The sequence below is a fragment of the Schistocerca americana genome, chromosome 3 (assembly GCF_021461395.2).
Source record: "Schistocerca americana isolate TAMUIC-IGC-003095 chromosome 3, iqSchAmer2.1, whole genome shotgun sequence".
NCBI classification, from domain to species: Eukaryota; Metazoa; Arthropoda; class Insecta; order Orthoptera; family Acrididae; genus Schistocerca; species Schistocerca americana.
In genome coordinates, this window is record NC_060121.1 from 416093724 (window position 1) to 416382081 (window position 288358).

Genomic DNA, 288358 nt, shown 5'->3' on the forward strand with positions numbered 1-288358 from the left:
CGCGGGACTGCTACGGTCGCAGGTTCGAATCCTGCCTCGGGCATGGATGTGTGTGGTGTCCTTAGGTTAGTTAGGTTTAAGTAGTTCTAAGTTCTAGGGGACTGATGACCACAGAAGTTGAGTCCCATAGTGCTCAGAGCCATTTGAACCATTTTTTTTGAACCTCATTCGAAGCGTGCTGCGTAATGATGAGATGTGAGTAAAAATCTAGTGAGTAGCTACCCGGTTCGCAGCCCATTTTTCAGAAAATGTATGTCTGATCCCCTAACTGACAATCTGTTTGCAAAATAGTTCCTAATTTGAGATATAGTCTTCGTGGGACGTTCAGTGGCTTATAATGTTCTGTGCAAAGTAAAGTGCTTGACTCTCTCTCCCTCTTACTTCCCACCCCTCTCTCTTCCTTCATTCCCCCCTTCCCCTCTCTCTCTTTCTGATCAGCCAGAACATTACGATCACCTCTCTGCCGTGGGGTGAGTACGACATTATTGCAAATTTTTGGAACTGGTAGCAGGTAAACAGAGAATCGATAAATCGAAATTTATGCTGTAATGGACAAAGTTGGTACTTTAAGCATCTGTGTGAGTATGAATCCTGAAGCCAGATGTAGGACCAGTGGACAGTAGTAGTGGACAAAGCTTAGCATGTGGTAACGGGCCAAGCAGGGGATGCCGCTAGATGTTTACCTCCGAGAATCGCAGGCTCCTAGAGCTAGCTGCCGAACACCAGGGGCTGAGCAGACGGCTGATGTTGGCTGCAGGCAATAATTAGCAGCTGGACTCTAAGTCGGCAGTATGGAATGGAGACGGGTACATCAACTTGTATCAGCGCTGAGGTCCGCTGTGGGCAGCGGCAAACAAGCCTTGGGTTCCACGCCAGACCTTGTCTGGTTTGCTGGCTGTGCTTATCTTGGTTATCAGCATGGCTGGCCAAAGGGTTGGCTGCAGTTGTCATCTGAGTGTGCAGCAGTAGAATTGGTAGTCGTTGCCTCCGCCGAAAGCATTTGGGTACTGGAGAGGCAACACAGTGCCGTGGAGTCGGGGAAGCATCGTGGAGTCAGAAGACAGTTGTACTGCAAACTTAAACACGAACTGTGGCCAGCTGCAACGTGGACATCGGTTGTCTGTGGCAGGATGTGGTGTTTTTCCTTTGGACATCCTGAAGATATGGCAACTGTGGGCCACGGATGAAGGGCGGAAGACTATTTCCTATAAGACAATTCTACTGGACAGCATACTTCTGATTTGTCCTTTTAGTATGTGGTAATGGATTCCTTTTGTTTTTTTTTTGTTTTTGAGTCATCAGTCTTCTGACTGATTTGATGCGATCCGCCACGAACTTCTCTCCTGTGTAAACCTCTTCATCTCAGAGTAGCACTTGTCCTCAATTAATTGCTGGATGTATTCCAATCTCCGTCTTCCTCTACAGTTCTTGCCCTCTACAGCTCCCTCTAGTACCATGGAAGACATTCTCTCATGTCTTAACAGATGACCTATCATCCTGTCCCTTCTGTTTGTCAGTGTTACCCACATATTCCTTTCCTCTCCGATTCTGCGCAGAACCTCCTAATTCCTTACCGAATCAGTCCATCTAATTTTCAACATTCGTCTGTAGCATCACATCTCAAACGCTTTGATTCTCTTCTGTTTCGGTTTCCCACAGTCCATGTTTCACTGCCATACAGTGCTGTGCTCCAAACGTACATTCTCAGAAATTTCTTCCTCAAATTAAGGCGTATGTTATATACTAGTAGACTTCTCTTGGGCAGGAATGTCCTTTTTGCCAGTGCTAGTCTACTTTTGATGTCCTCCATGCTCCGTCCGTCATTGGTTATTTTGCTGTCTACGTAGTAGAATCCTTAACTTCATCTACTTCGTGACCATCAATCCTGATGTGGAGTTTCTCGCTATTCTCATTTCTGCTACTTCTCATTACTTTCGTCTTTCTTCAATTTACTCTCAGATCATATCATGTACTCATTAGACTGTTCATTCCATTCAACAGATCATGTAATAATTCTTCACTTTCACTCAGGATAGGAACGTTATCAGCGGATCTTATCATTGATGCCCTTTCACCTTGAATTTTAATTCCATTTCTGAACCTTTCTTTTATTTCCATCATTGCTTCTTCGATGTACAGATTGAACAGTAAGGGCGAAAGACTTCATCCATGTCTTACACTCTTTTTAATCAGAACACTTCGTTCTTGGTCGTCCATTCTTACTATTCCCTCTTGTCCCTTATACATATTGCATATTGGCCGCCTCTCCCTATAGCTTATCCCCATTTTTCTCAGGATTTCGAACATCTTGCACCATTTTACATTGTCGAACGCTTTTTTCAGGTCGACAAAGCCTATGAACGTGTCTTGATTCTTCTTTAGTCTTGCTTCCATTATCAACCGCAACTTCAGAATTGCCTCTCTGTGCCTTTACCTTTCCTGAAGCTAAATTGATCGTCATCTAACACATCCTCAATTTCTTTTACCGGTCTTCTGTATATTATTCTTGTGAGAAATTTGGATGCACGAGCTGTTAAACTGTTTGTACGATAATTCTCTTACTTGTTAGCTCTTGCAGTCTTCGGAATTGTGTGGATGATACTTCTCCGAAAGTCAGGTGGTATGTCGCCAGACTAATCCATTCTACACACCAACGTGAATAGTCGTTTTGTTGCCACTTCCCCCAATGATTTTAGAAATTCTGAGAAATCTTATCTATCCGTTCCGCTTTATTTCATCTTAAGTCCTCCAAAGCTCTCTTAAATTCAGATTCTAATACTAAATCCACTATCTATTCTAAATTCTTCTTCTCTCACATCAGACAAATCTTCTCCCTCATAGAGGCCTTCAATGTACTGTCTCCACCTATGCGCTCTCTCCCCAGCATTTTAACAGTGGAATCACGGATGCAATCTTAATGTTATCACTCTTGCTTTTAATTTCACCGAGGCGTTTTGACTTTCCTCTATGCTGAGTCCGTCCTTCCGACAGTCATTTCTTTTTCGATTTCTTCACATTTTTCATGCAACCGTTTCGTCTTAGTTTCCAAACAATTCCTATTTATTTCATTTTTCAGCGACTTGTATTTGTGAATTCTTTAATTTCCCTGAACATTTTTGTACTTCCTTCTTTCATCGAACAGCTGAAGTATTTCTTCTCTTAGCCATCGTTTCTTCTCAGTTACCTTCTTTGTACCTATGTTTTCTTTCCAATTTCTGTGATTGCCCTTTTCAGAGGTGTTCATTCCTCTTCAACTGTACTTCCTACTGAGATATTCCTCATTGCTGTATCTACAGCCCTAGAGAGCTTCAAGTGTGTCTCGTCACTCCTTAGTACTTCCGTGCCCCACTTCTTCGCTTATTGATTCTTGCTGACTAATGTCTTAAACTTCAACCTACTCTTTCTCATTACAGTCATTGCTCCTGGGTAAGCCTTACAATCCAGTATCTGATTTCAGAATCTCTGTCTGGTCATTTTATAATCTAACTGAAATCTTCCCGTATCACCCGGCCTTTTCCAAGTATACCTCCTCCTCTTGTGATTCTCGAACAGAGTATTCGCTATTACTAGCTGAAATGTGTTACAGAACTTAATTAATCTTTCTCCTCTCTCATTCCTTGTCCCAAGCCCATGTTCTCCTGTAGCCTTTTCTTCTGGTTGTCCCCCTACAACTGCATTCCAGTCCCCCATGACTATTAGATTTTTATCTCTCTTTACGTTCCGTTTTACCCTTTCAGTATCCTCGAATGTTTTCTCTATTTCTTTATCTTCAGCGTTCCTACTCCCGTTATGCCATTTTCTGCTGCTGTTGATATTACCCTACACTCATCTGACCAGAAATCCTTGGCTTCTTTCCATTTCACTTCACTGGCCCCTACTATATCTAGATTGAGCATATGCATTTCACTATTCGTACGTGTGGGCATTATTTTTCGTCAGTCATCACATAGTCACAACACAGTGGAGTCTTGGTATGCCTTGATTAGTAGCATTTTGCCTTGTATAGTTGTGTGATCCAATAGTATCGATATCGTTCTCGAACTGAAAAAGCACAGGGAGATTGTGGTGTGGCATAAATGTGTCTTCGTAATAAGCCTTGTGATTCTATTACCAGTACATGAAGGCTTTTGTTGAACTGTACGGTAGCTTGTGTCTATCCATATAGGTTGTGTTGTGTGTATGTAATGTCTGTCTGTGGTGTTATTGAGGTTTTGGTGCTAGCTGAGCGTCAGGGTAACGCTGGTGTGCTAGGTCCTCCTTGCAAATATTGTTCTGTGCCCCTTGTGAAGCTATCTGTGAGCGAAGGCAATTTTTTAAATGTGTATATATGTATTTCAGGTCAAGTTAGTATTTTATGTTCTTATTGCTCCCTTAGATATCTTATTATTTATCACAGTGCGGCAAGTAATTATTTTTGGTTCTGATATTATTATTCATCTGGTGCTCATTATTTTATAAGTTCGAGTATAACGTTTTGCCTTGTTTGTTCCGCGTGCACTCTGGGATTGTAAATTGTTATTTAATTGATCTACCTTGGTTAAAGGCCCACGTTAGCGCAACCCACCGCCAAACTTCACCAACTCTAAAATTCTGCGCCACAATCTACAGTTCTGTTTATCTGTCCGTCGTCCCGTCTTAGAAAAGAGAATTACGTGCGTATTTTTTACAATCGCTTAGAATCCTTCGTTGCCTCAGTGACCTACAATAACCTTCCGCTAGAGGGAAAGCAATAGATGTTTCTTATAATCTGTATGCAGAATCGTCCTGATGTCTCATTAGCACTGGTGCCTTCCTTTACTGAATAATTTCAGTTGATTTGCCGTTCGATAATCATATTACGATTGTCTACAATGAAACAACTGAATTCGTTCTTTCGGCCTTCTTTGTATTACCTTTCGTTTCTTTGGCAGTGTAATCATTGAATGACTCAATAGACAATTTTGACTTATATCCGCAGAATCCGTCGTTTGAAGGATTCACAACAGTTGCACGAGGTGCAAGGAGGGCTCTAATATTTGCTAACTTTTGGAATATTTAAATCGTGACCTGTAGTGCACCAAGGGCTAGTTGTCACAAAACTGCCCTTTCCCTAAGGTCCTACAAATTTTCGGTTATCAGACTTCGGTATTTAGTCACATTCAGTATTGCAACATCTGATTATGTTCAAAGCAAAAGTTATTGACGAAAAAAAAAGCGCATTCTATGCAGCCAGCTGTGACACTCTGTTCCCGCTGTGCTCTCCCTCGGTGCCTTGCAACAGGCTGGGCCGCTGCCTCCTCCACTTCCACTCTCCCCAGCCTCCCCAACCGGTTCTCACACTTACATTTGGTCATAGCAGACTTGCTGCAAATTAAAACTTGCTACGTTCGTACCAGTACTCCATATCAATCTGAGATCTGAACATAACGCTGAAAGCGTACTCCTGACTTTATGGAAGAATGCGAGTCCACACATTCGTGAATGAGATGAAAAACAAAAGTGTGTGGTATAAATTTTATCACTACAAGTACCAAACTTCACCGTACTCTGTGAAATTCTGTGTGTCATTTTTCCCCATAGTAGGAAACAACAGTTTTCTTCCTATCTGGGTGGAATTTTGGGGTCGCCATGTTAACAATACTTTCAGGAAGACTGTAAAGTTTAACTAGAGGATAATTTGGTCTCTAAAATGAACGGTACAGCGTCAAAAATAAATTTTCAGAAATAAACTTTATTTTTAAGTTTGCGGAAGAAATTCCTCAGTCTTTCTTCAAATATCATTAAAACAAGTAAGTAAAACAATATTACACGGTTTTTCTTCATGAAAAGATTGAAACAGAGTCAGAATATACTGCTTATATGAGTACTAATAGTATTTTTACTTTTACAGACAAATAAGGTAAGTACCGAGTATCTGTAAAGATTCTAAAATGCAGCTTGTGACTAAAATGCTCTGCTTATTTTCTTACTTATTGCAGCCAAGGAACAAAAACATAAGAACAAACAATTTAACTCTAGAATTACAAATATTTGAAATACTATTGAACAAAGGAGTGGACAGAATTGTCTAAGGTGGGATGGGCTCACAGTTCAGTCATTCGAAGAGAGTTTTGGCTTGGCAACTTTTGCACACACACCTTTAGCATTTGAAATATACGCGTGGTGCTTCATTCCTTCTTTTCTTCTTTGCGGGAAACCTGAATTTGACAACGCTTTTTATTTCCAGGTTGGCCAGAGCCCTTACCCAGCGCCAGCAAGGGGAGACTGGCTCCTCTCTGTAGTTTTCAGGGGCCAGCAAGCTCATCTGCTACTCTGAGGATAAAGTCTCACCATAAAATCTTCTTCTCAAAACCTGTGTGGACATTGATCATGGCAAGGTGAAGAATGTTATAAAAGACATGCACGGCTTACCGATGGGAGCCAGCTCGGACACAATAAAATCTAGACATTCGGTCAACTATTGACTCCATTCTTAGTTTCATTACAGAACTTCAAAGTTTCTGGAAGTTACTTCTCAGTATTCTCATTGACGTGACATCCAGCATGAACGTTTCTCAGAATAAGGACTTTGTTCGTTATTCCCTCGGTATACTGTGAGAAGACTGTCTCCCCATTTGTACTAGTGTGTTGCGTACAATCCATCGTCCCCGGAGGAGGGACCTCTTTGAGTGATCTACAAACTAAACTTGTTCCATTTTGTTTTACCTCATTCGCCGGTTTCACGACATTGAAGAAGTTCTCAGAGGTGATGCTACGACCACAGCTGAGGAATGGCTGTGACAATTTCACAACGACATGTTGACCAAGACCCTAGATCGGGACACGAGTTTCATGTTTGCTACGCTGAGGGAATCCGTTCAGGAAATACCGCCTGTCAGCATCACACAAAAGACAATATGTAATCCAATACTTATCAGATTTACTCGGTATGTACTGTATGAGTGGGCACCTTCAGTTGCAAGAATACAGCTGTCCGTCGACAGTCATGTTCTCGCCTGGCTTGCAGCGGGCAATGCAGTTGTCAGGAAATAGATTCCGTATTTCTGAAGGAAGGCAAAATTTATCAGTTTCCTTGAGTTGTCTCCTTGATGACACAGAATCAAACCTAAGATGATAGCATATTTTTGCAAACCTGTTCCTTGACATGGTGCTTTGAAAGAAAGAATAATGTTATTTATGTCTTAAACTATCATAATGCACTCCAACATCTCGTTAATAAAGCCGAGGTACTCCCAGAAACTATTTAGAGTCTTAAAGCAGGTGTTATTGATATCAAATTCCGTTACACTTCGTGTAGGTCAAATATGATACATGTGGTACTTCAGTTGGAACAGTAAATGTTTCGTACTTCCAGGTGGGTTAGGTGGATGAAATTTTGGTGGGTTGTACAACCCCATAAATTATTACAAGTCAGAGGTACGTTTGGTCCTGCGATGATTATGGAGGGGGGGGGGGGGAGGATCTTCACAAACCCACGTGGGTCAAAAATGACCAACATGGTACTTCTAGAGTTTATTACGGAAATAGTACTGAAAAAAATTAGTAATTAATGTTCCAGCTGTGATATCCCTGATTGTGGCAGCCGCTATGACGCAGCTTGATACACGCGAAGTAGCATATGGCCAAAATTGGAGTGAGGTACAAGCGACAGATGGTACAGTATGTACCAGTCCCGTGGGAGAGTCCGCAAATTGTACTGAACCTACTTCTGATTGGTCGGCACATTCGCGTGCTAGGGGCCAAAACGCCTAACTTCCCTTGTTAATCATTTATATACTTTTCATTGTACACTCCTGGAAATGGAAAAAAGAACACATTGACACCGGTGTGTCAGACCCACCATACTTGCTCCGGACACTGCGAGAGGGCTGTACAAGCAATGATCACACGCACGGCACAGCGGACACACCAGGAACCGCGGTGTTGGCCGTCCAATGGCGCTAGCTGCACAGCATTTGTGCACCGCCGCCGTCAGTGTCAGCCAGTTTGCCGTGGCATACGGAGCTCCATCGCAGTCTTTAACACTGGTAGCATGCCGCGACAGCGTGGACGTGAACCGTATGTGCAGTTGACGGACTTTGAGCGAGGGCGTATAGTGGGCATGCGGGAGGCCGGGTGGACGTACCGCCGAATTGCTCAACACGTGAGGCGTGAGGTCTCCACAGTACATCGATGTTGTCGCCAGTGGTCGGCGGAAGGTGCACGTGCCCGTCGACCTGGGACCGGACCGCAGCGACGCACGGATGCACGCCAAGACCGTAGGATCCTACGCAGTGCCGTAGGGGACCGCACCGCCACTTCCCAGCAAATTAGGGACACTGTTGCTCCTGGGGTATCGGCGAGGACCATTCGCAACCGTCTCCACGAAGCTCGGCTACGGTCCCGCACACCGTTAGGCCGTTTTCCGCTCACGCCCCAACATCGTGCAGCCCGCCTCCAGTGGTGTCGCGACAGGCGTGAATGGAGGGACGAATGGAGACGTGTCGTCTTCAGCGATGAGAGTCGCTTCTGCCTTGGTGCCAATGATGGTCGTATGCGTGTTTGGCGCCGTGCAGGTGAGCGCCACAATCAGGACTGCATACGACCGAGGCACACAGGGCCAACACCCGGCATCATGGTGTGGGGAGCGATCTCCTACACTGGCCGTACACCACTGGTGATCGTCGAGGGGACACTGAATAGTGCACGGTACATCCAAACCGTCATCGAACCCATCGTTCTACCATTCCTAGACCGGCAAGGGAACTTGCTGTTCCAACAGGACAATGCACGTCCGCATGTATCCCGTGCCACCCAACGTGCTCTAGAAGGTGTAAGTCAACTACCCTGGCCAGCAAGATCTCCGGATCTGTCACCCATTGAGCATATTTGGGACTGGATGAAGCGTCGTCTCACGCGGTCTGCACGTCCAGCACGAACGCTGGTCCAACTGAGGCGCCAGGTGGAAATGGCATGGCAAGCCGTTCCACAGGACTACATCCAGCATCTCTACGATCGTCTCCATGGGAGAATAGCAGCCTGCATTGCTGCGAAAGGTGGGTATACACTGTACTAGTGCCGACGTTGTGCATGCTCTGTTGCCTGTGTCTATGTGCCTGTGGTTCTGTCAGTGTGATCATGTGATGTATCTGACCCCAGGAATGTGTGAATAAAGTTTCCCCTTCCTGGGACAATGAATTCACGGTGTTCTTATTTCAATTTCCAGGAGTGTATTTAACACAGATTTTAGTACGAAAATCTCTTATGGTTACCCTGCGAGTCTATCGTTTTTGTTTATTAAATTTCACCCGTTTTGATGAACATAAGAGTAACGATATTGCAACCGAAGTGCTTCGGACACCATCGGTTCACTTTTGCGCGCCTGGAGATGAAGTGCTTCGGCTCCGCTAGTCACTCTGTTTCGGGCGGACACGTCGTACTCCGTGTCGGAAGAGGATGGAAAAGTTGCCGTATAATTAAGAAAGCTATGTCGAGTGTTGTAAAAGACAGTGTAAAATGTCTGAATATTTAAATAATAACCAAACAGGATACATTAATGAGAAATGTCGCCTACCATCATTGTCAGTACTACAGATCTTGCCCTCTGTAGATACGGCGACTAACCTGGGCAAGTGGCATCTCATAAAAAAAGCACAATCACGGGTTCAAGTTAACAGCGTAGCAGCCTCCACCGAAGAAGATCCCACGACCGACGAGCTGTCTTCCGCGCTGGGGACACAACTGTAGCAACTGTAGAAGACGACAGGCTGGTGGGCAGAACGGTTGGAGACTCTTACTCAATCTCTCCAGATCTCTCCAGCTTCCAAAGCCGACTTCCAAAGGACACGCATAATTTATACAGCACTCAAGTGAAAGGTAGTTGAGGCAGTTAAGTCTGTTGTTGGTAGTTGTATTGGTGACAGTTCTAGGAAAGTTCACTTACTTGTGATGTCTTCACACCACCAACTTTGGCGAGATGATGTCAGGCAGCTCCCTGCCTCTTCTTATTTCATTCCTCGGCAGTGGTGGCAGGAGATCATGTGCTAATGTGCTACATCACATTGTAAGTATCGCACTAAAATTATGCCATTTCTTTTCGAATCCAAGCTGGAAATCGCTCTAAATTTACGCCATTTCCCTTCGAGTGTGTGTTGGTATGCAAATAAAATGAACGAAAACATTTTTTGCATCGCACACCCCGCCATAGCTAGAAACTGGAATGTTAAATGCTCAAATGATTTCAGTCGCGCTACTGTCCTCTCACGGAAGAGACAGAGCTGTCTATGTTTGACTACATGATTTTCAATTTTCCCCACTGTCTGAATCACTTGTTCCTCCTTATTTATCCGAACTTCTACCTCTCGTCATCTTGTTTCTCTTGCCCCTGTTCTACTCAGTCCATTTTTTTCTGCTTATTGGGCTTGCTCCAGTTGGATCCCAATTTCAAACAAACATATCTCCTGCGTATTCAACAACACTTTCGTCTTTTTTTAATCCTTTCTTGCTTCTTCATGCTGCTTATCCAATATCTCTTTTGTTTCTTTATTCTGTTCACTCATATTTTTCATACATTCGAGTAATACATCTAACTTTTCCTTTTGCTGACGGGTTCTATGGTAATGATGTACTATGTGAGCTCAGTTGAGCATCTCCAGGTGCAGTGAAATTTGATCCAGCACTACTTTTAACATGGAAGCTTTCATGACTCCTACTCGTAACATTTTGTTCAGTCAACACATTCTCACTCACACCTTCACTCTTGATATCTTCTGCCATTCCCCCTTTAGTTTCTACACCAGGAACATCTCATTGCTCACTCATGTCTACACACCGAGCGAGGTGGCGCAGTGGTTAGCACACTGGACTCGCATTCGGGAGGACGACGGTTCAATCCCGTCTCCGGCCATCCTGATTTAGGTTTTCCGTGATTTCCCTAAATCGCTTCAGGCAAATGCCGGGATGGTTCCTTTGAAAGGGCACGGCCGATTTCCTTCCCCATCCTTCCCTAACACGAGCTTGCGCTCCGTCTCTAATGACCTCGTTGTCGACGGGACGTTAAACACTAATATCCTCCTCCTCCTCATGTCTACACTCTCTACTCTTCCAACACCGGTATTTTGAGTTGCAACCCACTTATCTGAACTATTGATCCCAGTGAATGCCCTACATACAGTACTGTGATATTTCTGACTACCTGCACAGAGGAAACTATCAGAATCGCCGTGTTCGAACATTTTACCCTTCTGACCTCTCTGTTTTTCACTAGTCTTATTTTTGTTAAGAGGATGAAGAAAACAGTCAACCTCCTTTAGAATGCGGTATTGAATTACACAAATGCAACACAAACAAAGTAACTGGGAATAAGAGAAAAATAACGCTGTATTGTGACAGCAAGGCCTCAATTCAGCAACATGAAATAAACCATATTGACAAGTAGTGAATCATGACTCTGCATCTATCCCAGATTTATCTTGGTTTGAGTACTAGTGTTTCCAAGAAACAGAAAAATTGAAGTATTACCCGAAAATCATATAACAAGAGTCCCTAACAGAAGTTACGACGACATACTCCTCAGACATGCTTGACAAACTCAGCTGCCCTTTCGTCTTCGATTCCAAGTCAAAACTTATTATTGCGGTCCCACGTTCTCAGGTGCATCTACTTCTTGTATCACAGACTATCAATGCTGCAGCGTTTGGAAAGTGATAGTAAAAGTACTCGCCTCTTGTGAATTATCAGTCACAGTACTGTCATTAACTTTAATTGTTGTGGTATCTTGTACCCTGAATGACTGTTCTGTCTCCTGTTTGACAACACACCGTATAGTTTGAATCATATTGTCTGCATTATTAATCTCTTACAGGATGTGCTTAGTTCTGGACATTTCAATGACTTTCCTTAAAACATGCAGAGTTCTTTGTAGAATGCCAACAACATCAGATCTTCACTTATTCAGGACTCTATATAAATTTCCCTCTTCTTCTTACATGAGATTTTAGTTCTTTTAGTTATCCATAGATTATTTTTTCTTAATGTATAGTTCGGAGTAGGTATTAAAATCCATGGAGAAGAAATAAAAACTTTGAGGTTCGCCGATGACATTGTAATTCGCCGATGACATTGTAATTCTGTCAGAGACAGCAAAGGACTTGGAAGAGCAGCTGAACGGAATGGACAGTGTCTTGAAAGGAGGGTATAAGACGAATATCAACAAAAGCAAAACGAGGATAATGGAATATAGTCAAATTAACTCGGATGATGCTGAGGGAATTAGATTAGGAAATGCGACACTTAAAGTAGTAAAGGAGTTTTGCTATTTGGGGAGCAAAATAACTGATGATGGTCGAAGTAGAGAGGATATAAAATGTAGAATGGCAATGGCAAGGAAAGCGTTTTCGAAGAAGAAAAATTTGTTAACATCTTGCATAGATTTAAATGTCAGGAAGTCGTTTCTGAAAGTATTTGTATGGAGTGTAGCAATATATGGAAGAGAAATGTGGACGATAAATAGTTTAGACAAGAAGAGAATAGAAGCTTCCGAAATGTGGTGCTACAGAAGAATGCTGAAGATTAGATGGGTATATCACATAACTAATGAGGAGGTATTGAATAGAATTGGGGAGAAGAGGAATTTGTGGCACAACTTGACTAGAAGGAGGGATCGGTTGGTAGGACATGTTCTAAGACATCGAGGGAGCACCAATTTAGTATTGGAGGGCAGCGTGGAGGGTAAAAATCGTAGAGGGAGACCAAGAGATGAATACACTAAGCAGATTCAGAAGGATGTAGGCTGCAGTAGGTACTGAGAGATGAAGTAGCTTGCACAGGATAGGGTAGCATGGAGAGCTGCATCAAACCAGTCTCAGGACTGAAGACCACAACAACAACAACAATGCATTCTTTATTTTTTTATTTTACACGTCTTGTTCAGCAGGACAAAATTGAGGAGCAAATCTCCAAGGTCATGGAACACGTCAATACATGAAATTACAACATGAAAGTAATAACAGATAAAATAAAATGTTTATGAACCCAAAAAACGACAAGCCATAAGTTTAAGTAAACGCAATAAACAATATAGCATAAGAATCAGGAAGGAACTCCTCGGCAGAATGGAAGGAGTGACCCATGAGGAAACTCTACAGTTTCGATTTGAAAGCGCGTGGATTACTGATAAGATTTTTGAATTCTTGTGGTAGGTTATTGAAAATGGATGCTGCATTATACTGCACATATTTCTGCATAAGAGTCAAGTCTGGATAATTTTTCACGAAGGCTATTTTGAAATATTTACACAAATTTACTATGGAATAAATTGAATTTGGTAGCAGCATCTGTTTCTTCTTCTTCTTCTTCTTTCGATTTCGGCCATCTTTGGACCACGTTCAACAATTCACTTGCCCGGCTTTTTGATCTTTTTTTCTCTCTTCCCAATATTTCCTCATCATTTTCGAGTGGTTCCTCCTCCGCTCTTCCGACCATTTCCTGTTATTATTCTTTAGTTTCGTTTCTTCTGGAAAACACTTAATTTCGTTCACTATTTGTCTAAACTTTTCCCTGTCCCTGATTGACTCACGGGTGACATTAAAATAGGCCAAATCCTTTTTCACCATCTGTATCCATTTATTGTTGGTTTTTTCGTTCCTGTTACTATGTTCAAACACTTTTCTTGTTAGTCTGTTTCCATCCATCCTCGACAGGTGACCATAAAACGTTAGTCTGCGTTTACGCATTGCCTCACTCACTTTCTCAATAGTTTTGTATATTTCCTTATTACTCTTTAGCTTGTACTCTTCTCCAATCTTTCTCGGTCCTAATATTTTTCTCAAAATTTTCCTTTCTTTCTTTTCCATGTTTTCTATTTCCCCCTTTTTGTTAAGAGTTAGGCACTCCGATGCATACAGGCATTCTGGTCTAATGACAGTTTTATAATGTCTTAATTTAGCTTGAATCGAAATGTTTTTTTTGTTATATATGTCTTTGGTTTTTTGAAAAGCAAATTCCATTTTCCTTGCTCTCGCCTGGTTTGCACTCTTGTCTAAACCATTCACTTGAATTATTTCACCTAAATACTTAAATTTTTCTACTCTCTTAATATTGCCGTATTTAGTAATAAGATTTTTCTTGTTATTTCTATGATTAGACATATACACGGTTTTTTCAAATGAAATCTGCAGTCCAGCTCTGGCCGAAACTGGCAGCATCTGTTTCTATATACGGGGTGGGCAGAAAATGTCTGAAACGCGTGTAGTGATGTTGTAGGGAAAGTTGTAGTGAGACATAAATGTTAAGAAAAAAATTCGATACGTTGCGCCGTTTCCGAGTTATTTAGCATTGAAGTTAGCCAATCAGATCGTCGCGTGCGTGAATTCAAAGTTTCAGCTAACGAGTCAAAGCACTCGTTGGGCAGCACCGCCCCTGGCAGGCCGCTTGAATGTGAGCGCGCGACGCCCCGATTGGCTAAATTCTATGCTAAATAACTCGGAAACGGTGCAACGTATCGCATTTTTTTCTTAACATTTATGTCTCAGTAAAATCTGCCCTACAACATCACGACAAGCGTTTCAGACATTTTCTGACCACCCTGTATACTTCTTTCAATACCACCTCCTTTAACCTACTCTTAAAACAATGTATCCTGCTCTCGTTAGTAAGCCAGCCTTTATGAAACTGTCTCAGAGCTGTAAGATGTTATATTATTTATTTCCACTAATTGTGCATCATGATCAGATAGACCTTTAATAACTGGGAGTACATTAACTGTTTCAGCCAGAGCAGTGCCTAGAAAAAAGTTATGATGTTATCAATCGGGGTCTATTATCTTGCTGCACTCTTGTTGGAAAATGAATTACTGAAATTAGATTGAAACAGTCTAATAATGTTTTTAATTAATATTTCCTGTTGTATCTTTTAAGAAATCGTAATTGAAATATCTTCAAGCTGTTGTTTCTTTTTGTCTAGCAATAAAGCATCTCGACTTCTCGTAAACAACTGAAAATTACCTAGAGAGGTTCAGTGGACTGTTACAATTACAAGAGAAGTATTCTGCAGTAGTAACTCACAAGCACATGCTTCTAGGTTCCGATCTACACAAAAACTGTTTGTTTCAATATTTTTTGCTTTATGTACAACCTTTACAAGTGTAGAAACTCCTCCTGTTTTCATGTTTATTCGAAAATGACGCTGGTCTATAGTCCTTGGTTCTCTGTATCTGTGGCTACATCGTGTTCAGAGAGGCACAGAACATCTGTCTCTTCAGAATTTATCATACCCTTTAGATATACAGGAAACACATCTATCTTGTTCTTCAGCCCCCTAATATTCTGAAGAAACAAATTAATTTTACTTTTTTGGAAACTTTTCACACACAGGGTGAACATTAATAAAACCAACAAACTGCTGGGACGAATGGAGGGAGAAAAGTCCTATGAATGTGTCTGGAAATGGATGGTGTACGTGCAACAATAACAAATGGTCCCGGAACACATCACAGAGCTGCATCGCATCCCCGTCAGAACAGATGTTGAAATTGGCGCCATGGGATAGGGATAGTAGCAGTTGTCATGCAGGACACACATAATCGTACTTTGGCTTACACCATTTTGTCAGGCCACTTGCCTGGAAGCTGTACAAGGGTTCGTCTCTATATCCTCTAGAACTCGGTCCTCCAAATCTGGCGTACCCTCAGTCCACCACCTCCCTGCACGTTCGTCTGTCTCAAAGGACCCATGATCACATAATGCCCGCAAAGGGCTTGAAATGCCGCGTAATGTGATTGGTGACTGTGAAGGTACTTGTTTTGGTATAGCTGTGATGCCTCTCGACCTTTTCCATCTGCTTGGACGTACATAAACACCACCTCGGATTGTTTCCGACGTGAATTCTGGACCATTCTGCTGCTTACGATACGCTGCGTCAATCACATAACCTGCAGCACACCAGGAACACACGGCACATGGTCCGAGGAACTTTCATTCGTGAGCGTCATCTACCGAGGCAACGATTCACTTCCGGACACATATTCGTAGGACCTTTCTTCCTCCATTTCCAGTCGGTCCCTGCAGTTCTTCGGTTTTATTAATGTTCACCCTGTATTATGGACCCCTAATGATCTAATTTATTTCAAGACAGTCTGTCCAAAATGTGACTCAAACTTAAAAAATGTGCTTCACTGACTCCAACAGTAACAAGGATTTTTCCTTGTGTCCCTGAGACCCTCCTTACACTTTCCACAGCTCAACTAATCCGTCCTTCATCCTCCTATTCAGGTGCAGGCCATGATTCATACAGTATATGCCCATTTCCCAATAGGAGCAACAGGTGCAGCACAATGTGAGACTTTGTTTCAGTGAAAAGTTCTCCCGTCAACTCCTTGTGTACGTGGCTGACAGCTGTGTTACCCCAGGGCTGGTTATGGTACAGCAATAACTCCACAAACCCCCACACTAGTGTATGCTGTTGTTGCCGCTATTTTCTCCATGTCAACGCTATAAATCGCTAGCCAGGCTATTTCCTGCTCCTACTACTGTAAGTAGGTGATCTTCTCCATCAAAATATCTGCACAAAGATCGTATATTCCTTGCCACGTGGCTAAACTTGGCACTAGGTTTCGCGAAGTTTGTGACCTGTTATTCCACACTGAGCTTCTCCTGTGGTATTTGGGGTGTACCCTCCTGTGCCTGCTACCTAGCAGAAGGACTCTTTTCTTTCTACTTGAGTTTTCTATCGACCTAGGCGTATAGTTGTTCCTACAAGTCGGCTGCGTTCGGCTTCGCTCAATAACGGGTTGAGGCTCTTCCCCTATTTCAGGTAACAGGTCAAACTGATTGCTGATCGGAATTTGAAACGTGATTTCTGAGGTTTTTTGCTCTTGCTTATTACTTGTCACCTTTTCCTGGTTCCCATTTTCTCTTTCCCGCTTCTGACTCTCTAGTTCAAACTACGAAAATGGTTCAAATGGCTCTGAGCACTATGGGACTTAACATCTTAGGTCATCAGTCCCCTAGAACTTAGAACTACTTAAACCTAACTAACCGAAGGACATCACACAACACCCAGCCATCACGAGGCAGAGAAAATCCCTGACCCCGCCGGGAATCGAACCCGGGAACCCGGGCGTGGGAAGCGAGAACGCTACCGCACGACCACGAGATGCGGGCAAAACTACGCCAGTTCTAATTCTACATCCCTGCCGGTACCTTCCAGAACCTCTCAGACTCTCCTCCTGTACGCCTCGCAGCGGTCCACGCTGCAAAATTTGGTTATTCGTGCTCTTGATAGGCGGTCTCTCTAATGTGACTGGGCAGTATGTAACTTCTTTATATTTGTATAAAGATCTGTTCTTGGAATCATCCAGGAGCGTGATCGAAACTGTCAGCGATAATAAAAGTTTTATAACTACTGGTAGTGGTACAATACGATTTTCGATATTACAGAGTGAGTCGTGATAGAGAAAGGTGCAGCGAACAAGTCACCCTCTGTCTGCAAGACGAACCCAAACTCCACCAGCAGGATTTCGGAGGTTGTTCAGTGACCGTTTCTGGATATTTTTTTGTATAAGGGATACGTGTTTTCAGATGTCTGTTTACAGAGTAATTGCTTTTCGTTTTATTTCTTTCACACATATATTTTTGCAACTGAACTGAAAATACACTATTGGCCATTAAAATTGCTACACCAAGAAGAAATGCAGACGATTAACGGGTATTCATTAGACAAATATATTATACTAGAACTGATATGTGATTACATTTTCACGCAATTTGGGTGCATAGATCCTGAGAAATCAGTACCCAGAACAACCAACTCTGGCCATGATAACGGCCTTGATACGCCTGGGCATTGAGTCAAACAGAGCTTGGATGGCGTGTATAGGTACAGCTGCCCATGCAGCTTCAACACGATACCACAGTTCATCAAGAGTAGTGACTGGCGTATTGTGACGACCCAGTTGCTCGGCCACCATTGACCACACGTTTTCAATTGGTGAGACATCTGGAGAATGTGCTGGCCAGGGCAGCAGTCGAACATTTTCTGTATCCAGATAGCCCCGTACGGGACCTGCAACATGCCGTCGTGCATTATCCTGCTGAAATGTAGGGTTTTACAGGGATCGAATGAAGGGTAGAGCCACGTGTCATAACACATCTGAAATGCAACGTCCACTGTTCAAAGTGCCGTCAATGCGAACAAGAGGTGACCGAGACATGTAACCAATGGCACCCCATACCATCACGCCGGGTGATACGCCAGTATGGCGATGACGAATACACGCTTCCAATGTGCGTTCACCGCGATGTCGCCAAACACGGATGCGACCATCATGATGCTGTAAACAGAACCTGGATTCATCTGAAAAAATGACGTTTTGCCATTCGTGCACGCAGGTTCGTCTTTGAGTACACCATCGCAGACGCTCCTGTTTGTGATGCAGCGTCAAGGGTAACCGCAGCCATGGTCTCCGAGCTGATAGTCCATGCTGCTGCAAACGTCGTCTAACTGTTCGTGCAGATGGTTATTGTCTTGCAAACGTCCCCATCTGTTGACTCAGGGATCGAGACGTGGCTGCACGATCAGTTACAGCCATGCGGATAAGATGCCTGTCATCTCGACTGCTAGTGATACGAGGCCGTTGGGATCCAGCACGGCGTTCCGTATTACCCTCCTGAACTCCCCGATTCCATATTCTGCTAACAGTCAATGGATTTCGACCAATGCGAGCAGCAATGTAGCGATAGGTTAACCGCAATCGCGATAGTTTACAATCCGACCTTTATCAAAGTCGGAAACGCGATGGTACGCATTTCTCCTCTTTACACGAGGCATCACAACAACGTTTCAACAGGCAACGCCGGTCAAGTGCTGTTTGTGTATGAGAAATCGGTTGGAAACTTTCCTCATGTCAGCACGTTGTAGGTGTCGCAACCGGCGCCAACCTTGTGTGATGCTCTGAAAAGCTAATCATTTGCATATCACAGCATCATCTTCCTGTCGGTAAAATTTCGCGTCTGTAGCACGTCACCTTCGTGGTGTAACAATTTTAATGGCTAGTAGTGTATCTGCACAATAGTTCATGATGTGCAACTTGAGCCATGGCGTCTCAAGAACCAGAGATATGTGCTCAGATAACGTGACACTTTCAAGAGTTGAAATATTTAAGTGTCTGGTATTAGTAATACAGAAGCAGATGTAACTCATAGAATAACATGTGACTGTAACAAGTGGCATATGCTTCCAGAAGTTCTGTGCGTTACAAAAATGCCCAGAAAAACCGATGGCATGATGATAGTGAAGTCTGAGCATTTAAAAAGACTCACGAACAGAAGCCCCGTACAACAGAAATGCGCGTTTTGCGAAGAGCGGGAGGAGTTACATTGAAAGACGAAGTAAGCTACGAATCCATAAGAGGTAGTTTTAACGTCGTCCCCATAAAAGAAAGAAGAAACCTCAGAATCCAGGTTGGGACTGTACGGCCACACAGTACCTATAGCATCTATAGAGAGCGATGGGAGAGGAAACCCTCAAACCAGATGGATGGCGATAATTCAAACTGAAATGTGGAAAGATCTGTCCGGCGTACCAGCGCGATGGACGGCGCAGCTCCATTAGGAAAGCTGACACCGAGGAATGGGTAAGGGTGAGGACAAAGAAACTTCCAATGTCTACAGTATGTGCTGTGTCTCTTCGTTTTTAACAAATTCGTTGCATTCAGTCGCAGTGCTTGCTGTTGACAACAGTAAAGCCCAATTTACTCGTCATGCTCTAGCTAGCTTTCAGTGCGGGATTAGCTATGCATTGGGAACGATACGCTGCAGTATGCACATCGTATATGGGTTCGCTGAATGCAACGGGGAAGCTGAGCTAATCCCGCAGAGGCGACAACCACATCACATCGCAGTATTTTGCATCTGAAGCTTTTTTCAATCTACAAATGACTTTTGGACATTCCTCGTGCAGCCAACTGGGGAGTGATTTTTTTTTAACGTTTCAGTGAATAACAACCTGAACCGTTTAAAAAAGGAACAAAACCCGTTACATCCAGTTACTCTGAAATTAAGTCAGTAATATAAGAAACTTAAAATGCATTCATTAATATGAATGAACAGTCGATAGCACGAATCACAAGTGTTCATTTACTGTATTATACTATAAAAACCTTAAAAAATAGCTTTTCCTATGTTCTTATTAGTCTTCCAGCAATGAAATCGTGCAGGAGCTTATATACTTTTATATCTTCAGCCACTATAAGAGATTGAAAGTTTGTTGGTAAAGAATTGCCGGAGAATATCATATGTAGCGTTACGTACGTAGTTTCTTGATATCTTCTGTCCCAGCCAAAGAAAATATAGTTGAAACTTTAGTCACTGTCGCATTCACACAAAGGAGATGTGGGCATATTGAGGTGGAAGAGATGTTGCCGCAGTTTCCCTTGATTGAAGGGGAGTCGTGCCTTTATATCTATTACAGGTTCTGCTGTATCTGCAGTTTATTATTATTATCATTATTAGGCAAGATGGATGAAAATTTTCGTACCATATAGCCCTGATTCTAGTCTTTATGGTATGTAGGAGATCGTCAGATGGCACTGTACCGTATTTCACTGAAACAGTGTACACAGTTTCCCTGGTCAGCGTATCTGTCACTTCACTTCCCTTTATTCCGTACAGCAAAAACAGGCAGTCTAGATTGAAATTAATATTTATTCTGGTAACCGGCTTCAGTCAAACGTGACCTTTTCAAACGCACCAAAATATACCAGTAAACAACTGTTCTGATCAACAGTTGTCGACTTACCAGTCTGATGACTGGTACTGTATGGTACGTATGAAGATGGTCGTGTTTGACTGAAACCAGTTATCAGAATAAATACTAGCTGCTATCGAGACTGACTGTTATTGTAATACTGCTTAAGAACATCGCTGCCGTTTCTATAGAACTCCAAAAATTATTTACCTTTATTCCGCTGGGCACCTTGTTTCACAATATGATGGTAGTCTTATTTACGCCAATTTGTGTTTTTAAAATCTTTATTTTCCACAGTTGCGACAATAGTCATTTCTATGTTATGACTAGTTTCGGACAGTCACGTTCATTTTCAAATCATGGCCTTAGACGTAAGTAGAATCATACAGCTTCCACCAGCGTACGTGTGAGTGACCAAATAAACATTATTCCTTACCATTAACCATTACGTATATACAACATGATAAAGCTCTTATGAGCATGCAAAGTGAATTCTTTCTAACTGAATGCAGCAAACGCAATTTGGTAGCATACTGGATATGTCAGGATTACAGGGATGTATTGCAAGTATTCGATATTTACATAAAAAAGATAAATGCACGCATTTTTCCATGCATCTGTAAAAAAAGTTAAAGAATTTACACCACATAAATAAATTAAACACACACCTACATAAAATAGTATTACACAGAGTTAAGAAAAATATATACAATTATACATACATGTAGTGGGCAGCATAACGTCTTTGCATTATTTACATGGAATTTGCAGAAGAATCTCTTATTTCAGAATTTTGTATACTTGTGTCTAAGAACACACTGGAACAACAGGTTGAGACCAGATGCCATCTTAATTTTTGTTTGAAAGCAGATAGTGTTTATGTTCTTTACACTGCTTGAAAGTTTGTAATAAAATATAGATCCGGCTATTTTAGGTCCTTGGTTACTTAAATTAAGTCTGTTGGGACGCAAGTTGTAGCACTGTGCCCTTGGTGCAGTATGTATGTATATTTTTGTTTGTCAAAGCTGTGAAGTTTATTTTTAAGAACATAATTTCATCCTATATGTACAGAGCAGACACTGTAAGTATCTGTAATTTTTTGAATTTATTTCTTCGGCACTACTTTGGTGACAGGTTCCTAATGCATCTAATCAGTTTTCTTTTCACTCGAGTAATCTACATAGGTGTGTATTAGCTTCACTGCCCCATACAAGTAGGCCTATACAGTAAGAGACGTGTGGATAAATTAGACCATAATACATGTTTAATACAGTGTAATGCTCAACAGTTTGAGATATTTTTCTCATGAGAAATATAGACCCATTTGTGCTAATTTTGAGCGTACTTTACTTGAGCCTTCTCTGTAATAAGAAGTTCAAATACCAGTCTGAATTTTGTTCCGATTTACATTGTTAAAGTGTTTCTCCACCTTTATAAAATGACATTCATGATTTCCTGGTTTCTCCCAAGTATTTTGTTTCATGACTGATCTGCGTATTTCACAGCTCCCTTATGATGAGCGGCTCGTATTTTATGCCCATTTTATGTCGAGTAACTTCAGTCTAACACTTTGTCAAACCTAGAAATTTCAAATATAGAAATTCTGATCTCGTAATGGAATGTAGCAGTTATGTGGCATAAAATTTTTAAAGTGGACAGGCACATTACTGATATGCCTTCAAAATTTAGGGTTAAGCTTTGAAGATGGAGCTCCGAGAATAATGTGAGGCCAATTCACAGCTGGTTATCTAATTTTTGTAGAGGATCTAGTATACTATCTTTTGATTTTATTCTGCATCATACTACCTGTTAGTTGTCTGTGGAAGAGATTCCTTACATGCAGCACAGTATTCAGCTATAAAGTAATTGAATTTCCTCTTGTGGATCTCATTTCACGTTACCTGAGCTACAATAAATATTCTTACCTACGAGGATGAAAGCAATTTCTCAATGAGCAGTTCGTAGCAAATCCCTTTTCATACACAAGGAAAAACTGAAGAATTGTGGTGGCTCTGCAACAAAGCTAGCATTTGCTCACGAACACCAGCAAGAAAATTTATAATAAACAATAATAGAAAAGCCAATAATTTAAACAATGGGTGACTGTATATTTGCAGTTACCCCAACAGTAACAACAAAAGACGATGATGTTTTTGATTTAAGATGTAATATTAAGTTATCAGCTAAAGTATTACCAACGGAGGACCACTGAACGTAGATGGAAGAAGAACACAGCCGTAACTGCCAGAGAAATCGCTCTGACATTCGAGTTACGTTATCCAGACAACATGGGCGTCAGCAGAGACTTATCCAAGGGGGGATAATAATCTAAAATTGTTATTTTTTACGTAACTGTTTCTGTGAGTTTGTAAACGTACCACGCCCCAACAACGATATTTGGTGGAAAGTACTGTGTCTCTGACGAGTAATAGGCATCCACGCAATGGTTTTAACGTAGATTACTTTAATACCCAAATGGTAGGTATATTTCATTAGTATCTGGTGAGTCCACCGTCTTTTATTATTAATACGAATTTGAATGTCACTCTTATTACTGAACGATCTGAATTACACCCTTTTACGGATGAATCCACAAAAAATCCGTCCACAAAAAATATTTTTATTTATAGGCCAAAAATATTAGTTCTTCACCGAAAATTAAAAACCTGAAACAAAAAAAAAAAAAAAAAAAAAAATAGAATGATTGAGAAAATCATGTTGGATAGCAACGTACGTAAGAACCAAGCAAAAAATGTCACATTAATTCTCCGTAATGTGGAGAAACTGGGTAAAAACTTTAAAAACGTTTGTTTGACTAGAAAGCTATTTATAATTTTTTTTTACGACACTACACGTCTGACCGTGAAAGGTGAATTTATTGCATTATTTTCATCCTTTATATTACCTAACGTTGATTAGCATAATTATGATTAGCACAATTACAGTCGAATAAAAAGTGTTTTGATAGTTACGTCTCATCCAGGGCTAGGTAAACCTCTGTTGATACTACCGAGCTCCTCGTCCAGCCCCTGATGTCGACCGGTCACCGTGTATTCCCCTATCACCCGGCGTCATGCGGATGCGGTACTGAAGGGCGTGTGGTCAGCACACTGCTCTCCCGGCCGTGGAGCCGCCACTTCTCATTCAAGTAGCTTCTCAATTGGCATCACGAGTGTAAGTGCATTCTCGTACCAGTTCTACCACCAATAGAAAATCCTTGGCAGTACCAGAAATCGAACCCGGGTCCTTGGCCCTGCAGCCATCTTCACTGATCACTCAGCTATGTAGGCGGACGAAACCTCTCTCTGCCACCCTGAAATTGGCCGATAGAGTCTACTTTTAAACGCCTAGGACTGAGCAAAGGAGATCTAGGTCTTTCCAGTTGGGTGCGTTATATTTCAGCCGTACCAAATTGAGTATCTCAGCAATACAGATAGGCGTACCGTAGGTGCAACCACAACGGAGGTGTATCTGTTGAGAGGCCAGACGAATATTTGGTTCCGGAAGAGCGGCAGCAGCCTTTACAGTAGTTGCAGGGGCAACAGTCTGGATGATAGACTGATCTAACCAAGTAACATCAACCAAAACGGCTTTGCTATGCTGGTACTGCCATCGACTGAAAGCGAAGAGAAACTACGGCCGTAATTTTTCCAGGTCATGCAGCCCTGCCGTATGATCTTAGCGTCCTCTTGTGTAAAATATTTCGGATTAAAATAGTCCTCCCTTTAGATCTCCTGGCGGGGACTACTAAGGAAGACGTCGTCATCAGGAGGAACAAAACTAGCGTTCTGCGGATCGGAGCGTGGAATGTTAGACCGCTTAATCGAGCAAGTATGTTGGAAAATGGACATGTTGTATTTAGATGAAGTGGGAATTAGCGAGGTTCGGTGGCAGGAGGAACAGGATTTCTGGTAGGTGCATAAAGGGTTACCAAAAGAAGGGATCTGTTAATAGGACACATTCTGAGACATTAAGAAATCATCAGTTTAGTATTGGAGGAAAACGTGGGGAGTAAAAATCGTAGAGGGCGATCAAGGGGTGAATACAGTAAGCAGATTCAGAAGGATTTAGGCTGTGGTAGTTATTCAGAGATGATGAGGCTCGAACAGGGTAGGGTAGCATGGAGCAAACCAGTCTTCGGACTGAAGACCACAAGAACACCAACCAATTGGAGTGAAGGGTTCATATATTTATAACTGCACCCCATGGAGTCGAGATGGTGTCAGTTCCTGGAAAGGACATCTTTTCAGCTTTCAGATTTCGCCCATTTGTTCTCGACTAATGCATTTGCGTCTAAGTGAATAAACCTTGAAAGGCGGCCACTTCATAACGAGTCTTTTCATCCCTCCTGAATTTGCAATACGCGTTGCGTTCGTCATTTGCTTGGTCAGGCGGCCGATCAGAGTGTCGACTGCAGAATGCGGAAGCAATGCAGCGCTGCTAGTGTGAGAATGCAGAGATATCTTCTGTGATGCTAAGGTGTTTGAACCCTTGTCAGCTAAGACGCACTTAGTCCGCTCTTCTGTTTGGCTGACCTAGGTTCAGAGGACTGGCCGTCGGTTACAGCATGCCATTTATTCAGACCTGTGTCTAGTGCATAAGATGGAAGCTCTCGAGCGGCACACATGAAAATAATGTAGTGAGAGACATTAGCTATGTGTATTGCCTTTAGCTTCATTTACAAAAGAGTCTTACGGGATTATCGAGTTTGTAATTTCGGGTGCTAAATGTGAACATTTGTTACATTACATGTATGGTTCGGAACCCATTTCAGTGACAGACATTCTAAACCTTAAGTGATTTACATGTAGTTTATGTCATTGTGAATGATGAATTTTCTCCGTGTAGAATACTATTTTTGTCGTGTGGTTTTTGAAGTTCTGTGTAAAGAGCATTTATACGAGTACTATACGTCTGAACGCGACTAGTAGGGCTGAGTTGGGTGCATTTCATTTTGTTTGAAATTGCAGCTTCAGTCAGTTTCATTTGCCTACAATCACTTTTTAGATTGCTTCGCCTTTTCCTGAGTCACAAACTTGTCATGTGGCACCAGCTTGTTCCCTTTAAACTTACCTTTCGTCAGTACTTTTTAGGTTGAGACGATTACACTGACATAGATTTCTCCGAGATCTTCAGGTGGATAGGAACAGACAATTTGCACTTGTTAATATTGAGCAGACGACTGAGCTTTGTAGGTTTTGCACAGTAATGGGAATCTGTTAGTAATGGACTTTTTAGGAAGATTCGGAATCTGTTTAGGAGATCACAGTTGAAAACTCATGTTTAATGTTCAGCAAGACACGACGATTCAAATGATTTTCCCCTATTGTTGCAGTTTAGCTTAAGCTTGCTCTCTGTATCATCACTCTCACTGGATCGCGTTACTCTTTAAAATCGTTTCTTCTACTTGGGTTATATTTCAGGGCATAAATAATTATTTTCAACTTGCATGAATATGTAGGAAAAATTTCACAAGATTGGGGGCAGTTTACAACCTGCAGTGTAGCATGCATGTATTAACAGAATGTAGACTCAGCAAGCCGTCACAGGTGTCTTAAAATTACAAAATTTTCGGCAGTTCACTGTAATTATCGATTATTTCCCACTACTGACCTTTTCGGCTGCTATATGGCAGTTTCAAGTGGCATTGGTCGTCCCTGAACAAATACAATCAAGCTGTCGTTGAGCAGTCATAAAATTTTCAACAAGTAGTCATCTGTACAGTTGATAGGATCACTTATCGTAAGTTTTGTGTTATCTCGCCCATATGATGGTGGCTAGAATGCCTGGTGGCGTTTATTCATGAACTTAATCTGTCACTTGACGATGGTGTAGCAGCTGTAAATGTCAGTAGCGGTAAATAGATATTACAGTCAATTACGGAAACGTTGTCGTTTCAGATATTTTGTACTACTGTGATACCTGCCAGAGGGCAAGTAAACGAGTCTTCCCTGACCACAAGAAATTGTGAACTTCTGATATGATAATGTTGTGCAACGAGAGGAGGGGCGTCCTTGTGGAAATTGGGTATCAGCGTTGACGGAAAAAAAGTCGTGACATCCAGAACGAGTTGTGAAACACAAACAAAAGTTGATAATACGTGTTCCTACATCTGAAAGATGATGTCTATATCAAATTTCGCGCCACTATGAGGATGCAGATCAGGTTTGCTTTAAACAGACTCTGTAACGTTCGTTACCATTAGTTACCTTTGAGACTGGATGTGACACTACCTAGTTGATGTTAATCAAGGATTCGTTTAAGGCGACAAAAACGCCATTATCAACGCTTCACTGTGATGAGAAGATGAATGTTCCTTCTTCGATAATGCAAAAAGACTTGGCAGGAATGTAGTCACTGTAAATGATTGCTACCAGGAGTGGTCACGAAAATGTACTGTCGCAGGAAGACCTGACTCCGGACGGCCATGTGACTCTTCCGAGAGAGAAGACGCTCGTGTTCGGCGAACGGCTCTGGCGCATTGTAGTGCATTTGCAGCAATTTGCTGCTCATTTTTTTAAATGGGACGCTATACTTTTTTTACCACCATTCGAACGCTCTGGAAAAGACGCGTATAGTGATGTAACGCATGTTGCTATTGTGATTCAAACTTTGCTTAAAAGAGAGCGGATGAGGATTTACCTACGTAGCGTAGGCCCTGCATGCTGCATAGAGCACGGCAACTCAACCCGTGGGTCGCGCGAGGCGTGTTTACAGTCTACAGCCGCTTCCGACCGCCTCGACCTTCAATCGTACATTTCCCAGCGTCTTTTAAGCGAAGTTTGAATTACAATAGCAACATGCGTTACATCACTATACGAGTCATTTCCAGGGCGTTCGAATGATGGTAAAAAAGTATAGCATCCCATTTAAAAAACATGTACTTGCCTCATTATCTCGGTCAATATAAACGTTGTGATTATTATGCATGTATCAAAGTATGTGCCCCATAGTCGGCTATGATTCGCCGAACACCGCTTGTCGATACGTGCAATCGCCCCGGGAATAATGCGTGTGTGTGTTTATCGCTAAGGAAACTACTGTAGGCGTGCGTATTCAAATACAGAGATATGTAAACAGGCAGAACACTACGCTGTGGTCCGCAAAGCCTATATAAGACAAAAAGTGTCTGGAGCAATTGTTACATCGGTTACTGCTGCTACAATGGCAGGTCCTGCAAGAACGGGACCATCAACAACTGAAGAGAATCGTTCAACATTACAGAAGTGCAACCTTTCCGAAAATTGCTGCTGGTTTCAGTGCTGGGCCATCAACGAGTGGCAGCATGCGAACCATTCAACGGAACATCATCGATATGGGCTTTCGGAGCCGAAGGCCCAATCGTGTACCCTTGACGACTGCACGACACAAAGCTTTATGTCTCGCCTGGGCCCGTCAACACCGACTTTGGACCGTTGATGACTGGAAACATGTTGCCTGGTCGAACGAATTTCGTTTCAAATTGTGTCGAGAGGATGGATGTGTACGCGTATAGCGACAACCGTTTGAATCCATGGACCCTGCATTTCAGCAGGGGACTGTTAAAGCTGGTGGAGGGTCTGTAATGGTGTGGGGCGTGTGCACTTGTAGTGATATGGGATCCCTGACACGTGTAAATACGACTCTGACAGGTGACATGTACGTAAGCATCCTGTCTGATCGCCTGCATCCATTCATCTCCATTGCGCATTCCAACGCACTTGGGCAATTCCAGCAGGACAATGGGACAACCCACACAGAGTGGCTCCAGGAACACTCTTCTGAGTTGAAGCACTTCCGCTGGCCTCCAAACTCCCCAGACATGAACATTACTGCGCATATCTGGGATGCCTTGCAACGTGCTGTTCGGAAGAGATCTCCACCCCCTCGTACTCCTACGGATTCATGGTGTCAGTTCCTTCCAGCACTACTTCAGGCATTAGTCGAGTCCATGCTGCGGCACTTCTGCGTGCTCGCTGGGGCCTTACACGATATTAGGCAGGTGTACCAGTTTCTTTTGCTCATATACAGGGTGTTCCAGGAGAAATGGTCAATATTCAAAAGCTCAAATGTGTGTGAATTCCTAAGGGACCAAACTGCTTAGGTTCAAAAATGGTTCAAATGGCTCTGAGCACTATGGGACTCAACATCTTAGGTCATAAGTCCCCTAGAACTTAGAACTACTTAAACCTAACTAACCTAAGGACATCACACACACCCATGCCCGAGGCAGGATTCGAACCTGCGACCGTAGCAGTCGCGCGGTTCCGGACTGCGCGCCTAGAACCGCGAGACCACCGCGGCCGGCAAACTGCTTAGGTCATCGGTTCCTAGACTTACACACCACTTAAACTAACTTATGCTAAGAACAACACACACACCCTAGTCCGAGGGAGGACTCGAACCTCCAGCGGGAGGGGCGGTTAATATTCAGAGATATGACAGGAATGTTCATTCGAAACAAAACAAAAAAAAAAAAAAAAAAAAAAAAATGAAGTAAACATGGGCTCTAAAACGCATACCTTAAGAGCTACGATCAATTCTTGGTCTTCGATATTGTGAAACAAATATCTTGTACTGCAAGTTCTTTGCTTTCCATATCTTAGGAAGTGGTATTATGGACCAAAACAAGAAAAATAAATCCAGTAAACATGTGCTTTAAAATGCACACCTTAAGAGATATGAGCACTTGTTCGTCTTCACTACTTTGTAAGACAATTCTTCTTATGAACAAGCGCTCATAAATTTTAAGGTGCGCATTTTAGAGCACGTGTTTACTGGCCTTATTTTTCTTGTTTTTGTCCGTACTACCACTTCCCAAAACATGGAAAGCAAAGAGCTTGCAGTAGAATAGATTTGTTTCACATTATCGAAGATCAAGAATTGTTTATAGCTCTTAAGGTATGAGTTTTAGAGCCCGTGAATACTTGGCTTTTTTATTTCGAATGGTCATTCTTGTCATATCCCTGAATACTAACAATTCCTCCTGGAACACCCTGTGTGTGTGTATGGTGTGTGTCTGTATTGGTTATCAGTCCTCACAAAAGGTTCTCAAACGGCACAGTTCACTTCTGTCCGCTCGCGGACTCTGCACCAGAGTTGGATTTCGTCGGCAGAATGTTACGGGAGTGCACCTTGTTCGCTTAGGGCAGAGGTGGCGCTCGCGCGGCGGCCACGGCAGGCTAAGTGGGTAGAGCAGGGAAGGAGCATCGGCAGGGCCGCACCCCAGCTGAATATTCATGACCAGGGGACAGCAGGGCCGGCAAAAAACTAAAAACAAATCTTATATATCACAAGTCGGTCGTTGCGACAGCGCGGGGCCTATGTTAATATGACCGGTTCTCTTCCACAGAAGAGGCAGCCCTCCGCGAGTACGTGTATAATTTCCACGCAGATATTGTCATACATTAACGAATCTCACTCTGACTCACTTTTTTTTTCTTAAAGGACCCGCGCCGGGCGCAATTTGCATGTCAACCTTAACGCTGACATAACGCGCGCCGCACAATCCCAGAGAGGCTCCGCGTGCCGAATGGCGCTGTGACAAGAGGGGGGAAAAACAAAGGAGGGGAGGAAAAAGCTCGTATCTGAAATGCGACAAAAAGGGAAGGAGCGGGCCGGCGCATAATGGCGGCCGCCAGCCGACAATGCGCCAGAGACAAAGGCGGCAGTGGCCGTGAAAGGAACGGCTACAGTTAGCCGGTCGCCGGTGCATATTCATAGGCGGCGTCGCCGTAGCGCGGGCCTTCGCGCAGCAGACTGGCGCTCCCCGCCGGCCGACGGGACGTCGCACAGCGGCTGCGGGTCGCGGGCCGCGGGAAGCCTCTGCCGTCCAGGGGTCGCGCCTGCGGCTTCCGCCGTCTGCAGCACGCTACGCGTTACGGAGCTCACGCCAGCGACCATTTCTTGTTACTCTCTTCAGGGACCACAAGGCACTGCTTGCTGCTATCTTACGGCAGCTCAAGAAAAGACGTATCATAAACAGGGTGAACATCACCGATAAAATTTCGGTAGTTGTTTAGGGATTTTTCTGAGTATTTTAGTGTAACTACCTGCCTCGAGATGACTGGGTGTTGTGCCGTCTTCATCATCATCATTCATCCCCATTACGGTCGGAGGAAGGCAATGGCAAACCACCTCCGCTAGGACCTTGCCTAGTACGACGGTGCGGGCCTCCCGCATCGTTCCCCTACGCTCTGTCACGGAGTATGGGACTTCATCATAATCATCACTACTACTTATCATTTCCTTTCCTGTTCCACTCGCAAATAGAGCGCGAGAAAAACGACTGTATACAGGGTGGTCCACTAATAATGTCCGGGCCAAATATCTCACGAAATAAGCATCAAACGAAAAAACTACAAAGAACGAAACTCATCTAGCTTGAAGGAGGAAACCAGATGGCGCTATGGTTGGCCCGATAGATGGCGCTGCCATAGGTCAAACGGATATCAACTGAGCTTTTTTAAATAGGAACCCCCATTCTTTTATTACATACTCGTGTAGTACGTAAAGAAATATGAATGTTTTAGTTGCACCACTTTTTTCGCTTTGTAATAGATGTACGTGGTATCACGTAACATTCCGCCACTGCGGACAGTATTTGCTTCGTGATACATTACCCGTTTTAAAATGGACCGTTTACCCGTTGCGGAAAAGGTCGATATCGTGTTGATGTATGGCTGTTGTCATCAAAATGCCCAACGGGCGTGTGCTATGTATGCTGCTCGGTATCCTGGACGACATCATCCAAGTGTCCGGACCGTTCGCCGGACAGTTACGCTATTTAAGGAAACAGAAAGTGTTCAGCCACCTGTGAAACGTTAACCACGACCTGCAACAAATTATGATGCCCAAGTAGGTGTTTTAGCTGCTGTCGCGGTCAACCCGCACATCAGTAGCACACAAATTGCGCGAGAATCGAGAATCTCAAAAATGCCTTTATTGAGAATGCTACATCAACATCGATTGCACCCGTACCATATTTCTATGCACCAGGAATTGCATGGCGACGACTTTAAACGTCGTGAACAGTTCTGCCACTGGGCACAAGAGAAATTACGGACGATGACAGATTTTTTGCACGAGTTCTATTTAGCGACGAAGCGTCATTCACCAACAGCGGTAACGTAAACCGGCATAATACGCACTATTGAGCAACGGAAAATCCACGATGTCTGCGACAAGCGGAACATCAGCGACCTTGGCGGGTTGATGTATGGTGCCGCAATATGGGAGGAAGGATAATTGGCCCCCATTTTATGGATGGCAGTCTAAATGGTGCAATCTATGCTGGTTTCCTACGTAATGTTCTACGGTTGTTACTACATGACGTTTCACTGTATGACAGAATGGCGATGTACTTCCAACATGATGGATGCCCGGCACATAGCTCGCGTGCTGTTGAAGCGGTATTGAATAGCATATTTCATGACAGATGGATTGGTCGTCGAAGCACCATACCATGGCCCGCACATTCACCGGATCTGACGTCCCCGGAAATCTTTCTGTGGGGAAAGTTGAAGTATATTTGGTATCGTGATCCACCGACAACGCCTGACAACATGCGACAGCGCATTGTCAACGCATGGGCGAACATTACGGAAGACGAACTACTCGCTGTTGAGAGGAACGTCGTTACACGTATTGCCAAATGCATAGAGGTTGACGGACATCGTTTTGGGCATTTATTGCACTAATGTGGTATTTACCGGTAATCACGCTGTAACAGCATGCGTTCTCAGAAATGATAAGTTCACAAAGGTACATGTATCACATTGGAACAACCGAAATAAAATATTCAAACGTATCTACGTTCTACATTTTAATTTAAAAAGCCTTACCTGTTACCAACTGTTCGTCTAAAATTGTGAGACATATGTTTGTGACTATTACAGCGCCATCTGTCACAAAGCGAAAAAAGTGGTCCAACTAAAATATTCATATTTCTTTACGTACTACACGAATATGTAAGAGAAAAGTGAGTGTTCCTACTTAAAAAAAACCAGTTGATATCCGTTTGACCTATATCCCACTTCAAGCTAGCCAACTTTGGTTCTTTGTAGTTTTTTCGTTTGACGCTTATTTCGTGAGATATTTGGTCCGGTCACGATCAATGGACCACCTTGTATGCCTCCGTACGAGCCCTAATTTCCTGTCTCTTATCTTCGCAGTCCTTACGCGCAATGGATGTTGGCGACAGTAGAATCGTCCGGTAGTCAGCTTCAAATACCGTTTCCCCAAAATTTTGTGAATAGTGTTTCTCGAGAAGAACGTCACCTTGATTTCTATCTCACCGACTATGGCCGTCCCATCGCCCTCACTCCCACCCTTAAGTACCTTGGCGTCACCCTCGACCGTCGCCTCTCCTGGACTCCCCATCTCCGTACAATCCAAGCCAAGGCACGTTCCCAACTCCATCTCCTCAAGCTCCTTTCCGGCCGGATGTGGGGTCTGGACCCTTCCACAATCCTCCACACCTATAAATCCCTCATCCGCCCTCTCCTTTGTTATGCCCATCCAGCCTGGATCTCCGCCCCCCCTACCTTTTACAAATCCCTCCAAATCCTTGAACGCCATGCTCTCCGCCTCGCCTATCGCATCCGTCTCCCCTCCCCCACGCGGATCCTGTACGATCTCATCCCATTCCCCCACCTCCTCCTTTTCCTTGAAAGGATACGGATCCTGTACACCTCCCGTAAACTTGATCCTCCTCACCCGCTCGTCTCCCCGATCCTCTCCCACCCCCGCCCGCTGCCGCGCCTGTATTCCCACGTCCCACCCGGTCTCCATCTGTCCACCCTCCTTACCCTCTCCCAAGGTGGCTTCCGCCAGCTCCCTCTCCCTGATGATGTCCTCGTCCCCTCCATCTACCCCTCCTATCAACTTTGACCCTGCCCCGCCCCCCACTTCCTGTGTCCTTTCCTTTCAGCACCCTCCCTCCCTTCTCTTCTCTTCCCTTCTTTTTCCATCTCCCCGTCCCCTCCCTTCCCTCTCTTCCCCCAGGCTTCCTCTCCCCCTTCCTCCCTCCCCCCTATCTCCCCTGCCCGTGGCATCTCTGCTCTCCCCTCTCGCTCTCCCACTCCCCTTCCTCCTCCTCCTCTCTTGGCAGGTCCCCGGACTCGCACACGCATAGTGAACTTTTGCGTGCCGGAGATCGTCGCCTTCTGTGTCTCGTGTGTGTGACGTCGTATAGTGTTTTTGGTGTCCGCCGTCCCACTCCTACGTTCACTTGTGCCGTCGGACTCATCAGTGTTTTGTGCGCCGTGCCAACGTGTTTTCAGTGTTGTTATCGTCACATGTGAACGACTCCGTGTTTTTTGTGTCTCTGTGACCTCTCTCTTTTGCCCGTCACTTTGTTCATTGTCATTCACCATTTTTTATACTCTTGTAAAACGCTATGGCTGAAGAGCGGCGTAGTGTGCCGCTGCCAGCCTACCTGAGTTGTACAGGTTTTAAAATAACAATAAAGTAAAAAAAAAAAAAAAAAAAAAAGAACGTCACCTTCCGTTCGGGGATACCCATTTGAGTTCCTGAAGTATCTCCGTTACACTTATGCGTTGTTCGAACCTGCCGTAACAAATCTAGCAGCCCGGATCTGAAGTGCTTCTTTATCTTCCTTCAGTCAGACCTGGTACGGATCCCAAAAATTCGAGCAGTACCCAAGAACAGGTGGCACAAGCGTCCTATATGCGCTCTCCTTTACAGGTGGTCCATTCTTTCTTAAAATTCTCGAAATAAACCGAGGTCTACTATTCGCCTTCCCTACCACTGTTTTCACATGCTCCTTCGATCTCATATCGCTTTGCAACGTTACACCCAGATATTTAAACTACTTGAGTGTGTCTGGAAGGACACTAGTAATTTTCTATCCGAACATTACAGGTTTGATCTTCCTACTCATCAGCATTAACTTACATTTTTCCATATTTAGGGCTAGCTGCCATTCATCATACCAACTGAAAATTTTGTCTAAGTCGTCTAAACTTCGGCATCTTACCGTACACCAAGGCATCATCAGCAAACAACCGCGTATTCCTGTCCGCCCTCCACCAAATCGTTTATGTATATGGATAACAACAGCGGTCCTATCACACTTCGCTGGGGCACTCGTAACAATACTCTTGTCTCTGATGAACACTCGCCGTCAAGGATAACATACTGGGTTCTATTATTTGAGAAGTCTTCGAGCCTCACACATATCTGAGAACTTATTCCATATGTACGTACCTTCGTTAACAGCCTGCAATGTAGCACCGAGTCAAATGCTTTCCGGAAATCTAGAAATATGGAATCTGCCTGTTCTCCTTTATCCATAGTTCTCAATATATCATGTGAGAAAAGGGCAAGTCTGCTATGTAATTGTGATTTACACTTTTTTCTGTTTATCCCCGGTATATTTCTGTGAAAACAGCGAGAAAGCGTGTAAAATGCAATCACCAAAGTTCACAATAAAAGACTAATGCAACATCCCAAATGCTTTAATAAGAAGACAGCCTTAGTTTTAACCTTTGCTTTTAAGAAATCATTCACGTGAGACGATCGTACAGACATACCGCCCTTTGTCTGTCGTACACACTTCCTCAAGGAGGACGTAGAAATTGGCGTCCATGGCATAGAGAAACAATTGAAAGAGTTGAGACTAAATAAGTCAACAGGTCCAGGTCGAATCCAAATTCGGTTTTACAGAGAGTACTCTGCGACAGTGGCCTGCATTTATGAGATAAGTCCCAAGCGAATGGGAAAAATCGCAGGTGACTCCTGTATATAAGAAAGGTAAACGAACTCACCCGCATAATTACAGACTAATATCCTTAACATCGGTTTGTTGCAGAGTTCTCGAACATATTCTGAGTTCGAATATAATAAAGGTCCTTGAGGCAGAAAAGCTTATGTCTACGAATCAGTACGTATTTACAAACATCGCTCGCGTGAAACTCAGTTTGCCCTTTTCTCACACGATATTCTACAAACCATGAATGGAGGGCAACATGCAGGTTCCATATCCCTAGATTTCCGGAAAGCATTTGACACGGTGCCCCACTGCAAACTGTTGTCCGAGGTCCGAGCATACGGTATAGGGCTAGGTTCCCAGATACGTGAGAGGGTAAAAGACTTCTTAAGTGATAGTACCCAGTGCATGGCCCTCGCGGCGAGCGTTGATCAGTGACAAGGGTATAGTCAGAAGTGCCCCAGAGAAACGTGATAGGTCTGCTTTTATTCTCCATACACATAAGACAGGGTGAGAAGCAATTTAGGCTGTTTGCTGATGACGCTATGTTGTACGGGAAGGAGTCTGACTCTGGGAATATACAAGACAACTTAGACAAAATTTCTAGTGGATGTTATGAATGACAGCTTGCTCCAAATGTAGAACATTGTAAGATAATTCCCATAGCTAAAAAACAGTCCTGTAACTTTCGGACGCAGCATTAGTAGGGTGCAGCTTGACACAGTCACTTCGATTAAATACGTTGCAAAGCGATATGAAATGGAATGAGCGCGTCAGGTCGGTAGTAGAGGAGGCCAACATTTTATTGGTACACTTTTGGGAAAGTGTAACTCACCCATGAAGGAGACAGTATATAGAACGCTAGTGCGACCCGTTCTTGAGCACCGTTCTATTCTTTGGGATCCCCGCCACGTCGGATTAAAGGAGGACAGCGAAGCAGTTCAAACGTCGGCTGCTAGATTTGCTACCTGTTGATTTGAGCAGCACGCAGGTGTTACGGAGATCCTTAGTAAACTCAAATGGGAATCCCTGGAGGTAAGACGATGCACTTCACGCAAGATAGCCGTCATTTGAGACTAAATTATAGCTTTGTCCAAATTAAGTATACAACTGCCGAACGATTCTACTGTGGCAACGTACATTTCGTGTAAGGACCATGAAGATAAGATGCGAGAAATTAGGGCTCTTACGGAGGCTTCTAGACACAAAATTATTCCTAAAATTGAAACAAATGAGCCTTCGGTCCCTATTATTTTTAGTCTTATTGACCAGGTTTCAACACTTCTAAGAGTGCCTTCATCAGAATTAAAACAAAATGGCCTATAACATAGTTATAAATTTATAGGGAAAGACATTTTTTTGTATAAAAAGGAAGTACTGACTAACAATAAAAGACAAAGGTAGTGCTTACATGTTACATATAAAATAATTAACAGGCCAGAAGGTCTTTAGTCACAAAATATATAAAAAGAAAAGCGTGAAGGCGAGCCACTATGAGCTGCCTGTACCTGTACAGCCTCAGGTTGCAACCCGTGGCTGTACAGGTACAAGCAGCTCATAGTGGCTCGCCTTCACGCTTCACGCTTCACATTTATATATTTTGTGACTAAAGCCCTTCTGGCCTGTTAATTATTTTATATGTGACATGTAAGTACTGCCTCGGTCATTTATTGTTAGTCAGTACTTCCTTTTTATATAAAAAATGTCTTTTCCTATAAATTTATAACTGTGTTATAGGCCATTTTGTTTTAATTCTGATGAAGGCACTCTTAGAAGTGTTGAAACTTAGTCAATAAGACTAGTGACTGAGGGCTCATTTGTTTCAATTTTAATTTAGAAACGGACACTGAACCAAGCAGCCATGTTTAAAACTTTACTAATTTTTTCCTCGCTGTTTTCGAGCGGAATAAAAGAGGTTCAAAAATGGTTCTGAGCACTATGGGACTTAACTTCTGAGGTCATCAGTCCCCTAGAACTTAGAACTACTTAAACCTAACTAACCTAAGGACATCACACACATCCATGCCCGAGGCAGGATTCGAACCTGCGACCGTAGCGGTCTCGCGGTTCCAGACTGAAGCGCCTAGAAACGCTCGGCCACTTCGGCCGGCGAATTAAAGAGGAAATGACTATAGTCATACAAGGTACCCTCGGCCTTTCACTGTGGTTTGCGGAGTTATGTATGTAGATGTAGACGTAGACATTATGTGGATTACGGATGCATCTCTTACTGTTCACTAAGGCAAAACAGCCTACAGAAACAAGATAAGTGTCACTATAAAGCCATCAGACTTTGTATTGTAGCGCTCAGATTCGCTCCAGTCTGGTGGAAGCAGATAAAATACCATTAGAACAAAGCAGGAAATACTCTGCTCAGAGGAGTTAAGAGAACACAACTTTGGGCGTCCGCTACATTCCATTGAGCAGTAATTCAGGACTGAATATGTTACCAATTTATACCTTTGTTCAAATTAATTACGCAACAAAACATCATTATATCCTCGTTCAGTTACACAACAGGAAATGAAATGCCGGACCGGTATCCAAGACAAAGTGCAATAAATCATTCATCCCGTCGTACTGTGTGCTTTTTGCTCTCAATTTGAAATTGTCAATAACGTGTATTCCCTCCTTGAGCGTTTATCACCGCCTGGCATCTGCGTGGCATGCTCAGTATAAGTCTACGGAAGTCACCCCTTTTGTATCTGTTTCCACTCTTCAATGAGAGCACTTGAGAGTTCTTGGAGAGTATGTGGTGGAATGGGACGGCCACGAACACGTCTGCCAAGCATGTCTCACACATGGGGGATGGGGTTTACGCCGGGAATCACCGCCGGCCACTCCATTACTTCAACGTCAAGGTTTCGCAAGACATCCCTCGTGACATCCGCCACATGAGGCCTGGCATTATAGTGTCCGAGAAGAAATTCAGGACCACCACCATAAGCAGCAGCCACCACATGGTCCAACAGGACCTGTTCGATGTTCTGCCTGGCGGTAATGCGACCACAGACACTGACAAGATCCGTACAGCTGTCAGTACTGATGCCTCCCCACAACATGGCCGAACACTGGCCAGTCTGTCGATTTCCTGGACATTTGGCACTCACGAACCCGGCCATCCGATGCGCCAGAAGATATCTGGACTCGTCTGTGAATACCGGTGACGAAGTTGCCAGTTGTCGTGGAATGGCAGAACTGAAGTGGAGCTGCAAGATGTTTCCATGGCAAGCCGGGTACTCCAGCTGGGCGTCTGGGTCGCAAGGTCCTTTCCCATAACGTGTTAATTACACGTCGCACACGGCGGCTCCAGTGGCCTTTCTGAGGGCGTCTTTCAGTGCTCTGGCGGTAGCCGTACGACGCCGCAACGCAGAAACGGCCGGCTATCGGTCTTCACGTGGACATGTCCCACTCGCCTTGTGTACTGACCCGTCTCCCTGTAGCGTGTCCACAATCTATGGATGACAGATGAAAAGACATTCGCATCTGCAACAACGCGACGGATAGGCCATCCTTCTTGGTTCAAACAGATTGCCCTTGCAACTTGCACTGCATTAAAATGTCTCATTGCATGTAATTGGTTGAATACAACGTCCATAAACGACAACTGCCTTCTCTGTATCTCACTAGAGAGAACTGGAACACTGTTACTCAATTCCTTCTTAAGGGTCATCTGCTGTTGCAATGCGTAACACAGCCGATCGGCGGGCATTTTCCTCCATATAGTCCCGGTCTCTCCCCATGCGATTTCCATATTTTAGGAGCCATAAAGAGAGACATTCGTGGCCGTCACTTTGCTTCGGAAGAAGGAGTGCGCGCCCGGGTACAACCACGTTTCCGTAGGCAACGGCAAATATTGTTCCATGAAGGCACTGACCGTCTTCTCTCAGAGGATGAGAAAGGTATTAACAGTTATGGTGATTACTTTTAAACTACTAAACAGATTACTTACTTCTTTTCATTCGTTTCATTTTCCTTTGACTGCCGCTTGTACTATAACAAATTTTTTGTCTGTTGGTAGCCAGCACACTTTGTTGGTGGATTGCGCCAATTTACTTTGGTTCCTCTACTAGCGCGAGGATTTAACTGTGTAACAGGACTGCTGACATGTAAATAAACATACAGTTAATTACGTAACACTGAGCGAGGTGGCGCAGTGGTTAGCACACTGGACTCGCATTCGGGAGGACGACGGTTCAATCCCGCGTCCGGCCATCCTGATTTAGGTTTTCCGTGATTTCCCTACATCGCTCCAGGCAAATGCTGGGATGGTTCCTCTGAAAGGGCACGGCCGACTTCCTTTCCTGTCCTTCCCTAATCCGATGAGACCGATGACCTCGCTGATTGGTCTCTTCCCCCCAAAAAACCAACCAACCAATTACGTAACTTTGTCTTTGAAGGTCATACTTAAAACTTTATTAATGTCTACATGTATATTCAGTAAACCACTGTGAAGTACATGGCAGAACGTACTTCCCATTGTGCCACTTATTAGGGCTTCTTCCCGACCCGTCCACCAATGGGGCATGCGCCTTGTAATTAGTGTAATCTCAACCTAGCGATGCGTAAGGAAGCGATACGTAGGGTGGGTGTCCCACCTAAATAATTCGTTTCCAAGGAAACGCTATCATGAGAAGTGGATGTGGCTAGGAACCATGTGAAGACGGAAGTGCCGTTAGCGCAAAAAATGAAATAAAACAGAGTAAAATAAAATAAATAAAAGAAAAATTCTGTATTCAACCGTTCAGCCACAGAAATACACTGGGGTCAAAGACTGGCTCAGAACTGAGGGAGCAATTATGGAATTATATCTTTTGCACGTGGTGGTACATATGATCCTTGACCTATGGCACAAACGGGAATCAAAGAAACTGTAGATACTTGGTAAATAAGATGCAACAAAGATTTTAAAAGCTAAGCGATTAGATGAATTACAAAGTGGGGACTGAAGAGTCTAAAGAAGAAGTCCATGCTTATCTTTGTCAGAAGGGACAGACTCGTGGTAGGTGGGTTCAGCCATTAGCCCTTTCTTAGCTACAATATATTTTACACTTCTTTCTAAAACAAAAGATCCAAAAATTGCCCTCCGTCATGATTAATATTACACTTTCACGAACAATAAATTCTTATGTTGTTTGATCTTGAAAATCAGTGACGCATAAGTCCCACAAGCCTAACTTGGTCCATGTTTTCATTTGAAGCTGGGATTTTCAGACATAACTGTTTGTTCGAAGGGGGGACTCAATCAGGATATTAATTATGGGAAATCCTGAGTAAATCAGTACCAAAACACATTTATTACCAAGACGATCGTAGCTCTTAAGGTATGCGTTTTAGAGCCCATGTTTACTTCACTTTTTTGTTTCGAATGAACATTCATGTCATATCTCTGATATTGACCATTCCTCCTGGAACACATTGCATATGAGCAAAAGAAGCCGGTACTCCTGCCTAATATCGTGTACGACCCCAGCAAGCACGCAGGAGTGGCGCAACACGACATGGCATGGACTCGACTAATGTCTGAAGTAGTGCTGGAAGTAATTGACACCATGAATCCGTAAGAGTACGAGGCGGTGGAGATTTCTTCCGAAGCTGTGTTTTTTCCATCGATTTTTCGACTTCGTCGGCCAAGTAAAAATATTTATATTTGATGGCTCGGAATAAAAGTGGTACAACTCCTAGACAATTTAGTTAGGTTCGTCGGAAACAAAGAATCTTGCCAGTCGGTTCAGTAGATTTGAAGTTATCATACCGCGCGATAAAAAAAAAAGCACCATTTTGAGAAAAACGCGTTTGAAGTTTTGACTATATATAAATGCTATGTTATGCAACTTACGTTCAATCTGCTATTCCGGGTCCACAAACTACTCCCTTCTCTTCCTCATAGAGGGCGTTCTGCTCGATCTGGGCCATCCTGCGCTGCTCCAGAGCCGCTCGTACGGCCGGTGAAAAGCGGTTTTCGGCCGCTTGAATCCGCTTGTCGCCCGAAAGCTTGGCGAACTGCGTCGAATAGAGTCCTAGGGTGACGTCCATAGTTGTCATGGTCTTCAGAATTGCTGCATACCCTTCGCTGTAGCTGCTCACTGCCAGGAAAGTCGCAATCTCCACAGTCTTCGCATCAGAATGCAAATGCTTGGGGGCTGACTTCCAAACAAACTCGTTCAAACATTCATTTGAATTTTGTGTGTTTCCTCCCAAGCACCAGTACAATAACTCATCCTCCGAAAGAAAAAAACTGGTGCGTGAAAAAGGCCGATTTCAGGCAGGTGCATGTTTTTGTTCAACCGCGAATAACAAACATTTCCGTTCCGTATTCGGAAAAACCGTTTCAGGGGTGTATTCTAAACACTTTTATTGATCCAAAAATGCAATTTAAAAAAAATCGATTTTTTGAACTAAAAGATAGTAAACCTCCCCTTAACTGGCAGTACTAGTTGGTGAACAATTGATTTAAGAGTTGAAATATACAGCTACTTCGAACTTCATAATTTTCTACGAATTAAATGGTGTGTGTATGTGTGTGTGTGTGTGTCTGGTGTGTAGTCCGAACTCGATATATTACTCCACTTGCTATCCAAACCACTCGGCCTTACACAGCACATGTAACTTGTTATACGTGTAGATATATACAGTTTAGTTGCCAAATTAGCAGACAGGTACATCCACACGTATTTCGGTTAAGAGAAAGATACGTGGAGATCAGACGCTTAATAAGGTTAGATGTTTTTCGGGTAGCAATTTACTTACTTTCACTTCGTTTTCCAATTAGACAAGAGTTAGGCGGTGGGAATGCAGAGGACGCAGACGCGCGGGCTGCTGCCCCCCACAATGGGCCGTACCGAATCGTATCGTCGGCTTTAAGGCAGCCGAGAAGCCACGTTGGCCGGCCTGCGTGGGGAGCCCCGTGCAATTTGTTTCATTCACAGGCCCGGGCGGAGCCGCGGCGCGATTCACTTAGTGCGCGGGGCTGTCGCTAATGGACGCCTGCCGTCTTTCCACTGTGCTTCTCGCACTGCTGTTGCGTGCCGCTCTCTACAAGATCTCGATTAACGAATACCTTCTCCTGGCTTACCCGTCACGAGTACTCTCCACATGTAGAGCAAGACATCGGTATTACTTTTGTGTACACATTAGACTTCATATTTTTGTCTCAGATATATTGTCCCAAAATTAAATTAAAAATAGTGTAACTTATCTACAACTATATATGGTTAAGTTCGTCTGTGAAAAGGGACGCGATAAGCAACCTGAGCTATCAGTAACCGGGATCTAACCTGCATAGCCAGCCGTTGTGACCGAGCGCTTCTAGGCGCTTCAGTCCGGAACTGCGCGACTGCTACGGTCGCAGGTTCGAATCCTGCCTCGGTCATGGATGTGTGTGATATCCTTAGGTTGGTTAGGATTAAGTAGTTCTAAGTTCTAGGGGACTGACGACCTCAGATGTTAAGTCCCAAACTGCTCAGAGCCATTTGAACCAGTTTTTCTAACCTGCATAACACTGTGTGCATGTTGTCTGAGTGTCAGTTTCACTGTCATTTAAGCCTTCAAAAGATCGTTACATGAAAAACTTAAAACTAACATTTGGACAAGCTATCTGACTACGCATTTGAATATGAAAAACTACAGGAACAAATGAACCTGTTTGAAGAAGAATTTACAAGTGATACAGAATGTGGCTTGTGCAACGGAATTTACTGGATTAGAGTACATGACAGGTTGTGGTGTGTCAGTGTCGCTGTTTTGGCCCTAAGTTTTGCACTCACCTCTTTAGATGGACTGCCTTTTTCCATGTGGTTTACAGCAATTCGCAGCAGCATGCAGCAGCAGCGGCTAAAGCTTATTGTTACTAAGAATGAATTTAATAAAAATTAGTGTGCTTGGGTCCTGTTGACTACTTTATAACTTCTGAGAAGGGATTCTATAAGTCTATTTAAAACTTCACAACTCATCATGACCAATAACAGACAATGAAAATTACGTAAGTATCAATAATTGCTGAGTGCCAGATTAACAAATTATTTCAGTTTCAAAGTTACATTAACATTTAATAAGCACAGCATATTTATTAATTAGATGTGGCGAATAATTATTATTATTTGGAGGATAATGATGCTTCTTTAACCGACAAGTAAAACATGGGATTATTGCAAACTCGGACTAACAATCACGAGCCTAAATCTGCAATTGTGCTTTTCGCTATGCTTGCGAATTTTACCTTGAATTCCATTTAGTAAAGCTACCTTAATGTGTGTGAAATCAGGCCTCGAGTGTGGTAAGAACTGCCATCAACGACGTGAGGGCAGCATGAAATTTCTTCTGTCTCCGATCTCTCGACCGACACTACTTAGAATCGTGCACCCCTGTTCCGCCCTCAGATTGTTCTTTCTTCGAAAGAATCGTGTGCAGTTATACCAAGAAGAAAAAGCAAACTTTATGAATTCATGAAAGTGTAGTAAATTTGCATTCAGCCAAAAAAGGTATTCAGTATTAGATCGAAGATAAGTTTTAGTGGAATAAGTTAAATAGCTAATGCCGATCGTTGTCGTCTTAGTGCACCTCAATTTTGCAAATCACAAGGGGCACTCTAGGTGTACCATTTACAAGACTCGAGGAGAGCAAAGAGAAAGGATCGACAATGGATTCAATGCATAAACTATCCCGGATTTCAGCGGTTTTACAAATAAAGCGAATTTCAAATAGCTATGTCGATATTTGGCTCAAGCGATTTAGGGAAACCGCGCAAAACCTTGGTCTGAACGGCTGGACAGAGATTTGAAGCGCCGTCCACCCGACTGCGTGCCCCTTCTCTTAACTGTTGTGCCAACTCTCTCGAGGGTACATAGACAAATCCTTTAACAACACCATTATAAATTTTACTGCCTTCACTGTAGCGCACAGAATATACCTCATTTTATTGTTGCTACAGCACGTTCTCAGGCATACTAACATGATTATTCTGATGAGTTGTCCCAGTTTTGGTTGAATCCTTTCTGTAAACGGTGTGAACTGTCACTGACAAAATGCATGTGATGCTTATCTCTCCATCATTCCGGTCTCTTCAAAGGTTGCCAAAAAGACAACAACTAAGTTTTGTAGTGTAGTTGCAACACTTAACTCTTTTTGAAGTCTTAATTTATCTCTCTCTTAATGAAATCTAATCGTGGCAATTAAATGCGCTTACAGGAGCCGCAGTAATGTTTACTTTGAGCGTAATCCTAATTATGAAGAGTTTGCTAGCCATACGTTCAAATGTTTAATAATTCTATAATTCACTAAATTTACGTACTGAAACATTTATAGCACATAGCGACATAAACCGAAAAGTGTGCTCAAATGTATGACGAGCTGTCTATAAAGTGTGACATCTTATTTCATTACATCCGTAAGTAAACGTTGTCCTGTAAAATATTTAGTGATTAATTGCTTGCTTATTGGTGTGTTAGTGTTCGCTTATGCTCTACTGCAGATTGTTGCTAATTCAAGTGTTGCTGGGATTGAGCTGACTTTAACTCACCAACTTAACTGACTATATTTTTTCCTTTCTTCTGATTCCCATTTTTAAATTTTATTACTTAACTAATATTTATACTTCGTTTACTATTTCTCATTACTTTTCTTTTTTTCGTATATCCTTAATCAAACTAGTAACTAAGTAGTCTGCCTAGTTCATTTTGTCGTTCGAAAATATCTATGTTTTCAGTCAAATGCATGTCAAATATTTGCTGACCTTCGCTGCACTTTGCCACAAACTGTTCCTCTATAGCTCAATAACAGAAAGAGCAGATACGATACGGCTTTCAATTGCTATGTAAGAGTAATTATAGACATCACTACGATTTGTCACCCTGAATATTTACGGGTGTAGGTGTGATCACGTTGCTTCACTGGCTAAACAGTTAGCGGAGTACCTCTCGTAACCAGATTCGTGGCGGTCCACCAGACTCAAAGTAGGTGAGCGTTCAAGTCCACACTAAATTCGGTTCCATTCACCTTACAAGCATCGTAATTATTTTTTATGTGCAATAACAGGTATTATTATTACTGGTTCTGTAGGCAAACAACCAGTTTTCAAATACCCTGTTCTTCAGTGTGGAAATCAGCGGGACTAATTTTCATATACCTGTTCCATTGCCAACGCGGGAAACCCGTGAAGATTAGGTCAAAGAAGAAGTATAGGCAAAACAAGAAATGTGGCAATATCCTCCGCAGTGATTACCAGAAATAGCAGCGCATGTTGCGCAGTCATTCCTATGCATAGTTCAGTCCGTTCATTCATGAGGTCGATACAGGGAATGTCTCGCCGTAGCCAGCGAGGCACACACCTTATACTCCAAGAGAACAAATGCAATGTGCGCGGTCTAGGGCGCCTTGCCACGGCTCACGCGGCTGCCCCCGGCCGAGGTTAGAGTCGTCCCTCGGGCATGTGTGTGCGTGTGTTGTCCTTAGCGTAAGTTTGTTTAAGTTAGATTAACTAGTGTGTAAGCCTAGGGACCGATGACCTCAGCAGTTTGGTCCCATGGGAACTAACCACAAACTTAAAAAAAAATAGAGAGAAAAACCAAAAGCAATCTAAGGAATCCTTACAAGTTTACCGCTCACGACGTAAACACCGAGATGCCGCAGGACGCTGTTTCCCACCACCGACGAAACTCAAGCAATTCTTACAGCCAGTATCGAAGGCCTCATTTAGGCAAAAACGTCTGCTCTCTACAATTGCGAGCCACCCGAGGGATAGTAAACGCTTTGTGACAATTGACATTTGACCACTGAGACGACCGCAAATACGCTTCCTTCACTTTTTTTGATAATTTGGCCATAACGCTTGAATTCTATCTGGCTTTAAATTAACTTCCCTTTCTTTATTCTATATAAGCACTTTTCCTGTAGTGCCATTGCATTTGTAACAGAAACAAAGAGTTGATAAAATCGGAAGTTTGACCAAGGACGTGGGTGCAGTGCAGTTATATTGATGTCAATTTCCTTGCAGAAAAATATGTATTTAATAATAATTTTACTTACTATGTAAGTTGTTAATAGCGTTTCATCTTGTCAGTGTAGGTGTACACAAGAGCAGGCGCGAGGGCTAGCCATCAGCTTGTGGTTCAGTTCTTAGTTTCTCAGCCAATGACGTCACGTACAACACAATAGAACTGATGCGAGGGTGGCATTGTTGATTTCGGTAGTTCGCAATTTTTGCTGCATGTTTTGAGTGGTTATCATTTTAGTTGATCTGTGACATTCGTGATGCTGTACAGGTCATGATTTGAGAAATACGTCGTCGTTTTTACGATGAGACCAGTTTGAGATAAGATTTGTCTGGAAGAGAAAGAATTCAGTCGTGATTGCAATAAAAGTGGATTTATTAGTTCATCATTTGCGACGTGTTTCGCCTGTATTGAAAGTCATCTCAGACAACCGAACCATTGGTAAATAATCGTCTCATGAAATGAGGAGTCAAACGCATAAAATTACGCCCAGGAAAGGTGTACCTTGTGAAGGTCTGCAGTAATGGAGTAACATACCACAAGCCAATAATGGCAATAAAAGAGAACTCTTTTATGGTAAGATTATTACTGGTTCTGTCAACAGCATAATAAAATCATCATATGGAGACGACGCCCCTTAAACACAAAACATGGCCTGTTTGCATCTGTCACATACGCGCAACCTTTCGTGTTAGCACTGGCTTGGCTAGTTTTCGTAAGGTCAGACCAGTGCGAGCGCGTAAAGTGCCACTTAATGGCCTTGGTGGATGGTCCCAGAAAATAAACTTGTAACCGGTACTGTTAATTTCTTTTCCGGTTTCTGCTTATTGTTGTTGTTTACATGTTTACCATACCCGTGGAGATGATACCATAAAAAAAGGAGCAACAGAGTTTGATGCAGGGCATTTATTTATAGTTTATTAAACTTTGTACATATGGAACAAGTAGACGAAAATGAAGAGTTTTTTAAGGAACAAAATAGAACAAGAAGTTACCAGACTAGATATAATGAGGGACATCGTCATCCTGGTCAGGAATCCAAGCCTCTTCGCGGTTCAGCAAGTTCTTCATAACAGCGTGAACCAACTCGCTTGGCGGAGGAAAGGATTTCGTACAACGTTCACGAAGAGAGTCCGCCGCATTTTCTTGAAGAATATAAGGTTCCGGGACCTTACTTCCCACACCTTTCTTCGCCTAGTACGCATTCGTATTTCTCGCATTTTCTTTTTTTATCCTTTCTCCTTCGGAGATACCGAAAATCGTCTACTTCTTCAAAAGTCTCTTGTCAAAGTATAATATTTAGCCACCCTGCTAGTCAACGTAGTAGGAATAGTCTATCTATTTCAATATATCATTCCTACGTCTCTCAGCACACAAACTTTCTCAACCAGGTGAGTATTTAAGTCCGCAGATGTTCCAAGAAGCATTTCGCTATCACACACCTGCTTGATATTATATTTCATACAAAATGTTTGGTAATGCTGTGTCTTTAGTTGCTTCAAGCCGAGTTTGTTTTCGAGGCCAGTGTCCAGAGGAACGATGGAACCATGATCAATCCCACGGCAAAAACAAAGTTCTTGAATGCCGAGAAACAGCCGTTGAAGCGTATCAGATGACGATTTTCGTCGAACTATTAGATGAAACTCTATCTGCAAGTGGGACTTGGCAACTTAAAACATTTCGTATTGCAACACAACAAAAATCTATCAATAATAAGTTAATACCAAGGTTCAATGCGTATACTTACCCTTTCTTCTCTGAACGTTGAATATTTGGTAGTTTATACGATGTTTTGTATATGAACTTCTTTGTCTCAGAGCTTCCAATTCCTATTATCGAAACGAAAACAAATAATTTTATCCATTGCTGCCAGTGATGCTTCCGTGACTGTATTATTTTCGTAAAGTAAAAAAGCAAACTGCGTTCAGTCACAAATCGTTATTTTTATTTCTTCTGGCGAAACATTTCGAGCTCAGGACTACAAGTATTCGCATACGGCGTCGAGTGGCTAAGACATGCAATCATTTTATTTTTGCTGGTTATACGTGTGTTTCCACGAATACAAATTCGAAATAGCTAACTCTGAGTTTTCAACAATTGCGTCAGTAGTTACGCAAGGCTTTGGCAAAGTGACAGAAAAACAATCTCACAAAGTATCGAATACACAGGTTAGTGGAGAGACGTTACTCTATTTTCCAAATATATGGTTCACGTTAATTGCATCTGTGTGTCAGCAGGAACACATCCATAATTTTTATTTTGTGTGTTTAAAATGTTTGTAAGGTTACGGAAAAGTGGCATAGATTTACTTTCAGTTTTTCAGTCAGTAGTTCTAGATTATTTTATTGGGAATGCAGACACATTTCGAATTTTTTCGTGAGACATTCATTTCGACAGACTTGAAGTCCGTGCAGCACCATGAGTTCTGTTTTTACGTCAATAAATATACGAAAGGTTTCGCACTGTGCTTCACCTGTCGTAGGCTGCCATACGTTTATAATACTGTTTTTTGTGAAATCCCCTCTCACTTTTCCGTGCGTAATATGTAAAAACGTTGGGAATACGTGCGTGTGTATATACTTTAAAATACGCATGCGGTCTCAGCGTCTTCTGCGGTATCCATACTACCATGTGAAATCGGACGATTCAAGCCTCTAATATTTATGAGAGCCACGCATGAAACCCAGTAATATAAACATTTACCGAGCTAGGCCGCGCAGAGGTTAGATCTCGCGTTTGGGAGGATTACGGTTCAAATCCGTGTCCGACCATCCTGATTTAGGTTCTCCGTGATCCCCCAAATCGCTCTTTGCAAAGGCCGGGATACTTCCTTTGCAAGGGCACGGCCGATTTCCGTCCCCATCCTTGAAACAGTGCGAGCCTGTGCTCTGTCTCTAATGAGGTAGTTATCGACGGTACGTTAAACCCTAATTTTCCTTCCTTCCTTTCTTTAATAACGTCTCACTGTTTTCGGTTTGTTGATGTCTGGATTTGGTGGTCAACCTGTTGCCCCGTACAGGCCTCGCATCCGGTGTAAGCAGTCCCGGAAGGTTTTCCTCCGTTTCTGGTGTACAATTTGCCATTTACAGCTCTCCGTTAGTTCTTCAGCCACCGTCTCCGCGTCTGCCACGCTGCCCATCGTTTTCAACCAACGACCTGCAAAATAATAGAAAAAAGTCAAATTACCTTTATAGCATCGTGTATTTTGCGCTATGACTCATGCAAGGAAAAAAAAAGAAGCCACGACAAATCTTGAGAGGGTCTGGGGAAACGAAGAGTACGGGTAAGGATATACGCCTGTGGCGGAGGCGACGTGTGGGCGGCAATGTCGATGAGAGTCGTAAATAAGGCGAAAATGCGGAGAAGCCCGGCCGGGTGCGGACATCTCGGCCCTGCTGCTGATGAATATTTGCTCCCCGCGCAACTCTTGGCAAGTCTTAATTAAAAGCAGGCGGCCCTGAGGGGGAGCGTCTTCCCTTTCCTCCCCTCCCCTCCCTTCCCCACTCCTTCCCTTCGCCAAACTTTTTTTCCTTGCAAATTTATGGAGCGGCCCGGCTGTCCCGTCCCGACCCGGAGTTGCCGTATTAACATTGCCTCCCGGAAGTGAGAATCACGCAGCCAATACAGTGGGCTGTTACCAAAGTGTTGGGCACACTTCGTCGTATTTTCTTTCTTAACTCAACATCGTCGGCCCTATCGCGAACTGTGCTGGACATTACGACACGGTTAAAGAAATTCAGTTTTTTGCAGGATGTCCTTTGACAGTGAAAGTAACGCGGATTAAGTTTCTTCTTCCACCGTTTTCTTTTTGAACAGAGCAAGTTACATAAACTAATTTAATTTATTTATTTCATTTTATTCAGTGCCATACAATATTTATTTATTTTGTTTAGATATTTATTGGTAAGATCAGATTAGGGCCTTGAAATGGTACAAATGGCTCTAAGCACTAATGGACTTAACATCTGAGGTCATCAGTCCCCTAGTCTTAGAACTACTTAAAACTAACTAACCTAAGGACATCACACACATCCATGCCCGAAACAGGATTCGAACCTGCGAACATAGCAGTAGCGCGGTTCCGGACTCAAGCGCCTAGAACCACTCAGCCGCAGCGGCCGGCGATTAGGGTCTTCAGTCCTACTTTAACTCAGATCAGAATTATACGGTATTCTTTTTTTTTACACCACAGCATACTCTGTAACCTCCCAACAGAATACTATTCCGTAACCTTGCAATAATAACGTGACTAACCTCCCAATAAAAAATGTGACTCATGTATAATCTTTCAATAATTAACTGACTGTGAATCTAAACTGGTAAATTTGGACGTAAGCAGTGCTGCGTCATGGTCCTGAAAGATCATTCTGAATATTTTGAAAATTCTTACCTCAAATAAGTCGCCGGATAACGCGTATATATCTGCTCCTATAAGAAATTTTTCTGGCACAGCCGAGTGTAATGCTGGCCGCTAGATTTCTCATGTATAAAAAGAAACAACTGATTTTTCTTTACGATAATCGGGATGACCATGGATTGCAGAAATTAGTAAATTCTTTAAATTCAGATGAATGATTGTCAAAAGTTAATTTTATAAGAAAGATTATTATTAAAAGATTTTTTAAAAACATTTACATGGGACTTGATTAAGAACGGTACAAATTTAGTTCTAAAAAATTAGATATGCGCGCGGCTGCTTTTACCTTATGCTACATCGCTCAGGCAAGACCGGCCCAACCGCCCGACTGCGAACTACTGCTTACTGCTACTGACACTGCTCTTACTGCAGCCAACACTGCTCTCTGGTCTGAGATTCTCTTATAGCTTACATATCGCAAGCAGCGCATGAGCAATCCATCGAAATTATATCTGCTCGAGTGCGCTAGCAATAAATTCCTTAGTCATGGACCTCGTACAACTTACATTGAAGTGACAGAAGTTATGCGATGGCGATATGCACATACACGGTTGACGGTAGTATCACGTACACCAGACATAAGAGAGCAGTGCATTGGCGGAGCTGTTATCTGTACTCGGGTGATACATTTGAAAAGATGACAGGCGTGATTACGGCCGCACGACGTGAACTGACAGGCAATGAACGCTGAATATTAGGTGGAGCTAGACGCTTGGAACTTTGCATTTCGAAAATAGTTAGGATATTCGATATTCCGAGATCGACAAAGTCAACAATGTGCCGAGAATACCAAATCTCAGGCGTTACCTCTCACCATGGACAACGGAGTGGTCGACCGCCTTCACTTAACGACTGAGAGCAGCGGCGTTTGCGGATAAATGACAGTGCTAACAGACAAGCTGAAATCACTGTGGGACGTACGACGAATGTAACAGTTAGGACAGGGTGGCGAAATGTAGTGTTAATGGGATATGGCAGCAGACGACCGAAGCGAGTGCCTTTACTAACAGCACGACATCGCCCGCAGTGCCTCTCCTGGACTGTAACCGTATCGGTTGGATTCTAGACGACTGTAAAACCGTGGATTGGTCAGATGAGTCCCACTTTCAGTAGGTAAGAACTGATGGTAAGGTTCGGGTGTGGCGTAGACCCCACGAAGCCATGGGCCCAAGTTGTCAACAAGGCACTGTGAAAGCTGGTAGTGGCTCCATAATGCTGTGGCCTGTATTTATACGGAATGGACCGGATCCTCTAGTACAACTGAATGGATGAATGACTGGAAATGTTTACGTTTGGTTTTGGCTCCATAATGGTGTGGGCTGTGTTTACATGGAATGGCCTGGTTTCTCTAGTACAACGGAACCTATCAATGATTGGAAATGTTTAAAGTCCGCTACTTGGAGGCCATTTGCAGCCATTCATCGACTTCATGTTCCCAAACACGATGGAATTTTTATGGATGACAAGGCGCCAATGCGATTGATTTTAAGAACATTCTGTACAGTTAGAGCGAATGATCGCCCGACGTGAATCCCACTGAACATACACCAGAGGTAATCGAGAGGTCAGCTCGTGCCCAAAATCCTACACCGGCAACACTTCCGCAATTATGGACGGCTGTATAGGTAGCAAGGCTTAGTATTTTTGCAGGGCTTTCCAACGACTTGTCGCGTCCGTGCCACGTCGAGCTGCTACGCTGCGCCGAGCAAAAGGAAGTCCGACACGATGTTAGGAGCGATCCCGTGACTTAAGTCACCTCAGTGTAAATAACATCATTAATGGTAAAATGCTCATCTCTTCAGCGGAGTGATCAGCGCGTTTGACCGCCGTACAAACGACCTGGGTTCAGTTCCCGTTACGACCAGGAATTTTTCCTTGATGGGAGGATTGGACTTTGTCCACTCAGCTTCGTGATGCCAACTGAGGAGCTACTTGAGTGACAAGCAGCGGCTCCAAAGTCCGGAAAGTCGGCAGAAAGGCCGAGAGAGTGGTACGCTGACACCACGACCCAGCGTGCCGCACTGGATGACGCCATTGGCAGAGGATGACACGGCGGTCGGTCAGCGTCGCGCGGTCCCTTTGGGTTTGATCACGCAGTTAGTTAGACATTTAATTAATCGTGATTGTTAACAATAACGGTACGAAAAGAAGCGAAAAGATGATTTTAAAGTCTTCTCACCCTTTCGCCTCTAGCCAGCCCTATAATAGAAATTTAATAGGTTTCATTTTCCATTTTGAAATAGTGTCGTTCAATTTAGAAAGGCATGCCGAAAAGTAATGCCTCAGAATTTTTAATGTGAAAGCTGTTAAAGCTTTTTAAACAAAACAAACTTTATTAATATTTTACATATTTATTGTTTTTCTCTACATATTTGCAGCGCTCTGCCGCTACAGTGCTTTAAATTATAGCGTTTTCCAAGGCTGTGCTGTGAGAGGTTAATTTTCAATAGACTAGCAAGAGACTTTGGGAAAAGACAAGCTCTAACAGCAGTGGAGAGTAACCATGTCGTTGAGTGAGAAAACAACGTTTCTAATTCGAAAACTTTGTCTACACGTGAAGCGTCCTCTCTTTCAGCTCGATAATGCCAGATCACACACTAGTGCTGAGACACCTGCAACAATCCGACGCCTTGATTTCACCGTCATCGATTACCCTCCATACACTACTGACTTGGCCCCATCCAATTTTCATCCGCTTCCAAAACATAAAGAACACCTTCGAGGGCTTCACTTTGATAGTAACGGAGCGGCGCAAGCAGAGATGTGTTTGCCTCCGTCAACAAATCACTGGTGGTATCAATAAGCCTGTCTCTCGTTGTGAGAAATGTGTCGTCGTTACGGTGGCTATGTTGAGAAATAAATATGTAGACTTGAAGAATGAGGATGTAGAATGTTAATTTCGTTTGTTTTATTTCAAAAATTTGAAGAGTTTTCACATAAAAAATTCGAAGGCCTCTTTCCGACACACACTCGTACGTTTGCTGCAGTCTTTCTCTGAAATTACAAAAGTTAAGGTTTTTGCAAACGTGAAAAATTTTTCCTTGGTACAATATGGTCATGTACCTAGGAGCAAATATTCTATTCAAATTTAAGTATCTTGAAATCGAAAAAATCTTGTCAATACTATATTTAATACTCTTTGTGTTACATTAAAATACTCTACTACATACTAATAATCAATAAGTGAAATCGAATTAAGAAGAAGTATTATGAAAAACTGGTTGAAAATTGAAAACACTTTGAAGCAGAAGCTATTTCTATTTTCAAGGAAAGGAAAATTATTATGACGTTAAAGAAACTCAATCTATTTGTATACATCACATGTTCCATAGTAAAGGATAATTCGTTCAATAGTACAAGATGGTGCAGGACCGACGGAGTACGAGTTAACAGTTCATACGTTATCTAACTAGTTTAAAAAATATGCAGAGTTTTACTGAGCATAGAACACTGTAACTGAAGAATTTACAATATCTTCCAAAAAGAATTAGTATGTTATACGTCACTTAAATGCAAAGAACTCGCAATATTTACAATCGCTGCTCAAAACGTTACCTCATGTCTCAGGAAAAAAGTAGAAAATTCCAGAAACTGCTTATGGTGGTTTCTAGTGCGCATTCCTTCCTGTGATTCTAAAATCAGTCTAACGCAAGGTGTAACAGAAGTACATAGTCCTTTTCTTTCTTGAAGCCGATCACAGGATTGTACTCGGGTCATTCAGTCTGAAGCACTATGCATTAAATTTCGTCATTCTTTCCCATAAATTAGATCATTTTGTGTTTTACTGGAAGTCGTGTACAAACACTTTGATCTGTGTGATTACTTCAATTCTCGACTTACGCCCCACGTGTATCTTGGAAGTCAAATGGCTCATATTCTGTGCTTAATTGATTTGAAGTCAATATAACTCTTTTAACTGCATTTGTGGTTACTTATTTCTACTTTTTTAAGTTGTTTATTGTATATTTACGCGTGTTTCTGGTACAGCTTTTGTGTGAAGTGACCTTGTAGTCACATACTGAAATTATTGCAAATGTTGAAGTAATTTGGGTTTTATATAATTTTCCCAGATTTACATTGATAAATTCACTGTTCTCTACACGCAAAATTTCAGGTGTTTTGGCCTCTATTGCTGAATGCAGAATTGCTGCGGCAGATTTTCTGTGGTGTGCATTAATATTCTAGCATAGCGCATTGCATTGATGTGCTCAGTATTCCTAATAGTTCTTGTTGGTTCAGTTCTTTCGAATCACGTCAGTATTCAAATAACTTTCAGAAGTATTATCAGTAATTAGTCAACCCAAATCTAAGTCCAGTGATTACAAACAGGGGCCAAACCCTCATTGCATAGTGTTCAAACAGAAGTTCGTCAGTAATACACTATTGTAATTTTCAAACGGTCTTCCGAGTAAGTTTCGACAACGATCGATGTTCAGTTGTACAGACTATGCCTACCTGTTGTTAGTTGCGCGCCATTTGGTTAGTGTGAGCTAATAAGTCACTTTCTTATTAGTTTTCAAAATCAGTTTGCGTTACGAAATTGTTTATTGGTTCATGAATTTATGTACAACTATCCATAGTTTTACAGATACTACTTGTACTTGCCGACTCTTAATAAAGTAGCCCACTTGGCACTTGAGCGACCCTTGTGGACAGCAGTTGCGTGAACCAGGAGCAGTGTTGCTACATAAACCATGTTAGCGGCACATGTCTGTTCGGTAGTAGTCATTTCTGTGTTGTCTCTATGCGATGCTTCTGAGGCGAAATGGCACTGTGGAAGAATACGGTGCCTCACAGCACGTGACAGTACAGATCTTATGAGTGCTAACGGCCGTCTCTGGCGGGGAGCGTGATACTATCTACGTAAGTAGGCTGATTAGGTTTTTATGTTGGTAACGCCACGTAGCGCTTTGTATGAAAATCAGTCTGTGGCTGGATGGACTCATTGTTGGAATATTCGCTTGTGTAGTGTTGGGCAGTTGGATGTGAACAGCGCGAAGCGTTGAGCAGTTGGAGGTGAGCCGCCAGCAGTGGTGGATGTGGAGAGAGAGATGCCAGAGTTTTGAGAGGTTGCTATGAGCGGACGATCTGGTCGTGTGTCCGCCAGAAAAAGGAAATTTGTAAAGGTGGAGATCATGAATTAATATATATATGATGGCTTTTGAACAGTATTAAGGTAAATACATTGTTTTTTCTCTATCAAAATCTTTCATTTGCTAACTATGCCTGTCAGTCAGTTAGTGCCTCCAGTAGTTAGAATCTTTTATTTAACTGGCAGTAGTGGCGCTCGCTGTATTGCAGTAGTCAGACTAACGAAGATTTTTGTGAGGTAAGTGATTCATAAAAGGTATTGGTTATTGTTAATCAGGGCATGGTTTTTTGTAGGGATTATTGAAAGTCAGATTGCGTTGTGCTAAAAATATTATATGTCAGTTTAGTGATGATCAGAATAAGTAAAGAGAAAAGTGTTTGAGTACGTTGAGTTTTGCTCAGCTGTTTGAAAATCAAATAACGTAGAAGTTTACCAACACAGTCATTCATAATTTTTCTAAGGGATCATTTCAACTATAGTGTCGGAAAAAAAGTTAGTACACCTCGAAAGAAGGCGTCTGTTTTGATCCGATGACGGCATTTGCCAGCTGGGGGATAGTAAATGTACTGATAATCGTTTCAACGTCTTATACCAGTAAATAGCGTAGTGGCATCGCTACCAGAACGCCATCTGTGTTTACCTCTTAATAGGGAATGCTCACAGCTAGAAGGCGCATTGTGGTGTAAAGGTGTGAAGCAAGCAAGCAACTGTGCAATGGAGATACACCAGTGCTTCTTACAGCCAAATGAGCTAATTTGAGAAGGGTCGACTGTGGCCTTCCGAGTGGCGGGACGGTCCTTTCGGAGAATTCCCACACAAGATGGACGTGCTGCTTCATTTGTGCAGCGATGCTGGTATCAGCAGTCAACTGAACATTCTCTCATCCATAGACGAAGTTCTGGAAGCCCAAGCAGCGCAGACGTCCGCCAGGACCGTCTTATTGTAAGGGCATACAGCTACCACAGCACAGGTAAGAGGTCTTCTGAGCCCAGACGTGTCAACACGAACTGTTGCGAACCGCTTGTTAGCAGTGGGACTACAGGTACATTTCTAGCCCGTCTTCCACTCACGCCAAGCATCGACGTGCACGGCTTGACTGATACCGTCAAAGGCTGACTTGGGAGATGGAATGGAACGACGTGGTCTTCAGCTATCAAAGCAGATTCTGCCAGCACACAAGTGACGGTCGTTTGCGCGTACGACGCCGACCTGGTCAACGCTGTAACGTAGATCGCATTCATCAAAGACGCACTGGCCCAACCACAGACCTTATGGTATGCGGGGCGATAAATCTCATACACCTTTGGTGTTTCTGGAGGGGACGCTAATCAGCGCTAGGAACGTGCAGAATGTTGTAATGCTCGTTCTTTTGCTGTTACTGCAACAAGAAAGTGATGTGTTGTTCCAACAGGATAATGCTCGGCCAAATGACTCTGAGCACTATGGGACTTAACATCTGAGGTTATCAGTCCCCTAGAACTTAGAACTACTTAAATCTAACTAAGCTAAGGACAGCACATACATCCTTGCCCGCGGCAGGCTTCGAACCTGCGACCGTAGCGGTCGCCCGGTTCCAGACTGTAGCGCCTAGAACCGCTCGGCCACATCGGCCGGCAATGCTCGGCCACACTTGCGGTCTGCAAGTGGTGCAGCAACTTCCCTGACCAGTTAGTCCACGAACCCACGCGAATTGTAAATGGTTGCGAAAACACACTTGACCTCTCAGCCACAAACAATCTAGAGCTAATAGAGAGCATTATGACTGATACAGGGATTAGTGATCACAAGGTCGTTGTAGCTAGGCTCAATACCGTTTCTTCCAAATCCACCAGAAACAAACGCAAAATAATTTTATTCAAAAAAGTGGATAAAGGGTCACTAGAAGCCTTCCTAAGAGACAATCTCCACTCCTTCCGAACTGACTATGCAAATGTAGACGAGATGTGGCTCAAATTCAAAGATACAGTAGCAACAGCAATTGAGAGATTGACACCTCATAAATTGGTAAGAGGTGGAACTGATCCCCCATGGTACACAAAACAGGTCCGAACGCTGTTGCAGAGGCAACGGAAAAAGCATGCGAAGTTCAGAAGAACGCGAAATCCCGAAGATTGGCTAAAATTTACAGACGCGCGAAATTTGGCACGGACTTCAATGCGAGATGCCTTTAATAGATTCCACAACGAAGCATTGTCTCGAAATTTGGTAGAAAATCCGAAGAAATTCTGGTCGTATGTAAAGTACTCAAGCGGCAAGACGCAGTCAATACCTTCGCTCCGCAGTGCCGATGGTACTGTTACCGACGACTGTGCCGCTAAAGCGGAGTTATTGTACACAGTTTTCCGAAATTCCTTCACCAGGGAAGACGAATGGAATATTCCAGCATTTGAAACACGAACAGCTGCTAGCATGAGTTTCTTAGAAGTAGATACCTTAGGGGTTGCGAAGCAACTCAAATCGCTTGATACGGGCAAGTCTTCAGGTCCAGATTAGGTTCCTTTCAGATTACGCTGATACAATAGCTCCCTACTTAGCAATCATATACAACCGCTCGCTCACCGATAGATCTGTACCTACAGGTCGCACCAGTGTTTAAGAAGGGTAGTAGGAGTAATCCATCGAACTACAGACCTATATCATTGACGTCGGTTTGCAGTAGGGTTTTGGAGCATATACTGTATTCAAACATTATGAATCACCTCGAAGGGAACGATCTATTGATACGTAATCAGCATGGTTTCAGAAAACAACGTTCTTGTGCACGAAGTAATGTCCGCTATCACAGGGGATCTCAAGTTGATTCCGTATTTCTAGATTTCCGGAAAGCTTTTGACACCGTTCCTCACAAGCGACATCTAATCAAGCTGCGGGCCTATGGGGTATCGTCTCAGTTGTGCGACTGGATTCGTGGTTTCCTGTCAGGAAGGTCGCAGTTCGTAGTAATAGACGGCAAATCATCGAGTAAAACTGAAGTGATATCAGTTGTTCTCCAGGGAAGCGTCCTGGGACCTCTGCTGTTCCTGATCTATATAAATGACCTGGGTGACAATCTGAGCAGTTCTCTTAGGTTGTTCACAGATGATGCTGTAATTTACCGTCTAGTAAGGTCATCCGAAGACCAGTATCAGTTGCAAAGCGAATTAGAAAAGATCGCTGTATGGTGTGGCAGGTGGCAGTTGACGCTAAATAACGAAAAGTGTGAGGTGATCCACATGAGTTCCAAAAGAAATCCGCTGGAATTCGATTACTCGATAAATAGTACAATTCTCAAGGCTGTCAATTCAACTAAGTACCTGGGTGTTAAAATTACGAACAACTTCAGTTGGAAAGACCACATAGATCATATTGTGGGGAAGGCGGGCCAAAGGTTGCGTTTCATTGGCAGGACACTTAGAAGATGCAACAAGTCCACTAAAGAGACAGCTTACACTACACTCGTCCGTCCTCTGTTAGAATATTGCTGCACGGTGTGGGATCCTTACCAGGTGGGATTGACGGAGGACATCGAAAGGGTGCAAAAAAGGGCAGCTCGTTTTGTGTTATCACGTAATAGGGGAGAGAGTGTGGCAGATATGATACGCGAGTTGGGATGGAAGTAATTAAAGCAAAGACGTTTTTCGTCGCGGCGTGATCTATTTACGAAATTTCAGTCACCAACTTTCTCTTCCGAATGCGAAAATATTTTGTTGAGCCCAACCTACATAGTTAGGAATGATCATCAAAATAAAATAAGAGAAATCAGAGCTCGAACAGAAAGGTTTAGGTGTTCGTTTTTCCCGCGCGCTGTTCGGGAGTGGAATGGTAGAGAGATAGTATGATTGTGGTTTGATGAACCCTCTGCCAAGCACTTAAATGTGAATTGCAGAGTAATCATTTAGATGTAGATGTAGATCTCATGACTTGTCTTCTATCGAGCATGTATGGGCTACGATGGGTCGAGAAGTGACTCGTCTGAATCGTCAACCAACAACTTTTACAGAACTGTGTGAACAAATCGATCAGGCAATGCCTTATGTATCCCAGCACAGTTTTCGCCCTCTGTAGAATCGGCTGGTTGCCAGAGTCAGCGTCTGCATTACCACTTGTGGAGGCTACACCACGCACTGAAATGGATGTTTCAGCATCTGTCGATACTTGGTTCTGTTGTGCTGATGATGATGATGAGGTCCCACACTCTGTTGGGGACGTTGCTGGAGACCCACACTGCCGAACTAGGCAAGGGCCTAGTTGTGGTGGTTTGCCATTGCCTTCCTCCGACCGTAATGGGATGAATGATGATGATGATGATGAAGACGACACATCAACACCCAGTCATCTCGAGGCAGGAAAAATCCCTGACCCTGCCGGGAATCGAGCCCGGGACCCTGTGCACTGGAAGCGAGAATGTTACCACAAGACCACGAGCTGCGGACTCTATTGTGCTATTGATCTCTAAATGTAATCATTTCGTGTACTCCATGAACCATGACCTCCATGAACCATGGACCTTGCCGTTGGTGGGGAGGCTTGCGTGCCTCAGCGATACAGATAGCCGTACCGTAGGTGCAACCACAACGGAGGGGTATCTGTTGAGAGGCCGGACAAACGTGTGGTTCCTGAAGAGGGGCAGCAGCCTTTTCAGTAGTTGCAAGGGCAACAGTCTGGATGATTGACTGATCTGGCCTTGTAACAATAACCAAAACGGCCTTGCTGTGCTGGTACTGCGAACGGCTGAAAGCAAGGGGAAACTACAGCCGTAATTTTTCCCGAGGGCATGCAGCTTTACTGTATGATTACATGATGATGGCGTCCTCTTGGGTAAAATATTCCGGAGGTAAAATAGTCCCCCATTCGGATCTCCGGGCGGGGACTACTCAAGAGGATGTCGTTATCAGGAGAAAGAAAACTGGCGTTCTACGGATCGGAGCGTGGAATGTCAGATCCCTTAATCGGGCAGGTAGGTTAGAAAATTTAAAAAGGGAAATGGATAGGTTGAAGTTAGATATAGTGGTAATTAGTGAAGTTCGGTGGCAGGAGGAACAAGACTTCTGGTCAGGTGACTACAGGGTTATAAACACAAAATCAAATAGGGGGAATGCAGGAGTAGGTTTCATAATGAATAGGAAAATAGGAATGCGGGTAAGCTACTACAAACAGCATAGTGAACGCATTATTGTGGCCAAGATAGATACGAAGCCCACACCTACTACAGTAGTACAAGTTTATATGCCAACTAGCTCTGCAGATGACGAAGAAATTGAAGAAATGTATGATGAAATAAAAGAAATTATTCAGATTGTGAAGGGAGACGAAAATTTAATAGTCATGGGTGACTGGAATTCGAGTGTAGGAAAAGGGAGAGAAGGAAACATAGTAGGTGAATATGGATTGGGGGACAGAAATGAAAGAGGAAGCCGCCTGGTAGAATTTTGCACAGAGCACAACATAATCATAACTAACACTTGGTTTAAGAATCATGAAAGAAGGTTGTACACATGGAAGAACCCTGGAGATACTAAAAGGTATCAGATAGATTATATAATGGTAAGACAGAGATTTAGGAACCAGGTTTTAAATTGTAAGACATTTCCAGGGGCAGATGTGGACTCTGACCACAATCTATTGGTTATGACCTGTAGATTAAAACTGAAGAAACTGCAAAAAGATGGGAATTTAAGGAGATGGGACCTGGATAAACTGAAAGAACCAGAGGTTGTACAGAGATTCAGGGAGAGCATAAGGGAGCAATTGACAGGAATGGGGGAAATAAATACAGTAGAAGAAGAATGGGTAGCTTTGAGGGACGAAGTAGTGAAGGCAGCAGAGGATCAAGTAGGTAAAAAGACGAGGGCTAGTAGAAATCCTTGGGTAACAGAAGAAATATTGAATTTAATTGATGAAAGGAGAAAATATAAAAATGCAGTAAGTGAAACAGGCAAAAAGGAATACAAACGTCTCAAAAATGAGATCGACAGGAAGTGCAAAATGGCTAAGCAGGAATGGCTAGAGGACAAATGTAAGGATGTAGAGGCCTATCTCACTAGGGGTAAGATAGATACCGCCTACAGGAAAATTAAAGAGACCTTTGGAGATAAGAGAACGACTGGTATGAATATCAAGAGCTCAGATGGAAACCCAGTTCGAAGCAAAGAAGGGAAAGCAGAAAGGTGGAAGGAGTATATAGAGGGTCTATACAAGGGCGATGTACTTGAGGACAATATTATGGAAATGGAAGAGGATGTAGATGAAGATGAAATGGGAGATACGATACTGCGTGAAGAGTTTGACAGAGCACTGAAAGACCTGAGTCGAAACAAGGCCCCCGGAGTAGACAATATTCCATTGGAACTACTGACAACCGTGGGAGAGCCAGTCCTGACAAAACTCTACCATCTGGTGAGCAAGATGTATGAAACAGGCGAAATACCCTCAGACTTCAAGAAGAATATAATAATTCCAATCCCAAAGAAAGCAGGTGTTGACAGATGTGAAAATTACCGAACTATCAGCTTAATAAGTCACAGCTGCAAAATATTAACACGAATTCTTTACAAACGAATGGAAAAACTGGTAGAAGCCAACCTCGGGGAAGATCAGTTTGGATTCCGTAGAAACACTGGAACACGTGAGGCAATACTGACCTTACGACTTATCTTAGAAGAAAGATTAAGGAAAGGCAAACCTACGTTTCTAGCATTTGTAGACTTAGAGAAAGCTTTTGACAATGTTGACTGGAATACTCTCTTTCAAATTCTGAAGGTGGCAGGGGTAAAATACAGGGAGCGAAAGACTATTTACAATTTGTACAGAAACCAGGTGGCAGTTATAAGAGTCGAGGGACATGAAAGGGAAGCAGTGGTTGGGAAGGGAGTAAGACAGGGTTGTAGCCTCTCCCCGATGTTGTTCAATCTGTATATTGAGCAAGCAGTAAAGGAAACAAAAGAAAAATTCGGAGTAGGTATTAAAATTCATGGAGAGGAAATAAAAACCTTGAGGTTCGCCGATGACATTGTAATTCTGTCAGAGACAGCAAAGGACTTGGAAGAGCAATTGAATGGAATGGACAGTGTCTTGAAAGGAGGATATAAGATGAACATCAACAAAAGCAAAACAAGGATAATGGAATGTAGTCTAATTAAGTCGGGTGATGCTGAGGGAATTACATTAGGAAATGAGGCACTTAAAGTAGTAAAGGAGTTTTGCTATTTGGGGAGCAAAATAACTGATGATGGTAGAAGTAGAGAGGATATAAAATGTAGGCTGGCAATGGCAAGGAAAGCGTTTCTGAAGAAGAGAAATTTGTTAACATCCAGTATTGATTTAAGTGTCAGGAAGTCATTTCTGAAAGTATTCGTATGGAGTGTAGCCATGTATGGAAGTGAAACATGGACGATAAATAGTTTGGACAAGAAGAGAATAGAAGCTTTCGAAATGTGGTGCTACAGAAGAATGCTGAAGATTAGATAGGTAGATCACATAACTAATGAGGAAGTATTGAATAGGATTGGGGAGAAGAGAAGTTTGTGGCACAACTTGACCAGAAGAAGGGATCGGTTGGTAGGACATGTTCTGAGGCATCAAGGGATCACCAATTTAGTATTGGAGGGCAGCGTGGAGGGTAAAAATCGTAGAGGGAGACCAAGAGATGAATACACTAAGCAGATTCAGAAGGATGTAGGTTGCAGTAGGTACTGGGAGATGAAAAAGCTTGCACAGGATAGAGTGGCATGGAGGGCTGCATCAAGCCAGTCTCAGGACTGAAGACCACAACAACAACAACATATGCACTGTCGCAACAATAAATCTTGAGTGAATTGGAAACCTCTAAAATGTTGTACAATTTTTTTTCCAGCACTGTGTTTCAGACGAGTTTAATAATTGTTAACTGCGCGTTTAAAAGCATGCAAGCTCTCGAGAATATACAACAAAGTTAAGATGTTAGTGGGTTCCTTTTCATCGACATATAGATTTCCTATGGGCCCTGCACGAAGCCGAGCGTTCGCGATGTATGGCGAGTAAAGCGACTACTGTGACGTCAGAAGTTGTTTATCGGGCCTGTATGTGTCGTGGACCCCGAAAAGTGAAACAGTGACGATAGCGCCCGTTTACAGTAGCGGTCTGAGGGAAAGTCTTCTACTCCTTGGCAGAAGATATGAACTCTAGGGATAGTACAATTCATGTACCTCTACCAGTACATTCATAAGCCGTCTTTCTTCGTTGTTAGGGTTTCATGCCTCAATCTATAAGAATGGAACCCTAACAGGATCGCTTAGTTGTCCGTCTGTCTCTCGTATTGTTATGAACCTTTTATCTCAGCAACGGGGCAACGGGTACACGTATCAATTTCAAATTTATGTCAGATATTAAGGACTACGGTCTCTTGGAGCTGTAAAAATTTTAAGTTGTAAGCTAATCCAATGATCAGATATGGCCATTTATGTCACATATTTTAATACACGAAAACTTACTCATCAAAATCTATAATTTGCTTCCCTTCGACGTAGAATCACGGAATTTGGCAAGAAGCAATGTTTCACAGTAAAAGTAAAGGAAAAAATCCGAAAACTGTTAATTTGTAATTATATCACACGAAAAAATCACTTTTTTGTAGTTTTTTATCTGTCTGTCTGTTTGTCTGTCCGTCTATTATGATCTTTCTTCTCTGTAACGGTTAGGCATTCCAATTTCAAATTTATGTCACACATTAAGGTCTATGTTCCCTTGGCAGTGTAAAAATTTTAAGCTCCTAATTCATGTGGTCTCAAGATTCATCCATTTATGTCACGTATTTTGAAACTCTCAAACTCACTCATCAAAACCTATAGGGGATTTTCCGCTAAGTAGATTAACAAATTCGTTAGGAAGCAAGGTTTCACAGTACAGGTAAACGAAAAAAATTCGAAAATCGTTAATTTGTAATAATGTCACACGAAAAAACTATTTTTTGTCATTTTCTACCCATCTGTCTATTTGTCCCTCTTTCAAAACAGCTTTTTCTTTGGAACAGATTGGCGTATCAGGTTCAAATTTGTCACCTACTAGGGGATATTGTCCCTTCACGGTGTAAAAAAAATTGAGCTTCTAAGTTAGTGAAGTCAAAAGGTTCAGTCACTTATGACACATTTTTCCATACTTGCAACCTGTTGCGTACTTCCCGTTGACCTAAAATCATGAAACTCGGCAGAATGTAAGGTTTCTCAGTACAAGTAAAGTAAAAAATCTGAAATTTGTTAAGCTGTAATAACATCACACAAAAAATATATTTATGCCATTTGAACATACAATGCACTCAGCATTCGCAAGCAGCGTAATAGACGGACATTACTGCATGCAAATACTCGTATAAAATGTAAGTTGTAGTCATGTTTTAGTAAGTAAATAATTTTTTTAAATCTTCTCTTTCTACTTATTCAAACTCAAGACTCCTGCTCGCTTCTTTTCGTACGTCCGGGGTGCTCCGAGGAACTACGGAGAGATTTTGATACAGTCTTGGAATTCCCGGGACCAGTATCTTAGCAGTATCGATATCGACAACAGGCAAAAATCGCCGAAATTCTCGATTCCCAGAATATGTATACACAATTACGTTTGTACGGAACCCTCAGTGCGCGAGTCCTACTAGTATTTGGCCAACGTTTTATTATGTTTTTGGTCAGTTTTTGCTCCCTTTCTGTGGTTGTGCCCTTGGCGAAGGCCAGTATCGCTGTGCTTTCGGCACGGCCCTGACGATTCGCCGAAAACAGCTTTTCGATATCTTGAACGGCTAACGACTGGGGTGAAAGTTATGGATGGTTCACCCTGTACACGTACGAGGGTCACTCCAAAAGAAATGCACACTATTTTTGTAAAAATACAGGTTTCATGCTGCATGTGTGAAAGTTTTACAGTGTGTAGATACATCCTTCCCGTTTGTCTTCAAGTTTGGTTCAACCTGTTGCCGTGAGTGGCGCCGTCACAGCATGTCTTCAAGGTGGCTGCTACACTTGACGTTCGTCAGAAGCTACGTGCTGTCATAGAATTCCAGTACTGTGAAAACGAGACAGTGGGAAACATCCACAAGAGGTTGAAAAAGGTGAATGGAGATGCTGCTGTCGATCACGGTACAGTTAGTCGGTGGGCAAGCAGGTTACGTGATGAAAGCGGGCACGGCAATATTGAGGATTGTCCTCGCAGCGGCAGGCCTCGTACTGGACACACTCCACACAATGTACAGAGAGTTAACTGGTGACTGCTGACAGACGCATCACAGTGAACGAATTGTCACGCTACGCTGGGATAGGGGAAGGAAGTGTTTGCAGAATACTGAAAGTGTTGGCGTTAAAAAAGGTTTGTGCCAGGTGGGTTCCCAGGACGTTGACAGTGGCTCAGAAAGAAAAAAGAAAAACGGTACGCAGCGAACTTTTGGAACAGTACGAGAATGATCAAGATGAATTTCTAGGAAGAATTGTGACAGGTGACGAAACGTGAATCCATCATTTTTCACCAGAGACGAAGAGGCAATCAATGCAGTGGCATCATGCAAATTTTCACCCAAGAAAAAAAATTCAAAACCACACCTTCTGCTGATAAAGTTATGACTACGGTGTTTTTCGATTCCGAAGGACTCTTACTTGTGGACATTATGCCTAGTGGAACCTCCATAGTCCGCAGCGGTAGCGTTCTCGCTTCCCGCGCCCGGGATCCCGGGTCCGATTCCCAGCGGGGTCAGGGATTTTCTCTGCCTCGTGATGACTGGGTGTTGTGTGATGTCCTTAGGTTAGTTAGGTTTAAGTAGATCTAAGTTCTAGGGGATTGATGACCATAGATGTTAAGTCCCATAGTGCTCAGAGCCATTTGAACCATTTTTTTGGAACCTCCATAAATTCTGATGCATATGTGACGACACTGAAGAAACTTCAAGCTCGACTGAGTCGTGTTCGACGACATCGGCAAAAGCAGGATGTTCTGCTGTTGCACGACAATGCACGGCCACATGTCAGTCAAAAAACCATGGATGCGATCAAAAACTCGGATGGACAACAGGGAAACACCCGCCTTGCAGTCCTGACCTCGCTCCATGTGACTTTCATCTCTTTGGGAAACTGAAAGACTCTCTTCGTGGAACAAGATTTGAAGATGATGACTCCCTTGTGGACGCTGCCAAACAGTGGATCCAACAGGTTGGTCCAGGACTTTACCGTGCAGGTATACAGGCGCTGGTTCTAAGATGGCGTAAGGCAGTTGAGGGGGATGGAAATTATGTGGAGAAATGAAAATATTGTTCCTAAAAGATGTATCTACACACTGTAAAACTTTCAAATGAGTAGAATAAAAGATAGATTTTTAAAAAATAGTGTGCATTTCTTTTGGAGTGACGCTCGTAGACGCTGGTGTTTACGCCACACCAAAAACAGCCGAGTGTAGTCAACAGGGAAGATGGTGAGCGCGACAGGGGGCGCGCGAAGCAGATGGGGCTGCTTCGAGTCCGGAAGCGCGACAGCCTACTGGGGCGGCGCGAGGGCGAATTATTTAGCGGGCGTGGACTCCCCAGGAAAGGGCGGCGGGATCGCTAATGAGAGCCGAGGTGCTTCTAATGAACAAAAGTCCGCGCCGCACACACAGATAAAGTTTTACATTTCCAGGAACGGGCAGAATATTAAGGGGTGGGTGAGGGGGTGGGGTTGGGGGTTGGGAGGGGGGGGGGGGGGAGTAGTAAGAGCGCAGGCGGGAAGCTGGCAGCCGCGCCGCGTTTTCTCTTCTTACAAAGTGCGTCGCTGCCTCACTTCACTTCACTTCACTTCTATTCCTGCCGCTCTCTCTTTTTTTCCCCCTCTCTTTCTACATTTTTCTTTTCTTTTTCGCCTCTTTTTTTTTATTCTTCTCATCTCCCTTCGGAGGCTCCCTCTTTTAACGTCGGAAGAGGCTGCCTTTCCTTTTCGTCTCGTAAACTTTTATTTCTTATATTTCAAAAGGGAATCGGACTGGGGTGACGCTGTCGTCGTCCGCCAGCGCCGCAGCGGCGGAATTAGCAAGGGAGGGTGAGAAGGGGGAGGCGAGTAGGAGGGGAGAGCTTCTGGGGTGGACGGCCGCCCCATCAATACTGACGACAACTGGAAGTCTGCGACGCCGCCATCGGCAGCCGGAATGGAGGACGCAGCGGCGCGCCTTCCAGTCACGGCTGGGCTCTCCAGCAAATGGAAAAACGCTCAATGGGCACTTTCTTCTCGCCGGAACGAGGAAGGACGCCCGCGCCTGGAGAGACGTTTGCCGGTAATGGAAAACACGGCAGGGACTCCGCCGGGATCGAGAAGGCAGTATATTTTTTAATGTTACGTCTTACACTTCTACCACTCCGGTGGCAAATGGTCTCCGTTGTCCAGAGGCGAAGAACTGCGGCTAAGCTTGGGAAGCATAGTGGCAATGAACCACTCAAGACATGAAGTTTGTAAATATGCTTCTGCGTCCGGCACTGAGGGACACTTTATGAAACGCAATTTGTTAGAACGATACTGCACACATGAGGCGTAACGTCTTCAGAAACAATCTTAAACTGATGTCTCGCTACATCTACTAAAAGCATATTGTAATTTTGCTCTTCCGGCAGTCTATATTGGGATCAGAGGAACAGGTAGAAAGCCTTACATTCGTTACTAGCACCCCCCACACGAACTATGAAATCACACAGCACGTATGGTAATCGCTCCTGATATGTTGTTGTTGTTGTGGTCTTCAGTCCTGAAACTGGTTTGATGCGCCTCTCCATGCTACTCTATCCTGTGCAAGCTTCTTCATCTCCCAATACCTACTGCAACCTACATCCTTCTGAATCTGAATTCATCTCTTGGTCTCCCTCTACGATTTTTACCCTCCACGCTGCCCTCCAATGCTAAATTTGTGATCCCTTGATGCCTCAGAACATGTCCTACCAACCGGTCCCTTCTTCTTGTCAAGTTGTGCCACAAACTCCTCTTCTCCCCAATTCTATTCAATGCCTCCTCATTAGTTATGTGATCTACCCATCTAATCTTCAGCATTCTTCTGTAGCACAACATTTCGAAAGCTTCTATTCTCTTCTTGTCCAAACTATGCTCGTGATATACTGCTAATGATATGCGCTTCTTTTCAGCAGGGGATGACGTCAAAACTAATTATTAAATCGATATATATATATATATATATATATATATATATATATATATATATCCGCTTAAGTTCATCGTTGATTGCTTTATTACGGAGGGCAGCTAACCCTCTGACATAACATGCTGACCTACCGTGCCGGCGTGCGACTCAACCTCAGCACGACTCCCTGTACCTCATCACAGCTTTAATTCTGCCAGTACCTCGTCTCCTGCCTCCCAAATTTCACAGAAGCTCTCCTGCGAACCTTGCAGAACTAGCGCTCCTGGAAGAAACGGTGATCAATGAATGAGCGCTATGGGATCGTTGACCGGGAGGCCCCAACCGTGGATGTTCGGCCGCCAAGTGCAAGTCGTATTTCAGTCGACGCCACATTGGGCGACTTGCGCGTCGGGGATGAGGATGAAATGATGATGAAGACAACACAACACCCAGTCCCCCAGCGGAGAAAATCTCCAACCCGGCTGGGAATCGAACCCGGGCCCGCCTGCGTGGGAGGCGAGCACGTTACCACCCAGCTAAGCAGGCGGACGGAAGCAACGATATTGGGGAGACATGGCTTAGCCACAGCCTGGGAGATGTTTCCAGAGTGAAATTTTCACTCTGCAGCGGAGTGTGAATTGATATGAAACTGCCTGGCAGGTTAACGGTGTGCCGGACCGAGACGCGAACTCGGAACCTACCCTGTGAGGAGGGTCGTGAATCGTGCTTAGGTAGCTGAGTTGCCAGCACGGTAGCTTAGCTCGTGAAAGGATCAACGACGAACCTTAACGGTTGTCAGGTGGCGTCCACCCTGGTCAAAAGCAACGAACAATAAAGAACAAAATTTTATAAAAAGTCGATGGAGCATTTGCCCGCGAAAAGCAAGGGCCCCGAGTTCGAGTATCGGTCCGGCACACAGTTTTAACCTGCCAGGAAGTTTCTTACCAGCGCACATCCGCTGCAGAGTGAAAATTTCATTCTGGAACCGAGCGGGGTGGCGCAGTGGTTAGACACTGGACTCGCATTCGGGAGGACGACGGTTCAATCCCGCGTCCGGCCATCCTGATTTAGGTTTTCCGTGATTTCCCTAAATCACTCCAGGCAAATGCCGGGATGGTTCCTCTGAAAGGGCACGGCCGACTTCCTTCCCAATCCCTCCCTAATCCGATGAGACCGATGACCACGCTGTCTGGTCTTCTTCCCCAAACCAACCAACCAACCAATCATTCTGGAACAACGAAAATGTCTGAATAATACAGAAAATAAATAACAATGTAAATTAAATGTGTTCTATCTCGGAAACCGTCGGAATAGGGCGTATATCCATATGAAGTTCTCTTTTTTTTCAGAACCACTAATACGACCATCCCTCAGAGCATGTATCTGATTCACGTTGTAGATGCGGTGTTTCAAAGAGATTAAACAGATTTCACTAGATTAGTCTTCTGCGTGACTACAGCTACAAATTTGGGATAAATTTTAACATATACCGGAATTAAAAGTTCACCTTGGCGCCAATTTTAAATTGCTGGTTATGTCGTTGCCTGTAAGGGTCTGCCTGGTGCAGCCAGTTCAATCGCTCATTAACTGATATCGAGTGAGATGGCGATAACACAACAAGAGAAGGTGTTTTGGGTTCTCCCTTTTAACAGGTGCAGATTAGTTACAATTATGTGGCTTGAATTTCTCTGAGAGTACGGCACTGCACCACGTACTGCGCAAAGCTATCGACGATGACACCAGCAGAAACTGCTTGTTTATGTAAGGAGAAATCTACACGTCGCTCCCATGTGCTCGACGGCGTTCGACAGATTTTTGCACGTATTCTACTTCAACTGTTTTCTGTTGAGGGCAACCGCAGATGAAGTAATCCATGTTTTTGAAATAAACCGCTTTCAGTTATATACGAACTTTTACAAGAATACGACCGGTTTTGTGATTTCAAATCACACCTTCAGGTGGACATAGCTCAGTAAAACATTTCAGCCCTGATATCAGCAGGAGGGGCACTCAAACTTCTCAAAATAAAATACTATTACCCTCAAGAAGCAGGGCGTCACTGACGACTGGTCCATTTAAAAATTGATGCCCTACTTGTTACGGGTAATAGTATTTGATTTTGAGAGGTTTGAGTCCCCCTCCGTCCCATTTCAGGATTTAAATTTTTTGTTGACCTATGTACACCTGAAGATGTGATCTGAAATCACGAAACCGGCCGTGTTCCTGTAAAAGTTCATATACAGCCCAAAGCGGTTTATTTCAGAAACGTATTCCACATAAATGTACTTGTCGTGCCAGGAGAGTGCCATTCGTCATGTGTTAGTCTGGCGTTACTTAGAGCGACGTTCGTTTTCAAACCATACGTGATTCAGGTGCTGCAAGCACATCAAGACAATGATAAACAACAACGTGTAGAGTTGTGTGGATTCATGCTGAGCGTGAAGATGGAAGATAAAAAATTTCTTTCCCTTTTAAGTGCTCAATGATGAGCGTAAGTCCCATGCAAGTGGGAAAGTGAACCGCTGAAACGGAATACACTCGTCACATGTCACAGTTGGGCACGAGAAACTCTTGAAAGCTTAGTGTGTTGTGTGCCGTTTCCCCTTTAAAGCTTTACTGCTCGTTATTTTTGCAAAAAAGACGATTATGCCAATCAAGTACACTCTAAGGCAAAAATAAATAAATGAATAAATAAATGAAATAAAAAAATAAAAAGTAAGTATCCGAATGGACAAAAACTGATTGATGTTATGTACATGTACAGACAAACCAATGATTTCAGTTTTATAAAAACTTTATTCAAGAGAAAGAGCTTCACAACTGAGAAAGTCGGTAACGCGTTGGTCCACCTCTGGCCCTTACGTAAGCATTTATTCCGCTCAGCACTGATCGACAGATTTCTTGGGTGTCTCGCTGAGGGATATCGTGCCAAATTCTATCTAGCTGCCGCGTTATATCATCAAAGTCGGGGGACGGTTAGAGGGTCCTTCCCAGAATGCTCCAACGTTTTCATTTTGGGAGAAATCAGGCAACCTTGCTAGCCAAGGTAGGGTTTGAGAAGACGAAGACAAGCAATAGAAACTTTCGTCGTGTGCGGGCGTGCATTATCTCGCTGAAATGTAATCCCAGGACGGCTTGTCATGAAGGGCAACAAAACGAGGCGTAGCATATCGTCGACGTACCGCTGTACTGTAAGGTGTCCTGGGACACAAACAGGTCTTGCTACGAAAAGAAATGGCACTCCCGACACATCACTCCTGGTCCTCCCACTGCTGCCTGGGTCGTCTCTGGACACGTCTTCGCTGGTTTCGGCACTGAGTTCGAAGCAGGACTCATCACTGAAGACAATTATATTCAGTCAATGAGATTCCAGGCCGAAGACGTGCCTGGAGAAACTCCAGATTACGCTGGGATACCAAACTGTCACCTACCATACGGTCCGACAACCAGGAGTTATGGTCTGGGGTGCCATTACTTTTCATAGCAGGACCCCTTTAGTTGTTATACGTGGCAAGATATAATAGAGTCGCTACAATAAATAGTGACGAAATGAACTTCTATTTGATATACACACATCAAAAAAGTTTTGCATCACCACAGTTCTCAGAACTCCTGATGATAGACGTTGACTGTGGATATTGTGTAACAGAAACAGTCCCTTTGACTGTTAAGAGATGTCGCTAAACCCGCCCAAAGATGTAAACAATCAGGTATGAGAAGAGCCTGTTAGACGGAGGGAGTCCGACAGCCGATCAGTTCCAGTCATTCCACCAGGAAGGAGGTACAGAGTCAGTGTTGACTGTAGTTCAACCATGCCTAGACGGCCAATACCGCGGTTCGATCGCGTCCGCACTGTTGCATTGTTCCAGGAAGGGGCTCTCAACAAGGGAAGTGTCCAGGTGTCTCGGAGTGAACCAAAGCGATGATGCTCGGTCATGCAGGAGATACAGAGAGACAGGAATTGTCGATGACATGCCTCGCTCATGCCGCCCAACGGCTACTACTGCAGTGGATGACCGATACCTAAGGATTATGGCTCGGAGGAACCCTGACAGCAACGCCACCATGTTGAATAATGCTTTTTGTGCAGCCACAGGGCGTCGTGTTACGACTCAAACTGTGCGCCATAGGCTGCATGATACGCAACTTCATTCCCGACGACCATGGCGAGGTCCATCTTTGCAACCACGACACCATGCAGCGCGGAACAGATGGGCCCAACAACATGTCGCTACAGTCATGGACTGTGCGGCTGGTCCCGGCGGAGTTTCGAGTCCTCCCTCGGGCATGGGTGTGTGTGTTTGTCCTTAGGATAATTTAGGTTAAGTAGTGTGTAAGTTTAGGAATTGATGACCTTAGCAGTTAAGTCCCATAAGATTTCACACACATTTGAACACATTTGGTTCCTGATTCTTGATATGCGTGCCAGCAAATAGCTATCATCTACGGTATGAAAAAATACGGGCCACATAAAATAAATGAAATACTTGGGGCTTATGGATATAATCGTTTCTTACTCAGAGAGCATATTGTGGATTTGTGGAAGGCGGTAAGGGACTTTACTGCAACTGGAAGGTGGACAGATTGCGTTTTCCCAAATGTCAGGGAGAGACTGCAAATGGTACACGTTTAACCAAACTCTGGTCTTGTCTACTTTCTGACAGGACATGGTCCATATACGGATTGTATACATTCTTGGAAAAAGAGTAAAAAAAAAAAAATGGTTCAAATGGCTCTGAGCACTATGGGACTTAACATCTATGGTCATCAGTCCCCTAGAACTTAGAACTACTTAAACCTAACTAACCTAAGGACATCATACAACACCCAGTCATCACGAGGCAGAGAAAAGAAAAAGAGTAAGCCTGCTGTTATTGCGGAGTCTTAGGTACAGTGACCATTGTCGTTGATGGCAGAGGCAGACTGTAGCTTCAGCGTTCTCCTATCTCGTATCCACAACACGGTGTGTAATGAAATTTGGCTTCTGGAATGAAATGCCTTCAATCTTCTCATAGACAGCCAGAAGTGAGCATGCAGGTCAACTCTTGCGTACCGAAGGCAAACAGCAGTGACATGCCGTGGAGGAGAGGAGAGGAGAGGCTTGATATCACGGTAGAGACGGAGGGAAGAAGATTCAGAGAGCGTCAGCTTTCTTCGTTTCCGAAACCGAGCTGTCATCTTATCCGAAGTCGAAAGAGAGACTGGATCTTACGTACCTCATCTGTCACACAGGTGGTAAAATCAAAAGGATTCCATTAAACTGGCTTCTAGGTTCTGGGACCAAGCCGCGCGTGATTAGCCGAGCGGTCTGAGGCGCTGCAGTCATGGACTATGCGGCTGGTCCCGGCGGAGGTTCGAGTCCTCCCTCGGGCATGGGTGTGTGTGTTTGTCCTTAGGATAATTTAGGTTAAGTAGTGTATAAACTTAGGGACTGATGACCTTAGCAGTTAAGTCCCACAAGATTTCACACACATTTGAACACATTCTGGGTCCAAGAGGCCTCCTAAATCTTGTGTGGGAAAGAAAAGGTTGTTTAGGGTAGCCTAGAGTCTAAAATTACTTAAGTACTCATAGTAGTTATTACCTTCTCCACATATCTTTGTAATATCGTTATGAATATTTTAGCATACAGCCACTAATGTTAGGAACAATCATCAGCAACGCGTTTCTGACTGTCTACTTTGATCAGACATAAACATGCACTACAGAAGCACACAAGGTCAAAACATAGAAAGACAATTATTTTGACATGAAGACCTCCTCTTACTTTCAAAACGACGACACCGGATTCTCTGCTCCACTTATCCATGTTACCGCCGATCCACCAAAGCGTTCGTTCTGTAAAGCCGCAAACACAGATCGTATTAGTTACCTCTTCCGGCAGCACAAGTTCGTAAACATATGTACTGCTCTTACAAACTGCACCGAGCCTCAGCCGTTGTATAACACTCCAAAGATATTACAAAGGACATGGTTATCTGTGCAAAATGGTTCACATTTATCATACTGAAGCTAAAAAACAATTAAAAACCATAGAAGAGGACTTAGAGGTGATACAGTAACATAAGAAAGAAAAGAAACTCGACCTGTTTAATAAGCTACATATACAAACTGCCGACAATAGCAGTGCTTTCTTCATTGGTTTTTTGGATATTTTATAAGGTTGACATTAGTACGATACACGTGAACCATTTTGCACAGACAATCATTGGTATGGCCTCTCCATCTCCTTTGTAATACCTTTTGGTTCTTGTTCAGCGGCTGATGACAGTGCAGTGCCGCGCGGGGTAGCCGCGTTGTCTAGGGCGCTTGCCACGGTTCGCGCTGCTTCCACCGTTGAAGGTAACGAGTCCTCCCTCGGGCATGTGTGTGTGTGTGTGTGTGTTGTCCTTAGCGTAAGTTAGTTTGAGTTAGATTAAGTAGTATGTAAGCCTAGGGACCGATGATCTCAGCAGCTTGCTCCCACAGGAACTTACCACAAATTTCTAAAAATATTTCCCAATGCAGTTTGTAAGAGTCGTGCACATGTTTACGAGCTAGCGGTGCAGGAAGAGGCAACTGATGTAACCGATGTTTACCGCTTTACAGAAGGAACGCTTTGGTGTATGGTCCGTAACTAAATAAAGCAGAGAATCTGATGTAGCCATTTTTAAATGATACGAGAACTTCATGTCCAGACAATTTTGTTCGTTTCTATATTTTGACCTTGTATGTTTTTGAAGTGTTTGTTTATGTAGGATATACTTAAACGGCCAGATGATGGGAGCTTTACTCCTGAAACGCTTTGCTGAGGATAATGTTCCTAATATTAGTGGCTGTATGGTAAAATATTTGTAATGATTATCTTAACAGCCGCTACCTCTGGTTGTTAAGCTGGGCAGTATTAGAAATCTTTCTAGTCTCTCTCTCACGTGCTTTTTTCTGTAGCATTAGGTGGAGTGTAGTTCCAGCGGATAGTTATGGTAGATAAATTAGTAATAGTTAGCTCACAGAAGAAACAAGTCCATAGGAACGAACACTGTCGGAACGGTTCTTCTCAGGCAGAGAACTAGTTTGCTAGTATGTATCAGGTACTTTACGAAATAACAACGGAAATGTTTGTTTAACTTGTTTGACATTTAACGTACAAAAAAGATCCATTTCGTCAGCTAGAGGATGTACCATTAATAAAGATAAACAAATGTAAAAGAAATGCATGTTTCTCTTCTTAGACATACTCGCAGTACTTTCGAATGCGATTAGGAGAGACTTCCAAACAAGTGACAGATCAAGACAGCCGCTCATAAAAAAAAAAAGTTTTCTGTCAATCAAGGTAGTAACTTCTCACAAATCACGCCAGTTCCTTAGTTTTCATCGGATATTTCATGTCTCCTCCATTTCCATTGAAACTATCACTACGAAAAGCCGAAATGGCGTTTCAAATTAGAAATAGCAAGTGAACATTCGCTTGTTGCTGACGATATATACGAGGCGCCAGATACTGGGGAGAACTTGAGACGCGGTAAGACGCACGGGGGAGCGAGGTGAGGGAGAAGAAGGCATTTGCCCTGGAGACGGGAAAAATATTCATTAGGAAGAGATTCTAATTACTCACATTCTTTAAACAGGCGGGGTCTCGCGCCCCCCTGCCGGCTGCGAGCGCTTCATTGGCCCAGGCGGGCTTCCACTCTCCCAAGCCTTCTTTCTCCTCTGGAAGAAAGTTCCACTGGGCGCTGACCCTCCAAGCTCTGGCGCGCGTAAATGTCATGGCGCAGCTGCGCGGATTCTCCCTGTGAACAGTTACACTACTGGCCATTAAAATTGCTACACCAAGAAGAAATGCAGATGATAAACGGGTATTCATTGGACAAATATATTATACTAGAACTGACATGTTATTAAATTTTCACGCAATTTGGGTGCATAGATCCTGAGAAATCAGTACCCAGTACAAACACCTCTGGCCATAATAACGGCCTAGATACGCCTGGGCATTGGGTCAAACAGAGCTTGGATGGCGTGTACAGGTACAGCTGCCCATGCAGCTTCAACACGATACCACAGTTCATCAAGAGTAGTGACTGACGTACTGTGACGAGCTAGTTGCTCGGCCACCATTGACGAGACGTTTTCAACCGGTGAGAGATCTGGAGAATGTGCTGGCTAGGGCAGCAGTCGAACATTTTCTGTATCCAGAATGGCCTGTACAGGACCTGCAACATCCAGTCGCGGATTATCCTGCTGAAATGTAGGGTTTCGCAGGAATCAAATGAAGGATAGAGCCACGGATCGTAACACATCTGAAATGTAACATCCACTGTTCAAAGTGCCGTCAATGCGAACAAGAGGTGACCTAGACGTGTAACCAATGGCACCCCATACCATCACGTCGGGTGATACGCCAGTATGGCGATGACGAATACACGCTTCTAATGTGCGTTCACCGCGGTTTCGCCAAGCACGGATACGACGATCATGATGCTGTAAACAGAACCTGGATTCATCCGAAAAAATGACGTTTGTCATTCGTGCATCCAGGTTTGTCGTTAAGTACACCATCGCAGGCGCTACTGTCTGTGATGCAGCGTCAAGGGTAACCGCAGCCATGGTCTTCGAGCTGATAGTCCATGCTGCTGCAAACGTCGTGGAACTGTTCGTGCAGATGGTTATTGTCTTGCAAACGTCCCAATCTGTTGACTCAGGGATCGAGACGTGGCTGCACGATCCGTTACAGCCATGCGGATAAGATGCCTGTCATCTCGATTGCTAGTGATACGAGGCCGTTGGGGTCCAGCACGGCTTTCCGTATTTCCCTCCTGAACCCACCGATTCCATAGTCTGCTAACAGTCATTGGATCTCGGCCAACGCGAGTAGCAATGTCGCGATACGATAAACCGCAATCGCGATAGTCTACAATCCGACCTTTATCAAAGTCGGAAACGTGATGGTACACATTTCTCCTCCTTACACGAGGCATCACAACAACGTTTAAAAAGGCAACGCCGGTGAACTGCTGTTTGTATATGAAAAATCGGTTGGAAACTTTCCTCATGTTAGCACGTTGTAGGTGTCGCCACCGGCGCCAACCTTGTGCGAATGCTCTGAAAAGCTAATCATTTGCATATCACAGCATCTTCTACCTGTCGGTTAAATTTCGCGTCTGTAGCACGTCATCATCGTGGTGTAGCAATTTTAATGGCCGATAGTGTATTAACAGCTACTAAAAGAATCTGTCACTTTTCTAGCTTTTAACTTCTCGTAAGGGGATTTCTCGTTTCGTGATTTGGCAATTTTGTATCGTTTTAACTTTGTAGCTGTTGCACTTCCTGGCGCCATAGCCCAAGGAACCCGCCTGCATCATCTGTCCGGGAATCAAGTTAACTGTGTTCTGTGAGTTATCGTGTTTCGACAGTTTTTCTATCATATTTTTTGAGGCGGGGACAGTGGTCAGCGCAGGATTTGCCTAAACGAGCGTGGAAAGCTACACGCAGGCTGACAGGTGTACCAAACCAACGACTGTTCTTACGCTGCGCGGATTCGATCCCATCCTGTCTCACCTCCTTGTCTCGCAAACTAGGATCCTGCACGATATGCTATACTTGTAGGACAACAGCTAATAAAAGAATACTCTTGCTTTAAAAAAGAACACCCTGACAGACAGACAGACAAACAGACAGACATTTATTCCTGAGCATGTCAGTTTCGTAGTTATGTGATGTACGAGGGCGTGCTGGAAAGTAATGCACCGTTTTTTAATGAGAAAACTCTTAAAGCTTTTTAAATAAAGCAAGCGTTGTTAAAATTCTTCATCATTATTCTTCATGTCTACAAATTTATTTTCAACGTATCAACCTGACGACGAACACATTTCTCGCAACGAGAGACTAGTTTGTTGACACCGTCACTGTAGATTGTTTGACCTTTCAGACACAACCTGACCTCTGCTTGCACCAATTGATCACTATCCTCGAAAGTGTTCTTTATTAATTTTAAAATGTTCAAATGTGCGTGAATTCCTAAGGGACCAAACTGCTGCGTGCTTGTGGAATATCGTCTCAGTTGTGTGACTGGATTTGTGATTTCCTGTCAGAGAGGTCACAGTTCTTAGTAATTGACGGAAAGTCATCGAGTAAAACAGAAGTGATTTCAGGCGTTCCCCAAGGTAGTGTTATAGGCTCTTTGCTGTTTCTTACCTATATAAACGATTTGGGAGACAATCTGAGCAGCCGTCTTCGGTTGTTTGCTGATGACGCTGTCGTTTATCGACTAATAAAGTCATCAGAAGATCTAAACAAATTGCAAAATGATTTAGAAAAAATATCTGGATGGTGCGAGAAGTGGCAATTGACCCTAAATAACAAAAAGTGTGAGGTCATCCACATGAGTGCTAAAAGAAACTCGTTAAACTTCGGTTCCACGATAAATCAGTCTAATCTAAAAGCCGTAAATTCAACTAAATACCTAGGTATTACGATTACGAACGAGTTAAATTGGAAAGCACACACAGAAAATGTTGTGGGGAAGTCTAACCAAAGGCTGCGTTTTATTGGCAGGACACTTAGAAAATGTAATAGATCTACTGAGGAGACTGCCTAAACTACGCTTGTACGTCCTCTTTTAGAATACTGCTGCGCGGTGTGGGATCCTTACCAGGTAGGACTGACGGAGTACATCGAAAAAGTTCAAAGAAAGGCAGCACGTTTTGTATTATCGCGAAATATGGGAGAGAGTGTCACAGAAATGATACAGGATTTGGGCTAGAAATCATTAAAAGAAAGGCGTTTTTCGTTGCGACGTAATCTTCTCACGAAATTCCAATCACCAACTTTCTCCTCCGAATGCGAAAATATTTTGTTGACACCGACCTACATAGGGCGGAACGATCACCACGATAAGTAAGGGAAACCAGAGCTCGTACGGAAAGATGTATTCTTTCCGAGCGCTATACGAGATTGGAATAATAGAGAATTGTGAAGGTGGTTCAATGAACCTTCTGCCAGGAACTTAAATGTGATTTGCAGAGTATCCACGTAGATGTAGATGTAGATGCTGAGATCATCGGTCCCTAGACTAACACGCTACTTATATTAACCTATGCTAAGAACAACACACACACCCATGCCCGAGGGAGGACTCGAACCTCCGGCGGGAGGGGTCGCGCAATTCATGACGTGTCGCCTCAAACCGCGCGGCCAATCCGCGCGACTCTTTTTTATTTTTTGCAGAAACACATGAAAACCGAATGGCGCCTAGAAAGGACTGTACGCAAGATGTTCGATGACAATGAGCCCAAGGCGTCGGTTTGTTGCAGATTTCGGAGCGCTTGTATATTGTCCGGCATTGCCATGCTGAAAGAGTCGAACTCTTCGAACTCGAAACTCGATAACAGCACGCTGTTTCTCACGCACGTTACACATCGCCATGTTACACGCTACAATTCGGAGCTCTCTGCCACCAGAGGCTGAAGAATGAAAATGCAGAATGTTAACAACGTTTGTTTTATTTTAAAAGCTTTAAGAGTTTTCAGATAAAAAATTACTTTTCAGCACACTCGTGTTACAGCACATTAGAATATTAAAATCCGTGAGCTGCTTAAATTAAAAGAATTCAGTTGAAGAATAATTATTGGGCTTCATTAACCATATTAATTGATTTATCCCCGCTTTTTCAGTTAGTGTTCCGTAGTTCTGACTTCTATCTGCTATACTTCAAGTGTTTAAGCGTCCAACTTAAAGTAAGGTACAAAGTGTATGGAAGGCAGTTTAGCTCGTGAGATAACGGACTTGAGCTACTGTATTCATAGTTTTTGATAATAGCGTCGCAGCCTCCCATTCCCCTCCCTCCATTTCCCCTTTCGATCCCCTCCAGCATAATCTCCCTCCCCTCTCCTTCCCCCAACTCCCCTCCGCCACTATCCCAGCCTCCCTCCCCCTTTCTCCCTCTCCCTTTTCCCCTCCATCTTCATCCACTTCCCATCCCCCTTAACCTGTCACGCACCTCTCTCTCTCCCCCTCTCCCTCTCTCTCCTTCTCCTCTCTTCTCCTTTCCTCCTCCCCCTCCCCCTGCATCTCTCTCTCCCTCCGCCGCTCTCTCTGTAACTGGCCAGTCAGCTAGCTATATGAAATCATTTTGTGGGGAACAAAGAGAAAATTTGGAAGAACGAGCATAGAATTTACACGATCCATAGTAAACGTAAAATTAAGATAGAATGAAACCTTCCCTCTTTGAGAGTCTTCGCAAATCTCAGATGTTCAGATAAACTGATGTAAAACTAATATGGAGATAACTGCGTAAAAATTCTTTTTCAGTTTTACATAATGCTCCCAATAACGTAGGATCGAATAGACAAGATTATATGCATCTACTCTGTTGAAACAATGCTGAATGAGAACTACAGCAAACTACCAAAGCAAATTACTCGTATAAATCTTCCAATAGACCGGATATATTTGACCACAGCTTAGAGAACAGAGGACCTGAAAGCACACTAGTGTCGATACAAAAAGTTATTAGCGAAAATGGGTCCACAAATGGACTGTTTGCGATGTAATTGTTGTTAGTATCTCGCCCTGAGCTGATTGTGAACGTCGACCCTCGTTACGAAAAAGGGAATAGCCAAAAACGTTATTGGATGCGTCGGTGGCGGTACATTGGCTTCTAGTGAAGGAGGAATACACTCCTACTTCAATGCGTTACAGTTACACGTTAAAACCACTGTACGCTCGGAACCATTCCAGGAGTGTCATCATCGCAGTAGGAAATTTGTGGTAAGATCTTATGGGACCAAGCTGCTGAGGTCATCGGTCCCTAAGCTTACACACTACTTAATCCAACTTACACTAACTTACGCTATGGACAACACACGCTTCCATGTCCGAGAGAGGACTTGAACCTTCAAGGGGGGAGGGGGGAGGGAGGGGGGAGTGGAGGGGAGCTACACCGCGCGGCTCATCGCAGTAAGATGCAGCGCAATGCACATCTCCGCAATTAGCTACACATGTTTTCTAACACTCCAGGTAATTTCCCAATTGTTGATAAATATAAACAATTCTCGGCTCTCTCTTCAGTCCTTCAATCACGTTAACACAAGTACCGTACTAGACCTTCTCATTGCGAACCCAGTCATAAAAATCCAGAGTTCTAATCATCGCTGAGAATATCGATGCTTTAAAAGTTGCCTCACAGTGGCAACTAAATTTCCCAGTAGCCTATCATTCATGCGCCATATAAAGCGCCGAAATCATTCCTCTCTGTTACGTAATTTAATCAGTCAGGAACATAGTTATGAAGGTTATTCAAATACTTACAACGTGATGCGCTATACTTCAAACAATCCCAATATGTGTTTACACCAAAGCTCTACGGCCGATTGCAATACCTATCACATTCTGTATAGAATTTGCAGCTGTTTTGACTCTTTCTTTAACCATACTACTCTCTACATACCTGGAATACAAAAATTTTCCTAGTAGTTGGAAGAAATCATAGATCACAACAAGGGTTGAAAAAGTGATCCACAAAATTATCATATAATAGCATCGATATACATGGGTTCTAGAATATTAGAACGTATTAATGTACCTAGAACGGAATGACTTCTTTCATTATAGTTAGCGTGGTTTCCGAAGCAGTCGCCTATAATCAAGCACTTTCTGAAAAAAGGCTGCACACGTATTCATAAAATTACAAATTGCTACGAAGATGGGCAACTAGCTTAAATGTTCAAAAACACAGTGTTGTGCACTTCATACAGCGAAGAAACCTAGTATCCTATGACGATATCAGTGAGTCAAATTTAGCATTAGTCAACTCATACAAAAATTATACCTCCCGAGGAGATCACGAATGTAAAATTAGAGAGATTCGAGCGCGCACGGAGGCTTTCAGACAGTCGTTCTTCCCGCGAACCATAAGCGACTGGAACAGAAGAGGGAGGTAATGACAGCGGCACGTAAAGCGCCCTCCGCCACATACCGTTGGGTGGCTTGCGGAGTATAAATGTAGATGTAGATGTAGAATTAAATGGGCATAAAAATGGAATAATTACATATGTTCAGTCGCAGATAAAGCAGGTGGCAGACTTCGGTTCATTGGTAGGAAACCAGAAAAACGCAAAAGGGTTTGCTTTAAAAACATTCTTATGATTCATCGTAGAATATTATTCAGGTGGGTGAAACACACATAAAATTATAGAGGCTACTGAACGCATATAAAGAACGGCAGCACGAACGGTCACAAGTTTATCTGACCCACGAGACATCTTCACGGAGACACTGAGAGACTTGAAGTGGCAACACCTGAAAGTCAGATGTAAACTATCCTAGCGAAACCCTACTTGATGAAACAAAATTAATTGAGCAATCTAGGAATACTTTAAATACCATACGTACCGCTCCCATAGGTACTCATAAGACTAAGCTAATGTTGCCGGCAGGTGTGGCCTAGCGGTTCTAGGTGCTACAGTCTGGAACCGCGCGACGCTACGGTCGCAGGTTCGAATCCTGCCTCGGGCATGGATGTGTGATGTCCGTAGGTTAGTTAGGTTTAAGTAGTTCTAAGTTCTAGGGGACTGATGACCTCAGAAATTAAGTTCCATAGCGTCCAGAGCCATTTGAAACATAAGCCCTGTTGTGTTACAGTTGTTTAGAAAAAGCTGTTACCCACGGCTGCGCTCTCGAGATAGTAGTTGTGCTATGATGAGCGATGGTGAGTCGGTAAGCTATGATATGTGCACTATCAGCTGCCCTCACGTGTCAGTCTGTTTTGGGTAAGCACAGCCTCTGATTAGTGGTACACCACGAACTGTCACAGCATTCTCTGTGGAGTACACGTACAATTACCGCATCGCTTCCATTTGCAACCTTTACCGGCACAGAACTACGATTCTACGACTAGCTGGGTAACCAACGCACCACAAATCGACAATCTTCACCAGAGCACAGGCAATGGAAGATGCAACATTTACGAGTCAACGCAATTGCCCTGTTTGGGCTCACGAAAATCCGCACGGCATCATGGAGGTCCATTTCCAGCATCAGTTCTCCGTCAAAGTTTGGGCAGAAGTCGTTGGTGACTGTCTCCATGGTCCGTTGGAACTGCCTGGTTGACTACGAGGTGTCAACTACTTGGACTTTCTTTAGACCGTTCATCATGACGAGTTGGACGACGATCCGCTGGCAGCGCGGTAGAACACGTGGCTGCTTCAGATGGAGCCCCTGCATGTTATCAGCCACCAGCGGGGAGGTGGACTAGACGTAACGGACCTGTTGTAGGCCCAACATGATCTTCCTATCTCACGCCACGTGACTCCCGAAAGAGGAGCAAAATAAAAAAATATCATTGTCGTGTGACCTGGGCGTCCCGACGGATAGACCATTCGCCGGGTGCAAGTCTTTCGATTTGACACCTCTTCGGCGACTTGCGCGTCGATGGGGATGAAATGATGATGGTTAGGAGGACAACACAACACCCAGTCCCTGAGCGGAGAAAATCTCCGACCCAGCCAGGAATCGAACACGAGCCCTTAGGGTTGAAATTCTGTCGCGCTGACCACTCAGCTACCGGGGGCGGACACAGGGGCCAAAAGAAAGAGCTTTCGTGCTTCCAACAAAACTCATAACTTAACAGCAGATCTGTAAAATGCAACAAAGGCTGCTGCATATACGATCCGAGGCATGACGTTGATTTTAACCCATTGGTGGACACTTCGAACACTCTTTAAAAGTAAATTGTAATCTATCACTATAATGATACTGACTGTCTTCTTCCAAGTATTTCCATCACTAGGTTGTAATGACGCCTTTAGTTTATGTATTACTATAGATCGCTCGTAACCTTTGCGGTCAACAATTACGAACCACCCCTTATATGTACACTACTGGCCATTAAAATTGCTACACCACGAAGATGACGTGCTACAGACGCGAAATTTAACCGACAGGAAGAAGATGCTGTGATATGCAAATGATTAGCTTTTCAGAGCATTCACACAAGGTTGGCGCCGGTGGCGACACCTACAACGTGCTGATAAGGAAAGTTTCCAATCGATTTCTCATACATAAACAGCAGTTGACCGGCGTTTCCTGGTGAAACGTTGTTGTGATGCCTCGTGTAAGGAGGAGAAATGCGTACCATCACGTTTCCGACTTTGATAAAGGTCGGATTGTAGCCTATCGCGATTGCGGTTTATCGTATTGCTGCTCGCGTTGGTCGAGATCCAATGACTGTTAGCAGATATGGAATCGGTGGGTTCAGGAGCGTAATACGGAACGGCGTGCTGGATCCCAACGGCCTCGTATCACTAGCACTTGAGATGATAGGCATCTTATCTGCATGGCTGTAACGGATCGTGCAGCCACGTCTCGATCCCTGATTCAACAGATTGGGACGTTTGCAAGACAACGACCATCTGCACGAACACTTCGACGAAGTTTGCAGCAGCATGGACTATCAGCTAGGAGACCACGGCTGCGGTTACCCTTGATGCTGCATCACAGACAGGAGCGCCTGCGATGGTGTATTCAACGACGAACCTAGGTGCACGAATGGCAAAACGTCATTTTTTCGGATGAATCCCGGTTCTGTTTCAGCATCATGATGGTCGCATCCGTGTTTGATGACATCACGGTTAACGCACATTGGAAGCGTGTATTCGTCATCGCCATACCGGCGTATCATCCGGCGTGATGGTATGGGGTGCCATTGGTTACACGTCTCGGTCAACTCTTGTTCTAATTGACGGCACTTTCAACAGTGGACGTTACATTTCAGATGTGTTACGAGTCGTGGCTCTACGCTTCATTCGATCCCTGCGAAACCCTACATTTCAGCAGGATAATGCACGACCGCATGTTGCAGGTCCTGTACGGGCCTTTTCTGGATACAGAAAATGTTCGACTGCTGCCCTGGCCAGCACATTCTCCAGATGTCTCACCAATTGAAAACGTCTGGTCAATGGTGGCCGAGCAACTGGCTCGTCACAATACGCCAGTCACTACTCTTGATGAACTGTGGTATCGTGTTGAAGCTGCATGGGCAGCTGTACCTGTACACGCCATCCAAGCTCTGTTTGAATCAATGCCCAGGGGTATCAAGGCCGTTATTACGGCCAGAGGTGGTTGTTCTGGGTACTGATTTCTCAGGATCTATGCACCCAAACTGCGTGAAAATGTAATCACATGTCAGTTCTAGTATAATATATTTGTGCAATGAATACCCGTTTATCATCTGCATTTCTTCTTGGTGTAGCAATTTTAATGGCCAGTAGTGTAGATGCTCATCTATTTGTGTGAGACAAAGTGAAGGAATGGAATCTTGATTAGAATTTAAAACTGTGCTCCAGTTTGTATAACAAGGCGGGTGAAGTAAGAGATAAAAGCGAGCGAGTGAAGAACGCGTGGTTCGCCGGCGCTGTCGCCGCTGCCGCCGCCACGGACCGCCCCGGCGCCCCCGCTCGGTTAATTGTCGCTCCCTTTGTGTCGCGGCCCCGCCGAGTTTTTTAATAAAGCTTCTTTACGGTCATTAACGGAATCGCGTTCGCTCCATTTCAAAAGAAAGAAACGCCTCGTGGAGGGTCGTCCTCCTCGAGCGTCGCCCCCTTGGCGCCGGCAGCCTCGTAATGAAGGGAAGGCGGGCCGCCGCAGAAGAGGCGCCACATTGCTTACCTGGTCTGCACCGCCACCGCCACCGCCGCGCCACGCTGTGGGAGGGATTGAGCGAGGTCTCGTTCATGCTTCATTCACATCTTTAATTCCGATTCAAAAATGGTTCAAATGGCTCTGAGCACTATGGGACTCAACATCAGAGGGCATCAGTCCCCTAGAACTTAGAACTACTTAAACCAAACTAACCTAAGGACATCACACACATCCATGCCCGAGGCAGGATTCGAACCTGCGACCGTAGCGGTCGCGCGGTTCCAGACTGAAGCACCTAGAACCGCTCGGTCACACTGGCCGGCAATTCCGTTTCCTCACGTCTGCAAAATACAGGGTGGCGCACGAAATGTGTTACAATTTTGTTTTTGAATATAAACTTTATTGTCAATACAATCTGAAAGGAACATTTACTACAATGAAGAGCCGTCCATGGAGATTTGTTCTAACTCAGCACATGTTCAATATGTCCACCATTTCTTTTCCTGACTTCCTTCAAACAAACACTGAAGTTAGTGATTACCCTACGGAACATGTCTTCCGTAATTTCACTGCAGGCTTGAAGAATAAGTCTTCTGAGCTCCATTAAATCACATGCACGTTTCGGGAAAATTTTTTCCTTTAGGTACCCCCAAATAAAAAAGTCACATGGATTGAGGTCTGGACTATTGGGTGGCCAATTTCGTCCGTCACTGAAGCGACCTGGAAGCCTGAGTGAAATGATCCGCATGTCGAAATGCTCGTATAAAAACTCCATCACAGTGTTTGCAGTATGTGGCCTTGCTCCATCTTGCATGAACCACTGAGTGTTGAAGGGCAAGGCAGCAGCAATAAGCTGTGGAATGAAGCTATTGCGAAGCATGCTCAAATAATGCTCGCTGTTCACAGTTTCTTCAAAGAAAAAGGGTCCATTAAGTCCACAACTGGAAACTGCTACCCACGCTGTAATCCTCGGAACATAATGTTGTCGTTCATGAAGCACTTGTGGGTTTTCAGTGGCCCAAAAGCGTACATTTTGTTTGTTAACCACACCGTCTAAATGAAAATGCGCCTCGTCTGAAAACCAAACGTTGTTGAGAGTTTCTTCCCTATCATCCACCCACTGAGCAAATAGTAGTCTCTGCTGCTTGTGTTCTACAGTGAGCTTCTGTGCACAGGTCATCTTGTATGGGTACATATGCAGGTCACTTTTAAGAGTGCGTTGAACGGAGCTTCTGGATATTTCCAGTTGCACTGCTGCCTTTCTACACGATTTCCCGGGACTTCTCTGTACAGTAACTCGTACCGCTTCAATATTCTCCGGCGAACAAACAGGCTTCCAATACTGTTCCTTCGTGTACAAATTTATCGTACAACCTGTGAATGGTCTTCTCGCAAGGGACCCATCGTGTGTTAAACTGCTGTCGAAAACGCCTCTGAGTCAAAACAGGGCTTTTTGTTTCATGAAAAAGTAACACAATTGTCGATCGTTGCTGTGTTGTCAGTCTTCCATTGTCAGCCGTTGCTGCTTACTAGTCTCCTAGCGGCAGTATCGTGAATTACACGTCATTTCATAACTCATTTGTTTTTTCAAGTTCTGCTGGTACTGCTGTACAGATCCCAGCGGGATAACTAATGTGCGTCGTAAATTGTGAAAGAAACCATTGGTAACACATTTCGTGCTCCACCCTCTACATGGTCCAGTCACACCAATGTTCCACCGCCTATTTCGAGGTCTGTGTGCAATAACCACTCACAGAAGGTAGGTAGCAGCACTAGCAGTGTAGGGTATATAAACCGCAACCCGGGTGACGCGGAAAGCCTGTCGTTGTCGCAATATGGAAACAGTGAATTGTCTGACGTCCGAAAGGGCATGATTATCGGCTTTCAGACCAAGGGTGAAAGCATTTCCTAAACGGCTAAATTTGTGAACTGTTCGCGTGCCGCCATGTGCAAGGCAAAATTGCGCTCTTCAAAACGGGTGCGCAACTGTGGTGCACCACGAGCCGTAGATGACACGGGAGACGACGGCTGCGGAGATGTGCTCGGACGAACAGACATGCAACTACTGAGCATCTGACCGCCCACATGATACAAGGGCCTGCCGACATCTTTAGCTCGACGACTTTCAGCGAACGTTGCTACTTATGGGCTTCGGCAGCAGGCGCCTCGTTCGAACAGCCATGCTGACGGCTGCTCATCGGCGACGAAGCCTGGGATTTTCACGCCATCACAGCAACTGGACGTCCATATAGTGGCGACCGCTGGCCTTTTCAGATGAGTCACGTTTTACACTCCATCAGACAGACGGCCGTTGGCGTGTACGACGTGAAACGTCTGAAAGCAATCACTCTGCAACAGTCGTCGAAAGGGTCCAGGCTGGAGCGTATGGGCTTGGGAATGGATCAACGCAAGTGTACGTCTATTCTTGGGGACTGTGTTCACCCCTACATGCAGTTTGTTTTTTCTCGGTACGATGGCACCTACCAGCAGGGCAATGCAAAGTGTCACACAGCTCGCAATGTACGTGCGTGGTCCAGACAGCACAAGGATGCGTTTACCATACATCCAGGCCACCAAACCCAACAGAGGCTCTGTGTGACCACCTAGATCGGGTCGTTCGCGCTATGGATCCTCAACAGAGAAACCTAGTACAGATGGCTGCAGACCGGAGTCGATATGGCTCTCCTTCTCGGTACCTCCAGAACCTCATTGACTCTCTACTAGGACTTCTTGACAGCAGTCCGTGCTACAAAAGGTGGTATTAAGGCTTTTGACCGGTGGTTATGTGAACGTGACAGGACAGCTGATTAAATATGAGTGGTGGTCATAAAGTATTTATTATTTGTATATAATTATTTAATGTTCTTTTTTTGGTGGAGTGGGTAGCGGGGAGAGGTCATCAATTTTTGGAATGGTATAATACGGCTCCCGACGACTTCCTCTTCTGAGCCAAATAATTTATCTCCCAGTATCACGTCCTCATTTATTACACTTTTTATTCTCTACTGCTCCCTCCACTACCATGGATAGTTAATCCCTGATGCCTTAACACATGACGTATCAGTCTGCCCCTTCCTCTTGTCAGTGTTCTCTACACAATCCTTTCCTCGTCGAGTCTGTGGAAAAGTTCCTCATTTATTATCCTACCATCCACCTAATTTTCCAGTATCCTTCTGTATCGCACCTCAAACGCCTCAACTGTCTTCTTCTCTGGTTTACCCACAGTCCGTGCGTGAAAAAATGAAAATGATCACATGGCACTGTTGGCCGGGATGACCCAGTCGGGTTCGACCGCCAAGTGCAACCATCATTTCAGTTTCCGCCACACTGGGCGACTTTCGGCCGGTGATGAGGATAACACAACACCCAGTCCTCGAGCGGAGAAAATCACCAACCCGGTTGGGAATCGAACCCGGGCCCTGTGCATGGGAAACAAGCATGTAACCGCCCGGCTTTTCTTTTGTTTTTTGCATTTTTGTTCGTTTTTGATCGTTGGGTTTGGTCGTTGCGGACGTCACATGACATCTGTTAAAGTTCGTTTGTTGATCCTTCCACTCAGTTTTCTATTACAGAGGCCAACCAGCTCTCTGACCGAACAAGCTGAGCTACCGTGCCGGCAGCTAAGTAGTTCCATGAGTGATTCACTGCCAAAAAAATTCTGTGCTCCAAATGTAAAGTCTGATGGTTTCAACATCAAATTAAGGACGATGTTTGATACTAGTAGCTTTCTTATCGCCAAGATTGCCTTTTTTGCCTGTACTAGTCTGCTTTCCATGTACTCCTTGCTTCGTCCGTAGCTACTTCGCTTCCAAGGTAGCAGAATTCCATCACTTCATCTTTTTCCTGATCACCAGTTTTGATGTTGAGCTTATCCGTAATCTCATGTCTTGGAGATGCGACAAGAAGTCGAACAGAAAGCATGCAATCATATTACATCATTGCAACAGTACTGCACAGATGTTGAATAGGTCACTTAGTTAAACGTCATCAGGTGGTGCTAGAATGACTTTAATATTACACGTTTCGGGGTAACCTATCATTGTATATCAGGTACATCGAGTTGATCTCCTGAACTGAAGTTATAAGTCATGCCTCTGACGGTTATGCATTCAACACATTACTTCAGTTCATCTGTACAATTCTAATGACGAGTTAGCCGGAAACACGTAAATTAAAGTCATTCATTCACCAGCTGATGACGTTTTACTAAGTGACATACTCAGATTTTGTGCAGTACTGCCGGCCGCTGTGGCCAAGCGGTTCTAGGCGCTTCAGTCCGGAACCGCGCTGCTGCGACGGTCGCAGGTTCGAATCCTGCCTCGGGCATGGATGTGTGTGATGTCCTTAGGTTAGTTAGGTTTAAGTAGCTCTAAGTTCTACGGGACTGATGACCTCAGACGTTAAGTCCCATAGTGCTTAGAGCCATTTGTGCAGTACTGTTCTAATAATAATCTCACAATTGCTGCTTCTCATTACTTTATTTTTCTTCGGGTTGGCCTCAGTTCATAGTCTGTGATTAAGAATTAATAGGAGGGACGAATGACTACATCCTTGTCCTACACCCTTTCTAATCCGAACACTTCGTCCTTGGTCGTCTTCTCGTCTTTTCGCCCGCTTGATTCTTGTACGTGCTGCATATCACCTGGTTTCCCTATAGTTCGAACCTATTTTCCGGAGAATTTCTAACGTCTTTCACCTTTTTGTATTAACAAACCTTTTTTTGGATTGAAAAATTAGATGAAAGTGTCTTAAATATACTTCTTCTTTTCATTATTAACTGAACTGTCAAAACTGGTTCTTTTAGCCTTCCTAAATCGACGCTGCTCGTCATCTCATAGGTGACGACTTTTTTCCGTCCTTATTTAATAATTTAACACTTATCACTTGATACTGCCCAGAGACTGAAATTAGCCAGTCGTAGAAGACAAGGCGCTAAGGAAAAGGGACAGCATTTGATGACATTACAAATATCCCTTACAGTCTCTTTTCCTACTCTGCACTCATGTGCTAACAAAACGTGCTGTGTTCGTCTCTGGCTGACCGAAATCGTACAGCGTAATACAGGAGACATTCGACTTTCCGCAGATGACCTTATCTCCCTCACTGTACTGTTTACGTGTTTGTGTGAGCCTCCAGTTCGTTACAATTTTTGCTACTAGCAAGCCGGAACAACTCCCGCAACCCTACCTGCCGCGAATTCTCGAATTTCGTTTTACCGCAGCTCCGCGACGTTTCATGAGAGGCTCTTTCTGCAACCAGCGAAAAACATGCTATCCCGGTATGCTTCACCCGGCGTCCTCTCTACACTGTGATGTATTACTGTCACATCAACCCCACAGCTCTTAATTCGTGGAGCTTCCTGGCAAATTAAAGCTGTATCCCAGACCGGAACTCAAAATCGGGACAGTGCCTTTCGCAGAAGATGATCTTCCGTGAAGTTAGGAATGAAGGGGAGAGAGAAACTGATAGAGTTGAAGATATGAGGGTACGGCCTGCCTGAGTTGTGCTTGTACAAAATGGTTCAAATGGCTCTGAGCACTATGGGACTCAACTGCTGAGGTCATTAGTCCCCTAGAACTTAGAACTAGTTAAAACTAACTAACCTAAGGACATCACAAACATCCATGCCCGAGGCAGGATTCGAACCTGCTACCGTAGCGGTCTTGCGGTTCCAGACTGCAGCGCCTTTAACCGCACGGCCACTTCGGCCGGCGGTGCTTGTACAGCTCAGTCGGTAAGATTTTCTGCAAAAGTCAAGGGACCGGATTCGAGCTTTTATTTGCTAGGAACTTTCAAAAAATACGCTGCCCTGCAGATTGAAAGCTTTATTCTAGTACCATTTCTTGCGCACTAAAGCACATCATATTTAGATCGTACAAAAGAAGATAAAACGTTATACCACTGATTTTTCTTCTTTTATATATTTTTATGATTTCTAAAACTTTGCTTAGAAACGGCCGACGATTTTCTACCTACTGTTTTGTCCTTGTCTCACTCTCTCTCTTTTTAACCCACTATTTAAACTGATGTTCCGTTCATCAGACTTCTCCTTGATTTTGAAAATCAATCACAAACTTTGTTTACTATGTAAACTAACTCATACAGCCACTCTGTATTACTCGCACGTAAATTTACGATTCACGAGATTTTTCTGTTCATATACAGACATACACGGATTGCACAAAAATACGGAAATACCTAAAAACACAACACATTTCTGTGCCCAATACGGTATAGAAACCACTTGGCATTCAAAACAGCTTCAATCCGTCTCGGAATGGATAAATACAGGTCCTATAAGGTTTTCATATTGTATATCACCTATGACACTGTTGCTCGTTTAGCACCACTCAAGAAAATGTCTGCATCACCCTCTCTACCACTGCACCAGGAATTCTGTGATCCGCCACAGTAACGATTGCGGTCAAGAAGACCAGCAAGTACTACTGCAGGACAACTCATCGCGGATGGCTTTGATCTAATGGTCAACAAAAACATTGGGATCAAGAGCCCCTCACCTTGATCCCACAAAGAAGCCGAAAGGTTTTGACCTACCGAGGAACCTTTGGTGCCGCCTCAGCAGGTTAAGGACTGGACATGGTTGTTGTAGGTACTTCAGGTACAAATGGGGCTAGATCAGTTCACCAATGTGTGAATGCAATCAAGAAGAGCAGACAATTGAACATTTAGTCTAACGCTGTCCACTTCATTCATACCCTGGAATTCCCGATGACTTGTTCACTCTCACACCCAGCTTAATTAACTGGTTGAAAAACACGGACTTTAAGGTTTAATCTTGTCTAATATCATATGTATATCGTATAAAATCATTTGCCTTATATCAACTGTATATTGTATAAAATCACCATACGATTAAATAAATAAATAAGGTTTTCAAAGAAATCTTATATAATTCTTGCTGCAAAATAGTGGCAAGTTCAGGTAATTATGATGGAGGCAGATAGCGGTCACATACCCATCTCTCAAAGTAGACACAAAGGCTTCATAATATTGAGATCTGCTGACTGTAATGGCCAGGGCAGATGCGAAGCACATCATCGAGCTCACGAAACCAGTCCTGGACGATGTGAGAGGTATGGGTAAGGGAACAAACATTGTACCATGGGATGGACCTGATCAGCCGAAATGATCACATAATCCCTGGCAGCAATTCTACCTTGCAGAGATAGCTGAGTATCCATGGAACCCATGGAAACCCACAGTATGGTTGCCCATATAATCACCGAGCCCTCGCTATGTTTCACTCTTGGGACGTAGACTCGGGCAGAAGTTGGAAACAGTGAGAAACGAGACTCATTTGGCCAAGTTCTTTGATTGCTCCGTAGTCCTGTTTTTATGGCTTCAGCACCAAGTTTTCCTGTAACGCGCTTTTGCATCATCGATGACTGGTTTCGGAATTTCAGCCCGCCCTGAAATTTTCTGCATCTGAAGGTCCATCCGTGTTGTTTCGATGCTGACAGAGTTCGCGAGTGTGATATTCAGTTCTGCAGAGCCTTTCACAGCAGTCATCTTATTTTTCGTGACCATGCTGCTCAATAACTGCCTGGTACGATCACTCAACACACACTTTCGTTCACGTTGTGGGTTAGTGGATGATGTTTTCCGGCTTTCCCTGTATGCGCTATGAATCTCCCACACGATGCCTCTTGAAACACCAAACAATTCGGCTACACTGCTTACAGAAGCACCGACTAATGAGTATCAAAACTTTGCCCATGTTCGAATTCGTTTCGCTGCGACATAATGCCCTCACAACCATACAGATCACGACTGACAGTTCGCAACTTACAGGGTGACACTTATTGAACTATATGAAAAAAAAAAACGTAAATTAGTTACAAACTACGGCGTACACACACTTCTTTCGATATGTAAACATCACTACAGACATTCGGATTTAGGTTACGGCATGTTCGATACGCCCGCCATCCTTGGCGATGATGTGTCGCAAGCGAGTAGCGAAATTCTGCATTACCCGCTGGAGTATAGGAACGTCGATCCTGTCGATGAGCTCCTGGATGGCTGTTTCCAGCTCAGCAATGGTTTTGAGGTTATTGCTGTACACCTTGTCTTTGACATAGCACCACAAGAAAAGGAGTCACATGTGTTCAGATGAAGAGAATGTGGCGGCCTATCGTAGCCGATGCCAGTGGCCTCTGGGTACCCCAGAGCCAGAATGCGGCCCCCAAAGTGCTCCTCCAGGATATCAAACACTCTCCTGCTCGGATGGGGAGGAGCTCCGTCTTGTATGAACCACATCTTGTCGAAATCAGGGTCACTCTGGATAATGGGGATGAAATCATCTCTCAAAGCCTTCACGTACCGTTCGGTGGTCACCTTTCCGTCAAGGAATATCGCACCGATAATTTCGTTGCTGGAACTACCAAGAAACTCACGCAAAGGTTGGAAAACGACGTTGGTGTTTCGGAATCACCAGGAGAAGTAATTTTTTCTTTGCATTTATTGTTCCTTCACATAATCAGGAACACTGACATTACTCGGATTATGCACCACATTTAGCATTGAACTATTACTACACTGATGCAACATACATCATCGAAATTGAACACGTTTTACCAACAAAATACGCATCGTGAATTGCATACCTATCCCTTACTCCTGGTCAAAAGAGCACTGTTCGTAGCGCTCCCTGACAATACTCAGCGATTGGCTGTTTTCTCTCTTAGCACAAATACCGCAAGCTGTTACATTCAATTATTTCCATTTACAACAGCCACTATGTTATTTTAGTGCCATCATAAGCTATTTGAGAGCCAACAAAGAATTGTGTATTGTGCCTAAAGAAATACTAGAATCCTGGTGACGCGTGCTGTTGATTCGTTGGCGTGTTTCCATAACCATATCAGAAACATCGGGAAACTTTGAGTGCTGCGTACAGCTGTGAGCTCGGAACCAAGCAATCTGAGTTTGAAAGATTTGAGCCGTTGGTGGCTGCATCGAAAGAAAATTCTACACGTTGAACTATGCCCTCTCTAGATTTCAATAGCGGATCCTTCCGTGTACATCAGCACACAAATAAAACTGCGCTGCTTGGGAAGTGTTTAAAAGCTTTAATTCTTCATCGATACGGACGATGTTATCTCAGAGGTACGCAGCTGAAAAGTATTTTATATTGTGTGGGTCGTAAACTTCCTCAGGCTACAAGTGATTGATTGATCATTCATGCAACATATATGATCGATTTTGAAAGACATATTAAATAATCAGATGTAGCCTATGTGGGAAAGCAATCAGATCTGTATCGACTCAATGAAATAAGCCCGTTCATGGATAGCCAATAACGACTTTACCTAATAGTTAAATTTACGTATTTTAGTATTTTTGTTTTGTTTTGTTTTACACCTCCTAAGAAACTGAATTTTGTCAGTGTGGTCGGTTCGGTCAACGATCAGTTTGTGTTTCGTTTGAGTGAAGCAAAAACAAAGAAACTAAATGTTTTCGCATAGCTTTGGTTCAAATGGTTCAAATGGTTCAAATGGCTCTGGGCACTATAGGACTCAACATCTGAGGTCATCAGTCCCCTAGAACTTAGAACTACTTGAACCTGACTAACCTAAGGACATCACACACATCCATGCCCGAGGCAGGATTCGAACCGGCGACCGTAGCAGTCACGCGGTTCCGGACTGAAGTGCCTAGAACCGCACGGCCACCGCGGCCGGCTCGCATAACTTTACGTGACGTTATGCACGTGGCAAAGTGGTGAGACGGGTTATGTGTAGTTATCGGCTTTCCATACATGCTCATATTTCATTGGACAGTTTTTGATGTGACTGATTTCGCACATACATTTCATAAAGGTAAGTATATCCCGAAGTGGATATTCACGTTGTTTGAATAATCAGTGTTAGTTAAGTGGTGCCTGTGGAAATTTGTTGTGATCTGACACATAATCAAGAGTTTAAAGGCTGATTATGTCGTTAGGTAGTTTCTTCATTTAATTAGATGTTCAGTTTTGTTGAAATCGGGGGTCTTTTTGACTGTGTATTAACCGAATAAGGGACCCGATGGCGCAACTTAGTTAACAGTTTGTTGTAACTGTTTCAGTGTCAACGTTTTCAGCGTTTTGTCGATTATTTTCGAGAGAAACGCTGGGTGCCATGTGCCGCGGCCCGCCGATGAAATCAATCAGAGGCAGCCGTAAAAGCCCGACGCGCCGCGGTCGTCCATCTTGGCGGCGAGCGTGTGGACGACGGGGGCGGGGCCCGCTGGCGCCTGCGCAGTCGCCGCCCCCCTAGCAACAATGTGGACGACGTCACGATAAAAGGGCCGAGGCTGCACCTTACAAAGCCGCCACGTGACGTGATTTCAAAAATGGCGTACACCAATACCTGGATAGCACCCGAAGCCACAGAAAACTAAGTTTCAGCACTGCGTGGAGCTTTACGACGTACAAAAGGAGATCATTTCCGTGCTAATATAGCCCCTACCTCGCCATCTGTCAAAGTTAAGGCTGGATAGCGACATGTTTTCCTGTGGTTCGCGGCAGAATAATAAAGAAGAAAGATTGTTCCCTTTTATTGAAAACGCTTGTGGTATGCTCTTTGGTAAAATTTCTCACATTTGAAACCATAGCCGTTTATGCCTGCTTTTAGGGGAACACATTCGCCGTCAGAACAAACAAAATAACAATAGAAGCATATGCGGAGTTTTGGTTAAAGCGATTTTGCAATATTATTTAAGAAGTACCGGTACACGCTGAGTTATTTTTATTTTCGAAGCTTTTAAAAGGAACTTGATGGTGAAGGATAACAGATGGAAACTATCTCTGTTTAGAAGAGAAATGTAAAATTGCATAATTTACTTGTACAGGTCATTCCACTTCGTACTGTCATCAACTTGTTAATTTTGTGCATCGTGTACCTCAGCCGCGTGGGATTAGCCGAGCGGTCTAGGGCGCTGCAATCATTGACTGTGCGGCTGATCGCGGCGGAGGTTTGAGCCCTCCTTCGGGCATGGGTGTGTGTGTTTGTCCTTAGGATAGTTTAGGTTAAGTAGTGTATAAAGTTAGGGACTGATACCCTAGCAGATAGGTCCTATAAGATTTCACACACATTTGAACATTTTTTGTGTACCTCAGCTTGCAGGTTTGTAATAAACTTAGTATTTGCACAGTCATCAACTTGTTAATTCTGTATACTGTGTACCTTAGCTTTCAGGTTTGTAATAAACGTAATATTATTTGAAATGAGCAGTAAAAAGCTATGATTTTTTACGGGAAAATGCTCATGAGAGGCTACCGGAAAATTGCCGATTCACTTTGCCAGAACGTCTCCCAAAGAAGTGATACGCAAGTACGTGAGAAAATCCAGCTCTTGTAGTCCTACAAAAAAGAATAATAAAGGGCTTTAAAATTTATATTATTTACCCAACTCTCAGAAGAGTTGAAATGTCCTTCAGGGTATCGCAGTTTGAAAGTAAGTTTGTTTTCCTTTATCCGTTTTTCCCTTCTGGCCAAAGACATCATCCTCTTAGGTAGAAATACTAATTCATGTTGCCGTTGCTTTGTCACTTCCCTCTCTCCGGTAAAATTAGTGATGCTTTTTCTATTTTCTAATTTCGGAATCAACAAAAACAGCATATATCCCGCCACGTTGTGTGCCTTTTTTCCTGTTGTATTTAAATCTTACGTTTCCTGGCACAAAGTACCTGTCCTTTTGAAAATTTTCCCTGCTTATAATAAGGGATAAAGCTCTTTCCAGCGCTTCCTAGAGCTGCGATAAGAAATGGGTTTCATTTTTTACTTCCGCTCGTACCTCTCGTAGTATTAACCTCTTACAAGAGGACTTGCTGAAAAGTAATGCCTACAAATTTTTTATCTGAAAACTCAAAGCTTTTTAAATAAAACAAACGTTGTTAAATCTCTTCATCTTTGTTCTTCATGGCTACATATTTTCAGGCCTCCGCCGCTAGATGGCTCTGGATTGCAGCGTAACATGGTGGTGTGTAACGTAACTATGTCGGCGGGTGAGAAACAACGTGCTGTAATGGAGTTCCGAATTCGAAGAGTTCGTCCACTCATGGAGCAACCTCTCTTTCAGCCATGCCAGACCACACACGAGTACTGTAACATCTGCAACAATCCGACATCTTGGGTTCGTACCATCCCAGGCATTGTCATCGATCATCCTCCGTACAGTCCCGACTTGGCCCCATCCGATTTCCTCCTGTTTGCAAAACTTGAAGAACACCTTCGAAGACTTCACTTCGACAGTGATGAAGCGGTGCCAGCTTTGTTAACAAAGTCAAACATTCTATAGTGACGGTATCAAGAAACTGGTCTCTCGCTGAGAGAAATATGTTCGTCACCAGGCCTATTGCGCTGGGAAATAAATATGTAGACATGATCAATAAAGATATAGAATGTTAATAATGTTTATTTTATTTAAAAAGATTTAAGAGATTTCATATGAAAAATTCGGAGGTACTACTTTTCAGCACGCCCTCGTAATATAAGCAGCGAGTGTTTCTTACTGGCCCAGCTGAGTGGCCGCGCGGTTAGAGGCGCCATGGCACGGATTGCGGGGCTCCTCCCGCCGGAGGTTCGAATCGTCCCTCGGGCATGGGTGTGTGTGTTGTTCTTAGCATAAGTTAGTTTAAGTAGTGTGTAAGTCTAGGGACCGATGACCTCAGCAGTTTGGTCCCTTAGAAATTCACACACATTTGAACGTTTCTTACTGGTTTGCGAATGTTATCTTCACTATATGTGTATTTCCTTTCTTCCATATGCTTTCCCTTTCATAAAACGTTCAGCAAAGAACTTGTGTTCAACATCGAACTGTGATTTCGCCTACATGCCAAGGATGCAACTAAATGCAACTACTCTTACGTCTCAGAAACCTTCTCGAAGTAAAACTCTGAACTGGACCAAGCTCTGTTTGGAGCCTTGTCTTTTCGCTGGCTGCGTCCTTACCATATGAGCCATCCCGGCACGTATCATGACCATAGTCGAAACTTTAACCTGCTAGTGCCTGGTTAAGGCTCTTCCAAGCTAATACTTAATTCTGAAAAGCAGGAGACCGGTCCGGGCAGAACTGAAAATGTGAGGTCGTGGGGCGTGATAGCTCAGTCCGTAAGAGTATATCCCGCAAAAGGTAAGGTTTGAATTTGAGTCCAGGTCCGGTATACAGTTATAATCTGCAAGGAAGATACAGAACATAGCAAACTCTACTATGAGCTAAAAGACATTAAACTGTTTGACAAATAAATGAAGCGCCCAGAAGACACGGTCAGATGCCAACGTAACTTTGCACACTTACACACCACCGGCGGCATGTAAACGATTAAGAGTTCCAGTTGCCTGTGACAGGTACAGCGGTCACCAGAGGATGGTACATAAGGGGCGTAGACAGCGTCAGATGTTAATCAGAAGCCGGCCGTTGTGACCTAGCGGTTCTAGGCGCTTCAGCCCGGAACCGCGCTGCTGCTACGGTCGCAGGTTCGAATCATACCTCGGGCATGGATGTGTGTGCTGTCCTTAGGTTAGTCAGGTTTAGGTAGTTCTAAGTCTAGGGGACTGATGACCTCAGATGTTAAGTCCCATAGTGCTCAGAGCCATTTGAACCATTTTGTTAATCAGATGTTAAGTGACAACTGCGAGGAACACGGAGATATTGCGTACTTGTACGACACAGCGCTATAAGCATCTGAGTGAGTTTGATAACGGGGCCTGACCGTGTGTCTCCATTTGGAGGCTGTTCTAATCATGCATTATCCGTATTTGTGGGGCATTCGGATGTGACAGCGGCCCTATGTTGGACTGCCTGGGAAAGCGACGGCAGCATACTTGTCGTCAGGGTTCTGTTTGACCACGTCTGACCATCAGAAGGAGGATTGCCGTATTGTGCACCAAGCATATCATAACCCCTTCATATCTGGCCAATCGCCCGAGAACTCCCTCCAACATTCCGTCTCATCCTGTGCCACTGATCTGAGAGTAGAAGCAGCTGTATCTGGGAGTTACTACCCCACGCATAAGCTGCTGTTACCACCACAATAAATAAGGCCGCTTTTGCAGTGGTGGAGTGACCGGGAAGCATGCGGTGCTGAAGAGTGGCATCGCGTTGTTTCCAGGGATAAATCGCGATCCTGCACTACCCCAGACGACGATCGTAGAAGAGGGTGTGGGACCCGGAGAGAGCTCCCATTCTTACAGTTTTGGAGAGGCATATAGCCCTGTTAACTCCGGGCGTTCTGGTGTAGGTCACGGCTGGGAGATACTGAGGGAACTCTGACGGTGCAGCTGTACGTTTCGGACATGCTATGTCCTCATTAATGGTCTCCCATGCGTCAGTTCGTGGTGTCTTTTTTTCAAGAGGACAATGCTTATCTACATATGGCACGTGCCTCTATGAACTATGTGCTTCATTCTGAGGTACTCCTGTGACCATCAACATCTGTCCACTTTAAAATACGCGTGGGACCACGAACAGGAAGAGCACACATCTACTTATAATAAGGTAGAATCTTTAAGGTGCGTCTGAATCACACCAGGCGGCTGTTGGATGTACTGAGCACTATGGGACTTAACATCTGAGGTCATCAGTCCCCTAGAACTTAGAACTACTTAAACCTAACTAACCTAAGGACATCACACACACCCATGCCCGAGGCAGGATTCGAACCTGCGACCGTAGCAGTCGCGCGGTTCCAGACTGAAGCGCCTAGAACCGCTCGGCCACATCGGCAGGCCGGCGGCTGTTGGTATAGGTAATTTAGTATCACTGATTTCATCCCCAAGACTTGCCCAGTTCGTGTGGCACAGTAAAATCTAAAGACGCTTCAACATGGCCCCGAGACTCTGTTGGCCCATTATGGACAGGGGACATCGGCTGGTTAAGTAATTGTCAGTGTCAATGAAATTCACCAACAACCGTGTAACTTAAGATGTTATTTTATTTTATTTTGAAGCCTACCGGCTTCAGCATTTCATTATGCCATGGCAACTTGGCATCAAGTCTTTGAATGAAGCACTTGTGAAACGATTGAATTCACGACTTCCAGTGATTTATAGCCGTATATCACATTTTAGTTCGTTGGGAGAGGCGCATATGGGGCCTGAAGATGGCATAATGAAATTCTGAAACTGGTAGCATTCAAAATAAAGTAAAATAACATATTAAGTCACACGGCTCTTGGTTAATTTCATTGACATTGACAATTGATCCCGAGGCATGTCTGTGTTATAAAATACAGACTTCATGCTAACAGCGTGTCTATATTTGTCTCCCTACATGGGCAGAAACGATCATCATAATAAAATAACGGAAATCATTCATTTTTTCCGCGCGCTGTACGAGATTTGAATAATAGAGAGTTGGTGTGAAGGTGGTTCGACGAACCCTCCGCCGGGCATTTAAAAGTCATTTTCAGAGTAGATGTAGATCCCTGGGATCCATACTGATTCAGCAAATACAAAATCGAAAACATTTCTGTGAAAAGGTGTGAACGTTAAGAGTGCAAGTGGAATTCCGCTGTTCAACACGGAGGAGGTAGCAGATGGATGGAAAGAGTACGCTGAAGGCCTCTACGAGAGGTAGACAGTGCCTGATTACGTGACTGAGGAAGAAATATACAAGACATTCAGGATCCAGTGTTAACATCAGAGGTTAATAGAACTTTGGAAGGCTTATCGTCAAATAAGGCGAGTGGCATATATAACATTCCTTCGGAATCTATAAAATCATTGGTGGTTTTGGGAACCAACGATTATTCAAGATGGTGTATAGAATCTGTGGGTCCGGAGACTTACCAAGAAACTCGAAAAAATGTCAACACAATCCCGAAGATTGCAAATGCAGTTAAGTGGGGAAATTATCGGACATACAGATTAACATTTAATGTTTCCTAGTTACTGATAAGAATAATAAACATATGAATGGGATAGAAAATTGAGGATTTATTCGACAATGATCAGCTCGGCTTTAGGGATGGTAAAGGTGCTAGAGAGGCAGTTCTGGTGTTGCGGTTGGTAATGGAAGCAGGAATTAAGATAAATGAAGACTTGTAGGATTTGTCAATCTAGAAAAAGAGTTCGACGACATAAAATGGTGCCAGACGTTCGAAATTCCCAGGGAAATAGGTGTAAACTATGGGGGAAGACGGTTAATATACACTACGTCCAAGAATCAAGAAAGAAAATAAGAACGCAACACCAAGAACGAAATGTTCAGATTAAATAGGGTATAAAATAGGGATATAGACTTTCGTCACTACTGTTTCATCTGTATAAAGAAGAAGCAGTGATGAAAATACATGCCGGCCTGAGTGGCTGAGCGGTTCTAGGTGCTACAGTCTGGAACCGCGCGACCGCTACGATCGCAGGTTCGAATCCTGCCTCGGGCATGGATGTGTGTGATGTCCTTAGGTTAGTTAGGTTTAAGTAGTTCTAAGTTCTAGGGGACTGATGACCACAGAAGTTAAGTCCCATAGTGCTCAGAGCCATTTGAAAATACACAAACATTCAGGAGCGGGATTAAGATTCATGTTGAAAGGATATAAATGATGAGATTCACTAATGACATTGCTATCGTCCGTGCAAGTGAGGAGGAAATGCAGGAGCTGTTGAATGGGATGAAAAGTTTAATGACCACTCACTATGGCTTGAAAGTACACCGAAGAAAGACGTAAGTAAGCACGTGAGGAATGAGGAGCAACAGATATGAGATTGGCGATAAATAGCATCAAGATTGGGGGTCACGAAGTACATGAAGTGAAGGAATTCTGCTACCTTGTAAGCAAAATTAAGCTTGAAAAACGAAACAAGGAAAACATAAGAAACAGACTAGCGCAGGAAACTGGGCGTTACTGACCAAAGGAAATGTACATGTATCAAACACAGACCTCAATTTTAGGACTAAATTTCTGAGGGTGATTATTTGGAGAACAGAACTGTTTAGTAGTGTATCATGTACTACAGGAAAACCAGGAAAGAAGAGAATCGAAGCGTTTGAGATGCGGTACTATACAAGGATGTTTGAACTTAGGTGACATGGGAAGAAATTACGAGTTTCTCTCTTCGCAGATTCAGCGAGGAAAGGAACAGTTGAGAAAGATTGATAAGAAGGATAGAATGATAGGACACGTGTTAATACATCACAGATTGACTTCCATGTTACTTGACGCAGCTGTAGAGGACAAAAAAATTGGAAGAGATGACAGGGATTGGAATACAATCAACGAATAATTGAGGACGTTGAGTGCAAGTGCTACTCTGAGATGAAGAGGTCGGTGCAGCAGAGCGATTCGTGACAGACAACTAAGAAGACTGATGATAAAAAAAAATGGTCATGAACCTCTGCATTTTAGTGTGACTCCTTTAGTCGCATAGTTTTCACAAACACCAATGTGCTTTGCTCTGTGAACAGAGTAGAGGTATAAGATGTATGGTGGTCAAATAATTGGAGGAGTTGTAGCGAAGCGCACGATCTGACCTCGGCGGCAGCAGTCATCGTCCAATATTTTAGACCTAAAGGTGGCCTAATGCGGCTGAAACTGATAATAACAGTTAAATAGAAAAAACAACCCTTGACCTGGGATATTTGATTCACATAGCTGTAGGAACAGCTAATGCCTCATGCAGCGTGCTGTGGTTGGACCAGTTTGAAGCGCAACCACTCAGTAGCAACGTAGGCTGAAAACAGCCGTTCTGCTAAATTTTTCTCATCAGATGGACATGTGACAAGTCTGTGGATCGTTACTTAAGTACTGGAGTTCCAGGAGTCGATATTCGCGTTGTTCCAGAAGACATGGTGCAGTGCCTCAACAATGCGATTACCGGACTTCCAAAGTCACTATAATGAAATTGGTTTGGCGGGCATATCGTGAAGCAGTAAGTGCCATAGTAGTGTTCTGTAGCGCAAGTTCTTCACTGTGAACTTAAATTCAAAGAACGAATTTGATTGAATTCGGCTGTCTATTGAGTAATTATAATCATGTCCGACCGTTGCCTCTCGGTCATACCTAATTGTAATAGATGCCAGAATGTATCTCACCAGTACCGAGCTTTGTAAACGACAACGGGACGCAGAATTCAATCACAACTGCCTGTGTGAAAGTGGCCCACATTCCATCTCATCAGAAACAAGGCACTGTAGTGTCGCCCACATTGGACGGAAAATCTTAGTTGATGGAGGCAGATCGAATGTAGCCGGGTGTTGTTTTGGAACAGTATTTTAGCATTATATCTCATTCTTGTGGTAGTAGGTAGACAGCGCGTGCATGAATCAGCATTGACGGTCGTACGAATCTCAGTGTCGTCCGAAATGGTGTTTTCATGACTCTAAGCTTCAGCGATTAATTCCTACATCACTTTATGCCACATACAGAGCTCTCGGCAATTCATTGCTTCGATATGGACATTACATAATCGCATTTTCGAATGCTATCCCCAGTATATTACATAGGTTCCAATTACAATAACCATAGCCCATTGGGAATCCGCTTCACAGATGTATTTCAGCTAGATCAGTATACTCTCAACTGTTCCTATACTGGACATTAATTTGCTTTTGGAATGACGAAAAGTCCCTCAGCAACACATTAGTAATGTGGAATCTGCAATATACAGATTCACTGTTTGGGATTTTGGTTTGGCCACACATCCAGTGTGAGGGCAATACTTTGCCTCCTTCAGAAGTTTTCAAAGGTTGTCCTGTCATATCTTGAGTCATATGGATAAGATTCACCGAGTATCATCACACTACATTATACTGCACTTACGTGTGAGGTAACGCCTTAATTTATAAAAAAAATGTGTGTGAAATCTTATGGGACTTAACTGCTAAGGTCATCAGTCCCTAAGCTTACACACTACTTAACCTAAATTATCCTAAGGACAAACACACACACCCATGCCCGAGGGAGGACTCGAACCTCCGCCGGGACCTTAATTTATACAATGGTGCTAATTCGACATAGGTGAAGTTTTCAATAAGAAGTTTATACGGTTATTTTACCTGTCTGCCATAACATCGTGACGGTGTGCCGTACTCTTTAGATTCAAATCCATCGGTTCCTTTCTCTCCCAAGTACCGGTTTGCGTACGTCCATCTACAGCCGTCACCCAGGAGGCAGCAGCAACTTGCACTGTGAACAGAGATTACCATTATTTACCCACAAAGATATAAATAATATGCGATAATTAATCTTGCGGAAGGCCACAGTAAGACATTATGTTATATCAGTCCACACTGGTGAGCAAACCCTAAGGGTGAAAGTAACTTTCGTTAAATGTGTCACTTCCAAGTAACAAAACTCGGTGAAACTAGGACTATACAGGACGTTCGGAAAATGGGGAATGTGTGTCAGATCTTATGGGACTTAACTGCTAAGGTCATTGGTCCCTAAGCTTACACACTGCTTAACCTAAATTATCCTAAGGACAAACATACCCACCCATGCCCGAGGGAGGACTCGAATCTCCGCCGGGACCAGCCGCACAGTCCGTGACTGCAGCGCAAAAGACCGCTCGGCTAATCCCGCGCGGCAGGACATTCGAAAATCCCGTTGCAAACTTCTAGGACCTGAAGGGGGGAGTGAGTACATAATATTTTGAATAGGACCCCACCCCGCAAACGTACCGTTTCCGTGCTATGACGGTTTCGATTAAGATGTTCAACTCATCTATTTTTGCTTGAGGAAGTGACTCAGTACAATTATTAGGTAAAAATTCGAAAGGAAACATAACGAAACATCCATTTATGACTTAAGCACATTGCTTTGTATTGGCATTTAAAACATTGCGTGTTTACATTATTCCAAAACAAAAAAGAACCCACCATACCGTACGTGCAGATCAGAACTGATGCATTACAACCGCGGTTCCACGTGGCGACCACCGACGCTGCTACAGTCATTGTACCTGCGAAGCACGTTCTGGTGCACACTCTCCAGCTCACCTGGTGCCTGTTCAGTTTCTAGTGCAGCGGCCAGAACTCGTGCCAGCAGCTCTTCCTCCGTCTCTACAGGAATCTCGTAAATCTCGCAGCAAGGTAGACATTAAGTGACATCATGTGACAGTCTGACGTAGTACACGTCATCCTGTCTGCCCTGTTTCCTACCAGGACAAGCAACTATGAGACTTTTCTCTTTCTCTCAGTAGACATGGACATGTTACACATCTGAACTGAAATCGCCGTAGAAAGGAAACAGTAGATTTCCGGACAAGGGTTCCTGTTCAAAATATTATATATTCTCTCAACTCTAAAAGTTCTAGGAGTCGGTAACGGGAATTTCTAGACAACCTGTATATGGAGAGAACTCCTACAGTATATACTAGAAGAGAACTGAAAGAAATTCTCAATGAAACGAACGGAAATAACATTTTTATTCAAAGACGGTAATTTCGCTGAAGTCACCGCAAAGTAGTTTCTTAGATTGCCTCACAAGGCCTGAGTTCACGCAACTTGCCAGCAGCGCTCGGCAGACCGGGCGGTCATCCATCCAAGTGGTAACCGAATCCGACAGCACTTGACTTCGATGATCTGAGGGCAACCGGTGTTACCACTGTGGCAGGGCCGTTGGACCGCTGGCGGTCATTAAAAAGAGGCTCGACGCGATACTTAATAGCTTAATAGGGTGTGCCATCTCCACGGACAGCAATGCATGCCCTGCAGTGTGCTTCCATGCTGGCCACAAGGTTTTTAAGGAGTTCTTATGGTAGGGCGTTTCAGTCTTCCACCAGCGCGGCTGTAAGCTGTTGTATGGTCGCTAGTGGAAGTGGTTGTGTTGCGATACCCTCTTTGAATGCCTTCTATAACTTGTAACTAGAAGAAGGATAGGAAATAACTAACATCTCTTGTGAATTTCGTAAGTGATGTAGACGGGCACTGGACTCATTTCAAGTCTGAATCGCAGTTATTCGCTAATGCATAAGGTAATTAGCTGGCACAATGAAATAAAGCTATGCCCAGGTTATGAAGTAAAACAGTATGCAAAATAGAGTATCCCTTTAGGCGAAACTACCACGGGTTGCTCTCATTAGTCTTCACAGTTTCTAGAGAACTTCTTTGTTATCCATAATCAATAAAAGAAATTAATAGATAGTTGACAGTATGGTGGAAACACAAGTGGCTACTGCATGGATTTCCATACTAACAAGTTGTTTGAACTTAAGTACAGCCTCAGTTTCTTTGTGTGAAAACCGCCACTGTTACATAGTATAGTTGGAGTAGTATCGGTGAAGAATGAGAACGAAAACTATGGTAAATGGAGCACAGTCTTTCTGTCAGATGAAGTGGCGAACACTGTTACCAAGAAATATCAATTTGTCCTCAATGAGAGTCACTGTGCTCTATCTAGAAATCATGGGAACAACGAAATAGTTTGATATTACTCTAATAGGCTCAATGTCACCTCCATGCTTTTCTACAGGAATCAGGCAGCCGAGAATTTGAGGTATTTTGGTCACTTTCCTTTAGGAAAATGTTTTATTCGCGAAGCATATGGAAGAAGACTCTTTCCTTTTATTTTTATTGTTTATCAGTAGTCTTTGCTTTATACTGTTTGTTCTTATTTTATTCGAAATAGTTCTACTCCAAATATCAAACTTCTGAAGCTTGCGTTGGACTCTTTCTGTAAATATACATTTTATTGACGTTGTTTTTACCGTGCTGTTGCATTGGTAGCACGTATTTTATTTGACATTCTCATCGTTTGTTGATCCCTCTCACACGCATTTTGGATCCTTTCACTGTTGTTGCGGATAACACTGGCGTGGTTTGTCTGAGATACTCGCCTCTTAATAAGCTGAATAACCAGTCTTCATTAAAGGGGTTACAGTTCAACGAACCCCAGTTAAGTCCCACCTTTTGGAAAATCTTCTGTCTGCTGCATCGCACCTCCTACTGAATGTGTGTTGCATACGGGAATACATAAGAATGTCAATTTTATGAAAATATCGCTACATCTATGATTGGTCGTCTACTGAATGTCTGTACTAAAAATGAGTCGTAATAATGTGACGATCGCCGCAATTCCTTTGAGACAAGAGCTTTCTGTAGTCCACGTCCCCAACTTGTGAAAAGTCCGTAATTTTTTCATGTGAGTGCAGTTTCTTTTGTTTTAGTTGTTCTGAATTTTTCTAGTAATGAAAGGAGCCGGTACTCTACCACCGGCAAATTATCGACTTCTCTCAAACAACATCAAGGTCTGTTGAACTTAAAGCCCTTGCTCAACAGACGGATCAGCATCTGCAGTGAATCACGCATTCGCTCCACAAGGCAGTGTGGGGAAGTTCGGTCTTCAGCTGAATACACTGGAGTCCGGTCATCTCCACTCTTCTTGTCGGCCAAATATCTCGCTATGGAAACTTCTTCCATTGAACCATATAACGACGGAAAGACACTGTTGATAACACATTAAACTCACACTCGGGACGAACCAGTCTGAAGTCCCCGACCGGCCTTCCAGAATTGGATTGTCTGTAGTTTCTATAAATCAGTTACGACGAATATCAACACGGTTCCTTTAAAGTAGCCACACCCAATTTCCTCCCCCATCCTTCTCCAGCCTCAGCCAGTGCCTCATCCCAAACAACCCCGTCGTCTACAGGACGTTAAACCGTCCTCCAATCAGAAAGATGGGCGTCACCATGTGAACCTCTACAGAACCGGAAGCCATCAGCTGTGTTAATAAAAGAAACATCCGGGAAGCAAATCTTAGCGCAGAAGCTGCCGTCGGTAAGAGAAGTCAATAATCTGCAAGTGACTTCCATGAATTTTACTGAATGAGTTGCTGCGCCCTCGACTGTTCAAAACTGAAACCCCGACTCCACCTAGGTGACAGAATAACGAGTGCGCATTAGGAGTATCGGGACGTGAGGGAACTCTAACGACGTACTGAAGACACGCCTCTCGAGAAAACGACTTTGCCTTGATTGGAGACAAGCCAAAACAAAGAAGTTGCTGAAGCAGAAAAAGAAGGGGGCATGACTCGACTTCCTAATTGATTACGTCAGGATATCCTCCAACATGGTCATACGGCGTAAGTTAAAAAGGTTGCATCGGCTACCTGACAAGGGCAGCGCCCTCCTTAAACTGCCAATTACTATTGTGAAAAAACAGTCTGCTGGAACGGCTAGTTGCTGGCTTCGTCTATCACCGTTCAAATGAGACAACGAGACAGTTTAAAATGTACCATCCGCGATCGAAGAACTGAAGCAAGCACGGCTGCAGAGAAGACAGCATACATTACCCTGTGATGCTGCAATTGCTACCGCTTCTACGGAATCGCCTCTGTACTTTTTACTACACACTACGAAACGGTATAAATGATATTTTCGACAGTAAAAACAGTAGAATTGAAAATATAGGAAAGTCTTTTTATGCATAGTAGAGTGGAGATGTGAATACCACGACCTGTATGCGGAAATAGCTCTTGGGTATTGTGAAGACTTCTGCACAAGCGATAAGTACATTTCTAACATCACGAACACCCGGTGACGGTGACGAGGACATATAAATGCCTACTGTAGTTCTTTCTTGTGAGACATACTTACCGCTTACTGCGGATGTAAGTTTCAGCCTGCTTTGTTGATTGATTGCAACAGATGTCCTGGGACGCATCAGTGATCATCGAAATATCTCTGGTCAAAACACTGGGGATGCATCTTTTAGCCTGCTTTGGAAATAAGATCCCACAAGGGCTTTCTGCCAGATCACGGTCACCAGAAGGAAAAATAACCAGGCAAATAAGAATACTCCGGGCATCATCTTGCCTCTGTTCCTCTGAATCACATGGACCCAGGGTCTGATAAGAGTTCTCAGTGCAGATAAACATTTAGAACGTCATCAAAATCTGCCTGCTTATGCAAAGGGTGAAACAGAGAAGATCCAAAGCAGAGAAGCACGTTCCATTACAGATTCATCACGGTGTAGTGTACTGTTGGAGTTCCGAGAGCGTACTTTCCTAGAAGAATCAACGAATATATTGCTTCCTACTTATAGCTCGCGAGAAGAACATCAAGATAAAATCGGAGAATCGAGTCACACGGATGCTTGCAAGCAATCGTTCTTCCCACGAATCACACGCGATTGTAACAGGAAAAGGGGGCAGCGAGACGTACATAAAGATCTCTTCGCCATAAACCTAAAGGTTGCTTGTAGAGTATAGACGCAGATGTAGGCGAGGTCCTATATATGACAGAGTGATCTACGGTTATTTAGGGTGATACCGAGGACTAATTGATTTTGCATATCGCATGCAAGCCTGAAAGAGGTACGGACTGATATACACAGAGGTGTAAAAAGTCATGGGAGAGCGATATGGCGGTAGTGTCACGTACACAACGTATAAAAGGGCAGTGCAGTGGCGAAGCTGTCATTTGTACTTGGTTCAAATGGCTCTGAGCACTATGGAACTCAACATCTGAGGTCATCAGTCCCCTAGACTTAGAACTACTTAAACCTAACTAACCTAAAGACATCACACACGTCCATGCCCCAGGCAGGATTCGAACCTGCGACCGTAGCGGTCGCGCGGTTCCGGACTGAAGCGCCTAGAACCGCTCGGCCACAGCGGCCGGCTAATTTGTACTCAAGTGATTAATGTATATGTAATAAAAGTTAACAATTGATTTAAGAAAGCCACAAGAGGGTATAAGTGATAAGCAGCCTAGCCATTTGCGCTCAAATTTGCGACGCGGATGCGTCAGAGTGGACGGAGTCTTTTTCTCAGGAGAGTCACCCTCCTGGTGGCACCACAGAATGTCCAACATAAGCGCCAACGAGTCTTTATTTCCTTCCAGCCATAAAGTCGCAGGAAGAGTTTGTGGTGCCACCTCGACGGTTGGCTATAGGACCTACTTACACCCCCACTGTGTTTCCTCCGAGGCAATAAAGCCACGGAGAGGTGATGTCAGGGCCCCATTCGGTCACAACTTTCCGACGGGTAACCTTGTACGCAGCCTATTGTTGGTCGTTAATGCGGAAATCACCGCCGTCTGTAATTAACGTGAACTAACTTCAATTACTTTGGAATCAGTCATGTGTAAAATGGCTTCAGTAGAATTTAGCGAGAGTACGCACGTGGCCTACCTTGCCTGCTGCAATTATGCCAGCACTAACCTTGCACTGTACGGTGCACACGCTGACGATGGTGTGGTAAGAATTTTCACACTTACCACCCAGTGTATTCGTATCTTGTACACTATGTGATCAAAAGTATCCGGACACCCCCAAAAACATATATTTTTCATATTAGGTGCATTGTGCTGCTACCTACTGCCAGGTACTCCATATCAGCGACCTCAGTAGTCATTAGACATCGTAAGAGATCAGAATGGGGCGCTCCACGGAACTCACGGACTTCGAACGTGGTCAGGTGACTGGGTGTCACATGTGTCATACGTCTGTATACGATATTTCCACACTCTTAAATATTCGTAGGTCCACTGTGATAGTGAAGTGGAAACGTGAAGGGACACGTACATCGCAAAAGCGTACAGGTCGACCTCGTCTGTTGACTGACAGAGACCGCCGACAGTTGAAGAGGGTCGTAATGTGTAATAGGCAGACATCTATCCAGACAATCACACAGGAATTCCAAACTGCATCAGGATCCACTGCAAGCACTATGACAGTTAGGCGGGGGATGAGGAAACTTGAATTTCATAGTCGAGCAGGTTCTCATAAGCCACACATCACGCCAGTAAATGCCAAACGACGCCTCGCTTGGTATAAGGAGCGTAAACATTGGACGACTGAACAGTAGAAAAAACGTTGTGTGGAGTGACGAGTCACGGGACACAATGTGGCGATCCGATGGCAGGGTGTGGGTATGGCGAATGCCCGGTGAACGTCATCTGTCAGCATGTGTAGTGCCATCAGTAAAATTCGGAGGCGGTGGTGTTAGGGTGTGGTCGTGTATTTCATGGAGGGGGCTTGCACCCGCTCTTGTTTTGCGTTGCGCTACCACAGCACAGACCGACATTGATGTTTTAAGCACCTTCTTGCTTCCTACTGTTGAAGAGCAATTGGGGGGTGGCGACTGCATCTTTCAACACGATTGAGCACCTGCTCTTAATGCACGACCTTTGGCGGAGTGGTTACACGACAGTAACATCCCTGTAATGGACTGGCCTGCACAGAGTCCTGACCTGAATCCTACAGAATACCTATGGGATGTTTTGGAACGTCGACTTCGTGCCTGGTGTCACCGACCGCCATCGATACCTCTCCGCAGTGCAGCGCTCCGTGAAGAATGGACTGCCATTCCCCGAGAAACCTTCCACTACCTGATTGAACGTATGCCTGCGAGAGTGGAAGCTGTCATCAAGGCTAAGGGTGGGCCAATACCATATTGAATTCCAGCAGTACCGCTGGAGGGCGCCACGAACTTATAAGTCGTTTTCATCCAGGTGTCCGGATACTTTTGAGCACATAGTTTATCTCCCTCGTGGTCAATAACTATACCTCCAGTACGTTACTTCTGATGGTTTCTCATCTTCCACTAGTTAAGGGTCTCTAGGTGTTGGACAATCTCACATTTCTTAGCCAACTGTTTTCTTTTGTTACTTGTAATTTGCTATGGAGGACTGACTTTTTGACGATCAATCCAGAAATGTTGACTGATGTCGTCCCATGCTGCAACCAGATTACCTCACCACACAAATATGCTTTTCAAAGTGCAGTATGTAATGACTCTAATCTTTTATGTTTGTGTGTACTGGTTTGTGGCCCTCCCACTCTATTCTTTTACAGTAATCAGTCTGGCGGAAAAACCTGCCTTCAGGTCGCCATCCAATGCAGCCACAGAGGACAGAAGATCCGCAGGTAAAATTTCTTTTATCTGGTGATAAGGAAATATTTAGATACGACAGCTAATTCATTGTAATTAATCTCCCCGTTATCACATTCCTTACATCCACTACTGGTGTGAGCAGTCACAGAACCCAGAGGGCGGCGACCTTCCTCGTGTTTAAAATGTGGCGCACGATTTTGAGAACTGATTCGTGACTGATTTTTACTTTTTCCTTCGTCTCGATTCTTCACAGAGTGATGGTCTGCAACTATATTCTCCTCCATTCAGACTTGTCTGACCTCTTGGAAATGTCCGCACTACCTGACCACTGGGTCATATGGTGATAGATTGTTGCCATACTTTTCCACTATCTCAGCATTGTTGCAGCGTTGTTCCGCACTAAATTCTGACTTTATTGCCGCGATGAGGCGTTAGCGTCACGTATCGTTATGTGGTATTAATTCATTTTATGCAGCTATTTCACAGTTATTTCAGTGAGAATACTTGAGCGGTGTGCTTGAAATGGCAACCTTGTGCTCGTCGCTCTGGTGTAGTGTGATGACGGAAACGTCTTCGTGGCCTTTCTTGTCGGCAGAAGGCAGTTTATGAATCTCATCCAGTCAAGAGGTCCTCCTCTGGGGAAATGGGTAGTTTTGTGGAAATCGAGAAGCGACCTGTTCAATGGCTATTGAATATCAGGCAGGCACCTGTACACTCTGCGGTCAGTGAATACCCTAGCAAAGCACAGCTCCAGGGCATAACTGAGTTAATTTTGGTCTTTCTGCATGCATTTCAAAGAGCAAGATGTCATTGCACTGTCCGAACAGTATGGGGGAGTCAGTTGCGTTTGCTGTAAATATTTGATTCAACTAGTAGAATTGTATCACTTTGGTCAGTGTTCTTCAGCCCAGTACCAGCAGCGTGTTTAAGAACGTGCATCTTGTATGAAAGAGGAGGAAAGTTGTGTGCGCTTTCCTCTGCTTTTTCAAGAATTTAGCAATTCTCTCCAGTGACATTGGCAACAGCATAGAGTCGTCGCCTCTAGATAGAGGTTTTTTGAAAGTAATGGGTTGAGAATGTTGTGAACCTAGATTCTGGGCACTCTGTTCGAGGTCGTCGCAGAGAGGGCGTCACGTCCAACCGCTGTCTGGTGTCGATCGGCGCACGCTAGCTGTTTGCGATAATGTAAAAGTCGCTATTTCGGTAGTAAGATCCATACTCTGTGCAGCTTGTTACTTGCTCACTTTGCCATGTAACTCGTGTTGATTAGTTGAAACGTCCCCTTAGAAAAGTTTATGAATTACTGTGCTGATAAACCCCTTACGTTATTTGATTTTTAAACAGCTGAGCACAACTGAACGTACTCAGACATTTCGCTCTTTACTTATTCTGATCAACACTAAACTGGCACACAATATTTTTAGCGCAACGCAATCTGACTTTCAATAATCCCTACAAAAGAATGGCCCTGACTAACAATAACCTACACCTTTCATGAATCACCTACCTCACAAAAATCTTCGTTACTCGAACTACTGCAAAACAGCGAGCGCCAATACTGCAAGATAAATAAAAGATTCTAACTACTGAAGGTACTAACTACTGATAGGCATACTAAGCAAATGAAAGATTTTGATAGAGGACAAACAATGTATTTACCTTAATAGTGTTCAAAAGTCATAATATATATATCAGTTCATGATATCCAGTATTACAAATTTACTCTTTCTGGCGGACACGCGGCCAGATCGTGCGCTCTTAAAATTCTGCCATCTCTCTCCCCACATCCACCACTGCTGGCGGCTCACCTCCAACTGCGCAACGCTATGCGCTGTTCACATCCAACTGCCCAACACTTCAATAGCGACTATTCCAACAGTGCCAACCAGCCGCAGACTTCACACAGCACAGTCAGTGAATTTCATATAGAGCGCTATGTGGCGTTACCAACATAAAAACCTAAGCAGCCTACTTACATGGTTTGGTTACAATTTGTGGCTTCTGACTGCAACGTTCACTTAGGTTTCGTGAGCTGCCCTGTAAGCATATCTTGTTGCGCTTACTCATACAGTTTTCCATTCTTTTCTGTCCCTAGTTTGATCGGAAATCTAGAGAATTATGGTCTTTGTTAATTTAATTGTGATTCATGTTAATCATCGGGTGAAATAAATAACTGTTAATCTGTCTTAACTTAGAAAATGTTCAAATGTGTGTGAAATGTTACGGGACTTAACTGCTAAGGTCATCAGCCCCTAAGCTTACTCACTACTTAACCTAAATTATCCTAAGGACAAACACACACACCCATGCCCGAGGGAAGACTCGAGCCTCCGCCGGGAACAGCCACACAGTCCATGACTGCAGCGTCTCAAACCTCTCGGCTAGTCCCGCGCGGCTCTTAACTTAAGTCCTACATCTTTTCCTTGCTAGGCGACCCTTTAAAAATAAATGTAAACTGTCGTATACTTAACCCCTTGAATCTCAATAGTATGAAAACAAGTATAATTTGAAAAATTTTCACAAAATTAACCTTTATCATCAGAGAAAGCAATGAATACAAGAAGAAATTGACAAAAAGTAAACACTCAATTGTTTTAAGGAGGTGGTTTCACTTTGCAATATAATTTTAAAATTTTTCATAAAATTAACATTTATTATCATAGCAACGCATAAAAGAATACATTAGAGAAAGTAAACAATCAACTGTGTTAAGCAGATTGTTTCTCTTTGAACCACAACTACAAGCAGTTTACAGCCACCCAGCGTTTCATGTGATGTATTTCACAGCACATTCACATTCTTCCTAGACACAATGCCACATCTCGAAAAATTCCATGAAAATGTCTAAAACAAATTATAGTCATAAACAAGAAGCAAAAATGGAACTAAAATTTAATAAATTCTGTATCAAAAGTACATACCGACCCAGCGGCTTTACATCGAAACCACTCATAAAATCATTAGTACAAACTCACATTTACGATACCAGAAGTTCAGATATAATTGCATTCATTGTCAATGATATCCTCAATATTGCCCCTATAAAAAAACCGGATGTTACAACCTCCAACAATCACATAGTACAGTCTTCGCGAAGGCTCTTGTTTTGATCGCTAAGTGACCGATACACTGCACTACGTACATTTGTAGGAGTTCCTCAGCTTACCGCTGGTTCAGGTTCAACTGGTTGACTTCACTATGTCGGCGTTGTCCTTGTGCTCCAAGGATAACTGACCCATTACTTTAGGAAAGCAACGAGTATTGCATTCGCTTGTCTTGCATCAGTAAGATTTAGTTTTACTTGCTGACCTGTGACAGTAATGAGCTTTCCGTTCGTCTTGTATTACTACAAAGGGTTAGAACTTTCAAAATGCCGACTAGGAATTACTGCGCGATACTCCACTCTATCAATGGTCTGCGCCATTTTATTTTGGCTCCACTAACCGCGTGCTACGACACTGTGGCCCGGGAATTTCAGAGTGTACGGGGAGTGTAGACATTTACGTACAAACAAACAAACAAAACAAAGAAAAATGTAACTTTATTTTCTCGAGGTGCTAATTAAAACTTTATAACTGTCCCCCGTATGTTCGTAGCTCAGAGTTTCCCCGTGGTTTCCCCTCGTAATGTTGGTATGTCGTAGACGTGCAGCTGAACGAGAAATGGCTGCGGAGCGTGAGTGACTCATGGAGCAGGAAGCTGGCGGCACTGTAGGCAAAGTTAACGCCTTCGGGAGACAATTCGCTGCCGTTAATTGCCAGCACGGACTAATTACGGAGCGTTTACTACAGCGCGCGGTGGGTGGGATTCCTCCCCCACAACCGTTCTCTCGTTTCTCGCCCGTAGCAGTCTGTCGCTCCGCACGCAAGATTGCTGTTAGAACAGAGCGACGTAGCTTGCTGGTTCTGGCATTGGGTTCACAATCACATCGAATAGAGGTCAGATCTCATTCTGATCATCGTGATATTTGTTCCGTGTCGGTCCCCTGAATTCCTTACTGGCGCTGCCCGAATAATTTCGCTGGCACGGTTAGGGCTGATTTGTTTCCGTGACTCTGAAGTTGGTCCTTATCTATATAAACGATTTGAGAGACAATCTGAACAGCCGTCTTAGGGTGTTTGCAGATGACGCTGTCGTTTATCGACTAGTAAAGTCATCAGAAGATCAAAACAATTTGCAAAACGATTTAAAAAAGATACCTGTATGGTGCTGAAATAACGAAAAGTGTGAGGTCATCCACTTGAGTGCTAAAAGCAATCCGTTAAACTATTGTTACACGACAAATCAGTCAAATCTAAAGGCCGTAAATTCTACTAAATACCTAGGAATTACAATTACGAACAACTTAAACTGGAAGGAACACATAGAAAATGTTGTGGAGAAGGCAAACCAAATATTGCATTTTATTGGCAGGACACTTACAAAATGTAACAGATCAACAAAGGAGACTGCCTGCACTACGCTTGTCCGTCCTCTTTTAGAATACTGCTGTGCGGTGTGGGATCCTTATCAGCGAGGATTCACGGAGTACATCGGAAAAGTTCAAAGAAGGGCAGCGTATTGTATTATCGCGAAGTAGGGGAGAGAGTGTCACTGAAATGATACAGGATCTGGGATGCACATAATTAAAACAAAGGCGTTTTTCGTTGCGGAGGAATCTTCTCAAGAAATTACAATCACCAACTTTTTCATCCGAATGCGAAAATATTTTGTTTACGCCGACCTACTTAGGGAGAAATAATCACTATGGTATAATATGGGAAATCAGACCACGTACGGAAATATATAGTTGTTTGTTCTTTCCGCGCGCTATACGAGATTGGAATAACAGGGAATTGTGAAGGTGGTTCGATGAACCCTCTGCCAGGCACTTAAATGTGATTTTCAGAGTATCCATGTATTTGTAGATATAAATGTAGATGTAGGTTCTGTACGTAATGACTCCCTTGTCAATATCCACTTCTCACGAAATCTCCAACATTGTCAGACGATACGTGCACAGGAACGGAAGAAGAAGAACAGTGAATGAGTGTGGTGTACACGACGACTGAACATCATTTTTGTTGCTTTTAAGCCCTGTGAATGTTAAACGCAAATTTTTCGATTGTTAATTTGTATTATAAAGCTGGCCGCGGTGGCCGAGCGGTTCTAGGCGCTTCAGTCCGGAACCGCACGACTGCTACGGTCGCAGGTTCGAATCCTGCCTCGGGCATGGATGTGTGTGATATGCTTAGGTTAGTTAGATTTAAGTAGTTCTAAGTTCTAGGGGACTGATGACCTCAGATGTTAAGTCCCATAGTGCTCAGAGCCATTTGAACCATTTTGTATTATAAACTTTGAATCATATAAAAGTTTATTACGATATCATAATCAGGAGTGTGATTGCATTCATTACGATTGCAGAAGACCAGTACCGCTTATATTAGGCAATGTTTAAACTAATTTCACTTCATGGTAAAGAACTTGGGCAATGAATTCCATAGTGTTGTTGTTGTGGTCTTCAGTTCAGAGAATGGCTCGATGCAAGTTGCGACAACCTCTTAATCTCTGCATCTGATGCATTTCAAACTGCTCACTATTGTCAAGCGGTGCTCTTGGTCTACATTTTGTATCCATTCCCCCCTCGCCTTCTCCTTACTCCAGTATCAAATTAACTACGATGCCTCAGGATATGTCCTACGAACCAATACCTTCTTTTGCTGAAGTTTATCAAAGAATTTCATTCTTCCCCAGTACCATTCAGTAGCTTCTCATCAGTTTTTTGATTTATCTAAAATTCAGGATTCTTCCGTAGCACTGCGTTTCAAAATTTTATGTTCTATAATGGCCTGAACTGCTTATCAGTCACGTCTCGCACAAGGCTACACTCCAGTCAATAATCTGTAGAAAAGACTTTCTAACATTTAAATTTATTTTCAGTATTAACAAATTTCCCTTACAGACATACACTTTTGTTCCTATTACCTCTATGCATTTTTGTACTCTTTAAGTCGACCATCGTCAGGTTTTTGCTTCCCAAATAGGAAACTCATCTGCCACTTTTAGTGTCTCATTTCCTTATCTATTTTCCTAAGAATTTCCTGATTTAATTAGACTAAATTCCATTAGCATTGTTTTCTGTTTGTTAATATGCATTTTGTAGCGTCTTCTTATATTACACATTCTGTTCAGCTGGTGCAAGTCCTTTGCCGTCTCTAACAGAATTTCACTGTAATCGGCAAAGATTAAAATTTGTATTTCTTTTTGCTGAAGAATAATTCCTTTCCAGATTTCTTCTTGTCTAGTGGCCCAACGTCTTGAATGACTGAGCACAATAAGGAGAATACTACCTCCGTAGAGGAAGACGCTAAAACACGATTGCGCAGTGGGGTTCCACTCGGCTGTGACTGGTTCTTGGTAGTGGAAGAAATTTTTATCGCCAGAAGCCACTGTACTCGAACTCATTGTTCACATACACAAGATTTTCACAGTTGAGAAACGTGACACACAAATTATGCAAGTGAAGTCAACAAGACAGCATTATGCCAGGTCGAGAGACACACAAGTAAACAACGGAAAAGACAGGGTAACCCATTTTGTCCCTATGAAAAGGTCGTAATGGAACCGAGTTATCGCTGACTCTGAAATGTGAACCGTACGTCACCATTGTAACTGAATCGTTTCGGTGACGATAATTAAGGCTTATGTTTGGATTATTGTTAACTAGCAATGAAAGTAAAAGGTCAAATGCCGCACCGGCACGTAGCCCACGTCTTCCAAACAGCAGCTACGGGATCGGCACCTTTCGGCTCCCCGTTATAGGACGGATGATCATCAATGATATTTCGTCTTCATAAAGATACTGTGTATTAAACACCCCTTTAAAGAGCAGTTAGTTTGTTCGGAGTGCTGTAGAAGGTTTCAAACTGGTACCAGAAGGCCTTTGACACTCTAAAACTGACGAAGTCATGGCAGTGTAGTGATGTATGTGTACCAGTTGGTTTTTGGGATCAGCTAGGTAAGATGGATGTACTTCGAAACCTGACAGGAGGACAGATAGGACGTGCGAGTGACCACACCGTGAATGAAGCTGACAGATTTGTTGACGTATCAACACTGACTGCCCAGCGTGGCGCAAAGAGATGGTGTACCACACGTATCCATGTAATACTGTAATACGTACGTTTAGCCGTCATGAAAAGTAGTCATTGACCAAAACAATGTCCAATAAACATGGGCTCTAAATTGTTTATCTTAAGAGCTTTGAGATCTTGTTCAGTAAAAAAGATGTGTTTCACAGTAGAGAAGATGTGCATGTATTCATAGCTCTTAAGGTATGCGCTTTATAGGATCTTGTCGCCAAAAAGTCATGGTATACCTCCTAACATAGTGTCGGATCCCCTTTTTCCCGGCGTACTGCAGAAAAGCGAAGTGACATGGACTCAACAAGTCGTTGCAAGCTGCTGTAGATATATTCAGCCATGCCGACTCTATAGCCGTCCACACTTGCGGTAGTGTTCCCAGTGCAGGAGGCTGTGCACAAATTAACCTCTCGATTAAGTCTCATAAATGTTCGAAGCGATTCATGTCGGGCACGTTGGGTGGCCAAATCATTCGCTCGAATTGTCCAGAATGTTCTTCATACTAAATGCGAACAATTTTAGTCCAGTGATATGCTGCATCCCGTTTGGGAACATGAAGGCCCAGTAGGTCTCCAAGTCTCCAAGGTCCAAGTAGGTTCACTTAGACCTGAGGACGCAGACCATTCCATGTAAACACTCCACACGCCATAATGGAGCAACCATCAGCTTGCGTAGTGCATTGTTGCCACGTTGGGTGCATAGCTTCGTGGGGTCTGCGCTACACTCGAACCCTACCATCAGACTTTACAAACTGAAATCGTGACTCATCTGACCAGGCCACAGTTTTCCCGTCGTCTTTGGTTCAACCAATCTGGTCATGAGCCCAGGTGAGGTCCTGCAGGCGATATCGTGCTGCTAGCAAAGACACTCGCCCGGGTCGCCTGCTGCCACAAGCCATGGATATCAAATTTCGCCACACTGTCGAAACGGAAACGTTCGCCGTATGCTGAAATTTTGTGTTTCTGGCACACTCTTGACACTGATGATCTCGGAATATTGTATTCCCTAACGATTTCCGAATTGGATTGTACCATGCCTCTAGTATAATTCCGCGTTCAGAATCTATTGCTTCCCGTCGTGAAGTCATAATCACGTCGGACAACTTTTAACATGAATCACCTGAGTAAAAATGACGGCTCCGCAAATGCACTGCAACTTTTATACTTTGTGTACGCGGTGCTACCGCATATCGCTATCCGTTGAGTTTGGTAACTGTAGTGTAATATTTTCATATCTGGTAAGAACCCTAAACATGAGCAACACTAAAGCACTGTGGTGGCCGTTCTATCACTCACAGAAAATTGCAACTCTAATTATCTACACACTCGTCGGAGGTGTGTACGGGTATGAAGCTACACTGACGTGTGAGCATATCTTCTGCATACTTCACTTCTTTTGTCAGTCAGTGTAATTACTGCGGCATCTGCCCACAAAATATTCAGTATGAGTCCATTAGGTGCGACATTTGACAACTCTGAAATGTCTGAGACTACTTGGAAATCCGAGTGAAACGTAACAGTTAGGGAAACGCTGCAAGGTTTAAATCTTAATGAGCGGCTTCAGCTGAATATGGCATACCTGCAGAACCTTTATTCCTCGGCAAATTTGGGTGGTGTTGCACTGTATAAGCTTTATGTCTCCTGTGGTTGACCGTCTTATTATCCGGTGAGCTTCATCATAATCCAGTGCTTGGGGATAGATTATGAGATCGTCTGCTCCTTGCTAGAGAAAAACAGAGTTTTGCACCGGCTACATCTCTGTGTTCGTACTGTGTTCGTACGACATTGCAGCACCAGGAAGATGCAGATCAGTAACTTACTTAGCTGAGAAAGTATATTGTGACTGTCGTCCCACTGTAAATTGGGAAAGATTCTACAGACGAACTTGTAGCTCCTGTTGTCCTTCTAGACGGACACAAGAAAGAGTCTGATCCGAGATCTCTCACGGTTTCTGAGCTTGGAATTCTCACCTATGGGAGGGCTGAGGTGTGAGGGAAGTTCTCGGACTGACGGCCGTACCAGGCGCTCTGAGGAGGCGGTTCCAGTGTTCAGTGGAAGGATGAGGTGTGCGGGCCGCCCGTAGCGAGCTGAGGGGGCGCCGTATGGACGCGGGCGGCAGCCGGCGCCTCGCTCAGCCGGAGCGGAGCCATGGCGCCGCAGTCGCCAATTAGGGGCGGCCATATGTAGTCAATATGTTCGACATGAGGGGGAGGGGCGAGGGCGTGGTCTGCCGGCCACCCCCCGGACACCCCGGGGCTCGCAGCGCGCCACGCCGCCACGTGGTCCTAGGCAATCCGGTGTTCCGTGCACTCGTCGACAGGCAACCTCCATCGCCGACTGCGCGTTTCTTTTTATACACTAGCTAATCTTTCCTCTCGCCGGATATCATCTTTCGCTTTCTTCTATCCATTACCAGGTCCATACAGATTTCCTTCTCTCCCAGGCTTCATCATTTCGCATAAGGGTTCCACTTTTTTTTAGTTTTACACATGCATTTTGTCATGTAATTCTGTTGAATTATCCGGTCGTTTTGTCAGTCTAAGATTGATTACAAGTATTCCATCCACAGGATGTAACAAAAATATAACTTTCAGAAAACATTCCTCACACATAGAGGAATAAAATGTGTTAATGGACACGGGTCCGAAAACGCTTTATTTCCATATTAGAACTCATTTTCTGCTTCTCTTCATAATCATATTAATCACGGGCAACACAAATGGTTTGAATCATACTTCACAAGCGGAATGCAAAAAGTTGGGCAGAATAATTCAAACAATGTTATAAGGAGAAAAGATTTCACATACAAAGCAGAAATCACGAAGGAATCCCACAAAATTCAATTTTGGGTCCACTCCTGTTCCTTATTATGGGCCTTCCAGAACCCTCACGAAATGTGCAGTGTCATCAACAAAGACTTCATGTCAACGTTTGGGCTGGCATTGTTGGTGACCTTTTGTTAGGACCTCATGGTCTCCCACTCAGGCTCAACGGAGAAACTTACCATGGTTTCTTCGAGAATACTCTACCTGTTGTGCTACAACATGTGCCTTTAGGAGTGCCACAAAACATGCACTTCATGCACCTTATTTCAGCATTGTTCGTAGGCCTCTAAGTAACAGTTTCCTTGACAGATGGACCTAAGCCTACTACACTTTTGTTCGTGAGGGCATTTGAATGCTCTTGAGTATGGAACTCAGGTACAAGAGTCTTGGTGTCCGAATCGTTGAACGCAGTGGAACAATACCAGTTCTACACGGATACATTAGCACATCAGATATTAAGTGTGACAGAGGACTGATGCATGTATACTTGCTAACCTAGGGCATTTTGAACATTTCATTTAGGAAAATGTTTCATTCTGAGCTGATACGTTCCTTTCCTGTGTGTTTCCCATGATTAATGAGTTGAAGAGACATAGACATGGAAATAAAGCACTGCCGGACCCAAGTCGAGGGCATATTTTCTTCTTCTACGTGTGAGGTATGTTTCCTGAAAGTTTGGGCACAATTTTTGTTACCCCCTGTATATCTAATCTACCTGTTTCGAAGGTAGACTCTTAGATCATCATAGTGTGAAGTTTTGCGTAACAGAAGTTAGCTCAGACAATTTCGTCTACAATTTAAGTGGCTTGGAATACCAAGTCAACCACTTAACTTACATTTACTTTGTTAGATTCCATCCTTCAAGTATTTCCTCTTTGGAAATTATCTCCACCGTTACCAACATTTTTGGAAATCATTACCTCCTCATATAAGAGGCCATAACAGGTTTCGTAGCGAATAGCTGACAGAGCTTGAAGCGAGAACACCTCTCAGCCTACATTGTGACACTTTCTTTGAAAAGCATTCTGAAGCACTTGAGATATCACAGAAAAAGGTCAAAATAGCGCGAACAGGTAACTTGTTTCATCTAACTGACGATATTTTAATCATTACTAATAATCATAACTAATAATTACTAAGTTTTCAGCAGTCTTTGATTCACCTTCCTCATACTCCACTCCACTAAAAGACAGCACTGGTCGGTTTGGGGTGCTGCAGCTGGTTTAGAACTGGTACCTTTGGTCCTCTACTCCTGACGTAAGTCGTGGCAGTGAAGTGGGCGTATAATGTACCTGTCGGCTGTATCGAATCTGCACAGCCGTTGATGTGGAAACGTGACAGAAAAGAAATTGTCATGTTTAGGAGAGTCCTTGACCACTCGTGAATGAAGATATTCGATTTTTTTGTTATATCTACGCGGACTGTCCAAACGGTCTGCAAGAAATGGTGTAGACCAACCGATCGCAGCCATGCAACATATGGTGAGTACAATAGTCGTAAAAATATCCGGCTGACAAGGAGAGGAGACGAACGTCAGTCCATGCCCGTGGCAACCGGTTTCAAACTTGTTAGGAATTAAAAATTTTATAAAGCATTCCGGAGAACAGCGATTGGTATAAATGCTAAAAATCAGATAAAAACAGTCCCGATCGCGTTTTCAAATATTTTGTGAGCAACCGATTTCGGCCCTTTCGTCACACCAGCTTCAGGCTTTTGACCGCCATTATGGCTGCTGGTGGCGGCAGACGGGGCGAGATCCTTGGAAGTAAGGTTATCACTGCTCAGTGGTCTGAGGAAAGGACCGAAACCGGTTGCTATCATATAAAAAATTTGAAAACGCGATGGGGACTGTTTTTATCCTATTGATGGGAGTTGGACATTTGATGTCGGGTACCATTCAAAAGGCCTTTGTTCACAGCGGCACATGCACTGAGGTGACAAAAGTCATGGGATAGCGATATGCACGTATACAGATGGCGGTGGTATCGCATACACAGGGTATGAATGGGCAGTGCATTGGCGGAGCTGTCGCTTGTACTCAGGTAATCCATGCGAGATTGTTTCCGATGTCATTATGGCCACATGACGGCAGACGTATGGGACATTCTGTTTCGGAAATCGTTAGGGAAGGGTCAAGAGTGTGCCGAGAACACCAAATTTCAGGCATTACATCTCACGACGAACAACATAGAGGCCGACGGCTTTCATTTAACGACCGAGAGCAGCGGCCTTTGAGTAGAGCTGTCAGTGCTAACAGACAAGCAGTATCGCGTGAAATAACGGCAGGAATCAATGTGGGACGTACGACGAATGTATCCGTTAGAGCACTGCGGCGACATTTAGCGCTAGTGCCTTAGCTAAAAGCAAGACATCCACTGTAGCGCCTTTCCTGGGCTTGTGGCCGTATCGATTGGACCCTAGACGACTGGAAAGCCATGGCCCGGACAGACGAGCCCATATTTAAGCTGTTAAGAGCTGAGTGTGGCGCGGACCTAACGGAGAGCCGTGGTCCCAAGTTGTCAACAAGGCACTGTGCAAGCTGGTGGTGACTCCATAATGGTAAGGGCTGTGTTCACATGGAATGGACTGGTCTTATGATCCAAGGAATAGAAAAGCAACTGGAATCACTCAATAGAGGAAAGTCCACTGGACCTGACGGGATACCAATTCGATTCTACACAGAGTACGCGAAAGAACTTGCCGCCATTCTAACAGCCGTGTACCGCAAGTCTCTAGAGGAACGGAGGGTTCCAAATGATTGGAAAAGAGCACAGGTAGTCCCAGTCTTCAAGAAGGGCCGTCGAGCAGATGCGCAAAACTATAGACCTATATCTCTGACGTCGATCTGTTGTAGAATTTTAGAACATGTTTTTTGCTCGAGTATCATGTCGTTTTTGGAAACCCAGAATCTACTATGTAGGAATCAACATGGATTCCGGAAACAGCGATCGTGTGAGACCCAACTCGCCTTATTTGTTCATGAGACCCAGAAAATATTAGATACAGGCTCCTAGGTAGATGCTATTTTTCTTGACTTCCGGAAGGCGTTCGATAAAGTTCCGCACTGTCGCCTGATAAACAAAGTAAGAGCCTACGGAATATCAGAGCAGCTGTGTGGCTGGATTGAAGAGTTTTTAGCAAACAGAACACAGCATGTTGTTATCAATGGAGAGACGTCTACAGACGTTAAAGTAACCTCTGGCGTGCCGCAGGGGAGTGTTATGGGACCATTGCTTTTCACAATATATATAAATGACCTAGTAGATAGTGTCGGAAGTTCCATGCGGTTTTTCGCGGATGATACTGCAGTATACAGAGAAGTTGCAGCATTAGAAAATTATAGCGAAATGCAGGAAGATCTGCAGCGGATAGGCACTTGGTGCAGGGAGTGGCAACTGTCCCTTAACATTGACAAATGTAATGTATTGCGAATACATAGAAAGAAGGATCCTTTATTGTATGATTATATGATAGCGGAACAAACACTGGTAGCAGTTACTTATGTAAAATATCTGGGAGTATGCGTACGGAACGATTTGAAGTGGAATGATCATATAAAATTAATTGTTGGTAAGGCGGGTACCAGGTTGAGATTCATTGGGAGAGTGCTTAGAAAATGTAGTTCATCAACAAAGGAGGTGGCTTACAAAACACTCGTTCGACCTATACTTGAGTATTGCTCATCAGTGTGGGATCCGTACCAGATCGGTTTGACGGAGGAGATAGAGAAGATCCAAAGAAGAGCAGCGCGTTTCGTCACAGGGTTATTTGGTAACCGTGATAGCGTTACGGAGATGTTTAATAAACTCAAGTGGCAGACTCTGCAAGAGAGGCGCTCTGTATCGCGGTGTAGCTTGCTCGCCAGGTTTCGAGAGGGTGCGTTTCTGGATGAGGTATCAAATATTGCTTCCCCCTACTTATACCTCCCGAGGAGATCACGAATGTAAAATTAGAGAGATTAGAGCGCGCACGGAGGCTTTCAGACAGTCGTTCTTCCCGCGAACCATACGCGACTGGAACAGGAAAGCGAGGTAATGACAGTGGCACGTAAAGTGCCCTCCGCCACACACCGTTGGGTGGCTTGCGGAGTATAAATGTAGAAATGTAGATGTAGATTATTGACTGAAGATGGTTATGTTCGGTTACTTGGTGACCATTTGCAACCATGCGTGAACTTCATGTCCCCAAATGATGGAATTCTTATCATGGATGACACCGCGGCATATCACCATTCCACAAATGTTCGCGATTGCTTTGAAAAACAATCTGGACAGTTCGAGCCCGCGACATGAATTCCATCGCGTATTTGTAGGACATTAAGCGAGAGGCCAGTTCGTGCACAGAATACTGCACTGGCAACACTTTCGCGATCATGGACGGCTATAGAGGCAGTATGACTCAGTATTCCTGCTGGGACTTCCAATGACTTGTTGAGTCCATGTCACGTCGAGCTGCTGCACTATGATGGGCGAAAGTAGTTGCAACACGATATTAGGAGGTATCCCGTGACTTTTCTCACCTCAGTGTAAAGCTGCACATCTTCAGTAGGCCAAGCAACACAGAAACCTTACAACATCTGGGTGAAGGCAAGTGGTAGGGTTAAAGGAAACAAGATTTCTCTTTTTAAATGATGTAAGGGGTCCAGTGCAGTGATGGCCCAATATGGCATTTAAACTGCAGTGTTTGTGGAGGATATGGTTGAGGTCAGTTGGGGTCCTTCGATGTTTATGGGTTTTTCGTGCCATGACTTGGGCCACTCATTCAGGTTACCGAGAACACGAACCAAAATGTTTCTTTCTTCACTCGTGCTGACAAAGTATTGCTTTTCCTCTGCGTCATCTTAATTATGCTGTGGACCGTTCCATCTCCGAAGATGATAACAGTGTTCACAGGCTGGCGCAGATCCAGGGGTGGACAAAAACAGACAGATCATAGTGCTTAATACGGTACAGGAAAGCCGATGGCCTTCACAGATACTGTATGGTTTTCAAGGTTATCTTATACCATTCTTCCTGCAAAATATTTTCAATGTCAGGTAAAGATGATGGGGAGAGGATGGCAATCGCGCAACTTTCTCTCCAAAGTAGACCACAAAGGGTCAATAATACTGAGATCTGGTGACTGTGGTGGCTAGAGAGTATGCCGAAATTGGCCATCACGCTCACAAAACTAGTTCCTGGACGATGCGAGTTGTGTGAACAGGGTCCCTGGCATCTTGGAACACAGCATCACCACTGGGGAACAAACATTGAACCAAGGGACGGGCCTCATCAGCCGAGATGTTCGCACAATCCTTGGTAGTAATGCAACAAGGCCTATGGAATACTACAATATGGCTGCCGAAATAATTACTGAACCCCGTTAGTCGTCCAGAAGTTCGAGACTGTGATACAATACTCATTTTACCAAAAAACTTACTTCTATTGCTCCGCTATTCAAGTTTGGTGGCTTCGGCACCAGGTTTTCCTATTATAGGCATTTGCATCACTGACTTGTGGTTTTGGAATTGCAGTGCCCAGCTTACTGAAATTACTTCGTGTTGTTTTGGCGCTGACAGGGTTCGCGTGTGCGTCGTTCAATTCTGCGGTGACTTTTGCAGCTTTCGTCGTCTTATTTTCGTCGTAATCGTCTTCAAAGAGCATCCATGACGATCACTCGACATACGTTTCTGTCCACGATGTGTCTAGGCAGATGATGTTTTTCGACCTTCCCTATATGCAATGTGAATCTTCGATACGATGCCTCTTGTTACACCAAACACTACCGCTACTTTATTTACGGAAGCACTCACCATACGAGCGCCAACAATTTGCCCAAATTCTAATTCACTTAGCTCCGTCATAATATACTCACAACTACACAAAACTGTTCTGGCCACGACTGAAATACGCACAGATGCCGTTCGTGGTCGAATGGATTAACGCAACCGCCAGACTTGGGTAGCATCTGCATTTTATTCAAGCTTGCATTTATCACGATGTTTCGGTATTTTTGTCCACCACTGTACGTTGCTGATCTGACGCACTCTTAGAATCTTCCGATCATAATGCCTTAAAGTCTTGGCCAGTTTGCAACAGTGAGTGAAGCGTAATTGTCAATCGCGCTGTAGTCTGGTAGCTCTTCTGGTTCTAATCATTGTGTGAGGGATTTCACCTGGATATAGCATGCTTCGTTAGAGTAGTGACGGGGTAAACCGAATGAAAGCTATCGATTCAGTAGGTAGTAGTTGAACGTATCGATTGGACTACTATCTACTCCTTTCTAGCGAAGTCAGTCTGTGGGAGTAACTGAATGAAAATAATCCTCACAGTCCATTGTGGTTTTGAATGCTGACTGTGTTATTAATTTTTCTTTTCAAGTGAAACTGGTTTGTAATCTCTCTGTCGGTTACTGGCGCGGTTTCCTGTCACTCGTCTAGGCCTATGTTGGGCAGGTTAATCATCCAAAGGATATTAACAAATGATGACAAATATTTTTCGCGAAGAAAAGACTTCCTAAAACTAGCAGTATATGTTTAAAAATTAAGTGATTAGGTCACAGGACAATTAAAAAGAACTGTCACGTCATCTCAGCATTCCTCGAAAGAGAATTATCGGCGATGGGTGCAAACCAGCAAAAGGAGAGGGTCATAGCTTCAATAAATTTAAAGTAAAATAATTGTTAATTTATTTAAGCATAAATTTACAAAATTTATTAATTATTAAACTTTTAAAAGGACCAAAATATTGACATTTAATGCCAGAAATCCCGAAAAATTCATATTTCAGTAAATAAGTATATGAATTTTAAATATATTACATTTGTAGAAATGTACTTTTTATTTATCTTTCCTTGCAATAAGAAATTTTGTCTTTAAAAAAGTTGGTGACCTAGTCATGGCTCATATATATTCAAGGAGGAGGAGACGGTGTTCAACATCCCGTCGTCAACGAGGTCATTAGAGACGGATCAAAAGCTCGGATTAGGGACGAATGGAGAAGGAAGGCGGCGTGCTCTTTCTAAGAAATCACCCCGGCATTTGCCTGAAGCGATTTAGGGAACTCACGGAAAACCTGAATCAGGATGTCCGGACGCTGGTTTGAACCGCCGTCCTCCCGAATGCAAGTCCAATGTGCTAACCACCGCGCTACCCCGCTCGGCCGGATATACACTCCTGGAAATTGAAATAAGAACACCGTGAATTTATTGTCCCAGGAAGGGGAAACTTTATTGACACATTCCTGGGGTCAGATACATCACATGATCACACTGACAGAACCACAGGCACATAGACACAGGCAACAGAGCATGCACAATGTCGGCACTAGTACAGTGTATATCCACCTTTCGCAGCAATGCAGGCTGCTATTCTCCCATGGAGACGATCGTAGAGATGCTGGATGTAGTCCTGTGGAACGGCTTGCCATGCCATTTCCACCTGGCGCCTCAGTTGGACCAGCGTTCGTGCTGGACGTGCAGACCGCGTGAGACGACGCTTCATCCAGTCCCAAACATGCTCAATGGGGGACAGATCCGGAGATCTTGCTGGCCAGGGTAGTTGACTTACACCTTCTACGGCACGTTGGGTGGCACGGGATACATGTGGACGTGCATTGTCCTGTTGGAACAGCAAGTTCCCATGCCGGTCTAGGAATGGTAGAACGATGGGTTCGATGACGGTTTGGATGTACCGTGCACTATTCAGTGTCCCCTCGACGATCACCAGTGGTGTACGGCCAGTGTAGGAGATCGCTCCCCACACCATGATGCCGGGTGTTGGCCCTGTGTGCCTCGGTCGTATGCAGTCCTGATTGTGGCGCTCACCTGCACGGCGCCAAACACGCATACGACCATCATTGGCACCAAGGCAGAAGCGACTCTCATCGCTGAAGACGACACGTCTCCATTCGTCCCTCCATTCACGCCTGTCGCGACACCACTGGAGGCGGGCTGCACGATGTTGGGGCGTGAGCGGAAGACGGCCTAACGGTGTGCGGGACCGTAGCCGAGCTTCATGGAGACGGTTGCGAATGGTCCTCGCCGATAGCCCAGGAGCAACAGTGTCCCTAATTTGCTGGGAAGTGGCGGTGCGGTCCCCTACGGCACTGCGTAGGATGCTACGGTCTTGGCGTGCATCCGTGCGTCGCTGCGGTCCGGTCCCAGGTCGACGGGCACGTGCACCTTCCGCCGACCACTGGCGACAACATCGATGTACTGTGGAGACCTCACGCCCCACGTGTTGAGCAATTCGGCGGTACGTCCACCCGGCCTCCCGCATGCCCACTATACGCCCTCGCTCAAAGTCCGTCAACTGCACATACGGTTCACGTCCACGCTGTCGCGGCATGCTACCAGTGTTAAAGACTGCGATGGAGCTCCGTATGCCACGGCAAACTGGCTGACACTGACGGCGGCGGTGCACAAATGCTGCGCAGCTAGCGCCATTCGACGGGCAACACCGCGGTTCCTGGTGTGTCCGCTGTGCCTTGCGTGTGATCATTGCTTGTACAGCCCTCTCGCACTGTCCGGAGCTAGTATGGTGGGTCTGACACACCGGTGTCAATGTGTTCTTTTTTCCATTTCCAGGAGTGTAGTTGAGAAGTCTGAACAAGATGTAAGTGAAAACACACCTACCCGGCATCTTAGGAAAACGTTCATATAACTAACATAACCTTCGGTTGTCTTACACTAAGGTACACCACTCAAACCCGGATAGAGAATGAAAAACATTGATATAGTTAACGTGGCCGCAGAGACTAGTTAAATTCGTTTGTAAGTTGACTTGAAAAAGATCAATTGAACGGAGAAAGAATCGCTTAGCCAAGCATTTGTTAAAACCAGTCTGTTGTCCCATCACAAAACCATAGGCGGTGTTAACGGCATTTGCGTGATATCTGTCGCGGGTGTAAATGTTTTGTCCAATGTGGTTACATGACAGATCCACTGATGAGCTGGGAACCGAGGACAGGGGAACAGGCAGCTAAAAATTTTGAGCCTCGTCTGAGAAGCGCTCCGATTGTTCATTCAGTAGAGCGCGCGCCACGTAAGATCCGCCCATCAATTACTGTGCAGTACAACTGTTTAAGGTATTGGGAATTTCCTCCACAGCATAGTCTCCACTGCAGAGAGCACTTTCATTCTGAGCATATCAAGCAGTAAGCAACCTCATTTGAAAATTGCTCGCTTCATCAAACGAGACACAAAAAAAAAGATGACAATATGGGTAAGTCATTTAGTACCATGTTGTTTTGATTACTCGGGCGTAGGTAGAAACGAAGTTCGTGATCCCTTGCACGGACTGTAAGTTCGGTGGGACAAACAGGCAGAACAAACAGGCAGATCCGTGTGGTTCAGAACTGATGTCCAGAGTTCAGCAAAGATTGTCTTAAATCGATCTTAATCTGTCCAGCGAGTAATGCAAATTTAAAAACGTAAACAGGCAAGGTCGAACTTAAAATAATCGTATGGAGGGTAAACGAAGTTAGCATACAAACATACTCTTAAAGTAAAATAAAAGCGCAATTAGACAAACAGCAGATAGCCGGCGGCAGCGATAACAATGACATTGAAGCAGAATTACAAACAAAACCATACAACAAAATTTTGAGACACATGCATTTGCTCCTAAGCAGAAGACAAAACATGAAAGGGCAAACACCATACATTATAAAATACGTACAAAAATAGCTGAAGAACAAAATTGCAAATAACATCATACAACGTAATGGAAATGTAGCACACAGACAGACGTACATAAAGTAAGAGAAAAACCCAAAATGACAAACACAATACAACCAACGGTATGTACAATAGTGACAGTAGAACAATGACATACGATGCACAGGAGAGCAATAACGAAAATTTAATGTACAAACAAGAGGTCTATAAGCAAATTAAAACACAAAATTACGCAACGATTATGAACCGGGCTGATGCCATGTCAAAATGAAGACCTCGGCAACTCATAAATTAAATTTTGATACCGGTGGTTTTCAGATAGTCTGTGGACAGTTATATTTATCAAAACGGAGGAGTAAAACAGGAACACTGGTGGGGAGGGAGTAACCTCTCGCAACCGATTTCTTATACAAGACTGGCTGTGCAGTCGTGTACTTGGAGCATGCTGATATGATGTGGTTAAGATTCGCTACTGCCGTTGAGTCCAGAAGTGATAATCTTCAGCTAATATAGGTGCGCGGGGTAACACTCTTGTCCTAGCCCCATGAGAATGAAAGAAGTCACATGACGTCTACGAGGCAAACGATGGTCGAGAAGAGATATTCGGTCGTATGTCCGTCAGGCGGCTGTCCTTAGAGTGCTGAGAAACACGCCATTCACTGTTTCAAGTGTGATAAGCCGCCTTCCGTATCGTCGACGTGAGATTCGTGTAAGGGATCGGGGTTGGGCGGAACTTGCCTTCTGCAACACTCCTCCTGGTAAGATGGTCAACAGTTTCAACATGAAGAATGCCGTGATGTACTTTAATCAAGAGTAATTGGACGACAATACCCAAGGTCCACCCATCTCTTATGGCCACCAAGACGTCCGAAACATATCTGTTGGTCTGTTTATCAAACGTGGGATGTTGCAATTTTTGCAGCAACTTTGAGAGTCCTTAAGTATGAAGACGAACTTGGATGTCTGGGTCCCATGATGAATGGCTTTCCTGATGGCCAGTAACTCCACCGTGTAGACAGAAGATTCAGGGGGAAACGCAAACATTTGGTAGGCGCTAGGAGAAGGGCTAAAGAAGGTGTATCCCACACCCGCCTCAGATTTATAACAGTCCGTGCAGATGTGAGCGTACTGCGGCCATTGTAGGAGGAGAAAATACTCCAGGTCACGAGGGATGTTGGGCTGCCTTCGGAAATCGGACGGCAGGTAGGACACTGGGGCTGGAGTGCAGGAAGTCACCTGTGAAGGGCATTATAGGTCACTTTCTTGGGGAGAGCATATGACTGCTGCCTACAGATACAAAGAAACAGTGTAAGAGGAAATGATGTGTCGCCTTGACGAATGACTTCAAAATACACTGAAGAGCCAAAGAAACTGGTACACCTGCCTAATATCGTGTAGGGCCCCCGAGAGGATGCAGAAGTGCTGCAACACTACGTGGCATGGACTCGACTAACGTCTGAAGTAGTGCTATAGGGAACTGACACCATGAATCCTACAGGGCCGTCCATGAATCCGTAAGAGTACGATGGGGTGGAGATCTCTTCCGAAGAGCAAGTTGCAAAGCATCCCCGATATGTTCAATAATGTCCATGTCTGGAGAGACGGTGACCAGCGGTAGTGTTTAAACTCAGAAGAGTATTCCTGGAGCCACTCTGTAGTAATTCTGGACGTCTGGATGTCGCATTGTCCTGTTGGAATTGCCAAGTCCTTCGGAATGCCCAATGGACATGAAAGGATGCTTACGTACGTGACACCTATTAGAGTCGTATCTAGACGTATCAGAGGTCCCATATTACTCCTGCTGACGCCCCACTCCATAACAGAGCCTCTACCAGCTGAAACAGTCCCCTGCTGACATGCAGGGTCCATGGATTCATGAGGTTGTCTCCGTACCCGTACACGTCCATCAGCTCGATACAATTTGAAACGAGATGTTTCCTGTCATCAACAATCCAATGTCGGTATTGAAGGGTTCAGGTGAGGCGTAAAGCTTTGTGTCGTGCAGTGATCAAGGGTACACGAGTGAACCATCGGCTCAAAAGTCCATATCGATGTTGTTTCATTGAATGGTTCGCACGCTGACACTTATTGATGGCCCAGCATTGAAATCTGCAGCAATTTACGGAGGGGTTGCACTTCTATCACGCTGAACGATTCTCTTCAGTCGTCGTTGGTCCCGTTGTTGCAGGATCTTTTTCCGGCCGCAGTGATGTCGGAGATTTGATGTTTTAGCGGATTTCTGGTATTCACGGGACACTAGTGAAATTGACGTATGGGAAAATCCCCACTTCATCGCTACCTCGGAGATGCTGTGTTCCACTGCTCGTGCGCCGACTATAGAATCACGTTCGAACTCACTTAAATCTTGATTACCTGCCATTGTAGTAGCAGTAACCGATCCAACAACTGCGCCAGACACTTGTCTTAACAGGCGTTTCAGACCGCAGCCCCGTATTCTGCCTGTTTACATATCTCTGTGTTTGAATACGCATGCCTATACCGGTTTCTTTGGCGTTGCAGTGTATCTCCTTGTGGGCTGACATATGAGGGCGTGCAAGAACGTAATGCAATCCGAATTTTCTATTAGAAAATTCGTAAAAAAAGTGAAAGAAACGTTATTAACACTCTATATTTTTATTTTTCATGTCTACATGTTTGTTTCTCAACGTAGTTATCCTGGCGTCAAACATACTTCTCTCAACGAGAGACCAGTTGGTTGATACATCCTGTCGTCAAACATACTTCTCTCAGCGAGAGACCGGTTGGTTGATACCATCACTGTTCAACGTACGACTTTGTTGACGGTCATAATCTCATATTTGCTTCCACAGCTTCATCACTATCAGAGTGAAGTCCTCGAAGGTGTTATTTAAGTTTTGGAAACAAATGAAAGTCGGATCAGGCCAAGTCGGCTTGTATGGAGAATGATCGATTACAGTGAATCCATGTCATCGGATTGTTGCAGATTTCCTTCGCTAGTGTGTGGTGTGGCATTGTCATGCTGAATAAGAGGGTGTTTCGTACATTACATTACACAACGACACGTTAAACTCTGGAGTCCTCTAGCGTCCAAGGACTGCAAATATGGAGAAGTCAAGAATAAAGATGTAGAATGTTAAAAAGCTGTATTTTATCTAAGAAGCTTTAAGAGCTTTCCCATAAAAAATTCAGAAGCATTGCTTTTCAGCACACCTTCGTACATCTGTGGAGAGCTTTTGGATCCCACAAATGAGAACGAGATGTTTCTGAATATGGTGATGAGACGTGGGTCAACAGTTACGATGCTGAGACCAAGGTTCAGTCTTCACAATGGGTTGAGAAAGGTTCTACAAAACCAAATAAAGCTCGTCAGGTCAGGTCAAATGTCAAAGCCATGCTGATAGTTTACTTTGACTTTGAAGGAACAGTTCATTATGAGTTCGTGCCACAGGGACAAATTATTAATCGATGGTACTATCGGGACGTGTTGCGATACCTGCGAAAAATGTGGTAAGAGTGTTGATGGCTCTTGCATCACGATAACACACCCGCATATTCATCCCTGTTGGTGCGTGACTTTTGCACAAAAAACAAAACCACTCATCCCCCCTTCATCCTCCCTACTAACCAGACCTTGCCCCTGTGGGCATTTTTTTATTTCCAGAGTTGAAAATGCCGTTGAAAAGACGAAGAGTTGTAGTTCGAAGGAGATCATGCGCGATAAGTAAAAGGTAACCACAGAAAAATTATGTGGACAAAGTTCTGGAATTTTTTGAACAGACCTCGTATGAGCTGAATGGTGTGCTACAAAACACATGTGTCCCCACCATCACAGTACTCTGTCGGCAGATGTGCCACAGATCATGTCAATTCTGCTTTACAGAGAGCAGAAGTCCTCTACATTGTGTGATGTGGCATGGACGTCTAAAACCTTATTCCTGCTTGTGGTTTCATTGTCTATCAACTGCTTTCCATGGATGCTCACTACAGTAGCACTCGAATAGCCGAATCACTTTGCCTTTTACGAGATGCTTGTTCCCAAGCGCCGGACCAAAACAGTTTTCCCCTTGTGAAAGTATCTTATGACATTGGATTTCCACATCTGAGGCCCTTATCGGTGCTAAAATGAGACCAAAATGGTCTCTGCACAAAAGGATTAAAGGATCAGATATTTGAAACTCCGTCATTTTCTTCTATTGCGGCGCGGAAGTGTGAAATTTGGCTCCAAGGCGCCTACAAATTTCCTCTGTAATAGTGCAAAAGCGTGGCGACCTGCGACGTCATCGTTGGGTTCGGCGTCGCTTCAAACGGCAAGGTGTCAACACATGCGAAGAAAAAACCAGAGCTCCGTCGTTGATCAGAGGTGTTAATGATGTCAAAATGGCGCTAAATTTCACCACAGTTCTGTCGAACACCATAGTGGACGTGTCACGTCTCACCCTTTCTCTCGACGCGTCTACGACGGTCAGAACTTCGATGGTTCAAATGGCTCTGAGCACTATGGGACTTAACATCTGAGGTCATCAGTCTCCTAGAACTTAGAACTACATAAACCTAACTTACAAGGACATCACACAAATCCATGCCCGGGGCAGGATTTGAACCTGCGATCGTATCGGTCGCGCTGTTCCAGACTGAAGGACCTAGAACCGCTCGGCCACAACGGCCGGCGAACTTTGATGTACAGCGTTGCAATCACACGGTTTACTCATGTGACCGAGGAAAATATTTCAGACAGACCGACACCCAAAATCAACAGCAGAAAGCCTGAGGTAGTGGCATAAAGGGCGCAATGAAACAATGCCTTCGATTGGGGCGTTGATTCCCATACATTTCGTGGTAGAAAGCGACAGTCTGCAGTGCGATGTGCGACAGAACGACTTTCTTGACAACCTTTAACGCTGCCGACATCCACTGGACGATTCAGTCCTTCTCTAAGGACATTTAAGGGCTAAAACTCCATTGAACGTGATCTCAGCCTTCAGAGTGTAGAGCGATTGTAATTTTTTCCTCTGGTATACAAGGTGGATCCACTAGGGACCGTTCAAAACCATTGGACGTAATTTGCACGTGAACTGAAGCAGAAAAAGGGGTTTATGCTTTTTCAGCCCTTCGCTCTCACGCCCTCCTGTAGCGTGGCCTCTGGGAGGAGGGGATGGGAGGTGGGAGAGGGGGGGGGGGGGGGAGATTGCAACACTGAAATATCAAAAGAGTCCCTCTAAGACTGTCCATTTCGGCAGCACCTTCAGTGTCACCACCTACTTTTGCTGAGCACTTTAAAAACGTACCTCTGCAGAGGCAACAATTGAGTGATTCCTAGGTGCCTGTGGGCAGGCAATCCCTTCACCATCTCCTCCGATTCCACGTGCCCACAGGCAGGCGCTAAAGCAGTAGTGTAGTGCCAATCAGCCGTAGGGTGTCGAAGGGGTTGCCTGCCACCAGGCAAGCGTTTACAACGACATATTTTTGAAGGCTTACCAAAGGAGCCCTGGCGGCACCAAGGCTGTTGCCACTCTAGGGGATCTTAGAGGGACCCTCTGCCTTTTTATTCATGCATGTGTCAATAACGAACCCCCATCCCCGTGTAATCACGCCGTAAGAGGGAATGAAGTAGGAGAGCTGTATTGGATCACGTTTGAATTTCGTCGAATGGTTTTGAATGAACCCGAATGGTTGCAGGCTGTATACCAGAGGAAAAACTGCGGTCGTGCTTCTCCCCAAAGCGGTCAGATTACGATCAATTAGGTTGCAGCTTCTAACAATACCACCACTTGCAAAGTAGGTTAAAAATTAGATTAATAATGTTGCTCACGCAGCATATGTTCACTTTATCGGGCAACAACAAAGTTATTGACTGTGGATGGTATCGTCAGAATGGAAATAATGAAGTCACTGTAAAAAAGTCATTAATTTTGGCACTTATCTTGAATGGATTCCCACGTAGATTTCGTCGAAGTTATTATGGCTCATCTTGTTGAGTCTAGGGTGATTCCACTTTGACTGCTAGAGATGCAGATCTGTATTTTAGCAATATTTGAAGACCTAACAAATGCGATTTTCAGGAAATTCTTAACGATCAAACAATCCCAGATCAGAACATTAGTATGATAGAAATAATTTTTGACATGGTGTTCACGATGCACATTTTTATTAAACTTCTTGTAAATTCACATATACTTCTTCTTAATTGTCACATCATCAAGAAAACAGTTCTGTATCAATCTTCATATATTTAATTTCCACTTTAACCAAACACAACACTTGACTGTTCTTTTACAAAGCGAAATAACAACTTATCTTCTGCAAAGTGAAACAAAGACTACTCTGTGCGCATTCACGCCAAAACGGTTACAAGTAAGTCAAAGATTATGACAGTCTCACATAAATGAATACACACAAGAACCATATCACTGTAATATATCGATACATCGTAGTACCTATACATTAATAAAATCAAATGTGAATGTTGTCACAAAAATATGTCTGTTACTTCGCAGGAAAGTAGTACGATATTACTGGTATCGCGAACTGAGGTTGGAGTGCCGTAATGGTCACGTAAATAAAGAACCATTACAAGCTCCATGATGCGACTAAGGATTGAATCGTTCGCGGGGTAGAGGGGTATCAGTGGTGTCGAACGTTATCGAGATCGTCCTCCTGTTGCTCAAAGCACTGCGAATTGTGATGGCATCAGCGCACCAATAGAGTGGGTGCTTCCATTTATGCCACTTTCTGAAACCTTTATGTCTCGATTCTGAGCGAAAGTCTGCCAGGACGCGTTCCTCAGCCAGTGATTTCAACGCTGGGCGTCGCGGTTAACCTCCAGCGCAGAGGCGGCAAATCAAGAGGTGAAATTTGGGTAAGAGGGGATGTGACGACCTTCCCATCGTATGACACATCCACCGTGGCGCTGGGCAGAATTGTGGTGAAATTTGGAGCCAACGTAACATCATTAACTCATCTTACATCTCAGATGAACTGAGCTTTTGGTTTTTTTCGGATGTGTTGACAACTTCCTGTTTGAGACATCCCCGAGCCCGAGGGCGACGTCACAGGGCAGCACAATTTTGCGCCATTACAGAGGAAGGTCGTAGGCACATTTCAGTCAAATTTCAAACTACCGCGTCGTGTTGGCGAGAATTGATTGAGTTTAAAAAAAGCGACTCTTCAATCTTTTGGGTAGTGTACTTTGCTTCTACATCTACATCTACATTTATACTCCGCAAGCCATCCAACGGTGTGTGGCGCAGGGCACTTTACGTGCCACTGTCATTACCTCCCTTTCCTGTTCCAGTCGCGTATGGTTCGCGGGAAGAACGACTGTCTGAAAGCCTCCGTGCGCGCTCTAATCTCTCTAATTTTACATTCGTGATCTCCTCGGGAGGTATAAGTAGGGGGAGGCAATATATTCGATACCTCATCCAGAAACGCACCCTCTCGAAACCTGGCGAGCAAGCTGCACCGCGATGCAGAGCGCCTCTCTTGCAGAGTCTGCCACTTGAGTTTGTTAAACATCTCCGTAACGCTATCACGGTTACCAAATAACCCTGTGACGAAACGCGCCGCTCTCCTTTGGATCTTCTCTATCTCCTCCGTCAACCCGTGTCAGATGCTCAAATCGCCAATTTGCGGTGGACAGATGTCATAATGTTTAGGATCGTCAGTTGTATATATTAGCATATTACACTACTGGCCATTAAAATTGCTACACAACGAAGATGACGTGATACAGACTCGAAATTTAACAGACAGGAAGAAGATGCTGTGATATGCAAATGATCAGCTGTTCAGAGCGTTCACAGAAGGTTGGTGGCGGTGGCGACACCTACAGCGTGCTGACATGAGGAAAGTTTCCAACCGATTTCTCATACACAAACAGCAGTTGACCGGCGTTGCCTGGTGAAACGTTGTTGTGATGCCTCGTGTAAGGAGGAGAAATGCGTACCATCACGTTTCGGCTTTGATAAAGGTCGGATTGTAGCCTATCACGATTGCGGTTTATCGTATAGCGACACTGATCCTCGCGTTCGTCGAGATCCAATGACTGTTAGCAGAATATGGAATCGGTGGGTTCAGGAGGGTAATACGGAACGCCGTGCTGGATCCCAACGGCCTCGTATCACTAGCAGTCGAGATGACAGGCATCTTATCCGCATGGCTGTAACGGATCGTGCAGCCACGTCTCGATACCTGAGTCAACAGATGGGGACGTTTGCAAGACAACAACTGTTGAGTCTAGACAAGACAGCCTAGACACAATGAGAGGAAGCCGAAAGGCACGCGCATAAACTCACGCAGGCTGGCGTGAGGTCTGAAACAGGATACGTAATGAATGCTATAAAGAAAAGTACGTAGCTTCTGGAATACTTAACTTTAATCCATAATTTTAGAACATCGCTCTTGATGATATATGCTTCATATAGTAAATATCAATTGAATACGGCGCCTTGCTAGGTCGTAGCAAAGGTAGCTGAAGGCTATGCTAACTATCGTTTCGGCAAATGAGAGCGTATTTGTCAGTGATCCATTGCTATGAACGTCGGCTGTACAACTGGGGCGAGTGCTAGTAAGTCTCTCTAGACCTGCCGTGTGGTGGCGCTCGGTCTGCTATCACTGACAGTGGCGACACGCGGGTCCGACGTATACTAACGGACCACGGCCGATTTAAAGGCTACCACCTAGCAAGTGTGGTGTCTGGCGGTGACACCACAACAACCATCAGCACGAACAGTTCGAAGACGTTTGCAGCAGCATGGACTATCAGCTCGGACACCGTGGCTGCGGTTACCTTTGACGCTGCATCACAGACAGGAGCACATGCGATGGTGTACTCAACGACGAACCTGGGTGCACGAATGTCAAAACGTCATTTTTTCGGATGAATCCAGGTTCTGTTTACAGCATCATGATGGTCGCATCCGTGTTTGGCGACATTGCGGTGAACGCACATTGGAAGCGTATATTCGTCATCGCCATACTGGTGTATCACCCGGCGTGATAGTATGGGGTGCCATTGGTTACACGTCTCGGTCACCTCTTGTTCTCACTGACGGCAATTTGAACAGTGGACGTTACATTTCAGATGTGTTAAGACTCGTGGCTCTACCCCTCATTCGATCCTTGCGAAACCCTACATTTCAGCAGGATAATGCACAACCGCATGTTGCAGGTCCTGTACGGACCTTTCTGGATACAGAAAATGTTCGACTGCTGCCCTGGCCAGCACATTCTCCAAATCTCTCACCAATTGAAAACGTCTGGTCAATGGTGGCCGAGCAACTGGCTCGTCACAATACGCCAGTCACTACTCTTGATGAACTGTGGTATCGTGTTGAAGCTGCATGGGCAGCTGTACCTGTACGCGCCATCCAAGCTCTGTTTGACTCAATGGTGAGGCGTGTCAAGGCCGTTATTACGGCCAGAGGTGGTTGTTCTGGGTACTGATTTCTCTGGATCTATGCACCAAAATTGTGTGAAAATGTAATCATATGTCAGTTCTAGTATAATATATTTGTCCAATGAATACCCGTTTATCATCTGCATTTCTTCTTGGTGTAGCAATTTTAATGGTCAGTAGTATATTTTATTTGGCTTACATAACTAACCAATTTTTTTAACACCTTAGCTCTTCCCTTTACCAGAAGTTGTAAGAAGACGTTGTTTCTTACACTGCCTTCTGAAAATAGAGACGTCTTTACTGTGGTTGACTAAAAAGTTTGGCCTGGAAGATGACACGAGACGCCGTCCACATTTGTCGGACGCCGTGCTGGCGGTAACGACCAGTTCCTCGCCAGTTAGACTGCGCGGGTGGCAAAGTTCACGCAAACTGTCGGGGGCGTGCCGCGGCCCTTTGTGGGAGCCCTCTGCGCCGCGCCCTGCTGTTCCTTTCAGTGAGCGACAACTTCGTCAGCCGCGTCCCGGCAAAATATTCGCGTGCGGCACAATACGTTAATCTAATAATCCGCTAACCCAATGAAGAGAAATTTCGTGTTTCGCAATCACTATGCACCTCGCGGGGCTCCAGTTATTACTTACTTTGCATTTATATGTAAATCTGGGAAAGGTAAGTTCGAGGCGCCAAGATTACTCTCGTAGAAGTTTGATGGTGAAGCGCGATTTCCCGGAAGCTGTTTAGCTGTCACCATCTGGTCTCAGGTCGTGCGGAAATGGTAACGACGTTCTTTCACTCTCCGTACGTTTCTAGTTATTGAGAGCTGGCTCAGTTTACGTAGAAAACTAAAAACTGAGGAAAGAATCGGATAGTATTTGGCAGTAAATACTTGCATGCATTTCTACATGTAGACATATTAAAAATACAATCATTGCTAATCAGTGTAAATCAAGACACACCAGGCTTAACGGATGGGTATTTTGCTTCTGAAGGACAATTCATAAATAATCGACTACTTTCTATCTTGGAGAAGCATTTTGTTGTTGAAAGTAACATAAAATTCCAAGAAGAAAATCATCACAGCACCTCGAGAAAAATCCAACTTTACGTTCCTATTTAAACCATATACACCACTGGCCATTAAAATTGTTGCACCACGAAGATGACGTGCTACAGACGCGAAATTTAACCGACAGGAAGAAGATGCTGTGATATGCAAATGATTAGCTTTTCAGAGCATTCACACAAGGTTGGCACCGGTGGCGACACCTACAATGTGCTGACATTAGGAAAGTTTCCAACCGATTACTCATACACAAACTGCTGTTGACCAGCGTTGCCTGGTGAAACGTTGTTGTGATGCCTCGTGTAAGGAGGAGAAATGCGTACCATCACGTTTCCGACTATGATAAAGGTGTGGATGCTCTGAAAATCTAAAAATTTGCATATCACAGCATCTTCTTCCTGTCGGTTAAATTTCGCGTCTGTAGCACGTCATCTTCGTGGTGTTGCAATTTTAATGGCCAGTAGTGTACATTACTGGTCTACCTCGGAAGCAACACCTTGCTCCACCAGTAACCTCACTTTCATTCATGAACTGCTTCCCACAGAGTTTATCCTTCGTTGCAGCAAACGGATGGAACTCGGAAGATGCGATATCCGGGCTGTAGGGTGGATGAGGAAAACTGTCCAGTGAAGTATTGTGAGCTCCTCTCGGGTATGCAGACTTGTGTGAGGCCTTGCGTTGTCATGGAGAGGGAGAAGGTCGTTTGTATTTTTGTGGGGACGAACAGGCTGAAGTCGTAAGGACGAAACCGGTATTAAATAAATACTTGTTTACTAGCAACTCTTGGCGATCATTGTAATTTGAAAGCTCTTCTGTTGGTTTGTGTTTGCGCAGAACAATATGAAATTGTGGATCCCCTTCGATTTCTTCTCCCAACTACACTGGTGTTCAAAATTAAAGCAACAAATCGCTGTTTCCCCGTTCTGTGTCTAATTCACAATATAATAGTACAGACTGTCGAGAGGCGTCAGTACGATCGTGTTCTGTACGGAAGATGGCATTCCGGTCAGCTGACAACCATGCCAATAATGACGTCAGGGCAACTATCAAACAGGATAGTGTTTGCCAGGTAGTCCCACACCCGCAATCGCTGTGTGTACACAGTCACAGACGGTGCAATATGGCACAGGGAAGACACCTACCAGCCGGCCGTTGTGGACGAGCGGTTCTAGGCGCTTGAGTCCAGAACCGCGCTGCTGCTACGGTCGCAGGTTCCCATCCGCCTCGGACATGGATGTCTGTGATGTCCTTAGGTTAGTTAGGTTTAAGTAGTTCTAAGTCTAGGGGACTGATGACCTCAGATGTTAAGTCCCATAGTGCTTGGAGCCATTTGAACCATTTGATTTTGGAAGGCACCTGCCAGGCTCTCTGCGGTGGAAGGCCATAGGAAGAATGGAAACAGGACAGTCGCGAACTGTTGTGGCCCAGTGGCTTAATGTGAATCGTTATAGAGACTGAAGCTGTATCCCAAAGGCCAGAGCAGGACCATCAGAAAGAGATGATCGTTCTCTGGCCGTAAGGGCACGACGGTACCGACTTAGTACTGCAAGGCAACTGGCATCTGACGACAGCATCCACGGGGCGTGTTGTATCGAGGCAAATGGTATACAGATGGCTTTGGCAGAGTGGCATTTTTTATTGGAGACCCGCTGTATGTGTACCTCTGACGCGTCTTCACAGAATGGATCATCTGGAGTGGAGTCGTGAATATGCCACCTAGACGGTCGAACAGTGGACCAATGCTCTTTTCACAGACAAGTCTCGATTTCGTCTGGTGAATGATTCTTAACGGATTCACATCCGAGCGAACACGATTTCGGGACCCAAACATTGTACAAAAGAGACCGATATCGACGAGGATCAGTAATGGTGTGGGCAGCGATCATGTTGACAGCTCGAACATTTCTTCGTGAAATTGTGCGGATGAATCAGCAAGGTTTAACTGCTGTCGGGTACTGTGACGAGATCTTCGAACCTCACTTGTGGTCGTCACGAGGTGCTGTGGGTCCAGACTGCGTATTGACGGACGATAATGCCCGACCTCATAGAGCACGGGTGGTTGATGTTTTCTTCAAAACTGAAGATGCTACACTCATGGCGTGACTGCCCAGTCTCCCAGTTTGAATCCCGTAGAGCAGGTCTGATATGCTCTAGGGAGACGGGTTCCTTACGTCATCATTCACCAGCCATTCTCTAGGACTTAGGAGCAGGTCTGCAGGAAGAATCAGCGTTGTTGCTTCAACATGAGGTTGATGACATCATTCAAAGTATGCCTCGTCGTTGTCAAGCTTGTGTTGTTTGCAGAGATGGTCACAACACATACTGAGCACATTAACCAGCTGTGAGAATCTGTGTACAAATCTGTTAAGTTGGAGGAAAAGGAAGAACGTTTTTGCCTATCGTTATGCATGTTGCAGTTGCTCACATTCTGTATTCTTTACGTTGTTTCTACTTTAATATGACATGTTTATACTGTTTTGTGGCAAAATAAACGCAACCTTGCAAAATTTCCGTTTGTTGCTTTAATTTTCGACACCAGTGTAGTTTCGGCCGCTCACGCCGTTGCAGATGACATACTGAACGCCGAAAAAACGGCACATAGAAAATATGCCAGTAAAACGGCAATATATATAGAAACCATGCAGTGACTCAAATGTAAATAGGTATTATGAAACTTTTCTTGCAATACTACGCATGGAACCAAATAGTACATACTTAAAGACGTTTTTGTAATGGTTTGTAACGATACTAATTTTGCTTGTTTTAGAATAAAGAAACCCACTGATGATGGCAGTAATTTCGCTGAAATTAGTTTGGCGGAAAAATTAAACAAAAGTGTTTTTCGTCAAGGCGGGCCCATAATCCCCTATAGGTCTCGGCAATTTTGAAATATTTTTCTCCAAACCTGAATAAATCTACAGAATATTAAAAAAGTATTCCATATTTTTAGAGTTGATAGTATGGACCAGACCAAGAAAAAATATTTAGTACGCATATGCAGCAAAAGGCATACCTGTAAAACTACGAGCATTTGTTCTTCGTCGCTACTATGAAACACACCGCTTCTTCTGCGGCCGAGCGGTTCCAGGCGCTTCAGTCCAGAAGTGCGCTGCTGCTACGGTCGCAGGTTCGAATCCTGCTCTGGGCATGGATGGGTGTGATGTCCTTCGGTTAAGTTAGGTTTAAGTAGTTCTAAGTCTAGGGAACTGATGACCTCAGATGTTAAGTCCCATAGTGCTTGGAGCCATTTGAACCATTTTTGAGCTTCTTCTGCAAGCTATTTGCTGTTACGAACAACCTACAGAACGCAGTACTCAAGTGGTAAACACGTTATTCCACGTAAATCAGTTCCAGTATCTCCTTCCACAACAGGGATGGCACGAGGTCTGCCACTATCCGACGTTGTTGGAGCAGCGGAGTGGCTAGTCCCTGGAAAATTGTGCAGATGCTTTCCTTATTCTAAATATTTCTCACCATACAGAACATGTGCCAGACATTATGAGAAAATCTTGCCTGTTATTTCCGTGTGGAATAGTATGCTTCCATTATGCTGGTAAGCGCAAAGATAAGACTACAGTCTACGAGGGCGTGCTGAAAAGTAATAACGCCGAATTTGTTATGTGAAAACTTTTAGGTTTTTTAAGTTAAATAAACGTTATTAGCATTCTACATTTTTATTCTTCATGGCTACATACTTATTTCTCAACAGAGTCATCTGACGACGAACACGTTTCTCCCAACGAGAGACCAGATTGCCGATACCGTCACTGTAGAACGTCTGACTTTGTTGACGGAGCCACATCCTCTCCTCTGTTTGCACCATTTCATCACTGTCAAACTGATGTCCTCGAAGGTGTTTTTTAACATTTGAAAACATACAAGTCGGATGGGGCCACGTCAGGACTATATGGATGATGAGCGACGTCAGTGAAGCCTAGGCATCAGATTGTTGCGGATGTCGCAGCGCTCGTGTGTGATCTGGCACTGTCATGCTAAGGAAGAGGATGGTCTATGTGTAGACTAACTCTCGGCAGTTGAAACTCGATTACAGCTTGCTGTTCCTCAAGCACCAGTATAGTTACGTCACACACCACTATGTTACACGCTACAATTCGGAACCCTGTTGCCGCAGATGGCAGCAAATACACTATGTGGTCAAAAGTATCCACAGACCCCCGAAAACAAAAGTTTTCATATTAGCTGCATTGTGCTGCCACCTACTGCCAGGTACTCCACATCAGCGACCTCAGTAGTCATTAGACATCGTGAGGTTGGTTGGTTGGTTTGGGGAAGGAGACCAGACAGCGTGGTCATCGGTCTCATCGGATTAGGGAAGGACGGCGAAGGAAGTCGGCCGTGCCCTGTCAGAGGAACCATCCCGGCATTTGCCTGGAGTGATTTAGGGAAATCACGGAAAACCTAAATCAGGATGGCCGGACGCGGGATTGAACCGTCGTCCTCCCGAATGCGAGTCCAGTGTCTAACCACTGCGCCACCTCGCTCGGTGACATCGTGAGAGAGCAGAATGGGGCGCTCCGCGGCATTCAAGGACTTCAAAACGTGGTCAGGTTATTGGGTGTCACTTGTGTCATACGTCTGTACGCGAGATTTCCATACTCCTAGACATCCCTAGGTCCACTGTTTCCGATGTGATAGTGAAGTGGAAACGTCAAGGGACACGTACAGTACAAAAGCGTGCAGGCCGACCTCGTCTATTGACTGACACAGACCGCCGACAGTTGAAGAGGGTAATAGCCAGACATCTATTCAGATCATCACACAGGAATTCCAAACTGCATCAGGATACACAGAAAGTACTATGACAGTTAGGTGTGGAGTGAGAAAACTAAGATTTCATGGTCGGGCTGCTGCTCATAAGCCACACAACGCGGCGGTAAATGCCAAACGACGCCTGGTTTGGCGTGAGGAGCGTAAACATTTGACTATTGAACAATGGATAAACGTTGGGTGGAGTGACGAGTTACGGTACAGAATGTGGCGATCCGATGAAAGGGTGTGGGTATGGCGAATGCCCGGTGAACGTCATCTGCCAGCATGTGTAGTGCCAACAGTAAAATTCGGAGGCGGTGGTGTTAAGATGCGGACGTGTTTCTCATGGAGGGGGCTTTCACCCCTTGTTGTTTCGCGTGGTACCATCACAGCACAGGCCTAATTTGATGTTTTAAGCACGTTCTTGCTTCCGACTGTTCGAGAACAATTCTGGGTGGGCGATTGCATCTTTCAACACGATCGAGCACCTGTTCACAATGCACGGCCTGTGGCGAGGTGGTTACAAGACAATAACGTCCCTGTAATGGACTGGCCTGCACTGAGTCTTGACCTGAATCCTATAGAACACTTCTGGTATGTTCTGGAACGCCGACTTCGTGTCAGGCCTCACCGACTAATATCGATACCTCCCCTCAGTGCAGCACTCCAAGAAGAAAGGACTGCCATTCCCCAAGAAACCTTCCAGCACCTGATTGAACGTATGCCTGCGAGAGTGAAAGCTGTCATCAAGGCTAGGGGTGGGTCAACACCATATTGAATCCCAACATTACCGATGGAGGGCGCCACGAACTTGTAAGTCATTTTCAGCCAGGTGACCGGATGCTTTTGATCACACGGTGTATGTAAACATGAAGAATAAAGAAGTAGAATGTTAATATCGTTTGTTTTCTTCAAAAAGCCTTAAGAGTTTTAAAATAAAAAATTCAGAAGCATTACTTTTCTATATGCCCTTGTAAAATCATTTCATAAAGTTACCAAGTGTAGAATGGTTCCATGAGAACTAATGTATGCGCTGCACATACCCAGTGCTGTGAATACAGTTTACAGTAACAACACTAACAGATATTTACTGTATGCTGTACCCATGAACATTAACAGAGGGAAGTCTTGTCATCTGTTTCCTGCGTCCTTTCGTAATGCCAGGTAGCTTGCAGTGGAAGAGACATGTTTCACAGCAGCGAATACGAACAAGTGCTCTTACCTCAAAATGTACGCGTTTTAAAGCCCGTGTTTATTGGACAGTTTTGTCTACCACGTTTCAAAGTATGGATTTTTTTTTCACATCCTACACAAAATGTTCGGGGATTCCCGTTACAGACTTACGGACTTGTAGAGAGGAGTGAATATATGATATTCTGAATTGGAACCCATGTCCGAGAACGTACCGCTTCAGTGCTACAGCCATTTGAAAACCTGATGGTAACGTGACTACTTTTACAAGTAACTGATTAGTAGTGCCCGAGTAAGACACTTGTTGTGCAGTTGCACTCATTAATAGCCAAAGATATTGCTCGTATACCCTTCAACGTGATGCAGTACGGCTTCTTTCACTTCGGGTGTGCGGTGTCTCCTTACAGTATCACAGTCGCGCCTGCTGACGGCTAAGGTACCCTTTCTCTAAGCCGTTGCGTAATTGTGGCGAAAAGAATGAGTGATGGGGTCGGACGTTCTGGAGAACAATCTTAATAAAGGAGCTCTTTCATTACCGTGAGTTTGGCCATTCAGAAGGATCGTGTTGGTGTATTCTGCAAACGTGTACACAAGTACGTTACTCTAACATTCACAGACACGTGAATGAGGCTCGAACCAAGTCAAAGAGGTAGGTGTTAGACATCAAATGACATCATGTGGTCCGACATAACCACCCTCCCCCTCCCACCATGATTACCCTGTAGCATACTTAACTAGCAAACACATTTTCAAATGAATAAAATGTTCTCGGGTTTCCAACCGCGTCAATTGCGTAAAACTACACGAGCTTTCGGCCAAGCACTCCTTGGCCATTGTCAAGTGTTATGACTGCCAGTGGGCTGTTGGTGCGCCCATATATACGCTAGCTGCCGGCTGTGACGTCACTGGTGCCCCTGACATTGCCATATATGGGCATGTTTTGAGTCGGCGTTCGATGTGCCCTCTTCAGGATCAAATCAGTCTTCAGGCCTCCATCGAAAATCCGTCAATTACTGAGACCAGTTAAAGACGCAGTAGGTCTCAGAACACCTGGAGTCTACGAAATACCTTGTGAGTGTGGCCAGAAGTACATCGGACAAACAGTGCGCACTGTGGAACAGCGCAGGAAAGAACATGAGAGGTATTATCGCCTACGCTATGCAGAGAAATCTGCGTCAGCTGAGCGTGCGTTAGAAAACGGTCACCACATAAAATTTGACGATACCTCTGTCGTGGCTCGCACTAACGGCTTCTGGGACAGTTTAATAAAGGAAGCTATTGAAATAAAAATTACCAGAAACACGCTGAACAGAGACGGTGGCTTGCAGCTCAGCGCTGCGTGCGATCCAGCGATCGCGCGGTTGAAGAGGGCACACCAAACACCGACTCAAAACATGCCCATATACGGCAATGTCAGGGGCACCAGTGACGTCACAGCCGGCAGCTAGTGTATATAAGGGCGCACCAACAGCCCACTGGCAGTCATAACACTTGACAATGGCCACGGAGAGCTTGGCCGAAAGCTCGTGTAGTTTTAAGCAATTGACGCGGATGGAAACCCGAGAACATTTTATTCAATGTTACCGCCGCGAGACTCTGCATTGATACATATTTTCAAATGGCTGTAGCACGGAAACGGTACGTTTCCGGGCATGGATTCCTATTAAAAATATTATGCATTCACTCCTCTCTACAAGTTCTAGAAGTTTCTAACGGGAATTTCCGAACACACAGTATATGACAAATTCTCGGATCCGTTCTTACTGCGGGGAAAGCAGAAAGAACTACCAGAATTATCGACGCTACAGCCCAAGAAACTGAAAGCAGCTTCGAGTAGAAGTTAAGATATGCTCGATGATCCAACTGTTATGTAAATAAAAAAAGATAATATTTCCAAGAGCTTCCGGCAGTCGCTGACGCGAGCCCCGGACCCAATTCATTCGACCCTCGTTTATTTACGCTGGTGTGACCCTCCAGTTTGAGAACTCGAAATGCAGTCGACGGCTCAGTGCCTTCGTGAGAAGCGTGCGAAGTGCTTGTCGGCTGTTCTGCATAGCGACCCTCGTATAAAAGAAGCTTTGCCGGGGATTAGCGCAGTCACCTTGCCCAGAGCTGAGTCAGGCCTCAGGCAGCCCCGTTCTCAGCCACATCGCCAGCAAGTGGCGCGGAAGACACCGCAGCCGCAGGCACTGGCGCCAGTTCCCAGAACTGCCGCCAGAGGGCCACCACTGCTCGATAAAGTAGCTGCAGCCGTCTTCTTGTGACTGAGTGAGCATGCGATGAAGTTCACCAAAAAGTCGCTGCCGTTCCGAGCAGTTGACAATATTAACTTTACCGCCTTGTTAAGATAAGAAACTTTACATCTCAGCTGTTTGGTTTTGGCGGTGTAAACAACTCAGAACGTGATTTGCATCACCAGCGTATCTGGAGATGTGTGTGATCTTAGGTCTGTGGTTTTCAGCCTTCTTGAGACCCTATCCCTGAACGAAATCAGATGCCATCGAACACCCTGAACGAAATTTGCTACCAGTTAAACATTAGAGTATAAAAAATTTAACACTCCTAATTTTAAACTGACAAATCATCTATAGTACACTACTGGCCATTAAATTTGCTACACCACGAAGATGACGTGCTACAGACGCGAAATTTAACCGACAGGAAGAAGATGCTGTGATATGCAAATGATTAGCTTTTCAGAGCAGTCACACAAGGTTGGCGCCGGTGGCAACTCCTACAACTTGCTGACACGAGGAACGTTTCCAACCGATTCCTCATACACAAACAGCAGTTGACCGGCGTTGCCTGGTGAAACGTTGTTGTGATGCCTCGTGTAAGGAGGAGAAATGCGTACCATCACGATTCCGACGTTGATAAAGGTCGGATTGTAGCCTATCGTGATTGCGGTTTATCGTATCGCGACATTGCTGCTCGCGTTGGTCGAGAGCCAATGACTGTCAGCAGAATATGGAATCGGTGGGTTCAGGAACGCCGTGCTGGATCCCAACGGCCTCGTATCACTAGCAGTCGAGATGACAGGCATCTTATCTGCATGGCTGTAACGGATCGTGCAGCGACGTCTCGATCCCTGAGTCAACAGATGAGGACGTTTGCAAGACAACAACCATCTGCACGAACAGTTCGACGACGTTTGCTGCGGCATGGACTATCAACTCGGTGTGCGGCTGGTCCCGGCGGAGGTTCGAGTCCTCTCTCGGGTATGGTTGTGTGTGTTTGTCCTTAGGATAATTTAGGTTAAGTAGTGTATAAGCTTAGGGACTGATGACCTTAGCAGTTGAGTTCCATAAGATTACACACACATCTGAACATTTTTATCAGCTCGGAGACCATGGCTGCGGTTACAATTGACGCTGCATCACAGACAGGAGCGCCTGCGATGGTGTACTCAACGACGAACCTGGGTGCACGAATGGCAAAACGTCATTTTTTCGGATGAATCCAGGTTCTGTTTACAGAATCCGTGTTTGGCGACATCGCGGTGAACGAACATTGGAAACGTGTATTCGTCATCGCCATACTGGTGTATCACCCGACGTGATGATATGGGGTACCATCGGTTACACGTCTCGGTCACCTCTTGTTCGCATTGACGGTACTTTGAACAGTGGACGTTACATTTCAGAAGTGTTACGACCCGTGGCTCTACCCTTCATTCGATCCCTGCGAAATCCTATATTTCATTAGGATAATGCACGACTGCATGTTGCAGTTCCTGTACGGGCCATTCTGGATACAGAAAATGTTCGACTGCTGCCCTGGCCAGCACATTCTCTAGATCTCTCACCAACTCAAAACGTCTGGTCAATGGTGGCCGAGCAACTTGCTCGTCACAATACGCCATTCACTACTCTTGATGAACTGTGATGAACTGTGGTATCGTGCTGAAGCTGCATGGGCAGCTGTACCTGTACGCGCCATCGAAGCTCTGTTTGACTCAATGCCCAGGTGTATCAAGGCCGTTATTACGGCCAGAGGTGGTTGTTCTGGGTACTGATTTCTCAGGATCTTTGCACCCAAATTGCGTGAAAATGTAATCACTTGTCAGTTTCTAGTATAATATACACTCCTGGAAATGGAAAAAAGAACACATTGACACCGGTGTGTCAGACCCACCATACTTGCTCCGGACACTGCGAGAGGGCTGTACAAGCAATGATCACACGCACGGCACAGCAGACACACCAGGAACCGCGGTGTTGGCCGTCGAATGGCGCTAGCTGCGCAGCATTTGTGCACCGCCGCCGTCAGTGTCAGCCAGTTTGCCGTGGCATACGGAGCTCCATCGCAGTCTTTAACACTGGTAGCATGCCGCGACAGCGTGGACGTGAACCGTATGTGCAGTTGACGGACTTTGAGCGAGGGCGTATAGTGGGCATGCGGGAGGCCGGGTGGACGTACCGCCGAATTGCTCAACACGTGGGGCGTGAGGTCTCCACAGTACATCGATGTTGTCGCCAGTGGTCGGCGGAAGGTGCACGTGCCCGTCGACCTGGGACCGGACCGCAGCGACGCACGGATGCACGCCAAGACCGTAGGATCCTACGCAGTGCCGTAGGGGACCGCACCGCCACTTCCCAGCAAATTAGGGACACTGTTGCTCCTGGGGTATCGGCGAGGACCATTCGCAACCGTCTCCATGAAGCTGGGCTACGGTCCCGCACACCGTTAGGCCGTCTTCCGCACACGCCCCAACATCGTGAAGCCCGCCTCCAGTGGTGTCGCGACAGGCGTGAATGGAGGGACGAATGGAGACGTGTCGTCTTCAGCGATGAGAGTCGCTTCTGCCTTGGTGCCAATGATGGTCGTATGCGTGTTTGGCGCCGTGCAGGTGAGCGCCACAATCAGGACTGCATACGACCGAGGCACACAGGGCCAACACCCGGCATCATGGTGTGGGGAGCGATCTCCTACACTGGCCGTACACCACTGGTGATCGTCGAGGGGACACTGAATAGTGCACGGTACATCCAAACCGTCATCGAACCCATCGTTCTACCATTCCTAGACCGGCAAGGGAACTTGCTGTTCCAACAGGACAATGCACGTCCGCATGTATCCCGTGCCACCCAACGTGCTCTAGAAGGTGTAAGTCAACTACCCTGGCCAGCAAGATCTCCGGATCTGTCCCCCATTGAGCATGTTTGGGACTGGATGAAGCGTCGTCTCACGCGGTCTGCACGTCCAGCACGAACGCTGGTCCAACTGAGGCGCCAGGTGGAAATGGCATGGCAAGCCGTTCCACAGGACTACATCCAACATCTCTACGATCGTCTCCATGGGAGAATAGCAGCCTGCATTGCTGCGAAAGGTGGATATACACTGTACTAGTGCCGACATTGTGCATGCTCTGTTGCCTGTGTCTATGTGCCTGTGGTTCTGTCAGTGTGATCATGTGATGTATCTGACCCCAGGAATGTGTCAATAAAGTTTCCCCTTCCTGGGACAATGAATTCACGGCGTTCTTATTTCAATTTCCAGGAGGGTATTTTTCGCATGAATACCCGTTTATCATCTGCATTTCTTCTTGGTGTAGCAATTTTAACGGCCATTAGTTTATTATCGATGACAAGTGATAAGTTGGAGTCACGAGCGATGGCGGCCGAGTTTAGGCTTGTTCTGCTTAGCTACGTCACGCATCCTCCTACCGCCAGTAAGCTTTTAGTTGTGTTCTGAGGGCCCTGCTCTTAGTGGCGTTGCCAGTGTGAGCTTTAAACGTGATCGTAGCGAGTTATTTAATGAATTTTTTTATCCATTTATTGCGAGTTCTGCACAAGCATGCGAGAGACATAATTTGCAAGATACCAGCTTTCTTCAAGCGCAAAGCACCTGTATGCACGTAACGCAACTGTCGCTTCGAACTAGCAACAACCCAAGTCCCGACCGTGCCTAGACCTATGCGAAAGGCCATCGTTCGTGAATCGAACCACCGAATGAACAAAAAATAAATAAATAAATAAATAAATAGAAGAATAACAGTGGCCTAGATTGCTCTTTGGAAATTAAGTAAGCCGGCCGGGGTGGCCGAGCGGTTCTAGGCGCTTCAGTCTGGAACCGCGCGACCGCTACGATCGCAGGTTCGAATCCTGCCTCGGGCATGGATGTGTGTGATGTCCTTAGGTTAGTTAGGTTTAAGTAGTTCTAAGTTCTAGGGGACGGATGACCTGCGAAGTTAAGTCCCATAGTGCTCAGAGCCATTTGAAACATTTTTGAACCAAATTAAATAAGTGTTCAAAATTAAATTTTTAATACGTTTGAAAGTGAACGTTTATACACTGAAGAGCCAAAGAAACTGGTACACCTGCCTAATATTGTGTATGGCCCCCGACAGCACACAGAAGTGCCGCAGTACGACGTGAAATGGACTCGACTGATGTCCGAAGTCAGTCTGACATTGCCCTCACAGTATATATTTTCTTTAATGTCGTTTGTTGTTAGCAATATTAGCGTATTTCCAAGAGTCAGCAGGTTTCACTCAGTTAATACTGGGCAGAAATCAAATCTGCATCAAATCACTCTTGTGCAGAAAGGATTGCAGTATTCTGCTGCATCCATTCTCAATAAGCTACCACAAGAACTCAAAAATCTTAGCAGTAGCCCAAACACTTTTAAGTCTAAACTGAAGAGTTTCCTCATGGCTCAAACCTTCTATTCTGTCGAGGAGCTCCTGGAAGAGCTGAAAAATTAAGCAAATTTCAGTGTTACATTGTTGATTTTCTTTATTTAAACTTACGACTTGTCGCCTGAATATGTTTCTTATATTTCATTTTATCTGTTTCTACTATCGTGTAATAATTTCATGTACGAGTATTGACTCGTTCCATGACCATGGAGACTTCTCCTTAATTTGGTCCCACAGAACAATAAATAAATAAATAAAAAATAAAGAAAGTAGTGCTGGAGGAAACTGACACCATGAATCCTGCTGGCCTGTCCATAAATCCGTAAGAGAACGAGGGGGTGGAGATCTCTTCTGAACAGGACTTTGTAAGGCATTCCAGATATGCTCAACGGCGCGGAGTGGCCGCGCGCTTAGAGACGCCATGTCACGAATTGCTCTGCCTCTCTCGCTGCAGGTTGAGTCCTCCCTCGGGCATGGGTGTATGTGTTGTCCTTAGCGTGAGTTAATTTAAGTTAGTTTAAGAAGTGTATACGTCTAGGGACCGATGACCTCAGCAGTTTGGTCCCTTGGAATTCACACAGGTTGAACATTTAGATATGCTTAAGAATGTTCATGTCTGGGGTGTTTGGTGGCCAGCGGCCATGAGTTGTTTACCATACGCCCTTACACCTGCTGCCACAAACGGTACAGAGAGCTTCATAGAATATCTTGTACTCGTCAAGGCTATGGCCCGAGACTAAAACGAACGTCCTCCGCGTTGCAGGACAGGATAAAGAGCAAGGAGATTGGGGTGTAGTTCCCGTCGACGAAGAAGTCTTCTCAAGCTCGAATTGACATAGCGTGCCAAAGGAAATCGCCCGTGGTTTCTTCGTAGAAGCCGTCCTAGCATTTGCATTTAGTAATTAAGGGAAACCGCGGTAAACATATATCTATATGAGCATGCTGGGACTTGAGCAGCTGTTCTCCTGGATGAGACTCCAGTGTCTTACCATTGTTACATCTTACTGAGTGACACATGAGCGATACGTCACCGTGCGCGCTTAAAGCGTCTAATATTTAGAAGCAAAGCTTGTGATAAGAGCCTCTTCGGTTACGACTTTAGTTAAATAATTACAGTGTCATAACGTGACTGACAATTTATTACGTGTAAAATAAGGAAACAACAGGTTTCACGATTTCTGACAAAGATATCAGTATGAGCGCTGAATTGCATCATGTAAGTCATCCACGAGATTGGTCATCGTAGCTCATTACATTCTTCATGTATTCCATTATACGTTGCAGAATAAATAACTGTATGCTGGAGAATAACTTTTTATCTTTTAAGCAATAAAAACTTTCCTGATCCAAAGCACGGAGGACCGTAGATATTTTTTTGTCTCCTGTCTGCTGACGTTTGATTTTTCCCTTTGCGACTTCCTCTTCCATGCCAACCTACCTCTTCATTTCAGCATAGCAGTTACACACAAGATCTTCAGTTATTTGTTGGATATATCCTACCTCTATCGTATTCAACAGTTTCTGCCCTCTGCGGCTTGCATTAGCACCATGGAAGTTATTCCCTGATATCTTAACGTATGTTTTGTCATCTTTTCACTTCTTGTAGTCAGTGCATCCAACATATTCCTTTCCTCAACAATTCTCCCGAGAACGTTCTTATATCTCATCTCATCAACCTACCTGATTTCCGGCATATTTCTGTAACACATCTGAAACTCTTCGATTCTCCATTCTAGTTGCCCAACAGTTCTATGCTCCTAGCGTACATTCTCAGCAACGTCTTCTTCAAATTAAGACGTATGTCTGATGCTAGCAGGCCCCTTTTGTCGAGTAATGCTCTGTTTGCCTGCGCTAGTCTGCTTCTGCTTTCTGCGTCATCCACATGCGTTATTTTGCTTCATTATAACACGACTTCACTTCCTTTGGAATGCTTATGAACTGCTGAGCGTAACGCTGAAGGCAGTTGCTCATGTACAGATATTTCTGCTTCCATGTCACCCTACAGTTACTGTACAGCGAAGCCGTTTTCTTGTAGTCCACTCACACATTTTCCATCACTTTGTTTGCTTTCGTTTTCGAAATGAGTTAAATAGCCCAAATCAGTGGTAAAGCTGATAAGAGGATGCCGGTAAATTCCTATATAAAAAAGTAAAAAGCGGCACCCAGGGCCGGCCAATGTGGCCGAGCGGTTTTAGGCGTTACAGTCTGGACCCGCCTGACCGCTACGGTCGCTGGTTCGAATCCTGCCTCGGGCATGGATGTGTGCGATGTCCTTAGGTTGGTTAGGTTTAAGTAGTTCTAAGCTCTAGGGGACTGATGACCTCAGAAGTTAAGTCCCATAGTGCTCAGAGCCATTTGAACCATATTTGAACCCGCACCCAGGCACTGAATCCTGTTTATTAGAAACAAAATAAATAAATAAATAAATAGCGCCGTTATTTGTTTCGAACCGACAGGGCTACCATCAACCGGCTGTTCACGCTTAAAATAACATTATCTTCTGTTATTAAAGACATCAGTGAACTAAAACAATGTAAATAACGTTTACGATAATGGCTGAATTATAGGCTATCTATATTGCATCAAAATGTTGCGTCATTTTATAGTACTGAAAAATAACTAAGCTCTTACATTAGAAATTTGCCTATGTTGATTTAATTAATTGTTAAGACCAGTTACAGTGAATACTCCCTTTTCTCACATCGTTCATTCTTCTGGGACACAACCATTCTAATCAACCTTCGCCACAAGGAGAATCAGCCCTTTTCACAAGTGCAGCATAAGCTAAGCGCTATTTCAAACGTGAGCGGCCGTCTGACGATGAATTCTATTCTTTTTAATTAATAGTGCTATTAACAGTGACTAGTTGCTACTTTTACTTTATTGAAAAAATTAAGCTAGATTTCCACTAGACCACGGTCTCACTGTGTCAATTTTCAACAAAATATCACAGCAACAATTTTTACTGCATATTTTGCAACGAACTCTGTTTCAGTTCATGATTATTCTGGATAATATATTTTCCTTTGAAATGGCACCAAATGAAAGTTGACGCGTGAAAGACTAACCGTCTTCAGCTATATTTCATAATACATGTCACGTTCGATAGGCTGTTAGCGTTTGTATAGGATTACGGGATTAGCAGGATCGATGCTCGCTGTTTACATGGCTCGTCGCCCTGCCAGATTAAGCGCGGACTGCCTGAGCGGTTAAACGTACGCGGGCCGCGTCGCGCGCGAAGGGGAAGCCAGAGGACGAACGGAAATGGCGCGCAGTAGACGACGCATTCAGCGTAATGCTGCAGAGGGCGTGCGGGTCGGTACGGGCGACTGGCGACGCCGATGCTGACGTCGTCTGAGTGCCGTGGCGGCGCCTGCGCTCGCGACGAAAAGGGGTGGGGGGAGGAGGGGGAGATGAAACGGGGTGGACACGCAGGGGAGGGGAGCGTCTGCACGCTGACCTGCGACACGCCAGCGACTGCGGCGCGGGACGGAGCTGGCCGACGTTTGAACGACCACCGACAGGGTGCTCTGCTAGCACCAGCTTTTCTATTGCGTGCAGGTTCAGGGCAGACCGATCGATCGACAGTACGCAACGAGACACGCTTATTTCTAAGGGAAGCATACTTCCAAAGGGTTCTTGGCTTTTCTTCCATGCTACATTCATCGTGAAGTTAAAGCTCGATTTTTCGTAGCCATGGTCTTTTTTAAAATTCCAAATGTTTTGGAAAAGGATCCTGCTTTGAGTAAACATGTTTCAGCGAGTCACAAATAAATAAATAAATAAAAATAAAATTGACGCTGAGCACTATGGGACTTAACATCTGAGGTTATCAGTCCCCTAGAACTCAGAACTACTTAAACCTATGTAACCTAAGGACATCACACGTCCATGCCCAAGGCAGGATTCGAACCTGCGACCGTAGCAGTCATGCGGTTCCGGACTGAAGCGCCTAGAACCGCTCGGCGACCGGGGCCGGCCGAGTCACCATCGTCAGTGGGTTCCAGTCAGTTTCTTATTAGCATATACTGTTGTTCATGTTGCTGAACTGCAGATAAGAGACGAACATATTAACAACATAATTTTTTCTTTAATTTTTCCGAGTAACTTGACGGGTAATTCGGTGGCCTCTGTGGTGTGCTCAGGTTCGCTATCAACTGAGTCTATAACCCACCCCAATATGTGTTGAACAGCAGGAATCTGTACCCAACATCAGATTTTCTCTCTTCCATTTGGTGTAACTATTCGACTGAGGATTTTGCCTTATGGACCATAGTAATATTCCTGTGGAAAAGTCCAGTACAAATTATTGCTCACGAGTGTTTAGTAGAAAATTTTTGGCATACATTGACCTCAGTATTAATGTTCGGGGAAGCGCAATCATTAGTCCGAGAGTAAACCTCGAAATGCAGAGCGATACTGTCCAATTTTACCCTGGGAACCACGCGTTACAATTATTAAGCTTACTTGGTTTTCGGCATCTATACATAAGTCCGCCGGTATTCCACAATGTGCAACGAGATTAATCTCTTTACATAATTGTGATGTATTGTTTCAGAGTGGAGAACACAGCCGAACCGGTTCGAATCACAGCATCGACAGGTGATACATGCATGACCGTCCGTTCGTTAATGGCAGTCTAACCTATACTAAGTACTCACGTGTTATTTTGTGTAACCTAAAACTCTTCACAGTTGATACAGTTAACCCAAGATAGCTGCACAAATTCCGATTCTACTTTGGACGATACTGCGAATGTACACAGGCGACTAGTCTACACGAAGAATGATGTGGAAGCTCTGAGATTTATGAAAAGAGTTAATGTGTCGTTGTGTTACTTCAAACAAGTACAACTGAGAGGGTGAAAAAACGGATAATTACACGAGATAAGGCTACGGTAAATGTACTGCACCTGTAATCGGCAGAAGAGGAGCTCAAATGTCAGGACGGTCGCTTTTATTTAGATTTTCTGTGTTTGTTCTAAACTCAAGTCGGAAGAAAGGCAAAATATTTCCTTCGAGGTCTGAACCGAATGCCATCCCAGCCGTCACCAGCGTCCACGACAAAAATTTAGCTGCACGTGAATAAAGTGCCTGTTTCCTGCTGACTGCTAGTAAAATCTAATTTTGGAGCTCGTCTCCAAAGACAACAGATTTAAGTTCTTTATGAAAATGTCCTGCCCGCAGCATACTATAAGACAGCGCTTTGTCCCTGCAGTGCATTTGGAAGTCAGTTTTCTCACACAAGTATTTTGACTTTGTAATTTCCAATATAAAACATTTTTAAGTCACCTTCGTTAATGTGATTACCCCAACTGCTTTTTGCATACGAAGTGTTTCAAGGGAACATCTCCCTTTCTTTTATTATATACTTTTTATATCCTGTGCATTTTCTCTCTAGCGCCTGGCTAGGAGTCTCATTTTTGGGTGTCGTGTGTTGTTTTCGATGGTCTTCTGACTATCCTTACATTCGTTTACGGACGATTCCTTTGCTCACTTTCGTCTTTCTCTTCCTTAGCTTCCTTTGACTTCTCAGCAGTTCCATACACACAACGGTTATCTTTTATCCTCCCTTATTTTGAGACATCCCGCCCATCTAATGTATCTATTTTCAACAATGTCACTGTTCTTATAAAAATATAAAGCGCTGACATCTTGGCAATACATAGAGCGTCCTTGAAAATGGCAAAGGATGTACATTATGGAAAGTCACTAATTGTGAATCATGACTACTGAAGTGAGACACATTTACATTAACACATATGGACAGCTATTGGGAAGTGCTGTAGATTATCACAGAGATAGTAGATGCCTTTAATTTATCACGAATGTAAGTCAAACGGATGATGCACTTCACAGATCTGTGACTGCCCACCAGTGATTTTTTATATAATTCAATGTTTTCATGTATGTTGATAGGATATTGCTGCAATTTGGCGTGTTTATTATCCTTTTGCGGTCACACGTGCATTTTTTACATTTAAAATAAAAGTTGAATGCTTTGAAATCGGTATGTATAAACAGCATAATGGAATTTATTTTCCTTTTTGCTAATAAAAATTGTAGTTGCGAACCTAATACACTCCACCACAATACAGAAAATCAACAAGACTATTCTTTTTTCCTTTTTCAGTTGTTCTAGCCATAATTTCGTCGATAATACTTTAATATGTTTTTCTCTGATGACTGAAAACCTCTACAAAATATTTTTTTAAAGCCTTCATTTGCACTGCAGTTAGTGTCCGATTAACTCGATGGCTATCCCTCTCACAGTTCGGTGGTTTATTAAATATATAGGCACTCATGACATTTAAATTTCTCTCGACTCTTAACAACATAACCTTCAGCATTGACGCCATGCTCACTAATCAGGTAGTCTTTACTTTCAAGAGATTTAACTCGCGATCCCTGCAACCTGCAAGATGATCTGTCACCTTGTGTTGACATCCTGACAAACGTCAGCGACTATTTTCTGGTTATTAGAAAGAAGTAGAGTATCAGCTTGCATTTCCGCAGGCTATTATTTTCTTGAAAAATATGTAGTGGCGTGAAAACGGACATTTTTAAAAGATGCACAAAAAAGAACAATGTTATGGCGTCTTTCGTGTATTTCGATACGTTACATATATTTTGTACATTTCTGTCTTCATAGTGTAAAAATGTTCAGTCTCTATGCAACTGAGGTGCGTTGCTCACCAGAAATTGATATGAACTGCTTTTATTAGAAATTGATATAATAAAAACTTCATCGCCAATAAACTTCTAAGTCAAAAAATAATAAATTTGCCTTATCTGTACATTTGCCCGGGTGCTTCTGGTTGACAAAGGACTAAGAGACAGAACTATCAGTCCCAGGTTCGTTTCTCCTCCGAATAAAGCTGTTGCTGGACAGACTGTAACCTAGAAGAGTCACTGGCACCCATCCCTGATTCCGCGTATTCTTTGCAATGAGATGGTTTTGCAAACGTATATAAAATTTGTCACCTCTCTAAAGATTCAAAACTTCGGGGGGGCATTCTGGTTTAAGTTTTGTCGATGTCAGATGAAGTCAGTGCAGGTAGCTCTGAGAACGTTCTGGCACGCGTCTGGACACACCTTTTTCAACGCTCTGAGTCGACCACGTACTGACGAAGTTTTTGGTCTGAAACTAAGGAAAAGAAAATTAAAAAGAAATCTGCAGACAGAGTAACAACCGGAACGTCCGAGCGTGCTCTACTGTACACTTGCCAGCATTTGTTAAACGTTCAAAAGAAAGAGATAGTGGCGTACTATATTTATGAACTTTTCCTGTAAGAAAATGGCGCAATCTGCCTTTTGTATTCACTATTTATTCTTGGCTGGCGCCTGTTTCAGTTTAAAGCAAACCAATTTTTTCCTTGCATTTAAAAATTATTATTTATAGATGTTTTCTGTGATCTAAAAATTTGGAGGTCAAACGTAAATAACTTTTCTAGGTCGAAGGTGATCCACTGTATGACAGTGCATTGTTCTAGATCTACAGTGGGAAGTTTTTAATTGCTGGCATTGGGCATGTAATGTCGGTAGACATCCACGACCATTCATATACAGGATGTTTCACAATTCACTTCTAGAGGTTGAAGAGGGGAATTAGTAGATCAAGTTTTCCGTAGGAACCCATGTCTGGAAAAGTCATACAGCGATGCTATAGAGCTGCGAAGTTATAGGTTCCGGCGCCTGTAAATGTATGTATATACAGGGTGATTCCGTGATGATGTTACAAACTTTCTAGAATGATGGAGAAGGATAAATGTATCAATTTGAGGTAAGGGTGCCTGTACGAGTCGAAAGTTATAAGCGAAAACGGTTACGATGCCTCTGACAGTGGAATACATGTCCTGGTACTGTTGTTGCTAAGATTGTAGGGTAGGCAATTTTCAGAGATGGCAAAAAGAAAAGAAAAACAGTAAACGAGGGATCTAAAACGCATAGCCTAAGAGCTATGATAACTTGTTTAATAGAGGAGATGTATTTCACAGTAGCGAAGATGAACAAGTACTCAAAGCTCCTCAGGTATGCGTTTCAGAGTCCTCGTTTGCCGGACTTCTTTCCTTGTTTTGGTCCATGTTACCACCTCTGAAAATTGCCTACGTCACAGTCTTAGCAACAAGTACATGTTTTCCACTGCCAGAGGTATCAGAACTGTTTTCACTTGTAACTTCCTACTCGTTCGTTTCCGACACAGGGATGACGTTTTCGGACATGACTTCCTATGTGAAACTTGATCTTCTAAAACCCCTCTTCAACCTCTAGAAGTGTGTAACATGGAGTGTGAAACTCCTTGTAAGTAGGTAAGTCGTAATTACACAACCAGTTGTGACACTATTGTAGTTCTGAAAGTGCTGAACAGTTGGTAAATTGTGCGATCAAAAATTTGCTATAATTATTTAAGCGCTGAACAGTATGGTGGCGGACCTCCTTTCAGATTTCGTGTCTTAAATCATCGAAACTGTTTCATGCGAAAAATTTCAGGAGATTAAGATGTGGTACATCATTTATGTAATCTTGTTTTTGGCGTAACTAGTTAGGTACTGTTGTTCTTAAGGTTACTGAAGATTTTATTGTAAAGAGGTCAAACCAATTTGCACGTGGAAAAAGAAAAATGACCTTTCCTGTAAACGGTATAAAGAAATTCCCCGCAGTATTTAGTTATTGAATGGGATCATGAATTTAAAATTCTGTTTCCATGGAATATAGAACTTTGTGTAAGACGATGCAACAAGGCCGAGATAAAGATGAAAGCAGACTAAAGCTTCACCAAAAATTCTGGGTGTGTAACCGTGTCGATATTTCAAGTACCCTTCGTTAGGAGACAAAGACCTCGGATGCCTACACTCACAAACTGAAGCCGATTAAATAAGATTTCCTCAAATATTAAATACGATGCTCTAATCTGCTCTTTTGTAATAAAAGAAGCAATTTGTGAAATTATGCGCTGTTACTGCATTCTCAGGATGGGAAACGTGAATAATAGGAAAACAGGAAAGGAGAATTGTTTGAAAAGTTGTAAAGCTGAAGATCCTTGAAAATTGTGAGCATTAAATGGCGTAGGCAAGGAGGGGACATTGGGGTAGGTCGTTGATAACGAAAAGAGGAGATTTCTGTGTAATGTGCTAAGACTTAGATGACTGGATGTAGAAAGCAAAAGTTATACTCAAATACGGAAACTAATTGTTGAAGATGTGGCACCTCTGTGGTGACAGAGACACAGTAGCACGACGGAAAGAAATGACGGACCACATCAAGTTGTTAACAGGAGAAGAACACGACAAACATGTAGATGACTCCCGCTAAAGCGGAATGAAGCGTCTGCGTCACTTATTGTTAGAATAAGTCGAGTATTACCATGCGCGACGGCCTGGTGGCAGCGACCGTCGGTAAACCGCCGGTATGCATAATGGACGATACCTGGGGACTCCGGGAGGCTACAATGAGTTAAGACCGTGCTGACGTTGAGATGATTAGGCATGAAGCGTATCATTCAGTAAGAGGTTAGGAAGGGGGGAGGGGTGTTTCTGTGTGGTCTTCCTGCATATGCGGTATTTTGGCTCTTTCTCGGCTTAGTCCCCACCTCCCTAGGGTTTAAATATCCGTGAATACATGCCTTGAAAATGACGAGGCCCTCACCTGTCGAAATACGTAGGAGAATGAAACCTGGGAGGACACATAGCCAGTGGCGCTAGTGCCGGCATACACACAGAGACTGTGACCAGAACTAACAAACGGACACCTAAAATTATTATAGCTGTTAATTACGTCTATGTACTAAGCAATGCATTATTTTAAGCCATCTCGTGGTTTGTAATACCCAGTGGGATGTAAAACCTGTTGAAGAGTATATTTAATTTTAATAACACCAGCAGTGGAGTACATGCAATTTTAATAACACATACAACACACACGCTTGTCAAAATGTCGTGGTATTTTATTTTCAGTACCTTTATTATCAGTAGTGTCATGAGTTAACTCTATAACTGGAAAGATCCAGGAGTGCGAGACTTGGCGTTTTCCCAAGGCTGTCAGCTCCGGCTGGCTCATTAGGAACATCTTTGTCATCTCTATCTGTGTCTTTCCTATGATGTTGTTTTACATCTTCTTCAGCATTACAAAATTATGTCACCTTAGTTTCATTTTCCAGTTTATTATTTTATATAATTATATTCTAACCAGCCTTGTAAACTGTAATTGCATGTGTTTCAAATGTTAACAAAAAGAGGTAATAATACCAAAAAAAGAGGAAAAAGACGAGTAAACTGGCCAAGGACGGGAGACATCGAGAGCAGTCGGAAGCTCCCCATACTTGCTACTGCTCACAATGACTAACAGTAAGAGACCAGCAAAGCTAGCATGGGTACGAGGGTTGGTACTTTAATAGTGGCAACTGTTTATATGCAACTTATGCATGTTTCAAAGCTTTACTGTCCAGCAAAGTAGTCAGCAGCATTATGCATAACCCTTTATCAGCGATGTGGAAGCCATAGGATACCCTCAACCGACCACTGTGGACGAGCGGTTCTAGGCGCTTCAGTCCGGAACCGCGCTGCTGCTATGGTCGCAGGTTCGAATCCTGCCTCGAGCATGGATGTGTGTGATGTCCTTAGGTTAGTTGGGTTTAAATAGTTCTAAGTCTAGGGAACTGATGACCGCAGATTTTAAATCCCATAGTGCTTAAAGCCATTTGAACCATTCTGATACCCCTTTGTGTCGATGGTTCGAGTGCAGCAGTCTATTGTCCAACGAATATCTGTAACCGCTCTGAGGGGAGAGGCAGGAAGTGCTTCCCTAATCTTAGAAATCAAGCTAAATTCACGAGGGCTTAAGTTCGGGGAGTGTGGAGGGTGGTACAGCACTTCCCAGCCCCATCGCACAAACAAATCAGTCGCAACATGCAACATTGAGGGAATCATCTGGAGTGCCCCAGGTAAGTGTGGTAGGTCCGCTGTTGTTTTCTATCTACATAAATGATCTTTTGGATAGGGTGGATAGCAATGTGCGGCTGTTCGCTGATGATGCTGTGGTGTACGGGAAGGTGTCGTCGTTGAGTGACTGTAGGATGATACAAGATGACTTGGGCAGGATTTGTGATTGGTGTAAAGAATGGCAGCTAACTCTAAATATAGATAAACGTAAATTAATTCAGATGAATAGGAAAAAGAGTCCCGTAATGTTTGAATACTCCATTAGTAGTGTAGCGCTTGACACAGTCACGTCGATTAAATATTTGAGCATAACATTGCAGAGCGATATGAAGTGGGACAAGCATGTAATGGCATTTGTGGGGAAGGCGGATAGTCGTACTCGGTTCACTGGTAGAATTTTGGGAAGATGTGGTTCATCTGTAAGGGAGACCGCTTATAAAACACTAATACGACCTATTCTTGAGTACTGCTCGAGCGTTTGGGATCCCTATCAGGTCGGATTGAAGGAGGACATAGAAGCAATGCAGAGGCGGGCTGCTAGATTTGTTACTGGTAGGTTTGATCATCACACGAGTGTTACGGAAATGCATCAGGAACTCGGGTGGGAGTCTCTAGAGGAAAGGAGGCGTTCTTTTCGTGAATCGCTACTGAGGAAATTTAGAGAACCAGCATTTTAGGCTGACTGCAGTACAATTTTACTGCCGCCAACTTACATTTCGTGGAAAGACCACAAAGATAAGAGAGATTAGGGCTCGTACAGAGGCATATAGGCAGTCATTTTTCCCTCGTTCTGTTTGGGAGTGGAACAGGGAGAGATGATGCTAGTTGTGGTACGAGGTACCCTCCGCCACGCACCGTATGGTGGATTGCGGTGTATGTATGTAGATGTAGATGTACTAACATATGCACCCGAGCATTTTCCAGCAAAATGATGGATGCGCTCTTCAGAAAGTGTCGCCACTTTTCCACTAACTCAGTGGAAGGTTCTTTTCTAAAAATGAACGTGTTAGAGTAAGATGCGGCAGACTTTTTGCAGGGCCCGCTCATCATTTTGCAGAACGATGCTAGGACGCATATGGTGCATGTTGTGACTGATTTGTTCCATCGATGGGGCTGTAAGTGCAGTGTTACCCACCACACTTCCCGCACATAAGCCCCACTGACATCAAATTGATTCCTGAGAATTGGTACAGAGATGCGTCCGGCAATACACCGCTGCACTCGAAATGTCAACACAACGGGCGCCGCTAAGCGTGTCATACGAGTTCCATACTGCTGTCAACGGTTTATGCGCAATGCTGGTGACTTCTCTGAAGAACAGTCAAAGCCTGAAGAATAGTTGCCACTATTAAAGTTTTAACCCTCGTATATTACAATGCAAATAGCCGTGGCAAAGAAACTATCAGCCATTTCACCGAAGGCATCTGATCACCCATCTGGCTTAATGAAAAAAGAAAAAAAATATCGAAATATCGGCGGCTGTCAAAGACGTCACCCATAAGTTGTTCCAACATTTTATAATCCGAGAGAACAATGTCAGAAAGCTTTGTCTGGAATACTGCTTACGTGCGTCGCTGAGAAGACGGTGGGCAAACGGCGGCGGAAGACGCGGCAACGGACGGTGGAGGCGCGGCGCGGCCGCAGCTGCAGAGCCGCAGCTGGCGCTGCGTGGCGTGGCGTGGCGAGGCCTGCTCTCCCAAATCCCTGCAGCCGCTGACCAGGGCCACAGCTGGCCCCTGGCCCCGGCGAGCAAGGGTTGCGCGCTGGACCAGTTTGCGCCTTGCCCTGCGCGAACAAAAAACTCTGTTGAGGGAGCTCATAATGGCACGCGGACCGTTTCACTTTTCTACGTCTGCGTATACAGTCCGTGAGCCACAGCACAGTGCGTGGCCGAGGGTATGTCTATTTGCCTCTTCGCGTGAGTTGATGTATCTTATTCTCATGATGTCCACGAGAACTGTATGAAGGGGGCAGCACAATGGTCGCACAATCTTTTTTCGAATACAGGTTCTCTCTGAACCTGCCCAGTAAGGTTTCACGAGAATTACATCGTCTTTCTTCCAGAGATTCACATTAAAGTTCCCCGAGTATCTGTGTTGAACTTTCGGACGGGCTAAACCGACCCGATACGAACCTAGTACCGCGTCTGCATTCGTTCGATATCTGCTGTCCTGCCCGCTTTATATGAATTCCTCACATTGGATCAGTACAACTCATCACTGTATCACTGATACAACTGATCACTGATCACTGCACCTATGCGATTTCTTTACAGTTGGACTGTATTTTCCGAGAACCCTTTTAACAAATATAAATCTTCCAGTTGTCTTCCCTAATAATGATGTTGTAAGTTCCTGTTTATTATAGGCATTAAGTTAATTTCACGTACATTAGAAGAGAGTCATTATATACCGGGTGATCAAAAAGCCAGTATAAATTTGAAAACTGAATAAATCACGGAATAATGTAGATAGAGAGGTACAAATTGGCACACATGCTTGAAATGACATGGGGTTTTATTAGAACCAAAAAAATAACAAAGGTTCAAAAATGTCCGACAGATGGCGCTTCATCTCGTCAGAATAGCAATAATTAACATAACAAATTAGGACAAAGCAAAGATGATGTTCTTCACAGGAAATGCTCAATATATCCACCATCATTCCTCAACAATAGTTGTAGTCGAGGAATAATTTGTGAACAGCACTGTAAAGCATGTCCGGAGTTATGGTGAGGCATTGGCGTCGGATGTTGTCTTTCAGCATCCCGAGAGATGTCGGTCGATCACGATACACTTGCGACTTCAGGTAACCCCAAAGCCAATAATCGCACGGACTGAGGTCTGGGGACTTGGGAGGCCAAGCATGACGAAAGTGGCGGCTGAACACGAGATCATCACCAAACGACGCGCGCGTGATCTTTCACGCGTCTAGCAATATGGGGTGTTTTCTTTTAGTTCTAATAAAACCCTATGTCATTCCAAGCATGTGTATCAATTTTTACCTCTCTATCTACATTATTCCGTGGTTTATTAAGTTTTCAAATTTATACTGACTTTCTGATCACCCGGTGTGTGTGTGTGTGTGTGTGTGTGTGTGTGTGTGTGTGTGTGTGTGGCAGTGATGTACTTATACACATTCCGTTTCGAAAATCGTTAGGGAATTCAATATTCCGCGGTCCACAATGTCAAGATTGTGCCGAGAATACTAAATTTCAAGTATTAGCTCTGAACACGGACGACGCACTGGCCGACGGCATTCACTTAACGATTGAAAGAAGCAACTTTTGCGCAAAGTTGTCAGTGCTAACACACAAGCAACACTGCGTTAAATAACCGCAGAAATCAACGTACGACGTCCAACGAACGTATCCGTTAGAATAGTGCAACGAAATTTGGCATTAATGGCCTATGGTAGCAGAGGACAGAAGCGAGTTCTTAGCTAACAGAACGAAATCACCTCAACGCGTCTCCTGGGCTCGTGCCCATATCGGTTGGACCCTAGACGAGGTTGGACCCTAGACGAGGTTGGACCCTAGACGAGGTTGGACCCTAGACGCCTGGAAAACCGTGACCTGGTGAGATGAGCCCTGATTTCAGTTGGTAAGAGCTGATGGTAGGGACCGAGTGTTGCGCATACCCTACGAAGCTAAGGACCCAAGTTGACAGCAAGGCTCTTAACGAAGGTGGCTCCATAACGATGTGGGCTGTCTTTACGTGGAATGTAATGGGCTTTCTGGTCCAACTGAACGGGTCATCGACTGGAAATGGTTACGTTCGGCTGCCTGAAGAGCATTTGTTCCCAAACAATGACGTAATTCCCTTTGGATGACACTGCGCCGTGTCACCGTTCCACAGCTGTTCGCAACTGGTTTGAAGAAAATTCTGGACATTTCGAGCGAATGATCTGGCCACTCTGTCACCCGGCCTGAATCCCATCGAACATTTATGGGACATAATCGAGAGGTTAATTCGTGCACAACATCCTGCACCGGCAACGCTACCGCGATTGTAGAAGGATATAGAGCATGGCTGAATATATCTACAGCAGCTTGCAACGACTTGTTGAGTCCATGTCACTTCGCGTTTCTGCAGTACTCCGGTAAAAAAGGGGATCCGCAACTATATTAGGAGGTTCACCATGACTTTTTGGCGACAAGATCCTATGCAGTGCATACCTTAAGAGCTATGAGTACATGCTCATCTTCCGTACTGTGCAGCCGGCCGTTGTGACCGAGCGGTTCTAGGCGCTTTAGTCCGGAACCGCGCTGCTACTACGGTCGCAGGTTCGAATCCAGCCTCGGGTATGAATGTGTGTGATGTCCTTACGTTAGTTAGATGACCTCGGATGTTAAGTCTCATAGTGCTTAGAGCCATTTGAACCTACTATGAAACACATCTTTTCTACTGAACAAGAGATAAACAATTTAGGGCCCATGTTTACTGGACATTGTTTTGGTCCATACTGTCTCCTCCGAAAAAATGGAAAGCCAAGATCTTATAGTAGAAAAGATGTGTTTCACGGTATCGAAGATGAACGAGTGCTCACAGAATTTTAGCTACGCATTATAGAGCGCATCTTTAGGAGACTTTGGTTTGTTTTTGGTCTATATTACAACCTCAAAGTTTGCCGATGGAATTTTGGTTCACCCTCCATATATTTTTGGAATAGCCCTTTCAGAAGGAACGATGAACTAACGTGGTTTCTGCTTCTTTGTTTTCCACTGCAGTTTTCTTTGGGTCCATTTTTCTTTCATTCATCCAGAAAGTTGCTTTCCTTTCCTTCCTGTGCCCACTTTCTTCCAGTTCTTGTTTTTTTCTTTCCTGCTCTGAAAGCTTACCTTTTCAATAGCTTCTTCAAAAAGTGTTCTGCATTTTTATTGCGTCCATGTCGGCGCCTACATGTTCGACAACTGTTCCTACTTTTCTCGGCAATGTGATGTTAGAGTTGTAACTGATTAAAGACTCAAAGATTTGTTCAGTTATTCTGTCATTAATCATCCTGCATATGTGTCCCTATAATTTTAATCATCTTTTTCTCATTACATCTTTTAGCTTTTCAGCTTTCAGGTGTATCTCTGATTCGGTATTAACCTCTGTTCAGATTCACTACTGCTTTTGTGTCCTAGTGTTTTTCTTAGGATTCTTCTTTCATTTGTTTTCTAATTATTTGAGTTTTTATAGTCAGTTTAAGCGATTCCATTGGATAGTGTATTTCTGGTCTGACAATTATGTTGTTCCTATTTTGTGTTTCAGGATAAAGATTTTTACTATGTAATATGTCTTAAGGTTGCTCAAAGAAGGTTCTTATAACAAATGAGAATATACTACAAGAATTAGAAATATTTAAGTTAAATGACAAAGTAGAAGAATATAGGGGGAAACTGAGGCCACATCTTAACCCTTTGTGTCTCAACAATACGAAAAAAATTGTTTTACAATTTCTCACAAAATTAATCTTTATTTTCTAATAAGAAACGAATACAAGAAGAAATTGGCATTAAGTATACAATCAATTTTTTAAGAACGTGGTTTCACTTTGGAAAAACTGGAACACACGTTTTTCAACCACCCACTATTTTATGTGATGTATTTGAAAGAAACTTCACGTTTTTCCTAGACACAATCCCACATCTCGAAACTCTCATAAATTCACAATGCCTGAAACAAATTATAGTTCTAAGTAACAAGCAAAAATGGGCCAAATATTTAATAAATGTATATCAAAAGTACATACTGCCCTTTGCCCGCATCTCGTGGTCGTGTGGTAGCGATCTCGCTTCCCACGCCCGGGTTCCCGGGTTCGATTCCCGGCGGGGTCAGGGATTTTCTCTGCCTCGTGATGGCTGGGTGTTGTGTGCTATCCTTAGGTTAGTCAGGTTTAAGTAGTTCTAAGTTCTAGGGGACTGATGACCATAGATGTTAAGTCCCATAGTGCTCAGAGCCATTTGAACATACTACCCGAGAGGTTCCATTTTGAAACCGCTCATAAAAGTAGTGGTACAAACTCAGATTTACATTACTGTCGCTATTAATGATCACCTCAATATGATACCAAAAAACACAATCTCCTACAGTCATATAGCACAGTCTGAGCGCCGAATATTGCTTTGAAGGCTGTAAATCTGTAAATAACTGTTACAACGTACTACATTCGTATGAGTATCTTAGTATTCTACTAGATGGTTTCTATCTTGCAATTTCATCGGTGGTTTCTTGCGAAAGGCGGTAGTACTTCAAAACAAAGTTAATAAAATGGTGGTTTCAGGCACAAACCACTGATACTTAAAGGGATAACCTGTGTAAGAGAACAGAATTCCGGCCTCTGTAAACACGTACAAGCCATCTGGAAAAAGAGACGTTGGAAGTCCGAGAAAATGAAAGTCTTAAAATGTGAAGTTGAAGTGAAGAAGAAGAAGATGAGGAGGAAAAAGAAGAACTGGGCCATATCACATGATCTGATTACGTTACATGGAACTTTAAAGGGTCTCGATGTAACGTGTTCAAATTATACAATGATGGCTTTCTAAGAAGTCATTCTGTGTGATCCCGAGACGTGGCTGATTTCTCTCAACGTGAAACATAATTCTTGCGGATGGCTACCCGAACATTTCACATACTGTCCTGCGAAGACCAACAAACTAACCCCTCCAACTGTTCCTAGATTATCTCTTTCTGCAGCCAAAATAAGGGTATAAATGCACATTAGACCCCAAAATCATTAATATTAAGTGACTTTTTGTAACTATGGAAATATCTGTTACATTCGTTTACGATCCTAATCTCCCCTAAAATCTCTCTCAACCTCGAACGCTATTTTTGGATACATTTACTCGTAACATATTCCTTCTCGTTGTCAGAGGAAATAAAGTCGTGTACTATGATTTTAAATACGAATGTTCAACAGAGTTCCGTTAACACATTTTACAGTTACATCCACTTTTCGTATTAGCACATACGTCTTCGGGAAGTATTTACTGATACTCAATTTCAGGCCCAGCAAAATCCATGGTATTCATTCTTTAAAAATGTTATTTAGATTTCGAAATTGATGTCCTGAATGAAGTTCTTCCGAGACCACAGGCCGGATCGATTTTCTGTCCGTTGCAGGAGCGCTTAAGACTACACATTGCTCCAGACAACGACAACGTTGATTTCATGACAGTTAAAGTCTACGATTCGCTTTTCAGGATTTAATTATTGCAATGAACTATTATGTAACAGCGTTTGGTAACTATTACGTCTCTAGAAGAAGCTTACGAAAAATGTGGAGTGAGGCATCAAATCTTTGAATAACTCATTCATTGCTGTATGGAATGCAAGTGCCGGAAACGCAAGACGGAAAAGTGACGCATAGTTACCCGATAAAATATGGTAAAACCCCATCTTTCTCTCCCTCTCTTTGCCTCTTTCACATCTGTCGTTGCTAGAGCCAATACTTGAGCTCTTTACTTTAGCTTTGGTTTTCTACTTTTCACAAACAAAGATAATCTGGGTTTTTACCACCATTAATTTCATAACTATTTATAATTGTAAGACTCTGTATTATACATCCAATAAATGTAGTGCAAATGTGCTGAATGAGATACGGCGCAGATTCCTAACCAGATTCCATCACAGCCAGCGTCGATCAATAATTCTCCAGACAGGGTTGTTCATCCACTACTGTCAAAAATCAATATGGAAATTTAAAAAACTCAACTGGTCTGAATTTTCCAAGCAAACAGATGCCAACATAAGATGGGTAAAACTCATCTTCAACACCTACAACTGATTCGTTTGTGTACCGAAAAGTGCTGAAGTTATTACAAAGACTTTTTTAAATTAACTAGTCTTTTTTTGAGACTGGTACAACACATCCCGCTACGAATACTTCACCTCAGAATAGCTATTGCAACCTACCTCCTCAATTAATTTCTGGACGTATACCAATTTCTGTCTTTCTCTACAGGTTTTGCTCTCTACGACTTCCTCTAGTACCTTGGAAGCTATTTCCTGATATCTTAACAGATGCCAGTTCATCCTGGCCCTTCCTCTTGTCTGTCTCTTTTATATATTTCTTTCCTCGGCGATTCTGCGGAGAACTTCCTCATTCCTTATGGTATCAATCCACCTGATTTTTAACACCTGTCCGTAGTACCATATCTCAGATGCTCCGATTCTCTTCTGTTCCTGTTTTCCCACAGTCCGTGTTTCACTACCAAACAATGCTGTCCTCGAAACTTATATTCTGAGAAATACCTTCGTCAAATTAAGGCCTATGTTTGATACTATTAGACTTCTTTTGGACAGGAATTCCCTCTTTGCCAGTGCTAGTCTTCTTTTTATGTCTCCTTGCTCCGTCCATCATGGGTTACTTTGCTTCCTAGTAGCAGAATTCCTTAATTTCGTCTACTTCTTGATCCCCAAATCTGAAATTAAGTTTCTCGCTGTTCTCAATTTCTGCTATAATCATTAAACTATCTATTCCATTCAACAGATCCTGTATGTAATTCTCCTTCACTTTCAATGATGATTGCAACGTCATCGGCGAATCTGACCATCGATATTCTTTCACCTTGAATTTTAATCCAACCCTTGAACCCTTCTTTTATTTCCATCATTGCTTCTTTGATGTGTAGATTAAACAGTACGAGCGAAAGACTTATCCCTACCTTACACCCTTTTTTATCCAAGCACTTCGTTCTTGGTCTTACACTCTTCTTGTTCCCTATTGGTTCTTGTACATCTTCTACAATCACTAAATGAAAGCAAACAAAACAGAGGGATAAAAATTGTAGCTCCCTTCGCTCATACTCACTCTAACAGGAAAGTCTGAATCTTGATCGGATAGCTGGATACAGCAAACACCATCACCACCCGACAAAAACATAATATAAATTTAGATGGTATGGCGATTTACATGATATCCACATCAAAATCAACAAGAGATAAATACAGCAGAAAAGATGTTAGACTTCTCTTAAAAGTAAATATTCGGTCGGCTCCATAAACACTCGAGTTTTTCATGCCATTTCAGTTGGAAGAGACCATACAAGCTATAAAGAACATGAAACCTAGGAAGGCGTTGTTGGTATTCAGAGTTTCTGTCGCACTGTGGTCGTACCAACAAATGACTGAACGTCTTATTTTCAGATATCTTCGAGTCAGGTCATGCGTCACCTCTCTTCAAGAAAACTAAGATAATTGCTGTGCTAAAACAAAACAAAGATCCATCCAAAGTTGAAAACTACCGTCCCATTTCTCTCCTTAGAGTCCCGTTCAGGCTCCTACAGCGGCTCATTCATAAAATAATCTGCTCAGCCATCAACAAACACGTCCCAACAGAGAAAAGTTCGGTTTCGACTAGGAAGAGGATCTGAGGCTCAGGTACTAGCAAAAGCAACTCATATCCAAAGCGGCTTGGATCTAATTGTAGTCTATGATACTGTATAGCATGACAGACTCCTGCTCATTTTCATCCATATGATTATGTGTCGGAGAATAACAACTTTAATTGGCAACATGCAGAACAATAGATACTCCCAGGTGTTCTCAGAGAACTCTAAAAGCAGGATTCACAAAACAGATTACAGTATCCCACAAGGTTCTGTTTTGGTCCCAGTCCTTTTTAATTAGTATACATATGATCTTCCAGAAACAAAGACCAAGAAATTTTTTAAGTTGGTGGTGTTGCTCTGATTGCTCAGGATCAGAGCTTTCGGGAAGGTAACACCAGACCTGAAAACTTTGGATTTTGGATGAATACTTCAAACACAACTCTCTCCGATAAAATCTTGAAAAGACCATTGTATCAACTTCCCATCAAGATAATAAAAAAGCAGACTACAAACCGAACATCACACTTAGAGATCAGGCTCTCCATTACTGAAACAATCCAAAATATCTAAGTGTGCCTCTAGATAGATCACTGACACAGAAAATCCATCTCCGTAATGTGGCAACCAAAATCAAAACTCGGAATAATAAACCCCAGAAGTTGATATGAACCGTTGGGGGTACCGCTGCAACAATCATCATTTCATCAGCTTTAGCTCTTTGATACTCAGTGGCAGAACACTGCTGTTCCGCCTGGCTAGACAGTGCTCACACTAAAATAACTGGTACTCACTCAGTGAAGCAACGCGCCTCATCACATGGCGTGTCCCACAAACAAGCACTGGCTACCGGTACTTAATACAAGGCTTGTCCAGAAAGTAAGTTCCGATCAGTCGCGAAATGGAAACTACATTGAAAATCAGAGATGTTTTATTTTCGACAGTTGGCTCCACCTTCCAGCTACTTCTCTACATAGTCGCCGCTCCAGCTAGGACATATGTCGCACAGTTATACCAACTTCCCAATACCTCATCATTGAAGGCAGCCGCCTGTGCTTCCCACCAGTTCTCTACGCTCATCTATACATCGTTGTCTGTGCGGAAATGTTGTCTTCATAGCCAGTAGTTACTGTGAGCACAGAAGAAACACGGAAGGAGCCAATTACCGGCTGTAGTGCGGGTGATCAAACACTTCCCATCGAAAACACTGCAGGAGCATTTTCATTGCCCCTGCAGATTTCGACCGAGAATTGTCACGAAGTAGGAACCGTATGACAGTTCTGTAATGTGGGCTGCATAACATCAGGCGAAATCTCTCACCAGGACCTCATACTTGGCGGGAGACACTATTTCCTACGCATCTTTATGTGCTCACCTTACGCTTAGAACTGAAAAGAGCGAAGCGATGCAACTGCCAGGGATACTAAAGACATTGTCGAACACATATGTGTAAAGCTTTATTAGATTTTCAAAGTGGTTTCCATTTCTTGACCGATCGGAATTTACTTTCCGAATATCTCTCGTAATATTCCACCACCGTCCTTAAGAAGATCATATTCATTGCTAAACTTGTGGACAAGAATAAAAAACAACCCAGAATTACCAATTCATTCAGAAATTTCATTATGAGAATCCCAACGACTAAGATCTAGAAAACCATCGCAGTACACAGCAGTCAGCCTGCAGGACCGTAATTTCAACATGCAAGATCCTGGAACAGCCAATGACATGAGCGATCTCCGGTGTAATATCACCAACTAATCAAATCTCCCTGGGAGTTACCAGCAGATTTTCATCAACTCCGACAACACTGACAGATACTGAGTCGGAACAGAACTGACCGGGACAAATGTGGAGCATTGCTACACCGATGGGGAAGTCCTCCCTGGAATCTGACGGCGGTGATGAGCAGCAAACAATACATAACATAATATTTGAATGTTACCTCAGAGCACATTCACAATATGTCTGCAGAAACTTCTGACTGGAGTTCCAACCTAAACGTAGAACTATGAACCCATTACGAACTTGAGAGCGATATATATAAAGTAGTCTGTATTCCTTTGTCAGCATACGCTGAATAAATAAATGTAAACTATGAAGAACGCCTGGTGATAAACGGCCTAGTGGCTCTAATCTTATCATGTTGGGTAAAATAAGACACCAGCAAGATATACAAGGGATGGGAAGTGACTATAAGCGAGCAAAAATGCACATAAGAATGTCTGTCTGAATGATTTGTTGCTGTCTAGAACAACAGGCAGTACTGACTGTATGTATTTTATTCTATTAACCTGTTCTTGTTTTTGCCTCTTAAATCGCAAAGACAACAAAGCCATTAGAAACAGGCTCTAATTCAATTTTTAATTAGATGGCCGGCGAATCGCTTATTTTTGTGTGAAAGAGCTACTTCGGAATTGACATTGATCTTTTCGTTTGCCGAAATTACAGAGAGTCCATCAGGGCCTGTACTCTGTATCTTTGCTAAAATTGTCAAATTAATTTGAGTTGGTGATGCTGTGTAATGTAGTCAAATTCAGTATGCCATGACAGTCTGATGCACAGTTACAATCAATGCATTAGTGGACGGGAAAGCATAGAAAGTATGCCGATGACCAAGCAAATTCACAATAATTTGAATCACTGGTGTGTGAAGAAGGGTGTACGCAAACCAAGCAGTATCAGAGTCAGTGAGCAATGTTAACCAACACAGACAGGGCTGTAGAATTAAGCTATGATATAAATATGCAGTTTATCTGAAACAGAGGAAGCAAACTGGAAAATATGAATATTATGAAAGAATTTTGGAAAGTACTGCAGCGAATTCATTATGCAAAGGGAAGGATGGAAGGATAGAAAAAATCACAAATAGAATACAAAGAAAAAAAGACTTTTGTAACTGTTTCTCAGCTTCTTTGACAATGCTAAATGAATAACGTGCTGTACGATTTTGCCTTATAAGTTCACTGCGCTGTATCACCAATCGAACCTTAAAATTTACTAACAGCAATGCAGTATGCTAATCTTGCAAAATGCACAGAGTCATCCAGAATAATGTTAGAGAGGATATGTCACAAAGTTTTGTCAATATGGGAAGAATGAAATAGAAGACAGTTTAACGGCGGAAAAGCTGCGAAAAATAGGGATGCTAGCAGTTAGTTTGTACAGTAGGTCATCAGTAAAGTCACTGGCCATTCGTTGCTAATGTTCTTGAATCAATTAATTATCATTAACACAGAAGAGGCATACCAATTTCCTATACGTATAGGAAACACAAGACTGCAAGTATGTGATACAACCGACTATAATTACTTTGTTCCAACTGTTCAAACCGAGTGTTTTAAAACTGAACGCACGAACACGTGACGGTAGAATATTTAGGGAAAGCTGCCTTGGTGGTCAGTTGTGGTGCAACAAGTTAACAGCAAAACTAGAAGAAAGAGAATGCGTTTTACAAGGACGAAAATGGTTGATAATTGTTTACATGACACTGTGTCTTTAAAATACAAACATTGATTATAGTCGTAATTACATCACCTGTTAAAAATAAAAAGTGTTTCAGTGGATGAAACAGTGTTCTACCTTTCTGGTTTACTCATGTGTGTAATTTAACACTGTATATATATATACCTATAACTAGATAAAAGCTACTAGTTTTTCTTAAGAGAAAATGGCATGTAAATTATCAGCAGAAGCGATAGAAAGCGATATTTACCGTGAGTTGCTTTTGGGACGAAACCGTTTCAGCAGAAACGTTGTTATAACGAACGCTATCATATTTGTGATCTGCCGGAAACAGAAGTAATAAATTTCCCGGAGCTTAGATTAGTTATATCGCAACCAGACAGCTTCATAATTTTTATACTTGTGTTTACGATCTTCTGTGTATTTTACTGTCTGCTGATGGAATTTTCTATTAACAAAAGCCGTTTCGTTTGCGTTGCGCTGCGATAGTGTTATCAGCAAAGTTGCGGACAGGTCAGGTCCAAGGCGAAGCAAATAACGATCGAACAAGCTAGGGTTAATGACTGCGCATGCGTGTTCGTGCGTCAGCTCACCGCCCCCCCCCCCCCCCTCCCCATCCCCCATCTCCGCCGCCAGCCTTCACCAACAAGATTTTCAGTATTCCATGAAGTTACATCGTGTATTATTAAGAGTCCAGTGCCCCAAGAGGTTCCGACAGCGGACAGATTCTGTCGCGATAAACTGCAACCCCCTGATACCCGCCTAATGAGGCTCATATTCCAACTGAGAACTGAAGTGCTTCTCGGAACCGACCGGGCACTCGTGCGCCACCAAGATGGTAATTTTCGTAGCACGTCTATGCGTCGTGCAATTAACTTTAATGTCGTTCGTTCTCAGAAATACACACCGTACTCCTTAAATTGTATGGAACCTGTTGCACTTTATTTAATATGTGCGTAATGGCCACTCTGTCGAGGAGATATTCAATGTGAATAAAAAGAAAAAAATGTTATTCCAGCTTCTGTTGCTATCATCCCAGTCACGTCTTCTTAGTAACATCACGGTAGCACTTATTTTCTCTGCCTGGTCTACTTTCACCTTTTGATATTTTTCCACTAGCAAAACAGGACGTCAACACAGTGGAAAAAATAAATCAGCCTACAAATTTTCTGAATTTGTTCTAGAATCCTGGACCACTCTTGCTATATAAAAGAACCCGTGACCTTTGACTCTTACGGGATCACCAAGTGTCGTATTCTCAACAGCGTTGTGAGTGCCAGCTACTTTATGAAATAAAATTAACCTCTCAACTGCTACTAGTTACATATTTTTGTATTATGAACACCAGGACAATACTAGGAAACCCAATAACCAAAATCAAAAACCTTATTAACGAAAAAACGTGTAACGAGTTGTACACTGCTGTTTAGAACGTAATGTCGAAAATATCGACCACCATGAATAAGATGAACGTGCCATGAGCTGCCCGGCACAACAGTCCGACGCATATAATCAAAAGTTTGGATAATGTTAATTGACTTGCTCAGTGATATAGTCGACGTTTTCAGTATACATGAACGATTTATCAGCAGCATTGTAAGATTGTTTACTGACGTTCCTGTTGCGTTCAGGGAACTATCGTAAGACACTGCTCAAAATTTGCAAAAATTGTCACTTAGTGTAATGAAAGTGGATAAATGTAAGATAATGCCTATAACATACACGACTGTAAGAAACACAGGTCATTTCCGTTTTCAAAAGAGGTCGTCGAACTGACGCACAAATCTGTAGGCCTATATCTCTCACGTTATTCTTTTATATGTTCTAGAGCATGTTTTATGCTCACGTATGATGACATTTCTGGAGGCCGAACATCTACCCTGTAGGAACCGACGTGGTTACTAAAACAATGAAAGTGTGAAACCCAGCTCTCTCTATTCGTACATGAGATCCAGAAAGCAGTAGATATAGGTGACTAGGTAAACGTGTTCCTTGACTTACGCAAGCCATTCGGCACAGTTCCCGTACTGCCGCCTAATGAACAAAATGCAAGCGTACAAAATATGAGACCAGCTGTGTGATTTCGTTAAAGAGTTTCCAGCAAACAGAACCCAGCATGTCATTCTAAACGGAGAGAATTCTTCAAATTTAAAAGTAACTTCGGACGGCCCCAGCGAAGTGATATAAACGAGCTAGTAGACAATGAGGCTGTTCGTGGGTGATGCCGTTGCATAAAGAGAAGTCGCAACGCTAGAAAATTGTAGCGAAATGCAAGAAGAACTGCTTGGTCCAGGGAGTGCAGTTGAACCTCAACAAACGTAACGTACTGCGAATACACAAATAGAAAGACCCTTTATTGTAAGATTGTTTAGTTGCAGAAGCATCATTTGGAGCAAATACTTCCATAAAATCTCTAGTAGTATATGTAGTAGTAAAGGTATCGAACGGGTTAAAGTGGAACAGCTACATAAAATTAATAGCGGAAAACGCAAGTGCCAGACTGAGGGTCACTGGAAGAATCCTCAGGAAATGTAGTCCCTCAAAAAAGGGAGTTCCTTACAAAACATTCGTTTGACCAACACTTGAATACTGCTCGTCAGTCTGAGATCCGTACCAGATGCGATTGATAGAGAAATACAGAAGACCCATAGAAGAGCATCCGGTTTCGCTACAGGTTCAGTTAGTAAGCACGGAAACGTCTCTGAGATGATCAACCAACTCAAACGGCAGATGGTGCAAGAGAGGCGTTCCGCATTACGGCGTAGTTTACTATTAAAGTCCAGAGAGCGTACATTTCTAGAAGAGTCAACCAATATATTGCTTGCTCTTACGTATATCTCACAAAAAAGACCACGCAGATAAAATTAAAGAGATTCGAGCACAGAGAGAGGCTTACCAGCAATCGCTCTTCCCGCCAGCCATTCGCGGCTGGAACAGAAAAATGGGGAAGTGTCAGCGATACACGGAGTATCCTCTACCACATACCATTAGCTGGCTTGAGGAGTAAGGATGTAGATCTAGCTGCAAATAGTATTTATAGTATTTGACCACAAGGTTAGTAGCTAACATCTTGAGCACGTCGCATCGTATGACTACAATAAGAAGGTACACTGAAGAGCCAAAGAAAGTGGTACACCTGCCTAATATTGTGTAGGACGCAGAAGAGCCGCAACACGACGTGGCATCGATTCGACTAATGTCCGAAGTAGTGCTGGAAGGAACTCACACCGTGAATCCTACAGGGCTGTCCATAAATCCGTAAGTGTACTAGGGGGTGAGATCTCTTCTGAACAGCACGTTACAAGGCATCCCAGATATGCTCAATAATGTTCATGTCTGAAGAGTTTGGTGGTCAGTGAAAGTGTTTAAACTCAGAAGCGTGTTCATGGGGCCTCTCTGTAGCAATTCTGGACGTGTGGGGTGTCGTATTGTCCTCCTGGAATTGCCCAAGGCCGACAGAATGGACAATGGACATGAATGCATGCAGGTGACCAGACAGGATGCTTACGTACGTGTCACCTGCCACAGTAGTATCTGCACGTATCAGAGGTCCCATATCACTCCAACTGCACACACGCTACACCATTACAGATCCTTCATCAGACTGGACAGTCCCCTGCTGACTTGCAGGATCCATGGATTCAAGAGGTTGTCTCCACACCCCAGCATGTCCATCCGCTCTATACAACATGAAACGAGACTCGTCCGACCAGGCAACATGTTTCCGGTTATCAACAGTCCAATGTCGGTGTTTATGGGGCTAGGAGAGGCGTAAGGCTCTGTGTCGTGCAGTCATCAAGGGTACACGAGTGGGCCTTCGGCTCCGAAAGCCCATATCGATGATGTTTCGTTGAATGCTTCGCATGCTGACACTTGATAGGCCAGCATTGAAATCTGCAGCAATTTGCGGAAGGGTTGCACTTCTGTCACGTTGAACGATCTCTTTAATCGTCTGTGGTCCCGTTCTTGCAGGATCTTCCTCTGGCCGCAGCGATGTCGGAGATTTGATATTTTACCGGATTCCTGATATTCACGGTACATGATGATCGTACTGGAAAATCCCCACTTCATCGCTACCTCGGAGATGCTGTGTCTCATCGCTCGTGTTCCGACTATAACACCACGTTTAAACTCACTTAAATCTTGATAACCCGCCATTGTAGCAGCAGTAACCGATCTAACAACTGCGCCAGACACTTGTTGTCCTATATAGGCGTTGCCAACCGCAGCGCCGTACTCTGCCAGTTTACATATCTCTGTATTTGAATAAGCATGCCATACCTTTGGCGCTTCAGTGTATATGACAGGGGACGATCACGTAACTTCAGTATTAGGGTAAAAGAACGGGAGACGTCTATATAATGGGAAGGTTAAGGGAAAGTGCAGTCCGTCAGTAAAGGAAATCACCTACAAGACGCTAGTGCGCCTAATTCTATTATTCCACGTTTGGAGTCTTCCTCAAATAGGAATGACAACAGAAAACGAGTGAATTCCAGATGCGTTGTTAGTATCGAATGATGTCGGTATAGCCCATAGAAAAGTGCAACAGAAACTATTGAGGGATTTCAATGTTAATAGCTTGTAATTACCGCGATAACCTGTAGGGTAAATTTTCAAAATATGTTCAAATGTGTGTGAAATCCTTGGGACTTAACTGCTAAGGTCATCAGTCTCTAAGCTTACACACTACTTAATCTACATTATCCTAAGGACAAACACACATACCCATGCCCGAGGGAGGACTCGAACCTCCGCCGGGACCAGCCGAGGGTAAATTTTGAGAAACCATATTCGAAGAAGAGAGTTCGATCATTATGCTTCCACCATTGCATACCAGGTGAAGGGACGGTGCAAATAAGATTAGGGCTTGCACAAAGACATACAGACAGTTATTCTTCCCTCACTGAGTACTGAAATCAAATAGGAAAGAGAATCGATATATTTGTACAGTGTGCCCTCCGCCATGTACTATACAGTGGCCTAGGGAGCATATTTATGGGCGGACACACACACACACACACACACACACACACACACACACACACACACAACAAAAGAGGAAACCTATTAAAATCTTACACTGCAGTTGAGATCAGTGTGTTTGAATCGATTGTACATCAAAGTCGTTCCTCACATCAACTGGGAATGGTGAAGGCGTCTTCCCGCAAAATACAAAGGTATATATCTGTCAGAAAATGAGGGAGAATATGCTCCCGAAGTATTTTATTGCACAGTTAAAAGAAAATATGAAAGAAGTGGTGTTTGCGATTAACCAGTCACGCAACTACGTAGTAAGGTACTTCATCAAAACAGTCTGGCAGCACATCTACATAGCATGTGAGATGCTATCTGCTAAGATCGATCCGCGGAACCGGTATGGTATACTGCCGAATAAAAGTGTATTGATAACTCTTAAGATAAACAGCAAGTGCTCCTTAATGACATGTCAAGTTACATGTGTAACACAGAAACATCAGGCAGCAAATCAAAAGGAAGAGATAACATTTAAGAGTTAAGTTTATGAGTGTTATAAGTTCCAGTCATTTATCACATGAATTGGCGAGATACTGCGCTGCTTCACTTGGGCGAAATATCCATTGATGAACAGTAACAACGATTCATTTAGTACGTATTGAAAAATGTCAGTCGTTGGCTAAACTGTCTAATTAATAAAGCTGAAAGTGTGTAGCCATTATTTCGCAAGTGTGCTTGTTTAAACTGTTTGACCCATACTCGGTCACAGCAATTGCTGCCAAATACGATCCATAAATTGATCATACAATTCAGGCTCTCACAACCGGTGTTCAGGTCCTCCGTGACATTTTGTAGTATGTGGTCGTCTTGTTACATTTACGATTGTACTCCGCAGGCCAAATTTCAGGCGTGGTGTAGGCTAATTCTGATACTACTATTATTACTCCCACGTTTCTCTCCTTTTCGCGAACCGCGAGTGGAAACAATCACATTAGGTAAGCCCATGTTTGAGCTCTAATTTCTTTGGTTTTTTCAGTCGTAGTAATTTAACGAGAAGTATGTCAGAGAATATGTTTCCTGTCTCTTCTTGGAACATACGCCGTCGGAATTGCAATAATAATGCTCTCCGTGATACACAACGTCTCTCCAGTACTGCCTGCCACTGGAATAGGATGGGCATCTCCGTGACGCTCTCTTGTTTGCTAAACCAAGGCGCGACGGAATACTTGGTGTCTTTTTGGGTATTCTGTATCTCCTCTTTCAATCCAATCTGATAAGAGATCCACACTGGCGAGCAATTCTCAAGAGTCGGTCGAATGGGTGTTTTGTGAGCCATTTTCTTCGTGCATGAAATACATTTCCTTAGGATTCTCCCACTGAATCTGAAGCTGGTATCTGCTTTTCTACAGCAAGTGTTCAGGAAGGGGAAAAGAGATTAGTCGCGAACAGACTGAATTTTACTGCAGATCGACTTCAGCGACAGAATAGCCATCATCAGTGTATAAAACATCTGATTTGGTCTCATTGACATGAAGTTCAGGTGCACGTTCAGGAAGGGAAACGGCGATCAGTCGCGGACAATCTGAATTTCACTGCAGCTCTACTTCAGCTATAGAATGGTCATCATCAATGCATAAAACATCTGGTTTGACGTAAAGGTCAGGTGCATGTAGACTGCAATTTGAATACAGAATTGTATAAAACAATCATTGCAAAAGGTACAGCCAGAGGAACTAAGACCTTCGAAGTCTAATAAATAAGTCTAAGACTTCGACCACTTTAGTTCCACTGGCTGTGTCTTTTGTAATGACTGCTGTATGCAGTTCTGTATTCAAATTGTAATCTACATGCTCCTGAAATTCACGCCAATGTGACCACACCAGGTGCTTTATGCACTGATGACGACTATTCTATAGCTGAAATCAATCTGCAATCAAATTCAAATTGTTCGTGACTGATCGCTGTTCTTCCTTCCTGAAAATCTAACGATCACTCCACAACGGGATATTACGGATTCCAACACAAATAAGCTTTAAGCAGTAATTTTACTTCACGCTACTCCCAGGTGGTTGCTCCTTCCGTGAGTAGGAACTGAAATGGTAAGTAGAAATTTGTGTTTTGTGCTACAACTTAAACCCCAAAAACCACATGTTACCGAGATTTATTAAGTGTATTAATAACCTACTCAAATGTTCTGCAAGTGCAGTAAGATAGCATTTCAGAGTTGACGATTTCTGTGTTGGTTGAAAATGGCCATGTCCTCATCAGCATGAGGGGAGCGGCAGGAAACTCCAGGTTACCTTCTGCGTCATCTCATCAGTATGAGTGAAAGCGAGCGTCATCTTGCCCAGCTCATGCACAAAATTAGCGTCTGCAAGCACAATGGATGAAATTCTTACCAAGTTACGAAACTGGGCATTCGACATCGCTAACGTACACCACTGTAGCGGCATTGTACTCGGTGAATGCAGGTTTGAATTGTAGTGATAGACGAATTTTCCTTCGGCAGTATTTGGACGGAAAAACTAATAGAGGTTGTGGCGTACGGTTGCAGGTCAGGAAGTTGTGAGGCACTGTCCTAGGATTAATTAACCAACCTCCCAGCGATGTCCTCTGAAGTGTGGGTGCTATAAACAGTTCTAACTCGTGCGACAGGCATATAGCGACGCTAATCTGGAAGCTCCTCTTCGTGCCTTCGAAAGGATATGTGCTGCAACGGATTTGACGTTCGTTCTCCTCTATGAACTTAACCGACAATCAAAACAGTGCTACTCTCTACTACTGCAACACGCAGTTCCCTATCATTTACGTAAAATAGTTCTGTGTAAGAGCATTCATATTTCTGGAAGATCGCAAGTGCACCTGAGTATAAAGAAAAATTTCTCTGAGACCAGTCAAGAACGCCATACAGCTTGAGTGTCCAGAGATAAATGATAGTTTAAAAGCGTGGGACAATTGTGATCCGGCTGTCTTTAGATTGGAGACAGCATTGTATCAGCTGAGCCATCGTAATATACCTCACAGACCTACTTAGACAAGTCACGATATTTTTTCCTTCCTTTTCATACTTCATTAGGGCTCGTGAGAGGGAGTATTTCTTACATGAGAAGATAGCATTCATCGTTGTATGTCGCGGACGAAATGTTCTATACTGAGTAAAAACTGTTCTTGAAACGACGTTTCGCCAATTTTCCTACCAGTTCAACTTTAGCCAAGCTTCACGTCTAAATGAAGGCTGGGAAACTTGCCGATACATTGCTAGCAGCTGACGCTTTTACCCGTCTCGTCAATACAAAAATTATTTTCACCACGACAAATTTGAACGAAAACTCGAGTTCTCTTACAATCGTCACTCTCATCATCATCTGAATCAATTAACTGTCGTATTATCGCTGATGATGGTGATACTGGAGGCACAAAGTCCTTGCTTTTACTAGATGCTGGCTCGGCAAATAGCGCCCAAAATGTTTTACGTAACTACGTCGTCGCGAAACACCTTGTTGTGATGGAGTCAGTGGTCGCGTCAACTGTTTAATGGCTATTCTAGCTTTGACTGAGTGGTCACTACCAATAAATAACCTTTAAAAACTTCATGGAGACTGGAGGAGTCAGAGCGTGGTGGATGTCAATATTGGTAGAAGCCAAAATTTCCATGAAGCTCTTCTAGTAGCAACTTCATGTAAATGTTGACTCCTACCTCGCTCTGACACACCCATTCCTCAAGAAGTAATTATAGGGAATAATTTATCCATGTTAATGGGTAGTTGAGCTTTGTGGTTTTGGCCTGGATTACTTTACAAAATATAGCAACCAATCACTTTTCATATGCCTTTATTTATTTTGGGCTTTCATCCACTTTCAGTTGAAATTTTAATTTCATTGAAACGCAGCTGTAGCCACATGGCGAATTCTATGCTACATTAGCGCTTCAGTGAAATTTGTTTCCACTATGCACATAGAGGCGGTGAAAGGAGCTACAAGTTACAGGACGAAAAGGGGCAGCAGCGTCCAAATAGTCTTTACTAACGTTGTATTGACGAAGATTTAGGTGTATTACGCCAAATGGAATCTGCGAAAGCCGGAAACATTTTTTGGTATAAATAAAGCTAAGTAACGACTTCTTTGAAAGTAAGTTATTTGTGTCGTCTACAGACCATTGCACAACAAGAGTGGCGCCCTGTCATAAGAGTGTGCATGTTCCGGTTTCCTGCAGACACAGTTCTGCTGCGGTACGGATAACAGGTGTGTCACACTGTGCGAATGAGATGGTGCGACAGCTGTAAATTTTCTTCCAAGTTGAAGTACGCGGGCAAAATGTCTATATTGCACGCAGATTTACCACGAAATTCTGGCAGTTCAAATCAAATGGCTCGAAGCACTACGGGACTTAACATCTGAGGTCATCAGTCCCCTAGACTTAGAGCTACTTAAACCTAACTAACCTAACGACATCACACACATCCATGCTCGAGGCAGGATCTGGACCTGCGACCGTAGCAGCAGCGCGATTCCGGACTGAAGCGCCTAGAACCGCTCGGCCACAGCGGCTCGTTCTAGCAGTGTGTGGACGAAATGGAATGTCGCGTCCAGCAGTAGTGAAAAGTACCAACAAGTTGCAAGTTGCCGCATAGAAGTGGCTGCTGTGATGGGAATGCCCTTTGAAATTTCGGCTAGAAGAAAGAATATCTGGGTGGGGAAGGTGGGGGGGGGGGGGGGTGGAGTTTTGCCAACGATGAGGATGTTCACCGAAAAGCGGTTCTCTCTTGGCTCCTTGATTAAGGAGGAGAATTTCATCGTTGAGTACCTAATGGATTGACGCGCCCGGCTAGCCGCGCGTTAGCACGCCACTTCCGGTATTATGGGAGGTGCGTCCTCCCCGGATCAAATCCGTCTGGCTCATGACGTCGAGAGCTGAAGTGCCGCTCAGTCTGGATGTTTTTTTTAGGCGGTTTGTCACATCCGATTAGGTCAATACAAAGGTCATACCCGCATTCCGCCACTGTTACACGATTCACAAAGTTTTAGAAAACGTTCGCACAATTTTACCTGGGGTTACATTAAACGTAGACACGTGGGGTACACAACTCCCGTCCCGGAGTCTGGAGGAGGGGGCTGTAGGGCATTCGGCCACCATCTACAACTAAGATGGCCAAATCCGAAAAATTTACATGCCAATGCAATGAAGACACGGGATGAAGCTAACGAAAGAGATGAAGAAGAGGAAGGATTGGCAGAACGTTTCAATGGCTCCAAGAATTACTGACTAGGTTGGAAAAAAGTGTCATGTATCTCTGTAGTGCAGCATTCAATAAAAGTTACTTAACCTGCCTTAATAATGAGTAACTTATTTCTTGAAGTCCGCTCGCATATAAAAAGTGACTGACTGCTGTATTTCAAGCAACAGCCGTGGAGCTCAAACACCGTTGAGGTGCCCAAAAATAAGGTCCATAAATACTTCACGGCCGATGAAGTGTTAGGATTAACTCTAGAAGGGGCCTTATGAAAAGATTGATTCCTACCATTCTCGGTCGGGACGTACTTATGAGCTGTTGACAACGGCAGTATAGACATTAAACAATACGCGAGCGCTGACTGCAACGAACTTCTTAGTTAAAAGTAAGGTGCCCACTGATGCTCGCAGCCAGTAACACGGCTAATACGAGCGAGGCAGTATCTCTGTTCTCGTTCCCTACCTGACACATAGGTCGACGTCCATACGAGTTACTCGGTCGGCGCCGTCTGGATTCCCCGTGAAGGCGTCACCACTTGCTACACGTGCAGCTGACTCCGTCGCACAGACACCTCGAGGCGTCGGGATGGCCGTGGACGTCTCTGGTGGGGCCCCCGGCGCAACGGCGGCTCACCTGCGTCCGCCAGACACGGCAGCGCCGAACTGCGCCCATTGTGGGCCAGCGCGGCCGCGTCCGGCTCGCCGACCTCTTCCTCTTTTTACTTTTTTTTTTTTGCAGCGTGCCGGTGGCAGCGCATTTGCATGCGTGCACGTGAAAGCGCGCAAGGGTGCTCTTGTCTTGCGGGCCCACGCTCGCTTGCGCCTCGGCTCGCCTCGTTTTATTTTGCACCCTGTCCTCTCCTCTCGGCTGCTCTCGACTCGACCGTCCCTCGCCCGGTGGCGGGCGCTTTGTTTCGCGGGCTGCGTATCGGGTGTCGGCGCGAACGGACAAAGACCTGGACCGAGCTGCGACTGTGAGAATGTGCCGCCAAATTAAGCGGAATGAATTAAGACGCGCCGTGCCGCGCCCTGCGAGAGCCGCTCTTTTTATATTATTACCTGTCCCCTGCGCGAGAAACAGGATGTGTTTAGAGGGGCCGCGACGGCGAATTTCGAACGAACAAAGGGTTGCAATAATGAGAAACACTCGCTCGTTTCCGGTCTCGGAGCTGCTTCTGTTTCTCAGATGAGTCCCGTGGAGTGCCGGGACTCCACTCGTCTGCGACCACACACAGTGTAGCAATGCCGTAGCATCATATTTTTCCCAGCCGAAGCTGGTGCTTGCTCTGGTGGCAAATGGCGTGCCTGGAAACTAGGACTGTCGATACTTTTAAAAATATCGGGAACCCGATTTATTGATATTAATAAAGTATCATTATTACCCAGCGATGTATCGAAAGAACTATCGATGTATTTAAGAGAAGATATCGAAATGCAAGCTAAAAGAAAAAAGAAGAAAAAAGCCAATCTGCAGAACATCTTAAATATACTATCAGTTTAGAACTGTATATTTAAGTAATCATTTAGTGTTAGATATTCTGTACATCAACAAGTTAGCAGTCTGCTTATCACCCTCAGAGCACGAATTGAAAGGAAAACGATGCACGTTCACGCTTCGCGATGACCACTTTGCTAACAGTTGTAACTGCAGGTAAGTGGCACAATAAAACGTGTCCAATGAGTCCGTCGTTCGATTTCGTCTCGTATCGGGTCTGTCTGGAACACTTCATGTCGACTTCCCTGTTTTTTTCATTTTTGCAAATTCCAGCGACCTAGCAGTTGTGGTGTCAAAATTTCCTGACAAAGCTAAGCGATACGGCTTCTGTTGGTAGCGCCGAGCGCCGATTACGTCAGCATTTCCCCTCACACGTCTCCGCTCATCGCAAAGACCAATTTTGTCATTTAGATTTTTGTTCATGAGTTTCAGCGACTGTTTTTGAAGAATGCCGATGTGAAGAAACAGCACACTAGTCGCGTCAATTTGTTTAACGCAACTGGTGTGCTGTTGCTTCACATCGGATATCTTTTTACTCCACTCACCCCGCGAGCCCCCCCTCCCCCCCCCCCCCCCTCCCAGTGCAATCGGATTTCTTCTTTGTGCCATCTCTACTTGCTTCACACAGACAAAGACAAAGATGAAAGCTGAAAAAGTAGTAACTCCTTCTCACAATGAAAGTAAACTTACGGTCTAGTACAATTTGAAAAGAAGAACTTCCAGTATTTATCGAAAATTGAGAAAAAATAGAATATAAAATCAAAATATCGGCATTCGATATAGTTTTTCGATATGGATACATCGATACACCAGAGAGAAGAAGAATGTCGCAGATGCATATCGATATTACCAACACCTCTACCGGAAACAAAGAGGACGCGACATCGAATTCCTAGCACACCACGGAATGTTTCCTCCGACGTTAATCTAGCCTTCGTCTCTTAACGATTTGAAGAGTCGCCTGAAACGACATGTGGTGCGGATTCCACTTTGTACTGTAGCTCCTCTTGGGAAACTCGGGTAAATTAAGGACACACAAGTTGCCGAAGTAATGTCAAATTCAAAGACTTGCTCTCGGCCATTGAGCTACACGAAACTACAAGGACCTATCAAAAACTTACCGTTTGAAAGCGTTGCTGTTCCGTATATGGAAAGTAGCCCGACACCTATGCAGAAACATGTAGGGAAGGTGAACTATGGCGGCGTTATTACCAAATGCGTCCAAACAGGACCAACGTACTGCCGAAGAGCAAACTCAGGTAAACATCCATCGGAGAATAAAGAACGTGCATGGGCAGCATGTTTGTCGAAAACCACCGATGTGGAGTGATGCGTCAAGTCTCGTGCTGATCGCAATTCTACACAGGACGTCGATAGATCTGGGACGCCAGCCAACTCAATGGGGAGACACCCTCGTACCAACCTTATAGCCCTGATCTCTCGCCATGCGATTATAACGCCTTCGGTCCCTTAACAAAGACCTTTAGGGGTTGACGTTTCCTGTCGGTAGAGGATGTTCAAAAATGGTTCAAATGGCTCTGAGCACTATGGGACTTAACATCTGAGGTCATCAGTCCCCTCAAACTTAGAACTACTTAAACCTAGCTAACCTAAGGACATCACACACATCCATGCTCGAGGCAGGATTCGAACCTGCCACCGTAGCAGTCACGCGGTTCCGGATTGAAGCGCCTAGAACCGCTCGACCACAGCGGCCGGTCCTTGAATTTTAATCTGACTCTTGAACCTTTCCTTTATTTACTTCATTGCTTCTTCGATGTATAGATTAAAAAATAGGGGCGGAAGATTACATCCCTGACTCACATCTTTTTTAATTCGAGCACTTCGCTCTTGGCTCTCCTGTCTCATTGTTCCCTGTTGGCTCTTGTACCTTGTATTTTCAGTTTTCATTGGCCGTCTAATGGGTTAACACGCCGCTTTGGGTTTCGGGGAGGTCAGCTTGCGAATCCACTTTGCGGGTTAACGACGAGAGCTGGTGAACAGCCGATTTTCCACATCCAACTAGGTAAATACGAAGCTGACACCCACGTTTCGCGTCAGATACAAGCTACAGAAACATTTAGTAAACGTTCTCACACTTGAACATGAGCTTTACTCTGGGCAGAGACAGATGGTGTACACAAATTTCACTCCGGGAGGGATGGTATCTTCAGGTAGACATCTAGCCACCAACTGCCGTTAACACTGCAAAAACCCATGTAACACTTCCGACCCGGTAGAGATAGGGGAAAAGGGTAGGGAAGAAGATAAGTGTTTACTGGCCATCAAACGCTAATACAAAAAGTCCTTGTATACGGGAAAATATAAAACACACCATAAATAAAACACTTTAAGAAAATATATACCAATAGATTTAATTTTATTTGATAATTTTATGTAGTTACAAGTTTTGGGCCTCGTTGGCACCGCCCTCAGACCTCTGCATGAATCGAGAAAATCATCAAGCTTACAACAGAAATCGAATCTGTTATGCAGCAACAACTGCCACTAGTTTAAATAAATTGACCATACGTATGCATTAGTAATAAGTCGGTTAGCCTTCCCCCTTTATCATATTTACGCGTTCTTCATTCCGTTTTGTTGTTTTTCAAGGTCTATATTTTGAGACAAATTCTCTGCCCTATGCGTTTCGTTACAATATGACCACTGTATGCGGTATTATTGTTAGTATGACATGAGTCAATGTAATTTTCAATGAAGGCTTTTCTAAATTACAGTATGGTAATTTTTACTGATTTCGTAACATTATGCTAGTATTATTTTTTGTAAGCGGTTTTTTTTAAACCGTTCATGGGTACATGATACTTCAGTGATCTATGTTTGTATATCATGCATTTTATTTTACCGTCTTGGTATTTTTGATCTCCCTTTTTATACAGGGTGTTACAAAAAGGTACGGCCAAACTTTCAGGAAACATTCCTCACACACAAATAAAGAAAAGATGTTATGTGGACATGTGTCCGGAAACGCTTAATTTCCATGTTAGAGCTCCTCTTAGTTTCGTCAGTATGTACTGTACTTCCTCGATTCACCGCCAGTTGGCCCAATTGAAGGAAGGTAATGTTGACTTCAGTGCTTGTGTTAACATGCGACTCATTGCTCTACAGTACTAGCATCAAGCACATCAGTACGTAGCACCAACAGGTTAGTGTTCATCACGAACGCGGTTTTGCAGTCAGTGCAATGTTTACAAATGCGGAGTTGGCAGATGCCCATTTGATGTATGGATTAGCACGGGGCAATAGCCGTGGCGCGGTACGTTTGTATCGAGACAGATTTCCAGAACGAAGGTGTCCCGATAGGAAGACGTTCGAAGCAATTGATCGGCGTCTTAGGGAGCACCGAACATTCCAGCCTATGACTCGCGTCTGGGAAAGACCTAGAACGACGAGGACACCTGCAATGGACGAGGCAATTCTTCGCGCAGTTGACGATAACCTTAATGTCAGCGTCAGAGAAGTACGCTGTACAAGGTAACGTTGACCACGTCACTGTATGGAGAGTGCTACTGGAGAACCAGTTGTTTCCGTACCATGTACAGCGTGTGCAGGCACTATCAGCAGCTGATTGGCCTCCACGGGTACACTTCTGCGAATGGTTCATCCAACAACGTCTCAATCCTCATTTCAGTGCAAATGTTATCTTTACGGATGAGGCTTCATTCCAAAGTGATCAAATTGTAAATTTTCACAATCAACATGTGTGGGCTGACGAGAATCCGCACGCAATTGTGCAATCACGTCATCAACACAGATTTTCTGTGAACGTTTGGGCAGGGATTGTTGGTGATGTCTTGATTGGGCCACATGTCCTTCCACCTACGCTCAATGGAGCACGTTATCATGATTTCATACGGGATACTCTACCTGTGCTGCTAGAACATGTGCCTTTACAAGTGCGACACAACAAGTGGTTCATGCACGATGGAGCTCCTGCACATTTCAGTCGTAGTGTTCGTACGCTTCTCGACAACAGATTCGGTGACCGATGGATTGGTAGAGGCGGACCAATTCCATGGCCTCCATGCTCTCCTGACCTCTACCCTCTTAACTTTCATTTATGGGGGCATTTGAAAGCTCCTGTCTACGCAACCCCGGTACCAAATGTAGAGACTCGTCGTGCTCGTATTGTGGACGGCTGTGATACAATACGCTATTCTCCAGGGCTGCATCAGCGCATCAGGGATTCCATGCGACGGAGGGTGGATGCATGTATCCTCGCTAACGAAGGACATTTTGAACATTTCCTGTAACAAAGTGTTGCATGGGGGCTTAATTACTCGTATTTAGAATGCAAATATTTTTAGTAACTCTATGTCCAGGTACGAAGTCTCGTAACCGGTTGGCCCTGACTAGTATTAGTATGCAATCTGACTGCATAGAATAACAACAAAGAAAGAAAGGAAATTTCCGTTACACAATTAATTAATTAAGTCCCCAGCAACTATAAAAACTATGAAACAACAAAGCACAAGTGTAACTGTTCTGTGTGTGGAAGTGTGATTCAACGTACACATCTGGCACGGTTCTTCCTCAATACGACAAGATGCTTTAAACGCCATTTACAATGAAGTAATTAAAAAAAACAGAAATACTATGATTGCACATAGAAACCAGGATTACACTCTAATACATGAACACAAGCCAGATGCTTTGTTGACTGAACCTGTGACCAAGAGGCATTGTTAGTTAGGAAATTTAAAAAAAAAAAATAAAAAATGTTTTTTATCTTCATATATATTGACGAAAAATACACTCTGATCATTACAACATCCCCATTCGAACAACATATGCTGTCTAGCCCATCAAAACAACTGCACTCGACATGGCCTCAACTAGTACAGCTATCGACATCCTCTCAGCAAGCACTGCCCACGACAACTTCCGAACAAGCACTGCCCTCGACATTCTCTGAACAACCACTGCCCAGTGGAGGCGGCTGAATAATACTCTTTGGCGCAAATTCTGGCGCTGCGACTCAGTGTAGCCACCTTTCATATCCCCTTCCTCCACGGGCTAGAATTTGAGGGTATTTTTACCAGCACTGCTGGTGAAAATACCACCAAATTCGTGCAAAGAATACAGACAAAAATAAAAGATAATATTAATAAGTAAATATCACATAACTAAATAAATTTTGGCTTTGCACTGGCCCTTCAATAACCTAATATATAAAACACAGTAAGGAATACAAATGCTTGCATACATGTGATTTTATACAATAGTTTACACAAGTATCATTCAATCAATGGCACCAGCAATGACAAATAGGTGTAGGTAAGAGTCTCATAACATTTCATAAACAGTAAATATACAAAAAATCAGTTTATACAAATATTCACATAAAATCTTTTCAATAGTTCAATAAACAGGTAACACTCCTCAGAGTAGTTGACAGTTCCACCAGTAGCACCCAGCAATGGTCAACAGGTGCAAATAGCAGTCTCATAACATTTCATCAGCTGTAATTAAACAGCTCCAACAGTGGCATCCCGCAATGGCGAGCAGGCGCAGACACCAACAAGTGACATCATTTCAGTAGAAACAGTTCCATCAGTGGCACCCAGCAATGTTGAGCAGGTGCAGACACCAACAAGTGACATCATTTCAGTAGAAGCAGTTCCATCAGTGGCACCCAGTAATGTTGACAGGTGCAGACAGCAACAAGTGACATTATTTCAGTAGAAGCAGTTCCATCAGTGGCACACAGCATTGTTGAACAGGTGCAGACACCAACAAGTGACATTATCTCAGTAGAAGCAGTCCCATCAGTGGCACCCAGCAATGTTGAACAGGTGCAGACACCAACAAGTGACATTATTTCAGTAGAAGTAGTTCCCAAAGTGGCACCCAGCAATGTTGAACAGGTGCAGACACCAACAAGTGACATCATTACAGTAGAAGCAGTTCCATCAGTGGCACCCAGAAATGTTGAACAGGTGCAGACAGCAACAAATGACATCATTTCAGTAGAAGCAGTTCCATCAGTGGCACCCAGCAATGTTGAACAGGTGCAGACAGCAACAAGTGACATCATTTCAGTAGAAGCAGTTCCATCAGTGGCACCCAGCAATGTTGAACAGGTGCAGACAGCAACAAGTGACATCATTTCAGTAGAAGCAGTTCCATCAGTGGCACCCAGCAATGTTGAGCAGGTGCAGGTAACAGTCCATAATATTCACTATCACTAATCAGACAGTTCATCAGCAGTATCAGAACAACTGCACACGACATGCTCACAACTACTACAGCTATCGACATCCTCTCAGCAAGCACTGCCCACGACAACTTCCGAACAAGCACTGCCCTCGACATTCTCTGAACAACCACTGCCCAGTGGAGGCGGCTGAATAATACTCTTTGGCGCAAACTCTGGCGCTGTGACTCAGTGTAACCACCTTTCAGTGTTTGAAGTCACGCTGGTACGTTCTGTTGCTGTGTGTTTCCATTCCATGATTAATTTGATTTGAAGAGAAGTAACATAACATATTTTCTTTCTTTATGTGTGAGGAATGTTTCCTGAAAGTTTGGCCGTACCTTTTTGTAACACCCTGTACTTACCAATAATTTTTACGAATGATAAATTTATTATAAGTAATTACAACTTTTGGTATCTACTTTCTTCAAGTCTTCGATCAGCCGCAGTCCGGTTCTATCACACAAGAAGAAATTTCAGAAACGGTAATACAACAAGTAGAAGGAACCGATACATAGCTTAGCGAGTTTTCACGTATTGATTGCGCGAGCGCGTTCAATTTATTCCACCTGACGTAGGTCACAGTAGCACAGACATCCAGAGCAGATATTACCTCTAGTCGAGCATTGCTCAGTAAGCACCGTGACACAACAGCAGGGCAAGACGACGAATCCACCAGAGTTCACTGTTATTGTATAAGGACTAGCGAAGCGCCCCGGTTTCGAGCGGGTAGCTCTATCAACAGGCTACGGACGTTTCTCCCCAACCCTTCTCTGAAGTAATTGTTGACGGTGACTGCAGGTTAGTTGGTTACAAATACGAGAGAGAAAAATATCATAGGAGTAGTGGAGGCATGATGTCAGTAACTGCTTCTTTCCCCATATCTTACTGCGAATGAAGTTAAAACTCTGCCTCCGATCAGCACTGACTGTTCTACAGCCAGTTCCACAAGAAACTGAACTCCCTAATATTAAATGTAACATCCGCAGCGACATCTCTGGTGTAGGTCTCGAAGATGTATTCGATGCGCTTTTGCACAGTGTATAGATAAACAGTGTGAGAATTGAATATTTTGTTTTGTCGGTTGCAGTTTAAATGAGTGCAAAATATCTGAAGCGTCACTTGACAGTGTTCCTTGTAAATAATCCAAAGGGATCAAAGCTTTCATACTGACCTGCTGCTAAAATTCTTAGAAAGTCAAAGACATTCGTTGCGAAGTGTATCAAAAGATATTTAGACGTTGGAGACATGGTTGTTTTACCGGAGACAGGGCTAAGGTGCCAAGATAAAATCGATAATGGCGTGAAATGGATTAACTATGAGGTAATTGTGCAATTACTAATGACGTGTATTCTCGAGTAAACATATATTTATAATAATGTCTTTTATTTCATACATATAATGGCGTACTCTTTCTTGTGGAATTGACTGTAAATGAAACTTCTTCCCAAAATTCTCAATAATATTAAAGGCAGCTCAGCAGAGAAAATGTGGTATTGTGCTGCAACAATAGATCATTCTTCACCTCCAATTAATGACATTTCGCAGGCTCTGTCCTGATTAGAAAGAGGGAAGAATAAATAAGAAGTCTATTGCAGATGATTGTAACACAGGCTTTAAGAGTTCTGAAATAAGAACAGCTCACTTGCGATCAGTATATACATTTATTAACTTCGACACAATGCCGATAATCTTAGCAAGTTCCCATCAAACGAGATAATCGTTACGATAATAGCGAAACCCTTGAATACCAGTATCTTTGAATACATCCCGGGACAAGGCGTGCAGGCTTCTCCTTGGACCTATGATCACTAGCGCACGAACAGCTAGCGTCCAGGTATTCGGCGCGGTTCTGTCGGTGGATGCGTTGCAGATTATCCCGGAACTCGTAGTAACACGAAAACAGAACACAACCTTTTCGTAGTTAAGAAAAGGGCGATAACACTTCTTTCAAATACATTAATTAACAATCAAACCTTCAGCACAAAATATGGGAACACCGCGAGTAGTTCTGTGTGGTTGTGAGTTCGAACGTGGGCAAATTGTTGGTGTTCGTATGGTGGGTGCTTCTGTAACGAAGTGAGCCGAAGTGTTTGGTGTATGAAGAGGCATAGAATCGAAGCAAAGTCACAACGTGGACGAAAGTGTGTGTTGTGTGATCGTGACAGACATTGAGGAAGACTGTGACTAAAAATACACTCCTGGAAATGGAAAAAAGAACACATTGACACCGGTGTGGCAGACCCACCATACTTGCTCCGGACACTGCGAGAGGGCTGTACAAGCAATGATCACACGCACGGCACAGCGGACACACCAGGAACCGCGGTGTTGGCCGTCGAATGGCGCTAGCTGCGCAGCATTTGTGCACCGCCGCCGTCAGTGTCAGCCAGTTTGCCGTGGCATACGGAGCTCCATCGCAGTCTTTAACACTGGTAGTATGCCGCGACAGCGTGGACGTGAACCGTATGTGCAGTTGACGGACTTTGAGCGAGGGCGTATAGTGGGCATGCGGGAGGCCGGGTGGACGTACCGCCGAATTGCTCAACACGTGGGGCGTGAGGTCTCCACAGTACATCGATGTTGTCGCCAGTGGTCGGCGGAAGGTGCACGTGCCCGTCGACCTGGGACCGGACCGCAGCGACGCACGGATGCACGCCAAGACCGTAGGATCCTACGCAGTGCCGTAGGGGACCGCACCGCCACTTCCCAGCAAATAAGGGACACTGTTGCTCCTGGGGTATCGGCGAGGACCATTCGCAACCGTCTCCATGAAGCTGGGCTACGGTCCCGCACACCGTTAGGCCGTCTTCCGCTCACGCCCCAACATCGTGCAGCCCGCCTCCAGTGGTGTCGCGACAGGCGTGAATGGAGGGACGAATGGAGACGTGTCGTCTTCAGCGATGAGAGTCGCTTCTGCCTTGGTGCCAATGATGGTCGTATGCGTGTTTGGCGCCGTGCAGGTGAGCGCCACAATCAGCACTGCACACGACCGAGGCACACAGGGCCAACACCCGGCATCATGGTGTGGGGAGCGATCTTCTACACTGGCCGTACACCACTGATGATGGTCGAGGGGACACTGAATAGTGCACGTTACATACAGACCGTCATCGAACCCATCGTTCTACCATTCCTAGACCGGCAAGGGAACTTGCTGTTCCAACAGGACAATGCACGTCCGCATGTATCCCGTGCCACCCAACGTGCTCTAGAAGGTGTAAGTCAACTACCCTGGCCAGCAAGATCTCCGGATCTGTCCCCCATTGAGCATGTTTGGGACTGGATGAAGCGTCGTCTCACGCGGTCTGCACGTCCAGCACGAACGCTGGTCCAACTGAGGCGCCAGGTGGAAATGGCATGGCAAGCCGTTCCACAGGACTACATCCAGCATCTCTACGATCGTCTCCATGGGAGAATAGCAGCCTGCATTGCTGCGAAAGGTGGATATACACTGTACTAGTGCCGACATTGTGCATGCTCTGTTGCCTGTGTCTATGTGCCTGTGGTTCTGTCAGTGTGATCATGTGATGTATCTGACCCCAGAAATGTGTCAATAAAGTTTCCCCTTCCTGGGACAATGAATTCACGGTGTTCTTATTTCAATTTCCAGGAGTGTAAGAGGACGACATATGAAAAAGTCACAGAAGAAACGAATGTCGGACTCGCGATCCCTTTCAGCATCCAAGCCACATAAATGGAACTACATAAGAAGGGAACAGCAGGGCGAGTTGGTATTCCAAAACTCCTAGTCAATGACACAAATACCCTTAAAAGGAAAATGTGGTGCCGAAGCCATAAAATCTGGGCTATGCTGGACTGCGGAGCAACGGAAGTAAGACATTTGGCCGGATAAGTTTTGTTTCACACCGTTTTCAAGTTCTCGGCGAGATTACGTCCCAAGAATGAAACATGGTGATGATCTGGGGAGTCCTATCGTGTATTTCATGGGCCCCTTGGTTACTCTGCAAGGTGGCATTATTGGCAAGGACTCTGTGATCATTTTGGATGATCAGGTCTAACCCATGGTACAATGTTTCTTTCCCAATGGTGATGCTGTGTTGTGAGACGACAGGGCCCTGAGCACACAGCTCATATCGTCCAGGACTGGTTTTGTGAGCATGACGATGAATCGTCGCATAACCTCTAGCCACCATAGTCACCAGTTCTCGGGCCTTCGTGGTCAGTTTGGAGAGAAGGTTACGTGATCGTTATCCACCTACATCATAGGTAACTGTAACTGCCGCTGATTTGCAGTAAGGATGGCATACAGTTCCCACGAAAACCATACAAATCCGATATCGAGACGAATGGAAGCTGTTTTGAATACCAGCGGGTTTCTTACACCATATTAGGCATGGTAATGTGTTCTATTTGTGGTGTTTCCATATTTTTGGCCTGTCGCTGTGGAAGAGCGCTTCTAGGCGCTTCAGTCCGGAACCGCGCGACTGCTATGGTCGCAGGTTCGAATCCTGCCTCGGGCATGGATGTGTGTGATGTCCTTAGGTTAGATAGGTTTAAGAAGTTCTAAGTTCTAGGGGACTGATGACCTCAGATGCTAAGTCCCATAGTGCTCAGATCCATTTGACCCATATTTTTGTCCAATCCTTGTATATTGACTCGGCGGCTGCGGAAAAAGAGTGCCGCAAATAACTTTGCGACACTATAGGACGGAAGACATGTCTGGGGCAGTGGTAATATATTATATACGCAGATCTTTCTCGAGAATCAGTGTATCTATTAGTGGAGACCGTATCAAAATCTCTACAGCAGTTCCTGAAATTAGCCGTCACATACAGACAGAAAAACGCGGCGATGAACCTCAATCTACGAGGATCGTTCAATAAGTAACGCCCACATTTTTTAAAAAAGCCATTAATTTACGTAGACAAACGTCCTTGTTGGTGCTTCACATTTGATGTTTGTTCTGTGAGACGGTGAAGTTTCGAACCGTTCTGGCAGATGGCAGAGCTGTAGTACAATGTCAAAATGGCGTCTACATACGACTCATGTTACAAGCAGCGTGCTATTAGTGAATTCTTGTATGCAGAAAAAGAAACCGTGGTGAACATCAACAAAAGTTTGTGTGCAGTGTATCGCGATGCGGCAGTTGATAGGGGTACAGTTGGGCGATGGGTAAGAGAAGTTACAGCCTCAGGAAATGCAGAAACAGATATTGTAAGTGGGCTGCTTCTGTGTTGGCAGCGCAATGTAGCGCTTTGCATTGAATCTCTGACTGCGCTTTCTTTGTAACAGACTCTGTGGCTGATTGGACTCGTTGTTGGAAGTTAATCGCCAGTAGTGTTGGGCAGTTGGAAGTTAGTCACCAGCAGTGATGGAAGTACTGTTGGGTAGTTGGAGGTGAACAGCCAGCAGTGATAGATGTTAGATGTGAGCATTGATTGGGGGTAGAGGAATGAAGTGTTAGCGTAGGCTAATAATCTATACATGTGCGGCTTGGAGACTGGATATTATTCACGATTATATACCTTTGTTCTACATGTCAATGACGATTTATTTTCCTGTCTGAACTGGATGTCCCATTATTAAGGTAAAAAAATACATTATTTGGTTTGCAACAAAATCTTTCCCTTGCTAACCATATGCCAATTAGTAGTTAGTAGCTTTAGTAGTTAGAATCTTTTATTTAGCTGGCAGTACTGACGCTCGCTGTATTTCAGTAGCCGGCCATGGTGGCCGAGCGGTTCTAGGCGCTGCAGTCCGGAACCGCGCTACAGCTACGGTCGCAGGTTCGAATCCTGCCTCGGGCATGGATGTGTGTGATGTCCTTAGGTTAGTTAGGTTTAAGTAGTTCTAAGTTCTAGGGGACTGATGACCACAGCAGTTGAGTCCCATAGTGCTCAGAGCCATTGGAACCATTTGTATTTCAGTAGTTCGCGTAATGAAGATTTTTGTGGTGTAAGTGCTTAATGTAAAGTATAGGTTATTGTTAAGATTTTTTTCTAGTCAGGGCCATTTTTTTGTATTAATTATGAAGTCAGGTTATCCTTTTTTGAGCAGTCAGATTGCGCTGCGCTAGAACATTGTGGGTCATTGTTGACATGATAAGAAAAAGTAAAGAGAAAGCAGGCTCAGTACGTTCAGTTTTACTCAGCTGTTTCAGAATTAAATAACGTAGAAGCTTCAACTTTCCATTTCATTCATCAACAGAAGCAGAAAAGAATTTTAATAAAGAAGTTTCAAACTCCATGATCAGCCGTGCTCGGGACGTCCTGTCACAGCCACTGCTCCAGACATGCTGAAGCGTGCGGATGCCATTATTCGTGCCGACCGGCACATCACGACCCGACAATTGGCTCTACAGTTGTCAGTCAGCATTGGAAGTGCGCCTGCAATGATCGAGACTCTCGGATATTCAAAAAACGTGCTCACGATGGGTTTCACGAATGCTCACAGCAGACCACAAGATTCAAAGAAAGGCCATTCCATCTCTTTGGTCCGCTTAAAGATTCTCTACAGGGAACACACTTTGAAGATGACGAGAGAGCCAGTCATGCAGTGAAAACATGGCTACGCCAACAGGACAAGAGCTTTTACCAGCAGGGAATACATGCTCTTCCACAATGTTGGCGTACGGCCATAGAACGTGATGGAGACTACGTAGGAAAATAGGTCATGGGCAAGACATGTTGATCCATATCGTCACCAAATTCTGACTTTTGACAATAAATATGTTCTGAGAAAAAAAAAAAATGTGGGGCATTACATATTGAACGACCCACGTGTAAAACGTATAGACAGATAAGGCTTCGTGCAGATTTGAAGACGATCACTGTTGACCAAAATCGGAAGTCTACAGAAAAATGTTTATTGTCATCTGTTGGAATTAAAGAAACAAACTCTGAGGTAGTAGGAGTAATCCACTAAATTATAGGCCCATATCATTAATGCCGATATGCAGTACGATTTCGGAACACATATTGTGTTCGAACATTGTGAATTACCTCGAAGAGAATGGCCTATTGACACACACCCAAAACGGATTTGAAAACACCGTTTTGTGAAACACTACTAGCTCTTTACTCACACGAAGTGTTGAGTCCTATTGACACGGGATTTGAAACTGATTCCGTATTTCTAGATTACCAGTAGGCTTTTGGCACTGTACCATACAAGCGGCTTGTAGTGAAATTGCATGCTAATGGAATATCGCCTCAGTTATGTGACTAGATTCGTGATTTCCGATCAGGGAGGTCGTAGTTCGTAGTAACTGACGGAAAGTCATCAAGTAAAGCAGAAGCGATTTCTGGCGTTCCCGAAGGTAGTCTTATAGGCCCTCTGCTGTTCCTTATCTATATAAACGATGTAGGAGGCAATCTAAGCAGCGGTCTTAGGTTGTTTGCAGATGATGATGCTATAGTTTATCGTCTAGTAAAGTCACTAGAAGATCAAAACAAATGGCAAAACGATTTAGAAAAGATATCTGTATGATGGTAAAATTGGCAATTGGCCCTAGACAATGAAAAGTGTGAGGTCATCCACATGAGTGCTAAAAGGAATTTGTAAAACTTCATTTACACGATAAATCAGTCAAATCTAAAGGCCGTAAAATCAACTAAATACGTAGGAATTACAATTACGAACAATTTAAATTGGAAAGAAGACGTAGAAAATGTTGTGGAGAAGGTGAACCAAAGATTGCTTCTATTTGGCAGAACACTTAGAAAATGTAACAGATTTACTAAAGAGACTGTCTACACTAATTTGTCCGTTCTCTTTTGGAGTACTGCTGCGCGGTGTGGATTCTTTTCAGATAGAGTTAACGAACTACATCGAGAAACATCAAAGAAGAACAGCACTTTTTGCATTACCACGAAATAGTGGAGCGAGTGTTACTAACATGATACAGGATTTTGGATAGACATAATTAAAACAAAAGTGTTTTTCGTTGAGGCGGAATCTTCTCACGAAATTTCAGTCACTGACTCTCTCCTCAATATGCGAAAATATGTTGTTGACATCGACCTACATAGTGAGAAACGATCATCATAATAAAATAATGGAAATCAGAGCTCGCACGGAAAGATATAGGTGTTCGTTTTTTTCCGCAAGCTGTTCGATATTGTAATAATAAAGAATTATTGTGAAGATGGTTCGATGAACCCTCTACCAGGCACTTACTGTAATTTTCAGAGTATCCATGTAGATATAGATGTAGATATACTGAGACTCCAGTTGCAGTGGTAGTGAGAAGCTTGTCTTAGTGTAACCGGCAATGATTTTCATGATCGCTGCTCAAGAAGAAGCGAATTCTACCTGTCCTGCGGCCGATTACAGGGTCGTATTAATAATTCCCCAGGTGCCAATTTACGTGAGCAGGAGTAATACTCATTTTGCAACAGTTTGTGCAAATGTGACGTCATTTTGATGTCATGAGCAATATCGACGACGGCAGGAACTGCTATCGACTTCCGTTAGCGTTCCATACGAAACTCTTGCAAGACTTCATGTGTTAAAGAAACACTCCGTTCTTGGTACGATTTTTTATAATTGCTGTTATAATTAAACGTCACGTAATGACTTATTGACGGTTAATGCTTTCGTATAATCACAGACACGACACCATTAATAATACATCAACGATATTATACTTCAAGAGATACTACGAGTATTATAACCAGGACAACAGAGTAACATCGCAGGACTAAGTCGTAGCGAAATGGATAATGTCGTGGTTTATGGAAGCGAAAGATGGATGTTCTCATTTAGCCACATCCAAAGGTAATTTCTTTCCATCTTAGCGTTTTTAATATATTCTGGTACTTTTTAAGAAATTTAATACAAGTATGTTCTGTAATATTCGATGTTATTTACATTTCCGTCTGATTAGAGAACGAAGGCTGATATAAATTTTTGGCGATTCCGAGTGCGTGGTTAGGCGGAACCTAATAGGAGAACTTAAACTACTGCGAGTAAAACGATGAACAATAACATTCTTATTCTTCCTTGTCACCAAGTCAATAGCAATTTCTGCAGTTGTCGATACTGAGTGTGACGTTAAAATGATGCCACTTTTGCAAAAGTCTTGTGAAATGAGTGTTAGTCGCATGGCAGGCATCTGACAAAGCTGCTGAACTTCTTTGTTCATTGTCAACAAAAATAAACCGAAGAGCCAAAGACACTGGTACACCTGCCAAGTATCTTGTAGGGCCCCATCGAGCACGTAGAAGTGCCGCAACAGCATGGATGGACTCGACTGTTGTCTGAAGTAGTGCTAGAGGGAAGTGACGCCATGAATCCTGCAGGGTTGTCCACAAAGCTGAAAGCACGTTGCAAAGCATCCCACATATGCTCAACAATATTCGTGTCTGAGGAGTTTAGTGTTCAGCGAAAGTGTTTAAGATCAGAAGACTATTCCTGGAGCCACTCCGTAGCAATTCTGGACGGGTGGGTTGTCGCATTGTCCTGCCGGAAGTCCGTCAAATTCACGGTGGATATGAATGGATGAAGGTGATCAGACAGGATGCTTATGTACGTGTCACCTGTCGGAGTCGTATCTAGACGTATCAAGGGTTCTATATCACTCCAATTGCACACGCCCCACGCCATTACAGAGCCACCACCAGCTTGAACAGACCCCTGATGAGATGCTGGGTCCATGGATTCATGACGTTGTCCCCATACCCGTTCACGTGCATTCGCTCGATACAATTTTAAATGAGACTCGTCTGACCAAGCAACATATTTCCAGTTATCAACAGTCCAATGTCGGTGTTGACGGGCCCAGGCGAATCGTAAAGCTCCGTGTCGCGCAGTCATCAAGGGTCCGGAAGCCCACTCGAAGCCATGATTCGCACGCTGACACTTGTTGATGGCCCAGCAATGCAGTCTGCAGCAATTTGCGGAATGGCTGTACTTCTGTCACGTCGAACGACTCTCCTCAGTCGTCGTTGGTCCCGTCCTTGCAGGATCTTTTTCCAGCCGCAGCGACGTCGGAGATCTGATATTTTACCGGATTCCTGATATTCACGGTACACTGGTGAAATGGTCTTAAGGGAAAATCCCCACTTCATCGCTATCTGGGAGATGCTGTGCCCCATCGCTCATGCGCTGACTATAACATCACGTTCAAACTCACTTAAATCTTGATAACCTGCCATTGTAGCGGCAGTAACCGATCTAACAACTTCGCCAGACACTTGTTGTCGCCGGCCGCGGTGGTCTAGCGGTTCTAGGCGCTCAGTCCGGAACCGCGGGACTGCTACGGTCGCAGGTTCGAATCCTGCCTCGGGCATGGATGTGTGTGATGTCCTTAGGTTAGTTAGGTTTAAGTAGTTCTAAGTTCTAGGGGACTGATGACCACAGATGTTAAGTCCCATAGTGCTCAGAGCCATTTTTGAACTTGTTGTCTTATATAGGCGTTGCCGACCGCAACGGCGTATTCTGCCTGTTTACATATGTCTGTATTTGAATACGGATGCTTATACCAGTTTCTTTGGCGCTTCAGTGTATAAAAAATATGCTATTGACGCATTTCGGTCATGGTCTGTAATCAGAATATCACAAGCAAATTTGATACAAATCACAGTGTCACGTGGTAAATTGTAAGGTCCCAAATTCATGCGAAAAATAGCCTACCGACGTGGCCGACTGAATATATGGTCAATTTCTTTTTGTTTGCATTGCTTCTCTTGAATGAATTGCATATGCATCGTTTCATTAATTTAATTGTACATCTGTATGTTAGTGAAAAAAGTGTGGTATTTTATCTGTTTCATGTGGTTGAGTAATGAGGGCAGCGTGCAGCGCACCGCTGTTTGGAGCCGGGCCGCGTATAACCGTATCCGACCGCCAGCCACTGTGAGTCGACGGGCGCCGCTACCCCGAAAGACGCGTTGTCCACGTAATTCACGAAAGCAGTTATTCGAGGAATTAAAAGATTGTTATCTGACTATTCCTGTTTACAGCTAACAAAGGTGTCTTCAGTCTTTGACACAATTTTGGTGAGTATACACTATAGTCAAGTGTACAGTACATTGAACTTTCTCTATGGAAAAAAAAAAGGTTCAAATGGCTGTAAGCACAATGGGACTTAACATCTGAGATCATCAGTCCCCTAGACTTAGAACTACTTAAACCTAACTAACCTAAGGACATCACACACATCCATGCCCAAGGCAGGATTCGAACCTGCGACCGTAGCAGCAGCGCGGTTCCGGACTGAAGCGCCTAGAACCGCTCAGCCACAACGGCCGGCTTTCTCTATGGAATTTTTACAGTTGGTACAGTGTAGCATTAGGGTAATTTGTGTCTAAATTTTAAGTAACCGATGAGGAATATTTGAGATTTTCCTAACTTGCAAAATATACAGAAACTTATCCTAGAATATTTTTGCGAGAGGAGACTGGTTGTAGATGTTTTAATTTTATCAAGAAAGAAGAAAAGATTTTATCTACAATGAAAATTATTTATGGTTTTGGAGTTTATATAAATTGCCTGTGTCAACATTGCACTTTGTCGGAGGAGAGAACTGGTGGCAGAACTAATACGGAGTTTTTTCCTGCGCTGCTATACTCCCTACATCTTCTCCTACTAAGTTACCGTCTTGTTGTGCTGTAAAGGCGAACTTGTACGAAGCTTTCTTGAACATCCAGGCAAAGAAACTAAGTCCACAGCAAAACGTTCGCACTACTCCAAGTTGGAACACTACAAACAGTACATCGGTTCTGAGTTAGGAAATCTGAAACCTGCTGTCCAGTACGTGTTTTTGTTCCTTTTTCTGTTTCCCTTTATACAGGGTGTTTTACTAAATGTTTGTCTCTGTAAGTTACGAAGTAATAGGTGACGGAAATATTTATTGCGGTAGGTCACCACAAGAAACGTTACACTGTCTGCGGAGCTACGAACGTAGTTTCTTGTGTTATTACCCAAAGAGTTACAGCAAAAAGATACAATTTTTTAAATGGAACAGTAGTTGTTTCTATCATGCACTGGAATCAGTAACACCAGCTGTGTATACATCAATTTAAATTACATTCCTATCACTTTTAGTTTGGGAGCTACAACCCTTCAAAGTTTCAGGCAGGGGCATATAACACACACGCTGCGCATAATGCAATGCACCTTCTGAATGTGGTGCGTCCGAGTTGTAACGTCGCCGGCGTCACGGAGCGAGAAGCTTCCTCGATGCGCTGTTAGACTGCCGACTGTAGCCGTACACGGCCGTATACCCGACAGTTCGAGCAGCACAAAGAAACGGGGCTCAATATACCTCAGTTACTGACATCGGATGAAGATGGGATACACGAATAACGAGTACGTTGAGATACTGCTGATGCTCGGCGACTGCCGACACGATGCCACTGAAGCAGTCAAGGTGTACGCAGTGAGATATCCTACGCGAAGAGCTCCGGCAGCCATTACGTTCTTACGTGCCGAACAACGACTTCGGGAAACAGGCAGCTTTGTAATGCGCCGCATTAATAGACAAAGAACTGCAAGAAGTGAGGAGACGGAGGTGTCTGTTTTAGTTGCAGCACACCGCGATCCTCATGTCAGCTTACGATCCATTGCTGCAGTCGCTGGTGTCAGTCTCACATCTGTGTGGCGTGTAGTAAACGGCCACAGGTTTCACCCGTACCGCCTGTCACTGACCCAGGAGCTGCATGAGCGCGAGAGTTACATTCTGTGACTGGGCCATGCGTAATTTCACACTGGAGTCTTTACAAGGTGTTATGTTCTCTGATGAGTCCACGTTCACAAATTATGGTGCAGCGAATCGCCATATCGTGCACTACTGGGCCGCAGGCAATCCTCGGTGAGTACGACCTGTCGACCGTCAACGTAGGTGGTCTATTAATGTATGGTGAGGAATCCTTGGGGATGAAATCATAGGTCCACACTACTTCCCAGGTACACTGACAGGTGAGTTGTATCGCACGTTTATAGTTGACAGTTTGGGTGGTCTCCTTGAACATGTGTGTCTACACACGAGAGTCCATATGTGGATGCAGCACGATGGTCATCCAGCCCATTCTGTGCGTCCTGTTGTGGAAGAACTACAGGTTTGCAGGAAGGCGGTTGGGGCACCATGGTCCTCATTCATGGCCCGCAAGGTCCCCAATTTAACACCATTAGGTTTCTTTTTGTGGGAATATGTAAAGGATCGTGTTTATGTCGCTGAGCCCACATCCCCAGATGATCTAAAATGGCGCATCGAGGACGCATGTTGCTCCGTGACATCGGCGATGTTACATCTCGTCCTCAGATCCTTTAGAAGGTGCATTGCATTGTGCTTTCAGGAACATGGACACACATTTGAACATCTCATTTAAATCAACTTCCCACTATCAGAGCACAACACACAGCCACGTATTATGTACAGCGTATGGTATCTGCCCCTCAAACTTTGAAGAGTTGTAGCTCCCAAACTAAAAGTGATAGGCATGTAATTTAAATTGATGTATACACAGCTGGTATTACTGATTCCAGTGCATGATAGAAACAACTATTGTTCCATTTAAAAATTGTATCTTTTTTGACATATGACCATGTGCAGACTTCGTCACCTATGTCAGTTACAAAACACTTCAAAATTATTTAAACTCTTTTTAAAGTTGTCTCTGAATGGTTCTTGAACGAAACTGTAATTAAAGCATCATCATTTGAGTCGTATTCGCAGAATTACGTCACTCAGTCCAATTGGTTTGCGCAAACTTTTTTCAATTTAGATGTCGTTTGTTTCTTCTCAGAAATTATATTAATGCAAGTTATTTGCTTTAATAAATATTAAAACCACATTGAATAAACTTTTAAGACTCAAACTCGCGATGAACGTTGTCAAAAATTAATAATCTTGTCAAATAAGTCAGTAATACTTCTTCATTAATATAATTCTTCATAAATAAATTCTCGGAACACGTATTTAAACTTTTGTAGTATACACTAGTTTATTATCTTCATATATACTACATATAGACGTGAACATGAGCCTTGACAAGATAGGACTGAACATTTACAACATGATTAAACTTTCTATGACGTCATTGTTGTAGAAACATTACAAATTCTTACTTTCTCAGTTTTTAGAAGCACGACGCAACAACTCGGTTTCAGGATCTTCTGTTGCTCTTTGGCTGTCGACCCGCGACGTATAGTGGCTAGCAATTTTCTCTCTGGTCCCGGCAGTGAAGATGCTGTCTCCGTTCGTTGCGCCGCCCTCTCCGTACATGAAACATAAAAATAAATACAAAACTTTAGATAATTCACAAACATTACAAATATTACAAAATACATAAACAAAACACTAAGTTAAACTTATATTCACCTGCAAACTGGATTGACACTGGTGGATGGGTGACGCTTCAATTTCGCGTCCCACTACAAGCTCTGCAGACAGTGTAACGTTTCTTATGGTGACCTACCGCAATAAATATTTCCGTCGCCTATTACTTCGTAACTTACAGAAGCAAACACATTTAGTGAAACACCCTGTATATAGGAGGAAAGAACAGACACCGCGTATTCGTATAATCGATTCGCCTCGATCGGCAATGTATCCGCCATCTCCAGTGCTTTTCCATATTCACGTCTGACCTCCTGCGGGAATCTGAAAGTAGCGAGCATGGAGGACATGGGCGGTGACTCCGGACAGGTGGCGCTGGGTGGGAGTCTGGACCGACTGAGAGGCGTGCCGAGGTAGTCCGCATAGTTGCGGTAAACACTGTGTCCCGGTGGCGCAGTGGTTAACGTAACTGCCTAGTGAACAGGAAATCCTGCGTTCGAATCCTCCGGCACACATTCCCATGCAGATTTCCTTTCCTTTCTCCCCCTCCAACAGTTGCAGTTTCCGCATGGTGTCTGTTCTTCCGGACGCATTCATATAACGAGAAGCATTGTTGACAGTTTAGTGAGGAAGACTCAGCACTGTACCACCTTTGTGCCGTGTCAGAGATCAATCTCCTGGTGTCAGACCAAAAGTTGAGTCTAGCGAGGTAGCACTCTGCAGGGCGGTCAGAAACAGTCTGAAAAGCTAGTAAGGGTGTTGCGGGATAGGTTGTGCTGAGAAATAACTGTTAAGAAAAAATGCGATACCTAGCGCCGTTTCCGAGTTATTTAACGTTGAAGTTTCCCAATCAGATTATTGCACGCGCTAAATTGCAGTGATGTACAGACGTCTGTGGGTCCGTGAGTTACCACTTGTTCAAATGCTCATTGCCAGTTGAAATGTGCCTTTTTCGGATGTGATAAACTTAAGCTAGGTGAGCAAGAGCTACGTTTTTTCGGTTTAAGGAAACCAAACCAAGTACACGTTTCATGGCACTGCCTCTGGCAGGCTGCATGAATTCCCGCACTCGACGACTTGATTGGCTAACTCCACTGCTGAATAACTCGCAAACAGATCAACTATCGAATTTTTTTCTTAAAAATTACTTCTCGCATAGCCTCTCCTGCAAAACCGTTACAAGCTTTCCAGACTGTTTCTGACTGCCCTGTATATGAGTCTGCAGGCTCTTGTAGCCATTGTCACTGAAGGTAAAATGTTACAATCCCTCTGCTGGTGTCTTCCTCCTGACTTTTGCGGTGTCTCTGAAGAGTTGCTACAGGAAGAGACCTGAAGAAAACCGCAATAGGGGGATCGAACGTTGACTACAAGAGAAGAAATTTGAAGAGGAACGTGACGCAACTCAACGAGCCTGAATATTTTACCTTTAAAGTAGTATTCAGTCGCCACTGTTGTTTAGCACTGTCAATGATGACATGTTGTTGTTGTTGTTGTGTTCTTCAGTCATGAGACTGGTTTGATGCAGCTCTCCATGCTACTCTATCCTGTGCAAGCTTCTTCATCTCCCAGTACCTACTGCAACCTACATCCTTCTGAATCTGCTTAGTGTATTGATCTCTTGGTCTCCCTCTACGATTTTTACCCTCCACGCTGCCCTCCAATGCTAAATTTGTGATCCCTTGATGCCTCAAAACATGTCCTACCAACCGATCCCTTCTTCTAGTCAAGTTGTGCCACAAACTTCTCTTCTCCCCAATCCTATTCAATACCTCCTCATTAGTTATGTGATCTACCCACCTTATCTTCAGCATTCTTCTGTAGCACCACATTTCGAAAGCTTCTATTCTCTTCTTGTCCATACTAGTTATCGTCCATGTTTCACTTCCATACATGGCTACACTCCATACAAATACTTTCAGAAACGACTTCCTGACACTTAAATCTATACTCGATGTTAACAAATTTCTCTTCTTCAGAAACGATTTCCTTGCCATTGCCAGTCTACATTTTATATCCTCTCTACTTCGACCATCATCAGTTATTTTACTCCCTAAATAGCAAAACTCCTTTACTACTTTAAGTGTCTCATTTCCTAATCTAATTCCCTCAGCATCACCCGATTTGATTTGACTACATTCCATTATCCTCGTTTTGCTTTTGTTGATGTTCATCTTATATCCTCCTTTCAAGGCACTATCCATTCCGTTCAACTGCTCTTCCAAGTCCTTTGATGTCTCTGACAGAATTACAATGTCATCGGCGAACCTCAAAGTTTTTACTTCTTCTCCATGAATTTTAATACCTACTCCGAATTTTTCTTTTGTTTCCTTTACTGCTTGCTCAATATACAGATTGAATAACATCGGGGAGAGGCTACAACCCTGTCTCACTCCTTTCCCAACCACTGCTTCCCTTTCATGCCCGTCGACTCTTATAACTGCCATCTGGTTTCTGTACAAATTGTAAATAGCCTTTCGCTCCCTGTATTTTACCCCTGCCACCTTTAGAATGTGAAAGAGAGTATTCCAGTCAACATTGTCAAAAGCTTTCTCTAAGTCTACAAATGCTAGAAACGTAGGTTTGCCTTTTCTTAATCTTTCTTCTAAGATAAGTCGTAAGGTTAGTATTGCCTCACGTGTTCCAACATTTCTACGGAATCCAAACTGATCTTCCCCGAGGTCCGCTTCGACCAGTTTTTCCATTCGTCTGTAAAGAATTCGCGTTAGTATTTTGCAGCTGTGACTTATTAAACTGATAGTTCGGTAATTTTCACATCTTTCAACACCTGCTTTCTTTGGGATTGGAATTATTATATTCTTCTTGAAGTCTGAGGGTATTTCACCTGTCTCATACATCTTGCTCACCAGATGGTAGAGTTTTGTCAGGACTGGCTCTCCCAAGGCCGTCAGTAGTTCTAATGGAATGTTGTCTACTCCCGGGGCCTTGTTTCGACTCAGGTCTTTCAGTGCCCTGTCAAACTCTTCACGCAGTATCGTATCTCCCATTTCATCTTCATCTACATCCTCTTCCATTTCCATAATATTGTCCTCAAGTACATCGCCCTTGTATAAACCCTCTATATACTCCTTCCACCTTTCTGCCTTCCCTTCTTTGCTTAGAACTGGGTTGCCATCTGAGCTCTTGATATTCATACAAGTGGTTCTCTTCTCTCCAAAGGTCTCTTTGATTTTCCTGTAGGCAGTATCTATCTTACCCCTAGTGAGACAAGCCTCTACATCATTACATTTGTCCTCTAGCCATCCCTGCTTAGCCATTTTGCACTTCCTGTCGATCTCATTTTTGAGACGTTTGTATTCCTTTTTGCCTGCTTCATTTACTGCATTTTTATATTTTCTCCTTTCATCAATTAAATTCAATATTTCTTCTGTTACCCAAGGATTTCTATTAGCCCTCGTGTTTTTACGTACTTGATCGTCTGCTGCTTTCACTACTTCATCCCTCAGAGCTACCCATTCTTCTTCTACTGTATTTCTTTCCCCCATTCCTGTCAATTGTTCCCTTATGCTCTCCCTGAAACTCTCTACAACCTCTCGTTCTTTCAGTTTATCCAGGTCCCATCTCCTTAAATTCCCACCTTTTTGCGGTTTCTTCAGTTTCAATCTGCAGTTCATAACCAATAGATTGTGGTCAGAATCCATATCTGCCCCTGGAAATGTCTTACAATTTAAAACCTGGTTCCTAAATCTCTGTCTTACCATTATATAATCCATCTGATACCTTTTAGTATCTCCAGGATTCTTCCAGGTATACAACCTTCTTTTATGATTCTTGAACCAAGTGTTAGCTATGATTAAGTTATGCTCTGTGTAAAATTCTACAAGGCGGCTTCCTCTTTCATTTCTTCCCCCCAATCCATATTCACCTACTATGTTTCCTTCTCTCCCTTTTCCTACTGACGAATTCCAGTCACCCATGACTATTAAATTTTCGTCTCGCTTCACTACCTGAATAATTTCTTTTATCTCGTCATACATTTCATCAATTTCTTCATCATCTGCAGAGCTAGTTGGCATATAAACTTGTACTACTGTAGTAGGCATGGGCTTTGTGTCTATCTTGGCCACAATAATGCGTTCACTATGCTGTTTGTAGTAGCTAACCCGCATTCCTATTTTTTTATTCATTATTAAATCTACTCCTGCATTACCTCTATTTGATTTTGTATTTATAACCCTGTAATCACCTGACCAAAAGTATTGTTCCTCCTGCCACCGAACTTCACTAATTCCCACTATATCTAACTTTAACCTATCCATTTCGCTTTTTAAATTTTCTAACCTACCTGCCCGATTAAGGGATCTGACATTCCACGCTCCGATCCGTAGAACGCCAGTTTTCTTTCTCCTGATAACGACGTCCTCTTGAGTAGTCCCCGCCCGGAGATCCGAATGGGGGACTATTTTACCTCCGGAATATTTTACCCAGAGAACGCCATCGTCATTTAATCATACAGTAAAGCTATTACAAAATCCCGTGCACAGCTTCAGAGCTGGAAGTATAACTGAGGCTGGAAGAACTGATGGCCGAATTCCACAAATACAATCCCAAAGCAAGAAAGCCAAAGCAGTAGTAATGACAGTGAACTCCGACGGGCGAACGACAAACGTCATAATAGATAATCTAATCTCCTGGAATATGTAGAAAAATTTGAATGTTTTCAAGTGTAATATTTCGAGAGAACCTAACAAATTTCAAACAGAGTCAACATAAATCAAATTAGGTAATCTAACAGCCTGGAATATGTGGAAAACTTTGAGTTGTTTGGAAGTGTAATTTCTCGAGACAGTCTAGCCATGAAAAAAGTTTGAGACAGAGTTCAAAACAGCTCATGCTTGTACCAAGGTGGCAAAAAAAGCAAAATGAGCGACTTTTACAGCTGCTTAATGACAATTTGTTTCAAATCGATATGCTACAGAAACATAAGCCCACTCAAAGAGTGGCTTTCAGCGATTACGGACGTCGGAAATGAAGTTCCTGAAGTCACGATGTACAAAACAAAACTAGAGACATTAAACAATAAAGGAATGAGAGGAGCGGCTTGATTAAAAGAGCACTATTTGAAGATGTCATAGTATCTAGACTCAAGTGGTTTGGGCACACGTTAACGATGGAACTAATGAAGACAGCCAGTCCACGGAGAAACGGAGCTGGAACTATTGTTGAGGTTGGGAAAATGGATGGATGAGTTCCAAGAATGTAACCTTCAAACCGTAGTGGCGGTAGTGAACAGCGAATAACAACCAGCAAACATTAAGTTACGTAATTGCTCCCTGCAAAACGCTGAAAACTTTGCCTACCTTGGGAATGGAATTTCCCAAGGCAATCTAGCCATGAAACGGGAGGATTCCAAGGAAAGCAAACACAGTTAGGTGCACATATTTAACAACAATTTCTGTGATGTCTGATTTTCTAGGCGTGTGTATTATGGTGTACTTTTAGGTGTTCTTTTCTTCTCTGCAAAGCGCTGGTTGGAATGGAGGTCGAAAGTGAGATACTGAAATACTGCGGTATAATGAGGGGTGTTCGTAGATTTCCTATTAGATATTACGATGACGAATGGCACAGTAGTTGAAGAGAAACGGTCTCCAAAAGACCAATGACAGAAGCTGGACAGAAAAATGTGTAAGACGAAAGTAACTACGAAGAGTTCTTGGATAACGCAAGAAATACTTCAATTGATCAATGAAAGAGCGAAGCACAAATGTGTTCAGTAACAGATAGGAATACAGCAATATAAGACTTAGAACGAAGTGCTCTGACTAAAAAGGGTGTAGCCAGGAATGTATTCTTTACTGATCAATCTATACAGCGAAGAAGCAACGACGGAAATAAAATAAAGTTTTAGGAAGGGGATTGAAATTCAGGGGGTGAAATTTCCCAAACTTCGGCAGTCAACACAATTTTAGTGACAGAATAGTTGGCGGTCTAGTTTATGCAGACTAGTGCCCATCGATTCTCATTTGTTGACTTCGGAAACCGTCCCGGGAGTTCGATTTCAACTCGGTGGAATGGCGCTGCCAAAGAGGATACTGGTGCCAGATGGAGGTAACTGTGGCGGTTGCTTGTTAGCTGACTCACATAGTGTGTATCGGATCGGTGGAGACTTGACCAGTGATTGCTGCGCCTGATGGTGTCTCGAGTTTTCGAGAATCTCAGGTGACCAGATGCAGGAGCGTTGCATAAATATTTCATGACAGAAGGCTCTACTTGAACTGGGATAACGAGCAACCATAATTCACCCCACTGGATCATAGTTCCTCTTATACAATTCAAAATCAGATCCTCCACCTATGGCAGAAACGAAGGGATAATGCCAAAACAGCGAAGCGCACCTATGGCTTTTTTACCATGTATAAAAGAGTGACTGGGAATGGAAGCACCTGAATCCCTCAAGGGGCCTGACATACTTCTTGACTAGTCAAGCGCCCTATGCCGTCTACCGGCACTGAACTGGTAGAAGACAGACCTCCGAATGTGCCTGTGGTGAAGAAGGTACACCAGAACTTACAGTCTGGGGATGCCCGCTGTATGCCGACGCAGCTGATCCTGATCGGCAGCAATTGAATTGGAACGAGGACTCGATGTCAAGGAGATACTGCATTGTGAAACAGAATGGCAGATCTAACGCTACTTCAAGATGGATTTGGGAAGAGCGTTATCTTATCAACCAACCCTCGTCTACTGCACTACGAGAGGTTGCAGCAGAAGATCGAGAAGCAGAGCGGCGAAGGCAGCTGTGGTTAACAGTTGCGGCAGAAGAACTGCCAACACCGCATGCGCACAGAGAAACGCAACCGTGGACCGTGTCTCGTCACCCAAGGAACCGGGGTGACGCAGGCCAGCCTGTGGCTGCGCTCGTAATCGGCGACAACGATACTGCCTTGTAACAGGGGAACTCTTCCCTGCAACCAGGAAGCCAACAAACAACGGAAGAAGCAGATCAACCACAACGGCTCCAAGCGCCCAAGGAACCGGCAAGGTATGCCTATGGACCAAGGAGTGAAGGAGTTCATTGTGGAATTCGACAGACAAAATCTGATCATAACAGTAGTAGACATAGATTTGGTAGTAGGAGTAACTTTCAAACACAGTAGAAATAGTTTATTTATTATTCCTGTTATTATTATTATCACTATTATTAATAGTATAAATAGTTATGCCGATGGGAGGTAGAATTGTGTAGGATAAAATTAAGTATTGATGTACACTGATCTGCTACAACATTATGACCTCCTACCTAAAAGTCGGTATGGCCACCTCTGACACGGATAACAGCGGCGACGAGTTGCGGCGTGGAAGCAGTGAGTCCTTGGTAGGTTGCTGGAGGGAGTTGGCATCACATTTGCCCACATAAGTGTCCTACACCCATAAATTCCGGGGAGGGGTCATATGAGCTCTAACGTCACGTTTAGTCACATTCCAGATGTTTTCAATCTGTTCAGATCTGACGAGTTGAGGAGCCAGCATATAAATTGGAACTTACCACTATGTTCCTCGAATCACTAAATCACATACCTGGCCTTGTGACATGAGGCATTATCTTGTTGGAAAATGCCACTGCCGTCGCGAAACATGACCGCCATGAAGGGGTCTTCGTGGTTTGCAACCAGTGTACGATACTCCTTGGTCGCCAGGGTGCCTTGCACTAGCTCTATTGGACGCATGGTTGCCCACGTGAATATTCCCCAGAGTATAATGGAGCCTGTGTATGGTGTCTGTTCTTTTGGACATCTCCGAAAGAACAGACACCACGGTGGATCGTGACAGCCGTGAAGAATGAAATTTCAATAAATTACAAACATCACCTGTGTACGGGACGATATCAGCGGGAGAGTACAAATATGTGCCCGACCGGGATTCGAACCCGGGATCTCCTGGTTACTAGGAAGGCGATCTAACCTCTAAGCCAATGAGGACACAGGAACTAGCGCGGCTGCGCGGAAGTATCCCAAGCACCTCCCCCCCCCTCCCCCCCTCCAGCAGATCCACATTCTCAACTTACTCTCCACTCTACGAAAGTAGAGCTCCCTGCCCACTAATCTCAATGCTCGTGGCAAGGCCTAAGCAGGGGATCCCGGGTTCGAACACACATTTTTAACCCTCCCCGTTGATTTCTATCAACGTCCCGTACACAGCTGATGTTTGTAATTCATTGAAATTTGATTATGGGGCCACCGCGAGCTTGTCTGCGTCCTGTAGTACAAATGTCAAGGAGATGTTCCCTGAAAGACAACGGATCCGCGTCCTCCCATCGGCATGGTCAAGAAGGTATCAGGATTCATCAGATCATGCAACGCTCCGCCACTGTGTCAACGTCCAGTGACGAATGTCATGTGCCCGTTTCCGTCGTAGTTGCCGATATCGCGTTATTAACATTTGCACATGCATGGGTCGTCGGCTGTGGAGGTGTTCGGTGCACTGTGTGTTCAGACACACTTGTACTCGGCCCAACAGTAAAGTCTGATGTTAGTTCCACCACAGTTCGCCGCCTGTCCTGTTTTACCAATGTGCCCAGCCTACGACGTTCGACACATTTATAGTGAGGGGTGGCCACTCAACCCCACGACGACGGGACGTGGTTTCACCTTGCTTTCGCCACTAGCTGACGATTCTCACCGCAGCAATCCTTGAACACCTGACAAGTCGTGCAGTTTCCGAAATGCTCGTGCTGAGCCTCCGGGCTATCACAATCTGCCCTCGGTCAAACTGAGATAGATCAAGTGCGTTCCCCATTCTACACACGAACAACACGCTCACTGGTACTACATGAACTGTGCGAGTGTCTGATTAGTAGTCATTCCTCGCCAGGTGACGCTGCTATCGCCTGGACGGGTTTATATCGATAGCACGTCGGTGATCATAAAGTTCTGGCGGGTCGATGTATGCTGCATGATTTCTGTAAAAATCAGTCCAGCCTGTGTTTAAATTGAAGGTAGCGGACGATAATGGAATGGAAAAAACAAATAAATAAATTACTGGGTCTTCCCTCTGTTCAGCAATATTGCCATTTAATGCAGCTATGTTTGAGATTTTATTCACACTACCGGTTTCTGCCTAAGAATTCCTTGATAGGCAGTCGGCGTCCTTGTGCGTATAGCGCTGTGACGTACTCTGAGGCATCTGGGCTCATCTCGCTCTTCGACCAGACGGATCCTTCAGGTTAGCCAGCCAGCGCAGAAAATGATGGTCCATCACAACAGTAATTGGTTTGACAAATAAATACTACCGAATCTTACTGATGGCCCAAACAACTGCAAAGTAATCTTTCTCAGTCTTAGAGATCTCGGGTTCTGAAAGCATTAGAAATTACCTTTTCGGCACCTTCCTGAGTTTGCACTAGAAATACATCTATCCTTACCGGTGTAAAGTTCAGAATCGGCTGGTACTGAAGATATCTTAAGGCCTGGCAAAGATCTTTCCTGTACCACGTTCCAGGACAATTTGGCGCCTCCCTGCAGTAGTTATAACCTACGGAAGTAGTTTATGAATCGTTGGTAGTATGGACACATTCCCGAGAAAACTCACATCACTAATCTGCTGTAGAGTCAGAAAAATCTCTGACTGCTCTTATTTTTTCTAGATCGGTACGGAATTCATCACCGTTCGCTATAGGCCCCAAGACTTTTATTTTTTCGGCGGCTAAGAGGCACTTTTTACGGATTCAGGCGAATAACCGACAACGTCATGCAGATAGTAAAGATGCGTTATTTAAGTATTTATATAGGGGCTGGATCATAGGCAGTCCAGATGACTTAAGTTTAAACTTACAGAGGCCGTCAGGATTTATGAAGGCGGTCTTTTCCCGGTCTCTATTTGCTAGTAGTCTGTCTGCAAAAGTGAGAATTATTTGTCTCCTTTCAAGAAGTATAGGGTGTTCAGTCGTCTATAGTCAACGCAAAAATCATCACGTGCTGTCCTTCTCCTTCACAAGGACCACACAAGTGGATCGAGGATTCTCCGAAGAATCAGTGATGCCATCTTGCAGCGGCTTCTCCTCTTCCTCCCCTATTACCGTTGTTCAGCTGGCAACGGCATTATTGGTTTCACCTTAAATTTATACTTTCTTTTCTGATATGATAAAGGTTTTTTTAAAAAACATTGAAAAGCTGATGATTTTAAATTTATTTTACCTTAAATTTACATGTTTTTTTCAGTTTCCGAATTATATATATTTCTGAAAAATGTGCGAAACTAGACGTATTATGCGAGATTCTGAAGATACTTCTAAAGAAAATTAAAGACGGTATATCTTAATTTTCCTTCTTTCAATCCTTCATCTCTTTCATAACTCTCTCCAGAAGACAGTAGTTTTGAAAATGTTGATATCTGAAAACCATCTGGCAATGAGCATCTTGATTTCGGGGCTGGATATTTGAATACAGTGTTTCTATTTCATGCGTATGTTGAACAAGACGTTAAATTAACGCACTAAACAAAAAAAAAACAGTTTGTGCATGATGAAAATGATAACCAAACAATAAGCGAGTAGCGAACCCATGGACAAACCTTCCTCTTGTGAATAGAATTCATTTCTGTGACCTATTTTAAACGAGAATTTATGGCAAAATTTACTCAGCATGCTGGTAGGTTACTTCCGGGGAATAGATACGCGCGCGATGTGTTTATATTATACGATTATCATAGCAGAATGCGATCAATTTCTGTTTGATTTAAAATGCCTGCATCAAAGAATATAGTTTGCCTTACAGTACGCAGAAGATGGCGCTTTACCATTTTTGGATCTTTCACTGACTTTAAAAAATGAAAAAATTGGTTCTGACATTTACGGAAAGCCTACGACGACAGACTCACTTGCTCATTAAGATTCATGTACCATTTAAGTACAAATCCGTTGCATTTCATGCTATGCTGAATCATACGTGTGAAGTTCCCATTTGAGAAGAGACTCAAAGTAAAGGATGTGCATTAATATGATATATTGCTTATATCAAAATGGATATGAAGCAGAATTTATTAATCCAATCAATAAAGATATATTCTTAAAAAATGTTGTCTCGAGGATGAGATTGATGTGGGATGGCATAATGCTTTAAACAACTGATCAGACCAGTAAGCGGTATTTAATAGGAGACTACCGTATGTATGTTTCATCTCAGAAAAAATTGGCCGTTGAACGAGATCCAAGAACATCGTTACTACATATTTTATTTCTTTTAACCCGTGTGGAAAACTTAGACTTAAAGGATGGATTTCCTGTAACAAATATAACGCAGCGGATATTTGCTGTATTAAATGTAATTATTGTCCCAAAAATGCGTACGGCAAACTGATAGGTTCTTTAGCAAATGTTTCTAGGAACATCTTAATTTAACAAATCAGCATTGACCTCGCACCTACGGATGAGGGGCATAGTATCACAAATCTTGCTGACAATTTTGTAATTCTCCGTAGAAAAGAAAAAGGCAAGTTTTTGAATCTACTAGAGGAAGAGGTAACGTTGGGATACAAAAAAGATAGTATGCAGAACACGATGAATAGTCAGTTGGACTTAAGGGGCTCCGGAAAGGCTCAAAATCATGAAAAGTTCAATTTTTACTTTTTTGCGTTTTCTTAATCTGCAGACTATTACCTTTTAATAGATATATAATTTATTCAATTCCGAAGACTACAACTATTTTTAAAGTTTTTTTTAAATGTGTTCTACATGGGCGTGACCCACTGTGGCGCTGTTAAACTGCTGTCAAATGGTGTTATTATTAACGTCCGTGTTCATCAGGTACATTTTAGTGATGTGAGATAAAGTATGTGTTGTGGCTAACCTGTCATGGTTCAATATATATCGCTGGTGTGATTGTCGATTGTTTCATGTTTATTTACTCTGTCGTTATCTCGAAAATATTCGTAATTAATTCTGTTTCTTGAGTCTCTGTTTTGTTGAAGTATAATAATGAGTAAAAGTAAAGTTATTAGAAATCCTCTGAAGGCTTTTAAGAAAAGGAGAAATGTTGGAAAGCCAAAGGTATGTGTTATTACTGTAAACAATAAAGACGATAACCAAGTGAGTGAACCTAACCTCTCAAGTACACCTGCCCATAGCAGTCAAAGTGGGAAAGAAAACACTTCACAGAAGAAGCTTGGTTCAATGAGTGAAAACTATGAATGTTTTATGGGCGAATCGGATGTGAATGAAATATTTGATATGTCGGTTCTCAAAGGAATTTTTTCAAACTGTGTAAGATGTATTCATTGTAGTGAAGTTGGTCTGGAACTCTCCATAATAAAACACTTAGGACTTGCTAGTGAAATACAACTGAAATGTGATAAGTGTTCATACATGACCACCTTTTGGAACAGTGTTGCAGTAACTGCAACTGAAGAAAATGGTAGCAAAATCTACGAACACAACAACGAGCGATGCTTGCTTTAGACAAGGAACGCCTTCGGGGTGCAGACAGGGCTGTAAAGAGTCTAGAAATACAAGGAAGAGTAAACAGGAGGAGGAACAAGAGGAAGCTGGAGGAGGAGTTTGCAGAGGATGAAGATAATCCATCCTATGGACCTGGAATGCACTAAAAAGTTAATCCAATCTTTGTCGCTCGATTCCCAAAACTTTTATTTTCTCATACTAATTACATGTTTTCTAAGGATCTTCCAAACATATTTGTTTCAAAGTTTCAGTAAATGTTACACAGTACCTTCTGCATAATTTAACACAGTCTTTTTCCAAAAAACTGTATATTTTTGAATATATAAATAAAAAATTGCAAAAAAATATTGTGAATTTTCATTACAATTGAAAAAAAATCATCTTTAATAACTGAACTAAAATTTTGTAAAATCCCTGTGTTAAGTTGTAGCCCATATTCCAATAAATAATCTGTAAAAGGTACAACTTCCTACCTCAAATACTTTGTGAGGAAAGATGTAATTTATAAGCGTTATTTTAACATTGCAAGTATAGGGCGTTCTGGAGCCCCTTAAAGCACCATAAGCCGGCCGGTGTGGCCGTGCGGTTCTAAGCGCTTCAGTTTGGAACCGCGTGACCACTACGGTCGCAGGTTCGAATCCTGCCTCGGGCATGGATGTGTGTGATGTCCTTAGGTTAGTTAGGTTTAAGTGGTTGTAAGTTCTAGGGGACTGATGACCACAGATGTTAAGTCCCATAGTGCTCAGAGCCATTTGAACCAAAGCATCATAATGTTTTGACAAACTGCGATCGCATGTAGGGTTAACTATATTGTAAGGGAGCGACCCAGCAATCTCAGTCAGGTGTAAATTGCGACATAGCGTCCACGTAATAGCTATAACTTACCTGGGAAGTCAGTGCTTCCTGGTAGCGGATGAAGGCACGGCCTACTTTTGGAAGCTGCGCCTTCCGTGTCTGGTTTCAGGTAAGTAAGAAAGCAGGATGCCTAGTTTATTCTACTTCGTACCTACCCTATTTCCAGCGTTAACTACGTTACGAGTTATACCTTCGAAATCCGTCAATTAAAACCAAGTTTTACTAGCTGTCAGCGGTGTTTTCGTTCATCGTGACCTTCAGCGGCTGCGGGCGCCATGCGCATAAAATACGAAGGGCGTTCTACATTTTTGTTATGTAAGCAGGTTCGTTTGATTCGGGCTTCAAATACACCATATTATTCCGAAATCTCTAGGCTACAAAAACCCTATTTTTCATTATAACCTCTGTTCAATGCGACGGCCTTTCGCCACCTTACTGGGATGGCCGCATGGTACCGCTCCAATGGTCGTCGTCGGAGTCAACGTCGTGCTGCATCAATAACCTCCACATCATCCGCATACTGCTTCAAGTAGAGTTTTTCCCTCATTGGATCAAAGAGCTGGAAGTCGGAACGTGTGTGGTCCGGGCTGTGGAGTGGATCAGGAAGAACAATCCAATGAAGTGTTGTGAGCTTCATGGATAGTGAGACATTCGTTTGTTTTTTTATGGTGACCAACACGATGAAGTCGTTTCTTCAAATTCCTGAGAGTATCTCAATAACCTTCAGAGTTGATACTGCACCATGAGGTAGAACATCAAACAGAATAACCCCTTAGGAGTCTTTGAAGATCGTCGCTATGACTACCGACTGAGGGAGCAACTTTGAGCTTTTTCTTAAGAGGAGAAACGGTGTGGCAGCATTCAATGGTTTGCCGTTTTGTTTCCGATTAGAAGTTATGAATCCACGCTTCATCGCCTGTTACGATGTGCGACAAAAGATTGTCGCGATCAAACTCGTAAAGCGCAAGTAATTCTGCACAGATGGTCGTTTGTTGCTCTTTATTGTCTTTCGTTAGGCGGCGAGGAAAACAGCTCGCACCCACCATTTAAGTATCTTATTGGTGGACGAGTGCGTCAGCACTACCAATAGAGACTTCGAGTTGAGCAGTGAGGTGTTTCATTGTGATCCGTCGATAACCTCGAATGAGAGTGTCCGTACGTTCCACCACTGCAGGAGTGAACTATCTGCGGCCGGCCGGCACGCGGGGAATAGGTCAGATTTGCGTGATATTGTTGCGATTGTGCCAGACGCCTTCCCAAATACTCACCGCACTTTTGTTTACTGCCAGATCTCCGAGAACATTCTGTAAGTGACTATGAATATCTGCAATGCTCTAATTTTCCACTAAAAGGGATTGAATGACATTTCTCTGCTCAGGATGCACCTCCGCTGTAGATGCCATCTTGAAGACCTCCGCTGTAGATGCCATCTTGAAGGCTACGTTACCATCGCCACTTGTCAAATGGTTCAAATGGCTCTGAGCACTATGGGACTTAACATGTGAGGTTCAAAATGGTTCAAAAGGCTCTGAGTACTATGGGACTTAACATCTGAGGTCATCAGTCCCCTAGAACTTAGAACTACTTAAACCTAACTAACCTAAGGACATCACACACATCCATTCCCGAGGCAGGATTCGAACCTGCGACCTTAGCGGTCGCGCGGTTCCAGACTGAAGCGCCTAGAGCCGCTCGGCCACACCGTTCGGCGCCACTTGTCGGAATATTATGAAACTATAGGGGCTGATGCGGTGATATTGCACTTTTTCTCACAACATATTCCACACTTTTTCAACTGAAATTTCCCGAGGAAAAATGTGTTGCATTACTTTTTGAACGCTCCTCGTAGTTTGTGATTTAGAGGGATGAAGTATGGTGGGAGGATGCAATGCCCATATTTAGCTGGGTAGTGGTTTGTCATGGGCTTTCTGCTGTATAGTTGGCAGATAGAGTTTCCCTGTTAGTTTACGGTCGAGGGTAGTCTGAGATGTTAACTGAATAAGATAGTCATAAACGGTTTAATACAAGTCATGGTGATGGAAGCTGCAGGTTGTTTCGTCCCTTAACTACTGAGTTTTGGAAGGGTTCGTCTCAAAAGAAAGTAAGCTGGTTGAACATGGTCCCCGGATAACCGAAACAAATAAAGAAAAATAGCCGTCATTTCCGCACGCAAATCGCATTTTACACACAGAAGAGATTGAGCATTAAAGAAACGGAAGCGATGGATTTTGGAGCACTGAAAATCGGGGTTAATCAACTAGTTTGTGAAGAGGAAGCAATAACAAAGTTTTTAGTGAACGGTAGGAAGATAGGAGCAATGGGTTAACAGCAGGACTCGTGGACTGATGGTAGCTGCTGCTGCACCCTGTCGGCCGGCGGCGAGCGGACCCATAACTCTGAGGGCCGGAAGCGGAGGCGGTGGGCCGGTGACCGCCGTGTGCCGATACCTTCCGCCGGCTTCCTGCCCGACAGAATAAATCTTCCGCGTGCTCTCCCCTTTTGGAATCCCATTTCTGTGGCCACTGGGAAACCAACGCACACACGTCGGTAACCGAAAGCTGTTGCTCTATACTGCGACCAACTTGGATGCTGGATCAGTTACATTTTGACCAGTTGCTGTATTGGACAAATTTGGCAATTCCACCTTCATTATGAGACAAGTCTCTCTAGAATAGTATTGACCCACCGACACCTTTTTCTGCTAGCGATGTCTGTCTCAGTTAAAGCTGTTTTCGCAGTGATACACTGCACAGAAAATCATTTGCTTCTACTCACTCATTTTAAAAATACATTACAACAAACACAAGTCTTTATGAAATCATCTGCAAGAGAAAGCCATTGATGACAGGAACCGCATGGACTAACTACACTACTGACCATTAAATTTGTCACACCAAGAAGAAATGCAGGTGATAAACGGGTATTCATTGGACAAATATATTATACTAGAACTGACATGTGATTACATTTTCACGCAATTTGGGTGCATAGGTCCTGAGAAATCAGTACCCAGAACAACCACCTCTGGCCGTAATAACGGCCTTGATACGCCTGGGCATTGAGTCAAACAGAGCTTGGATGGCGTGTACAGGTACAGCTGCCCATGTAGCTTTAACACGATACCACAGTTCGTCAAGAGTAGTGACTGGCGTATTTCGACGAGCCAGTTGCTCGGCCACCATTGACCAGACGTTTACAATCGGTGAGAGATCTGGAGAATGTGCTGGCCAGGGCAGCAGTCGAACATTTTCTGTATCCAGAAAGGACCGTACAGGACCTGCAACATGCGGTCGTGCATTATCCTGCTGAAATGTAGGGTTTCGCAGGGATCGAATGGAGGGTAGAGCCACGGGTCGTAACACATCTGAAATGTAACGTCCACTGTTCAAAGTGCCGTCAATGCGAACAAGAGGTGACCAAGATGTGTAACCAATGGCACCCGATACCATCACGTCGGGTGATACGCCAGTATGGCGATGACGAATACACGCTTCCAATGTGCGTTCACCGCGATGTCGCCAAACACGGATGCGACCATCATGATGCTGGAAACAGAACCTGGATTCATCCGAAAAAACGACGTTTTGCCATTCGTGCACCCACGTTCGTCATTGAGTACACCATCGCAGGCACTCCTGTCTGTGATGCAGCGTCAAGGGTAACCGCAGCCATGGTCTCCGAGCTGATAGTCCATGATGCTGCAAACGTCGTCGAACTGTTCGTGCATATGGTTGTTGTCTTGCAAACGTCCTCATCTGTTGACTCGGGGATCGAGACGTGGCTGCACGATCCGTTACAGCCATGCGGATAAGATGCCTGTCATCTCGACTGCTAGTGATACAAGTCCGTTTGGATCCAGCACGGCGTTCCGTATTACCCTCCTGAATCCACCGATGCCATATTCTGCCAACAGTCATTGGATCTCGACCAACGCTAGCAGCAATGTCGCGATACGATAAACCGCAATCACGATAGGCTACAATCCGACCTTTTTCAAAATCGGAAACGTGATGGTACGCATTTCTCCTCCTTACACGAGGCATCACAACAACGTTTCACCAGGCAACGCCGGTCAACTGCTGTTTGTGTATGCGAAATCGGTTGGAAACTTTGCTCATGTGAGCACGTTGTAGGTGTCGCCGCCGGCGCCAACCTTGTGTGAATGCTCTGAAAAGCTAATCATTTGCATATCACAGCATCTTCTTCCTGTCGGTTAAATTTCGCGTCTGTAGCACGTCATCTTCGTGGTGTAGCAATTTTAATGGCCAGTGGTGTATAAGGAAATGCTGTTGTTGTGGCACATATACGAGTGTTGCAACTTTAATAGTGGCAACTATTTATTTACAGATCGTACAAAATAGATACGTGTTTCAAAGTTTTACTGACCTTCAAAGTAGTCACCAGCATTGTGTAGAACCAGTTGCCAGCGATGTGGAGGTCGTAGGATACTCTTAGCAGTGCCAGTTGTGTTGACAGTTCGAACGGCGCGGTCTATTGCCCGACAAATTTGTAGCAGTTCTGAAGCGAATGCCGTAAAGTGTTTGCTTCAGTTTAGAAACCGAGTAGAACTCACTGGGGCTTAAGTCAGGTGAATGTAATAGGTGGTATATCACTTAGCAGCCCCATCAGTCAAACAAATCAGTAACAGCTTGCACTGTACGTACTTGAGCATTGTCCTGCAAAATGATGGTCAGGCCCCACAGAAAGTGTCATCACTTCCGTCTCTATGCTGTCCATTTTTGAAACACAACCTACTACTAGCCCAGTAAAACTTTGAAACAGGTATCTATTTTGTACGAGCTGTAAATAAATACTTGTCACTATTAAAGTTCCAACCCTCGTTCTTCCTGCAGAGGAATCTTTAGCGGCATTCTAAGGGAAACTTCTTTAACCGTAACAACAATATGAGAAAATACAAGAATAAACAGATCGATCGAAAGCATTCAGTTCATGAGAGGTCTGTCTGACTCGTAAATAGATGTCGGAATGAACATGAACAGAAACCGACACACGTCGCGTATTGTTTTTGTTTTCATTTTTTTTTTTTTACTAGTTTTGCTCCAACATCGAGAACGTCTTTAGATATTCGTCGTCACATGGCAACACGTCAGAGTTAAGTTGAGATCCATCGTTACAGCGTCTGGCAAAGGCGCTGGGCATATGTCATAACTTTTGATATGTTGGCAGCAATAAAAAGGCATGAGTTGCGACCTATGGCGGTTTGTCTTTGCATTAATTCCTAACGATAGCTGTGTCTCCTGCAGACGTTGCCTGCGTTAGCTGAGTTAACAGCAGCCAGGAATGTAAAAAGAGTTTGGTGGACCCAAATACCGTCATTGTACTCCAGAAGAAGAAAGTAAAATATGGACTGAGATGATGAATGGGGCGATAGTCAAGGAACTAATACGATTTTAATAACTGTTCCTTCACTATTTTAACTTCTGTAGATCTTGAATGAGCCGTTGTCTATTGTCTGATACTTCCTAATTTTAAGCCAAACTGTGTACCTGGTGACGAGAACAGCAGAGCTTCATACCCTTACAGTCAGGATTCCTGGTTCCGAACGCAAGAGACCGTTTACATTTTAGAGTCATATTATACAGAATTCGAAACAGCAGAGTTACCAAAAAACTATTTCAGATAATTACTTCAAGAAAATATCAAAGTAAGCGATTATCTGAGACTTAGCACGACCACCGATGAATAAACTTCGAAAAAATAAGCCAGTAGTCTTTGGGGAACAATTTACTAAGAACGCATTCGCACATAAACGTTTAAGGAGACGGTCAGAGGGAAGCTAGAAAAGGAGAGAGAACTCGTGGAAAGTGTTGAGAGAATAACAATGGCAAAAATGTCTGGCCATTACAAGAGTAAAAGCAATAGCTATTCTGATATAAATATCCCAGTTCCGAATGTTGTTTTCTAATTTACCTCTGACTGATGCCTCTTGTGGCCCCTTGTACTAGAATGCTCAAGGTCTGTTAGACTATGAGGAGTTAAGTTGGGAACGGTAAAGGCACAAGAGACGCTGTTTGTAATAGAAGCTAGAATTTAAAAAATTCAAGAAAGTTTTTTATGATTTATCAACATTAAAAGAGTTCGACAACTTAAAAAGTACAAGACGTTCTGAAATTCATATAAAAGTAGATTTAAACTATACGAAAACTCGGGTAATATACAATAAGTACAGGAACCAAGAGGGAGAAATGGAATGGATTACCAACAGGGAAGTACTCGGACTACAAGAGGTGCAAGACAAAGAAACAGTATTTCTACTCTACTGGTCAATCTGTAGATCGAGGATGCAATGAAGGAAATAAAAGAAGGTTTGGCAATCGGAATAAAGTTCAGGGTGAAAAATTGTCAATGATAATATTTGCTGATAACTTTCCAATCTCCACAAAAATGAAGAAGAGTTACTGGGCACTGAGACTAAACAAAATAAAGTCGGAACTATTACGGTCGAGTGTCAATGATGCTAGCAACAAATTTAGCATCACAGGGGATACCATGTTGTAAACGAAGGAATTTTGCTGCATTGGAAGCATGATAATGAACGAAGCAAGGACGACGTAAGAAGCCGCTAGTACGGGCAAAGAGAGCAATCAAGACCAAAGTTCCTTGATTTGAGAAAGAAATTTCAGAGAATGTACTTGCATTGTACGGAAGGGAATCTTGGACAGAGAGAGGAGTCAAAGCTTTTGTGGTGAAGTATTACACAACTATTTTGAAATATAAATTGACTGTTGAGACTACAAATGAAGACGTTGTCCGAAGAATCAACGAGAAAATGAATAGAATATGTGATCAAAAGTATCCGGACACCTCCAGAAACATGCGTCTTCCTTATTAGGTGCATTGTTCTGCCACCTACTGCCCGGTACTCCATATCAGCGATCTCAGTAGTCATTAGACATCGTGAGACAGCAGAATGAGGCGCTCCGCGTAACTCTGACTTCCAACGTGGTCAGGTGATTGGGTGTCACTTGTCATACGTCCGTAAGCTAGATTCCCACAATCCTAAACATCCCTAGGTCCACTGTTTCCGATGTGACCGTGAAGTGGAAACGTAAAGGGACACATACAGCACAAAAGCGTACAGGCTGGCCTCGTCTGTCGACTGACACAGACCGCCGACATTTGAAGAGGGTCGTAATGTGTAATAGGTAGAATCTATCCAAACCATCACACAGGAATTCCAGACTGCATCATAATCTACTGTAAATACTATGACTGTCAGGTGGATGGTGAGGAAACTTGAATTTCATGGTCGAGCGGCTACTCGTAAGCTACACATCGCGCCGGGAACGCCAAACGACGCCTCGCTTGGTATAAGGAACGTAAACATTGAACGATTGAACAGTGGAAAGACGTTGTGTGGAGTGACGAATCACGGAACACAACGTGGCGATCCGACGGCAGGGCGTGGGTATGGCGAAGTCCCGGTGAACGTCATCTGCCAGCGTGTGTAGTGCCAACAGTAAAAATCGGAGGTGGTGATGTTATCGTGTGGTCGTGCTCCTCATGGAGCGGGCTTGTACCCCTTGTTGTTTTGCGTGGCACTATCACAGCACAGGCCTACATTGATGTTTTAAGAACTTTCTTTCTTCCCACTGTTGAAGAGTAATTCGGGGATGGGGATTGCGTCTTTCAGCACGATCGAGCACCTGTTCACAATGCACGGCCTGTGGAGGAGCAGTTACGCGACAATTACATCCCTGTAATCGACTGGCCTGAACAGAGTCCCGACCTGAATCCTATACAACACCTTTGGGATGTTTTGGAAAGCCGACTTGGTGCCAGGCCTCATCGATCGACATCGATACCTCTCCCCAGCGCAGCAGTCCGTGAAGAATGGGCTGCCATTCCGCAAGAAACCTTCCAGCACTTGATTGAACGTGTGCTTGCGAGACTGGAACGCGTCATCAAGGGTAAGGGTGGGCCAACGCCGTATTGAATTCCAGCATTACTGATGGAGGGAGCCACATACTTGTAAGTCATTTTCAGTCAGGTGTCCGGATACTTCTGATGACATAGTGTATATACAAAATGCCATATAGACGAAGAGACAGAAAGGAAAGATCTAATCAGACGTCAAAGAGTAATTTACATGTTACTAAAGGGAGCCGTAGAGGACAATAATGGTAGGGATTACAAAGACTGGAATACATCAATAACTAAGCGCCTTAGTTGCAAGGGCTACACCAGCTTTAAGAGATTGTCACGGAGAAGCAGTCCTGGCGTGTTGTATCAGACAAATCAGAATATTGATGACAAGAAAGCTATAACATAGCTGGAAGTGTCCCAGGCCACCACTACGTCTACCATTGATGTCGTACTCTGTTGACGTCGGAACTTGCAGATTAACGAGGGCGAAAATGGGTGCATTCTTAGTTTGAGTGTTTGTAACAACAATCTCAAATCTGTAGGACTGTGGAGCGCTATTGTATCCTCTGTCATTATTGGACGTACAATTCATCGGATAACTGTATATGCTAAATACAACAGTAGAAGAAAGAAGGGGATTAAACACGATTGTTACGTCACTAAAGACGACTTTGTCACAAAAGTGGCTGTTGAGTCTAATACACGATTGGAGCACACTGACCATTTAAAAAGAGTAATGGATACTAGATAACCAAAAAATTCCTCTTATAAAACAGATAAATGCAAAGATGGGGCTTCTGGGCGCGCATTGACACTTTATGGCATGAGACATTCACAGCACGCGAAGCTGCCCGACTAACTGGCGTACATCACAGCGACGTCATCTGAACGTTAGTTACTATTTTTGTCTTACGACCATTGCACATCTGCCTCGTGGAGGTCGCCCGCCACCAAGCACACCAGTTCGCGAGCATTAACTGCAAATTGTGGTCGTAGGTAACCCGAGGAGAATGCTACAGAACTGTTGCTGATGATGTTTGGTTTGTGGGGCGCTCAACTCCGCGGTCATCAACGCCCGTACAAAGTCCCAATTTTTTCACACTCCAATTTTTTACGCAGTCCAATCTAGCCACTATCACGAATAATGACGATGGTGATGATGATGATGAAATGATGAGGACAATACAGACACCCAGTTTCCGGGCAGAGAAAATCCCCAACCCGGTCGGGAATCAAACCCGAGACCCCGTGATCTAGGGGCAGCAACGCTAGCCACTAGACCACTAGTTTCGGACTCTACAAAACTGTGCCCTGTCTCATTGAAGGCATCTGGGAAGGCTAGGTCGAACCAGACAGTACGTAATCGACTCCACACGATCAGTTTCATCTTTAGGCGTACATTACGAAGAATATAACTTCCCCCCCCCCCCTCCCGTCGCCCATTATCTTAGTGGTAGCAGTAGGAGTATAACCTGGTTCAGTATCCTTGGATACTTTTCACCGACGAGTGCAAAATTTGCCTGATACCTGATGAATGCCGCACATGTTGTCGAAGAGTGTGGAGGTGGACAGATATCAAATGACGTCTTTAGCATGCAGTCCGAGGATTTCAGCAATTGCTTTGGGCCATTATGATGCACTGATGTAGAAGTCATCTCATAGCCTTAATTTGAGGACTGTGCAGTTACCTGACAGGATCCACCATTCTATTAGCCAACCACGCAGGCAACATTTCGACGATGGGTTTTTCTCTGAAAACGATAATGCCTAAACACATCGGAACTACCTCGTGAGTATGTTCCTCCAGGAGGTAAGGCCAAAAGTGTCTGCTGACACAAACTCCAATGAGCATGATGGTAACAGTTGAAATCTATAGTATGTCGCTGCATTGACCTTCACATTGAATGGCGTGAGGAGCGCCGTGGTCAAAGCGTGAGGCAAGCTTGAACAGCAACACTTCGACCATCTTGAGGTAGTATGCCAACGGGGATACAACCAAGTTGCAGCATAGATCACCGTGGTACTGAATGTTAACCAGCAGCATATGCTGACCTCACAGGTCTGCACAAATGTTCGCTTTCGAACAGAATGTATTTATATTGGTTATTGTTATATTTTGTTTCACAGTGAAGTTTATTTGTTTTACTTGAATAAATTTCATTCTTTGATTGGTCATTGGCTTTGAATAAAGGCCCACACACCTTCAAAAATATATAGAAATTGCAAAAAGTTTTGTAAGTAGTTAATTTTGTCCAAACCTTACAACAATTGAGGCGCTGAGAGTACGTGTGGTACAAGTGACATTTCTCGAGAGAATGACCTAAGTGCACATGTGGTAAGCTAAAGTGTGGACCTGTTCAGAAAAAAATGTGTACAAGTAAATTCCAGCAGAGTGCTGCACTCTGTAATCATAATGTGTAAGCTCGAAGACAGGACCTGGAGTGCATTTACAGTGCAACAGTACAAATGAAATGGCAGATTGAGGGAGAATTGCTGCTATCGTTAATGAAGCTTCAGGAATGTGTTTTATCTTAGAGTATTGTGGACCTAAAATTTAGCTGTGCATGTCCATAAATATGTAAAAGCCAAAATGTCCTTTTGGAATGACTCTACCGCAGAGAGGGGTTCGTAGGAAGTTGGTTCACGTTAAGTAGATATTCGCAACAACTGACTAGCGAAATATCCCATCATTGCATACAGTTAACAGCTGTGACGGTCAAAACAAGAATCGCCTTACTTTGAAATACTGGATTTGCATTTAACGAGAAATCTACGTAATGGTACAATAAGACATTAGTTCCTTGACTGTGGCCATAGACATATGGAATGTGATCAAGAGTTTGGTCTCATTGAAGCGGCAAAGTAACACTCGAACTACGTATTTGTTCCCTAATATTGGATGGAAGTAGTGAAGAACGTCAGCAGAAAATTTACCGGAGTGGAAATGAAAATAGAAAACCTTTTTCGAATTAAAGCCATGGATTCCACAGCAAAGGACAAAGTTGCTAAAGATACTGAAGGAAACAAAATACAGTGGAGGAGTATTAGGTGTATCTGAATAGGCAAAGAGAAACGTCCAGCGATGCAGTTCAAGTGTTTAACAAACCATGATACTGAGTTCACTGAAACGGATTTCAGGAGACTAGTTATTGGTCGCCCATCATGCCTCTTCTGCAGATTTTACATGAAAATAGCACTGAAATAAAATCTGAGAAGTGAAAAAATCTTCAGGAGAGAAATTATTACTTCCTTCCATTCGTCATGACTTCTATTACAATACAGCCCATTCTCTGAGAGCATTGACCAGGGGAACAAGAAGAGGGAGTGGAGAAAGAAGAAGACGTGGTGGCAGAAAGGGAGGAGGAAGACCGAGAAATGTGCAACACAATGGAACAGCATCAGAGTGTTGCCGCAGGCAAGGCATTCTTCAAGAAATACCACAGAAGGTAAAGTTTCTGATTCTGTAGTCACTGACTGTGAGGAGATCGTATAAAGTGACTGGGAATAATTTTCGTATATTTTCGTTTTGGTGTCTTTTTCCTATTTGCTATTTATCTAATGTGTGTTTCAGCTCGTTGTTTCAGTTCTGGCTTAATTACTCATATTTCTTTGTTTTATAATGTACAGGAATTGTACTAGGTAGATCACATGTGTTCTATAAAAATCTTCAAAATAAAGCATAGTAAATAAAATGTGTTTGCACTTGTACCCGTTTTATTCTAAAAAGTCTTAATACACAAGGAGTAAAAGTATTTTTAATATACACTCCTGGAAATTGAAATAAGAACTCCGTGAATTCATTGTCCCGGGAAGGGGAAACTTTATTGACACATTCCTGGGGTCAGATACATCACATGATCACACTGACACAACCACAGGCACATAGACACAGGCAACAGAGCATGCACAATATCGGCACTAGTACAGTGTATATCCACCTTTCGCAGCAATGCAGGCTGCTATTCTCCCATGGAGACGATCGTAGAGATGCTGGATGTAGTCCTGTGGAACGGCTTGCCATGCCATTTCCACCTGGCGCCTCAGTTGGACCAGCGCTCGTGCTGGACGTGCAGACCGCGTGAGACGACGCTTCATCCAGTCCCAAACATGCTCAATGGGGGACAGATCCGGAGATCTTGCTGGCCAGGGTAGTTGACTTACACCTTCTAGGGCACGTTGGGTGGCACGGGGTACATGCGGACGTGCATTGTCCTGTTGGAACAGCAAGTTCCCTTGCCGGTCTAGGAATGGTAGAACGATGGGTTCGGTGACGGTTTGGATGTACCGCGCACTATTCAGTGTACCCTCGACGATCACCAGTGGTGTACGGCCAGTGTAGGAGATCGCTCCCCACACCATGATGCCGGGTGTTGGCCCTGTGTGCCTCGGTCGTATGCAGTCCTGATTGTGGCGCTCACCTGCACGGCGCCAAACACGCATACGACTATCATTGGCACCAAGGCAGAAGCGACTCTCATCGCTGAAGACGACACGTCTCCATTCGTCCCTCCATTCACGCCTGTCGCGACACCACTGGAGGCGGGCTGCACGATGTTGGGGCGTGAGCGGAAGACGGCCTAACGGTGTGCGGGACCGTAGCCCAGCTTCATGGAGACGGTTGCGAATGGTCCTCGCCGATACCCCAGGAGCAACAGTGTCCCTAATTTGCTGGGAAGTGGCGGTGTGGTCCCCTACGGCACTGCGTAGGATCCTACGGTCTTGGCGTGCATCCGTGCGTCGCTGCGGTCCGGTCCCTGGTCGACGGGCACGTGCACCTTCCGCCGACCACTGGCGACAACATCGATGTACTGTGGAGACCTCACGCCCCACGTGTTGAACAATTCGGCGGTACGTCCACCCGGCCTCCCGCATGCCCACTATACGCCCTCGCTCAAAGTCCGTCAACTGCACATACGGTTCACGTCCACGCTGTCGCGGCATGCTACCAGGGTTAAAGACTGCGATGGAGCTCCGTATGCCACGGCAAACTGGCTGACACTGACGGCGGCGGTGCACAAATGCTGCGCAGCTAGCGCCATTCGACGGCCAACACCGCGGTTCCTGGTGTGTCCGCTGTGCCGTGCGTGTGATCATTGCTTGTGCAGCCCTCTCGCAGAGTCCGGAGCAAGTATGGTGGGTCTGACACACCGGTGTCAATGTGTTCTTTTTTCCATTTCCAGGAGTGTATTACAAAAAGTAATGCAGGGATACTAGAATCCTGACCGAACCTACAACTACAGGCAGGCTAACCGACTATCAGAAAAAAATCTAATGTTTCAATAATAGCTCACATAATTTATAAATAGCCATTTACCTCTGACAGCCATTTACTTAGCTTGCTTAAGATAACACTTGTACCAGTTGTACTGTCAGCCCTTCAGTTTGAAAGGAGCTCTTGAAACGGGCAGAGCGAAGACACCTACATCTACATCCATACTCTGTGAAATACTCTGAAGTGCTTGGCAGACGGAACCACATGTTGGGACATTTTTCCGTTCCATTCGTGTATGGACTACGGAAGTTGGTAAGAAAGACTTCTTCAATGGCTCGATGCGCTTTGTACTTAGTCTCACCTTGATTTCACGGTCCCTACTGGAGCAACTCGTAAGAGGTAGTAGCCTCCTCCTGTAACCACCTCTTAATACAGGTTCAACAGACGTTGTAAGCAGGTCTCCGCAGTACAGTTGACATATATGCTCTAGCGTCTGACAGCTTTTCAGTATTTCTGGGTCACATCCGTGTGTCGAGCAAGCATGTGGCCATTCGTGCTACCCTTCTTTGTATAAGAGCAATATGCACTGTTAGACCTATTTGGTACAGGTCCCACACACTTGAGCGGTGTTCAAGAGCACGTAGCACGAAAGTTTTTTGAGTAATTTCTTTTTCAGACGGAATTTTCCCAGTATAATCCTAGCAAAGACCCGAAGTCTTACCAACTGCTCTACCTACGACTGAGGCTAAGTGCTAATTCAGTTTCATATCTCGACAAGTTGTTTATTCGGCTATTAGTATGAACTGACTGATTGTAGTTGTGGCTCTTTGATATTATAGTCACGGGGTACTATGTTTTGCGTTTTGTAGAGTGTGCAGCTTTTCATTTCTGATGATTTAAAGAAAGTTGCCGAACTTTGCACCACATTTAAATCTCATCGAGATCTAACCGAAAATTCTACAATTTTTTTAGACAGTATTTCATTATAGACCTGGGTCATCTGCAAAAAGTCTAACATTTCTATTAATACCGTCTGGCCATTAACGCCGCTGTGGCGGAGTGGTTCTAGGCGCTTCAGTCCGGAACCTCGCGACTGCTACGGTCGCAGGTTCGAATCCTGCCTCGGGCATGGATGTGTGTGATGTCCTTAGGTTAGTTAGGTTTAAGTAGTTCTAAGTTCTAGGGGACTGATGACCTCAGATGTTAAGTCCCATAGTGCTCAGAGCCATTTGAACCATGTGGTCATTAACGTCTAACATAAACAACAACTGTCCCAACACACTATATTTACATCTACATACATACTCCGCCAGCCAACGTACGGTGCATCGCGGAGGGTACCCTGTACCACTACTAATCATTTATTTCCCTACTCTACTCGCAAATGGAGCGAAGGAAAAACGACTGTCTACATGCCTCTGTATGAGCCTAATTCCTCGTACCTTATCCTCGTGATAATATGTGTATGTTGGCAGCAAAATGTATGTTGGCTGCAGTAGAATCGTTCTGCAATCAGCTTCAGATATCGGTTTTCTAAATTTTCTCAATAGTGTATCTCGAAAAAACTTGCCTCCAGAAATTTCCATTTGAGTTCCCGAGGCATCTCCATAACATTTTTTTGTTCGAATCTGGCGGAAACTAATCTAGCTGCCCGCCTTTGAATTGCTTCTATGTCTTCCTGTAATCCGACCCGGTACTGAGCCGAAACACACGAGCAGTACTCAAGAATAGATCGAACCAGCGTTCTACTTGCGATCTTCTTTACAGATGAACCACTCTTTCCCAAACCCCCCGCCCCAGTATATCAAAATCGCCTTCTCTGTCGTAATCCTCACACGGTCGTTCCATTTTATCTCGCTTTGCAACGTTTGGCTCAGATATTTATACGACGTGACTGTGTCAAGCAGGACACTAGTAATGCTGTATCCGGACATTAAGGGTTTGTTTTTCCTATTCATCAGCATTAACTTACATTTTTCTACATGTCATTTATCACAAAACCTAGAAATTTAAATCTAAGTCATCTTGTATCCTCCTGCAGTCACTCAACTTGAAAACCTTCCCGTACTTCACTGTATCATCAGCAAACAACCAGAGATTGCTGCCACTCTGTCCGCCATCATTTATGTATATGGAAAACAATAGAGGACAACATGCTGGGTTCTACTACTTAAGAAGTCTTCGAGCCATTCACATATCTGGGAATCTACTTCACATGCTCGCATGTGAGAATACAGCAAACTGAGTTTCGCACGGGCGTTGCTTTCCAGAACTATGCTGATTCGTGGACAAAAGTTTCTCTGAGTCAGAAAAAGTTTATTATATGAAAACTGAGAAAGGGTTCAAGGACTCGAAGCAAACAGACGTTTAGGAATATTGTTCTGTAATTTTGCACTCCTTATATACAGGAGTCAGCTGCACTCATTTTCTATTCGCCTTGGACTTTGCACTGGACGAGAGACTAGTAAGGTACCATTGCTGTAGAGTACTATTTGTAAAACCGAATTGGGATTCCATCCGAACCTGGCCACTTATTTGTTTTCGGCTCTTTCCGTTGTTTCTCTACGCCAGGGATTTAACAACTATGTCGTCCATAGGGGGTCTGCTCGATGATCAAACGACAGTATGTTTTTACGATTCTATTGCGTAAACGATTTCTCAAAATTCAAATTTAAAACTTTGGTTTTCGTTTTGCTATCTTCAATTGCCACAGCAGACTGGTCAACGAATGACTGGACGGAAGCCTTAGACACGCTTAGCGATTTTACAGAGGACCAGAATTTTCTCGGGGCTCTGTCAGATCTTTCGCTGAGGTATGATGGTATAGTGGTTGTATCCTTCGCGCATAGATCTTTTCACTGACGCGGAGACTCTACCGTCGTTTGTGCATCCTCTTGAACCTCTGCTTCGTCAGCGATTTCCGAATTTCTTTGCTAAACTATGGAGGCTGTTTTCCGTTCCTAATCCACGTACTGGGCACATAGTTCTCCAGATCACGATTTACAATCTGCTTCAACTTTGGCCCGTAATTCCTCTACGTCCATCTTAGTGTGACTAAGTGATGTCAGTTCACCGTCTAAGTGAGATGCTAACAACTGCTTATCTGCTCTTTCCTAGCAGAAATACTCGCCCAGCATTCTGGGCCGATTTATTAACTTTCACAATTGCTATAAGGACATCATAATCACTAATTTACGTCTCTATACTTCCCTGCAGCACGTCTGTAGTTACGTGTTTATCTGCCGATGACATGTTGCACACTCCTCACCAAGAAATCAACTTAGCATCTACAAATCTCGCACTAGAGCTAAAACAAATCGAAACAAATAAGGCAGGAGCTTGGGAACGCTACACTAGTCGATGTCAGCGGCAACCTCAGAGAGGGAGCGGCCCGTGAAAGGCCTCCTGGCCGCGATTCAGTTCTCACGGGCCGGGTTTGTGCTGTGCTGGGCGCCCAGGTTCCCGTATGCAAAACAGTAGCCGCAAAAACTCGCATTGTTTCAGCGCCGCCTTTTTCCGGTGTGCGCGTTTGAGCGGGGTGCTGGCTGGCTCCACCACACCCTCCCCCCGTGTCGCCGCCTCTAAAAGCGCCTGGCACGGCAACTTAAAGGGCTGCCGCACTACAGTTATTTTGTACATAGAGTGTGCGCCAGAATGTCTGTGGCAGCTTTAATAACCGCTTTCCCTCACAATTGTTCTTACTGAACAGCCACGCAGACCACCGTTGTTAACAGAAATTTTGTTTCCTCTTGGAAAAAAGTCGTCGCTGTCATGAATAGGTAGCTACACACATTGAAAATTACTTCAATTTTCTCATTTTGAGAAGACAGAAGAACCGATCTGTTTTACTTGCTAAAAAGTTTCTAAAGCCAAGATTGCATAAACGTTTCTGTATTTAAAACAACTGGTTTCGACAGACTCTGCTGTCATCTTCAGCTCTAAAAAAAATCTTTTTGTTATGAAACGTGTTCGTTTTAAGTTGGACCTCTGGCCAAGTTGTCATGTGGAAAAAAAACAGCATATTTTTATTCACATGACAACTTGGCGTGAGGTCCAACTTAAAATGAAGAATGAACGCGTTTCATAATAAAAATATTTTTAAGAACTGAAGATGACGGCAAAGTCTGTCGAAACCAGTTGTTTTAAACAAAGAAATATTTATTCGGTCTTGGCTTTAGAAAGTTTCTAGCAAGTTAAAAATGACTTACATACGTCAAAAAATTTGCCACATTTTGCATTTTAGTCACACTGGAAATGTTTTGGATGGTCTCACCTTGCAGACTTTGTCTAGATGAAAAATTTAAGTAAGTAGAAATGGGTGCAGCGTCTCATAGCTACGGTGATAAGTGACACGGACGTGCACAGAAGACACACATGTGTTGTTTATATACTGTTTCATATGAGGTTAGATTAGCTTTGATGTTAGATTCTGTAATTATCTTTATCGGTAGTACTGAATTGTTCGTGATGCCTCTTAAAATACAATGTTTAATGTGCTTGTTTACAGACTTCAGCCTCAGCGGGAGCAGTTCTGATACACATGGGTCTTACTATGTTCCCAGAGATAAAAATCAGTTCAGGTGATTTTATATATTAGTTATGAGGTCTGTTACTACCGAAAGTACGTCCGGGTACCTAACGTTCGTAAAATCATTTCACTTGACGTGTGAAAGGAGGAAGTGTCCCATCATGTAGTAACCACATACATCGTTTGGTTTGAAGCTATTTATTTTCAACAGGAACTGTAATACCAGTTGGAGATATATGAAATTAACGTGACCGTTAACGCAGGGAGAAAAAATAAAAAGTCACACAAGAATTGTGTGAATGGTTCCAGCTCAAACATTAACTGAAAATGAACCTTAAAATTATGAGCAACTATAGCGTGACGATTTTCTTAGTTGGTTACATGGGAATTGTGACTGTTACAGACTACGTGTTGAGTGAGTTTTGCCGCATAAAATGAACGTTTTCTGGGCATGGTTTTTCATCATATTGTGAAAAACTATTGCTGTTGAAACCAACATATCAACAACAGCTACAGTGGCCGCTGATTTTACCAATAATAGCTTTTTACAATATGATGCAGTACCACACCCAGAAAACTTTCACGTCAACTAGCTCTAGCCGCAAAAGCCTACGCGCTTATACTTGCTACATAAGTTTACAGAACAATACAGTTTTTTCCGTGTTTTGCAATTGTGGGCATCATTATATTTATGGAAATGTGTTTCACCAGTCAAAGAGACCAGATACAGAATTCTAGTGCGTTCCATTCTTGAGTACTGCTTAAGCATTTGGGATCCACAACACCTGGGATGAAAGGAAGACATCTAACCAGTTGAGAAGCGGGGTACTAGATTTGTTACCGATTGATTCCGTCACCATGTGGTTGCGACAGAGATGATTTAAGAACTAAAATGGGAATTCCTGGAGGGAAGATGGTGTTCTTTTCACGGAACATTTTAGAGGAGTGGCATTTGAAGCTGACTGTAGAACGATTCTACTGCTCCCAATGTAAAGTTCACGTAAGGACCGTGAAAACAGGATAAGAGAAATTTGGGCTCGTACGAAGACATACAGATACCCATTTTTCCCTCGCTCTATTTGCTAGCTGAAAAGGAAAGGAAATGACTAGTAATGTTACAGAATACCCTCACACTTTTCACAATATAGTGGCTTGCAGAGTATGTATGTAGATGTAGATGAATACACAGGAAGTATGAATAATTATGCCTCCACCCAAAATGTTTTCGTTTTTTATTGAATTACACAATACGTTTCCAACCTGTGGGTCCATCATCAGGTGAAAATCGTTTTAATACATTACTGACTTCTGTTTTTGAGTGAGGTGATGCAAAAGTGTGATCCTGTTGTGAGAATATAAGAAGTTACGAAATTCCCGAATAAAACGACGGAAAATGTGAAAAAAACGCTTCCCTACTGGGGGAATAAGAATACCCGAAAACTGACTGATATGCATGTAAAACTCCCTGACAATTAAGATTAGAAAAGAATATAAATTATGTTCTATCTTCATATAGTTAATTTACCTATAAACAACGTGGAGATTTTTAACGTAGACGACATATGTAGAGGCAAAATTAAAATCCCCAAATGCTCTTGGTGGTAAGATTTGCAGGAAGGAGAGGAGCTAACTATTAAAGCCATAAAAGAGATGAATGCAGACTTTCCCTGTGTATACTGATGATGAAATCTTCTCGGGCTTCCATCCGAGTAGCTTCTGGCGAAGAAGATGATGAGAATAACACTCATCGAAACGTTGCGAATTTTCGACGCAGCTTCCTGGATGGAAGCCCGAGAAGATTTCATCACCATAAAAGAGATGTTTACAGGAAAAAAATCGATATGTTTTGGGATTGGAGGACACATTTTCTTTGTATTTGTCAGATTACTCTCTGGAGAAAAAATTAGATGATTCGAATATAGATTCAAAATATGCTGGATGTTATTAAAAATACACCAAACAGACATGAAGAAACAGTTGTTTTGTGTGTGTAAGTGTATGTGGAGAAATTCGTAGCGATTTTGTACAAGAATATTTGTTTTTTTATTTGCCACCCTGCTAAAAATCCTAATACGTCTCCTATTTACAATGGGTCTTTTGCCCGCCCGGTTGGCCGTGCTGTCTAACGAACGGCTTTCTGGGCGGGAAGGAGCGCCTGGTCCCCGGCACGAATCCGCCCGACGGATTTGTGTCGAGGTCCGGTGAACCGGCCAGTCTGTGTATGGTTTTTAGGCGGTTTTCCATCTGCCTTGGCAATGCGGGCTGGTTCCCCTTATTCCGCCTCAGTTACACTATGTCGGCGACTGCTGCGCAGACCAGTTCTCCACGTACGCGTACACCACCATTACTCTACCACGCAAACATAGGGGCTACTCTCGTCTGGTGTGAGACGTTCCCTGGAGAGTCCACCGGGGACCGAACCGCTTAATAACCCTGGATTCGGTTTGGCGCGGCGGAGGGGTGAAGTGGACTGCGGTAATCGTCGTGGGGTTGTGGACCACTGCGGCTGCGGCGGGGACGGAGCCTCTCCGTTGTATCTATGTCCCCGGTTAACATACAATACAATACAATACAATGGGTCTTTTGGATGGGGGAAGTGGGTAGCCTGGGTACCTTGTAAAGTAGCCGAAACTATAGCAGCTAAAAACATAGCAACACCCTTTTCGTATTTACATACATCAAAAAAAGTTTTGCGTCAACCCCAATTCCCAGAACTCTTGAAGATATACGTTGACTGTGGATATTGTATCACAGACACAGTCCCTTTGACTGTTTAGAGATGTCACTAAACCAGCCAAAAGATGTAGACAACCATGCATGAGCAACCCCTATTAGACGGAGGGGGTCCGATAGCCGATCAGTTCCAGTCATTCCACCAGGAAGGACGTACACGGCTCGTGTTGTCTGTAATTCAACCATGCCAAGACGGTCAAGACCACGGTTCGGTCGCGTCCCCATTGTTACTTTGTGCCAGAAAGGGCTCTCAACAAGGGAAGTGTCCATGCGTCTCGGAGTGAAACAAAGCGATGTTGTTCGGACATGGAGGAGATACAGAGAGACAGGAGCTGTCATTGACATGCTTCGCTCAGGCCGCCCAAGGGCTACTACTGCAGTGGATGACCGCTACCTACGGATTATGGTTCGGAGGAACCCTGACTGCAACGCCACCATGTTGAATAATACTTTTCGTGCAGCCACAGGACGTCGTGTTACGACTCAAACTGCGCAGTAGACTGCATGATGCGCAACTTCACTCTCAACGTCCATGGCGATGTCCATCTTTGCAACCACGACATCATGCAGCGCGGTACAGAAGGGCCCAACAACATGCCGAATGGACCGCTCAGTACTGGAATCACGTTCTCTTCACCGATGAGTGTCGCATACGCCTTCAACCAGACAATCGTCGTAGACGTGTTTGGAGGCAACCCGGTCAGGATGAAAGCCTTGGACAAACCGTCCAGCAAGTGCAGCAAGGTGGAGGTTCCCTGCTGTTTTGAGGGTGGCATTATGTGGGGTCGACGCACGCCGCTGTTAGTCATGGAAGGTGCCGTAACGGCTGTATGATACGTGAATGCCATCCTCCGACCGATAGTGCAACCATATCGGCACCATATTGGCGAGGCATTCGTCTTCATGGGCGACAATTCGTGCCCCTATCGTGCACATTTTGTGACTGACTTCCTTCAGGTTAACGACATCGCTCGACTAGAGTGGCCAGCATGTTCTCCAGATATGAACCCTATCGAACATGAATGGGATAGATTGAAAAGGGCTGTTTATGGACGACGTGACCCACCAACCACTTTGAGGGATCTACGCCGACTCGCTATTGAGGAGTGGGACAATCTAGACCAACAGTGCCTTGTTGAACTTGTGGATAGTATGCCACGACGAATACAGGGATGCATCAATGCAAGAGGACGTGCTATGGGGTATTGAGCTACCGGTGTGTACAGCATTCTGGATCACCCCCTCTTTAGGTCTCGCTGTACGGTGGTACAAAACGCAATGTGTGGCTTTCATGGGGAATAAAAAGGGTGGAAATGCTGTTTATGTTGATCTCTATTCAATTTTCTGTATAGGTACAGGAACTTTCGGAACCGAAGTGATGCAAAACTTTTTTTGGTATGTGTGTATGAAGATAAGAAGGACAATTGCCTGATAACTTTAACCCCAGTGGCCATAGACTCCAAGATAAGGTGTCCTTTGACCTTAGATCGTCTTGATGGCGCAAAGAATGATGTCGGTCCCCTCCTAATATAAAAGGTGAAATGTGCCTGGAGCAAAATAATTACACATTCATGCAGGAAAAAACATCTCGGTTTATAAAACGTATACGGTTCTGTGAACATACAATGACCAAAAAAAATCGTAACACCAAGAAAGAGTTGTGCAACATTAATGAGAGTTGACAGGCGCTTTTCTACATCTGAAAGACGATGTCTATTCAGACTTCGCACCTTTAGTGCCGTTATGAGGATACAAATCAAGTTTGCTTTAAATACGCGCTGTAACGGTCGTGTGCTTTAGTTATCTTTGAGATTGGACAGGGTGAGTTGATCTTAGTCACGAATGCCTTTGAGACAACAAAGACGCCGTTAATAACATCTCGATGAGTTTGAACGAGGTAGTGTACTAGGGCTACGAAAAATTGGATGTTCCTTTTCCGATACTGCAGAAAGGCTTGGCGGGAATGTAGCCACTGTACATGACTGATGGTAGCGTCGATCACGGGAATGTACCGTCCCAAGAAGACCGGGCTTCGGACGGCCACATGGCACTACCGAGAGGGAAGACCATCATGTTCGGCGTATGGCTATGGCGCATCGTTCTGCGTCTGCACCATCGATTTGAGCAGTATTTGGCACCACAGTGCCGTACAAATCGGCTACGTCAAGAACAGCTCCGAGGGGGACGCCCTGTAGCATGCACTCAACTGATGCCAAACCACCGCCATTCACGACTTCAGTGCCAAGCGAGAGCTCATTCGAGGGAGGGTGGAGGTCTGTTGTGTTTTCCGATGAAATCTGGTTCTACCTCGGTGTCAGTGATGTCTGTGTTGGTTCGAAGGAGGACTACTGAGGGCCTGCAACCAACCTGCCTGCGTACTTGACACCTGGAGTTAGGTCTGAAAGGATAGATTAAATGCAGTTGGTGATGGAGTACTTATTGCTGTCAGAAGTAGTTTACCTTGTAGCGAAATTGAAGTAGATAGTTCCTGCGAAATAGTATGGGTAGAGGTTATACTTGACAATCGGACTAAACTATTAACTGGCTTGTTTTACTGATCCCCGCCCCGACTCAGAAGATAAAGTTGCTGAACAGTTCAAAGAAAACTTGAGTCTCATTTCAAATAGGTGCCCCAGTCATACAACTATAGTCGGTGCTGACATCAATCTATCCTTGATATGTTGGAAGAATTATACGTTTAAAGCCGGCGGCAGGCTTAAAACGTCATGCGAAATTGCACTGAATGCTATCTCAGAAAATTATTTTGAACAATTAGTACATGAGTCAACTCAAAGCTTAAATGGTTGCGAAAGCATACTTGACCTCTTAGCAACAAATAACCCTGGACAGATAGAATCATGGCGGTTACAGCGATTAGCGACCACAAGGCAGTTGCCACTGGGCTGAATACCGTAACAACCTTGACCATCAAAAAGAAACGCAAAGTATATCTATTTAAAAAAGCTGATAAAAATGCTCTTAACGCCTTTTTAAGAGACAGTCTCCACTCCATCCGTTCTGATAATGTAAGAGTAGAAAAGATGTGGAATGATTTCAAAGAGATAATTGAGAGATATATAGCACATAAATTAATAAGTGATGGTACTGATCCCCCTTGCCAGACAAAACGGGACAGATCGCTGTTGCACAAGCAACGATATAAGCATGCCAAATTTAATAGAACGCAAAATCCCTAAGATTGGCAAAGTTTTGCAGAAGTTCGAAAGATAGCGCGTACCTCAATGCGAGATGCTTTCAACAATTTCCACAACGAAACTCTGTCTCGAAATCTGGCAGAAAACCCAAAGAGATTCTGGTCATACATATAGCACACCAATGGCAGGACGCAATCAATACCTTCACTGCGCGATAACAACGGTGAAGCCACTGATGACAGTGCCACTAAAGCAGAGTTATTAAACACGATTTTCCGAAACTCCTTCACCAAAGAAGATGAAGTAAATATTCCTGAATTCCAATCAAGAACAACTACCAAGATGAGAAGCATAGAAGTAGATATCCTCGGTGTAACAAAGCAGCTTAAATCACTTAATAAGGGCAAGGCCTCCGGTCCAGATTGTATACCAGTCAGATTACTCTCAGAGTATGCTGATACAATAGCTCCATATTTAGCAATTGTATACAACCGCTCGCTCACAGACTGTAAAACTGTTCAAGTGACACCAATACCCAATAAGGGAAGTAGGAGTAATCCGCTGAATTACAGGCCCATATCACTAACGTCGATATGCAGTAGGGTTTTGGAACATATACTGTGTTCGAACATTATGAATTACCCCGAATGAAAAAACGATTTATTGACACATAGGCAGCACGGATTCAGAAAATACAACTAGCTATGAAGTAATGAGTACTATCGACAGGGGATGTCAAATTGATTCCATATTTTTAGATTTCCAGAAGGCTTTCGGCGCCGTTCCTCACAAGCGTCTTCTAACCAAACTGTGTGCCTATGGAATATCGCCTTAGTTGTGGGACTGGATTCGTGATTTCCTGTCAGAAAGATCACAGTTCGTAGTAACAGACGGAAAGCCATCGAGTAAAACAGAAGTAATATCCGGCGTTCCGTAAGGGAGTGTTATAGGCCCTCTGCTGTTCCTCACCTATATTAACGACATAGGAGACAATCTGAGTAGCCGTCTTAGATTGTTTGCAGATGATGCTGTCATTTACCATGCCCAAAACGAATTGCAAAATGGTTTAGATACGTTATCTGTATGGTGCAAAAAGTGACAATTGACTCTGAATAAAGAAAAGTGTGAAGTTATTCATATGAGTACTAAAAGAAATCCGCTAAAATTCGATTACGCGATAAGTCACACAAACCTGAAGGCAGAAAATTCGCCTAAATATTTAGGGATTACAACTACAAATAACCTAAATTTGAACGATCACATAGATAGTGTTGTGGGTAGAGCAAATCTAACACTGCGATTCATTGGCATAACACTTAAAAGGTGTAACAGGTCTCCTAAAGAGACTGTGCTTACACCACGCTTGTCCGCCGTATTCTGGAGTACTGCAGTGCGGTGTGGGATCCGCATCAGGTGGGACTGACGGATGACATTGAAAAAGTTCAAGGAAGGGCAGCTCGTTCTGTATTATCGCGAAATAGGGGAGATAGTGCCACAGGCATGATACATGAACTGGAGTGGCAATAATTAAAACAAAGGCGTTTTTCGTTGCGATGGGATCTTCTTATGAAATTTCAATCACCAGTTTTCTCCTCCGATTGCAAAAACATTCCGATGGCACCCACCTACGTAGGGAGAAAAGATCATCACGAGAAAGTAAGAGAAATCAGGGCTTGCACAGAAAAATTTAAGTGCTCGTTTTTCCCGCGCCCCTTTCGAGAGTGGAACGGTAGAGAGACAGCTTGAAGGTGATAATATTGTTCTCGGGTATGCAGCCGGATCATAACGTCTTCATGACACAATATTTCCGCGGTCCAACTGGCCGCCATCTTCAGGTGAGAGTGCTGGTGCACGATCTCGCCAGAACTGACTTCCCAGCGCAAGCGGCGGCCCCTACGTAGGCCGCAGAAGACCCACAACGCGTGCGCGAGAAGGTGCCGTAACTGCCCTCTAGCGCAGTAAACATACCACGCCGCCAGTGGTGGAAACAGGCGAAATCGAGATATCGCTGTCAAAAATTAAAAATTTTTATTCCGACGATCGAAACACAGACCGTTGTTTTTTAATGTCAGATAACACCGGGTCCCAAGTCTTACTTAAAAGATAACCCTTGTCTCTATTAATAACATTGTCAGATAAACGAATCTCTATGGACTCTTTTAAAACACAGTCCCAAAAGCGAGATGCAAGGGCAACCATTTGTGTCTCGTCATATAGCATTCTGTGTCCCTCGGTGAGACAGTGCTCCGCCACTGCAGATTTCTCAGGTTGAAGCAGCCGTGTGTGCCGCTGATGCTCAACACATCGGTCCTGAATGGTCCGGATTGTATGACCAATATAAGCCTTCCCACAGTGGCAAGGGATCTTGTACACACCGGGCTTCCTCAAACCCAAGTCATCCTTAACAGAGCCAAGGAGCGCTCTAATCTTGGCTGGCGGACGAAAAATACTTTTGATATGATATCTTTTCAGAATTCTTCCTATCTTCGAGGAAACGCTCCCAGCAAAAGGCAGAAAAGCCGCCGCTTTGCAGGTATCTTCTGGTGGTTCAGGTGAAGGTCCAAACTGGAAAGCTCGACGGATCTGTTTATCTATATAGCCATTCTGCTTGAACACAACCTTAAGATGGTCCAGTTCGTGTTTCAAGCTTTCTCCATCTTAAATGGCATAAGCTCTTCTCGCCAACGTCCGCAGGACCCCCGTACGCTGGAACGATGGATGACAGCTAGAAGCATGTAGGTAACGGTCCGTGTGCGTAACCTTTCTATAAACACTGTGTCCCAGTGTCCCATCATCCTTTCTGTACACTAAAACATCCAGAAACGGAAGCTTTCCATCACTTTCCACCTCCATGGTAGACTTGATGCTAGGATGCAGGGAATTAAAATGATCTAGGAGGCGGTCAAGAGCTTATCTCCCATGAGGCTGTCTCACCGAGGGACACAGAATCCTATATGATGAGACACAAATGGTTGCCCTTGCATCTCGCTATTGGGACTGTGTTGTAAAACAATCCATAGAGATTCGTTTATCTGACAATCTTATTAATAGAGACAAGGGTTATCTTTTAAGTAAGACTTGGGACCCGGTGTTATCTGACATTAAAACACAACGGTCTGTGTTTCGATCGTCGGAATAAAAATTTTTAATTTTTGACAGCGACATCTCGATTTTGCCTGTTTCCACCACTGGCGGCGCGGTATGTTTACTGCGCTAGAGGGCAGCTACGGCACCTTCTCGCGCACGCGTTGTGGGTCTTCTGCGACCTGTATAGGGGCCGCCGCTTGTGCTGGGAACTCAGTTCCGGCAAGATCGTGCACCAGCACTCTCACCTGAAGATGGCGGCCAGTTGGACCGCGGAAATATTGTGTCATGAAGACGTTATGATCCGGCTGCATACCCGAGAAGAATATTATCAATTATTACGCCGGGAAAGCCTTCGTAGTCACAGCTTGAAGGTGGTTCATTGAACCCTGTGCCAGGCACTTTATTGTGAATAGCAGAGAAATCACGTAGATGTAGATGTAGGTGGGATTTCGTGTGACATCAGGAGCACTCTCGTGGTTCTCTCACGCACCCTGACTGCAAATTTCTATGCCAGTCTGGTGATTCGACCTTTTGTGCTGCCGTTCATGAACAGCATTCCAGGGGGCGCTTTCCAATAGGACAACGCTCGGCCACGTACCGCTGTTGTAACCCAATATGCTGTACAGAGTGTCGACATGTTGCTTTGGCCTGCTCGATCACAAGAACTGTCTGCCGTCGAGCACATATAAGACATCATCAGACGACAAGTCCAACTTCATCCACCCAGCATTAATCGTTCCTATGTTCCCAGACTATGTGGAACAGGCATGGAATTCTATCCCATAAACTGACGTCCGGCACCTGCACAACACAATGCATGGTTGTATTCAACATCCTGGCGGTTACACCGGTTATTAATGTACCAGAATTTGACATCTGCAATGTCTTAGCTCGCGGTCACCTTAACCTGTGATTTTTCATTGTTAATCACTGAAACATATTACCTAGACAAATGTATTGCCGAAATTTCATTACTCTGCATTTATGATATTTTGATGAAGCGATATTTACTCGAGATGTAATGTTTAACAGTCGTATTTCTGATGTAAGGATACAACAAAATTCTCGACGTATATTTGATCTAAACTCTCAGGTTCAGTTTTCAGTCAATGTTTGAAATGGAATTATTCACAACGTTCTACTGGGTCCTTACAGTCTCCCAAAGACTCTAAATCGTCATGCTTGCTCCGTATTTTGTCAAGAGGAACTCCAAGTCTTCAAACCAAAAGACGTGTGTGGTTACAATATGATGGGCGCACCTAGTAGTTTTACACGGGAAGTGGAAGAATTCTTGAGCGCTAGGTACCATGGACGTGAGTTTGCTGCCCTGTTGGATCACTCCACAGCTCATCAATTGATTTTTATCTTTCACAACACAGAAAGGTAATTATGTTTCGGAAAAGCACCAACTGCTGCTGCTGAGGCTGAATTCCATGATTAACCACATGAAACATTTATGAGCCCCCGTTATTAGATGGTTTGAGTTGTTTCATTAGATCAATGGCCCAAAAATCGAGCATTTATTATAAGATACATTATAACAGAATCAAAACTATCAATCAAAATAACTACAGAATACAAAATTAAAGTTGATCTAACCTCAGACAGAACTTTTTTTGAAAAAATTTTATACATATTTTGCAATTGCAAACGCGACTGTATTCAACACACTTCCAGTGTATAAAATAGAATAGTTTAGAACCCACGAATACGTTTTCTCCTGGCGAACAAGAGTGCTTCCCTTAGCACCATACCTTTGAGCAGCAGACCCCATTATCGTTTATTTAAAGTGCTGTCTGAACCTAATATACGGGTCAGTCCACCCACTATACAGGGCTGGGCGCCTACTTTCACCTCAAATTACTTTCGATCCGTTGAAGATTTATGTAATCATTTTTCCTCTATACGTACTTTTTTTTAATTATGATATTTTTTGTCATGAGAACAGCAGATCTACATGTACATCAACACTCCGCAAGCCACCTGACTGTGTGTGGCGTGGGGTACTTCTGTTACCACTAACTGACCCCCTTCCCGGTACCACTTGCGACTGGCATGTGGGAAGGATGATTGTTGGTGAGCATCAGTTTTAGCTCTGTTTTCTCCAATTTTCTCGTTGTAGTCATTTCACGAGAAATCTATGGGAGAAATTAACATGTTGCCAGACTCTTCCCGGAAAGTACTCTCTTGAAATTTCGGTAGAAAACATCTCCTTGATGCACAACGCCCTTCCTGTAGCTTCTGCCAAAGGAGTTTGCTAAGAATCTTTGTAATGCTCTCGCACCAGCTGAACGATCCCGGGACGAAACGCTTTCCGTAGGAGCTTCTCTGTCTCTTCTATCAGTCCAAACAGTCCAAACCGATAAGTTTCAAAGATTGACGAATAGTACTCAAAAATCGATCGAACAAGCCACTTCTTTAGTGCCTGAATTACTGTTCCTTAAGCTTCTGCCTATGAATCTCAGTCTGGAATCTGTTTTTACTGCTACTTGTTTTATGTGGTCATTCCACTTGGGTAGCTCCGGATAGATATTCGTAAATATTTTACGGTGGTCTCTGTTTCCAGCAACTTGTCATTAATAACATAGTTGTAAGAGTAGTGAATTTCTTTTCGTATTTACGTGCAATATGTTACATTTATTTACGTTGAGGTTCAACTGACAGTCCCTGCACCATTCATCAATCCTCTCCAGATCCTTCTTATAATATAGCTGTCTTCTAGTGTTGCTAGTCTGCTATAGACAACCGTATCGTCTGTCAACAGCCTTAAAGAGCTTCCGACGTATTCTGCTCGATCATTTGTATACACTGGAAAAAAAAGGTCCAGTCTCACTTCATTGGGGATCCCCCGAAATTACCTTTATATCTGTCTATTATATTCCGTTAAATGCGATGTTTAGAGTTATATCTTCAAGGACGTCTTGAACCAGCCACAAGTCTGGTGCGATACTCGACAAGCGCGTATTTTTTTCACTAAGCGCCACTACAGGAGAGTGTCAAATGCCTTACTGAAGTCGAGAATCACGGCGTCAACCTGAGCGCCGATGTCTACGGCGCATTGGATCTCATGGAGGAACAGAGCGAGCTGAGTTTCTTAAGATCTCTATTTGCGGTATCCATGTAGATTTTTAAACATGAGATTTTCGTTCTCCGAGAACATCATCATACATGAGCGTAAAACATGTGTCATAATTCTACAGCGGATTGATGTCAACGATACAGACCCATAATTATGTACCTCTGTCCAACGGCCCTTCTTGAAAACGGGCATGACCTGTGCTTTTATGCATTCGCTAGGTACCTTTCGTTGCTCCAGTGATCTGCAGTAAACTACTGCCAGAAAGGGAACAAGTTCTTTCGCATAATCTCTGTAGGAACTTACAAGTATCTTACCCGGTCCTGATGCTTTTCCACTACAAAGCGATTGTAGTTGTTTCTCTCCTTCGCGTTCAGATATCTCAGTATCTGCTATTTCGCAGTTCGTGCGATGATTGAAAGGAGATTACGTAGTGAAACTATTTCGGAAGGCCGATTTCAGTAGTTCGGCATGCTCTCTGTCATTTTACGTTTCGGTGCCTCTATGGTCACTGAGTGATTGAACACATGATTTCGAACCGCTTTACTGATTTTACGTAAGATCAAAACGTCTCAGCGTTTTTAGGGAAATCAGTTGACAATATTTCAATTTCCAAATCATTGAACGCCTCTTTCATTGCACCCCTTATGCCCGTTTTCGTTTTGTTCAACTCTTGTTTTGATTCCTTTTGGATCTGTGATGAAGCTCCCTTTGTTTACTTATCAATTTCAAAATCGCGACGGAACTTCCCCATCCCTCAAGACCTTGCTCGAAACTTACATGTTTAAGGCATATTGAACGATGTTATTGAATTTTTTCCGTTTGTGCTTCCCATCTTCCTCCCTAGCGCCGAATATTTGATGTTAAATGCTCACATACTCCGCAGTTTGTATCTTGTCACTCTTGCCAAGCAAAACTATTTTCCTACTTTTTTAGCGTTCCGTCTAATACCCGTAGTGATAGGTGCTATTACAGCCTTATGTTCACTGGTACTCTCCTCTACGTTAACTGATTCGAGAAGTTCAAGTCTGTTTGTTGCTAGGCGGCCTATAAAGTTATCTTCACAAGTTGGTTCTCTAACTATCTGCTCGATGTAATTTTCGGACAAGGCATTCAGAATAATACACTGAAGAGCCAAAGAAACTGGTAGACCTGCCTAATATCGTGTAGGGACCCCGCGAGCACGCAGAAGTGTCGCAACACGACCTGGCATGGACTCGACTAATATCTGAAGTAGTGCTGGAGGGAACTGACACCACGAATCCTGCAGAGCTGTCCATAAATCCGTAAGAGTACGAGGAGGTGGTGGAGATCTCTTCTGAACAGCACGTTGCAAGGCATCCCAGATGTGCTCAGTAATGCTCACGTCTGGGGAGTTTGGTGGCCAGCAGAAGTTTTTAAACTCATAATAGTGTTCCTGGAGCCACTCTGTAGCAATTCTGGGCGGTGGGGAGTCGCATTGTCCTACTGGAATTGCCTAAGTCCGTCGGAATGCGCAATAGACATTAATGGGTGTAGATGATCAGACACGATGCTTCCGTACTTGTCACCTCTCAGATTCGTCTCTAGACGTATCAGGAGTTCCATATCACTCCGACTACTCACGCCCCACGCCATTACAGAGCCTCCACCAGCTGGAACGGTCCATGCTGACATGCAGGGTCCGTGGATTCATGAGGTTGGCTCCGTACCACTGCACGCCCATCCGCTCGATACAAACTGAAAAGAGACTCGTCTGACCAGGCAACATGTTTCCAGTCATCAACAGTCCAATGTCTGTCGATGGGCCCAGGCGAGGCTAAAGCTTTCTGTCGTGCAGTCATCAAGGGTACACGAGTATTCCTTCGACTCCGAAAGCCCATATCGATGATGTTTCGTTGAATGGTTCGCACGCTGACACTTGTTGATGCGGTCTAAGGCGGTGCAGTCATGGACTGTGCTGCTGGTCCCGGCGAAGGTTCGAGTCCTCCCTCGGGCATGGGTGTGTGAGTGTTTGTCCTTAGGATAATATAGGTTAAGTAGTGCGTAAGCTTAGAGACTGATGACCTTAGCAGTTAATTCCCATAAGATTTCACACACATTTGAACATTTTTGAACTTTTTGATGACCCAGCATTGTATTCAACTTTGTTTGCGGAAGGGTTGCACTCCCGTCACGTTGAACGGTTCTCTTCAGCCGTCTTTGGTTCCGTTCTTGCAGGATCTTTTACCGGACGCGGCGATGTTTTACCAGATTTCTGATATTCACGGTACATTCGTGAAATGGTTGTACGGGAAAATCCCCACTTCATCGCTGCCTCGGAGTAGCTGAGTCCCATCGCTCGTGCGCTGACTATAACACCACATTCAAACCCCCTTATATCTTGATCACCTACAGTTGTAGCTTCAGTAACCGATCTAATAACTGGCCTCGACACTTGTTGTCTTATATAGGCGTTGCCAACCGCAGCGCTGTATTCTGCCTCTTAACATATCTCTGTATTTGAATGCGCATGCCTATATCAGTTTCTTTAGCGCTTCACTGTATATGTGACTGCAGGCTTTCTCGGCGTATTTTAGCTATGAAGTATTCTCAGGTTATCAGCCGAGAGGCGCAGTCGTCTTGTTGCAACGTTTGAATGTATTGCGTGTACATCATCTTCAGGGGAATTCATCTTCGCTTGAAGATGATGGATACGGACTACGTTGAAACATTGCAACAAGACGACGCTTCCACTCGGCTGATAACCCGAGAACATTTCATATTCAGAATAATTTCACAATTTTTGATAGCTTGACCCTCCCTATCTATGCCTGACGAAGCTGAAGTCATCCGCTATTACAGTGTCATGATCAGGATCTTATTCACGAAATTCTGCAAGTTCTCCCTGAAGCGTTCTGCTACTACAGCTCCTGACGCAGGCGGTCTGTAAAAGCATGAGATCACCATTTTTGACCCACCTTTTATGGTTAATATTGATGAGACAGACTTAGTGACATAACTATTTAGTAGATCTAACAAGAAACCACAAAGTAAAAATACATCGAAAAATAAGGATTTTTGACCTCGTTTTGTTGGAATCATATTATTTGTCGAGTTATCAAGAGCACATTTCCTAATAATAACGTTAAGTATAATAATATGCCTGTACTTTTCCCTATTCAACGATAACCGACTGTTTTAGAATGCCACACCACACATTCACACTCGGCTGTCGTTGGTTGAAAAAGCCGTTGTGGACTTTCCTTTGACCAGCAGTGCGTTATTCTTAAATTTACTTTCTCGTAATCTATGAACGTGGTGTCATCAGTCCTCAATACTTTCTATGCAAAATATTAACTTGTACTGACGCTTTCCTAAATGATTTCAAAAATCTCTGCCATGTAGCCCTTGATGTAGAGCAATATGGAACAGATGATACCAACCTATCTTTGCATTTGGTAAGAAATGGAATCAGAATTTATTACATCAGTTGCATGGACAACTACTTCTGCAGATTTGTTCCTTCTTCTTGTATGTTTTCCTGGGGCAAAATTTTCAGTGTCGTGAAGTCTTTTAAGGGTATTGACGAAGATGGAACGAGTTGGACTGTGTTTACCTGAGAACTATTCTGTAGCCTATACTGCTGGTCTTGATGCATTTTTACGATGTTGCAATGCCTGTGTTATTCTGAATTACGATGCATGCGTGTCCAAAGAAACTTTGTATCGTAATTCAGAATTACACAAGCACTGCAATACCGTATTTACCTGGCGACACTAGGCAAGCGACTTTCAATGGGAATATACACTATGTGATCAAAAGTATCCGGAGACCCCAAAAACATTTGTTTTTCATATTAAGTGCATTGCGCTGCCACCTACTGCCAAGTACTGCGTATCAGCGATCTCAGTAGTCATTAGACATCGTGAGAGAGCACAACGGGGCGCTCCGGTCAGGTAATTGGGTGTCACTTGTGTCATACGTCTGTACGTGAGATTTCCACTCTCCTAATTACCCCTACGTCCACTGTTTCCGATGTGATAGTGAAGTGTAGACGTGAAGGGACACGTACAGCACAAAAGCGTACAGGCCGACTTCGTCTGTTGACTCACAGAGACCGCCGACAGTTGAAGAGGATCGTAATGTGTAACAGGCAGACATCTATCCAGACCATCACACAGAAATTGTGTTCGACTTACCTTCCCGTTGGTAAAACCCATTTCTTGCACTAAAAATAAACATCATGATTGGGAATCAGACAGTGACGTATTGTTGGCATTAGTAACTTTTAGCGGCAAGTCATTTTATTGGGGGAATGACTTTTCCTGGAGGGATTTTTTTTTTTTTTGGAAGAGGGGATATCGAAAAAGATGTGAGAGTTTGTTCAGGCACAGCGTGATATGCTCGTCATTGAGCAGATTCTGGGTCACAGAGGTGAACAGTTCGTTCAGGGACGGAGTGCTGTGCGCACTGAGAATGGGCATCCTGGTTTCGGACCTGCAGATTCTTCGCAGCGGCGAGCACGGGATTCACCCACGACGGATACATGTCTATGGTGAATATCTTTGTAGTCCCAGCACGTACTGAATTTTCTATGTTGCTTTACACCACCAGTGGCGTGTTCTTGCGACTTACGGCAGCAGTTGTTCAATTGATGCACGTTGCGCAGCCTTTCAGTTTTATGGTTAACAATCACTATCACATAAGACTGGTTCAGTCAGACAGAGTTACCATTGAGACACAAAGAGAATCGCACAGAAAATCCCATCCCTTTATGCAACTTTGCCAACCGACCTTTACTGTTAATACAACTGTGATTTACAAGTGTTTTGTCGGATCTGTATTTCTGTATTATTTACTTTGAACATCAAATTCCACACGAGTTTCTATTGTCATAAATTAACCGTTTCAATGAATAGCCTTCCTTATTGCAATAGAGAATACACCTTGTTCATTTTTTTCAGAAGTTGCAATGTTATGATTCACTACTAGGACCAGATACATTAATAAACGCTCAGATAGTTACACACAGATTTCAATAGCGTTTCTTAGGGAGGGTTCTGTGTCGAGTGTCATTTTGGGCCAGGAATTAATTACAGGTAATTCTCACATTACCATATCATCGGGCAGCATCTAAAGTACAGCAATAGTGTATTCAGTCTGTCGCCACAGTTCCATCGAGTTTTCTAAACGTGGACAACACAGTGGGTGATCGAATCTTCTCCGTTGCAAAATTTTTTGAAAAACCCCAAATATCTGTTATCAGTTGGTCTTTAGCACAGGTATCCCGCTTTTCCGGACCTGTTTGGTGTAAAAATTATTTTTAATGTTGTTTGACTTCTAAAGAAATTTAGCGATCTTTGTCGTGTTTTCTGTAATGGGTTCATGTAATATCTTACCGAATGCCACATTCAGCACATTAGAAGCCTGAGGATGGCATTCCAAGGATTTACAAAGCCTTTTAACTTCCTACGGAATGTTGGAGTCGCCTTGTCTTGTGCCGTCTGAAGCGCTTTCACTAGATCGTTGGCTTTGGCATTAACATCAAATTCGCTTTCGTGCACCGTCGTTTGGAAGGCTCTAATTTGCTTTACGTAAATTGGATACTCGCTTGAGAGTAGTAACTCTCCAAGTCTTACTTATCAAGGCATGCTGTCTGTTCCTTAATTTTCTTTCTTCTTAGCCACTACTTATTATTGTTCGAAATATTGTTTTTCCAGTGCTATGGAAATGGCTCACTTTCGGCTTATCACAGTTCCTCTTGTCCGCTCTTTTCTCCTAGCTAGTTTGCCATACACTGCTTTCGCACAAATTGTTTGAAGAACCCCCTCATGTTTTGTTTTATCAGTTCATTTGATGTTCTACATCCTTGTGCGACACCAGGCCTGAGTTGCAGAGATTTTTTTACTTCGTGTTTTCTCAAAACCACGATTCACTTCCATATATTGCTGTGCTGCAGACATACTTTCCCAGAAATTCCTTACTCAAATTAACGTCTATGCTAGTCCGATTTTTGCACAGTATATTTGGTGTTATTAACTGAAACTTCATCGTACTCTCAAACATATTTCGACACCATTACTGCCCGGAGGTCAGTTTTCGATTTCTTTTTACACTGTAGCGCTTTGAACCCCCACGATTATTTCAATTTCGTCTTCCGTTATATACTGAATTACGCATCCAGTTTCCTCATATGCTTTATAGCTTTATCTTATGCTTGTTAACTGCGTTGTTGCAACTGGTCTAATTTAGAGAATTCTGTCGATAAGCTTTCCACAATAACTCAATGTTCTTTTATTATTTAATTAGACACATCAAAAAACGTTTCGCATCGCCCCGGTTTTCAGAACTCCTGAAGAGAGACGTGGACTGTGGGTATTGTATCACAGACACAGTCCCTTTGACTGTTCAGAGATGTCACAAAACCCGCCGAAAGATGTAAACGACCATGCATGAGCAGCGTCTATTAGACAGAGTGGATCCAATAGCCTATCAGTTCCAGTTATTCCACCAGGAAAGACGTACACGGCTCGAGTTGTCTGTAGTTCAATCATGCCTAGATGGTCAGTATCGGGGTTCGATCGCATCCTCATTGTTACTTTGTGCCAGGAAGGACTCTCTACAAGGGAAGTGTCCAGGTGTCTCGGAGTGGACGAAAGCGATGTTGTTCGGGCACTGAGGAGATACAGAGAGACAGAAACTGTCGATGACATGCCTCGCTCAGGCCGCCCAACATGCCCAATGGACCGCTCAGGACTGGCATCACGATATCTTCGCCGATGAGTGTCGCATATGCCTTCAACCAGACTACCGTTGGAGACGTGTTTGGAAGCAACCCGGTCAGACTGAAAGCCTTAGACACTCTGTCTAGCGAGTGCAGTAAGGTGGTGATTCCCTGCTGTTTTGGGGTGGCATTATGTGGGTCCGACGCACGCCGCTGGTGGTGATGGAAGGCGCCATAACGGCTATACGACAGGTGAATGCCATTCTCCGACCGATAGTGCAACCATACCGGTAGCATAATGTAGAGGCATTTGTCTTCGTGGACGACATTTGGTGCCCCCATCGTGCACATCTTGTGACTGACTTTCTTCAGGATGACGACATCGCTCGACTAGAGTGGCCAACATGTTATCCAGACATGAACCCTATCAAACATGCCTGGGATAGACTGAAAAGCGCTGTTTATGGACGACGTGACCCACCAACCACTCTGACTGATCTAGGCCGAATCGCCATTGAGGAGTGGGAAAATCTGGACCAACAGTGCCTTGATGAACTTGTGGATAGTATGACACGACGAATACAGGCATGCATCAACGCAAGAGGACGTGCTACTGGGTATTAGAGGTAGTGGTGTGTACAGCAATCTGGATCACCACCTCAGTGTGTGGTTTTCATGAGCAATAGAAAGGGCGGATATGATGTTTATGTTTATCTCTATTCCAATTTTATGTACAGGTTCCGGAACTCTCGGAACCGAGGTGATGCAAAACTTTTTTTGATTTGTTTATATTGCCATATGAAGTAAATACCACACAGCTTTCCCTATACTACATTAGCAAGACGTCTGAAGGTCACAACGAATTTGTTTTAGTATATACAGAGCATATAGTATTTCGTTATATACGTAGGTTACAATGTCCTACAAATTCAATGATTATTTTATAAGTTTTTGCTTGCTTCCTATGCGAGGATATTTGTGATATTAATATGAAAGACAGACTCGGAATATAGAAATGTCAAAACAACCTTCGAAGATACAACATTCTATGACATTAAAAGCAAGGGTGGTAACGTGAAGTGTGCAATGCTACTTCCATTATTAAATTCAGAGGAGAGAGTGGGTTGGTGGAAAGAGCACATTGAAGAGCTCTATGAGGGGGACGACTTGTGTAATGTGATAGAAGAAACAGGATCGATAAAGAATAGACTGGGGATCCAGTATTAGAATCAGTATTTAAAAGAGCTCTGGAAGTTTTAAGATCAAATAAGGCAAAAGGGATAGATAACATTCCATCAGAATTTCTAAAATAATTGCGGGAAGTGGCATCAAAACTCTTCACGTGGAGTACGTGTAGAATATATGAATCTGGAGATATACTATCCGACTTTCGGAAAAACATCATCCAGTCGATTCTCAAGTTGCGAGAGCCGAAAAGTGCGAGAACTGTCGCACAATCAGCTTAACAGCTCATGCATCCAAGTTGCTCGCAAGAATAATATACAGAAGAAAAGAGAAGAAAGTCGAGGCTGTGTTAGATGCCGATCAGTTTGACCTTAGGAAAGATAACGACACTAGAGTGGGAGTTCTGACGTTACGATTGATAATGTAAGCAAGACTAAAGAAAAATCAAGACACTGTCATAAGATTTTTCGACCTGGAAAAAGCATCCGGCAATGTAAAATGGTGCAACATGTTCGAAATTCTGTGGAAAGTAGGGGTAAGCTATAGGGAGAGAAGGGTAATACACAATATATGCAAGAACCAAGAGGGAATAATAAGAACGAAGTGCTCGGTTTAAAAAGGTTATAACACGGGGATGTAGTCTTTCGCTTCTACTGTTCAATCTGTACATCGAAGAAGCAACGATGGAAATATAAAAAAAAGGTTCAAGACTGCAACTAAAATTAAAAGTGAAAGGCTATCAATGATAAGATTTACTGGTGACATTGCTCTCCACAGTGAAAGTGAAGAAGAATTAAAAGATTTGCAGAATGGAATGAACAGTTTAATGAGTACAGAATCGGAGAAAGACGAAAGTAATAAGTAGCAGAAATAAGAACAGTGAGAAACTTAATATCAAGTTTGATGGTCACGAAGTGGATGAAGTAAAGGAATTCTATTACCTAGGCAGCAAAATAACCAATGATGGACGGAGCAAGGAGGACATCAAAAGCAGACTAGCAATGGCAAAAACGGCATTCCTGACCAAGAGAAGTCTACTAGGATCAAATATAGGCTTTAAATTGATGAAGAGATTTCTGAGCATGTACGCTCGGAGCATAGCATTATGTGGTAGTGAAACAGGGACTGTGCAAAAACCGAAACAGGAGAGAATCGAAGCATTTGAGATGTGGTGCTACAGACGAGTGTTGAAAACTATGTGGGCTGATAAGGTTCAGTGCAGAATCAGAGACGAAAGGAATACACGGAAAGCACTGACAAGAAGAAGGGACAGGATGATAGAACATCTGTTAAGGCATCAGGGAATAACTTCTATGGTACAAGAGGAAGATATAGAGAGCAAAACTGTAAAGACAGAGATTGGAATACGAGGGTTATTCCAAAAGTAAGGTCCGATTCGCCGTAACTATTGAAATTTGGCGCCAATGACAAAACACGCATGCGCGCCGACTCCCGGCAAGCCTTGCGCGTCAAACGCCGCCATTCGCTTTGTTACTGTTGCTGAGTGTAGTTCACAGTGTCACTTTACAATGTTTAAGACAATTGATCAGCCCGCCGATTGTGAAGTAAGGGCAGTGATACGGTTTTTGTCTGCAAGAAACAATTCAGCGGCGGAAATCCATCGGGAGATTACTGAAGTGTACGGTCCTAACATAATGAGCGACAGTAAAGTGCGCAAGTGGGTGCGAGCTTTTAATGAAGGACGGGATAATGTGCACGATGAACCACGGTGTGGCCGACCATCAGTGATTTCAGACGATTTGGTCAATGCGGTTGACAAAAAAATTCGTGAAGATCGCCGATTCACTATTGCAGACGTAGACATGCATTTTCCGAATGTGAGTAGAACAACTTTGTACAGAATTGTGTCTGAACATTTGAAGTTTCACAAATTGTGTGCCCGTTGGGTTCCCAGGCTGCTTACTGAGCCCCAACGAATGAAAGGAATGGCTTTTGCTCTTGATTTTTTGGAGCGATATCATAAGGAAGGTGACAGTCTTTTAGACAATGTTGTCACAGGGGATGAGACATGGGTTTCTCACATCACTCCAGAGTCTAAACGTCAGTCAATGCAATGGCGTCACACGTCATCGCCAGTCAAGGTCAAGGCAGAGCAGACAATCTCAACACGTAAGGTTATGGCGACTGTGTTCTGGGATAGACGTGGAGTATTGTTAGTCGACTTTATGGAGAGAGGAACAACGATTAATAAAGCCGCCTACTGCGCTACCCTGACTAAACTTCGACGTGCAATCCAGAATAAGCGACGTGGTCTTTTGTCGTCTGGAATCTTGTTGTTGCATGACAATGCCAGACCCCACACTGCAAATGAAACGCAAGCTCTGATCAAGAAATTTTGATGGGAACAGATGGACCATCCTCCTTACAGTCCGGACCTGGCGCCAAGTGATTTCCACCTGTTCCGTTACTTAAAGGAGTTTCTCGGCGGCAAGCGCTTCGACACAGATGATGAAGTGAAAGAAGCAGTTAAGGACTGGTTATCGTCACAGGCGGCCGATTTCTATAACATGGGCATTCAAAAGCTTGTTGAACGATGTGACAAATGTTTAAATAAGTATGGAAGTTATGTAGATAAATAGATAAAGATGTAAGGAATGTAAATAAAACAATTGTTTTGAAAAAACATTTTAGTTTTGATTTTTTTTTTATAACCGGACCTTACTTTTGGAATAACCCTCGTATATCCAGCAAACAATTGAGGACCTAGGTTGCCGGTGCTACTTTGAGGTGAAGAGGTTGGCGGGCCCCATCAAACCAGTCAGAAGACTGATAACTCAAAAAAAGTGTTTCAGTTTGCTAAGTCTTATTGCTTGCCTTTACGACAGAGACACTAGTACCACAGGTGCAACCACACACCCACAACGCGTATCTGTGGAGAGGGCAGACTAACCTGTGGTCTCTGATGAGGGGCACCAGGCTTTTCAGTAATTGTAGGGGAAATTGTCTGGATGACTGATGCTTAGCCAACATGGCCTTGCTGTGCTGGTACTTAGAACGATTCAAAGTCATTATTTTTCTCAAGGCAACTCTACTACACGATTAAATGATAACAGCATCCTTTTGGCTAACATATTCCAAAAGTAAAGCAGTTCCCCATTCTGATCTCTGGTAGGGGACTACTCAAAATGTCATCATCCGGAAAAACAAAACTGGCGTCCTGTGGGATAGAGCATGTAATGTTACATCCCTTACTCTTGTACTTAGGTTATGGAATACAAAAAGGGACAGGTTGAAGTTAGATATAGAGGGAATTAGTGAAGCACGGTGGCAGGAAGAACAAGAATTCTGGTGGGTGAGTACAGAATTGAAACCACAAAATCAAGTAGTGGTAATGGCAAGAGTAGTTCCAATGAGGAAAACAAAAATAGGACTGTGGGTAAGCTACTATGAACGTAACCAAAGAAGGCACAAAAAGTTTATGTGCCAGCTGCGTCTTCAGTGATTACGTAATTGAGCGACTGTGATAAGATCAAAGACAGTTCAACGAGGCGAAAATGTAACTGTGATGGGGGATTGCAATTCCGAAGAGAAGAAAAAGTAGCAAAACATGGAATGAAAGACTGTTAGCTGGTAGAATTATGGAAAGAGCATAATTTAATCATCGATGACACGTGGTTTAAGGATCACGTAAGAATGTTGTATACGAGGAAGGGACCTGGATACACTGGAAGGTTTCAGATTACGTAATGGCAAGAAAGAGATTTCAAAAAAATGGTTCAAATGGCTCTGAGCACTATGGGACTTAACTTCTGAGGTCATTAGTCCCCTAGAACTTAGAACTAGTTAAACCTAACTAACCTAAGGACATCACACACATCCACGCCCGAGGCAGGATTCGAACCTGCGACCGTAGCGGTCTCGCGGTTCCAGACTGCAGCGCCTAGAACCGCACGGCCACTTCGGCAGGCAGAGATTTCAAAACCAGGTTTTGAAACAGTAGGACATATCCAGGGGCTGATGAGTATTCTGACCATAATTTATTGGTTATGAACAGCAGAGTAAAAGTGCAGATGCTACACCTGCAGATGAAGCAAAAAGATAGGATATTACGGAAATGGGATCTAGATAAACTGACAGAGCTATGAGTTCTTGAGAATTTGAAAGGGAGCGCTAGGCAACGATTGGCTGGGACAGGTGGAAGTCATACATCAGAAGACCAATGGGTAGCTTTGGGAGATGAAATGGTGAAGACAGCAGAGGATGAAATAGGGAAAAAGACAAGGCCTCGTAGAAATCCTTGGATAACAGACAAGATATTAATTTTAACTGACGAAAGAACGAAATAAAAAATGTAGCAAATGAAGCAGGAAACAGGGAATAAAGACATTTAAAGATGGAAACGGACAGGAAGTGCAAATTTCGGTAAGCACGAATGGCTAGACGAAATATGCAAGGATGTAGAATCATGCATAGCCAGAGGAAAGATTGACGGAGTCTATAGAAAAACGAAAGAGACCCGTGGAGGAAAGAGAAGCATATGTGCGAATACTGTCAAGCCACTACTAAACAAGGATTTGGATACTCGAAGCAGGAGAAATAGTTGAAAAGGCTATACAACGGAAATGTACTCAGATACGTTATTGTATTAAAGGAACGGGACATATATGAAGACCAGATGGGAGACGTGGCACTGCGAGAGAATTTTGACAGCACCCCCTGGAGTAGACGACATTCCCTCATAATTGCTGAGGATTCTTGAGAGAGTCAGCCATGACGAAACTTACACTTGATGTGCAAATTATGTGAGACAGGCAAAATGCCTCATACTTCACGAAGAGTGACGGCGGGTGCTGACACGTGTGAAATCACCGAACTGTAACTTCGTCGGGGAAGGTCAGTTTTAATTGCATATGAATTTAAGAGCACACAAAGCAATGCTGACCCTAGAACGTATCTTAGAAGATAAGTTAAAGAAAGGCATCTGAAAATTTAGAGAAAGCTTTTTGACTAGTATACACTGTGGTTTCTGGTTGTAGTAGGGTAACATAAGGGTAGCGGAAAGGTCGCACAACTTGTAAATCAACCAGACTGCAATTATAAAAGTCGAAAGATATGAAAGCGATGCAGTAATTAAGAAAAAGAGCGGTTCTAGGCGCTACAGTCGGGAACTGCGCGACCGCTACGGTCGCAAGTTCGAATCCTGCCACGGGCATGGATGTGTGTGATGTCCTTAGGTTAGTTAGGTTTAAGTAGTTCTAAGTTCTAGGGGTCTGATGACCTTAGAAGTTAAGTCCCATAGTGCTCAGAGCCATTTGAACCAATTAAGAAAAGAGTAAGACAGGGTTGTTGTCTATCCAGAAGTTACTCCATCTGTACGTTGAGCAGGCTGTGAAGGAACTGACGGAGGCACTTGGACAGAAACTTTCAGGTTAGCTGCTGACATAATTCTGTCAGTGAGTGCACAGGACTTGGAAGATTAGTTGAACGGAATGGAAAGGGTCTTGGAATAATGTTATAAGACAAACAGCAAAAAAAGCAAAACAAGCTTACGGAATGTCGTCGAATTAAAATAGGTGACTCTGAGTAAATTATATTTGGAAATGATACAGAAGAATGTTGGAGGTTAGATGGTTAGATGGAGTAATTAATGAGGAGGCCGTGAGCCAAACTAGGGAGAAACGGGAATTATAGGACAACCTGACTGAAAGTGGATGTGGGTTGATAGGACACTTCCTGAGGCATCAAGGAATCGTCATTTTGGTAACGAAGTATGCGGGACAAAAAAATGCAGATGGAGAGCAAGACACGAATACAGTAAGCACATTCAAATGGGAGTATGTCGCAATAGTTATTCAGCGATGAAGAGGCCTGCATAGCGAGAACGATGCAGGAGGGATGCATAAAACAAGTCTGCTGAGGGAAAACCACAACAACGATCAGTTATGAAAATTAAATGCGGTAATAAAGTCGTATGTTGTGAATGGTCCCGAAAAGGACACCCAGTCACCTAATTGGAAAGGATTTCCCTATCCTTCACGCACGCATGAGCTTTTTTCTGTGTGAAGTATGAGATCTTTGCATGTAAGTGTATGCGTTGAGTGTAGTTGACTGTAGTTTATGTGTGTGTGTGTGTGTGTGTGTGTGTGTGTGTGTGTGTGTGTGAGTGTGAGTGTGTGTGTGTGTGTGTGGGTGTGTGGGTGGGTGGGTGGATGGGTGGGTGGATGCGAGTGTGTGTGCGTAGCGTTGTGTCTACATCTACATCTACATATAGACCCATACTCCGCAAGCCACCTGACGGTGTGTGGCGGAGGGTACCTTCAGTACCTCTACCGGTTCTCTCTTCTATTCCAGTCTCGTATTGTTCGTGGAAAGAAAGATTATCGGTATGCCTCTGTGTGGGTTCTAATCTCTCTTATTTTATTCTCATGGTCTCTTCGCGAGATATACGTAGGAGGGAGCAATATACTGCTTGACTCTTCGGTGAAGGTATGTTCTCGAAACAACAAAAGCCCGTACCGAGCTACTGAGCGTCTCTCTTGTAGAGTCTTCCACTGGAGTTTACATATCATCTCCGTAACGCTTTCGCGATTACTAAAAGATCCTGTAACGAAGCGTGCTGCTCGCCGTTGGATCTTCTCTATCTCTTCTATCAACCCTATCTGGTACGTATCCCACACCGGTAAGCAGTATTCAAGCAGTGGGCGAACAAGTGTACTGTAACCTACTTCCTTTGTTTTCGGACTGCATTTCCTTAAGATTCTTCCAATGAATCTCAGTCTGGCATCTGCTTTACCGACGATTAATTTTATACGGTCATTCCATTTTAAATCGTTCCTGTCATGTCGGCTTGGTGAGGATAAGAGAAGGGAAATGATGAAACGCTGTTTGGGCACTTAGCCTACTCCTGTCGAATAGCACCAAGTGCGCCATCGTGCTTAATGTCCCCATCCGACGGACGAATCGCAGTCAACCGTGACGCAAGCCCTCACTTCATGAGACGATATGAAGAGATTTGTAACTGAGACCAGGACACTGGCTCAAAGACCGACGATCAGGGACTTAACGCCATCTCCACTCTCGACCCCTCTGCTGTAAAGACACTGTATCCACCTCTGCGTGACCGTTGACATCACGGTAACAATTTGGAGGATGTTCGCGGGGTAAAGAGGAGAGGGAGGTCGCAAATTCAGTTAGTTTAAGTTACGCTACTGGCCATTAGAATTGCTACACCAAGAAGATGACGTGCTACAGACGCGAAATTTAACCGACAGGAAGAAGATGCTGTGATATGCAAATGATTAGCTTCTCAGAGCATTCAAACAAGGTTGGCGCTGGTGGCGACGCCTACAACGTGTTGAGATGAGGAAAGTTTCCAACCGATTTCTCATACACAACCAGCAGTTGACCGGCGTTGCCTGGTGAAACGTTGTTGTGATGCCTCGTGTAAGGAGGAGAAATGCGTACCATCACGTTTCCGACTTTGATAAAGGTTGGATTGTAGCCTATCTCCTTTGTGGTTTATCGTATCGCGACATTGCTGCTCGCGTTGATCGAGATCCAATGACTGTTAGCAGAATATGTAATCGGTGGGTTCAGGAGGGTAATACGGAACGCCGTGCTGGATCCCAACGGCCTCATATCACTAGCAGTCGAGATGACAGGCATCTTATCCGCATGGCTGTAACGGATCGTGCAGCCACGTCTCCATCCCAGAGTCAACATATGGAGGCGTTTGCAAGACAACAATCATCTGCACGAACAGTTCGACGACGTTTGCAGCAGCATGGACTATCAGCTCGGAGATCATGGCTGCGGTTACCCTTGACGCTACATCACAAACAGGAGCGCCTGCGACGGTGTACTTAACGACTAACCTGGGTGCACGAATGACAAACGTCATTTTTTCGGATGAATCCAGGTTTTGTTTACAGCATCATGATCGTCGAATCCATGTTTGGCGACATCGTGGTGAACGCACATTGGAAGCATGTATTCGTCACCGCCATACTGGCGTATCACCCGGCGTGATGGTATGGGGTGCCATTGGTTACACGTCTCGGTCCCCTCTTGTTCGTATTGACGATACTTTGAACAGTGGACGTTACATTTCACATGTGTTACGACCCGTGGCTCTACCCTTCATTCGATCCCTGCGAAACACTACATTTCAGCAGGATAATGCACTACTGCATGTTGCAGGTCCTGTACGGGCCTTTCTGGATACAGAAAATGTTCGACTGCTGCCCTGGCCAGCACATTCTCCAGATCTCTCACCAATTGGAAACGTCTGGTCAATGATGGCCGAGCAACTGGCTCGTCACAATACGCCAGTCACTACTCTTGATGAACTGTGGTATCGTGTTGAAGCTGCATGGGCAGCTGTACCTGTACACGCCATCCAAGCTCTGTTGACTCAATGACCAGGCGTATCAAGGCCGTTATTACGGCCAGAGGTGGTTGTTCTGGGTACTGATTTCTCAGGATCTATGCATCCAAATTGCGTGAAAATGTAATCACATGTCAGTTCTAGTATAATATATTTGTCCAATGAATACCCGTTTATCATCTGCATTTCTTCTTGGTGTATCAACTTTAATGTCCAGTAGTGTAGATTAAGTAGTGTGTAAGCCTAGGGACCGAGGACCTCAGCAGTTTTGTCCCATAGGAACTTACCACAAATTTCCAAAATTTTTTGTGCGATAGGTTCTTTATGAAGAGTCCAATGTAATAGTTTTGCTGAATTCTTGATGTGATGGAATCGAGATAAAGTTCCATAGTGCTGCCGCTCAGGGCGACGTCCGCAGACAGGTGTGCAGTGAGAGCGTCAGAAGCTGACCGCGGAGCGGGACAGGCAGCTTGCAGGCTGAGCGTGTCGTAAGCCTGGCGGACGCTGTGGCCACCGACCTGTCGCCGTCCCTCTGCTGTCCACGTCCATTATTCAGCCGACCGTCCGCGTTGTCAGGCCGTCGGAGGCGTGTCACCGGGCCCATGAAAAATGCACCGCGTGCCACCGAGGCGGTTCACCCTCTTCAAGTATTCAGAGCCTCACGAACCCATTTCTGAGGGTCTTCTGCACATTTGACAGTTGCCACCATTCCGTGACCAATTATGCCTGGTGATCATAGAATGCACGATTCCGTGGCCGTAACTGCGTTACTGCTGATATTTATTTTATGGGCATGAGGAGATGTGCGCGGAATAATTCTCTGCCTAACTTTCCGTCTTCCAATGGTGGAAACTGAGTCTCTAACGACTCGGAAAGCAGTGACAATCTCACACAAGCTCTGCAAGTCGAACTGTTTACCTGCAACCACGCAACGTTCGATTCTTGACGTCATCAGACCTTGAAAGATCACGGAGTCGCGCCGACGTGCGATATGGAACTTGTAATGAGGAAAGAGTTGGTGCTGTTTGTTGTATTTGCCACTATGGCGCACAACTTGTCTAATTTCAATCTTTCTTCTTTTCGGAATTAGAACTATATTAATACCGTCAGCTGCGCACGGGCGTTCACATAGATCAACGGGGACAGGTGAAAATGTGTGCCCCGACCGGGACTCGAACCCGGGATCTCCTGCTTACATGGCAGTCGCTCTATCCATCTAAGCCACCGAGGGCACAGATGATAGTGCGACTGCAGGGACTATCTCGCGCACGCCTCCCGCGAGACTCATTCTCACATTGTATGTCCACACACTACATTCGTATTGTCCCACCCCAATACACTCATTACTCGTGGAAGTCATTCTTCCAGGTCCCGTAAGAGTTCGGGGAATGTGTGTGCATCCGCACAGAAGAAGATCATGGTTGGCTCTGAGCACTATGCGACTTAACTTCTGAGGTCATCAGTCGCCTAGAGCTTAGAACTAATTAAACATAACTAACCTAAGGACATCACACACATCCATGCCCGAGGCAGGATTCGAACCTGCGACCGTAGCGGTCGCTCGGTTCCAGACTGTAGCGCCTAGAACCGCACGGCCACTCCGGCCGGCAAGAAGATCATGGCCGGTATCGCCAGAACTATATACTTATATGCATATGGTATCTGTTCTTTCGGACATGTCCGAAAGAACAGACACCACATCCATATAAGTATATATTTCTTCTTTTCTGTTGAAGTTGGTTTGGTGCTTTTGAATTTCTGTGGCCTCTCTATACATCCTAGCGTAGTAACGATCAATTATTTATTTAACCTGATCTGATTAGGGACATCACACCCTCTTTTACATCAGGCCAGACTTTCACACATACAGTGTCTTTTTTTACATTATAGTTACCTAAGAAATAACAATGTTAATGCGACAAATAGTGTCTAAATGATTTGAGTGTCTACATTGACCGTGTGAGTAAATAATATATGAACTAATGGAGTTAATACAGGCAACTCTTTCACTACCGCTGCTGCTGCCACTAATATTGGTAATAGTAACAACAACATATATATGAGCGAGGTTTCTACGGCTGCCGCCGCCTCTCGCATCCCAATCTCCATCGTTCACTGTCATTCCAGTCTCCTTCATTAAGACCTCTCGCCGCCACTGCTTCGTTGCCGTCGTCTTTCCAGCATCTCGCAGGTCTAGCGCGCTTTCTTCTTTGATGTGGAGTCCATTGTCATACCCGTTTTGGCCATCTTGTGCTGGCATACGCTGTAAGTGACCATACCAGAGTAGGCGCTTCCTTTCTGTGTACTCTAGGATTGTGCTTTTGACATTCATAACCTCTCTGATCCTATTATTTCTAATATGGTCAAGTCTGGAGTATCCACAACTCCGTCTCCAGAAATTCATCTCGACAGCCAGCAGGCGATCTTTCTGCCTCTGAGTTAGTTCCCACAACTCTGCACCAAATGTTAATAATAATAATTATTATTATAATGACTACAATAACAGTAATTATGCTGGCAGATATAAAAAGAAACTATAGGTGTACAGAGCAGATGTTTCTGATACATCGAGTTCTGCGGAAAGCAAATTTAAGGAGACTGCACCAACTAAGAATATTGGGGAACGAGGAAGATCTGGTTGAAAAGATGGATGAACAAGGGTAACGAGTGCGTATCGGACCAATGACAGTCATTATTGTTGCTTTAGTAGGTGTGTTATCAACTTTCTTCTGAAGCTGGTGATGTTATTCAATTCTCTAATATAATGGGGGAAGTTATCCTACAGTCGGATTCCTGCTACTGAGCAGAACTTCGAGAAAGTGGCTGTACGACGGACTGGGAATGGAGTGGGACAGAAAGGATTTTGCTCTGATGGGAACGGGTCTTTCTGCCACGTTGTTCAGACAGGTACGTTAAGGTCGAGGAGAGATTAGATCATGCTAAAACCATAGTGTCAGAGAAATGAATTTGGTGGTTCCCTTGTCCCAGTGCATGATCTGCTACTGCTTATTTATCCTTATTGCCCTGGTGACAATAGGTTTGTGTTCCTTAAAGCGGATGTTAATGCGCAAGTGCTAGGAATTTTATATACTCCTGCTGTGACAAGCGGTGGACCTCGATGCTTTGCAGTGGTCAAATATTCGCGTACCTTGCTTGTTGGTTTAGACACTGTAAGAATGCCAAGTTTTCTGAACACTCTGCTGATGCGACCTTTCTTCTACTCTTGTTCTCTAACTTTTTGTACTGTCACAAATACTCCACCCCCTGAGTCGCTATGGGGCGCCATCACTGCGTACGCAAATCAGCGGCCCGTTGTTTACGTGAATTACGTTACCTGTGCGTAGACATGTAATGCGACATACGCCCACAAACGTACCAACAAACTGCCGGGTCCCTGATATGCTGAATCAGTGATGTATTTCGTTTCAAAGACGGACAAACAAGCTGTTAAGCAGGTGGTATAATGTTTTGGCTCATCAGTGTATTAACTCAGGAAATTTGTAATCAACAATCCATCTAAGTTTGAGAGTAACAGAGACATTCACACGCCTAACACTAGAAGGAAAGAAGGAAAGATGATGTGCATTTCACATTAATGGATAGAACTATGGCACTGAAAAGGGTGAAATAAGCACCTATAAAACACTCTGACGATCCACCCCTGGAACTGAAGTGTCTCACAGATAGCATGGGTGTTTTCAAATGTAGATTAAAGATGTTTCTCCTTAACAACTCCTTCTATACGATAGAGGGGTTCTTGTGTTGAAAGAATAAGTGATTTTTTTAAAAAAAAGATCTGTAAGTGGCCAACATGTAGCGATATAAATATCTTTCCATCCCGTTTTTTTGGAGATATGTCTTTTCTGTTAGTTCGTTGACACGTTCCACATCATAACATTTATCGCGCATATCATCTGACTGCATCAGTGTACCTTCACGACACTAAACTCACAATCACTTTGAAAAAGGGTTTGATGGGTCAATTCGAATGTCGGGTTTAAAAAAATAAAATTGCAACTGGTAATGTACTATGTTTCTGAGTAATCAACAATATTTACGATACCCTGACCGATCATGTTCACCACGCTGGGAGAAATATTAACTAACGTCCCGCACCCTGTACCAGCACCACAATTTCGTTATTTGGTTACAGATCTTCTGTAGTATTGGTTTGTGACTTAAGTTGTTTGCTTGTATAAATTATATTGTACAAGATCCGCTAAAGAGTACTTAGCTAAGAATGCATGTGCTGACAGATGTGAAAATTACCAGCTGTCGGTTTAATATGCGACGGTTGCAATATACTAACACGAATTCTTTACACACGATTGGAAAAACTGGCAGAAGCCGACTTCGGGGACGATAAGTTTGGATTCCGTAGAAACGTAGGAACACTTGAGGCAATACTGACCCTACGAGTTACCTTAGAAGATAGGTTGAGAGAAGACAAACCTAAGTTATAACATTTGTAGACTTAAAGAAAGCTTTTGACATTGTCGACTGGAATACTCATTTTCAAATTCTGAAGGCGGCAGAGGTAAAATACAAGGAGCGAAAGGCTATTTTCAATTTGTACAGAAACCAGATGACAATTATAAGGCTCGAGGAGCTTGAAAGTGAAGCAGTGGTTGAGGAGGGGGTGAGACAGGGTTGTAGCCTATTGACGATATTATTCATTCTGTGTATTGAGCAAGCAGTAAAGGAAACAAAAAAATATGGAGTAGGAATTAAACTTCAGGGAGAAGAAATAAAAGTCTTGAGATTTACGGCTGACACTGTAATTCTATCAGAGACAACAAAGAACTTGGAAGAACAGCTGAATGGAATGGACAGTCTCTTGAAAGGAGGATATAAGATAAACATCAACAAAAGCAAAACGAGGATAATTGAATGCAGTCGAATTAAATCACGTGATGCTGAGGGAATTAGATTAGGAAATGGGACATTTAAAGTAGTAGATGAGTTTTGCTATATGCGCAGCAAAATAACTGATGATGGTCGAATTAGAAAGGATATAAAATGTAGACTGGCGATGGCAAGGAAAGCGCTTTCTGAAGAAGAGAAATTTGTTAACATCGAGTATAGATTTAAGTGGCAGGAAGTCTTTTTTGAAAGTATTTGTACGGAGTGTAGCCATGTATGGAAGTGAAACATGGATGATAAACAGTGAAGACATAATGAGTATAGAAGCTTTTGAAATTTGGTGCTATAGAAGAATGCTGCGGAGTAGGTGGGTAGATCACGTAACTAATAAGGAGTTACTGAATAGAATTGTGGAGAAGAGGAATTTGTGGTACAGCTTGACTAGAAGCAGGGATCGGTTAGTAGGACACGACCTGAGGCATCAGGGGATCACCAATCTAGTGCTGGAGAAAGGAGTGGAGAGTATAAATCGTAGAGGGAGAGCAAGAGATGAATACACTAATCAGATTCAAAGGGGTGTACGTTCCATTAGTTACTCGGAGATGATGAGGCTTGCTCAGGATAGAGTGGCATGGAGAGCTGCATCTAACCAGTCTTTGGATTGAAGACCGCAACTCAACAACGCAATAAAAAAAGGAATCGATCAACACAGTGCTAATGGACCATCTTAGTATAGTCGTGCACCTCCGCTCCACCTGTGGGGCGGCGGGTAAAAATAATATATTTGCTTTGTTAATTTTACGTTTTGAACATTTAAAACTTTGGTAGTCTTGTGCGGTTTTTGGGTACCACAACCTGTAACAAGAGCCTGACAACTGTCTGTGCGAACGGCCAGAAAGCCAGGGAGAACACGCTATTTCCAGTACTCAGTCTACAGGCCCACATTTCATCTTGCCGAAAGTGAAATAAAATGTTGCAACTCTCTTTTAGACTTATGCAGAGGAGTCAGGAACCACGACGATAAATGAAAGTTTAATGTCGTTTAACTGAGCAGTATTCTCTGACAGAATTTCACACGCACGAGTATGTTTTGAAAATCATTAAAGCTTGTCCTGTCGTGCTCATCTCTCGATGCAGTTCAGAACGATAGCTACTCTTTGTTCCTAATTATGTAAAGTTAATTGCTGGCCTTAAAAGTGGAAAATAATCGCAGACGTTTGCCACGCAGATTTCTGTAATATACTAGGCGACACACGAAAGAGAACTCCGATAACGAAACATGGGCTTTCCAGTTAAATTATTAATCTAAGCAAGTTCAATCAGTTTGTTTATAAACTACTCCTCTACTACCAGTCATGATGTTCTTTATTTTATTTTTTGCACGACGCGTTTCGGGAAATAATTCCCATTTTCAAGTGCGTTTTTTGTGTTTGTTATGCCATTTCCATGTGATGTTGTAGATGTGTGAGAGTCTGCTTCATTTCGTTGACTTGAGATTTCCTTGTGGTCCCTTTGTGCAGAGTCTCACACACACTAAACATCACACACAACTTAAAAAGCCGGTCTTTATATTCTCGCCTCGCGAACGACTCAGGAAACCCTCGCTCGATACTTATTTCCAGGGCCGGCAGCAGTGCTTATGCAGTATATAGTTATTAGTTGAACACCTACAACGATCCCAAGTTCTCTTCCCTATGTAAATCTATACTTTGTTTTTATCGTATAAAATTATCAGTCCGATAACTTTTAAACTTTAACCTCCAATATTTTTCAAACGGAATCAGCAGTACATAGTTCATAGTAGCCTCTGAACTCTCTCTTTGCTAAATTACAATATCATAGTGAAAGTTGGTACAGCTTCATTATTATTTATATCAAATACGATTCTGTCACTTTAGTTTTATGCCTTTCATACTAAGGTAAGTTAACCCATTTCATTTTTCTTGTTTTTGTCACAAAAGTTGGTTTTTACCTTGTAATCGAAAAACTAAATGAGGTAGCTTCACGAAAACTTCTACCATACGTTTTCATGATAAACTGAACCTAATTCCAAAGATAGAACTCTCTAACTTTAATATTATGCGATTTTGTGATTTAGAAAAAAGTTAAATAACTCAAAAAGTAAAAGAGCTAGCTTCATGAAAAACTCTACAGAATGTTTTTATAACCAGCTGAACCTAATTCCGAAAGTATAACTTTCTAAGTTTAACATTATGCCTTTTTACAGCTGTGTAATAACGGGATTTTATGAAGAAACTATTTTCTGTAGTGTTAGTTTCCGACTTAAGTTGTTTACTTCCATGATTTATATTATTTAAAAACTGCTAAAAAAAGTACATGACTGTTTTTAGATGTAGAACTGCGTCTTTTGCTGTGATAAGTTTAGTAAAAATCGATCAACTCAGCGGGCAGTGAACGAGCAGTTTCCTATAGTCGTGCACCTGCGTTCTCCCTAAATTGTCGTATCAAATTACGAAACATATGTTTCACAAAAAAAAAAGATTGACTCTACAAAATTGGATAATGACCAACAAAGCAGTCGCCTTAAAAGTTCAAAACGTATTATTCTTTCAGTACTTCCACTGCTCAACATAATTCTATGTGTTGTTTTCTGTGAGAACATGTAGGAGTCCTCCTTTCTTTGCCTAACAATGGATCTATACTCTGCAAGCCAACTAATGGCGGGTGACTTAAGGCACTTTGTGTACCACTCCCCCCCCCCTCCCCGCACCCCCCTTTCCAGTTCAATAATGTGCAGGCAGAACGACTGTTACATACCTTCGTGTGAGCTCCACTCCCCCTGATTTTAACATCATGCTGTCTTTTCGAGATATCTATAGGAGGAAGCAACGTATTGGTGGACTCTTCTAGGGTCTTATACCCTCAGAATTTTAACAATGAAGCATATACATCCATTGTAGTGCATCTCACTGCAGTTGGGTGAGCATCTCCGTGGCGCTTTCGCGCATACGAGACGAAATTGTAACGAAATGCGCTACTCTTCTTTGGATCTTTTCTTCATCCTCTATTAAGCCTACATCGTACAGGTACCAGACTGATGACCAGTATCGATCGAAAGAGGGTTTTCTAATGTGTCTGCTACAATTCACTTCCCGAGAATTCTCACAATGAATTTCAGTCTGGCATCTACCTTTCCTAAGATACTTAGTATCGCTTCACACGCGAATACTTGCTGATATTTAACGAACGTAATTGCTTTCAGTGATTGCTTGAAAATGTTGTAATCATACAACAACGGGGATTTCCGCCTATTTATGCACAATAAGTTACATTTGTTTATGTTGAAAGTCAACTGCCAATTCCTACACCAAGCTACATTTCGCTACAATTATTCAGCAATGTGACTTCACTCTACACAACAGCATTATCCGTGAAGAGCGCCTTCCAACGCTATCCACTTCCCTTGATCTCTCGTAGCTTTTGTTCCGTCTCTAAAACCATCATTCTTAACAAGACGTTATCCTCTTATCTTCCTTTGCTCCATCCTCAATTACGTTATGTATGTAATATAATCATAGTATTGTGACTCTAGCATTTTTATATACACCTCAGTTACCTGAAATATCAAGGCTTTCTCGTAATTTAAGGTAGCTGAAGGAATCTGAAACAGGAAGTATGGAAAAAACTTTTATTTTTATGAAATACTTGGTTTCCCCCAGTCACCTGACTTCGTATGTATGGCACGCAGCAGACATTATGGAAAAACGCAGTACAATGAGAAGGGAATCCACTGAACCCAAAGCTGTATGGCTTCATATCAGGCTTGTTAATACACACCACACAGCATGTCTACATACTTCACCCCATATGTCACTGTAGAGAGGAAGATACATGTTATTTCAAACAGATTCCACAAAAATTTTCGGTATAGAAACTGAATACTTCTCTGTCCTGTAAAATACTGCGTGGAATTGTTAAACTATTTCACACATTTCAATCAGGCAACAACTAAGAATATTTCGCGGCCTGCTATAGCGTCGTATTTTGTGAAAGAGCGTTTGGACCTTAAAAGCTAGCTCGCTACGGACCGCTGAGTCTCGTCGGACAAAGAAGCCAGCAGAAATTTAATAAACTACAGAGCGAGACGCCCCGGCGTTTCAGAAGCGATTGCTTTCATATTAAAAACGACACGGCAGCGCATTCTTTTCCCAACGGATGAAATGTTTCTAAGAAGGCAGCGATTTTTAATTAAATACACCAAATTTGTTCGCTGCTCTCCTGTTACGCATTGTTCTCGCGCTGCGATATTGAGAAAATACCACCGCCCCACAGGCCAATGAAATATTCAGAATAATAACGATACAGTGCAGTGTATAGCAGAAGAGTCTGGGCTATGTCTATCAAAAGGCACTAAGCTATTCTCTTTGTGCGGCTCGGTGAAATATGGACTTATAATTAATGATTGCTTTTCTGTCTTAACTTGAAAATTATTACAAACTGAAACAGTTTCTCGATTAAAAGTATTCGAACAGCAGATAAAGAGGGCGACGTCCCTGCTGCATGAAACAGACGGACAGCATCTGCAGCGACGTTAATACAGCGAGGGAGAGTCGAAAAAGGGCATTGTGTGAAGAAAAACGCCACATTGGAATTCCTGGAGGTAGCAGTAAGTAGAAAAGAGACGGAGTCTTCCACCATAGTCTTTACAACCTATATCTGCAGGCTACGGACTGACACCATCCATCACAGCGCTAAGGAAAACTGACGAGACTTGTGTGTGGAGCCGTCTCAGCTGCGGAAGACCAGTCTGGTGGCAAAGATCATGGGATACCTCCTAATATCGTGTAGGACCTCCTTTTGCGCGGTAGTATAGCAGCTCGTCGTATCATGGACTCAACACGTCGTTGGAAGTCCCCTGCACAAATATTGAGCTATGCTATGGCCGTCCATAATTGCGAAAGTGTTGCCGATGCTGGATGTCGTGCACGAACTAACCTCTTGATTATATGCCATAAATGTTCGATGGGATTCATGTCGAGCGATCTGGGTGGCCAGATCACTCGCTCGAATTGTCCAGAATGTTTCTCAAACCAACCGCGAACAACTGTGGCCCGATGACATGGTGCCACCCATAAAAAATCCATCATTATTTGGGAACATGAAATCCACGAATGGCTGCAAATGAACATAATCATTTCCAGTAAATGATCGATTAAGATGGATCAGAGTGCCCAATCCATTTCAAGTAAACAGAGCCCACATCAATATGGAGCCACCGCCAGTTTGCACAGTGCCTTGTTAACAATCTCGGTCCATGGCTTCGTATCGTCTGCTTCACGCTCCAACCCTGTCATAAGCTCTTACCTACTAAATCGGGACTCATCTGAACAGGCCACGGTTTTCCAGTCGTCTAGCGTTCAAACGATTTGGTTACGAGCCCAGGAGAGGGGCTGCAGGCGATATCCTCCTGTTAGCAAAGGCAGTCGCATCGCTTGTCCGCTGCCATGGGCCATTAACGTCAAATTTCTCCGCACTATCCTAACGGATACGATCGTCACACGTTCCACATTGATTTCTGCGATTGTTTCACGTGTTACTTGTCTGTGCGTACTGACAACTCTATGCATATACCACTACTCTCGGTCGTTAAGTGAAGGTCTTCTGCCACTGCATTGCCTTGGTGAGAGATACTGATTGAAATTTGGAATTTTCGGCACAGTCTTGACACTGTGGATCGCAGAATACTGAATTCTCTAACGATTTCAGAAATGTAATGTCCCTTACGTCTAGCTCCATTTACCATAAAGTATCCAAAGTTTGTTAATTCCCGCCGTGCGTCCATAAACATGGAGGAAACCTTTCCACATTAACCACCTGAGAGCAAATGACAGCTCCGCCAATGCACTGCATTTGTGTACGCGATACTACCGCCATCTTTATATGTGTATATCGATATCCCATGACTTTTGTTGCGGTCTAAGGCGCTGCAGTCATGGACTCTGCGGATGGTTCCGGCGGAGGTTCGAGTCCTCCCTCGGGCATGGGTGTATGTGTTTGTCCTTAGGGTATTTTACGTTAAGTAGTGTGTAAGCTTAGGGACTGATGACCTTAGCAGTTAAGTCCCATAAGATTTCACACACATTTGAACATTTTTTTGACTTTTGTCACCTCAGTGTGTATACGAAGAGCTCAATCACATACGGATATTTTTTCTCCAAAGTGGGTATCCTGGACAACTGATCGGCGTACATGTGTGAACTATAGAGAGCAGCCGGGTGAAAAGACGGTCCAAGAAAGCTAGTCATCTTGCCCTGCGTTGGATATGTCCATAGAAGATCGACAGGATCTTATAACCTATATCTGCGTTTCGTTCAGTGATATGTGTACTTGTCTTTTGGAGTTCTCTTAATCCTGTGTCTCATATAACAGATCGCGCAGAACTGTGGAAAATGACATAGTGGTCAAACTTGGAGCGATACTAACGACAGCCGTGACGGTCGCCTGCGCCATACATGTTTGGGAAACATTGAACCCTGTGTCCATAAAGGGCACAACATAGGTCGCAAAAACAATGAGACCATCAGTCTAAAATCGAGAAATAGTCGCGGATTAATAAGCAACGACAAATAATAATGCGGCCTAATTTGTTCCTTTTCAGACGTATATTGGTCATACCAGAGGAAGTACGACAGACGGAGCGTTCAGCTTGCGAGAAATGGGATTTACCCAAAATTTCGCTGTTTGCTAGCACTGTACACCAATGAGCCGAAAAGTTACGAGGGCGGTCTGAAAAATAATGCCTCCGGAATTTTTATGTGTAAGCTCTGGAAGTTTTTGAAATAAAACAAATGTTATTAACACTCTCCATCTTTATTCTTCATGTCTAGACTTTTAGTTCTCTACATAGTCACCCTGGGGACGAACACATTCCTCCTAATGAGAGACCAGTTTGTTGATATCGTCACTGTAGAATGTTTGACCTTGTTGGCGGAACCACAACCTCATCTCTGCCTGCAACACTTCATCACTATCACAGATAAATCCTTGAAGGTGTTCTTTAAGTTATTTAGACAAATGAAAATAAGATGGAGCCACATCGGGACTGTAAGGAAAATGAACTATGACAGGGACCCAAGGCGTCGGATTGTTGCAGATATCGCAGCACTCCTGTAAATTATAGCATTGTCGTGATAGAGAGGGTGCTCCGTGTATGGACGAACTCTCGGAATGCGAAACTCGTTTACAGCACGCTGTTTCTCGCACACCGACAAAGTTACGTTATACTCCGCCATGTTACACACTACAATTCGGAACCCCCTAGCGGCAGAGAACTGCAAATATATAGATATGAAGAATAAATATATACAATGTTAATAACGTATGTTTTATTAAAAAGTTTTAAGAGTTTTCGCACAAAAAACTCGGAGACATTAATTTTCAGGGCGCCCTCGAATGATCGCTGCCCACAGCGAGATTGAATGCCACCTGGTGGCGTTGCGCGATAGGGAAATATAACAACGATGCCAAGACGAATTTGCAATCGTTCTAGCGGCGATACAGGCTACAAATTGGGAAATGTTCTGATGCAAACGACTTTGGTGAAGCAAAGATTGCAATGATCCTGCGACTGGGAACGAGCCATTCGGTAACAGCGAACCTAGGTGGCTGTTTGCGTTCTACTGTCTTGAGAATCTATGTAAGGTGATTGAAGGGCGGTGAAACCAAGTGTAGATCGCAGAGTGTTTTCGTTCGCCGAGTAGGCAACACATATGTTAGCTCATAAAGATATTTGCCGAGTGGACTATTAAACTTTGTTAAATGACATTCTTGTCAAAGTTGTATACTCACTGTGTAATGAATGATGATAACGAATAATAAATGGGCCAAGAAACATTGTGTCACTATTATTTTGCGACCAATCATCTACTTTAAAGTCATCTTCAACAGTGTGGTTATAATGATCGCAAGCCTCTATTGTAGCTTTCACTCACGTCTACGACAGGCAGAAGTTTTTCAGAGCACACCTTTCTGCGCGCAGTGTTGGACATGGGGCTTCGCAGCAGACGACCCGCGCGTGTTCCTAAGTTGACCCAACGACGTCGTCCATTACGATTTCAATGGGTACGGTATTATCGAGATTTGACCGTGGGTCAAAGGAAACTCGTCGCCTGGCCGGGTGAACCACATTTCTTGACACACCACGTCGACGGTTGTGATCGGATATGCAGTCATCCACGGGGACGGCTGCTCGAAACGTGCACAGCGTCACGGACGTTGCCAGGAGAGCAATATTGTGCTATGAAGGACATTCCCCTGAGATTCCTGGGATCTCTGATAGTAAACAAAGGCACCACAAAAATGTTCAAATGTGTGTGAAATCTTACGGGACTTAACTGCTAAGGTCACCAGTCCCTAAGCCTACACACTATTTATCCTAAATTATCCTAAGGACAACACACACACCCATGCCCGAGGGAGGACTCGAACCTCCGCCGTGACCAGCCGCACAGACCATGACTGCAGTGCCGAAGACGTCTCGGCTAATCCCGCGCGGCAAAGGCACCACGACAGCTGTGGACTCGTGAATATGTTTGGCGGCCACTCGCATCCCTCCTTGTTTGACATCTTCGCCAACGGAAATGGTATTTTCCAGTAGGATAACTGGCCGTGTCATGAGACCAGAATCGCGCTACAGTCGTTTGAAGAGTGTGGTTATGAACTCATGTTGATGTTATGTTCACCAAATTCGCCAGATCTGGTCCCGATGGAACACATCTGGGACACTAACGGGCACCAGCTCTGCGCCCACAAACCACTGACCCGTAACTCACGGGAATTGCGTGAACTGTGCGCAGATGAACTGTGATCAGACACCTTTCGCCGCATGCCTCAGGAAATCTACATGGGACTTTTCGAATTCATGTCAAGTAAAATGGCTGCTGTGTTGCGTTCCAAAAGTGTACCAACACGCTATTAAGCGGGTAGTTATAATATTTTGCCTCATCAGTGTGTGTTTACTAACAGCCCAGGCTGTGGCTAAGCCATGTCTCTGCAATATCCTTTTTTTCAGGAGTGCTAGTTCTGCATGGTTCGCAGGAGAGCTTCTGTAAAGTTTGGAAGGTAGGAGACGAGGTACTGGCAGAAGTAAAGCTGTGAGGACGGGGCGTGAGTCGTGCTTGGGTAGCTCAGTTGGTAGAGCACTTGCCCGCGTAAGGCAAAGGTCACGAGTTCGAGTCTCGGTCCGGCACACAGTTTTAATCTGCCAGGAAAGTTTCATATCGGCGCACACTCCGCTGCAGATTGAAAATCTCATTCTGTGACATGTAATTCCTACCAAACTGATGGTTGAAAGCCTGTAATCAGTAGAAAGGCTAGATATAATTTGCCACCAAGGTACTGTTAGCAGGCTGTTTGTTATACATGTGAATATTTCGATATGTTATACAACGAAAGCAATATGAATGTTAATACTATATTCCTTATCTACCACAGAGAGATTGCACGTTTTACAGTGGACACGGACACACCAACTTGGGACCAAAGTTTCGTCTTGCAGTAGAATGAACTGCTGCTGTGGAACTTGGCGACTGACTCATTTCCATTGTGCTCCAATTGGAGTTAGGCCATATGCTTTCTTAATGTTTTATACTTTTGGATCAAGTATGTTTTCTCCACAAAACAGTTTTTATAATGAATTTTTTTATTAAATTAATCGTTTAACTTGTTGAGGAATATCAAACAAATTTCTTCAGCGTCCGGTTTTGTCAAGCTTATGAAGGATTAATTAAATTCTAATGCACTAAATTTCGGACGTACTGCTAAGGAAATTCTAGTTCTTCCACTGATATACAGTGAATCTCTAGGCTCACTCCGAGGATGATCAGACGATGCACTGCCGAAATGTCGGTCGGATTTGGCATGGCTGCTTGCCCAAAATTTAATGGGTTATTCATTACGTTATTAAAAGCTGGTAATGCATACAAAGTGAATTTTGATGTGATTCTACAGCTTCTCCAAGCGCACTTTATGGCCAAATAGTTCAGGAGTGTACTGCTGGGCGGCAGTTCCCAACGGGCATAACATTTCGGCAAGTGACCACGTTGTCGTCATCAGGTACACTGATGAACTGACCACTTGGGGGTCCAACGTAGCGTTTCTCTCTGTTTCTCCCCCCCCCCCCCCCCCCTCCGATCTGACGTTATATACACTGTCTGCGCCTAGCATCTCCTCCTCCATTTCTCCTTCTTAAACATTACATCGTTCTAGGTTCGTACCCAGCTCCCCCTCCCCTGTAGCTGTTCTTCCTCCTGCCCCGGAAGTTAGTGTTATGGGATGCCTTCTTCCTCTTTTTCAGTGAGCCTAACTGCCGGTTTCCACATCTTACTAAGAATGTAGCCGCCATTACGATTGATCAGCGTTTCATTGTCGAATCGCGATAGATTCTATAATGACACCGTTCCGGAACCTAGACGTCTGTGTCAGAGCCTGTGGTCGAAATCTGTTTGTATCCGATAGGCTATGTTCTGCGACTGCTGACTTCTCAGCCTGTTGTAACCTGGTTTGCTGTTGGCGTTCTCGGCAACGATCTTGGACAGTACGTACAGTCCGACCTATACATCTTTTGTCACGGTGGCAGGCTATCTCATATACCCCGGATATCCATAGTCCGAGATCGTCCTTGATGCTACCATGCAGTGCCCGTGTTTTAGCTGTTGGACTGAAGATCGTCTTCAGTTGATGTTTTTGAAGAATTCGTCCTGTCTCTGACAATGCGCCACAAAAATTAATAATTGCAATGGCCGCATCCTTCTGAGGTTCCTCTTCTGTTTCTGCCGTTTGTACAGTGTGTGTAGGACAAAGGACTCTCCGAATTTCCCATTGCTTATAGCTGTTCTTTCGGGACACCGTCCTCAGAAGATCAAGTTCTTGGATGAGAGTATCATTTTCTGAGACAGTGCGAGTCCTATGTACCGATATTTTAAGCATGCCATTTCTCTGGGTGGTGGCGGCTGTCATCAGGTAAGTCTAGACCGGTATGCATCTTCTTCTGGTACACGCTGTGTCCCAGCGCGCCGTCCACTCTTCTTTTTACCAGGACATCCAGAAAGAGGAGCACCCCATCCACTTCGACTTCCATGGTTATACAGATGTTCTGGTGTTTGGAACTGAGACGATGTAGAAGTAATTTAGCTTTGATGTGGCCATACGACGAATGTGTCACCTTCGTACCTGAAGACACAGTTGGTTTCCACTGAGCTGATCCCAGTGCTTCCTCCTCGAAATGTTCCATATACATGTTGGCAACAATTGTTGACTACTCCTTCCATCTGCTTGTAATAGCCACCGTGGAAAGAAAAGTAGGGTCAACACAAAGAAGGCTCAACATCATGACATGTCAAAAAGGATGGTGGTCGCTATGTCAAATTTCTGGCAAATACGTTCTAAGGATTCTTGTAAAGGCAAACGTCGATGCCTACAAAGATACTGATATGCTGAAGCTTCAAGTTGTTAGGGCGTCACAAAAAAATCCATGAAGCTGTTAGTGTGATACGAATACTTCCCGAAGTAAGAACTAAGCAGATCATTCAGGTATTTAGCGATTGAGTACTTCGGGGTACCAATGTTGCTAACAATGTAGCGTAAAGATATCCCGTCTTTGTGAGCTTTCGGCAGTCCGCAGAATCCCGGTAGAAATGATGTGCCCTGCCGTAGCTTCTTAATAACATGGTCTGGCAAGCCGAATTCTTTGAGAAGCGGCATGGTCTTCCTATCCACACTCTTGGTAGGATCAGGGTCGATCTTACGGTGTGCACCGTCTTCTAGTAGGCCCCGTTTTTTCTCAGTGTAAACTTGGTGAGACAGTACCATAGTTGTGTTGCCCTTGTCGGCTGGTAAGCCCACGATATCTGGATCTCCTCTTAGTTCCCGTAGAGTTTTCGCGATGCACGTTTTCAACCGCTTCAGATGGAAGTTGTGCAGCTGTCTGTTCCACACCATTGATGATGTCCATGATACGTGCGAATTTAGGAGTAGGTACAAAATCGAGACCTTTCTTAAGAACTGCAACCCTCTCGTCATCCAGTTACCTGTGAGTGATATTGATGATACTCTTGCAGGGAGCAACCGAAGGTTGTATCCCTGACATTCGCTTGAATTTTGTTTGTGCGGAGTCTGCTATGGCCCAAGTGACACACTCAATCCATGCCCAAGTCAAGGAATTGAACTTGTTGGCCAGCTGTAAATTTAATTTGAAAAGTTCTTTGTTATTCGAGTCCAGGCTCTGCCACTGCCACTGAGTGGATGTGTTGTGTTACATCTGTGACGTTCAACATTACATATTCTTCATGGCGTCAGATAAGGTGGTGGCGCAGCTTCTCAAGTATTTCATGCTGAAGTACATCTCTCCGTGATGTGATTCTTGAGCTTCTCCTGGCATACTTCATGACGAAGTAGTTTACGACTGACCGGTCCGTTG

General features: G+C 43.8%; 1 protein-coding gene and 1 non-coding gene across 2 annotated transcripts; both read right to left on the minus strand.

Moving 5' to 3' along the window:
* Nucleotides 1-47305: 47305 nt before the first annotated feature.
* Nucleotides 47306-190578, minus strand: LOC124607022. Its single transcript, XM_047139182.1, has 4 exons — nt 190407-190578; nt 168526-168744; nt 105602-105731; nt 47306-49554 (listed from the first exon to the last, which is right to left on the minus strand). The coding sequence occupies exons 1-4, from the start codon at nt 190427-190429 to the stop codon at nt 49543-49545; spliced, it is 384 nt and encodes a 127-aa protein (XP_046995138.1). The 5' UTR covers nt 190430-190578; the 3' UTR covers nt 47306-49542.
* An 81638-nt stretch (nt 190579-272216) lies between these two features.
* On the minus strand, nt 272217-272291 carry Trnat-ugu. The gene has a single exon. It is a non-coding gene; the product is annotated as a tRNA-Thr (tRNA).
* Nucleotides 272292-288358: the final 16067 nt, after the last annotated feature.

Excerpts from the sequence above, each read along its gene's own strand:
- LOC124607022 (XM_047139182.1), bottom strand. The coding sequence starts at position 190,429 with ATGGACGTCGACCTATGTGTCAG. Across the intron at positions 168,745-190,406 it reads GACGTCGACCTATGTGTCAG|GGCAAGGCGCAAACTGGTCC; the intron begins GTAGGGAACGAG and ends TTGTTCGCGCAG. Across the intron at positions 105,732-168,525 it reads CCGTCTTCTCAGCGACGCAC|TGCAAGTTGCTGCTGCCTCC; the intron begins GTAAGCAGTATT and ends CTCTGTTCACAG.